At 48.5% G+C, this 269,173-nt stretch overlaps 3 protein-coding genes, 2 long non-coding RNA genes and 1 pseudogene across 8 annotated transcripts; 1 reads left to right on the forward strand and 5 right to left on the reverse strand.

Moving 5' to 3' along the window:
• Positions 1 to 17,797: 17,797 nt before the first annotated feature.
• LOC144158332 (TBC1 domain family member 25) lies at positions 17,798 to 146,224 on the reverse strand. Of its 2 annotated transcripts, none has more exons than XM_077689154.1 (8): positions 146,091 to 146,224; positions 66,379 to 66,497; positions 47,157 to 47,305; positions 27,789 to 27,883; positions 23,788 to 24,051; positions 22,413 to 22,718; positions 21,445 to 21,626; positions 17,798 to 20,323 (listed from the first exon to the last, which is right to left on the reverse strand). In XM_077689154.1, exons 1-8 carry the CDS (start codon positions 146,151 to 146,153, stop codon positions 19,312 to 19,314), a joined length of 2,190 nt encoding a protein of 729 aa, XP_077545280.1. In that variant the 5' UTR covers positions 146,154 to 146,224; the 3' UTR covers positions 17,798 to 19,311. The 2 variants fall into 2 exon arrangements, with proteins under 2 accessions (XP_077545280.1, XP_077545281.1); XM_077689155.1 differs by lacking the exon at positions 146,091 to 146,224 and adding an exon at positions 95,206 to 96,572.
• On the forward strand, positions 120,000 to 146,423 carry LOC144158333 (uncharacterized). 2 transcript variants are annotated; one of them, XR_013320019.1, is made up of 4 exons: positions 120,000 to 120,490; positions 123,097 to 123,261; positions 143,537 to 143,619; positions 146,184 to 146,423. It is a non-coding gene; the product is annotated as an uncharacterized LOC144158333 (long non-coding RNA). The 2 variants fall into 2 exon arrangements; XR_013320020.1 differs by lacking the exon at positions 123,097 to 123,261 and having other exon boundaries at positions 120,017 to 120,490.
• A 21,374-nt stretch (positions 146,424 to 167,797) lies between these two features.
• Positions 167,798 to 229,305, reverse strand: Nup154 (nuclear pore complex protein Nup154). The gene is made up of 10 exons (XM_077689156.1): positions 228,746 to 229,305; positions 220,874 to 221,165; positions 214,876 to 215,144; positions 202,707 to 202,962; positions 199,902 to 201,151; positions 198,913 to 199,152; positions 193,261 to 193,434; positions 176,288 to 176,491; positions 174,131 to 174,565; positions 167,798 to 168,725 (listed from the first exon to the last, which is right to left on the reverse strand). Exons 1-10 carry the CDS (start codon positions 229,076 to 229,078, stop codon positions 167,940 to 167,942), a joined length of 4,239 nt encoding a protein of 1,412 aa, XP_077545282.1. The 5' UTR covers positions 229,079 to 229,305; the 3' UTR covers positions 167,798 to 167,939.
• On the reverse strand, positions 177,068 to 179,827 carry LOC144158031 (uncharacterized; annotated as a pseudogene).
• A 1,790-nt stretch (positions 229,306 to 231,095) lies between the features above and the next one.
• LOC144157672 (uncharacterized) lies at positions 231,096 to 240,416 on the reverse strand. 2 transcript variants are annotated; one of them, XR_013319816.1, is made up of 4 exons: positions 240,007 to 240,416; positions 238,599 to 238,690; positions 237,286 to 237,392; positions 231,096 to 231,893 (listed from the first exon to the last, which is right to left on the reverse strand). It is a non-coding gene; the product is annotated as an uncharacterized LOC144157672 (long non-coding RNA). The 2 variants fall into 2 exon arrangements; XR_013319815.1 differs by having other exon boundaries at positions 238,599 to 238,736.
• An 11,538-nt stretch (positions 240,417 to 251,954) lies between these two features.
• On the reverse strand, positions 251,955 to 260,275 carry LOC144158337 (uncharacterized). The gene is made up of 3 exons (XM_077689157.1): positions 260,148 to 260,275; positions 257,262 to 257,426; positions 251,955 to 252,781 (listed from the first exon to the last, which is right to left on the reverse strand). The coding sequence occupies exons 1-3, from the start codon at positions 260,188 to 260,190 to the stop codon at positions 252,129 to 252,131; spliced, it is 861 nt and encodes a 286-aa protein (XP_077545283.1). The 5' UTR covers positions 260,191 to 260,275; the 3' UTR covers positions 251,955 to 252,128.
• Between the last annotated feature and the right edge of the window lie 8,898 nt (positions 260,276 to 269,173).

The raw sequence follows: 269,173 nt of genomic DNA on the forward strand, positions 1-269,173 counted from the left end.
CTACAGAAGACGTACTGATTCACAAAGAGTGCTACACTCCAAGTCCGAACGTGACCGTACTCTATGACCCCAACACAGGCCAGCCTCCAAGCCTGATTAAACCCGCGGACGGCCTGACGACTGAGCGCCACCCCGTTTTCTGCTTATACAACGTCTCGCGGCTTACCAGGCAGGCAAGGTACAGCTTCTTCCCGTGGTTGCTGCCGCTCAAGTTATGTCCCGGCATTGTGTACTGGTCATGGCGCTTTCCCGACGGCATGCCCGCTAGCAGGGCTGAGGAGTTCGACCGAACAGTTGGCCTTAGTTCCATGTCCAAGTACGCTGACAGTCAGATGACCACAGTCGACGTACTTCTTACACTCGGTGGCTTCAGCGAAGACAGCGCCGACTTCTACAAGATAGACAGCGACGACCTGATGCGTTACCGACTAGTCCAGGGGTGTTATGACGCTTATCGTAAATACAACCTTTCCGGTATCAATCTACACTGGGTGCGTGGGACTGACGCTTGCGAAGCGACCTACGGTGACGGCTTCCCACGCCTGAGGAAATTTGTCCGCGCCCTCCGCGGGCTTCTATCTCTCAACTATCATGACAAGTCATTTCGTGTTGCTGCCATGGTGGATCCCCGGCTAACGCACGATATGCTTCTATTCCGCTCAATTCACGACCACCTGGATCTCGTCCTCTTCAAAACGCACGAAGTGGGGCCAGAAACTGGCGCATTCCTGGAACACGTCTGCAAGAACTCGTTGCCGGATTTACGCTCCCTTCTCTCCCGGATCGCGGTCAACCTCACGGGTAAAGCCAGCAATGCTACGAGGGGGCCGCAGTCCCGCCTCTGCATGAGCGTCACACTTTTGCTCTACGCCTGGCAGGGAGGCTTTCACAAAGTTCCAGCGAGCCCGCAGCCCATATCTGCTACGGCTGGACGCATGGCGCTGTTCGAGGTGTGCGACTCGAAGGACACCTTCCGCAATGACAGCTCTTTATGGGACGTCGGCTGCGAGGTCAGAACGAGCTTGGGCCCCGCGCTAGACGTCACTCTTGCCTTCGACAATTCTGACACCCTGGGGCGTAAGATGAAACTGCTAGGCGGTGATATAAAGAGTACCTGCGTTTTGATCTACGATCTCGAGTTTGACAACTTCGAGCGTGGATGCGTCAGCACCAGCACTGAGACGTTTCTGCTTTTAAAATATTTTTACAAGGCCAGGGACCCTGCAATTAAGTTTGACCTTTCCGGTCGTCTGCCTTAAACGGCATCAAGAATACTTCGCCTTTAGTTTCGACTGGTGTCATCGCAGTTGTGCCAGTTTCGGGATTGATAACAAGGGCTACTGGCGAGACTGGACTTATAAAACGTGTTTTTAAAACTTATTTAAGAAATTTTTGAACAGACTCTTATTGCTATCCCGAACTTGGAATTGTGTATAGCAAAGCTTTCGGTTCCCTTTCGGTAACGGAGGACAATATAAGCATTTTTGTTTTTTTGTAATCAAAACTAAACGAACTAATCATTACTCATTACCCGAGCACCCGATATCTGTTTTGCGTTTTTTACGACTTCCCCTCTCCAGAACAACTTCCCCTTCTCAATCTTCCCCTTCCCTGGTTCTGCAAAAGTAGGCAACGGCAGCTTACTACTGGCGCCGGTCGGAATCTATAGCAAGGAAAAAAATTGGCCTTGAAAGAGGCTTGTATGGGGTGCATGGTATTTGCGGCATTCGTTCTTGGCGAGGGCCAGTTCGGTTTATGTTGCGGGGGTGTTAAAGGGTAGCTTGAGCTTGGGTTTCTATAAAAAAAAAATGGCAGCATCTCCACCCCGTGGATGATGGCGGGGGTGCGGAATACGGGGACTCGAAATTACATCCAAGTTGCTCCCCGCGTGACATCCGATTTGCGCACCTACCATCTTTCGATTTGAGCCGTGAGTTGCACCTTGATTATTCCCTAAATGAAACTGCAACTCACGGCTCAAATCAAATATCTCTTTATATTCGCTCGATGGTGGTGTGTGCACGGATGGACGCGCACGGACATTGGGAGGTACTAAGGCACTCTGCACCGTTACAGGCAAGGGACTAAGCCGTTTGACAACCGGGTATTAACTCACGGTCATAGCCCAAGGCTTGTTTGTCGCTGGTTCTACGACGTGCACTTTGTGCAACAAACCAGAAAATGTTGAGCACGTTTTCGCGGAGTGCTGGCACGCTATCTTTTCTGGGATGTGTTGCAAAGGACCTTAAAAATATACCTCCCTGTTTCACCCCAAGGCATACGATTTCATTGCGTACCTAGTGACAACAGTGTGCCGTATGACCTCACCATTGCTCTAGGATTGCATTCCGTTTGGAGGTCGAGGATGGCGGTGCGCCACACTGACCCGCACGCCCTCACTGTGAGCAAATACTTTGCACAGAGTGTTAGTTGGCTCTATGAAGTGCTATGAAGTGCACAAGTTGCAGACGCCCGATATGGAATGGCTGCCTGTACTAGAATAACTGTGTACGTATGAAGTTTTTCCGTCAGCCGAAGTTCGGCCGACGGTTTTTAATCTATCCGTAACTTGTACTGTGTGCGAAAAAAGGTCATAAAGAAAAAAAAACGGTCGTAGCCCAATGGGTAAGACAACTGACACTAACTCTGTCTGGTCTGTAGCAGACACAGGCTCGAATCCTGCCGGTGCCTGTTTGATTTTTTGCGATTGTAAATGCTGTTCACACTGACGCAGATGAACATTGACTGGTCCTAAGGTACCCCGCACCTAAAAGAACTTTATTCGGCCAGCGTAGACAGCTTAGGGCGCCCTCTCCCGCGTTAGTCAGGCTGGACATTTTGGTTCCCGGCAGCGGCTCCGACTACGTGGACCAGGTGGGCTGCACAGCAGGGCCTACCAGTGCTCTGTGTGACGTTATGGGGGTAAAATAGCCTTTTTCGTCCATTTACACATAATCTGCAGGTCTGCTCGGTGGCCGCCACAGTGCTTGCATTTATCTGAGAATACTTTTGAATTCAGGTAACTCATGGTTGGAACTGCCCACATAGAGGGACCAAGAGAGGGAGCATCCACGGGACCTAGGTCCACGTCCTAATTGCTGTCTTCAATTCACCCGGCCACGTAGTGTTGAAGAATGTCTGTGCAGAACCGGTGCACGTGTTCACCGAGAGCTTCCTGGGCAGCGTGTATGTCCCGCCGACAGTGAAGGGGCCAAGGGTGTATGGATTAAACAGCGCTCGGACGGGACAAAGTGGAAAGTGAGAAACACGGGCGCTGACTAACAGCTGTTTATTTTGGAGAGAAAGAACGTTTATAGGGAAACAAAACGGGCATAGTTATCTGTGGGCGCATTTGCGGCACGCGGAAAACACATCAAACAGGCTGTGAAAGTGAGTGACATGGACGCGGTATAGCCGGTATTCAATGGCGTGGAATGCATGCAGGCAACCAAGTGTGCGCCGCCATATCTGTGGCCAAGCGTTGTTGCTAGGCGACGTTGTGCGCACGGCCCGCAGATCAGGCACCCCTCTTCCCCTCCATGCAACCGTGCGAGTGCGCCCACGGCCGGACTGGAGGAGCGGCGAACGTTCGCCGCTCCTCCAGTCCGGCCGTGGTGCGCCGTCACTCGTTTCGTCGGGCTCCGCGGGATGGCGGTACTTGTACATGCTAAGCACGACTGTGAAACACAAGACTGTTTCACGTTACAAACTCTAGCTCACCTTCGCAAAGTATTGCCTCCAATTCAATGTGAGAGCGATTAATAACATCTCTGTTGACGCCACCGTTTAGAATCGGATCGGAACGGAGCAGAGGACACACGCCGGTGTTTGTTTGTTTTTTTTTTCTTCGGCGTGCCGCCGCAGTGGCCCAAGCCGCGCCGTGTCTGTGGCGCATCGGCCATGTCTGTGGCCGTTTCCAGCGTTGCCAAGCGAAGAAATTGACCGCTAAACTTTTCAACGAATACCGCCTATATGAGGTAAGACGTGAAGTTTTCCTATCTCGCCAAATGTGCGATTTCTTGTTAGTCCACGTTAGATACGCACTTTCGCAGCCTTCTTAATGCGTTTTCCGCGTGCCGCAATGCGCACACAGATAACCACGTCCTTTTTGTTCCCCTATAAATATTTCTTCCCCATAAATAAAAAAGTTGTTAGTCGGCGCCTGTGTTTGTTACTCCTTACTTTGTCCCGCTTTAGCGCTGTTCAGTCCATGCAGTGAACCAACTAGCCCAGCTACAAACCCTCCTGCCAAGAGTGTGTTGCTGCGTTGTGTGTGTTGCTTTTCTTCGCTGGTTTTTGTGCGCAGTTCTAATCATGAACCGTTTTCAACTAGCACAGCTTTCCGTGGAAGTCACTATATACAGGCCACCCGGTTCGGGTCGGTGTCGATTTAGAGTTGCCTGCGATGGCCAGCTGGTAAGTCGTACAGTCTTTGTCAAAATTTTGTGGGCCACGGCGACCGTGGCCGGAGCAGGCGCACGGCCACGCAGCGGCGCTCCGGCTGCCGCTATCGGCTGGTAGCGCGGCTAAAGAGAGCGAGGGGAACTTTGCTCTTGCCTTCATTGTGTCCGGCGCGAAGTGCTTGTGCTGAAGCGAAGTGCCTTGCACTGCTTTTGTCCCGCTAGACCGCTAGCCCCACAACGAAGGCAAGAGCAAAATTCCCCTCGCTCTCTTTAGCCGCGCTACCAGCCGATAGCGGCAGCCGGAGCGCCGCTGCGTGGCCGCGCGCCTGCTCCGGCCACGGTCGCCGTGGCCCGCAAAATTTTGACAAAGACTGTACCTACTAAGTTGGTAATAGCTTCTTATCTTTTTGTATCAATTAATGGAATGTCGCCAAACTTATGTCAGCGCTCTGTTGCCGCTGCAAGTGGATTTAATGCTGGTTGGGTGACCATGTCGCAAGCAGCTCTACGGGTTTTAACTAGCGCCTGCACTAATTAGATTCAAAATGACTGCCCTCCGCCCGTTTTAAAGTATTGCCTCTTCAGGGTCATGTTATTTAGCACAGCTCTTTCGCACGCACAATGAAGGTTATTGTTGAACACACTAAAGAAGATGTATTTTGTGTTGCTTTACACTAAATCCCGCGGCAAACAAGAACTGCGCCAGAAAATGAATCGCGTACGTTGTAAATTGAAACACGCGAAAGGGGCGTGTGGTCAGAAAAAAAAAACGGCCGCGCCAATCTGCTCTTTTCGTTGCAAATGTGGACGAACGACAATAGTCGTCTGGCGCATGCCTCCCTTCTCTTTCCCGCTCAGTAGCGCTTTGCTCAAGCCAAATTAAATTTACCCCGTTCCACTTCTCCAGGCCGGGTGCCTCGATGCCAGCGCTGCCGTACGGCGGAAACACGCGTGAATCGAGACTAACGTTTACGGAACCACGTTGCCCTACTCCACGTGCGTTCCAAGCGGAACGTGGAGCCGATCTAGTAGAACCTTTCGTTACAGTTGCCGTTTCATTTCTTGAAATGCCGCCTGAAGCTACAGTGCTGCGGGCGACAGCAGGCGACGGAGTGAATTTGTTTTCTGCAGTGCACGTAGTATTTCATTTGCTGTCGTAAAAATCAAGCATCCATATTTAATAAAGGAATACTGCAAATATCCCTCATGTATTGATTTTTGCCTCATATTTGCGTAATGTCTTGTTCTTGTTCAACAGTGTTGACAATTAAGTACGGAGATTAGCACCGGACTTAGGCGTTTAGATTTGGCTGTGGGTATATAAACCTATTGTGTAGCCTCTGTTTCACTTGGGTCGGGTGGCTGAGCCGAGGGACAGACAGAACTACTACCGCGGGTCCCAGCTGCAACTAGTTTAAATAAATTCTCTTTTCCTCAGACCGACCGACATATAGAGACCAAACTTTCTGCGTTGAAGTGGCCCACGAAAGACTATCGCCTTCAAAATGAGAGATTAGTTGGTGGCTCTGTACGAATTGGTCAGCATGTCCACCCGCTCCCTCGCCAACGGGCGGCTCGGCCCAATGCGACGCTTTTATCCCAGAGCTTGAAATGGGGCTAGTTGGTTTCTTACTCGGAACATTGCTGGCGCTAGGCGGGACAAGGACGACGAATTACACACAACTGAAATGCGCTTCAGTTGTATGTAATTCATCGTCCTTGTCCCGCCTAGCGCCAGCAATGGTCCGAGCTTACCCGCAGCGGTGGCTCAGTGGCTAAGGCGTTGCGCTGCTGAGCACAAGGTCGCGGGTTCGATTCCCGGCCGCGGAGGCCGCTTTTCTGATGGAGGCGAAAAGCAAAAACGGCCGTGTGTACGAGATTTCGGCGCACGTTAAAGAACCCCAGGTGGTCAAAATTAATCCGGAGCCCTCCACTACGGCGCGCCTCATCGCCTGCGTTGCGTCGGCGCGTTAAACCCCACAATCAATCAAATCAATGTTCCGAGCTTTTATCCCGTTTCAGAAGCGGCAACACGGTGTTTCTCGCACACCACTCGTACACAATGCCAGTCGTGCTCTGCGACCTGCTTGTCTCATACTTGAAAAGCCATGAGGATTCCGCATAAGGACGACACAGATAGGGGACACAACAGGACGAGCGTAACTACCAACTGATTTATTCAAAGGTTTACGCCCCCAAATATAAGACAATAAATGACGCATGCGCAGAACAGACATATGCAAAACGCCTAGGAAGAACCTGTTCCATCGTCACACCCTACGAGCACGCCTTTAACAAATCAGACCCTCTTTTATACAGCGCCAAGGATGTGTGACTCACGCAAAATGTGTGAAAGGCGTCGTGTACGAAATTCCACTGACATGCGGAAAGTCCTATATTGGCCAAACTGGTCGCTGCGGGAATGATCGTGCAGGAGAGGATCGCGCACATTGGGAGATATAGATAGTAGAGCTAACTTGATGTTAGCATTGCAAAATTGTGAAAAAAGTGGGTGCAGGCAGCGATTATTGGCCGGCGCAGCAACGATGTCGTGCGTGAGATAACGGAAGCCTTCTTGATGCGCACAATTGCGTGAGTGACACATCCTTGGCTTTGTATAAACGAGAGTCTGATATGCGAAAGTCGTGCTTGTAGGGTGTGACGATGGAACATGTTGTTTCTAGGTGTCTTGCATGTGTATGTTCAGCGCATGCGCCAATTTTTGTCTGATATTTGGGGGCGTAAGCCCTTGAATAAATTAGTCATTAGTTGCGCTAACCTCAATTTATTGCGCTAACCTCGAAAGCGACCTCGCCAATACCCTACACCTATACATACGAGGATGTTTTTTAATGAATCAAATCCACATGCACAGAATTTGAGAAAAAAACGAAAATTTGTTACCGGAGTTAAATGCACCGCTGTCAACGCTATTGTATGATGTTTTGCATATCGGCTAGAGGAAGGTTACGGCCAGAGGCAATTAAAACGGCGGGTTTGACCAGTATAAGGACAATCACTTTGGACTTGGCCAGTATTAAATTGAAACACTCAATTTGATGCGGCATTCTTATAAAAACTTTTACTTTAACTGACTTTCGAGAACGGTACGGTGGATGTTTGGCGGAAAGACCCCTAAACATATCCAACAGGGCTTCAAGAACCCTAGAACTTTGCATAAAGAGCAGGTGAGTCTCGTTGTCAGCATAAGCAGCTCTCATGGAATTCTTTCGCAGGGTCGTGGGCGCGCCTGATGACACAAGCATTTACTGCCATGCCATGAATTTCCAAAACGTTTCACAAGAAGACTGCTCATATCTTCTTCGTCTTCACCTGGTGGATTGGTTCGTACCCACAGAGGGGGGTTTGCTAGAATCGACTATGTAGTTAAGTAATAAAATAGTAAATATATGAGATTAAAACAGAACATTTTACTCCGTAGGAGCGGGGGAGATGGGATGAAATTATTGTTTCACGTTTCTCAGTTCTATTTCCTTCACTTCTTCTGTTCACTTTGTCGTAAACGTCTTGGGACGTATCTTTTGCCAATCTCTTTATTGCCGCCCCAATGGACCTCTCCCCGTATGTAAACACCATGACGTCACGAAGCCACGTGCGTGACGGGTGGCGCCTGCTGGCGGCCGCGAAGTACGGTGGCGGTTGGCAGAACGCGCCTGCGCCGACGTCCCGGCCTGGCCGCGCCGCGCCCGAAAGGATTGATTGATTGATTGATTGATTGATTGATTGATTGATTGATTGATTGATTGATTGATTGATTGATTGATTTTGATTGATTGATTGATTGATTGATTGATTGATTGATTGATTGATTGATTGATTGATTGATTGATTGATTGATTGATTGATTGATTGATTGTAGGGTTTAACGCGCCAACGCAACACAGGCGATGAGGCGCGCCGTAGTGGAGGGCTCCGGATTAATTTTGACCACCTGGGGATCTTTACCGTGCGCCGAAATCTCGCAAACACGGGCGTTTTGCTTTTCGCCTCCATCAGAAAAGCGGCCGCCGTGGTCGGGAAGCCCGAAAGGAACGACGTGCCGTTGGTTCGGGCCGTCACTGGCCGCCTACATTGCAGGTGAGGGTCTAGCTATCCTAGCTGTGGCCGTCACACCTCCATGTAGCTTTCCGCATCTAGAACCTCCGCAACACTTTCGTTTACCGTAAGGTCAACTGAAGGGCGACGCTTTCGGATAATCAGTGCGCGACAGAACAGCCTAAACGAGTCATTCTGAAGGTTGGTGCTGTTGCGACGCATTCCAAGAATGTTTTTTTTAAGATTCTTTGTGTTCGGACACATACCAATCAATGCTCATTTATTGTTGCTTTCGAGGTCCGCTTAAGCTAAGCGCGGTTCCTGAGGCAGCCTATACGCTTCCTGTTCTTGGTCCCTTTGCATCGCCCGGGGACAGTGGCGCACACACGATTTCATGTCGAGGGGAAAAAGGACAGGTAGAGCATGAAAGAATTAAAAAGTAAAATAAGCAGCAACGAAACCAAAATATGAAGAGCAAAAGCCAAAATTCTCCGCATTTCCCCGAGGGGAAGAATGTGAAAGTGCGAATGCACGAGTTGAATTTGCGCGGTTCGGTAATGTTCGCGAAAGAGAGATCACACACACACACACAACTACAAAGAAAGAAAGATGCATTTATTCACAGACACCTATTTGTGTTGTCGTTGTACTTGCTTGCTAGAGCGGATCTCAGCTTTGAAATTTCGTGTCAGTACTCCTTTAAGCGGGTGCATTAGCCCTTCTCACGCCCGATTCCTGGCCAATCCCCCACGTGGGTATGTGCCATGTCAGCGGCCAGGCAGCGCGCGCCCATCTCCCCCCGTTGCTAAGGAAGACGAGGAGCGCGCGCACCCGCAGCTGTTGCTATGCGGACTACGGCGGCGGACGATTCAGGCTCGCTTAAGAAGTGCATTCGCACTTAAAAAATTATTCCACTAAAAATATCGCGATTATGTCGTTCTCTACGTGATTGACCGATTGTTTTGATACCTTTTTCCACAGTGAAATCGCGAAACGGTCCATCGTCATTGTGAGAGTAACATAGCAGCCACATATGGTTGGTGCGTATAGCTTGCTACAGTGCACTGAAATAATTTTCGGCAGTCATTATTTCATTATAGTTAAAGTTACAGTCCTTGTACGCCCGCTGCATACTCCAGCGTCGGGAGGCCGCAACAAAAGAATACATTCACTGAGTCTGTGCGCTTACGGCAAACACATTTTTCGAATTTTTTCGAGTCGCGTGAGCGGCCCATCTCGCGCCGAAGGCACGATATATGCTACATGTGAGCACGGCACGCATCTCTGTTTTGCCGCATCCTCAAGGCAGAATATAATTGATCAAGGTAAAAATTTGGCTCATTTTTCGTTACGAAATGCAATCTGCATACACGTTCGCCACGTGTTATCTGACCAACTTGCAACCTCTGTTAATTGGGAAAGTTGAAGAGTTTTTTTTTTTTTTTTGCAACTTCCGTTTTTATCTGACTTATTTCCGGTTTTTGGATTTCGCTCATTTAAAAAAAAACACCACCGCAAATACGCTCGCGCTGTGGGAGACAATTTTGGCCAGCTCCGACTTTGGGATTCAGAAGGACTTGATTCTTCGATCCCGGAGAGGAGCGAAAGAGTCGTGGACTCTGAAAAAAGGGCACCACCCCTAGGACAATCGCGCCGTCTCATTTAGGGGCGAAACACCTTAGCTGCTCTGGCTGTCGGCGCCTCCTGTCATCGTCTCATGTCGTCACGGTAAATGAAGCTGTCAAACGATCGTCAAGAAACAAGTGTATTACGAATAAAACCTGTTCAAAAGAAAATAACACGATTTAAATAAATTTCAAATGCACGAATAGTCAGGATTTAATTGCATTATTAACAGAAGTTTGTCAAATTGTGTCTCAAAAACGATTTCAAACGCCAGGTTCTTTCCTGTAAAGCGTACTTGGCATGCTGCGGTGTGTGACAGGAACACAACTTACGGCCAGTCTGTCTCTCATTTAATTGCTTAAATCCAGTTCAACGCAAGAGAGGGCGCCACCGCCTCAGCAAGCGCGCGGTCGCTCCTCCCACCGGCGCTTCTCCGGCCCCCATCACCGCGCGACGTGTACAAAGAAACTTACAATCTTTCAATACATTCATACACTGCGTGCTTCGCCCCTCCACAGGTTTTACGTTAGTGGAGATGGCGTGGGATTCTTTTAATAAACGTTTTTTTTTCTCTCTCCCCGTACACCGTGCAGAAGACGGATTTCAAGTTACACTTACGCCTGCTAGAGTGCTAAATGCGAAACCATTATGTTTTACTCCTGCTACATGGCGTGTGTGTCATGCTGGTTCTATGTGGATGCCATTTTCCATAACACAGATTCGTAGCTACTCCTTAGAAAGCTCCAAGTGATCTTCGAACTAGTCACATATCCACTCGAGCGGATCGCCCAATGTCGAAGACAGGTTCCCTCAAAGCTCAGGACCGATTGCATGTTTGATAAACCTGGCCGCCGTGACGCACACGCACTTGCGCCATCAACTCGTTCGCTCAGAACACCTATTTATTTGCTTAAGAAGCTGCTAATACTGATCTGCTGTTATGCCTCGGTTGCCTAGTGGTAGAATCCTCGGTTTTCAGGAAAATAAACCTGAAAACTTTTTCCATGAACTGTGGTCCAAAAAGATTGTTGAACTATTTCCCAAATTTTGTTGTGGCGTCCAGTGCACTGAAACCAAGCGCCCCGCGTGGCTACTTTAAGGAGGTCGTTTGGGCCTTCCAGTTCCTGAAGGCCAGGTTTTCGTACTAATACCTTGCTTGGTACCTCGAAAGAAACTATACAAAGATGTGACTGACGTGGCATTTATCGCTCCTTGTACCGTGCAGGTTCAGAAAAAGACATGTTCTAGGTAGTTCAACAAGTACCTGTGAAGTCGTCGGTCAAAATAATTTTTTTTTCAATTACATACGGGAACGCTCCCTGTCAGTCAGTGGCTGCGGGAGAAAGTATCACTCATAGCGCGGTCCGTGTGTTGCCGACATTGCGGCAAAATACAGGCCATGGAAATCCATTTTCTTGGAGTGTTCCTACCCAGTGTTTCTGCTGGAACACTCTCCGGCGGACACTGAAGAAAGAACTGCCGGTATCTCCGCACGGAATACGTTTCCTTCCAACACGAAATGATGGCCCAAGCAACCACGGACGTCCGTAGTACGTCGAAAAACAGCCGGCAATTTTGGATGGCAATTTTGGATGGCAAAACAGATGGCAATTTTGGATTGCCGCTTGTACGCCCGCGTCCCGTCCATGTTTGGATGTACATTTGCGAACGTGCAGCAACTGACATGCAGCAACTGATGTACAAAGTATATCCATTTCTGTGTGTCCCAAGGACATCTACCCAAAATGTACAAAATTACCACTTGGCATCAAATAATGGCGTAAATTATATTTAAAAGCAGAAACTGACAAGTTAATCTTTTTAATTAAAAAGATTTTGTACATGAACACCCTGACTTGTATATTGTAAGTTAGATCTGTATATTAGCAAAATTAGGTTTAATTTATTTGCTTTCTTTAAGGCAGCTCACCGACTCTAACAATGATATCTTGGTGAAGGTTATAAAAGCACAACGAACTGAAAAAATGAGTGAAGGAAGTTTACCTTTCATGAATAAAACAGCGAAAGACACGGCGCTGACTTGCAACTGAAGATTTTATTCAAGGAAAACAGCCATACGTGGACATATTTATAGTGTAAATCACAAAACACATATAAGAATGAGAAAAGATAAAACCATAGAAATTGACCACTGCGGTAACCGAGACACACTGCAGTCATGCGCGGTCCAGATCTGCAAGTTCTTTTAGGGGCGAAGCTCCTTAGGGCGTGGGTCTGTCCATCCTCGACGTATGTATGTAGCCACCTCTAGTTTAGTTCTTGGATTGTTTACTAGATGGCGTGGCTACCTCTAGTTTAGTTCTTGGATTGTTTACTAGATGGCGGTACTTGTATATGATGAAAAGATGCGCTTGGATTGTTTACTAGATGGCGTGGCTACCTCTAGTTTAGTTCTTGGATTGTTTACTAGATGGCGGAGAGCGTTGTAATAAAATCCGTTCGCTGTTGGCGCGCGCTCGGAGTCGCCCGATGGATAAGGCTGCAGATGTGCGAGCCCGCGAGGCAGAAGCGCTCCGTGAAGCTGCGCGACGCCGCCGCCAAGATCCTGCCGTACGAGAGCGGGAGGCCGAAGCGTGTCGTCTGGCTGCGCGACGACGCCGCCAAGATCCCAGCGTTCGAGAACGAGAGGCCCAAGCGTCACGGCAACGGCGCGAGGACCCTGCCGTACGCGAAGCGGCACGGCTGCGGCGCGAAGAGGATCTCCAAAACGTCAGAGAACGGGAAGCGGCGAGAAAGCGCGCGTATCGGCAGGCAGACCCCGATGCAGTGAGAGCTCGTGAGGCGTCTGCAAAACGCATCAGGCGAGCTCAGCCCCAAGGTGCCGACGCGCGGTTTAAGCGAGACTTTCTAGACGTTACGTTCGGACACAGATGTAGTGGGCGAACTTTCACTGAAGAGTCACGGTTTTACCGATGATTTCCCCTCAGGAGCTTCGCCCACTCATCATCATTCACCCCGTGAATATGCTGTGAATTTTTTTTTTTGATAGTGCGATAGGGGGACAACTAATGCATTCCTCGAGCCGCTTGGCCATTGCATGCGCCTCAGTCAAGGAGAAAGAAGTATTTGAGGAAGGGGATCCGCTGGGTTGAGACAGCGCGGGCGGGCGGCGCGTAAATGCCACTCTCTGGCGAGGAAGCAATGCAGCTTGCGGATCAGCACAACAGATGACGCATCAAGCGCGTTGCCATATTTTATATGTTCTTCTACGGACGCGACGCACAAAAGTCGTAATATCATCGGTTATATATATATTGCCACGTAACAAGAATAAGGACGAAATAGTCCGGGTGAGTGATGGTAATTTAATAAGGCGAACTTGTGCCTCCTAGCAACTCAGCGAACCAGTTCCTTTCTCCAGCACACCACGCGCTAGACTGGCGTTCTAGCTCGCCCAGCTCGCTCCACGTGCTCTCGCGCACAACTGCCTGCGACACTCTGCTCCTCCTCGTTGCCGTCGACAGTTCGTCGGCACGCGCTGAAGAGAGGTGGCTGGAGGTGGCTTCGTCGTCATCCTCTTTAAACTTCTTGTACACGTGACAATATCAGAAATTGCCAGATTCTTCCTGTAAAGTAAAGAAAAGAGGTGCTGGACATTTCAGCAGCAGTTATTACTAAATACTGCCCTAGTTACAAGCCGTACCACACTTGAAACAAAGCACTAGAAGAAATCCCGGAGCAGACGACGTCTTCCGACGCCGCCTTCTCGCCACGAGTGGTTCAATAACGCCGCTCTCCCCTCTCGCCAGCTTTTCAGATTTACGCGCTTTTCATATTGCACAGGTAGGGCGGGGCAGTTAGGGCAGTCTAAATATGAACTAGTGGCATAGAGGATAAGAACCATCATTCAGTGGAACTAATCATATCTGGCTTCTTAACCGCATGTTTTTATTATTATTATTATTGTAGGTTTCGCGTTCTAAAAAAAAGCCGCCCGCATCTTCCCACGGGGGGAACTCGAGTAAATGCGTCGCATCTACTCGAGTCAAGCAAAGCGTCACGTCAAGCGAAAGCCAAGCAAAGACGCCCTTGACTGAATTCCGAACGCGCGCTCCGCCGCTTATATACGTTGAGGGGACTGCGTAAGCCGGTACCAGTCGACGACGTTGGCGTACTTGTAAAGCGGCGTGGACTCTAGGTGTTTGAGCCAAGCGCGGATGTTGCTTCGCCGGAGAACGGCACACCGGTTATATGCGCCGCGCTAGAAGGAGAGGAAACCGCGGAAGAGAGAGTTACAGCACATGCGCCGGCCCCAGCGCGTCTGCCGCGGCTATGACGCAACGTGCCGCGGCTATGACACAACACAATCCAACACAATCCACTTTAATCCAATCCAAATCCAATCCAAGCCAAGCCAATCCAATCCAATCCAAGCCAATTCAATCGAGTCCAATCCAATGCCCCTCGCGAGAGAGTGTTCGAATCCAATCCAATGCCCCTCTCGAGAGAGTTCGCTATCGCCTCGATTCGACGCGCATGCGCAGTGAGCGTGCGGACTACGGACGCCAACGCGGGTGACGTCGTGAGTTACTGAAATGCTCTGCATTTAAAAATCGAAGCCCCTTCGCCTAACGACAACGTTGTTTGAAACGTGAAGATTTGTTCCGCCGCAAACCGACCCCAATGAAAGTCCAGTCGCGTGAGGGATTCGTCGGCTATGCACTGACTGACCTTGAACCGGCGAGCCTTTTCGCAAAGCGCGCCGTGCGCATTTTCACTTTGGGCCCTCGCGACAGAGGGCGCGTCGGTGCCGTGACTTTATCGCGCCACCGGAGCAATCCTTGCTGCGCCTCCTCAATGATTCTTGCTCCGTGGCCTCAGTAATCTCCCGCGTGACTTAATCGTGCTCGATACAGCGTGTGTTCCTGTATCCTTGCCTACACGGCAGTGCGTTGGTGTTGTGAGGTGTATTATCCATTTCAGGAATATGTGTTTAATTTAAAACCACATCCCCTTGTTTTCAAACTTTGCTGTTATTTAACAAAGCAGACCTTTAAATTTCTGCGTATTTCAGTGCGCCAAGACTGGGGTGTAAAAAATTTTTGATTCTGTAAAATGATGCTGAACGTTCAAAATACATGCAGTTTCGGACGTCCAAATGGACATACAGAAGTGTTAAAACCGGGTACCCTATGGACGTACATGGTATGTCCATCGGCTCTGAAAGGGACGTCCAGAGGACGTTCGCCAGAGCCGGAATGGAAGTACGTACGTTGGACGGGACGTCCGGTGGTTGGCATGCCACATGACATGTTTATGGCCTTGAAGCCTGCGCAGCCTCTGGAAACCGTGCGACAGGCAGATCCACATATGCACTAACGGTGAGGGAGTACTTTAGTGAAAGCTTCGCTTATATCAGGGATATGGTCAAAACGCAGGAACGGCAACCTCTTTGGGCTAGCATGCAGGATGAATTAGTTAACGTGAAACGTTTTTAATATGCACCACCCGTAGTAGCGGGTAGGTTTTGCTAGGTATATTGTGGATTAGGCCTGTGATATTGTATTCGTTTTGTTTTCACTGTACCACGCCGGTAACAAAGAAAAATAGAGTGCTCGGTTTCCACGAGAACGGCCTGGGTTCGAACCTAAGCGATCCAATATTTTTTACGCAAGATTAACACTTTTTCTTACTGCAGCATGTTTTATTAAGTCAATTTTGTGCATTCTTTTACAAAAAAACCACGCATTCCCTCGCCTAATGACGATGAAGGTTGAATGCGTGGTGGATTTTTTGGTTGGCCAAGCCCACACTACGAGTATGTGCTACTTGGAGGTACGCACCACTTCACTTCACAGCAACTCTCAGGTATGCACTCCGTAGGCCTAACGTTTGGGTTTGGAGTGTACGGCACGAATCGGTACCTGCTGCCTGGTGTTCAGCGAGCAATTTTTTAGTGGGTGCCGGTTTGAGGGGTTAAACCCCAAGATGTGACGTTAGGCCCAAGGTGCTAAACCTCAAGGTCCTCAAAATGGGAAGTTAGGCCTAATGTCTTGTGGTCAACAAGCAACGCCATTATCATCCTACACGTCGGCCTGTGGGCCTCAGAGAAGCGTTTTTTTTTTGGTACACTTCACCCACAATCATCATCATGGCGGCCTTCCTGCAGGAAGTATTGGGTTACAGACACCATCAGTGATAACAAAGCATATTAAAGCGATAAATACTTTAGTAAGAGTAGTTTCCCATCTTTTCGGCCGGTTTAGCATAGCAACGCAATTATTAATCCTGAAATTCTTCTAGTACGTCGCGAAAAAGAGGCTAATGTAGGGTGTGTATAGGCGGCCAGGTTTGTAAAATATGCGGTAGGATTCACCAGTTCTTCTTTGGCTACAAGGACAACACAACCACCGACCATTCTTACATACCCCAATCAGAAGGATTCGTCAATGTAGATAACAGCTGCCATCGAAGGCTCACGACCATTAACCAATTCCTATTTCCTTAACTCTGTCCTGTTCAAGCGACATAAGTGCCCCCCTGTTTTTTTTTGCGTTCGGGGCGGAGCTCATTTTGTTAGCACACTGCGATATGCACGGCTGTGAATGGTTGTGCAGTGGACAGGTGTGGCACGAGGCTGTACAATCCAACTAAGGCAACTCAAATATCTCCCACTGGTCGGCAGATTATTATCGTAATGAGTTTGTTAGGTGAGGTAGCGCAATGTGCCTCCACTGTGTTCGTCTACCTACCGAATGTGCCATAATCATGCTCTTCGGCCGGCGTCTTAACATCTGCTCTTTCGTTAACGATACACGTTCTTATGCTACTTCTCAGATTTTCCCTTGCCTGCTGTAGACCAGCAATACTGAAACGTCCTTGGTCATACCCACTACGAATGCCGATAGATGCTGTGCGCACGCTCTGTGCGGTAGGTGGCAGCCGTTACCAGTGGTATGGGGAGGAGGAAAGTCTGAATCACGTTGCAAGCCGTGTCCGGTAATATAGACATAGCCATGACAAGCGCTGGGTCAGCATTAGCATGCCGGCTTGCCGAAACAACTTCTGAATGCATTGTTTCGCGAACATCACAGGCACCGGATATTCAGTTGTTTGTAAAATGCTACAGAAAAACAACGCGAGACTCTTCCCCATGGCGAGGCCACAGCTAGGAGGTAGGAGCACAGCATTCCCACAAAATAACCCACGGTATGTTTACGAAAACTTTCAGGTTGGTTTTACGGGGATATAGAAGAGCAGAATCGCCAGGCACTCTGAAACGTTTAAAGGTAGAAAATTCGATCAACTGAACTTATAACTACCAAAACACCCTCCTGTGAGTCGTCTATTTTGGAGCGAAAAAATGTGGAGTAGATGTTTCGCAAAAACCATGGCAAATTGAGAACGTTCCACATTTGCAGTGCAATTGTACAGCAATTCTGGTTTCTTTGCTAGTTCTGTTCTTAAGAGCTGCGTAAAGTTTCACTCCCGTTCCACAACATGATAAAAAGGAAAGTAAGAACACTGGCTTTGTTATCTTCTAACCCATGCGTTTCTCTTTCTTCACCTGCGTTTCCAGCCAGCCCGACTTTCTTGCCTGCACAAACTTACCCAATAGCTCACCAACCCCATACGATAGGCAAGTTACACCATTTGTGCTCTCAGGACACAGTGTGGACAAGCTAGAAATTTCGACTTTTGTAACTGATTTTGTATGCACGGTCAGGTTTCCTTGTTCAATGAAAACCTCATGAACAACACAAGAGCTCCGTCAGCCGGATCCAAATGAATCCACGAGTTGAGTTTGCATTTATTTCTCAGTGGCGCTACCAGCCATAAGTACGATAACAAAAGATGGAATCCTTCACAAGCACAATCACGTGGCTCTAGCATGAGACAATAGGTTCAATAACTTAATTACATGGTTGCAAAGAAAAATAATGCCAAACGAGGAACGGCGCTAACCGATGTCAGTAATGAATATCAGCAAGTTCGCTGGCATGGTACAGTGAAACAGATAAAAAGTATAAGACATTGCTGTTGCACACGCGCTTGCTAGCAAGAGCATTAGACATTAAAAAAAAAAGGCCAAAAACACGAGGCAGGAGGAAGGCCAAGAGAATGTAGGGTTTCTTTCATTCTAACAACACACGCCTATCACAGAAGTCACAACCCTCAATTTCACACCACTGCCTAACCTCGTAGTGAGAGCGAGAGTAAAAGCGCCGAAGGGCGACAGAAAAAATGTTGCTTGCGACAATGGTCGTTGTCCTATAGCGCCTATCAATGGCCACGAGTCTACTGCATCGCTACCGAGCCCGAACAAGGACCTCACCGGGTTGGAGGGAACCGCGCAAACACAGCAGCGGTTCAAAATGAACACAGAGGCACCCACAAATGGGTTACAGGGCACTAAAACGTAAAGTCACGAAGTCTTAATTCGATGATGGACTAGTATTGTGCCTTCGTGGCATAGGCAATAAAACAGTAAAACACGTCACAGTGTGTCTGCGAGGTTCGAACGTGCCTTTACGGGAAAGAAAAGGTTAAATCTACGGACCACATCGGTGTTGCGAACATTTGAACTTCGCACGATGCACAAATAAGCCACTGCGGAAAGACTGCCTTTCAGAAAAATACATAAAACCTGCAGCACGAAAAAAGATAAGACCAATACAGATGAGACCAGTAACACAAGACACAGGCTCAGGCGCGGATTGTCACGCGAGAGAGACTTCGTGTTGCCGGAACACCACCGCTCACTGCACCGAACTCTTCCACAAAATCACAGGAATGCCGCATTCTAATTCTGCAACCAACTTCCCATTACAAATAAAAAGTACGCCATACAGAATGATCTGCCACCAGTCAATCCTCGCACAAACGAGTCGTCATGTCATCTCGCATTGAGCCGATGAGCAGCGATGCCGAATACCAGACACGCAGCGTCCTGATGAGACCATTGAGGTGCCCTATGATCGGAAGCATGGTCACATTCATAAACACCGCATGCTGGGGAGTCCACCAAAAGCAATGGAATGCACTGTCAGCATCACCACTGGCTGTCCTCAACGCCCCAGGAAGCGCTTGAGTGGCCACGTCAAAATAAAAGTTTGTGCTGCCATCTGTTCCGCGGGGAGATCACCGAGGTGAACACAGCACACAGCCCCATTTCACGCAATCACAGCACAGTGCATTAAAAAAGGCAGGCAAGTCCTCGAGATGCAGCCACGAGGGAGTGTAGTCTCGAAGAAGCGGCGAGAGGTCAGACGTTCTCCACATAGGGCTCATCCCAGCCGAGCCGGAGGTACTCGGCAAACAGGGCTCTGGTCTGCTGCAGCACTTTTTGCAGGTGGTGCCGGCGCACCATCTTGTCGAAGTGCATGGCCAGCTCGTTGTAGTCCATGTTGCTGCGCATGATCACGTCGCGGTGCTGAATCAGCAGCGTGAGGCACAGAAACATCATGAATGGATTGCCGCCGCCGAGGTCCTGCGGTGGTGGGAGGCGAGGCTTGCTGGCACTCCTGGAGGCTGCGTGAGATGGCACCGCCGTAGCCTCGCAAATCTGAGAGAGAGGGTTGCTGCTCGCCACGCCCGAGTCGAGGGTCTCGGTGGAAGCCTCCCTGGAGGACGTTCCCGTCCCACCTTCTTCGGACACATAGCCCTCACTGGTCTGGTTCGACGAGGAGGGCGCACGCGCAACTCGAGTTGGCGACGCACTCTCTTCCGAGTCTGAAGATCTTCGGCGAGCAGGAGTGACGGAGACGAGCGCCGACGAGGCGTCCCCACGGGGCCCCACCCCGTTGCAAACTTGCATGGTTGTCTCAGGGGCGGCTTTATCTTTCAGCTGGTCTGGGTCTTCGAACAGCCTGCGGTTGAGGCAATCCAGCTCCATGCTGAGCTCGCGTGTCATGGACGTGGTCATGGGCTCGTAGCCCTGCGAGTCGTCATCTTCGTCGCTTGCTGCGGCCTGTTCGACTGGAACTCGTGTGGCGGGCGAGGCGTGCACCGAGCCGGCCGAGCTCTGCCGGCGAATCGCACGCACCGTGCAGTAAGGGTTGCCACCCATGCGTGGTGGCATAGCACCCTCCGCGTACTCATCTATGTGCGGGGGTTCCTGGAGCTCGAGCTCGTCCTCAGGAGCAGCAGGCGGCAGGGAGCTCCAGAGAACCTCGAGCATGCGCAGGGCATCGTCAAAGGCGAATTCCCGCTTCAGCTCCAACAGAAGCCACCGATAGCAGAACAAAAGGTCATGGGCCCCACGCTCCTGCAGGTACCTGCACAACAAGGGGCACCGTCTTAGCTACAATACTGCCACGAACCGTGCTTTGGGTTTTTTTTTGTTTATGTTTTGTTTTTGCCGACCGGCTGCGCCGGGCTATGTTGACTGTGTTATCCGTGGGCCAAGTGATGTGCATGTTCAATTCTTTATGCCGCACGTGTTATCTCCTTTGATAGAGACAGGGTCGCGAATTAACGTCACCAGCCTCGAATAATCTTCTATGATCTACAGTGTCCTGGATTCAATTCGACTGTTTGAGAAGCCCTCGCGCCGAGAGATAATTGACCACAGAGTAGACGCCGCGGTATTCGGTTCACAGACACCAGTCTGCGCACGTCACTTTGCTTGACTGCTGTTTCGCCGCCTGTGTATTCTTTGAGCTATTAGGGGAGCACAAGTTCGCTCTAGTAAACTTGTTTTTCCTTCAAGACATCTGCGTCGTCTTTGGCTACGTGACAATACCACCAAAGGAATATCAACAGTTTATCCCGGGGATCTCTTGTTAATTAAGTGCTGAGCACTTTAGGGGCTCAGCTTGTCGCCGCAGCTCGTTCTGGATCACGGTATCTACCTACCACAGTCATGCGGCGTCACGCATCCACACAGATTTCAAAAAGATCACCGCTTCCCCTAGTCAGGGTGGAACCTAGGCCCCTTGCGTCACGAAGCTGCTGTCAATCCCATTGCGCTACAGAGGCACACATTATTTATATGCAAGGTGTGGGAAGCGATCTTCGTGCTGTGCCATTGCCACAAAGGCTGTCGTTGCCAGGCCTCAAATAAGCACACAATAATATATAACAAGAAAAAAAATGAATTAACACAATAATCACCTCAAATTATTAGCTATCTAGTGTCATTTTAGAAACATTTTCAGGGGCTGCCGCACCCTCTCTCGACTCCTTTCGGTATCAACGCCAGGCTGATACTGGAATTACTCGAGAGGGCGTCACAGCCCCTTAGGCGAATCCCTGCTTTGCGCTTGAAAGCCTTCAAATTGAATGGAGCTCATTCCTTTTTTGTTCACTTTTGAAACTGCTGCAGCAGTTGCTATAGCAAGCGTGTGGGCAATGATCGTGCAAACTCTTCGTTGTGCACAGCATCTGTGGTTCATACCTGAAGAACACAGGGTCAAAGTGCTCGACAAGGTCCGACAAGTGCTGGAACTTGAGCGTCATCGCCACGCCATCCAGATTGAAATTTGGGGCCAGGCGCCGCATCAGGGCGCAGAAGCAGACATAGGCCTGCGCTTCGTCTCGCATCACCACCAGCAGCGGCGAGGCAAGGTCACTCATGCCCTGCGGACACAGGAGCAAAGGAGCCTTTAAAAGTGCACTTAATGGCCTTCAATGCACTCACACTTCCGCTTCCTTTACCAGTATTCGACATTGAACTTAACGTAAAAATCTGCTCTGCAAAAGTAACGAAAAAGCATAACAGCCTTCTCAAAATTAGACTTCTGAAGTAGCCCCTGGACCAATACAAACAGACTGACCACAAACTAATCGGGCTGTGCTTTTTTCGACCTAAAAATGGTGCAGTCGTGGTCCAGTCCACCCAACTGGAAGGGGTGAAGGCAGAAACAATGTGAAAGTGTACAGCGACTGCACAGTGTAACCGCGTCCATTTTACTAGTTAGATTTATGTTTTTGTTCGTGAAGAGAAAAGTATAATTGCGTAGCGCAATAAATATGCTCAGTTTGTCAGCGTTCGCTTCAGTATCCTCTTAAATGTTAGACGTTTTTTCCCTGTTTTCCTGTACAGAATTAACTAGTTCTGGATGAAATGTTAATTATCAAGACATTAGTTCACTAAAGGACTTGACACATGTGCAAAGAGCGAAGTGTATCTGCACATTTTTCCTGTTTGGATAACATTCCAGCATCGGTCAGGAGCACGCAAGAAGGCTACAGGACCGGTTTTCGAGAGAGGAAGAACACGTGCTGAAACGCATCACTGTCTGCACACCAGTCTGGTCCTTAAGAATAGACTGTTACTCTTAAAGATATATCAACTGCACCGCGAGTCCCCCTGGGCACTATAGATGCTCAGGATGGGTTCTGGGAGGAGCAGGTGTGGCGTACCTGGCAGTAGGAGAGGCTCGGGTGGTTGAGCGCGAACGTGGTGAGCAGATTGAAGAGGGCGACCACGTTGGCGTTGTCGTCCCCTCCGGCGAAGAATGGGTGCGTGCGGTCGGTGCGCAGCACGTCCTTGCGCACCATGTTGGTGACCGCCAGGAGTTCGCTGCCGGGGCCCCCCTTCTGGTCCATCTGGGCCTTCCAGACGGCGCGCAGCTCCACGTACTCCTCGCTCTTGCGCCGCATGTAGGCCAGCCGCTGGCGGCCCGACAGGCCCTCCGGGTACACGTTCAGGATGTGCTTCCACACCACCTGGCGTCAACCACCGAAGGAGCACGACTTAGCAGAGGCGAAGATTAGAAGAAAGCGTGCCTGGGCGTTTTCACGGCACACGGTGACCATTAGTCACCGAAAAACTCTTCCTAGACATTCCGCTCACACTGAAAGAAGACTACATGCCCCCTGTTCTTTGGCAAATGCTAACAGCGGCGTTAATCTTGATAGGTAACAGTTGGTTCCGTATGGCTCCGCCAATATTTTTTTTATGCAAGAGCCACAAGGTTCGTGACATAAGGACGCTCCCCGGAGCTGTTCGGAACAGATCTGTTGGGACAGGCAGTGGAGAAAGCCTGCGTCTAATCTCATGGCAACAGTGAGAATTACCTCCTGCAAATTCTCACGGCAGTTTCAAAAAAAAAAACTGGCTGGCCCAAAATTCCCTGAATACTATTACCTCCCAACGTAACCGAACAAAGCCTAAGCTAACGTAACCAAACCTAACGTATTATAACCTACCCAAATCCAGCCGAACTGCAACAATCCTAGCCTAACCCTGCTCAAAGACACAGAATACAATCTATATTTATCCTAATCCAACGTATTCTGGAAGTTCTGTGCGTCAATCTTCTGATATTTTATTAACCAGGCCAGATAAAAAAATCAAAATCACCATGAGCGAAAACTTCAAAAATTTCGAAAGCTAAAAAAAAACTTCGGCCATGCGGGACTCCCAGCCGAAAAAAACAATGGGAGGCCCAAGTGGCCCTGCCGAAAACACTTGTCCAATTGGAAAAATTTGCATTTGTAATTGGTTCCAATTGAACAAATTGTGTTTTTGGCAGGTCCAAATGGACCTCCATTTGTTTTTTTTTTGTTTGTTTTTTTTTTGCTAGACTCTAACCTGAGCCTTCTGGTTTATAATCAAGTGCTATGACACAGTGCCAGAGGAGCATCTGTAGGAAAGAGCTTTTAGGAAATATTTTTCCCATAAAATCTCAGGATGCTTAGTCAATCAAAGGCGACTGCAGTGAGAAATTCCTGACGGTAATTCTCACGGTTGGCGGGATAATAGACACTACCGCGGAGAAAGCTTCGGGCGCACCTTCCTGAGCGAGGGTTCGACGCCTCCCTGGTAGACGGCGAGGCGGAGCTCTCGCGGCTTGAGCAGGCGGCCCTCGCCGTCGAGGCAGGCGCGGAACTCTCGGTCGCCCAGCGGGTTCCGGGCCTCGCTGGCCGAGGGCGCCGGCGAGATCCAGGGCAGGCTGATGATGGCCGGGGAGTCGGCGACCACCGGCGTCCCGGAGTCGACCTGCAGGCTGCCGGGCAGGTTGAGCGCCCTCTGGAAGCGGCTCAGCGTCTTCTCCATCTGCAGGAAGAGCAGCCAGGCGGCCACCTTGTAGCGCGGAGGCTTGGCCACGGGCCGCACGCGACGCTCGGGGGCCAGCGGGAGGCGCAGCAGCGACGCGGCGCCTCGGCTCCACGAACCGCCCACGCTGGCCCCCCGCGGCGGCGCCGCGCCGCCGGGGGCCGCAGCGACGGGGGCAGCGGGGGGGCCGCTGTGGCGGTTCCTCAGCCGAAGCAGGCTCAGCATGGCCGGACGAGCTCAGTGCGCGGGGAGGAGGGCGGGAGGCCTTACAGAGCAGTGCCGATGATGATGATGCTTAACCCATCTGCGCGCGTGCCTACTCGCTTGGGGGACTGGTCACCGCTCACTGATTTAGCTAGCTAGCACCCACCGTTGCTGTTTCATCATCATCATCAGCCTATCTACGCCCACTGCAGGGCAAAGGCCTCTCCCGTTGATCGCCACTTATGCCGGTCCTGGGCTAACTGCGACCAATTTATCCCCGCAAACTTCTTGATCTCATCTGCCCACCTAACTTTCAGCCGCCCCCTGCCCTGCCTTCTCCAGGGATGCACTGTTACTCTTAATGACCAACGGTTATCTTGCCTTCGCATTACGTGCCCTGCCCACGTCCATTTATTCTTAATTTGTACTAAAATGTCCTTAACACGCGTTTGTTCCCTGACCCACTCCGCTCTCTTCTTGTCCCTTAATGTTACACCTACCATCTTCTCCGTTCCATTGCTCGCTGGGTCGTTCTCAATTTAAGTAGAACCCTCTTAATGAGCCTCCAGGTTTCTGCCTCGTACGTGAGTACCAGTCATATGCAGTTGTCATACACTTCCTTCTTCAGGGAGGATGCTATTGAAACCGTCGCTATTTAAAACAAATTAAACCAAAATTATACCAGAGGCCGCCCTGCTGTTGTGGAGAGAGTTTTGCTGAACGATCGCGCTGAGGTTAGGTGTATACGGGTATTTATAAGTTGATTTATTGTTCAATTCTTTATTTTCTTTTTTTTTCAGGTTGTGGGACTTTTTTTCTTTTCTTTCACGGTTATCGTGACGGCGACCTCATTCGACTTCGATTCGATTAGGCGGGAAACAGAGTAAGAGCACAAAAACTCGCCTAGCAACTGTATACCAATGGACGACACCTCATCCTGGACGGTGAACAAGAGTATAGCATCCAGTAATAGCAGCAGTAGTAACAGCAGTAGTAGTAGAACTTTGAATTATGAACAGGACTATCCATGCTCCAAGTAGGGGGGAATATAGGAAACGGGGTAAGGACCAGTACGGGCAAAAGAAAAAAAGCTGCTACCGAGAGAATTCGCCATGGGCACCATGAATTCGTCTTCTTTTCACTCATAGTTCGCGCATGGAGGCCGTATCGTAAAGAATCGTTAGAGAGCAGAGAAAAGGCAAGCAGGTTTGAATTGAGAAGAAATCAGAGCGGTGACACCTGCGTTTCTGCTATGCCTGGAATATGACGTCATTGCTCCGCTAGTTAATTGCTCCGCTAGTTAACAGGAAATTGCACTGCATTGCACAGGAAAAGCAGGAAGGAAAGCGCCTCCCGTCCAGCGCTTGTCCCGTTCTGATCCTTGCGTTTCGTCGTGTCTATCGCGCTACAATTTGCTGTAACCATCAGGTTGAGGATTAGAACGTGCCAGGCAACGTCGTACTCATCGTAGGCCGAACTAGCGGTACCAGTTGAGGACGTTAGACCTCAAACCGTGACGTTAGGTCTAACGCGGGGTCGTAGCATGCAAGCGTCGCCCCCTTATACTATAATGACATCAACGTGAGCACGCGAGCGGGTTATACGCAGGGAAGTACAGGAGTTATTCAAACACGATCGCGTCGACTTTGCACGGGCCACTTATGCTGGCGCGTAAACATGTTATACCTCGTAATGACGCATCGGCGTGGCGGCGGTCGGGTGCCGGAGACAGGGCATACCAGCGGTGTATACGGAGCGTGAAACCCGGGCGATGCCTGACAGCGGTGCCTGGTCTTGGCACCGGGCGGGGCTGTGAACGGACAATCATCTAGATTTTGCGATGTGTGCAGTTTTTGCGAAATGGGTAGCCCGAACAGTTTTGCAAGGGGCTCTCCTGAAACCAACTAATTTATTCGCGCGAGAGGGGAACACGTGCAGAATAACAACTCGTCAAGTATAGTCATTTACAATTTCCGCAGTCACGCATATTGCAAGCAGGAAGTTTACGTTCGCTTTCTGGTAGCGTTGGCTCGACCGCCAGCTGAATGTTCGAAGGCTTCAGTGCCTACTACAGTAGACGAAAAATGCCGTGTTCCCATCTCCCACCGGTCTTCCTCTCGGTTGGTTAGCGACAGCGGAGGCGCTCTCGCTCGCAAAACCCTGCCAGCTGTCTTGGAATGTTGAAATGTCGGAAATTGCAGAATGTAGCAAAACTACAGACAGATATGAACGCCGAAACTAGTCCAGTACAGAGAGGCGCGCGACCGATACAGGCATATCAGCCCTACCGGTCGCGAACCGTCACAAATTGAGAGTTGTTCGCAAAACTCCTCGGGGCGCTTAAAAGCCCGTACGGGATTTGAAGGCGAAAGCATTATGGCTTCCTCGCCGCACTACTCATAAAAGGCGTCATTAATGCTGCCTCGCGTGCATGTTAAGATAGAATCGAATAGAACACGAGTTTATTTTTTGTTCTCCACAAGACATGACTGGCCGAGAGAAAAAAAGCTGCTGTGGATGGCTTGACGAGCTCTCACCTCGGTTCCATGAAGATTTGTAGCTGCTTAGCACGGAGTTACCAATTGTGTTTGCAATGAAGCAAACATCGCGCATCAGTTCTGCCAACCACGCACTATTAAGTCACGAGGGGCGAGTGTTCGTTTCATGTCCTTGTCACAGTTTCTGATGGCGGTGCGCGGTAAGTGGATTTTTCCGGCCATCAATTCGACGTGGACAATGCCGGATTTTTGAACTCACGAGGCACACAAGGGTTTCTTTCCCTTATAAAAACACTCTTGCACGTTGCTGACTAATCTCTCTAGCCGGCGCTCCCAGTGGAACAGTCCGCGTCACGTTTGTTATGCATTCGGCCGCAATCCCGTAGGCGTGCTAGCCAGTAGGGCGCCGACCACAAGCAGACATGCCAGCTGGGCATTGTGTTGCCAGCCAACGTATAAAAAATTTGAGAGTTTCCAAGACCAACCGAATGCACTACCAGGCATGTTCCGAGAAAAAAACTGCCGCAACGACGGCGTATAAACGTATCCCAACGTATAAACACTGCATCGGGCGCATTGGGAGGGGGAAAAAAAGAACGCCAGAAGGCTGCCACACGCCCGTGCGATAACGCGAGTGAAAGCAAGCAAGCTCAACAGCGGTGACGTCTTATCAAATAGGAGCTTGCACTTATCCTCGTGTCATCATTATCAGCAACAACCAGCTTATGCCACTGCAGGACGAAGGCCTCCTTTAAAATTTTCCAGCAACTCCAATCGCGTGTCACTTTTTCGCGTCCATTCTTTGCCCCAAACCTGACGTTCGGGCCAAAAGCTTGGAGTCTCATTAAGCACCTTCAAAGAAAGCCTAGATCCTCTCATGTACGGGCTGTTAAATGAAGCGGTGAAGAAGGCTCGAGAGTGGGCCAACGGAACTTGCGTTATTTCTGAAGCGTGGCTCCTCACAGACTGTATCCTCTAAACGATGGTGACCGTGACCACCCTACTGGCCTTACTGATGCCGAGGAAGACTCCTACCTGGCTGAGCAGGGTACCAGTAAGCGAGGGCTTGGGCAGGGCCTCCGCCGTCCTGACCATGTCGCTCGGCGTGACGATATCCCATTCTGCCAGGCCTGCAATCAGAGCGAGAACAACGGTTACCGAATGCCCTGAGAACCCCGCCGAAGGATGCACAACCAACACCCAAGCAGCCGAAAGGAATAATCAAAGCCATAAGCCCCGCGTGGTTGAATTCCGCAACATTTATACACGTGGGAGCTGATATCATTCATAACGTACAAGACAGCATTGCTGCTTATGGACTGTCGCGACTGGGTGTTAGGGAACTGCTCAATTCCAAACGAACTTTCATCGCAGTCATTCGGCATTCCAAACTAATTTTCATCGCAGTCATTCATCAAAGTACAGACGGCTTTTTTTAATAACACGAAAGTGTTTTATTCCCGGGTATACAAAGATTTCAATGACGTCATATCCGTCACATTAGTGACGCCAGTTCGACGAAGCACGCGGCCTGTAAAGGGTGCACCCCTGCACACAGGGTCTTCTTGCGGGGAAGCAACCTTTAGTACTAAAAGGTACGTTATAGTTAGGGCTGTTTGTTTTCGGGTTTTATATTTTCCCACGAAAGTGTTTTATGCCGGGATACACCAAGATTTCACTGATGTTATATCCGTCACAGAAATGACGCCAGTACAACTTTGCAGGGGCGACCCGCAAGCAGGATGTCGCTCACCCAGCACACCCACAAGACAGCCGCCGACCAGCAAATAATGCTCAGCCGCAGATTTCGTTGCACATTCCCCTTTCGTGTTTTACCGATTCCTATGACAGACGAATCAACCAAAGTTTTTTTCTCGCAAGACATGTTCGTTGGAAGGTTCCACGATTCCACATCATACCTCACTGGAAAGTCCCGCTCGGGGCAAAATAAAGTATCAAGTACCATTGAAGAACCAAACCCACACAGACTTTTCAAGCCTCTCGTCGTACATCTGATTGCACATTAAAATCGTGTTTGTTGTTGCGGGCGGGAAGGCACTCTACCATCCTTGACACTGCGATCAATTTAGTCTCTCCACCGACTCGTGTTAACTGGCGAATAGGAGAAGAAATGTTCATCCCCTCGTTGATCTGGCCAAGAGGGAGCTCTAATGTCGCTGGCAGACCGCACACTGAGCAGAACAGCTGTGATTTGTGAAAAGGTATTTTGCAGAAAGCAAATACTCTGGTGCGGTCACGACGAGGCATTCAACGATAGACAAACTTACGGAAGCTAATTGCAAATGCCGCATTTATTGAAATTTCGTTTCTAACGTGTGCAACTAGCAAGTCCATACTTGGTTCTGTGAAATTCAAATTTCGGGCGTTTAGTTAGCCGACGCTACACATGGGCGATGATCGAGGCGCGCAGTAGCGGAGGACTCCGCACTAATTTTGACCAGCTGGGGATCTTTAACGTGCACCGAAATAGCAAATATACTGGCGTTTTCGCTTTTCGCCTCAATCTGAAGAGCAGTCAGCACGGCCGGGATCGAACCCGCGTCCTTGTTTGTACTCAGCAGCACAACGCCTTAGACACTGAGCCACCGCGGCGCGTGACACGTGCTTTTGTCAGGCAAGTCCATTTCGCCAAGCAGTCGATCCCATTTGAGTGCGCCATAACAAAGTGTCATCAAGCTATTTTCTAATAATGGTACCCGAAGTAATGCCTCTGCTATGCTTTTTTTTTTCTTCAGTTTCCGAAGTGGTAAATGTACAATTGGTTTATTTCTCCTACGCTGCCTTTTCTGGCATCGTGCCTAAGTAGCCATGACCTTGTCCATCTCCGCTTTCTGCAATAACCTCCATGGAAGATTACGTAAACGTAAAAGGAAGTCATATTCAGAGACATACTACCAACTTGCCCAATTTTACACTCTCGGTGAGTGATGGCGTTGTTCGCCAATGCATGTACGGCACGGGTGGCTTCGCCACTCTGGCGCCGGTCACACTGGTCGAGGGTACAGTCGTAGAAAGCGGCTAGTACAGAACTGGCAAAAACAATGAATAATTCGCTGTACGTTCATTTTTCTCAGTACCATAAATTAACCCTTAAACATCAACTGTGTCTATTGTCACTTCCTGGTATTAACGGCGCGAAAGACAGACACTGAAAGACGGCACACAACAGGTGCTGTGAGAAGTCACGTCAATTGTTTCTTTTACTGGAGTTTGTATCCGCTGCATACATTTAGTGGCGATTTCGCCAATAAACATCAGTCGAAATCAGCGCCTTCCCTTCGCTCTCTCGTGTTTTGTGCGCTGTGCATTCTAGTCCAGCCTCAAGCCCTACAACAAGCCCCTACAAGCCCTACGTTGTGTAGCGAACCATTCAAAGCCTCACACATTAGCACGAGGTACAAGTTCTTGGATTAACTGCTACGGCGTAGCGTCGTTTCAAGAACTACGCTAGGCGCGTTCGCGACCCAGTCAGTACGCGGGTTGTTCAGCCGCCTCCCATTCACATGACGCGCCCCCAGATCTGGCACACCGACGCTGCCTGGCCGTACTTGACCGTACAGTATGTGGAGCATCCGATACTGGGCAACAATAGCGCGCCGAGTTTGGCGACTCCTATCGGCCTACTTGCGGGCTCTACCATCACGTACACCCCTTTGTCGCCTTCGCCGCTCTCAGTCATGCTCTGCCGTATACCTTTGCCCAACCCTGCGGAAATTTTCATCGGGTCCCGCCGCCACAACAAACAGCCGACGTGGAGCCCGTGCGAACTGTGACCGTGAACGTAAACGTAAAATGGAGTTTGGCCTCCACCCTAGCTAGTATTCTGAGTTTTAGCCTACTGCCCACACTAGGAAGGAGCAACGCTTTCCTTCTCTTCACTGTGCAGTAGTAGTACAGTCGAGCCTCGTTATAACGAACACTGATATAGCGAATTATCGGCTGTAGCGAACTAAATACGAACTTTGGTTGGTCACGTTTTATTTCAGTGACGCTTATTCCTTTTACAACGAAACGAAAACCGCCAGAGCCACGCGCGATAGCGGGTATAACAAAGAAATATTTTGTTCGCGTGAGGCTTTAAACTCGGTAGCTAGTTTAAAAAAGCATACCATGAAATATAGAAGATAACAGTTTGTAAAACTGTAAAAGTAGAAAAGGTAGTTTCGTGCATGGACACCGTGGAAAAGTTCATCCGGCAGTGCTGTGAATAGCCGGCAAGCGAAGATCACATCCTTGTTAAAATAGATTAGAACGCAGGCCTGTTTTTTTTTTTCAGACGTACTTTGTTCTGTTGTAATTTCACGTTGCTATGTTCCGGTCCAATTCGTTGTATACCCCTGTCACACGGGCACTTTCAATCGCGATTGAAGTGAATCCCGATCGAGTTTTTGAGCGCGCTCGACGCACTGCCGCTGCTACACGGCCCGTTTCATTCGCGATCGAGAAATTGCACCGGTTGCGCTCGTGAACGCGATGGCGTTAACAATGCATACTTGCGGCCGGCGTCTGGTAACCTCTAGCGTTCGTAGGCATACGTAACTATATAAATGTTACCGAACGCTTATTTCGGTCAAGTTATTTGGCACAATTTGCGGCGTTAGTTGAAGTTGCCACCTTCTGTGCCATTACTGAGCGGGGACGAGAGTATCGCCGCTTTCGTTCGATCGCGCTTGGAAGCCTCGATCGCGCTTGAGAAACCAGGATTGAGTTCGAGCGGGATCGAGCTCGATCGCGATTGAAACTGCCGCGTAGCAGCGGCCCGATCCGGATTCAGCTCGATCCGGATCGACTCAATCGCGATTGAAAGTGCCCGTGTGACAGGGGTATAAAATGCCAAAAGGAGACAGCTAAGGATTCCTTGTGTATAGCGGATTCGAAGCCTAGAATAATGCCTTCATTATCAGGAATTTTGCGTGAGCAAGATCGTCGACTTGTTAGAGCCGATTTATTTAAACTAATTTACTGCCCCGACACAACTTCGTTTTAACGAGGTTCGACTGTAGTAGTACCGATTAGTGCAGTACTAGTTCCGCTTGGCAGTGCAGTAGTAAGTAGTATAGTAGTGGTGTAGTAGTAGTAGTAGTGGTATAGTAGTAGCAGTAATGCGCACACATGCGTAGCATGCAAACCTTGAGTGCGTTGAACTAGCACGCATGCCCGGCGAAATATTCCCGAGCCGGCAGCATAGGACAAGGCAGAAGGTTCCGCCGCTGCTGCAGAACGGCAGCGGGGCCAGGAGGGCAACTGAATAAACTGCATGCGTTGCCGACGGCGTAATTTGGGTGACAAGAGCCAAACCTGGCCCCGTGCGCCACATATCGGATAAAGTAATCGCGTAAGAATACGACTGACGACTAGGCTGGAAACCCAGAAAGCCACGCGTGCGCCTAGAACAAGCCGCCATAGGGCGCATTTGGTCGGTGGTGGCCAATACAGTGGACTTTAGCGCCGGACGTTCAGCTCCAACTGAACGTTTCATACGCTAATGTGGGGCAGTGGCACGTGGTAATTAAGTGGCACGCATACTGAACTGCTTGAGGCGCAAGGGTACAAAAACATTCGCCAGGATACAGCTGAAGTCTAAGCAGTAATTATACATGTGCGATCACGCGCAATTTTTCCCAACTTAAGCGCTTGAAGACAAATTTTACCTGATTAGATTTTTCCAGGAGATTCATGAGTATAGTTGCAACGGCTGCACCCCCCGTATGGAATGAATTTGTGGGGTCCTTGGATGTCAGCACATCCGTGGGCGCTGCATGGCATCACATTTTATGAACTGTATACAGGCACCCGTGTTTCTGCAAACAAATTAGTCTAACGTAGGCGCTGCTTTGCCCAATTTCCTGTCCTCGTCATTTCGTTCTTGCGTATTTTACCACGTTAAATCCAGTTACTGAATATTGAGGAACTCGGGTAAAATCTACGTGAGCTTGGAAGAGAGCTGGCTGGTTCAAACACAAAACATTGCTGCCTCCAACGCCGCACGGACGAAGAGGTTAGACACGGAGCGAGAGAAGCGCACACTACCGACTAAATGGAAGCGTTTGTATGCATGTGACAGGAAACGTTAAACATTCTAGGCGTATTTCGTTTACGACTACGTTACCAATGCGCAGACTGCAGCAAGTGAGAGAGAGAGAGGAATTTTCATGAAATGAAATAAACACAGAAAGGTCGGCCTGATGGTAGTATATCTGGCCACCTATTCTGTGTGTGGGAAGGGAAAGGGGAGGAAAGAGTGTGGATAGAGGACGAGAGAGATGAAGAGGGCGGAGAAATAAATAAATGGTTATATATAGAAGATGCCTATACCGATACTGTGCATGTGTTAAAGTTAAGCCGGACGGGCGTTCATGAAACCACAATGCGGTGCACTAAGCTGCCGAGTTATACGCGTGCAAACCAGAAAACGTGTATACACTTATGAAAAAGACGGTAACCGAAGTCACAAACGCGGATGGCATATCTGTGACGATCGGAGCGCGAGCAGGCTCGAAGTTGGCTTCGCTTCGAAGATACGGCAAACTTCATACAGAGATGCCGCGCTACCGGTAGAAGAACGGGATCAGCTGTATTCTCGCAGCTTGCCCGTGACTCTTGACAGCCCGATTTGATTACCTTTTCACTCCCGCCGAAACTACTGCTTCCCGCGCTCGCAGCGGACTCTTCGTGCCGCAATAAGAACGGCCCGCTGTTGCTACTGGATAGGAACAAGCTCATTCGTGGCCAAGCCGTGGTGCAGCGTATTACTGCAGCCGTTCATTTACGACAATCTGCGGTGCCTGGGCGACATTCGACGGCCGCTACCAATAGTGAACCGAGTTAATTTTGGGGGTTTAACGCGCCGAAGTTACACCCGGGCTATGGGGCGCGCCGTAGGCTCCGGATTAACTTCCACCACCTTAATAACGTGCGCCGAAATATCGACACGTGGGCACTTTCGCTGTTCGCCTCCATCAGAAAAGTGGCCACCGCGGCCGAGATTGAATCCGTTTCGCTGGGCTCAGCAGCAAAACGCCTTAGCCGCTAAGCCACCGCGGCGGGTCGGTGAACAGCGTTCGGATAAGGTACGCAAAAAGTACGCGCTTCACTACGCGGAAAATTACTGTCGGCAGCATTTTTGCTTCCCTGCCCTGCTCGACTAAAATGAAAGGTCACACTGATGCCCCCCATGGCGCTTCATTGCATTGCAGGCACTGCTGGAGTCAGACCACCTCCCGGCCATCAACACCCTATATGTAACTCTAATGTACGCTCTACGGTACGGTACGGTACGACAACTTTATTGATAGTGCCTGCAGACGGCTTGTCGCCCTGGTCTTGTTAGGGTAATGCTTAAAAAGTTGTGGCATTGACTGCTAGGTACCCTCCAGCATATAATTGTGGAATGCGCTCACAACCCAGCCCTACCACCCCTCTCCACCTGTTCCTTTCCTGACCTGTAGGAGACACTGTTGACCAGCTGTCAACCGGAGGACCAGACTCTCCTGGTGACACGGGCCAAGACGGCGAGGGCAACGCATGGATTCCCGGACTAGGGTTGCACTCTTACATTTGAGATCATTAAAATGTTTTCTCTCTCTCTCTCTCTCTCTGGCATTCACTAACGCAACACTGAGAAATTACTTGTCCCAGTATAGACTAGGTGCTTAGTAACTGGAGGTAGTAAACGCAGCACTAGTCAGAGTTACTAAATTACAACCAGGAGAGTAAGCACCAACGCCCTTCTGAGCTACATGCGTTTACTAATTGGCCATGCATAACTTAGTCATAAGCACGAACTTAATCTAGTACATGCTACTTCCTGCACCCAGTAAATTTCCTAACCATGCAGTTGCTAGTGGCAGAACTATACGTACCCTACCGCGGGGTAGTAAGGTTCGTAAGGAGTAAGCAAATACGGCCGTTACTACCCTTTTACGAGATTTTTTTTATTAAGAGTAACTTGTCAGCGGCAGCGCAGATACCGTTTGTTCTTCCGTGCTGATTGCACGCTGCTTCATGCAGATAACCGCTGTTACCTGATACCTGTGGCCTGCTTTCACGCTATTCGTGAGTTATAACCTTGAACAAAAACTCATGCAAGAATTCCGGGAACTGCGGGAAATCTCCGAAATGGGAGGGAAAGAGATCATAAAAATTAAGAGTAGCACGTCGTCCGTAAATGAAAGTTGTGGTGAAGACGACAGTGAACTGCTTGAGGAAGGACAATGAAGAGTCGCAACAATATTTCTAGGTTACAGGAGGAGAGTAAAGACAGAGTCTGGAAGATTCTGAAGCTAAGCTCATGCAAAACGAACAATATTCGCGGAGCTACAGCATCGAATTGAAAAGTGCACCACAGATGGGTTGGGAACAGGTCAAAGAAGTGACAAAAAGAACTTGCCATGGCGGCAACAACGGGGGTTGATGATGCAGACTTCGACACTCGCCATCGTTGGCGAACCACCCGTTTGCGCCAAACACTTCGCACGTAGCCTCCACAATGCGTTCCTTGAGAAAACCAAAAGACGCAAGCTAACTACAGCTGCTCTTCGCCAGGAGCCAGCAGTTACCATCTACGTGAACGAACATCTGTTCCTTAGAGTGAAGCAATCGTTTGACGCGACGGCTGCCAAATGACGTACATGCATGCGGCTGGAAGAATGCGTAGACATGAAACGGAAAGATGTGTCTCTGCAAGACCGATGACGCAGACGCCATTCCCGTCAACTGCTATTGTTTGGTGACCGGGGGAAATGTTTACCTAATGGAAATTCAGGCAGCTCAAATGAACCGACTCATGCAAATAAAGAAAATCCATATACATCGTTCTTTAATCTCAACGTTCAGTCATTAACAAATTAAAAAAAAATGAACTGGCAATATTACTGGATATGTTCGGGGCGGATTTTACTGTGACAATATTGACAGAAACTTGGTTACGCAGGTATCGCAAGCGGCTTTAAAGAATTTCTTTTATTTATCGAAGGGCAGCTTGGTCAGGCGGCGAAGGAAAATCTGTCTACTTTTAGGCGGCGACCTCAGCATAATTTACGGCTACAAATTCAAAGTGCTTTTTAGCACTTTAGGGCTACATTCAGATATTACGGCAAGCAGTTTCCACACCGTAAACACGGCAACAGGGTCACTCCGGAACGTGTGTCTCATGAACAGCTGTTCCCTAAAGTGAAAGAACTGTCTGACGCTGCAAATTCCAAAAGACGTAAATGCGGCGGGAAATGCGTGGACAAGAAACGGAAACATATTTCTCCGCAAGACTCATGACGCAGATGCCATTTCTACGTACAAAACACAACAATTACTCAGACCCTATTTTCAGACAAAAGCGAACATATTGAAATATTTACGCCGGTTTCAAAATCCAGTCAGCATTCCCGAGCGTTTCATGGGGTATATACATCCAACCAATCACAAATCCGCAACCTCAACCTTCGGATTCTGTTCATGAATGGGATTCTAGTGGTGTCGCTTATACCAGGTTTATTAACACTTAAGTAATTTAGGGCGGTAACTTTTCATTAAAAAATAAAACCTATAGGGTCATGGCTTTTCAGCCACAATGCGGCGTAAAAGAATGTTGTACAAAAAATTTATTACAACAAAGATCCTGCTATTTTAAAAGCGAAGCTGTTCTCGGTCGAGGCCTTTCATGGGACGAGACGTGGTAACGCGGGCGTAGCGATGTGGAGAGGGCACAGCCTAGCGAGCGGAGAGCGAGCGCCAAGCGCCGCAACGTTGTGGAGGCTATGTAAGTAGTCCGCAATGGAAAATAAGCGGTATCACTTCGCCTCGCGTCATGACTCAGATGCGGGCGTCGGGGAATCCTGTTTACATGGCTGAAAGGAAAGTGGCGAAACCGTTCGACCAAAGTTCGGACGCGGTCTCCTCGCAGCATTCTACTTGGACACATGGCGCCATCTCTGAGTTCCTCTTGAAACGAACACTCAAAGCATCAGTAACTGTACCTAAACTATGCCTATCCAGGAAACACTAGATGATTGATAATAGTGTCAACGGTACTTGAAGTTACTGCTTTGAGCAGCGTTGCGCACCACTTTCCTCGTCGGAGGAAGTGGCCTATTTATTTATTTATTTATTTATTTATTTATTTATTTATTTATTCATATTACCTGCAGCGCCAATAAGGAATTACAGCAGGGGGGTATATGCAAATACATGAATACGATTCATCACATGGGGAAAAAAAAGAAAACTGACATGAGAATAAGTGGTACAAATCTGCACAATAGCGCGTCAAATGTACAAACAGTGTCACAATGAAAAATTTACATGTGCGACAAAAACGTGTGGAACAGAGCATCAGATGTACAATTAACAATATTACTTGGTAGTTTATTCCATTCCCCTATGGAATGGGGAAAGAAAGAACCCTTGTACACATCAGTACGGCAATCAATTTCACGAATTTTCCACTCATGGTCGCGTCGCTTAGATACCAAGTGCGCGCTCTTAGCGTTGGCCTTAGCCTTGGCCTTGGCCTTATCACGCTCTTAGCCTTGGCAGCGTCACACGCTATGTATGAAACGGAGTAAAGACGAGTAAAATGGGTAAAGTCGCGCGATATCCGGAAGAAGCCGCCGCCCGTCTGAAGTGCGCGCGATCCAGTTGGCGCGCGAACGAGAACGGCGTCGACGGGCGAATCCAGAAGGCCTGGCGAGGGATAAGGAAGCCATGAGCAAGAGGGGGAAGGAAAATCCGGACCGAGGTTCGAACGAGAGAAGCCAGAGCCAAGCGCGAAAGGATTGCCACGACCACCGAGTCTAAAGTAAAGCAAGCCGAAGCACAACGGGCAGTGTACAGAGCGTCACATGGATAGATAATCGCTCAGCCAGTCTTGTACAAATCGGTCTGCTGGCCACAGAAGTTGTATGCTTAGCCTTAAGATTAGGGAACGCCACGAAGCTTCGATGTTAACTTCAGCGTTCGTGACGTTAATTCAGCGAAGCTGGGCTAATTTTCTTGAAAATATAAAGCATACCGAAATAAGCAACTATAAACTATTACTTCATGAGCGTAGCTTTGGTGATAGTGTGTAACGAGCCTCAGACGTCGTCTTGAAAAGTTAGATTTCCTGTTACATACACCACAATCTCTCCGTAAGCATCCCTGATAAACTTCACGAACGAGCGTTACTGCCTTCCATCGATACTTAATCTAGCAGAGCCAGCAAGACGACGATTATCGCAGCAGTCCCATTGCCGGTTACGATGTCCCGTTACGCGGGATTAGTAATGAGCAATAACTGTTTCTAACCCTTGCTGATTGCAGAGAAGTTTCTTTTTTTTTCGTACAATGCACACCATCTGGACCCCCCGACGAGGCGGCACACGCCGCTGCCCGCGTTCATACCCACCGCGCCGTTTCTCAAGAAGGCCAAGACGCACACTCCCTTCACTCTCCCAAGCCTACTCTTCTTTTATTAAGCGCAGAAATCCTAGCGCAGTGCCGTCACGAACGACGACAGTTCCCGCCACCACATCCCCATCTATCCAGAGCCTAGGCGACTGGCTCTCGCCTACTATATACCCACGGCAATCTCCATCCCACGTACCACAACTCCCTGCTACGCTACCTGTAATTTCTGTCCCGAACCTGTCGCCCTGTACCACATGGTATGGGAGTGTCAGAAAACCCTGTCCGCTGCCCCCAATCCTTACCCAACGTACGAGCAGTGGGTGGTACAGCTGCCCAGCAAAGACATCTCAATCCAGCAGCCTGGTAGAGTTCGAGGACAGCCAGGGCTCCCCGGACTAGGAGGGTCCCACCACCGGGCGGGCGCCCCACCATCAGCGTCTAAAGCTCGTCTAAATATTTTTAGGGGCTCAGGCTGTCGCGTCTCCTGTCACCGTCGTCGTTTCATGCAGTCACGGTACTAAAACACCGGGGCACTCGTTTTGCAACGCCTCGCGCTAGAACGTTTCATATCTGTAGGAAAAAAGACGTACTAAGAGAACACCGGTGCACTTGTCTTCCAACGCCTCGTGCTTCGTTCTAACGCCTCGTCCAAACGCTTCGTGCTTCAAGCAAAGCTGTATACCTGTATCCCACCACAGTTATATCTCCGTTGGCAAAAACGCCAAAGCGCCGAGGCACTGCATGCTTCGCCCCTCCCCAGGTTTGACATTAGTGGAGATGGCTGAGGTTTTTTCACTCACTCACTCACTCCCACTCGTGCTTCAATGGCACAAAAAAAATGCCATAAATGGCTTCCAAAAATACGTCCTGTAAGACATGTTAACATTTTGTGTCATGCGATTGCCTACATTTATAAATTATTCTTTCGCTCTGTTGTGGTTCCTAAAGACATGCAAATTGCCCGTGTAACACCAGTTTCTACACATGGCGGCAGAAATGTCCCATTTAATTATAAGCCAATTTTAATATCAGAAATGTTTTCGAAAGGAATTGAAGAAGTACTGCCTACATAGGCTGCTATCATACCTCAATAAGCATTATTCCACGACTTTCAACACAGCTTCAAAAACCTGAGACGGTACTACTAACCCACACAAACATTTGCTTGCAAAACAATACAATTTCCACGTGAGTTTATTCAATTCCCTCATATCTTTGGCCTTATTAATCACAACATGTTCATTTTCAAACGGGATCCAATATTCAAGGCCTGTACGGAAATTAACGACCAGCGGAGCTATACCGATCCGAGGGAAGAGGGGGGAGTACAAAGACATGCGAACAACGAATAGGACGGCCTTCAGTAGATGCTGTGGACATCTGGCTGCCGGATTTAGACGCCCCGCCCGGGATCAGGTTTCCTATGCTGTTAGAGAGAATACGGCGTAGAGCTAAATTGAAAGCCGGCTCAACGGAGTGACGCTTCACATTTATAATGGCCAGAGCCTTAAATTGAGCGAAAAAAATTGCTGCGGCTTAGCTAAGCTAATCCTGGACACGCAAAGCGAAAGCTTGGCGTAGCGTGGTTAAGTCCTGTTATCACTTGGTTAACCTTTTATTTAGCTGCAATCATACTACTCGTCCAAAGCTTGCGTTTGCCTACGGCTTCCGGCATTTTCCGAGACTTACGACCCGCCGGCCGATATCCGCGGGGTGGTCAGACGCCGCTTGCCGCCGACGGCTCGCTGCCGCCAGCTCCCGAGGAACGCTCAGACAAAGCGACCCGGCCTCGCTCTCATCCACGGCCAAGCTCGCATGCACACGGCGAGTCACGGAGTCAGACGCGAACAAGCTGCGGATAGCGCATATTACAAGCCAGCGGCGGCCGGCGCAGCTCGGCCCGGCAAGTCACGTGACGAGTTGATTGATTGTGGGGTTTAACGCGCCGACGCAACGCAGGCGATGAGGCGCGCCGTAGTGGAGGGCTCCGGATTAATTTTGACCACCTGGGGATCTTTAACGTGCGCCGAAATCTCGTACACACGGGCGTTTTTGCTTTTCGCCTCCATCTGAAAAGCGGCCGCCGCGGCCGGGAATCGAACCCGCGACCTCGTGCTCAGCAGCGCAACGCCTTAGCCACTGAGCCACCGCGGCGGGTTCACGTGACGAGTTGCCAAGGATACGGCGCAGCTGCGGTAAAATGAAGGTCAAATTTACCGTGACGGGAAAACCGCTCGACAAGAACAGTAAAGAGTTGCTTTAAAAAAAAACCAGCGTCTGGCGTCCGTTAACGAAAACAGGTTCATTCGTAGGCATTCCATGGCACGATGCGTTCTGTATCATTCGCCGTTCCGTAGCCCGAGCAGTATAGGTTCAAATTAACACAATAATCACCTAAACAATAATCACCTAAACAAGCAGCTGAGTTCGTCGCCTATGAGCTTTTATCACAGGGAGGCAGGAACGAGGAGCGGCGCAACAAGTAGGTGACAGATCGAAGCCATTCGAAAGCCTTGAGGTGGATCGCAAAGCCACGCGTCTCCAGCGGCTAAAACGGCAGAGCCCTTCGACAACGCGAGGTGAAACAAGGCATCGCAGGCGCTCAACTCGACATTCACGCTTTCGTATTCACAACCCGCAAGGTGTGCTTAGGTGTTTTCGGATTTTTTTAGTTGCGCTTTTCCCACCGCTGCGTCGCCAAGCGACTTTCAACCTACAGCATGTACAGGCACGATCACAAATTTACGGGCCAGGAAAATGGAAATTTTAGGTTATTTCTCTCCCGGTAGAAGCCGGAAAAACTGCTGTGTGCTTGTGAGATGTCGTATAGTTACTCAAGTAATGAAAAATACGGCACATAGTACCCCTGTCTGCCGCGCGGCAAAGAATTAACCCGAAACTGCTGCTTTCATGGTTTGTAAACTTTTGATCGTGGGCGTACTAGGTGAAACGCGTACTTTTTAATTACTCAAGTTTCATTTGTATACTTCAGGGAGGAAAAAGGAACGAACCGCAGCCTTGCACTGAACTTCACATTCAGCTTCTGAATAACCCTCCACAAGCACGGCAGCATGCATGCGCAGTTCTTATCCACAACTTCGAGGCAGCCGTCGAGACCTAGGGACAGACTCATTGTCGGAACTGCCTATCTGTCGCCGCTATGTATAGCGCGGCGACGATTGTTTCTCTACTCCTTGGCGCACTGACAGAAGAAGAAACGGATATCGCTTTATCTGAGTCGGCTTCACCGTCGTCGCCGTCAACAAGGAGCATTTCGCCCGTGTTGCGAAAGCTGGCCGTTCCGAAAATAGGTCTTGGTATCGTGACCAGACAGGTCACAGACATCTTGCGCTCGCGCGCTGTCCCCTGAAGCCAACATGAGTCAACATTTGCTCTGGAACTGTCCCCACGACCCCCATCCCCAGACGGCGAGTGCTGGGCTGACGCGCTGGGAAGATCCGACCTGATTATCCGCCGGGTAGCCACGGCGAGGGCTGCTCCGCCCACGGCCGCTGTATACACGTGCCGTGGGTGAACGAAAGCCGTGAACGAAAACCGTTTTTTGATCGGCTTGGCCGGTACCTCAACAGTGAGAGACATATGTTAGGTGACTAACTGCGTATGTTGTCCTTGCGATAGGGTTGGGAAAATATCTGAACGTGGCGCAAGTGCGCTACTACTAACCATAATTGTTCATGAACGCAGTTTGGAAGACGTGGCGCTCCTAGTAGCGAAAGATAAACCTACCCATATCACTCACTTCCAGGGCGGAAGTCATGTTCGTCTCGACCGCACATATGTAGATACAAAGCTGCTTATCTTGTGTAGAAATTACCAGTGGAACATGTTGCGTTTAGTGACCACAGTCTGGTAATCTTTGAGATTGGATCTCAACGAAGAGCTGGAAGGTTTCAATGGGATCAGTGGAAGTTAAATACGAAACTTCTGCTGGACGAGGCATTTGTCGAAAAAGTAAACGACAAGATTAAGAACATTCTCCACAGGAAGGCCGAAGACGCCATCTTATTATGGGAACGCTTTAAAGAGGAGGTCAAAATCGCAGCAATTCAAACGTCCTGCGCAATAAGAGTTAAAGAAAGAAAAAGAGAAAACTGAAATGCCAGTTGGACTATTTGTTATTTGCAGACAGCCTACAGCCAGGAACCCACACACGCAGTATTAAAGAGGTAAATACACAACTCAAGACGCTTGAAACAGAAAGATATAACGGAGCGGTAATACGGGCCCGGGCTGACGGATTGTGGTTAGGCGAAACGCCCACGAAACGCGCTCTCGGAGATTTAAAGCGATACGCAGCGAAGAACAATATAGTGGCGATTTCATACGCTGGTGCTGTCACTCGAGATAAACAAAAGATTGAACGTGCATTTGTGGAGCACTATAGACATGTCCTGGGCCAACGTCAGCCATACACAGGTGGATTTAAGGAGCACTTTTTACCACTCGTGCCGAAGCAGGACGAAGACGTTAAAGCAAGCTTGGAGGCTCCTATCAGTGTTCGGGAAATAGAGCAGGCCATAGATGAGCTAGGTAGAGGAAAAGCGCCTGGGCCTGATGGAGTCAGCGCTGCTTTCTATAAAGAGTTTAAATGTGAACTTGCAGAGGCTCTTTGCAACGTTATATGGTTCGCGTATAAGGAAAAGACGTTGCCCCCGCCCTTCCGTAGATCACATGTAATCCTTATACCCAAAACAGATGATAAAACAAAATTGTTATCCGTCGAAGCATATAGACCAATTACACTTGCCAATGTAGATTATAAGGTATTTATGAAAGTTCTGGCAAAACATTTACAATGTGTTATTCAGTCTCTTGTTAGCCAACACCAAACCTGCGGCATAAAAGGTCGCTCAATCACGACAAACCTCCATGTGTTTCTTAGGCTTTTAGAAACCGTTGATTCATTGGGAGGACGAGTTGCTATCTTGCAGTTAGATCTGGCTGAGGCCTTTGATCGTGTAACACACGATATCCTGTTTGCAGTACTCGAACAGGTGAATGTCGGCTCGATTATTTTAGAGGCGGTTAAGATGAGTTACACAAACTGTTTCACGAGCCTGATAGTAAATAAAAAAGTTAGCGAGAGCTTTGATGTTGTGTCGGGCGCGAAGCAGGGATGTTCTTTAAGTGTCCTGCTGTTTGCTATTTACCTGGAACCATTTTGTCTGAAATTGTTGAATAGTAACCAGATAAGAGGTTTTACGTTGCACGAGAGCGTGGTAAGGATTTTTTGCTATGCTGATGATGTTGCGCTCGTCTGCTGCGACAAAGAGAGCGTCGGTAGAGCGGTTCGAGTAGCGGCGGAATTTTGTGAGCAGACAGGAAGCGATATTAATTGGAGCAAGTGCATAGGCACTTGGCATGGGGACTGGGAGGGCACGCCAGAGGAATTTGCAAACGTCAACTGGAACACTTCCTCCACTAGATACCTTGGTGTGCCATTACAATGGTACCAGAAACCCGCTGAGTTCTAGTCTGAGGAAACTGAAAAAGCCCGGAGTGAAACGCTAAAATGGGGGGTGGGGGGAGGGGGGGTCGTGATATGTCAATATTTGCGCGCGCTTCTGCTTGTAATGTATTTTTGGTTGTTAAAATATGGTATGTACTTCAGGTGTTGTGCATGTCAAGGGTCAACGTGCAAAAAATTCACAGGGTTTTTGCTGTGTTTATTTGGTGCTCAGGATGGGAGCGCATGAGCCGTACGAATCTCTTCATTTCCGTTAAAAAAGGCGGTCTCGGACTGGTGCACCTATTTCTTAGGCAGGTTGTCTCTACGTTTATTTTCCTGAGAGACCAGACAGACCCTTTTCTACGAACAGTTGTGCAGACGAGATTGGTGAATTATTTGCTGGATTTTGTTGTGTCTTCCAGTACACTGAAACCAAGAGCCCCACGAGGCTACTTGAAAGAAGTCGTTATGGCCTTTTAATTCCTGAAGGCCAGGTTTTCCTACGAATACCTTGCTCTGGTACCTAGGAAGAAACTGTACAAGAATGTGAACGATGTGGCATTACCGGTACCCGTTTATCACTCTTTATACTGTGCAGGGTCGGGGAAATACGTGTTAAGGAGAGTTAAACAAATGCCTGTGAAGTCAACCGTCAAAAGCTTCTTTTAATTACATACCGGAACGCTACCCGTCAGTCCTTGGCTGCGGGAGAAAGGAATATTTGTGGCTGGGTCACTGAATTACCGACATTGCGGTAAACTGGAAACCATAGAACACATTCCTTGGACTCTTCTGACGCAGTGTTCTACTGGGACATTCTCCAGCGGACACTAAAGAAAGAACTGCCGGTATCTCCGTACGGAATACGTTTCCTTCCGACGCGCAATGATGGAGACATGCCACTTGACATGTTTGTGGCCTTGAGCCTGCACAGTCTCTGGAAACCTCGTATGGCCGTGAGACATGCAGACCCGGATGCACGACCGGCGAGGGAATACTTTATTCAAAGTATTGCTTATATTAGAGACGTAATGAAAATGCAAGACGAGCAACCTGACTGGGCTAACATCTTGGATGAACTAGTTAACCTGCAACGCTTTCAACACGCAGCACCAATAGCAGCGGGAGGTGTTTTTATCATTATGTTGTGTTGAGGCATGTGTCATTGTTTTGATTTTTGTTTACTGTACCAAGCCGGTAATAAAGAAAAAAGAGCGCCCGTAGCTCAATGGGTAAGACCACGGGCTCTCGCTCCGTTTCTCTATCCGGTCCAGGTTCGATTCCTGGCAGTGCGAGTAGTTTCTTTTATTCTTCGCGAGAGTTTTCTGTTGACGCCGACGGTCGCGACAGAACCCTTGGCTGCTAGAGGTAAAAAGCTTCGCTTCAAAAATGCGCGGATCAAACAATATTTCTGCTGGCGAAACAGTTCCTCACGCAATTCGTTCCGCGCTGTGAGGTAGGTGACACAGTTCTGTATCACTGGTGTACTTAAGGGTATAAACATCGAAACTAAATTCGAATTCTTTGACGCTGCTGAATATTAAATGCGAAGCCGAATTCAGTACTACACGTCACCCGGCGGCTGCAGAAGCGCTAGTTTACTTCGGCGTCGCTTGCAGCAAAGCAGGCCGACGGGCGGCCAAGTTTTCATGGTCCCGTAGGGCGCGTGACTGACTCCCCTCTTTGCCTGTCCCTTTCAGTTTTGGGAAAAATGCCAGGCGCCATTATGAAAACCACCTGGGAGTGGCCGAATGTCACGCAGCACGGTACGTTCGCGTTCAAAATGTACGACACGGAGACATTTAGGGTTACAAACAAGCGGCAGAAACGAGCACGGCATTACGCGTCAACTGTTGGCGCAAAGAAAACGGGTGCTTAGGCCAAGTTGTGACCCCGGATCCCAACCACAAGGCAGAGATAATTAGAACGATACGAATGGGGTGGGTGCATTCGGCCGGCATTATCAGATAATGAATGGCAGGCTACCATTGTCCCTGAAGAAGAAAGTGCATGACAGCTGCTCCTTACCGGTACTCACCTACGAGGCAGAAATATGAAGGCTCACTAAGAGGGTTCAACTTAAATTGAAGACGACTCAGCGAGCAATGTAACGGAAGATGATGGGTGTACCATTAAGGGACAAGAACAGAGCGGAGTGGGTCAGGGAACAAACGCGTGTTAAGGATATCTTAGTAGAAATTAAGAAGAAATAGACGTGGGCACGGCATGTAATGCGAAGGCAAGGTAACCGTTGGTCATTAGGGGTAACAGAGTGGATTCCTAGAGAAGGCAAGCGTGGCAGGGGGCGGCAGAAAGTTAGGTGGGCGTACTAAAGCTTGACTTTGGGCTAGTTGGGTACACATGACACCTTAGGAAACAGCCCGAAAGACAGCGTTCGTGTCTGTTTGCCCTACCTCTGCCCAAGTTTTTCGCGCTGTTTCTTAAAGTGTTAGACGGGCAGATGAGATCAAGAAGTTTGCGGGGATAAATTGGTCGCAGTTAGCCAAGAACCGGGATAACCGGAGATTAATCATGGAAAGCTCGAAAACTTCCTCTTTCCCGGTTTTGGCGTTGTTCCAGTGCTCTAGTGACGTCGTTAGAGCAATGCAGCGGCTCTTGGCCGGCTTCCTTTCAATTACAGCAATAAACGCAATCGGCAGCCACAAAAAATCGCCACAAAAGCAAATAAGAAGCGGAAGGCGTATCCGCTGGGACGAGCAAATCACGGAGTGCCGCTCCGTGCCACCGATATAGCTTTCACAGTGCTTCCAGACGCGAAAGAAAGGGTGAAAGTGTTTATGGGAACTGTTGAGGAGCTCCTTTAAAAGAACCGCACAGACAACAACCACACTCCCTTTTTCTTGGTGTTTGTGGTTTCCGGTCCTTTGTCTGTGGCCCACAAACACACATCGAAATCAAAAACAAGGAAACAAATCGGGCAACGCGATATTGGGGCACAACAAGGCGCCATCAGGAATTTCCTCCTCCTTCTCCTTAGTTCTCAGGACAGCATCCCATTGTGCGCAAGCGTGTACCCAGGGAAAAGAGAAAAAATGGTTGATTCCTCTGTCGTAGGAATTAGAAAAACACGAAAGTAAAATGTGCAGCGAAATCTGCAGCTGAGCATGATTTGTGGGTCGGAGGCTGTCTCGTGGGTGTGCTTGGCGAGCGACGCCCTGCTGGCGGGTCGCTTCGGCAAAGGTGTATTGGTATCATTTCCGTGACGGATATGACGTCAGTGAAATCTTTCTGTATTCCTGCATAAAACACTTTCGTGTTAAAATATAAAACCCGAGAACGAACAACCCTAAGTATGACCTACTTTTATACTAAAGGTTGCTTCCCCGCAAGAAGACCCTGTGTGCAGGGGTGCACCCTTTACAGGCCGCTTGCTTCGTTGTTCTGGCGTCACTTCCGTGACGGATATGACGTGTGCGAAATCTTTCGTATCCGGGAATAAAACGCTTTCCCGTTAAAAAAGAGAATCAATAGGGGCCAAGTCCTCTAATCGAGCCCGTGGAGTAACTCACTCTTGTCGTACGGCTTGGGCTCCACCCGCAGCTTGAGGCAGGGCTCGGACGAGCTGAGGAAAGCAGCGTCCAGGTCCCAGTCAGACAGGAGGCCCAGGTACGCGTCTCCGCCTTCGTCATCGCGTGCCAGGTAGCTCACCGTGAACTCCCTGCAAGCGGCGGAGAAAGAAAGGGAAGCCCTATTAACGACGCGTCTACACTGCAACAACTGACAGCGCACAGGAGGGCAGCGACGGAGACAAGGGCGTTGCTAAGTGTCTTTTTATAAAATTGGCCCTGTATCTGCTCACTACGCTGCAAATGTCGACGAAAGACGCTAGTCTTCTGCCCCCCCTGCCATGTACCGTATCTACTCACATAATGATCGCACTCGTGCAATGATCGCACCCCTCAAGTTTGTCGTCAAAATTCGATTTTTTTTTTTAATTTTCCGCGCAATGAACGCACCCTGAACTTGCCGCAGCAGTATGTCGTATGTGTGCCAAGTCTAGCCGATGACGATCGTGCTCACCTCTGCTTCCTTCCCTTTCAAAGCGGACATGACTTCGTTATTGCCCCAGGCTTGCCGATATTAGCGATATCGGCAACCATGCGTTCAATATTTATGAGGAAGAAACTCACTAAATGCACATAATGTACCCACCACAAGACAAAGAAAAAAATGCCCACAGCTTGCTGTGTGGCCCCCATGTCTGTTTTGATGTCCCGCACTGTGACAGCGGCAGCCGTTTATTGGTCGCCCTGTTGTCACCTCTCAGCTAACTCCTTCCGCCGCGTTGCGTAATTCATGAAAACACTGCATTTTGCGTCACTTCACAGAGCGGCTGGCGGCATTGTGCGGAAGTTTAGTATGTTTTTATTTATTTTTATTATTTTCATAAGACCTACCGTAAAAAATTTTACCCGCAACTTGCTTGTTTTTTCTGCGCTCAAACGTTTTTCGCTAAGAATTTACCCCGCGTAATGAACGCAACCCTAAACTTGCATCAAATTTTTTTGGAAAAAAAAAGTGCGCTCATTACGCGAGTAAATACGGTAAATGCCTCGATTCTGTCCCCCGCCCACCTCTCACGCTCTCCCCTCCCTTCCGATCCTCGCACGAGAAGCACGGAGGAGGTTTGTTCAGGTAAATTCAATTTCCGTCCTTCCACTGCTCGCGCCACGTACCGGAAGGTTTCCTTACTGTTGAACTTGGAACACTGCCACGAAGTCTAAGCTCGCGCGAGCTGTTTTTGTATTTTTCGGTCAAAATATTGTTTTCAAGGCGTATTTTTTTTTATTTGCTTTTGCAAATATCAAGCACACATTTATGCTAAATCAGACGAACACTGCGACTACCAGTTGTGCACTGATGTTTCACCTCGAATATGCGTCATATTTTGTTTTTGCTCATGTCAAATCATGTCAAATGCCACGATCTGCGCAATCTTCCCCCGCAAGCCCTGAACGATCATTGGTCCTCAGGGACTGTCCCTGACCCTCTTAAAATTACCATTCATGCAATACCTAATGGTAAGGATCCAAATGGCCCCCAGAACTTGCGCCCCGTAGCATTAACTCCGGTCCTGTGGAAACTCTAAGAGAATAAATAGGGCAATGCACCACCTTGAGTGCTCAGGATGGTTCCACCCCACTCTCACAGGCTTCCGACCCCATCTTAGCCCTCATGACTACCCATGGCGCCCACGTGGGATCATTAACAGAACTGCTCACACGGATTTGCCAGACTATGTGCTTGCACTCGACATTCACAAAGCTTTCGATAATGTTGGTCAATCGGGCGTATTGCAGGAATCGGCTAGTGCGTTCCCCAGTTGAAACACTCAAAACTGGGTAAGCAATTTCCTTCAGCACCGACCCATCCGACTAAATCCTTCCATACACCATCCCACCACTTTCTATTTAGATCGCGGGGTTCCACAAGGCTCCACCTTAGCTCCAATTATGTCGAACCTAGCCGCGAATCGGGTGGCACGAACACTCGAATAAGACACCGCTGCTCGGTTTGCCTTTTACGCGGACGACGTGGTGATCTGGAGAGAAGCTAAAGACTATCCCTCTAAAGGTCCTTTGCAAACAAAACTCCGCCATATTCAGTCTTGAACGCTCCCTTTCCCCGTTCCATTTACGACTATCACCCAATAAAACGGAGCTACTCGGCATTGACGGTAAATATGGCACAAATTCAGATGAGGTCATTTATAGCCCGATCGAGGATACGGAGCTGAATTCGCATAACGGCACCATCCGCCTCCACGGCCTGCCTATTAGCAGTTGCAATAGCCCCCGTAAAGGGATCTTTAATTTGAAAGCCACTTGGCGCAGTAACATGCATGCCCTCCTCCGCCTATCCAATAAGTTTGGCGGTGCCCGTCAACAGGCTTGTAGAATGCTTGACCGTGCAATAGCACACAGGCGTCTCACTTACGGCTTTACGGTATATGATGTCCACCCAGCTCAGGTAAAGGATCCGCATATATTAAATCGGCACCTTCCCTGTACAATCAGTGGCCTTCCTCAATTATCCCGTAGACATTGATCGATCTATCGATCGATCGATTGTAGGGTTTAACGCGCCGACGCTACACACGCGATGAGGCGCGCCGTAGAGGAGGGCTCCGGATTAATTTCGACCACCTGGGGATGCTTAACGTGCGCCGAAATCTCGTACACACCACCCCCGTAGACATTCTTCACCAAATTAAGAGGAAGACCCCCCAAGGCAAGGCTACAGTCTCATGGGACTAAATGGACAGCAAATTCGATCCATTGTCCGTTCCACCCTGGGAGCGGCCTTCGATTGGCATCTATCGGCGTCACCCGATACATCGGCGGCAGCCGACAGCACGCGAGTTATACGTTCGTACCACCCAGAAAGATAAGATTTAGAACAAAGTCGACATCTTCAAGGATGCCGCCGTGCACGGCCCTGAGGTTGCGATCGCATAGGCACGCCCCATGCTAAACGGTTCCCGGAAGATGTCCAATGTATATGGCCTAGCTGAAGAAGCCGAACTCATGAGTGTCCTGAGCGCTGTCCACTCCATTCGCAACCATTGTGACCCTCTCTCAGCCCGGAAATTTTGCATCATTACGGATTTTTACGTCGCCCTTGAAGAATTGAACAGAAAAACTTCACCCAATTATATGCTATATGCCATCCGAGACCATCAACTGGAAGGCATCGCCACCCGCATCGTCTGGTCCCCGCGACACATGCCTAGGGCACATGGTAGCCACAAGGCTCACACCGCCGCCCGGGAGAAACTTGACACACCTCCAGTGGTTTTCAGTGCCCCGTTGCAGCACTTACCAAGACCATACTGGCAACTTTACCTGAGGAAATGCAAGGCAGAAAGTCGCAACAGGCTTCAAGATACCACCCCGGTGGGTGTACTGGACCCGCTCACGACGCTCACACGTTCGGGGGAGGTGGTAGCTTATAACAAGATTTACGCTAACACAGCCCTAACCCCTCATGCAGTACATAAATGGACCCACGGAGCCAGCTCGCACATCCAACGCTGCTCGTAATGTGACGAGACGTGCATCCCTAACCTATATCATTTGATATGGCACTGTGCCCACTTCACGCCTGGTCGCGAGCCCCTATTGGACCTCAGTTCCCCACCCGCAGATGAGGAAACGCATTTTCAACGCGTTCGAGCAGACCCCTCAGCGCTAGAGAAAATAATTGAATACTCACTAACCAGTGCCAGTGGTATCTACAAAGTGGTAAAAACCTGGACCGACTCCTTTCATAAATGCAGCACCTATATCTTCACGAAATCTACAAAGTAGATCTTCACAGAACCATAGATTAACATGCTGCTCTCCACCGATTCCAGTTCCCGAACCTTGAACAGTGATATCTTTTCGATTATTCCCTCTCTTCCTCCGTGTCCCTCTCCTTCACCACCAGGGCATTCATACCCCCTCTGACAATAAAGCTATTCCTCCCTTTGCGTAACAATGTTGACAAGTACGAAGTGCTTCCGGATTTCGTGGTTCGGTAAGGTTTTGGCTATACCAACGGCTCGTTCAAGAATTTTTTTTAACTTTTGGGCGGTTGGCTGAATCCAGCGACGGACACACAGACCCGAGTTATCGTATTTAAGCAGAACGACTATCGTCTTAAAAAGGCGACGCATACTTTGACCACACATGCCAGGTTTCCATGGCTCGCTTCAAACCTCCCGTCCAGTGTTGCGGAGTTACCAGTCCGGAATCGGAATGAATCCGGAATCATTCCACATTATCGCGACCCCGGAATGGAATGGGAATGGAATGGCGACAATACTTGAAGGAATGGAATGGGAATGGAATTAAGGGACTTTTGCCCGGAATGGAATGGGAATGGAATTACATGTATTTTCCCAAAATAAAGCACATGTACTCTTTCCTTCTATGCGCGGTTTTGGTCAAAATATGCATAAACACGCAAAAGAACCCACCAGCCCAAGTTCAAACATTAGCAAGCCGGAGCCTTGAATTTAACAACAACACAGTACTGTTAAAGTCGATTGGCTGGTTTCAAGCACGGTATATGTATATGCGACCCTACTACAATTCTTCCCTATATATAGCGCTGCTACGACATTCGTAGCGATTGTTCGCGTAATAACCGCGGCTCTAAGCCGTTGGTATGCGTGGTGGGTAATTACCGCGGATGCATCCCTCCTCCCCCCTTCTCTCCCACTAACTGGGCCTTGTGATTTTTTACCTTGGCGCGCATCCGCCCCGGCTGTGAGCTGTCTCCCCCCCACAAGGTGGAGTAAGTTTCCAAGAAGGAAAGTTTGACATCCACCTGAATGCAGCCATACGGCTACAGAGGAAAGCTACAAAAAAGAAGCTCTCCGTCACCTGAACAGTCGCTACTGCAACCGACAAAAATATAATAAGTAATTCTCGAGATAGCAAGTAGAGCTTTGATGACGACTTCTGCTTTCCCATGCTGGATGTAAGACTTAAGCAACCGCACTCCTGGCGCCTGAAGGGAGGGGGGGGGAGGGGGGGGGGCTCTTGATGGCACTGCCGCCGCGCTGGCGCCTGTGGACGACAAAACAGGCCCAATGATTGATTTAGGAGCACGCTCATACTATAAAAGCTGGACGATGCTTCCACCTTCACTTTCTGTGCTACTCCCCCCCCTTCTTCCCCCTAGCTATTTATGGAAAATAAACACCGATTTCATAGCGCACTGCCGCACACTTGCTCCTGCGCCCAGCGGCTCACGTGCGCACAATACGTCCGCCAACATGGCACATTGGATACAGTTTTTTTTTTATATTACCCGTGAAGGAAAAAAACAAACTGCACGCTGCAAGCTTTGTTCCGAAACGGTTCCGACCTATTGGAAAGCGAACGCTAGCCGCTTTCCCTTGCTTTCCCGACTCTCAAGGGCAGTTTTCAGTGTAAATGCGACGTCAGCTGACGTGGAACGCGTGTTTTCCACGGCATCCCTGATAATGACAGCAAAGTGAAACCGGCTCTCAAACACGTCTTTCGAGCAGCTCATGTTTGTCAAGCGCCACGTATAAGCAGAAGGCAACTGTGTTATTTTGCTTTTTTTTTTTTGTTTTTAGAACTGATCGTTGAAGCAGCCGTCATTTACACTTCGTGTTTTGAGAACTGTACGGCGCAGCACCCATTTAGCTCACACGGAATTTGATGAATGAAACCAAAATAAAGCTTTTAAGTGCGAATGCACTTCTTAAGCGAGCCTGAAGCGTCCGCCGCCGTCCGCATAGCAACAGCTGCGGGTGCGCGCGCTCCTCGTCTTCCTTGGCAACGGGGGGAGATGGGCGCGCGCTGCCTGGCCGCTGACATGGCACATACCCACGTGGGGATTGGCCAGGAATCTCCTCGTCTTCCTTGGCAACGGGGGGAGATGGGCGCGCGCTGCCTGGCCGCTGACATGGCACATACCCACGTGGGGGATTGGCCAAGAATCGGGCGTGAGAAGGGCTAATGCACCCGCTTAAAGGAGTACTGACACGAAATTTCAAAGCTGAGATCCGCTCTAGCAATCAAGTACAACGACAACACAAATAGGTGTCTGTGAATAAATGCATCTTTCTTTCTTTGTAGTTGTGTGTGTGTGTGTGTGATCTCTCTTTCGCGAACATTACCGAACCGCGCAAATTCAACTCGTGCATTCGCACTTTCACATTCTTCCCCTCGGGGAAATGCTGGAGAAATTTTTTTTTGACCTTTCACTGCAGCTTGTGACCTTTATTGCAGCATATAAAATTCACGAGGACATCTAATTGCGATGCTGAGCACGAGGTCACGGGTTCGATTCCCGGCCGAGGTGGCCGCTTTTATGATGGAGCAGAAAAGCAAAAACGCCTGTGTGTACGAGATTTCGGCGCACGTTGAAGATCCCCAGGTAGTCAAAATTAATCCGGAGCGCTCCACTACAGCTCGCCTCATCGCCTGCGTCGCATCGGCGCGTTAAACCCTACAATCAATCAACGAGGGCACCTAAGCACTTTTTCTGGTGTAGGTATTTTCGCAACACTAGACTGGCCGACTGCCGAACGTGTCCTTCTATTATTATCGTTATCATTTTTCTTTACTTTTTTTTTCGGCTGATCGCCCAGACTAGAGGACAGTTGGAGGAACCTACATTGCTACTGCACTGTATGCAACTCCTCAAATGAGGTATACAGGCCTCAGTTATACAATGAGTTACACAGGCCTTGGACTCAGTTTTTGCTGAGCCCAAGGTCGCAACGCATTCTCTATGTCCTTTATTTAGCTAGATTCAAAGGTTGCGTGGTGTAAAAGTGTGAACGATCTCCCAATTTGTAAAAGAAAAAAAAACAAGACGCAAGTTAGTATACGAACAAGTGCACTATCCCAGTATACACTAACGAGAGAAAAAAATTATTCCGGCGCATTGGTTCCCACCGAGACACCCATACAAAGGTCGCGCATACTCTAAGCGCAGCCTGAACTTTCAATCATGTGCAGTAGATGATACCTGACACACGTTACTAAGCTTTTCGGCGAGGGCGACATTGCAAGCCTGCACACACGCAAACACAGAAAGTTCTCAACCTATCCATGCTTTCAACGCGCGCTTGACATCCGTGAGAGCTGACGACCTCTGCGGCCCGTGATCCGTATTTGGTGCGAAGGCAGGACAAGGTGCTGGAGCGGTAACTCTTCCAACTGATACCACCAGATCCAGAGGTTCTGTCCCCCGTTAACAAAATTATAGTTCTAACCATACTCACGACCGCTCCATACTCGTGTAAACTACTACGCGTGTAATACGCGTTTGAGGAATATGTCTTCTTCAACCATACTTTTGTCAGTACAAAAAGGACATGTCGTCACTTTAGCATTAACACATTCAGGCTTAAACAATATGAAAACATCACAACTCGTAAAGACATGCTGACCATAGAAATACTATAATAACTAACGAGAGAACTGCCCCTGCGGGATCTAGTAGGGTGATCGCACTGCACGAGATCAGCCACAAAGCCCCTATTCCTTTACCTTGGGGACGTGCTTTGCGTGTTTTAGCAGTTCTTAACGAGCGTAATAACATCAGCTAAATGGTGTGTTCGTTGGTAACTTGATAATGACCCGATAAAACGGGAAGGAATTAGAGGAATGGAATTGAACTGGTCGGCCATTCCCGGAATGGGAATGGGCAATCTTTTGGCATTCCGAGGAATTGAAAGGAATGGAATTTAGGCGAATTGTCATTCCCCGGAATGGAATTGGAATGGAATGGGGACGCCCATTCCGCAACACTGCTCCCGTCACCGGCTCGCCTGTAAAGGGTGCTCCACAGCATAGACGCTGTTATGGCGAGGAAGCAAACCTTAGCGCTGAGGCGAAGCCAGCTTCCGCTTCCGGCCTCTCACTGCTCGCGTTACTAACACTCGCACTACGGGATTTCTTCCCTGCAACGACCCAGTGACCGTCATCTGTGGGTGTGATTGTGCGGCAATTCCGAATACTTCCTCCGAACCATGATAAGTTTCGCATTCGAAGGCAACCATCAGGGGCATGAAGGAGAAAGATCTCATTCGACTGGTTCAAGCTCTCCTGATTTCGCGAGTAACCTATGTAACACCTTACCTTACCCTCACCAAAAGTGACACAGAAAGCATTGATCGATTAATCCGCAAAGCTTTTAAGCAAGTATTAAATCTACCTATGAACACTTCGACGGCCCGTCTCCAACTTGGCCTCCACAATACGGTATCCGAGCTTATTGAAGGCCACCTATCAAGCCAACGGCTCCGTTTAACACAAACACCTGCAGGGCTAGCCCTCCTAAACAGCCTTCATATCCCATGCCCGCAATCTATTGTCTGTCAGCCCCTCCCTGACCATTGGAGAAGTAACATCCAGGTTCGCCCTTTACCCTAAAATACGCACCCTGACCTCCATCCCGGCCGCCGACAAGGCCGAAGCCAAGCACATGAGAATATTTATGGAAAAAGAACAGATGTCGCCTATACGGATGCTAGTACCTACCCTAATGGTCAACACAAAGTAGCCGCAGTCACCACAAAGGGCGCCCTCATTACCTGTGCATCAATCAAGACATCATCAACCTGGGTTGCCGAGGAGCTAGCTATCGCCTTAGCCCTCATACACACGAAGTACCCATTCATTATCACGGATTCCCAAGCTGCCTGCCGAAGCTTCTTAGCCGGGAGGGTGGCCCCTTCTACTTTAAAGCTACTTTTACCACACCAACCCAGCCGGAAAGTTAATACCATCTGGACTCCTGGCCATTCCTCCCTGACGGGCAACAACTTTGCTCATCAGCAAGCCTGCGCCCTCTCACTCCAGGCTTCCGAGGAGGCCGCATAGTCAATCCCGCTCATAACGTATCAAAACATCACGCAATATTACCGGTCCGACAGACAACACTTCCCTCCTCCTCACCCTGCACTATCCAAGGAAGAAGAATCGCTGCTCCGCAGACTACAAACCAATACCTTTCCTCACCCAGTTCGCCTGCATCGTATATTTCCAACTCAATACTCTGCTGTATGCCAGTTTTGTTCACAACCCGGAACTCTAGCTCATATTATAATACAGTGTGTGTGCAATCCCAAACTTCCACCTCTCCGATCCCCTCTTCCCACCCCTGAGCTGTGGGAGAGCCTGGTGACCAGCGACCGTCTGGACGTCCAGCAGCTCCTGGCATCCAGAGCGAAGGCTCTCTGCTCACTTGATGGATTCCCGGACTAGGGAACCACTCCCACTTTAGAAAGCTCAAATAAACGTTCTCTCTCTCTCTCTCTCTCTCTCTCTCTCTCTCTCTCTCTCTCTCTCTCTCTCTCTCTCTCTCTCTCTCTCTCTCTCAGAGATTAATCTGCCTTTGATTTGGCGCTGCTATCACCCGGTGCAATTGCCTATCTTACAACCGTATTCGCACTAGTTCGCTGTTCCAGTGAGAAGCGTGGCAGGAGAGAGAAACTGACGCCAAGAAAGGACGTCAGCGGGCGACGCGGCAGGACTAGCGCTACACCCGACTAAGTTCATTGGCACAAGCGTTCTACGTTGGGAGACGGGGCAGCGATCCTGTCAGCGACACGTCGCAGTCCCTGTTTTCGTCAAAAGCGACTTTTCTGGCCCTGCATGGCAGCCCCAGTTAGGCTTTCATAGCGGCAGTTGTCGCTAGTCAATTACAGTAGGTTCCCGTTAATACCAAGCCTACTGGGAGCGCAAAAAAAAATTCGAATTAACCCAACTTCAAATTAAACAAGGAGCACAACAAGAACATCGCTACTAGTCCGCAACACGTCTCTTTTCTTGATTCCGTTCTCAATCTCCACTTCCGTCCCCAAGTCGACTGTACTGCCTGGCTTGCCATGATAGTTGAGACTTGCCCCTCATAACGAAGCCTGAAGCGTCAAACACACCGACTGCTTACACAACGCTAAGCGCAACAGCATCGCTTCCGCGTCGATAAAACTGCCGCAACAAGCAATTTCATTGAAACCGGCGTTGACAGATTCTGGGAGGAACTGCTAAAGAAGTTGGCAAATTCGTAGTTCAAGAGTGAGGATAGAAAATAATTGATTGACTGTAGAGATTAACGCGTCGACGCAACGCGGGCGATGAGGCGCGCAGTAGTGGAGGGCTCCGGATTAATTTTGACCACCTGGGGATCTTTAACATGCGCCGAAATCTCGTACACACAGGCGTTTTCGCTTCTCGCCTCCATCAGAAAAGCGGTAGCCGCGGCCGGGAATCGAACCCGCGACCTCGTGCTCAGCAGCGCAACGCCTTAGCCACTGAGCCACCGCGGCGGGGCAGGATAGAAAATAATCTGGGGCTGGGGAAATATTTTCAGGACCCAACCGGAATAATTCCACAGCGCGAAGCACGATGAAATTGATAACGCTAGCTATTAAAAATTCTTTTAAAATCAGTTAAGGCAATCACGTTGCACTCAAGCAGCTAAGGGAGACCTCAACGGCGTATACGAAACAATTGACAGAGCTAGGTATAACTACGGTATAAGTAAAAACGCCATACGTACAGTCTATAGTAACTGTTGCACTTGTCGTGTGATTCATAACTGGGAAAATGCATCGGTTTTTCATATTTGTTGCTTCTTTCTAGATAGCGTCAGCACGCCACGACGTAACGGTTGGTCAATGTTGTCGAGAGCCGCAGTTTCAAACCAGACAGAGCCCTGACCCACTGCCGTACTGAACGCGGAGCCGTGAGACGCACAATCTCTTTTTATCATAGTTGAATGACTCAGCTCAGTTATGAGCTCAACGCTGCAAAAGTGCATGAAGATAAAATGAAGTTTCAGGCCCGATAAACACCCCGCTAGAGTGGCGGATGTCGTCTCGCCGACACAATTCACTACGGCAGAAAACACGCGTTGCACCGGGAATTGCGCAAACTATACGGCACCATTGCGACAACAGAAGACGTCACCAGAGCAGAAAAGAACGCACCGGTGGTCTGGAGACCAAGGCTATAGTTGGTAAAATAGAAGTTGAGGGAACAAAAAATTACAATTTTCTACCTGAAATACCTTATTCGTCACTTAGGCAGCATTCTTCAGGCTAAACACGCCTTGGTTTATTGCGAACGTCCTTCATTTAATTGGCTAAAAAGTACACAGACGCGCTCGTCTATGAATTGGAGAGCGTACTGTGTTACTTAAGCTCGTGAGGGCGCTGGATTAGTTACAACTTTCCGATGATATTTTCTTTTACAATTCGCCTTCATATTATGGCTTCCTTATTTTCAACCTCTTTACCTTTGACGATTATTTTTACATTTTGTAAATACATTTTCTAGTGTGCGTGCGCATTTTCGTGTACGTGCACGCTTGTGCGTACGTGCTTGTGCATATATGTGTAGTGCTCATTATTACAGTTAAGACAAAGGTGGCCTTGGTGTGTAGCATAACGAGATGCCTCTGTCGGTCTTATCACCATCGATCGCTTGACCGTTGTTTTTCTTTTTGTCCGCCCTTTTTTAAAGCAGGCGCCTTTCACCTTTTTTGGCGCTTGGGTATCGCTTGTCCTTCTCTCACCTCGCTCTATCCCGTCCACTCTTGCTCCAATCTAATCTGTTTCTAATCACGAACCAACTGGCCCTCAACAGGTTTTTACTAGGCCAGCTTAGAAGCGCGTTTACGAGCACATAACAGGCCCATTTTGGGTGTTAAAAGACAGCGAAATTGTGACCCGGCTTGAAGATGAAGGAGCGGCACTGCGGGCAGTGTCAGGCCAAGAGGAAGAGCTCAGCGTAGGATGAGGCGTTCGACCCCTTCCGGCATTTTTCCTCGAGAAAATGTGTGCGTCATCAACGGAAGTGACGTCACCATGGGGAGAGGAAGAAGGAGCGGCTCCAACAAAGGCCGACGGATAGGGAGCATTGATTGATTGATTGTAGGGCTTAACGCGCCGACGCAACGCAGGCGATGAGGCACACCGTAGTGGAGGGCTCCAGATTAATTTTGACCACCTGGGGATCTTTAACGTGCGCCAAAATCTCGTACACACGGCCGTTTTTGCTTTTCGCCTCCATCAGAAACCCGTGACCTCGTGCTCAGCAGCGCAACGCGACGGATAGGGAGCCAATGCGACTGAAAAGAACAATTGCTCGTGCACTGAAATAGCGGGATGGAAAAGGATGGCGGGCCATGCAAGACATTAATGAAGATGGGATTGTCATCAGCCGTTTACCAGCCGTCTCTCCTCCGAGGCAAACGTCCACCCACTGGTTTCTTTCGCTGAGCTTTTGGAGAAGATGGCATCCTCCCTACCAGTCACATCGGTGGTGCAAAGTAATTGATTGATTGTAGAGTTTAACGGGCCGACGCAACGCAGGCGATGAGGCGCGCCGTACTGGAGGGCTCCGGATTAATTTGGACCACCTGGGTATCTTTAACGTGCGCCGAAATCTCGTTCACAAGGGCGTTTTTGCTTTTCGCCTCCATCATAAAAGCGGCCACCGCGGCCGGGAATCGATCCCGCGACCTCGTGCTCAGCAGCACAACGCCTTAGCCACTGAGCCACCGCGGCGTGTAGAGGTGCAAATTATTCGACAACCGAAAACGGAGTGAAACTGAAGCGAAACAACCGCTCGACGTCCTCGCAGACAACGGCAAGGCAACCGCGGTTGACGGGGCCACATAGCAGGGACTGGTTTAGAACACGGCGATACCACCATACATGTGCCCGCAGTTCTGAAGAATATCGGTTCCCGGATGCGACGGTGCACCAATCATGGGAGTTCTCAGCATGCTAGCTCTACTGGAACTCCTTAAAGGGACACTGAAGTGAATTTGTCAAGCTCCCGTTTTTGCTTGCACTGCGTAGACTGGCTCAAATTAGCACACTTTTCATCATTTATCCGGTTGACAAATCGGTAATTATTTTACAAAGCGCGAAAGAAGAAAAACTACCATGCGCGGTTTGCGGCGGCCGCACCAACTAAGGCTGTGACGTTGGGAGGAGGGGCGCCGTGATTGGACGATGCCCAAGGTTAGCAATCACACAAGTTTCGGTTTCGGTTTCGGTTCTGTAAAACATAACCAATGGCTTTGTTGGATGGGCATTCTCAATATCTCAGTAATCATCGTACCGCGCTTCTGCCATGTTGTCGGCTGTAAAATGCACAAGATAAGCCTCCCAGGACGGCTTGTAGTCGTAGCATTCACTAGCCGAGACCTACGCAGTGCATGAACGCCCTCCGCGTACCCGCAGACGCCCAAATGTCATGCGCTTTTCCCCCATATTTGGAGCTTGCCTCCCTCATGCCTGTATCGTAAAAAGCGTGTTCGCACCAGGCCAAGGGTCTGTTCATTCTGGCCTGTGCCCACTGCCTGCAAGCAGTCGGTGCTTATGGCAACAGCACGCCAACGAGAACTCGCTAGCGCGCCAGTGCCAGCCTGCGCGCGTTTTGTGAACTAGTTCGTGTAGCCATGAACGTTGCGGCCCAAAAAAGGTGAACTCAATATAGAAAACATCGGCGGAAAACAAAAAAGTTAACTTACAAAAAAAAAAGGACGTACCCGCGGGGATTCGAACTCGTGACTCGCAAAACATTTGCGGTGAATTCCTAGCGCCCCAGACCGCTAGGCCACGGAGCTTTTTTTTTTTTTTTTATTGCCTGCTTGGCGACAACACAACACGCACTGTTCAGTACACAAATTACAAGCTCCAGCCGCCAATCGGCTGAAGGGAGTGGCTTAAAACATCTTAAATTGCGCTAGAACATCCAGAATGGGTAACCACTCAGGCTCTTCCGGCATCACTCGATAAACTTCTCTTATATAAGCAACGCTTTCAATGAAGTACTCTCGCACTGTGCGAGCATCCTCTTCGGCATTTTGAACCGCCATGCGAGTTTTCCACATAGAATGCAGACTAAGTGCCATGAACATATCATAGGGCACGCCTCCATCGTTGTTTACGGGCAAAAAGCGAATGCCATAAGGCGTTAGTGGTAAGTCTTTTTTCAGGGTTCGTTGGAGGATGTCCCAGTGAAACACCGCATGGGACGCGAATGCCTTGCTAATATAGGGTATATATTGTAAAACCGGTTTACACTTTTATTTAGTTTTGGCATTTCAAGCCGCTTAGGTGACTATTTGTTGTACTGCGATTGTGCAGTAAGCGTCGCCCGAGTTTCCACAGTAGCTCACGTCTAGCAATTGCATTTCGTAGACGGAAAAGCGTTCGCAGATGCGTAGTGCTGCTGACCGCTGTGCTTGTTCGCCCAGCGCAAAAAAGTGCTTCCCGCGCCCTAGTTTTACGCTGTACGGTAAAAATATCAGTTGATTTTATTTGCTTAGTACCTATATTGACTTCGCTGACTCTTCTCCCGCCTTCAAGAGGCCTTATATTTTCCTACTGGCGTACCAGTCAGCGAAGCGTTGCATGTGCAGCGCTTGTGTGAAGCGACCTTGACTTGGAGCTAGATACAGTGTACAAACAAACCAAGTAAAGAAAGGCACATTCTTCCATTCACAAACGTGTCCTGGCTTCGTTTCAACTAAGCGAACGAATTGCGACCAAGCAATTTTTTTTTAACCTCCTTGATTGCGACGACCCGCCGGCGGCCGGCGGACGAAACGCTGGGCCGACTGACTCTGTCGGCCGGGGAGCCGTGCAGTAGCGCAGCCGTGGCGCAGCCAATTGCCAGCTCAGCCCCTCCTGACGTCACACGAAAACGCCACAGAAAATGGGCGAGCGTAAAGAGAGGAGGACAGCGTTTTCGAATTAGTTTTTCTACTAAATAAAATCGCGTAAACGCGCCTAGAGTGGTCGAAACATGGCCTGGGGACTCCGGACTACAATTTGCGCTAGTAATCCCGCAATGTTTACATATCACTTCAGTGTCCCTTTAATTCCACGCTGATACACGATTATGCTTCTGCGGCTGCCGAACCCTTTGCGCAGTGTTTGCTCATTACTAAGGAGACAAATCGCCGTGGGAAAACACGCTGTTTGTCGAGCGACAGCTCGGTTCTCGCGCCGAAGGGGCACCATAAACGCGCACATGATTGCACCACAAGACAAAACATGGACGCTGGTCCGCGCTGGTCGGCGCTGTAGGCGCAGGGAACTTGGATGCAACTAGCGCCTCCTGGTATCACTCTCTGACGGCACGCCCCCTTCCTCTCTCCCCCTATTCCCCTCTCGACACCCCTCCCTTTGGAACGAACCAGCGATTGGACGCTTTCACTGCGTAACTGCGCGGAGCGCAGGTTTGACCTCGGATGAGCTTGAAGGTCACATGGACGCTACGAGGAACGACACGTTCTCTTCGTTTGTACCCGAAGTTTTCGCTTTCAAAGTACGGGCAACGTTCCGGGAGACCACCCAGAGATCGCGTATGGCAAGTTCGTACGCGGCTACTTCGGGACAAATGTGTGGAAGTTAAAATCGGACACGTCCCGAGTCTGCCTAAATGTACGATTACGTAGCAGAAGCAGCTGAAGAACTAACCAATTTAACGCGAGGCACCAAGAAATCATCAACTGAGAGCAAAAAAAAAGTAAGAATTAGACATATTCAGAGCGCTCGTCGAACGCGCCACAGTCAACAAAATCGAGACAGAAACACGTCCTTTGGGACGTGATTACCCACGTAAATGCGATTCAAGTGGGCGCACCTAAAGAGATACGATGCGACGATAACAGCACGCACGATAAGAGCACACACGACAATAAGCGTTGTTGGCGCCGCTTTCGCGCTCTTGAAGCACTCTGCTAAAGGCGTAAGAGGCGCGCTTTCCGGCCAAGCGACCAGCTCACTGCGGTCATTCCCACGATGCCGTGGGTTCCGCTCTACAAGCGCGACTGCGGTAGTGCGGCGGATTTCTCTTGAAGCGAATTCACTTTAAAGGAGCCATGAAGAGAAAATACAACTTCGTTTAGTTTGAAAGAACTAGGATTCAGTATCTCACTCAGCTCCATTACAGCCAAAAAAAGTTTTAACGAAAAAAAAAGCAAGAACTATTTAAAAACTCAAATTTTGCGCCACAGTGACGTGTTATGAGCAAGAATGACGTCATACGGACCAACAATACGACATAATTTTCAGTGCGTTAACTGCACGTTAGCATTCAGGTGATGCGGTCAAATGGAACTAGAGGGCCCGTTACAGACGTCCAGTCATGTGTCGTCGCGACAGGTCATTTAGGCGGCCGTCAATCGCACAAACAACGTTCCGTGACGTCATAGAAGAGTTGCGGGAAATTGGCTAGGGGGTCGCGACTGCTTCACGCGTTTTCTCTCATATCTTCGTTATTAGTTCGAAGATTGCGATGATATTGGTATCATTGTTATCGGGACGAAGCATCCTTTCTAATACACCCAACTTGTATTTTGTCTTCATGGCTCCTTTAACTGGCTCCCCAAGAAAATAAATAAATAAATGCACAACGTTATATAAGCCAACGAAGACGCAGGGTTTGTTTCGGGACAAGGGAGGTACAAACAAAACCTCCCCCCCCCAAAAAAAAAAAAAAACAGTCGGATGCCGCTAATTCTGGGGCAACACCTAGATGCCAGTTAAACCAACTGAACTTTTTTTTTCCCGGGGGACGGAGTAAATGATAAACCAGGAACGAATCCCCTACGGTGCTGTTTTGCATTAGTTGGCCTTTCGTTGAACAACGGGATGTTGCTCACGAAAGGCTGATCAGTATCCAAAGGCCTGGAACAAGATAACCCTTAAAGGGCATGTTTCGCGATCTCTTTGTCAAGCGGTGCGATAAACTAAGGATTTCAAGCCCTACAACCTCTTTTTGTAGAAATTTGTTTTTTTCCCTGAACAGCGTCGTCCCCGCCAGAGCGATCTGCGTGCACCTTGCACGGGTGAAGCAGCCATTGTTTGTGAAATGAAGCATGCAAAAATCACATGGGGGCGAGATTTGCAAAAACACTTCAGCGGGCGCGCGTGTTTTCGCGACGGATCGCTATACAACCTTCTAACAGGCCCGTTGGAAAGGTAACAATGGCCACGCTACCCAGGGACCATAGTTCGAGAACACGCACTTCGAAGGTAGCGGAAGGATAATCGTGCAAAATAATAAGGAACAAAGGCCAAGGAATGACGTACACAAGCGCTTGCTACAACTACACGGTTCAGTACACTGCACCCCTGTATTTTGCGCCCTGCCCTTCCCTTCTCGTTACGGTGCGCTGCGCACGCGCAGAGTTTTCAGTCTCACATCATTGGGTTTATCACCAGACACGTGTATCTTTGGTGACAAGAGAAATGCGCGCAGGCTCCCAACAAAGACTACAGCATACATGTGGTGCTCCATCTTATACCCCTCTCACACGGGCACTTTCAATCGCGATTGAGTCGACCCGGATCGAGCTGAATCCGGATCGGGCCGCTGCTACGCGGCAGTTTCAATCGCGATCGAGCTCGATCCCGCTCGAACTCAATCCTGGTTTCTCAAGCGCGATCGAGGCTTCCAAGCGCGATCGAACGAAAGCGGCGATACTCTCGTCCCCGCTCAGTAATGGCACAGAAGGTGACAACTTCAACTAGCGCCACAAATTGTATCAAATAACTTGACCCAAATAAGCGTGCGGTAACATTTACATATAGTTGCGTATACCTACGACCGCGCGAAGTTACCAGACGCCGGCCGCAAGTACATTGTTAGCGCATCTGGCGTACACGAGCGCAACTGGTGCAACTTCTTGACCGCGATTGAAACGTGCCGTGTAGCAGCCGCAGTGCGTCGAGCGCGCTCGAAAACTCGATCGCGATTCACTTCAATCGCGATTGAAAGTGCCCGTGTGACAGGTGTATAATATCAATGCACTAATGTGGGCTGGTCAAGTTACTGGAGTGGTCAGAGGTTTAATACGGACAAGGCTTAAATCTCGTACCGAACGCGCTGTTTTAAGACTTCCAACTACTGCATTTTACGCCAGCACCACAAAATGTGCACGCTTATAGCGTGTACGCGCTAATTCCTGGCTGAACAAAATACCGCAGTGTTAGTTGCAAAGCCGCGATGTTCCGGTCTTTGCCCATGTTAGTTTAAAGGGGCCGTGCACACAAAACACAAGTTTGGTTCATTCGAAAGATTGCCTCGTTAGAATCATACTGACACCAATTTTAACGGAAACTTCGCTCAAATAAGCTGTATAATTAGGAAAAAAGGGAATTCCCCATGCGACCCAATAGCTCGTTTCCCGCAACATAGCCTACGATGTCATACCAGCCAGCCCTGCGATTGGTGGAGGCCAGTAAAAGCAAACGCAAATTAGGCAGAGCTTATAAGCTTGCAGAACGAGCTATTTGCGCTTAAATTTAGGGCACATTCTTTTTAAAGCAGTAAGAACGGGGGGGATAAACAGTGGAAGTTACGGAAGCACACGTAAACAAAGAAGTACCGATTCGTACGGCTGTTAGTGCTGCGCGTACTATGCTTGTGTTGCACTGCAGTCCGCCGCTTTCCAGTTGTCTTACACGCACTGGCCGATTGGCGTAGGCGACGTTGTCTTACGTGGCTCTGTTTGTCGAGCATATTCCATGTTTCACGAAACGATTACTTTCTACAGTCAGAAAAACAAGCCAGGTGCATATACGGTCAAAAAAACAAAGCGGTGGCAGACAACGGCCCCATGAATGAATATGGTAGCGCCATCTGGGAAGACTTACGCCAAGCAGCGCTGCAGCCGAATCGCGCAGTGCAAGTTCATTTGTATACGCGCGCTTATGACTTCATTGCTGGCGTCCCGAAAACGCACGATTTGGCGGGAGAATCAAAATTTTAACCAAAGTTTAACTTTCTCAGTGAATACGGCATCACTTGCTGCCGGACACGCGCTGGGAGCACTATGAAACACGAAATCTGTCGAATAAAACTGACTTGTATTTTGTCCCCATGGCCCATTCAAGCCAGCCGCAAACGCAACGTGGTCGCCGGTAGAAGTAGAACGAGCGGCAAAGGAATGCCTTGGCCTATGGACTTAACGCGGATCTTTCTAAAATACATGCCCACATCATTCAAATAAAAAAAAACATCAAACGTGCCCAACAGGAACGAAACCACCCCATAAATCAAGTATGCGAAGCGCGTAATGAAGGCTCGAAATTCAGCGCGCTTTTTACAAGCCCAATATCACACTTTCACAGACCACAGCCTAAATGGACCGCGTGTACGTCTTCACACAGCGGTAATCCAGAGCTGCACAAAAGATGACGCACAGTCAAGCTGTGGAACTTACCCCCGGATGTCGAAGGCCCTTGCGAGGAGATTCTGGAGCACCTCGAAGGAGGTGATCTGGGGGTCGAGGCTGAACTTGCGCTGCTCCGGCACACCGCCCGGCTGGCTGCCCTCGCACTTCTGCAACAGAAGAGAGACACGGCACAGGAGACGGTTGTTCACGTGGCATAACAACGTCAGCAAAATCGCACTGCCCCGCATCGCGAACAGCGCCCCGCGAGTCCTCTTTGAAGGACCGTCACTTCGGACTTGGCGACGAGGTCTCCTTTGAGCGGCGCCTTCTGGCTGGGGCGAGTTGCTTGGGGCTCGCGCCTTTCTAGCCTGCTAAAATAACGCGAACCGCGACAGCGATATTGCATAACACGACCTTTCCCGAAACGCGCAGGAACAGCCGATGGTAGAAAACAAACAACAAAAGAGGAACCCACGCGAAGCCGGGCCGGCAGTGCCCGGCCTCGCGTGGGTTCCTCTGGGCCGCGTGGGCCGGCAGTGCCCGCCGCAGCAAGAAGTGCAACGGTATGACATCGACACGTCGACCAGCCGAGATCGCTGCGACCTTTCGAAAACGTCCCCATATCGGAACACACTGCGCAAGTTTCGTAACAACCGACGTGTTGAGGGCTGAATATCAGTGATTTTTGGCACCTCGGTGTACGGGCGAGTTGCACGTACTCCTTGAGTGTTATTTTTTTTTGTCCGCTATTCACAGGCGGCGCCCGAAAATACTGCGAGACGACTGGAGGAGTACTGCTGCTCTGCTGCTGCGGAGAACAAATGCCTGGTTAGTAACGCTTAGGAGAGAAACACGACCTGGAAATGCGTGTCTGCAACGTAAGTGTGTCTGCAAGTAAGTTGCGCTGATTCTTGGCCGCTCATGTTGTGCCGTTTTGTAAGGAGATGGTAGCTCTTTTTCGCACCAGGATGCTCGCAGCAACTTTGTTTCCCAGCGATGTTCCAAATGTTTCAAGCAAGCCTTTAGCCTTGGCCAATCCCTTCGGCCGATCCTCCGCATTAATATTGGTGTCATGAACGGGATTCGGGAATTTCAGAACGTTAGACGAACCTGCCAGTTCACCTGTCAAACGCCCTATTTTCGCCGTTCTGGTTCCATTTAGGACTAATTGCACGAACCACGGTGAATTCACCTTGCCCTACCTAAAATTTACAACGGCATCACATTAGAAACACCGAGATTGAATTTCCGTATCACCAATAAATTTCCTTGATCGATTGTAGGGTTGCTTGATTGATTGCGAATTTCCTTGATTGATTGTAGGCGATGATGCGCGCCGTAGTGGAGGGCTCCGGATTAATTTTGACAACCTGGGGATCTTTAACGTGGCGCCGAAATCTCGAACACACGAGTGTTTTCGCTTCTCGCCTCCACCACAAAAGCGGCCGCCGAGGCCGGGATCCGAAACCGAAATGACCTTAAGCTCAACAGCACAACACCTTAGCTACTGTGCCACAGCGGCGGGTCAGCCATGAATTTCTTGCTTGACAGCAAAGAAACAATTTCGGTGCTCCCAAGACAGCCCAAGATTCACTGACGAGTATTACGTGATACCGCATGTGGCGCGTAAACGTCCGGAAATTAATAAAAAAGGGACTCGCGGCAGAGTGGCTGTTCTTTGCACTTTGTTCTGAAAAGTGCGCCTTTTTTTTATTCAGTGCCAGTGTTCACGCGGGTACACCTAAAAACCTTGAAGTGAGGTTTTTGGTGCAATTTGATACAATAGATACAATTCTATCAAGCTGATACAATCAGCTTGATACAATTTTATTGTATTGTTTACCACACAATTCCGGGTATACACTCAATACTAAAACGTCATGCTCGAACTAAACTTTCACATTTTGCCTGCCATTACGGTCCTCAGCAGGTAACAGCAGGTGTTTGTTTTTTTTCTACCGAGAAAGGCGGGTGGACAACTATAACCAACCTTGCGACTTGCAGACTGGACAGTACGCCGCAGGCGAGATAATTATGCATTATGCGGAAGCCATCACTGCACATTACATTCTGTGCGGTCAGGGCACTGGACGATAGCGGAGACAAAAGCACACCGCACGGCTGAGAGATCGAAATTGAGAGAGACGGATAGCGCAACGATTCGCAAGCCCCGCTTCTTCCCTGCTCCCCACAGGGCATCTGCAGGTCATTTGAATGCGGACAGTATTCATTAATTTGAATGCGGACAGGTCATTTGAATGCGGGCAGTAGTAGGTTTGCCAGAATCTCTACACTGACATGCTACTCGGCGGGGGAATGGGTAGGGGATGGTAGAAAATGCCCTATAGATAACAGGGCGGAAGAACGAGGAGAAAAAAAAAAGAACCACACTTCCTGGAGTTTGTGGGAACAGTTCGATGAATGTCACAATCTCCGTAGTATGAAAGAAGTAAGAAAAAAAAGCACACATCGTGGAGTTTGTGGGACCAGTTCGATGAACGTCACAATCTGCCTAGTATGTCAAATCAGTCCAGTGCTTTGCGTTCAGTCGAAGGGGAGGGCTATGGACCGAGGAGTACTTTTAAGCTGAGCGGTTCTGGGCGTAGGTGCTCGATCTCCAGCTCCAAACGGCACCTTGCGACTATGTAAGCGGGGCACTCTAACTGTAGGTGTTCTACAGTTTCCGGCGATCCGCAGTTATCGCAGTGCGGATTCGAGGTTGCACCGAGTCGAAACAGGTATGTTTTCGTGAGCGCTGCATTGAGGCGTAATCGGTGGTATAAAGCTTCTTGTCGGCGCAGAAGTCGCTCTGGCAGCTTTATTCTGCTCAATTAATATGGGCTGTAAATGGTTCTTGAGTTTTACTTTTCAGGAACACTGACGCACCTAGATTGTGTAGATGACAGACGTGGGAGACGGATCGGGCCGTCTTACTCTGAACGGATATTAAGTCGAAAAACTCCAAGAAACTGCGGCAACACTACAGTTGAATCTCGCTATAACGAACAGTGATATAGCGAATTATCGGCTGAAGCGAAATAAATACAAACTTTGGTCACGCTTTATTTAAACGACACTTATTATTTTATAACGAAACTGAATTTCGCGATATCGGATGTAACGGAGAAATATTTGAAAGCTACTTGAAAAAAACAACCCGTCGTCCAGAACTGCAGAAGTTAAAGGCACTTTTGTTCGCGGACACTGCGCAAAATTCGTCCTGCTGACTGGGGTGAACAGCCACCAGACGAAGATCATATCCTTCATCAAATAAACGAGGACGCAGGCCTGTTTTGTCCAGTGAACCTTCACGTACTCATGTTCCGGTTCATTGAGACAGCAGCGATGGCCGACGTACAGAGGCAGAAAACAAATTAAACACAGTTCCACCCAGTGTGACGTCTGCCGACCCAGCGGAGTGGTTCTCCTGTGTCGGCCCGAACGTCAACGGGCGCTCTCCCGACAACGGCAGAGCCGTCGCCGTGCAAATTCCACGGTTCGCTCAAAGAAATTGGCAGCCAAACACGCGGCGGCAGGCTCCCTCCCCTACGAGACCACTGCGGCCTCTGTCGGTGAGTGGCCGCGAGGCCACCGGGCCCTGTAACGGTGGGTCTGCGAACGTGACCCGACCCTTGCGTGACGCAGGACCTACAGCAAAGCTACAACAGCTCCGCTGTTAACGACCGATTTCGTGGTGAGAGGCAGACTCGGAACTTTACGGAATGATTAGCGTGCCTTGCAACGGCCGTCAGCACACTGAGCGCGAGCACACACAAAATATTTTCCGATTTTTTTTAGTTTCAAAGGCGCTAAAAGCGAAAAAGGAACGACCTGCTCCCGAGCAGCATAAGCACTGATATATAATTAGGGTTGTTCGTTTTCGGTTATATATATATATATATATATATATATACAAAGTCATCACACACTCGGCAGAAAGTATCAGGAGCTTCTCAACTTCAACGCGTTGAAATTGGGGCTTGTTTCAGGCTGGTAATCGCGGGTTCATCGGGGTTTTCGAGTGACGAGTGTGGCTGACCACTCGCGAGTGGTGAGCGGGGACCGCCACGCTCGCACTCACTCGCACTGGGAAGTCCAGTCCAAAACGATGGCAAGGCGCACTCACCACTCACTAGTAAGCGGTGAGTGGACGTGCGAGTGCGCACTCGTGAGTGAGCCTGTCAAGTGCAATATAAGCCACGCCGACACTTAAATGAGCGGGGCAAGGCAGATAACCTAGTGAACGGTGCGTATACATTTAGGTGCATTCGTGTGAAAACACAGCGGCGAAGCGTGTATTTACTATCCCTCAGAACGACGTACTTCACAAAAATATATACTTTCCCTAAATATAATTCCCAAATATAAAATCGCATAGAATAAATCGGAACTTGTAATTCTACCTTCACGTTGAATTTCAACAGTAGACGAGTTCTGAGATGACTTTAAAGGCGAGCCAGGGAATAAACCGCGCGCTGTTCTCATTCTGTGATGATGACTGCAGAAACTATGCCACAGGTCAGATAATCGTCATCGGTGCCCGTCTTCAAGTCGGCGGCTCTAGCTCGAGCTGCCTCGCCGTTGTCGCATCGCTGTCTTGTAAAAAGAACCACCACACAGTATCACCAAGACATCGCGGCCCTTGATTGATTGTGGGGTTTAACGCGCCGACGCAACGCAGGCGATGAGGCGCGCCGTAGTGGAGGGCTCCTGATTAATTTTGGCCACCTGGAGATCTTTATCGTGCGCCGAAATCTCGTACACACGGGCGTTTTTGCTTTTCGCCTCCATCAGAAAAGCGGCCGCCGCGGCCGGGAATCGAACCCGCGACCTCGTGCTCAGCAGCGCAACGCCTTAGCCACTGAGCCACCGCGGCGGGTACACATCGCGGCCCTTAGTGCCCTTTAAAGGGACACTGAAGTGAATTTGTCAAGCTCCCGTTTTTGCTTGGACTGCGTAGACTGGCTCAAATTAGCACACTTTTCATCGTTTATCCGGTTGACAAATCGGTAATTATTTTACAAAGCGCGAAAGAAGAAAAACTACCATGCGCGGTTTGCGGCGGCCGCACCAACTAAAGCTGTGACGTTAGGAGGAGCGGGCACCGTGATTGGACGATGCCCAAGGTGAGCAACCAAACAAGTTTCGGTTTCGGTTCTGTAAAACACAACTGGTGGCGTTGTTGGATGGGCATTCTCAATAACTCAGTAATCATCGTACCGCGCTTCTGCCATGTTGTCAGCTGTGAAAATGCATAAAGATAAGCCTGTCAGGACTGCTTGGAATCGTAGCATTCACTAGCCGAGGCCGACGCAGTGCATGGACGCCCTCCGCGTACCCGCAGACGCCCAAATGTCATGCGCTTTTCCCCCATATTTGGAGCTTGCCTCACTCATGCCTGTACCGTAAAAAGCGTGTTCGCCCCAGGCCAAGGGTCTGTTCATTCTGGTCTGTGCCCACTGCCCGCAAGCAGTCGGTGCTTATGGCAACAGCACGCCAACGAGAACTCGCTAGCGTGCCAGTGCCAGCCTGCGCGCGTTCTGTGAACTAGTTCGTGGAGCCATGAACGTTGCGGCCCAAAAAAAAAGGTGAACTCAATGTAGAAAACATCGGCAGAAAACAAAAAAGTTAACTCACAAAAAAAAAATCGTACCCGCGGGGACTCGAACTTGTGACTTGCAAAACACTTGCGACAACACACCCAGCGCCCTAGACCACTAGACCACGAGATTTTTTTTTTTCTTTACTGCATGGAAAACTTCCTTAATACCGCCTACGAAAGTTAGGAGTCATCCAAGAAGATGCACATCACTGCAGCTAAAATAAGCCGTCTGTTAAAACTCTGGCAAGCAGACGCACGCGTCCAACAGATGCAGCCATTCTGGTGGGTCACTTTGCGCCGCATAAATGCTCCGCACCAACGCAGTTTGCTCCCGAAAAATGGACTTCGTTGGGCGAGGGGGTTCCGCGTGCCTGTCCGTCATGCGGCACTTCCACAAGCTATACAATCCGATCACAACAAACATATCATAGGGCACTCCAGTAACATCTCTAAAAGGCAAGAACCGAAGTGTATAAGGGGTAATGTCCATGTCCTTTTTAAGAGTTCGTTGCAACACATCCCAGAAAAACACCGCATCCCGGCACAAAACAAAACAATGATCAATGGTTTCAGGTTGATTGCATAAACGGCAATTGTCAGACCAAGGAATAGACATTCCTTTCTCGCGCAACCATGTTTTCACTGGGAGTGTTGATGTATGCAGCTTAAAGAAAAACGTTTTTGCATTTGGAGGAAGACACATACGTGTGACCCGCTTCAAAACACTGTCCTTATGGCGGCCAATGTAAGGCTGGCGATAAACCGGCACTGGGAACAGACTCTCTAATAAAGTGTTCGTCAAAGCCTTCCTGGAAAGGGTAAACAGATATTGCAGGGAAAACCTCGCAGTAAGGAAATTGAAGGTGTCAACCACCTCCTTTAAAAACCCCCATGGCGGCTTCGTACTGACTTCACCAGTGGAGACAAGCAAAAACGGTAAATGAAAACTTATGCGCTGTTGAATAACGTTGAGCAGAAGTGGATGATGCGTCACCTTATAGAAGAAAAACCGAGATACAAGCTGGTGTACAAACAAATGTATCAGCCCAGCACCCCCACACACTAATGGAAGAAACAAATTGTCCCTACGCATAGGTTCCCATTGGGACCCCCACACAAATGTTGCAAGAACTCTATGTAGAGCTTGCACTTTAGAACGCGCACAGTGGAGTACTTGCAGCACATAAACAAGCTTTGCGACAAGGAAGACATTACAAACGTGTGCACGCGCAAACACAGAAAGTTCTCGCCCCATCCATGCCTGAGAGGCTCGCTTGACTTTTTGGAGTGCCAATGACCAATGAGGCCCGGTGTTTCGTATTTGGTGCAAAGGTACACCTAGGTATTGAAGTGCGTCCTTATCCCAAGTAATGCCACCAAATAAGGACGGTTTCGCACCCCATTCACCAAACCAAAATCCCTTTGTTTTTTCCATATTCACAGCTGCTCCAGACGCGCCACAAAACTGCCTGGTGAGATTAAGGGCTTCCTGAACGCTTTTTTTATCAGCACAAAAATAGGCAATGTCTCAGCCGACCTTGGTAATATAAGGTATATATTGTACAATACGTTTACACTTTTATTTAGTTTTGGCATTTCAAGCAGCTTAGGTGACTATTTGTTGTATTGCGCTCGTGCAGTAAGCGTACCCCGAGTTTCCACAATAGCTCACGTCTAGCAATTGCATTTCGTAGACGGAAAAGCGTTCGCAGATGCGTAGTCGTGCTGCTGACCGCTGTGCTTGTTCGCCCAGCGCAAAAAAGTGCTTCCCGCACCCTAGTTTTACGCTGTACGGTAAAAATATCAGTTGATTTTATTTCCTTAGTACCTATATTGACTTCGCTGACTCTTCTCCCGCCTTCAAGAGGCCTTATATTTTCCTACTGGCGTACCAGTCAGCGAAGCGTCGCATGTGCGCTTGTGCAGCGCTTGTGTGAAGCGACCTTGACTTGGAGCTAGATACAGTGTACAAACTAACCAAGTAAAGAAAGGCATTCTTCCATTCACAAACGTGTCCTGGCTTCGTTTCAACTGAGCGAACGAATTGCGACGACCGTCGGCGGCCGGCGGACGAAACGCTGGGCCGACTGACTGTCTGAAGGCCGGGGAGCCGTGCAGTAGCGCAGCCAATTGCGAGCTCGGCACCTCCTAACGTCACACGAAACCGCCGCAGAAAATGGGCGAGCGTAAAGAGAGGAGGACGGCATTTTCGGATTAATTTTTCTACTAAATAAAATCGCCTAAACGCGCCCAGAGTGGTCGAAACATGGCCTGGGGACTCCGGGCTACAATTTGCGCTAGTAATCCCGCAATGTTTACATATCCCTTCAGTGTCCCTTTAAGTGCAGCGCACTTTATGGGCTCGCCTTGTCGTAGCTCGCTAACGGTCGATGCGACTGCCGGAATCAGGCTGCGCAGCGAGATAACGGACCCAAGTAGAGCCTCCTGTATACCGTCGTTAGCGCATCACGCTGAGGCTTCGAAAACCACGCGGTTTATATAGTCCTAACCGTTCGAAGCTCGTGAACCGCTGGCGCTTGTCATACATCTCCCCGTTGTTTAGCGCTAAGAAAACTGCAGGTACATTTCAGGCGACATCTGTGTATATAATCGGCGGCCCCCGCGTTCATGTAGTTAGGAACGCTCATTCGGTTGGTTTTTACGATAGTAAGCGAAAAAAGCGGACGCGCAAGGAAAAAATGGCGCGTTCGAAATGCCGCTGAAAGGCTCCAGCCGCGCGGGTCCTGGGCGCCGTAACAGGGCCCGATTTGAATAAAGTGTTTATGTCTCTCTCTCTCTCTCTCTCCAGCCGCGCAAGAAAAAAAATTCACGCGTCTCCACGAAGTGAATCATGACGAGTGAGCGAAGCACTGGGGGTCGTTCTGACCGTATATCACCCGTGGAGTTGCCCACTCGCGTATGTAAATGAGTGACAACGCGTGTGTGGCAACACAACTCCAATCCAATCCGATACAATTCAATTTAATCCAATGATCCTCGCGCATGGGCAACACTGTACACAGACGCCAAGCCCCGGACAAAGCGAGGTCCTAAGGTGCTTCGCCGGCAAAAATTACGCGTTCGAAATGACGCAAAACGGCTCAAGCATACGAAATTAAAGCAAGCACAAAGAACAGAACTGCCGACTGGCGCAGTTTCAGGCAGGGGGTGCGCGAGCACTGCGAAGGCGGAAAATTTGAAATGCATTGAGTGGCAGCAGTGAGCGGATAACGGCGCTGCCGCCCATTATGGCGAATCACTGCTCTGCACTTCCGACTGCTTTCGCATTGGCTGCGTTCCAATTCACGGACAGCTTGGTCGAGTGCTTACGAAGCAGTCTAATTAGACGTCTGAAGGAAGAAGAATTGGAACGGCGCAGCTATGGTGGCTATAAGCGCAGCGGTCACCAACGCAGACGAAAACCTCGTAGCAGACTCGTCGAGAAACTCCATCTGCTGCTTTCGTAAATACTATTACCATTGTTATTACAAACATTTTGTTATTTAAAACTCAAAAGCATATTCACCACGACTACATTATACGAAGTATTTCAATAAAAAAACAAGTTAGTTTGTTACAACATTAATACGTAAAAAGGTGGCGCTGGCTAGTTTAGACAGTAAGGTAGCCTGCATCGTTGCTAACTTCGCTGCCGTCTTCTCCAAGCAGTCTTTGTTGACTGCTTTGTGGGAATCGGAACGGGGCTTAACATGGCGCACTGTCCGCGAAGACGGTAACGAAGCCGTCTAATCGGGAAATTGGAACGCGCCCACTGAGTGGAACGGATTTAATTTTTTTTTTTAGAATGATTGGTTTTTCGCTGTTTAGCTTTCGATGATTGGTTTTTCACTACCACCACACAGCGCCGTTCTCATCCTGCTGGACGTACGAAAAGACAGGGTTACTCGTACGAGACTTCTGAGTTCGGAAAGCAAGACGAGGCCGGGGTTGAACAGTAGTACGGTTTACGTGTCTCAACACCGCGGAGGGAAGAGACGCCGCGCCCTCGGCCGTATACGTGCAGCGCCACTGCACAGGCACACACACTTCAGCTCCGGGGGCGGGCGCCGTGCACGATCGAGGCTGCGCTGATTGCGAGCGGCGAACAAAGGGCGGAAAAAGCTGCGGCACCAAAGAGCAGCAGCAGCAGCTGCACAATGGGGCGGCTGCAACAAGCCACTCGAGGCAGGAGCAAAGGACGGCTTCCCCGCCGACGACGACGAGTGTTTGCCCGGCCTGAAACAATCCCCCCGTTCGCACTGCGAGACGATTACGCGGGCGCCGCCGCCGTTTACAGCCGCGGGCAGTCACGCAGGCACTGGCGCCCGCATCGGGACTGGCGCTATTACCCCCACTACTATTACTGTTACGGCCACTCCAGCTCGCTATTAATTCACGCTCCGCAGGAGGGAGAATGAGCAACAGACGTTTATTTGAGGAAAAAATGCCGGGCCATCTCCACTAACGTCAAACATGCGGAGGGGCAAAGTATGCAGTATGTAAGTGTATTCTTGGCGCCTTGGCGTTTTTGCCAACGGAGATGAAACCGTTTCCGGTAAGGGTATACAACTCTGCTATAAAAGTTTCTCGTCTTTGAAGCACAAAGACCTCTGGCGCGAGGCGTAAACGAGTGTCCCAGTGTTTTGTAGCATGAGCTACACTGGCCGAGGTTGAGCAGTTTCGCGTGGCTCCTGGAGAGCCGTGCTGCGCATGCGCTAGGAGCAGTGACGTCACACGACGCACAGAACGTTGCCCGCTGCCCCGCGTCTCTCACACACAACCCTCTCTCTCACAAAGTCTCTCAGCGTCTTCGCCGACCTCCGTTCCAATTCTAGTAACGTTGCTCCGTTCCGCACGTGGCGGCCCGGTCCCCTTGATGATCATGCGAGGGGTGGCCGGGTGTGGAACCTACGGCTCGTGCGTCGCAGCAACACCGGCGTGCGCCTTTGTAACCAGCTTAGCTCTGGGGCAATTGGTGACGCTGCGCCGCAGCCGCTTGATAAATATACACGTGTCACATAATGCGTACAACGCGTGTGTGTCATTGAAGCAGCAGCAAGCATGATAATCAAGCTAATCCTAGTCAACCAGGAAAGCTAAGAATAACCAGCTGAACCTTAGCTCACGCTACGTATATCCTGGCATAGCCGAGCTAAGCCACTGCTAATTTTTTTTAGTACGCGTTACGAAGCGCTCCAGCGCGAGGCGTAAACGAGTTTTTTTAGTGCGCGTTACACTGTAGCGGGAGACGTAAACGAGTTTTTCGGTGTTTTAGTACCGTGACTACATGAGACGACGATAACGACGATGACGACAGGAGACGCCAACATCTCCAGCTCCTAAGGGGCTTCACCCCTGAAAGGCAAAGGTCAACCCTATATTAAAGGGACACTGAAGTGATTTGTAAACATTGCGGGATTACTAGCGCAAATTGTAGTTCGGAGTCCGTAGGCATTGTTTCGACCACTCTGGCCGCGTTTACGCGAATTTATTTAGTAGAAAAATCAATTCGAAAATGCTGTCCTCCTCTCTTTACGCTCGCCCATTTTCTGTGGCGTTTTCGTGTGACGTCAGCAGGAGATGAGCTGGAAAATGGCTGCGCTACTGCACGGTTCACCGACCAGCCGACCTACCGATCGAGTCAGTCGGCCCAGCGTTTCGTCCGCCGGCCGCCGACGGGTCGTCGCTATTCGCTCGCTCAATTGAAACTAAGCCACAGCACCTTTGTGAATGAAAGAATGTGCCTTTCCTTACTTTGTTAGTTTGTACACTGTGTCAAACTCAGAGTCCGGGTCGCTCCACACAAGCGCTGCACAAGTGCACATGCGACGCTTCGCTGACTTTACGCTAGTAGGAAAATCTAAGGCCAATTGAAGGCGGGAGAAGAGTCAGCGAAGTCAATATAGGTACTAAGAAAATAAACTCACCCGAAACTTTTACCGTACAGCGCAAAACAAGGGAGCAGGAAGCACTTTTTGCGCTGGGTAAACAAGCACAGCGGTCAGCAGCACGACCGCACATCTGCGAACGCTTTTCCGTCAAAGAAATGCAATTGCTAGACGTGAGATAATGTGGAAGTTTGGGGGACACTTACTGCAGCAGTGATATACAACAAATAGTCACATAAAGTACTTAAAATGCTTAAAATAAATAAAAGTGTAAACTCGTCATACATTATAAACCTTATATACCCAAACCGGCCAGCGCTGGCTCGTGGTCTAGCGCTTCTTGCCATCTGAGGACGTTAATCGGGTGCCGTATGACGTTTTTGTGCTCCTAGGTTTGTTTAGCTTGTGGAAGTGCCGCATGACTGATCGGCATGCTGAACCCCCTAGGCCGACCAAGGTCATTTTTCGGGAACAGGCGGCGTTGGTACGGAGCGTTTACGTCGCGCAGAGTGATCCACCAGAGTGGCTGCATCTTTTGGATGCGTGCGTTTGCTTGCCTGAGTTTTGAATTGGTGCCGACCTTTGTTAGACTGACGGGCTTACCCTTTTCTGTCTGTTAGTGTTTATATTGTGTGTCAATTGTCTTGGCTGACTTCTCTCTAAAATTTCCATGTATTAAAGAAAAAAAAAAAAAAGGCTCGTGGTCTAGCGGTCTGAGGCGCTGGAATTTGTTTCGAAAGTCGCAAGTTCGAATCCCCGAGGGTACATGTATTTTTTTTTTGTAAGTTTTTTTCGTATGCGGCCGATGTTTTCTGAACTGAGTTCACCATTTTTGGGCCGTAACGTTCACTGCTCCACGAGCGAGATCGCAGAACGCGCGCATACTGACAATGACGCGCTAGCTTGTTCTCCTTGGCGTGCTGTTGCCACAAGCACGGACTGCTTGCGGGCAATCGGGTGAAAACAACAAACGGGTGACGTTTAATTAAGAACGCCGGTCGATTTGATTAGCATGCTCGCAAAGTGAAACTTGCGAGGAAACAACCTGGTCGCGAAAGGCGGCACGCACGCAGGACCAACGTTTATCTATAAACGCTGCGCAGGACCGCGGCCAACTAAGAACTCCGGCTTTCTGAGATGTGACCACAGTTACGGCCAAAACCCAAACGAACACGCTAGAAGAAGCACGCTTCCGCACAGCAGGCACCGCCACCACGATTAAACCGAACTCACTCCACTCCCTTCCACCCACGAAAGACTTTTTTTTAACTGAACAAAATGCAAGAAATAAAGACAACCTTTCAAATTTAGGAGTGTTGTAATATATGAGACAGCACTAAAAAGCAGTTAGCGTGTTAACTGCAAGTTGACCCTCGAAGAATACGGTCAAATGCAACTGGAGGCCCACCACAGTCGCCCTCTCATGTTGCTTGATGGTAGCCTAGGTCGACCGCGGCCAATCGCACTGACAAGATTCCGTGACGTCATAAAGACGTCGACGGAAAGTGGCCGGAGAGTCGCCTCCACTTCACACGTTTCGTTTATTATCTCAGTTATTTCTTTGAACTTTGCGATAAAATTACACCACTGTGATCGGGACAAACCAGCCGTCTCGATTAACCAAATGTATATTTTGTGTTAATTTCACGCCTTCGCTGCGTTTCCCACAGCACGGGGGCACATTTGGTGTTTAAATTGTGCAGGTGCTACCTGTAAGGCACAACTTTTCTCTCTGTACTTTGCAAGCGAGAAAGTGGGTTAACAATGCACGCGCTCTTCTTTACTCCAAAGGCGGCCGAACTCGCAAGCGAAAATCTGCGCAGCGTAACTGCAACCAGTTGTGGTAATTCATAACCGCCTTCAGACAGCCGTTAGTACCTTCTGCATAACCAGAGAAGACCCGTTGCATTGCCTTGCGCGAGTGGGACGCTGTGGTGACCTTTACGCGTTGACCTATCGGGAGTGCCCTCTCCAACCGAGAAATCTATCGGAAACCTTCCATTGCCCTGTATACGGTGTTCCCGGCGCCGCGGGTTCTTTCTCGAGCCTTTCGTAACTTAATACACTTCTAATCTCGTTACACATAGGTACCCCCTAAAAACGCGTTCCACGGATTTTATCTAAAGCGATGTGGGATTTTATGCTCAACGAACATTTTTCCTTTTCAATTTGTGCATCTATGTGGAACACATGAACGTTAGGAAGATTATATCGTCCGTTCAACTTGCATGTTGCCGCTACTTTAGTAAGAGGCTTCGTTTTCCGATTCTTCTAAAAAGCATCGACTCTTTTCTATCGTTCGTCCTCGTTTATGCACCCATTCGTTTAGGCGAACGCTGTTCTCCGCATTTAGAATTTTATACACCGTGCTCGTTCGTAGTACGCGCGAAGAACGGGGACTTTTTTTGCAAACAAAGTCATCCTGCTGAAAGAGACCAATATACTACCAGATGACCACTTTAATACTAGAGAACCATTACAGGCCACCCCCGCATACCAGCAAAGCATACGCGCTTTTGGGAAGGTCCGCGCTGTTAATTAAGCAGCTGTGCTAGCGAAAGAAACAACTCGCCCTCGTACTAACGGCTTTAAAGGGGCCATAAAGACGAAATACAACCTCGCTCGATTCGAAGGTACTAGCCTTAAGTCACTCACTCAGCTGCATTCCCGCCACAAAAGACGTTTTAAAGCGAATTCTCACTCATGCCGTCTGTAACGCGAACTTTCAGTGACGATGACGATCATTGTGGGTGAAGTGTAGCAAAATTAAAAATATTACCAGTAGCTTAGCTCGCCTATGCCAGGATATACGTATCGTGAGCTACGGTAGAGCTGGTTATGCTTACCTTTCCTATGACAGCTTGATAGCTTGAGAGCACGATAGCTTGATTATTATGCTTACTGCTGCATCAATGACACACACACGGTATATGCATCATGTGACACATGTATACTTATCAAGCGCCTCCGGCGCAGCGTCACCAATCGCCCCAGAGCTAAGCTGGTTCCACAAGCGCACGCCGGTGTTGCTGCGACGCACGAGCCGTCGGTTCCACACCCGGCCACCCCTCGCATGATCATCAAGTGGACCGGGCCGCCACGTGCGGAACGGAGGTCGGAGAAGACGCTGGACGCGTGGGGTGTGTGAGAGACGCCGGGCAGCGAGCAACGTTTTCTGCGCCGTGTGACGTCACTGCTCCTCTCGCATGCGCAGCGTCACGGCTCTCCAGGAGCCACGCGAAGCTGCTCAACCTCGGCCAGTGTAGCGTACGCTACAAAACGCTTCCCTGCGAAGCTCGGCGACAGCTCCGTTACGCCCACTCCGCTAAAGGTTGATGTGCAGCAGGGGGAGGAAGTGACGGAGGCGTGCGTCAGCGCGACGTAAATAGGCCCAATGCCATGTTGCGAGGTGAACATCGGCAGCCGTTACCCACAGGCCGACCTATATAGGATGAGAATGGCGTTGCTCTGCGTGCCGTACCGCTGTTAGCTACAAGACCTTACGCCTAACTTACAATTTTGAGCTTCAGGGCCTCAGACCTAACGTCGCATCTTGGGGTTTAGCACCTCAAACGGGCACCCACTCAAAAAACTGCCCACTGCACGCCAAGCAGCAGGTACCGATTCACGCAGTGCACCAAACCAAAACGATAGGCATAGACCTCCTGCTCCGTGGCATAGACACGCGAGAGTTGCTCTGGGTATTTTCGAAAAGTGGTGCCTAATAGCTCCTACTCGCAGTGTGGAACCCGGCAACCTAAGAGTCCACAACGAGAAAGCTTCGCGTTCAGCCATCGTCGTCGTTGGACGGAGGTGTACGTGAGTGCGGGATGGCGTTTATGAACCGAGAAATGCTAAAAGAAAGCACTGACAAACACGCATTTCGCGCAACCGTAATCTACTATGTGCGCGAGTGACGTAATACATGCCAGCGCTGAAAACAGTGTTCAGCGTGTTGTCTGCGCGTTCGCATGCAACTGACGCGAACAAGAGGTTCCGCCACAATCGACCAGTCACGTTCAACTGGCGGTGGTTTTATTCCGTGACGTCACACAGAAAATGCCGGAAAGGGGTTGGGGAGTCCCCACTGCTTAATCTGCTTCCTTCAATATCTTGACAATTTGGCTGATGGTTGAGAGAACATTACTATCACTGCTATGTGGACAAAGCAGCGTTTCTAACGAACCAAACACGTATTTTGTCTTCCTGGCCGCTTCAGGAAGCGGTGCGGAGTAACGCTTAGTGCATCCACCGTGGAGGCTGCCTGAACAAGGTGTTGTGCGCACGAGTGCGCGGCTTCCATTCCAGACCCAGATGGCCGCCATCTTGCTATGGCGGAGCCCAGGCGAAGCCGTCGATCCCTATTCTTGACTTTAGTCTCGGCGCCCGTGGGCACTACGTGACACCGCACCTCTGAGAGCACTCGAATCGCTCGTGAATTGGCGCCTCCAACGACGCGCTGATAGCTCCAAAGCGCGACTATACAAACAGCCTATCAGTGCCAAAAGAGTAAACCTGAGAGCTAACGATGCGGTGTAGTTTACACAGGGTGCACCCAAACACAGCCTCGTATGTTACCCGGTGACGTGGGGCTTTGCAAAGGCTGAGGAGCTTGCAGCCGCTCAAAACGTCCCTTTGAGCAAGATAACGGTATCGCACTCGTGCCTTCCACTCCGAGCCGTAATCAGCGCTAAGGTAGCTTGCTTGCCGAGCAACCACGCGTTGCGAGGTTTCCAGCTCACTCAGCGCAGCACGTGTCTCGTGCCGCGGATGGTACAGCTACATGCCGACGAGGCAGTGCTGGATCAGATCAGATTAAACTTTATTGTTGCCACGGGTGGGACCGTTTTCAGGTCGACGTCAGTGCCCTTCCGGCGACGGCAGGATTCATGTAGATCTCTTCGGCGTCTTCGGCCACCTGGGCTAGTGGGACCTGGGTCATAGGGTCTGTGCTGAGCAGCGCGGCCTCGCACTGCTCCCTGTCCGTAATTTGTAATAAAATGGGGTGCTTTTTAAGAGTTTCAAGGGGTTTTCCTTCACAGGACCAAATTACATGAGGTAGGTCCGCGTAGTTATGACAAATAGGGCATCGGTTAGAGTGCAACTCGGGGTAGTAGAGTGATAGGAAGGCAGGGGTGGGAAATGTGGATGTTTGAAGGTGGCGCCATACAACAGCGTGGCGGCGTGAGAGCGAGGGGTAGGGTGGTGGGTAGCGAGCTCTGGACAGTCGGTAGTGATCGAGTACCAATTCAAGAGGCGGTCCCTATGGGAGAACGATTGAAGAGGTTCAGCAGCGTCACTGGGCTCTCGGATTACCAGTTCTCGAGCAACCTCGTGTGCCAATTCATTTCCTGGGAGTTCGGAGTGGCCCGGTACCCAAACGAAGCGTATGCTGCCTCTCGTGGTCTGTCCTGCTCCCAAACAAAATCAGAGCTTCTTCTGTACAGACCCAAAAGACCAGGAAAACAACCACCTTCCCCACTCCCCCTCATCCAAATCACTACGTCTAAAGGCCAACCCATCCCAATAGTTGACTGCATCAAAATTCTAGGTCTCCGAATACAAGCAAACGTACATAATGTATATACTCTCCGTGCCCTAGAAAAAGGGGTTCACCAGACTACACGACTCATCTCCCGCATAGCTACAAAACATCGAGGAGTGAAAGAAAACAGTCTAATACGTCTCGTACAAGCTTTCGTCATCAGCCGCATAGCATACGTCACCCCCTTCCTAAACCTAAAAGTCAGTGACATACACAAAACTGAAGCTATGATACGTAAATCATACAAACATACCCTAGGTCTCCCCGTTACACTCTCAACAAACTACTCTTGCTCGGTCTTAATAATGCACTAGACGAAATTCTCGAAGCCCAACGGGTCTCGCAACTTGGGCGACTCACGAGGAGTGACACTGGACGCCACATTCTTCAGAGTCCTGGCCTCAGTCACCCCACTATTTCTGACACCCACGTCAACATTCCCCCAGTCATTCGAGATCAACTGGTAATCCACCCCCTCCTTAAACGCATGCACCCGGTTCATAACGAAGAAAGGCGCCGAGCGAGAGCGCTTTACACAAGCAACACTGCTCCAACCCAGAAGTAGCCTACGTGGACGCTACAGAATAACCAGGACGCGAAGCCATGGCAGCGGTCGTAGTTGATTCATATCACCGAACACTAGCCGCCCTCTCCTTCCCTACTCAATTTCCAGCTGTAGGCGAAGAAATTGCTATCGCTATTGCCATTATTTCCAGCCTTAAGATTACCATTATAATAAGCGGCCTCAAATCGGCCATTAACAATTACTCCAACGGGCGAGTTGACCCCCGAAACTTTGCGCCTTCTCCTGCAGGCACGCAAATTCCCGAAACGAAAAAAATATATATCGTTTGGGCAGTGCCGGAGATTAACAGTGTAGTACTCGCCGCGGATAGCCCGCACGTAGTCCTCCTCACCAAAAGTTATGTATGCGGAAAACGATGGCCGCATACCTTCTCGCAGCGCCCATGCTGAGAGCAGGACTGATAACAGGAAGACGCATTTCCGATTCCGGCATCCCAAGTTCGAGGAGAGAAATCCGAGGCCCTATTTCGCGGCTTTACCTCATCGTCGGTATCTTCTTGAAAGCCTCTTCCGATTGGCTTTCAGTGTCATCACGAAGGGTAGAAGCAAAGAGCCGAGTCCAAGTCACGAATATGGCATCCACTGCGCTATTTTATGAATTGTGCGTACAGTTAAGCCAGAGCTTTCATCTTAACTGAACAATCTGTTGTGTTGTGTAATGCAGTTCTGTACATGCTACCAGGTAACGCGCAGTGCTAAGGTGGCCAATTTCCATTATCATCATCAGTAACCGCAGCCCGGTTATAAATATCGTGTAACAACAATAAAGGCTCTTTTCCGTGGGTACGAGGTAGCGTCTGCATCTCTCGGCCACGTATGGTGACTCGGTGGGCGTCGGATACAACACAATCGTGGTGTCACGTAGCGAAAGCTACAGCGTCGAGGGCACCCTTGTCGGACATGTTTTGTTATCTGCTACTAGAGTTCACAACGCACTAACCCTCTCCCTCCAACCTCAGCAGACTGCCTCTGGCCCTCTGGCATTAAAGGTGCCACAACGGCGTTTAAAGGTGTAATAGGTGCATTTAGCACTTAGAGTGGGCATATAATTGTAGGATAAAAATATTACAAGTCGAATATTATTAGTACAACCGGCGAGATGCATTTTCAAGTTCGTGAAAGGGTCAGCTCGGCATATCTACAAAAAGGACGGAGTGAACAGTGTCTGCTCCGTCTGCTTTGTATGTGTAATTACCGTGATGAGGAAATTTTTTGGACGTCGTAACCACAGCGCGTACTACGCATGCAGTGTAGACATACTTTATCTGGTTGATTCGATTGGTTATGAGGTTTAGCGCACACACAGGCGATGAGGGGCGCAGTAGTGGAGGGCTCTGCATTAATTTTCCCTACGAGGGGATCGTTCACATGCGCCCCAGAACGCAGACATATTTGATCTCTGTTAGGTCGTCCTACGCCCGAATTTCTCAAGACTGCCAATGCGCATATAAAAGAGGCCAACGGCCAACCTAGGTCTACGAACCACAGCGGTGCGTCTACAAACGCTTCCGTAGAAATTATAACCTTCTCTGCACTTGAGCTGAATGACGCGGGGGGCTGTACACACCGAAAGCCGATATGCCGTATTTTCGCGATTCTAAGCACCTTGCGCCCTGATTGTAAGCACCCTCCACTACTTTCGGGGGAAAAAATTGAAAAAAAAAAAAAACGGTTGCATGCGAATCTAAGCACCCACTTTTCTTCGAGGAAGTGCCCGTTTCCAGGCGGCCTAGCGCGCTTGCTCGGTCTATTTTCTTTTTAATATTTACCAAATAACACGTTATACCTTGCACCCGTCTCGTCTAGATAGTACAGCGAAAAAAAGTGGAAGGAATGGGTGCAATTTCAGATTACTCAAATCTAAGCACATCCTTAATTTGAGCACCACAATCGTGGAAACCGGGGGTGGCTAAAATTGAGTAAATACGGTATATCAATTCTAGAGTATCGCCAAACCTTAAGAGAATTCTTCTGGTTAAACTACACGGGAGCCTGAAAAATATATTAAGGAGGGTTTTTACCACGGAGCAAGGATACGCAGATGATTGCCCAATTTCCCCACAGCCCTGTAATATTGCGACGCTCTAAAAAATTTCCGGCAATACGTATCCTGGGTAATGGGCTTAATTTGAGCCGCCAAAACAGAGCTCGGTTCAGTTTTTAAACAAGGCATTACCAAGTTCAACTTACAACAGGGAAATTTCGGGAGCTAGCACAGCCTCCGATAACAAAAAAGCGCATAATTTCAATTCGAAGTACCACCCTGAGTTAACGAATACTGATGTAATCGCCTCTTTACGGAGTTCCATATTCACCAAATATTTTTCATTTGAGACTCTCAAAGGTCAGTTGCCGTGCTCCTTTGACTCAAACGCCATTTTAACCAAATGCCTTTGTAAAACGTCGTGTAGCAGCTCAAAGGTGTCATTTGAGTCAAATGACATTCGACCCGAAGGCCTTCGAAACGCTCGTGTAGCACGGGTATTAGTCTTTTGTGCCGCGCAATCATATCGACCACAAATCACCAACCGCCAAAGCTTCCACTCTAACGTCACGCCCACAGAATGCCCCAAGGGCTGAAAATAATGTTTGGACGCTGAGGCCTAAATTCGCCATTTTCTGCACCGAATAACTGAGACGAGGTACGTAACGCCGCGGTCAAGTAGCAAGCCTTGTTTCCGGTAGAATATGCAGGATTAACCATGGAACAAGATAACGCGACATGCTGTGTAGGCGCCGTGTAACTGCCTCCTTTTTGTATGCGATAAGATTAACGTCGGGCGGACGGGACGGGCCGCCGTACAAATAGTGTATAGGCTGCTGCAGCGGTCGTTGAAAGCTATTCCCGTGCTGCGCAGCGCTCGGAAGCGGGCAGCCATAGCTATCCCGTGTTCCTGGATGATAGCCCATCCAAAGAAAGAGAAACCCTCTCACGCGAAAAGAAACAAGAACAGTGCCGTCTTATCATTGGCAGCTGAGAATTACAAGTACTCCTTGTGTGAAGGTACAAAACCCTAATCGGTCAGCTACGCCGCAGTGCTCAAAAGGATACCTGCTCCGAGTTGAGAACTGAGTCGGCGCTTTCTTCCCTTGCCCTCGTGCACTTGCGCTGGTGCAGAAACAACTACTTTCACCATACTAGTTCAATTTTCTACAGGGCTATACAACTACGCATTTCCCCCTCTGCCGTGCTGTCCACAGCATCTCGGTTACAAATTCGCCTGATGGCGCTGTCGTTCGAAAGAGAAAGAGAGAAAGGAAGCAATATAAAAAGAACAGAAAATATAGAAAGAGAACGACAGGAAGAAAAAAAAAGAAAGAAAGAGAGAGAAAGAAAGAAAGAAAGAGAAGGAACGAAAGGAAAAAAGAAAAGAAATAAAGAAAGGAAAAACAGACAGGAAGAAATAAAGGAATAAAGAAAGGATGAAAGGAAGAAGAAAAGAAAGGAAAGGAAGAAGGAAAGTAAAAAAGACAGGAAGAAGGAAATAAAAGAAATAAAAGAAAAGAGAAAGGTGGAACAGTTCGTGCGGCGTGTGAAACACGAGGCGAGATGAGCAGTGTTGCGTCGGTGTCATGTACAAGATACACATGCGGCCTTGTAATGCAGGCCAAACCGGAACATGTAAGCACGCACGCTGGCAAGAGCGCGGGAGGAGCTTCAAACTGCTTCCCTTAATTGCGCATCGTATGCTTCAAGGATGGTGTATATACAGAGGTCATCAATGTTCAGCCTGCGCGCGCCTGCAGATCCGGTGACGCGATCGAGTATTGGTTCCCCATCGGTACTCAACAAAGAAGTGGCCGACCTGGACAGTGACCATGCTTGCAGGCCATGCTTACACGCGATTTTAGCCTGTGCGCTTTCTTTTCCATTTCGCAGCTATAATCACGCGGTCGTACGACAATAAACCCCAATGCTTGGCGTAGCGCCATCCCGTGCTCTTGTCGCTTGTGGACCGTGTTGATTTTAGCCATTTTACTTGTATAACAGCTGCATCTTACCGGTACTCACCTACGGGGCAGAAACTTGGAGGCTCACTAAGAAGGTTCAACTTAAATTGAGCGACTCAGAGGGCAATGGACCGGAAAATGATAGGTGTAACATAAAGGGACAAGAAGAGAGCGGAGTGGGTCAGGGAACAAACGCCTGTTAAGAACATACTAGTAGAAATTAAGAAATGGACGTGGGCAGGGCATGTAATGCGAAGTCAAGATAACCGTTGATCATTAGGGGTAACAGAGTGGATCCCTAGAGAAGGCAAGCGTTGCAGGGGGCGGCAGAAAGTTAGATGGGCAGATGAGATCAAGAAGTTTGCGGGGACAAATTGGTCACCGTTGGCACAGGACCGGGGTAATTGGAGATCTATGGGAGGGGCCTTTTCCCTGCAGTGGGCGTAGATAGGCTGGTGATGATGATGAGTTATTACTAAGCGTTACACTAGGCTGCCCGAGAACCTCGGACTGCCGCATCGTTCTCGTCTTCCAAGACGCAGTTTCGCTAACTACATAACCGACGTCCCTTTGTGTCAGGGCGCTACCGCGCTAATTTCCGCTGCTTCGTAATTAGGAAACGTGTCGTATGGAGCGCGGGCTTGACAAATTACCCGCGCCCACCGAGGCGATCTCTCTCCGGCCATTCCGACAGCTGGGTAGACAGAGTATCGTTACGGAGACATGTCATCCGTGCTATCATGTACGGGGGGCATGTTGTGTGGTTGACTGCGACGCCCAAGAGCTCGGAGAAAACTACCGTTTAATCATGCCGACGCACACGCACGAAAGCTTCACACCGCAAGCACTCCATCCACAGTACACAGTGGCACCCTGCCAACGCGACCATCCTCAAATTTATACAAAACAGAGCAAAGGACAGGACGAAGGTACAACGCTTTCGCCCTGCCCTTGGCGCTGTTGGACTACAAATGTATGAATTAGCTCACCAAATTACCGCCTTAACTCCATCCTTATGAAAGGCACCAATCTTCCGACCAGTGCGTCATGTTTGCCAGAGTGTCAGCGAAGTACGACGACGGAAAGCCAGAGGCTGGTCCCCAAACACGTGCTCTGCCCAAGTCAAGCTGTATATACATGAAAAGTATCGTCGCTATTAGTCAGACGATGGCACAGAAACAAGGCGCCACAGAAACCTCACCTCCCAGAGCTACCCGAAAGGGCAAACACGGCGATAAATACTGTGCCACTGTGCTGAGGAAACCCCGCCGGAGCTAGTAAGTGATAGCGGGTATACTGAAGGCACGCGTGTACACTGCAACAACCAGGAGAGCAACCAAGTCGGCTCGCACACAGCTTCCTGTCTGCTGACGAAAACTATGCCGTCATGCAGGCTCACGCGTAAACCGCACGCTTGCCCGCTTATCTCGATGAAATCGATACATATTTTCCAGTTTCAAGCCAATTAACATTTTGTAAAAGTTCAGAGAGTCTGTGCAATGTTCAAAAGAAGGAAGTCCAAACGTTCCCTCCTCGGGTGGAAGAATTGGCAACGGACGCCATGTTGGCTCCCGCCTGATTGCGCAAACTGTGTTTTCAAACACCGCCGGAAATTGATTAATTGTGAAGTTTACCGCGGCGACGCTCCACAGGCGATGAGGCGCGCCGTAGTGGCTAGGGCTCCGGATTAATTTTGACCGTCTGGGGATCTTTAATATGCGCCGAAATATCGTACACACGGGCGTTTTTGCTTATCGCCTCCATCAGAAAAGCGGCCGCCGCGGCCGGGTATCGAGCCCGCGACCCTCGGCTCAGCAGCACAACGCCTGAGCCACTGAGCCACCACGAGTCAGAAATGCTGCCGCCCAAGTAGCACACCGTGTGACGTTCTACAAACCCTGCTTCACCTTCCAATCCGTCGAACCGCCAAAAAAAAAAACGCGAAAAGGAAGCCTAGAGTCGGAAACGGTAACACGGGAGAAGAGTTCGACGCAACGCAGGAGCCACTGAGTCAGCTCCTCATAACTTAAGGTGTGCAAAGAACTCCAAAGAAAGGGGAAAAGAACGTGCAACAAATACTCCCGACAAAGGCTAAAACGGTACAGAAGAGTGCGGGCGCGGCCATATTTTAGGACGTCGAAAGAGGGCACGGGTACTGGAACAAGACGAGTGAACGAACGAAGCGCCGCAAACAGTTCATTGCTCCAAGATGCAATATGCTGCCCCCGTAAGCAGTATTAATAAACAGTATTAAAGCGATAGCACCGCAACATGCACATAGCGTGTGCGATGTTATAATATGCAATATTTCCTGTTACACTCAGTGCCGGATTAAAGACGGGGCTATGGGGGCTGCAGCCCCGGGTCCCCCCAGCTTTCTGGGGCCCCGCAGGAACCGGGCCCCGCTCGACTATTTAAAAAAGGAAATGTCGCTGAGCTTGCTTCCTGCCCACGACGCATCGAATAAAGGCTGAGACCCCGGTTGACGGTCTCGATTCTATACGGCGGACGCCCCGGGGCGTCCACCTCGACTTCACACGGAAGCTAATTAATCCGTGACAGATAGAGACGAGCCTGCACAGCCCCTAACCTTATGGCTGACAGCCTTAGCGTTCATTTCAATTCAATGTCTTTATTTATGTCACATTATGTGACACGTGTATATGTATATTTATCAAGCGGCTCCGGCGCAGCGTCACAAATAACCCCAGAGCTAAGCTGGTTCCACAGGCGCACGCCGGTGTTGCTGCGACGCACGAGCCGTCGGTTCCACACCCGGCCACCCCTCGCATGATCATCAAGAGGACCGGGCCGCTACGTGCGGAAAGAAGGTCGGCGAAGACGCTGGACGCGTGGGGTGTGTGAGAGACGCCGGGCAGCGAGCAACGTTCTGTGCGCCGTGCGGCGTCACTGCTCCTCGCGCATGCGCACCACGGCTCACCAGGAGCCACGCGAAACTGCTCAACCTCGGCCAGTGTAGCTCAGGCTACAAAACAGTACGGCGCTCTCCTATCTACCCAAAGAATTAGAGCCTTTAGACATCATGTCGATTGAAAGGTAACTGCTGAAAGATATTTCTTTTTGTAATAACACCGTTAGGCGGGCTAGTTGGTACTCAGAATTCATGCTGAATTTTTGCGCAGCGTAAGACAAGGACAGATACAACAAGGGACACGAAGACCCTTTGATGGAGAGTGTACTAACCTGCTCATGCGCGGTGATCAAGGATTGTTAGATAGTGTATATATATATATGTGTTGTTTAAGAAATAAATTTCAGTTGTTAGTCTGCGCTGGTCTTCGTGTCCCTTGTTGTATCTGTCCTTGTCTTACGCTGCGCAAAAATTCAGCATAAAATATTTCTTTTGATGGAACAATATGGGAATTTGCGAGCTTGAAAAGCTATAAAGTAGTTCTAAATTTTATACTTTGTCGTGTTTTATCTTGGTGCTACTTTCTTTCGTTTAGTTTTGCCCCATGTCAAGGACGCGGTTCTTTGCTCCCATTTTGTAACGGGTGACTGAGTTAGATGTGACTGATTTTAGTAATGGTTTTGAGTGTAAACATTTGTTTAGAAGTGAAGTCGTTGTATATGATTTGTATGGCTATTCTGGTGTTCGAAGCCTGTGGCTACACACTCGTTTTGTCGAATTCCATGCGTTTATAAGAAGGCTTAAAATGTTGCTTGCAGAGAAAATGCTCTCATGTTCTTTGGCCTGTCACGCGTGCCAATGCGGCACTTCGATCATTGTGAATTTGCCACGGGCCGGGGAATAAAACATAAGGACGCGTCCGCCCGGTAATAACCGTTACTAGAAGGGAAACCAATAGGTCAGTTTCCCGTAACCATTGCATTACGCATATTTTATCCCTGATAAGCGGCCGTAACATGGGGGCTTCAAATAGTTCAGCGTCCTAAACGAGTCATCAGTATCGTTATCACCGGCCCCGAACATTAACTCTATGGGCCCCAAGGAGACAGGCAGTCCTGGCCCAAAAATGCCTTTATCTGGCACTGGTTACACTTCAAGAGGTCGCGCAGTTGTGCAGCAGACTTGTGCTTGAAAACGGAACAACCCGGTTGTCAAACAGCGCTCCTTCATTAACTTGCACGCCTTATGTCTCGTTCCTCCGCTGTTTTTACGCAAAAGACAACTTCCAAAGATAGCGAGAGCAAAAAAAGACATGGGTGGTTATTTAATGAGCACGCGCGTTGTTATGAGCAACGGCACGCTTACAGCTACAAGAAATCGCGCTCCAGCGGCTCTGTTCTGGGGCGGTATTCTCGCGTTTTGTCCTTTTTGTGTCCGTTTCAAGTGTCCGTTTTTGAGCAAGCCCTCATTGGCAAAAAGCGAGCTCCCGGATGTGACGCCTTGCAAGCACGGTGGAGCCATGAGCCGCGGCTTCTCGGAGCAGACGATTTGGAGCAGACGATTTTTCGTCGCATTGTTGTTGGTTCGCTGGCGGAACAATAAACACATAAAAGATAGTTTAAGATAGGTTTAGTCTCTTAAAATGTGTTTACTAGAACAGTTGCGCAAAAGGCAATCCAAAGCCCACCTACAACTGGAAATGCGTCACAATAAAACGGAAGCAAAACGGACGTTTTCAAAACGGACAATTACGAGAACACCGCCCCTGTTGTTCACCGTCCGGGCCAGTGCTGTCGTAAAACCCGGACGGTGAACAAATAATTTATTGTTTTCAGATTGCCGTGAATTATACTTCGCGTTACTTTCGTAATGAAAATTGATGTAGTGCAATATAAAATTAAAAATCGAGCTGGCAACCCTAGTGCAAACTATTTCGTGAAATTCGTTCACCTTCAGTATTCAGTATCACGAAAACAGGGCTGTCATTTCATTAGGTTTACCATGCTTACTGATTACTGTCTCGGATGATTAACGGAGTAAATCCTTGAGCCCGTACAGTTTCCTGAATTGGAAAATGTGGTGAGGGTATTATAAAGCTTCCACAAAGGAATTAGCGAAAGAAAGACGGCTCAGTGGAAGACGATCGGGCTGTTCGCTGGTTGGGCCAGCAAAGAAAAACCATGCAATGCGTTGGAAGGGAACGAAGTAAACTGCGTGTATCAAAAGAGCAGGAAAACCCTGTGCTACACCCAGGCCAGAAAAAATCGTCTGCGATGAAAAGGGGCGCTGCCTGAGAAGATGCAACTTTTACGAATGCATCGAGCGGTGGACGAGAAAGCGAGCGCTGAAGACCACTGTGAAGAGGACGAATGTATACTTCCGTAGCGGCTACAGGCAGCGCACGTTCGCCATCCACTATAGTGTCGCCGAGGACGAGCGGACCCCTGCACTAACTTCGATAAAAAGCGAGACGCCGACGAGCCGCCAATACAACAGAACCGACGATTGCGAACGTGAAAGGCCTCTACATCACATACCGCATCCTCGTCTCTCCGCAGCAACAAATGCTGCCGCGACTCATTCGACGTATGCAAGCTTCTTTACGTGTCAGTGGTGTTAAGCAAACAACTGCTGTGACGCACTAGCAAGGGGGCCGGACAAGCTTTGTGCTGCACCTGCGTGTGTTTTTGTTGTTGTTTTCCTTGGCGTGGAATACATCTGCCGACACAGTCCAGACTGCTATCTCCACGCATAATAAAAAGAAAAAGAGCTAGCTCATTGGTCTGCTCGCGACCATCTTGATATCGCTGGGAAACTTCCATTGCGTACATTACAAGTTCACGCATTGTACACTAGTGCCCCCTTTTTACAGTGTCCTGGTGATTTCCCAGCCTCAAGCGTCGCCGGAAGGGTCTGTGATGACCGAGAAGACGCTGCTGGAACAAGCACGCAGCGTCGCTGGTGACAGCCATCCTCCATAGCATGAACACGGGCTGGCGGCACCACGCTTAAGTCACGGCCTTTCCGTACTCTCAGGGCGCAAGTCTTCCATGTCCTCAGGGATATTGCGAACATCTGTGCACTCACTACCTTCCAATTTTGTCAGGTAAAACCTAAAACGAAGCCTGCAGAAGACGGTCTATCGCAGAGGTCTGCTATACGTTGGCGAACATCTTGTCAACACAAATAGCGTGCGTGGCAGTAGCTCGCCCCAAAATCATCCCGTATTCACCAAAATTAACTACCTCATTGTCGAGATATCGGTCCAAATCGCCAGCAACATAATAAAATCGTATTAGCCTCCAATTTATTAAACAATGCTTGTTCTGCGCGCAAGCAGCAAGCTTCACTGCAATGCTTAGGCCGTAAAAAACAAAAACCTTGGGGGCGTAGGAAATTACCTCCGACATATGAGCTTTTACCAACAAATAGACAAAGGTTTCCAGTTTTCAGTGGATGTTCATTACAGCTTCACGTGACCGAACCTGCCACAGGAGTTCAAGGCTGGCACGCCGACTGAGTCGGGGCTCGCGCGGGAGACCAGATGCTGCAGCAATACCAGGGAAAAGTTGTGGCGTCACAAATCATTGCGCGAAAAAGTATAGTGGGCGGCGATATTCGTTTTCTATTTGGGGGGCGTGCTCTGCTCCCGCGAATGACACATTTGTGTTCACGGCACTGTAGTTAATTACTTTTCTTCGCCCGCCAATTGCTCCAATTTCTGAAGACGAAAGCAAAAAATGTGGACGTACCAAAAACCGTACCAAACCCTTCGAAAACTTCTGCACAGAAGTTGTCTATAGGTGCAGACGAACGCTAGTCACATCCGTCATCGGGTCTCACATTTCATCTTCCAGAAGCAGCCGTGCATTCGGCCATGTTCTGAGACATTCTTCCCGACTTCACAGAGATATGAAACATCACCGCATTGAAGCGTGGCATAACTGGTTTCAACGCACGTCAGTCGCGGGTAACGTGATGGCATTCGCCGTATTACACCCAAAAAGCATTTTATTTGGGGACAACACGCTCGGCACTGATGCGGGAGTGCATGCGACGTGCAGAAGCGCGACAGTTTGTCAAATCGCAATACGGTGCAGTGAAACAAGCAAAACGCGGGCGGAAACTTCTGCGTTACGTTTGCACGCTGCACACGCGCCTTCATTCCTGTCGCTGTCGTGAAGCAACGCGCCCGCATCGCGTCTTATTTGCGTCCTTATCGGCTGGCATTGCAAAAAAAAAAAAAAAAACAGTAAAACGAGCACCAAAAACCCATGGTGCTTGTATTGTCAAGTTTTCCAGTCACTGCATCGAACTGCACTCTGTTCCCCCGCGCGGTTCTTCCGCATTAAACGCGCCAAGAACGCCTGCAGCTCGAACGCGTACGCAGGAAGCAAGTAACACCGCGAAGACGAAAACGAAGACCGCTTACTTCGTAGTCAGTGAATGCCTCTACGTCCACGCCAGTCCTGTAGTACACGTGCATGGCCACCCCCCGGGTAATCCGGACGACCACGGGCTCCTTCACCCTCTTTCTTTCACACACACGCACACGCACGCACCGGGAAGTTCAAGAGCAAACTCCGGCCGACCGCGCCACCGCCTCCACCGAGCAGCGCCACTCGCGCCAGCAGGGGCCACCGACTTGAATTCACACGTCACTGTGGCAGCACTCGCACCTTCCCTTATCACCGCGCATGCACCGGTTCCCAAGTAATAGGCTAGTTGTTCATGAACAGTGCTGCTGCTGCTGATAGGCTGCCGGCCGCACGGCTCGCTTCGTGGCCCATCGTGAAGGATGCGCGCCTCATCCGAGACCGAAGAGGCCAACTGGCAGCACGGTGTAAGACGGAGAAGGGCCTCCCGGATGACTGCGCCGATTTTAGGCAACGGACCCCGGAGCCAGATGTCATCGGGCGCTTCCTGAAGCCGGGTCAAGAACACGGAGCATCGCAGGGATTCGGAAGAGCGGGTTAAGGTCACCGAAGACGAAGAAGGGCACCGACGTGTCCAGTCTGTGTCACGCAGACACCGGACAGAGCGTGGGCGACCGGAGCTGTGCGTTCTGTCGGTGCAGAGCCTCGCACTCGACGTACCGGGACAGTGCAGAGCGGGCAGAGAAGACCTGCCGCGCGCAACAGACAAGGAGGGTGGCGGCCACCTCAGTCCGGAGGTGGGCGACGTGCCGCAAGGAGCGTCGTCGTGTTCCGGCCGCCGGGTTATCCTGATGCCCGACTGTCCGGCCATGGCTGCGGGGCGAGAGCAGACGGCCGGCCCGGTGGCAACAGCCATTGCCGGCTATCGGCCAAGCACCGCTATCGGCCGGCCATTGTCTCTGCAGCGTGGGGGACACGTGGTGTCAGTGTCTCGCCGCGATATATCTCGCTCCGAAGGGGGAAAGGCCGCTGGCGACCCTTTTTTTGACGCTGTTGTTGCGCCTCGTTCTCGCCACTGCCTTTGTCTTGCTCGCCGTACACAAGAGGCGCGCAGCCCAGATAGGCTGTTTCTTTCCGCTTTTGTTCCCGGTTTTCTTTTGTTTTTGCGCTGCTGTTTTGCTTTCTGGCTGAACGGCGGCGGACTCTGCTATCTGCTCCGTCGCCCTGGGGCCACAGTGCAGAGTAGTTGGGAGCACACCATGTCCACGTCGCGCCATGCAACTTCTTTTGCATGCGACGCATATCTAGGCGGCAACGGAGTGTTTTTTTTATCGTCGATTTTAAAAAGGGGGCGAGGCAGCAGTTTTTTTGGGCGCCGCTGTTTGAATTCAATTGTGACTGATGACTAAAAACTGCGACGAATCGACAAAAACAAAACACTTCTGCCGCACCGGTTTCTTCCTTTATTTCGACAAACCCTGGCAGGTATTTTTGGCGTCGAATTCTGAGAAACTTTCGCGAAAACACGGGCTTTGTGCCAGGATAAGCGCTTGTCCTGTCTCAACCCTTGTTCGTGGTTTTCTTTTCCGCAAGTCCTTTGTCTTCGCCAAAGATGCACCGACTCGCCCAAAAACAATCTCTAGTTTTTACCATTCTGTTTTGGCACCATTTTAGCGCAGCTTCCTCGAAGCCAGTTTGTACTGTTTGGCCAGTTAGAATGTCTTCGCTTGAAGACAATAGTGCTAAAAACCGGACGCAGCAAGGAAGAACCACGACACAGACGCGCTACTCAAAACTTCATTACAAGGTAAAAAATTATTTTGGAGACTTCTAAGAAGTCATTTGGTTTGCAAATGCGCAAACATTAATGTCCAATTGAACTCCCGAGATGCCATGGCTTCACAATCCGTTTCCGCTTCGATGCTTTCGAGTGGCTTCGATCTGTCTCTCACCCGTTGCGCCGCTGCTCTTTCGTGCCGCAACGCAATGGAAGGGTTGACGACGATTGTGGATTTCGCTGCTTGTTCGTCTGCTTGCTCACCTCATCTGCGGTGTACTGGCCCGCAGACGGCCGCCTTTCGCTACTGCAGAGTTTAAGGGCATGCTATGGAACGTCTTAGGCCAGGTTCAGACAGCTGTCGCAACTCTCGTAATATGCCTTAAATAATGACGTCATTTCACGTCTCAGCCAACCTAACTGCGTGAAACGCCGTTTTTTAGGTGCAGAGTACCTTAGGACCGCACAATGTCCGTCCGCGTCCGTGCGCATAGCATTTACAATCGCAAAAAAATCACACAGGCACCGGCAGGATTGGAGCCTGTGTCTGGTAGACACAACAGAGTTAGTGTCATAGGGCTACGACCGCGCGTTTGCACCCGAGAGTCAAACGGCTTACTCCCTCACATGTAACGGTGCCGAGTACCTTAGGACCTCCCAATGTCCGTCCGCGTCCATCCGTGCGCACACCACCATCAAGCGAAATTCGATTACAGCCTTGAATTGCAGATTCGTTTAGGAAATAATCAAGGTGCAACTCACGGTTCAAATCGAATGACGGTCGGGGCGCAAATCGGATGTCACGCGGGGCGCAACTTGTATATCATTTAGAGTCCCCGTACTCCACACCCTCGCCATCATCCACGGAGTGGATATGATCCCATTTTTTTTTTTTTTTACATCCACAGCGCACGATATGGCTTTAGGCGTCGGTAGCCTGAACATAGACTTACGCCATGGAACGCTCCCCAGGCACGTGGGTAATTAGCAGCCGTTCCACGGGTTCCGGCGCTGGCCTTCTCGCTCAACGGGGTATGTAATGCTTCCGCATTAAAATGGTTTTTCGAGTACACATACAAGCCTACAAAGGCACTGCCTTTTGCATTCGAATAAATCGTGAGTAGCGTGTCTGTGTTGTCGTTTTTCCTTGTTGGGATCATTTTTTGCAGCTTCAACCAATTTCCTGTGACAGCAGCGCCCATGAACAAGGTGTCTATATTAGGCGGGAAAGTTTTCCCAATTAGTAATACTGTGGTCGTAAGTGGCGACCTCAAACTCAAATGGACCATGTGACCATGGTCTGACCTGACCAGGTGAAGCCAGCGTTGAGGTAGGATCAGGGATGCACCATGCTGAATGAGTGGCGGCAGGTTGTTTACGGTTACAAGCTCTGCCGACGAGGCTGAGGTTGAGTGGGGGTGAGTCGTACAAAATAGGCCAGCGTAGTTTTTAGCGTATGTGCACATACTTTTGAGCCTCTTATTGCGAGTCACGAAGCATAACATTAAGAGATTACATGATCGACGATTACGCGCTAATACTAGCGCCTTCATTTCATCATAATTTGTGGTTAGTGTCCTAGATTTTTTTCGGCAGCTCCAAGAAATGGTTCCTGTGCGTTGTATCTGCTCCACAACCATAAACTGCTTCTGAAAGAGTTCGTGAGTTCCCAAACTTGGCTGCGAGATGTCTTCTGCAGTTTGCCTTCAAATGCACAGTACGAAAGGAGTCCAGCCTTTGTTATCAGTTTTGTTCAGAGTGTTTGCTGCAGCGTTATCAGCTTTGCACGCGTGGACGCAACTACTTACAATGCGCACGTTGGAGAGGCTGATAACTTCTGGCACAGCTGGAAACACCGATTAGCCTCAACGCGTACTCTTGCGCTCGCTCGAAAACACAAAAGCAGCAACTCTTGACTCTGTGAAAAGCTGTCCCAATGGAACCAGAATCAGAGTTTTTATTTCCAACATCTGTGTTGGGGGCCCCTCAGGTAAAACGCAGTTTCGTGACCGCTTGAGGGGAGCTGGGGGCCCGTACAAGGCAGCAGGGCTTCACAAGTGTACAGGGCATGACAAAGTATCAATACAGAGTCAGAATAATAAATTATGATGGAAGATCTTACGCAGGTCATATTTCCGTATCTTATATCACAGAAATGGGCAAATAAATAACACATGCTAATAGAACCGATAAACTATACACAAACATTTCTATATGGCCCCACAATAACGGTATTCTAAGAGTGTATAACAATTTATTTTCAAAAACAAAAAAAATAATTACATTTTAGCGAGCTCACGCATGAAAAACATAAACAAAAGAATACATCACCTCAATTCAGACTTTTCAAAGGGACCCACCTCCCTTTCTGCCTTTGCAAACGTACACCACCACTAGGGCGGTATTGGCTCGGTGGTGCCGCCGCAGCTAAGGAGGCGGCGTTGATCAGGTTTACTTTTGCCTTTAGTTTTCGTTGGCGCCGTCCCGCAACAAGGCCACCGGAAGGTTTCGGATCCTGCGGCCAACCATCTACGACCTTCTTCCCCATCCCCCGTGTCTTCCTTCGCACCCGAGTGGCTCATAAAAGTTTTTTCTCTCTCTCTCTCTCTCTCTCTCTCTCTCTCTCTCTCTCTCTCTCTCTCTCTCTCTCTCTCTCTCTCTCTCTCTCTCTCTCTCTCTCAAGATAATATGCGGGAAAGAACCAACTATCACTAACTGCAGGAAGGCAAGTTGGTGAAAGGCATCTAGTTAAGTAAGACGATGGTGTGAGAAAGGACCGTCTTGAGGGGAAAAAGGAAGGGTCAACAGAGATAAGTAACTCGGGTAATGACAACAAATTCAAATAAAAAATTCCAGGCATCTCAGACAGAGTTAAAGTTTGTACAGATTAACCTGGCAAGGTGTTTCCAGGCGAATGAATCTCTTAATACGTACCAAGGAGAGAACATGGTAGATATATCGGTTGTGCAGGAACCCTATCAATGACAAGGAAAAATAATAGGCTTTCCAATTACAACACGCATAGTGGCAAGTGCATATAGCCCAAAAGTGGCAATTCTTGTTCATTCAGAAGATAGCCTAGCTTTTCCTATTTTTGTTCAGAGCGAAATAGTATGTACAAGAATACGATTGAGAGATAAAGAAATAATTGTTATAAATGCATATTGCGCACCAAAGAATGATCTTAATCCAATAATTGTTGAAATCGAGAATCTACTAAATACTGTCGAAGGTAAACACTTTTTTTAATTACAGGGGACTAATGCAAAAAATCCTTTATGGGGAGGGTCAATAGCCGGTAGAAGGGGCGATGGAGTAATTAGTTTTTACCAACGCCAATAGCTTAAATATTCTAAATAATTCGGAGTCAATCCCTACATTTGAAACGGTAAACGGGAAGAGTTGGATTGACCTTTCGTTGGCATTCATAGAGTTAACGACAGAAATAAACAAATGGGAGGTGTTAGAACAGCACAACAATAGCGATCACAAGTACATCATGATAAATATTTTTAAAAACATAAAAACAGAAAGAACGTAAATTATCACAAAAAAAGGGAAACTGAAGATACCACGCGATCTAAAGGATGACCCTTGATATAAGGAAACAGAGGAGCCCAAGTCAGCAGACGATGTCAAATGTTTCGTTGATAACTTTGATATAAAATTCGAAGGACTAGTCGAAAAATACTCGAAAAATGTCACCAAGGATAAAGAGCCAAAGCGTTGGTGGAATAAGGGATAAGGGCACTCAGGAGGCGATATCAGAGATCAGATAACATACACAAAGCAGAGTATAAAAGGAGTGATTATGAAGCTCACATGCAGTACGACGAACATCTGAAAGAGGAAAAAAGGAAAAGCTGGGATGAAATTTGGTCCCAGATGACATCAAATCCATTCACATTACCCTATAAATTAGCTAGGAACCAGATTAGGAAAAAGATGGTATTGTCGAGCATACCTAAGAAGAATGGGGAACGGACACAATCAGTCGAAGAAACGGTTGAAGAATTCGTAAGCCATTTCTATAATTTAAAGGAGCAATCAAAATAGATGGATAATATCACTAGCACAGTAGAACATATTGAGAATACGAACGACAGCATAACGGAAGAGGAAATTAGATATACTATATGGGCCTTGAGGAAAGATATAGCAGTTGGACCAGATAGTATAAGTACGGACTTTTTACAAGGTATCTATATGGTATTTCAGGATTTTCTTCATCGGGTATACTCAGGGTGTTATAGGTTTGGACACTTTCCACAACAATGGAAGAGATCCAGAGTGATCTTTATCCCAAAACAAAGCAACTCAACAAATGAATATGAACGGTATAGACCAATTGCAATAAATTCACTGCTAGGTAAGGTGTGTGAAAAAATTGTGAAATCCAGGATGTATTATTTTCTTTACAAAAAAAATCACTTTTCCAAAAACCAGTTTGGCTTTATACATAACAAGTCGACGACAGAAGCACTGAGAGAAATTAAAAAGCGAATTGATCAAGCAAAATTGATGGAAACAACGGTATTAATATCTTTAGACATTAGGAATGCATTTAATTCCATAAGAGCTGATCATGCGGTAGCATTTTGTAAGAAAATAGGTTTTAACGAGAACTTCGTTAAGATTGCCGCAAGTTTTTTAACAAAGATAACTATAATATACGACACCGGCTTTAAGAAACTCGAATTCAAATTGGTACCCATCGGGTCCCCTCAGGTATCACCATTGAGTCCGATGTTCGGGAAGTTCATGATTCAAGACCTGCTGAATAAGAAATTTGGGGTAGGTTGCCATATACAAGCATTTGCCGATGATATCACGGTAGTAGTTAAAGGGAAATCAAGGATTAAAATTGAAACGGCAGCAAATGCAGCCTTAGAGAAAGTTGCAAAATGGGCGAGCACGAAAAATCTGCACTTTAGTATGGAAAGCAATAGTAAAGCAATAGTCCTTGGGAACAAACACGTCAAGAGACCAGCAATTTTTCAGATGCAGGGTAACAATTATAGAAAGAGATAAAGATATTAGGAGTCATCATAGATAGCCGCCTAAGCTTTATAAGCTGTTTGAATTATGTCAAAGACAAAGTTACTCTGCTAGCGGTAAATTTATCGAAATTCATATCTAGAAAAAAAAAGGAATGACGAGTCAACATTTAAGAATGATATACTTAAGAGCTATTGAAAGGATAATTGTATATGCAGCACCCTTCTGGTATACAGCTAAAAGTCGCATTAAGCGGAAATTGAGGTCGATACAGAGGATAGCTCTACTAAAAGTAGCCAAAGCCTATCGAACAGCGCCTAATATCGCTTTGAATATAGTATGTAATATCTTGCAAATCCATCTTACGATTGAGAAGGAGGTAGAAACGTACAAGATTATGAAAGAAGATAAACCCTTTACATGGGAAGGTGTGGCATTCCATAGAAATAATATAATAAATAAGATAAGGCACTCAGCAAAGCTATTAGATTTCCCCTACAATAGGGAACTTTCAGGGAAAGATGACTATCGATTTCACATTTTCACGGATGGGTCGAAATCAAATGACAAAGTAGGTGCGGCTTTTGTGGTTATGAATGAAAATTTGAGTATGGTAGATTTTTGTCAGTATAGTTTACCGAAATTTTGCGACAACTTTCAGGCTAAAGTGGTAGCACTAACCAAGGCAACAGAGTATATCAATTCCAAGGAATGTAGGAAGGTACAAATAATAACAGACAGTGTTTCAGCATTACAGGCCATTAGCAATCCTTATAATGAAAATCTCATGATTTTGGAAGTTAAAAACTAATAGAAAGCAATCAGGTAAGGCAGTAATCCAACTGGCACACATAAGGAGTCATTAAGGCAATCCGGGAAACGAATTAGCTGACGATTTCGCAAAAACAGCAGCAGATCGAGCAAGGAGAAAAACTTACGATACCGATGACAAACCATTTGATTAAAAGACAATTATTTGCAGACGCTTTAGACAAGTGGCGAAAAGAATGGGTTAAGGAGGGTTCAAGCACTCAGGCGTACCAATGGGTCCCCAACGTTAAAAATATCCCAAGTCACTTCCCAACAAATCCTTTTATATCAGAAGCAGTGACGGGCCATGGAAGGTTCCCCCACTATTTGTATAGGTTCGGGCTTAAAGATGATAAAATATGCAGTTGTAAAAAAGAAGCTAACAGTTTTGACCATTACTTAGACAACTGTCCAAGGACGAAATCCCTTAGAGGTGAATTCAAGAATAAACTAAGGCATCCGTTATCCAAACAAAAGCAAGAAATAATAAAAGACGAAAAGCTAACGGAGTTCCTAGCACAAAAGGTAGAAAAGATTAATAAAGTAATATAACTTAAGAGGAATAGGTTAATGCGTATTCCACCGTGCTCACTATTGATTCCACCCCCTGAGGGGGAGCAACGGTTCACTGCCGCACAAGACCACCAGACCACCCAGGGGCTCGACATGGCAAACCTATATCCATCAAACAAGCTGGGTATAAAAATGGAAGGATCTCCGAAAGAAGGCCAATCCACAGTTGGAAAAAAAATGGCATCAAAATAATGAAACCACAGACTCCCGAGGCGGCTGGCAAACATTTTGCCAGTGGCGGTCTCACAAGGGGTCAGGAAGTGGGAGAAAAAAGACAAGGAGCAAATAGGAATCACCCTCAGGACTTCGACCAAGTACGTGGCCACCAGCACGATAGAGGTGGGGCGGTGTATTTTTGGTCGTTCCTTCTCGAGGTGGAGGGGGACTTTCGCAGTAGCACAGCTTTAGGCTGTCAATACTGCACAAGGTACAACAAATTCTCCAATTCGAGTGTGCGCAACAATGCCCGGAGACCCTGGGGATAACTCGGAAAAAGAGAAAAAAAAAAATGAAAGAAGGTAACTGCAAAAGCACAGAGTTGGTCTGAGTTGGTGACCCCCTGGCATACCCAGGCGGGAAGGTGCATTTCGTGGCAAGAGGTGGACAAATACCCTCCCCCGTGGGAGGTATGTTCAAGAAGAGCACGGAATTGCAGTAGAGTGGTGGGAAGTATTATAAACAGGGTGGGCAGGGACTAAAACGGGAATATATCAACCAGGGCTGGTCACTCAGGAGGGCGCAATAACAATTGTGGACCCATTCGTGTGTTTTAGTGCTCTTTTAACAAAAATTGAAGACCAAATAAAAAGGTGCACACAGGAAATTAGGAAGGGCTAAAAAGGGGATGGGAAAAAAACTATTGCAAAAGGGTACAACTATATTTCTACAGTAAGGTTTAAGGAACAGAGGAAGAGGTTAGAGTGGCCGCACCCGCTTGAAAATATCTGAGGTTAGTTGGCAGATATAATAGCGCAACGGGATGCACGAGATCATATATTACTGATAATGAGCGATAAATACGACATAAGAGCAATAGTGCAAAAGTACGTTAAAGTAGGAAGTACAAATTATAAAGGGAGTATAAGTGGAGGAGTGGGAAGTAGCGGAAGTCCAACAAATTTCCGTAAAAAGCGACTTGCAACTGCAATCAAGATAGCTCAGGTAGGGAGAGAGAGAGAGAGAACTCTTTAATGTTGGCTGGAGAGGTCAGCTCTGCTGGCGGCAGTGCTTGCTACGCCAGATGGGGATGATTACAATGCAGTGAAGTGAATGTGAGAGAGATGGAGAAACCAGCAATAGAGAGAAAACAAAAGTTAAATAAAAATGGCACGCAATGTAGTGCAAGGAAAAAACTCGAAATAAAGTTAAGTAAAAGAAAAAAAATTGAGCGAATGGAGCCCAGAAAGCGCAGAGCGCCTAACAAGAAAAAGGAGTCAAAGCGTACATGACGACGCAAACGCGTACAGACGTAGCCATGCGCACAATGGAAGAATTACAAACTTTTGTCTAGTCCTGAATCTCACAAAAAACGCAGAATAATTTATCAGTAACAGAAACGAGGTGAAACCACAATCAAGATAGTTCAGGTTGGAACAACAGTAACAGCAAGGAATAAAATGAAGTAAAGGGGAGGAAAAACACGGGGAAGGGGGTTGGGGGAAGTAATCAGTTTCTGAGTTTTACAGAAGGTCTACCAGGGCACAAGGGACACCAGGGCAGGGGAAGATGCAGATTGGATCACGGCAGAGAACGAAGACGGAAGATCAACACGGAAGATCAAGATGAGTCAACATTGAGCATGAGATTTCACCATCCAGGAAGCACTTAAGCTGCATATACGTTTGCATATCAAGATCACATGTATGAAGAACGACATGCTGAGTCATCTTTCACATATTCGTTTAAAAGATACCGCTGATTGCCTCCCCTCCTTTGGCTTAGTTTCCCGTGATAGATCTCTCTTCTTTCTTTCTTCTTTTCCTGTCTCCTAAAAACTCTTTTTTACTCCTGTCCAGTTCGTTTATTTTTAATTGGCGTCACCCGTGATACGTATGTGGTGCGGGTTGGGCTTTTCTTTTACTTTATAGCCCTTTAGTTTTCCTGTCTGTCTCTCTCGCATGGCGTGGGCGGCAGTAGTGCCGACAGTTTACGGAACAGAACGGTGTGGAGTGATGCCGTCATACGGCCGCGTGACATGACCGCTGGAGCCAACGATGTGCCGTTAGAACGTTGGGCGCCTGTAATTACCGTTCGCCCTTTTCGTCCATGGCCTCCTATCCGGTCAGTGTACAGTGAGTGATATCCATGAATTACACCTTGGGTCGTCCAGCGCAAATTGTTTCTTTCTTAGTACCGCGCCCTCAAAGTGGTGCTCTTGACGCTGCGGCTAAACAACTTTGCCGTGGTGATGAGGAAGCGGTGGAGGAATTAGCTCCCTTTTTCGTCCGTAATCGTCTAGCCTTGGAACACTGCTGCAAAGCGTGCTGTGTCATAGTTCGGCAAGCGACACGGAGCAAGCGTGCGACACTCACGAGCCCATGCACGACTTGGGGATATCCTGACACACCACACCTTACTTGCTACGCATCTAACGTCGCACCAAACCAAGATCACTGCCCGTGGAACGGCACAACCCATGCATAATATTACAAACACACCCCACAAAAGGATGGCTGGCCGCAACAAGCACCAGCCAATGGCAAAGGAAGCTGGCGGCGTACATCACATCCAGCAACGGCTTGAAGGCGTCATCCGAGTGTGAGGACCGGAACGTGAGGACTGAGCAGGCCCACGCGCATAATGAGAACGTCTCTCTCTCTCTCTCTCTCTCTCTCTCTCTCTCTCTCTCTCTCTCTCTCTCTCTCTCTCTCTCTCTCTCTCTCTCTCTCTCTCTCTCTCTCTCTCTCTCTCTCTCTCTCTCTCTCTCTCTCTCTCTCTCTCTCTCTCTCTCTCTCTCTCTCTCTCTCGCCCAACTGCTACCACCGAATAAATGGCGGGAATCGGTGGCAAAGCTGCTCTGCTGAAGCAGTTGGAGCGAAATGTCTCATTTGCAGCCTTTTCTCAACCCCTGCAAATCCCACCTTGAAGACGACAAAGAATCAGACTAAACACCGTCAAAGAAAACGACCGGGAAAACTAGCGTCTTTTCCCCCATATTTAGGCAATGCTTCGAAATAGAGACATAAACAGTGTTAAAACAAGATTAAAAAGAAAGCATTCGAGCGATCCATACGGAGTACGATTCGCACAATGAATGCCCCTTTTTTTAATATACCGCGGTGATGCCTACAACTCGATGCTACGTATAAACATAATTTTGCGGTTAATTTTATTATTTATACACCTTCAGATACCGAATGGCATTACATACGGCTGCGGATGCGTCAATACAGAACATGTTTCAAGAGAACAGCGCGTCAGGAAACAATTTCAACGAAAAAAATGGAAACCATCCCGCTTTGCGAAAGTGAATGTCCAGCGCAGCTGTTGCAAAGAATTACACATGCTAATGGGGGAGTGGTTGTAAGCAAGTGTAGTGGTTGTCCTCGTTGTCTCGGTGGGCTTGTCGCTTGCCCTTGGCTTCCCTACCGGCAAATGCTGGGTCCCGAGGCATGCGCTCGACGTCTTGGGCAAGAGCTTCTGGGTCCTGCCTAGCCCGACGGGTGCGCTCGGCGTCTTGGACAAGTGCTCCATTTAGTGACACTAGTCCTGCCTAGCCTTCAACCTTAATCTGCAAACATAATCTTTACCAGAAACACATGGGGGGTCCCATTTTTCATTTTCACAGGTGTATTAATATAACGCGGTTCCGATGCTTGTTGTGTGTTTTTTTTAGCGAATACTGAGCTCTATGCTGCATGCCTGATTACCCTGACGCATGCGCTAGCCCTCGAATGACGACAACCTCCACTTTCGAAAGCAGCTGCAAACCTAATCTTTGCCATAACACAAGGGGGGGCTCTTATTGTTAACCGGCACCTTATCATGGATCCATCATGCGGTTTCGCTGCCTGTTTTGGGTTTTCTTCTTTGCACGAATGCTGAGCTCTATGCTGCACGCCTGGGTCCTGCCAGGGTTTTTTATTTACGACACAAAGTTTTCCCACCAACGAGAGGCTAACAGTTTCGCTGTAATAATCAGTCGGCGCTAAAGGGTAGCCTACATCACGAAAGGCCAACACGTTGTCAGCGCACTCCTCACACACGGAATGTCAAGAGCGGCTACAAAACCCTTATCGGCTTCTGAGTAGGTTAGTGAGGCATATTGGAAACGCGGTGCATTTGTGAGGGCGACGATGTTAGCGGGTGGAGCCTTCCACTCACTTATCGATGGAGAAAGAGGTGACCGCTCTTCTAATCGGGAACCCTCTCAACTTGGCCATTCTTTCAAGCACCTGGCAGGGGCTCACAAATCTCCTATCGACGGCCTCTACAGCGTAATCTTCGATCTGCGGCAACTTGTCGGAAGCTGAGCAACCGCCGAAATCCACGTAGACTCGTGCGTGAATTAGGTTTGCTGAGTTCGCGCACCTAACTTAATTAGTTAATACCGCCCGGCAACTAGCTATCGTTCGGTGGGCAGAGCAGGTTTACCTGTATGGTGTTTGTTTTCCCGCCGGCCGAGCTGACTTGAGCGCGAGGTGCGTCAGGAGAAACCGCGGAGGCTTCTTTGTTATTCGTCGCGCTTTCGTGTTCACCCCACGACCAGAGGTCACCCAATAATGGCTGAAAGCGATGTCAGCTTTCGAAGGAGGATTTCCTTGCGTTCGTTTGGGAAACCGGCGGAGGGGGATTGCGAGGAGAGGGAGCGCCCCGTTCGACGCGGGCCTTGCCCGACCTTTTGTATGCGATCATGGCCCTTGAAAGTTGTAAATACGTAGTGTAAATAAAGTGTACATATTGTGCATTTCGAGTTTGCTTGGAGTAGATCGGCTATGTGCCGTCGGCCAACGAGCCAGCGAGTCATCGTTTCAGCGATCATCTAATCCGACCATCGCTTCCATCATCGACATCGGCGGACCGATCCTCCTTAAATTTAACTAGATTTATTACCCGAAGGTGAAAATAGCATCTCACAGTTTTAGCGCAATCTTTATTGACATATATGTGCTATATTGTGTTTGTTTCGAAACCGCGATGTGTTTCAAAGAACCCGCACCGTAGTGACCGTACACCTGTATAACGCCTGTGCTACACGGTAACTTTCAATTGACAATTGGACTCTCGCCCACATCTGCGTCTATGTATTTACGATGGGGCACTTGATAGATAATTGGTTCAACGGCCTTCGGAAGGCCTTTTAAACAGCCGTGTAGCACAGGCATAAGCCGATGTTTTCGCTTACAGTATGAACAGATTTAATAAAACGTTTCAACTATTACCCCTCGCGTGAAATGAAAAATTGACGCTTACTACGTGCGCCCATCGCAAATGATTAATAAGTCGCTATTGTAGTTCGCTGACTGCAGTCAACGAAGTATTTTTTCAAGGGACAGACAGTCGATTTTCGTCGGGTATATTTTCTCTATCCCAAATGAAAGGGCATCACTTAAAACGCCTTAACCCGAAACGGTTTTGCCGATAGCGCCCTAGAACTTATGAAATCGGAATTTTTAGATCTACCAGCCATACGAGTCCCGCAAAAGGAATGCTGGCAACTGCGACAGTTAGGCAGCTAATAAAACAACAATAATGTGCAACCTTTCCCCATTCCTTCATGCGGTTCTTGAATCACGCGTTGAAATCTACGGAATTGTTTGGACACATGCTACGTTTAGACTCTACGTGTCGCAACTTTCAGACTTCAGAAAGTTTAGCGGCAAATCAGAATTATTTCTGCCTCTTTATTTGGAAATTCCTCGCGATTACCCCACTATAAAAACGCTGGCTTTCATATGAGCTAGAGGACATGCACTCGACAAAAAGCGGTTGTCTGTCCCTTGAAAGATAAATGTGACCCAGGCGTACTTTTAAGAAACTTTTTTTTTGTTCGTTCGTTTTTGAAGTCCGAAGCAGACATTCAACGCGCTGTTTGCCTGGCTAAGCACGCATATGTCTTCCTTTCAAAACCAGCGTTAATTGCGTAACAATTATATATGACCTTCCTCAAGCGTGTATGCACACGAGCACACTTGTCAGAAATAGCTTGAAATGCTTGACTCAGTAGCCTGTCTTTGAGAAAATCTGATGCGATAGAATGGCAGCGAACGAGCGAAGGAGGAGAAACGAATGTTTAAAGTACAGCAGTCGACGCTTGTGTTTCAATGCGGCGTGTTTGTTTGAAACCGAAGCTTTATATGGCTCGGCGCAAGGACAATCCGGCGGTCTCATGTACGAAGAAAACTCCTTCAGCGCAACCCCATGGACGTGCTCGGAAAAAACAGGTTGCACAGCAGTAAGAAGTAAAGGGCGAGAGGTTTAGATGACGTACCTATACTTTCGCACGTACCGACACTGCACAGTGGGAGCGGCGTATTAAAGGAGCCATGAAGACAAAACACAAGTTGGGTTTATTAGAAATACTGCTTAGTCCCGATAACAATGATACCAATATCATCGCAATCTTCGAACAAATAACGGAGATATTAAAGAAAACGTGTGAAGCAGTCGCGACCCCCTAGCCAATTTCCCGCAACTTTTCTATGACGTCACGGAACCTTGTTTGTGCTATTGGCGGCCGCCTAACTGAGCTGTCGCGACGACACATGACTGGACGTCTGCAATGGGGCCTCTAGTTCCATTTGACCGCATCACTTGAATGCTAACGTGCAGTTAACGCACTGAAAATTTTTTTTTGTTTGCTGGCCCGTACGACGTCATTCTTGCTCATAACACGTCACTGTGGCGCCAAATTTGAAAGTTTTTAAATACTTTTTTTCGTTAAAAAAACATCTTCTGTGGCTGTGATGGAGCTGAGTGAGATACTGAATCCTAGTTCTTTCAAATTACACGAAGTTGTATTTTCTCTGCATGGCTCCTTTAAAGGGGGCGAAAAAACGGTACTTTCCCTTCCTAAAGAAAGCCGAGAAAAGCGCCAAAGCTTTCCCACATGAAAACTGCGTCCGTAGTGCCTCAAAGCCTTCCAGGCTGACGTCCTTCCGACCTTCGCTGAAAGTGCGTACAACCGATCGGCAAACCTTCAAAGAGCCAAGCTGCAAACGCAGAGCGAACCCATGCGACGATTTCGCGCGCGCTAAGTAAACGGATCTAAAAACGGTCTAAGTGTATACCGATGCGTAGTTTATGAGATAAATGTACACTAGGGCACCCCTTTTTCTTCACGACCGACGCGTGTACTGTCTTATCTAGAAGCGTTCCTTTTCCGCGATTTTCAAGTAACCGTTTTGACAGAATGGAAGCCTGGTTTCACGCACGCGCAGTGTGTCCAGAGATCTCACCAGGGCTTTCCGGTCTACCAACCGGTCTATGGAGAAACGCATTAGCTTTTCGAGAGGACGCCATCGGTCCCACGAAGAAAGCTTTCGCCTTAAAACAGTCCTAGTCGCAGCAGAGCGCGCGCACAGCGAGCAACTGCGGGAAGGAAGGAAGGAAGGAAGGAAGGAAGGAAGGAAGGAAGGAAGGAAGGAATACGTTTTTTTCGTCCATCAGGATCAGGTATTGGGGGTGGAGGAGGCCCACAGGGCCGCCGCGACCCCCAGGGCCAGGGAAGGCGATCGGGACTTGGCCTGACTCCCCCGGGTCACGCAACATCTGCTCCCAGAGGTGAGTGGCGGGAACGGGGGGGTACGGGTCTGCGGGGCATTCGCAGAGAGAATGGTAGTGAGTGTCGAGTGCCCCGCAGGCTGGACAGGTAGGGTCAGTAAAGAGATGTGGATGACTGCATAGCTCAAGCAACAGCAGCGGGCAAGGGGCGGGGCAAGGGAGGTGGGGCGGGCGGGTCAGCGTCGATGGCAAACATTGGCCGCACATTACTGGTTCGCTGCTGGTTAAGCATCTGTAGGCAGCGTGTGGGCACATTTGTTGTTTTAAATTAGAAGCCTCGCTTTTCTTACGCCAGCGGGAATGTTGCAAGAAACCGAGTGCAGTACGAAAGCTAGAAAACCGCTCGTCTTCCGGATATTTCCTTCTACGGTGTTTATCAATCGCGTACACGAATACACCCGGCACGAGTTATATACATCCGACTGCTCGACAAGCACATCCTTGACCAGCAGCAAACACGTGCTGTCCGAATATATTTGGTCATTGGCACACACAAGTCTGCGGGGATAAATCGGTCGCAGTTAGTACAGGACCGGGATATTTGGATTGGATTGGAAAAACATTTATTGTGCCTGCGGTTGAAGTCCAAGTTAAGACTGTCCTCAGCGATTCGCGGCAGGCAATCAGGAACTTTGCCCGAGGCAGGGTCTCTGCTGCTGCGACGAAGATTTTAAACGAGATACCGAGACACCGGGAAAGGGCAAGAATAAAGTGGTTTCCGGCACACGCAGGGGAAGTGTCGGACACCAACGCCAACCATAACGAAACCGCACACGCCCGCGCGGGCGAACTAACGGACCGCGCCGGGTCAAGCGGTGATCACTTGTGGGGAGATCTATGCGAAAGGCCTTTGTCCTGTCGTGAGCGTTGATAGGCTGGTGGTGCTGGTGGTGGTGGTGGTGGTGATGATGATGATGACTATGATGATGATACGCGTAACCACTTTAAAGGAACCACGAAGACGAAAAACAACTTTTTTTTTCTATTTGAAAGTACTAGACTTTGGAAGCTCACTCACCTCCATTCCAACTTCGAAGGTCGTTTTTTTTTTTTAATCGAGACAACGCAAGCATTATTCCGCAACTTTAAATTTTCCCGCCACAGTGACTTAACATGGCAAGGAATGACGTTTTTTCGACAGGCACTGAAACATTTTTGTCGTTGCGCTAAGTGCGCGTTAGCACTCAAGTGATACGATCGAAGGGAACCGTATAGGCCCCGCTACAATCTCCCAGCACGTTTTTTGGCGGTGGCTAAGGCCGCCAATCGCACAAACAAGATTCTGTGACGTCATAGAAAAAGATAGCCGGAAAGTGGCTGGGTAGTCGGCACTGTTGACTACGTTTTCTATAATATCTCGATTTGTTGTATCAATTTACCGATAAAGCTGCTGTCATCGTTATCGGACAAACAGAGTAGAACCGTGGGCCTGAAAATTAATATGATGAACACTAAAGTAATGATCAATAACCTCGGGAGAGCACAGCGGTTTGAGATAGGTGGCGAGGCAGTGGACGTGGTAAGCGAATATGTCTACTTAGGCCAAGAAGTGACCCCGGATCCCAACCATGAGGCAGACATAATTACAAGGATCAGAATGGGGTGGGGTTCATATGGAAGACATTCTCAGATAATGAATAGCAGCCTACCATTGTCCCTGAAGAAGAAAGTGCACGACAGCTGCATCTTGCCGGTACTCACCTACGGGGCAGAAACTTGGAGGCTCACTAAGAGGGTTCAACTCAAATTGAGAACGACTCAGCAGGCAATGGAGCGGAAAATGATAGGTGTAACATTAAGGGACAAGAAGAGAGGGGAGTGGGTGGGAACAAACGAGTGTTAAGGACATCTTAGTAGAAATTAAGAAGAAGAAATGGACGTGGGCAGGGCATGTAATGCGAAGGCACGATAACCGTTGGTCATTAAGGGCAACAGAGTGGATCCCTAGAGAAGGCAAGCGTGGCAGGGGGCGGCAGAAAGTTAGATGGGCAGATGAGATCGAGAAGTTTGCGGGGATAAATTGGTCGCAGTTAGCCTAGGACCTGGATAATTCTAGATCCATGGGAGAGGCCTTTGCCCTGCAGTGGGCGTAGATAGGTTGGTGATGACGATGATGCCTGTTATCGGCACAGAACATCTTTTTGAATGAACCGACCTTGTATTTTGTCCTCATGGCCCCTTGAACGCAACTAAAACCTTGGTAAACAAAGAGTAACCTTTTGCTAATCATCAAAGAAAAGTACCCCGCTCTAGCGATAATCTCAAATTCGCCGCACAAAGAGAGGCGGTAACTCGTTGTTATTGCAGCCTAGTGCTATCAGTAGCATCCCTTTCCCCATCTCGTGAAGGGAAATAGAGCATTTATATCATTGCTATTTATCAGGGGGCAGTCAAGTATTGCAAGATTAATCGCGGGTATTGTGACCTATGGTACGAGGGTTCGTAAGGACCAAAAGGAAAGCCGACCAAGGCCCCTATACCGCTGTGATGACGTAATTCCAGCGGTCGAAGAACGCCAAGAACGGGAAAAAGAAAATAATCTTTTGAGCGAGTTTCCAAGTTATGTGATTGCATAGAGCAGTAAGTTTTGGCTGAGGTACTATGCGACCTTCTAATCTAAGTAGTGGATGTGTTTGGTCGACTACGTTCTGCAAGCATTTAAGACGAAAAAAATTTACAAATTGTTGCACGGCCCCTTTAAGAAATAACCTCATTTTTGGCATGCTTTCAGTAAGGGACGACGGGCACTTTCGGTACGCGTTGTTCCTTATCATTGCCGGCACACGTGATCGACGTTCTGGCCCGCATCATTCCAGATTAAGAATGTCCACTGAGATAGCCTAGAAGCGCTAAACTGGCTATTTCGAGCAACTGATCACACGAAGTATGTGGCCTCGCCAGCCTGGTTGGCGCGTCCAACAATCGGGATGCCTCCCCAAAATTCCAGGCGGACGGGCCTTCAGCTCGGAAAAGGCGCCGACCCCTGATTGACGTTCGTGTCTTCACATTTCTATGCAATGTTTCATGCACGTAATTTTGAGTTCGCTCCACTATGCAGCAACTGCAGGGCGGAATCAATGACGCAGTCCCCATGAAATCACTCACAAGCACATACGTTCGATTGCTGTATTTATAAAGGTAATTTTGACGAACAGTCGCCGAAGTTTTCAATAATATCGCGGGAGCGCCGTCCGGCGGGTGCGTCAGACGCCTCACTACCGCAGAAAGCGGCGAAACGAGCGAGTATACTGCCTAGAATATTCTATTCTAGGCACTAGTATATTCTACTATATTCTAGGAACTATAGAGCGAGAAAACATCGCAGAGTTAGCCCTCATTCACACAGCCGTCACCTTCTCCGTCACGGCACCGTCACATCAAAAAATCGCGACGGTGACGTAAACGGAGTAGCGTTCGTACTGGAGCTCTCCGTCAAAGTACAGGGTCGTCTGCCTAGTGATTAGCTTAGCCTGGAATTGAGCGTGCTTAATCTGTAAACTAAAGAAAATGGCTTAGATTTTTACGTGTGCTCACTTTTCGCTAAATTTAGCCGTAAAAATTTGTTTGCTGATTGGCATGGTTTACCACGGGCGTGGTCCCGTCGCATCGACGGAACGGAAACGTAAGAGTTCCGCTTCCCGTCACCGTCGCACCGTTTTCGGCGAGAAATCGCCCGAGAAACCGGCGCCCATGACGGAAGACGGTGACGTGACGGGGTGAAAAACGGCTGTGTGAATGAGGGCTCAGCACGCGCAGAACAGTCCCGTCAGTGCAACTGTCGTCTGCTAAGGTGTTCGCGCAAGTGCGACGCAAATCCCTTCCCGGTGGTAATCAACCGCCTATCTCCATAGCCGCGAACAAGGTGCACGAGAAATCGCTGTCAACACCCGGCAATGTAGATAGCCGATTGATTACCGCCGGGAAGGGATTTGCGTCGCACTTGCGCGAACACCTTAGCAGACGACAGTTCACTGACGGGACTGTTATGCAAGTGCTAAGCCCTCATTCACACAGCCGTTTTTCAACCCGTCGCGTCACTGTCTTCCGTCGTGGGCGGCGGTTTTTCGGGCGATTTCTTGCCGAAAACGGTGCGACGGTGACGGGAAGCCGAGCTCTTACGTTTCCGTTCCGTCAACACGACGGGACCACGCCCGTGGTAAACCATGCCAATCAGCAAACAAATTTTTACGGCTAGATTTAGCGAGAAGTGAGCACACGTAAAAATCTAAGCCATTTTGTTTACTGTTCAGATTAGGCACGCTCAATTCTGGGCTAACCTGATCAGACGACCCTGTACTGTGACGGAGAGCTCCAGTACGAACGCTACTCCGTTTACGTCACTGTCGCGATTTTTTGACGTGACGGTGCCGTGACGGTGAAAGTGACGGCTGTGTGAATCTGCGATCTTCTCTCGCTCGCCTATACCGTGGTACGGCGCTGACCCACCCGCCGGTCGACGCTGGCGCAATATCAGTCAAAACTTGGGCCGCTGTGCATTTAAACTTTGCCATTCCTTCCTCAAGAAAGTGGAGAGAAGCGCGAAAGCTTTCTAACATCAAAAGTGCGTCAAAACCTTCGCTGAAAGCGCATCCATTCGTTCGTCAAACCCCCAAAGAACCACGCCAAGGGAAGAACGAACCCATGTGACGATTTTTTGAACACATGCATGAACGGTCTAAATGTACAGCGATACATGGTTTCAATATAACGGTATACTATCGTACTCCTTTTTCGTGATCGATGCGTGTTTGTCTTGCCTAGAACCGTGTCCTTTTTAGCGATTTCCAAGTAATCCTTTCGGCACAATGGACGCCTGGTCTACCGCCTGCGTCGTGTGTCCATGAGAGACCATATCAAAGCGCTTCGGTCGACCTACCAGTCTATTTTTGACGGGACACCAACGGTCCCACTAAGAAAGCTTTCGCTTTTAAAAAAAAAACCTAAATCAAACTGGGCCTATGCACCCGCATGAGCCTCAATATCGACTGCCCAAAATGTCAGGCTACAACCCTCGTAAAGCCGTCGGCAACGTTGCGCTAGCAATACTGTACAGCAGTGTGAATCCCTTCGCGCTGAAACGCACGCCCGCTGGCCAAGCTAGAGTGTACTATAGAAGTTTTAGTACACTCTAGCTAGGCTATGAACATGTGGCTCGGCCGCCATCTTGTCTCGTGCATCGGGACCACGGTACAAGTCTAATTATCCCGTGCCACACGTAAAAGTCCCGTGCCACACGTACACGAAAAATGACATTAAGTGTTTAAGTCCTTACGATAACGGATGACATTAATTGGGCCGGCCGTGCTACACGCGAAAACGCAAATGTGTTAGGCATGATGGTGACCATGGCCAAAAAGAGAAATTCAGTAAAATTTAGAAGTTTTTAACGAGGAGAAAAACGTTTCACAAGGCTTAAAAATGTTTTTTTTTTTGTGAAAGAAAACGTCATGAGAAATAGTTTTTTTTTTTTTTAATGTGAGCCGTTTCTAAAAGTGGCTTCAGCAGCTGCCGTCGCCTGCCAGCGGTAGCCAAATCCGAAAAATTTAACACGCTGTTTTGCCTTTTACGGCTATTTTAGTGAACGTCATCTTCAAAACTTCGCCACCAAGAGTGCGCAAAAAATCGTCTTATTTCGAAGTTCTGCTCCGTTTCCGCGTCGACAGTCTGGTGCTGAGAGTTTCGTCGGTTTCATTTGGTGCTCATCGCGTTCCAGAGTAGGCCGATTTAAGGCGTTCGTGAACTCCTTAAACCAAAACTGACATTAGAGCGAATGGCATTAGATTTTTCCGTGTAGCAGCGAATTAATGGCATTAAAACTTACGGCATTAAAGCACTTCACGCTATTTTTCGTGTACGTGTGGCTTTCTCGGTGATCAGGACACGTCATGTATCGGACGGCCGGCGCAGCGACCGAGGTGCGCCGTATTTTGTCGCATTTGCTGCCGTCATTGTGATTCGCAGGCAGCAGCGGCAGCAGCGCGAAAGCAGCGATATCCCTCGATAGGCCGCGTCTAAGCTAAACGAGGCCACAAAATCATGCTACAAAAAGAAAAAAAACATCGTGCAGGCTCAATCTATCAGAGCCACGCGTAGTTTTACCACTTAACGCAGCTGAATAAATTGAAGCCATTGGAGGGCCCCAGTTTTCGCACGGGACGGTGGGCAAGCCGCAAGAAGTCCCGGTGGACCCCACCAGAACCGCCACAAATATAAACTATTCTACTCGCTTGGGCTGTTTTTAATTGCCAGTTCTGGATTTACAGCGCGCACATCAGACAAGGCTGCTAACACGAGCGCTAACCAAGTTACCCCAAGTTAGGGCCAAGCAGTTGTTCCAAGCGTCTTATTCAGAAATAGTAACTCAGAAGTATTTTTTTCCGGCTTATGTACCTCGTAGTGAAGAACGCGCGCAAAGAAAATCTTGTTGAAAGTTTCCGAGCCCCAGCCACTGCGGCGCCTCTTCGCCTAAGCTTTTTTTTTTCCTTTTGAAATTACAACATTTCACTGACAAGCACAGACGGACGAAATGGCTCCGTTTGACTAAACACAAACATGGCAGATTCCCCCTTCGCAAAGTTTGCAATGGGACGTCTTCAGGGCTGCCGCAGTATCCAACTCCGGGACTCCCCTGAGTAAAATTACTCTCGAACTGTATATTTTCTGAATAATGATAATGCACTATATCCTGAAACTGAAAAAAAAAAGAACCTATAGCTCTTGTCAACTACGTTTCATCAGCTTTCTGCCAGCCGTAGCCGCCGTAACCGGCCCTAATCACAGAGGCCCACTCAGCCCGCACCGATGAAGTTGTCTGCCCGGAAACTGTCCAGACGCCAATAAGCGTCCCAGTGCCCGAGTCAAGTGGACGCGTCACTGCCGACAATGAAAAGTTCATTTCGTGGATATTGGCGGTGAGATGTTTGAGTGGCGCCCCCTGGCTCTGACGTCGGCTTAGGGATTCGCGCCGCTGTCGTCTGCTACACTCCGCTTGTGAGGGGCAACAGTGCCTGGGCTAGAAATCGCCCGCTTCGTTGCTGTAGTGCGTTAAAAAGCGTATTTCTAGCGACTCAGTTATTTTGCCAGCTTCTGACGCATCTGAATAATTTGAAGCTGTATCCTCCACAAGTTTGCAACACACGAAGAGATAGAGAACAACTTTCTTCAGAGTATCGGTCAGAAGATCGTGTGTAACTCGTCCTTTCTTGCTTATTCGCGAGGATCATCGATCAGAGCTTCTCGATAAGTATTCAACATGCGTAGGCTTCCCTGCAGTATTTTTGAGATGCTCCTATGAAGACCAACAGACTGATACTACGTACCAAGCAGCGGCCTCTACACGCTCATCGCACAGGAGGAAATAAAGCGGCTTTCTTCTGTTTCATTCGTTGTTGCCTTGTATCGGATTAATGTTTCTTGCTTTTTTTTTCTGCCCAACGCATTAATTTTTCTGCGCCGTCACCAACTCCTTATTAGGAGGTTTCGGGATGTTTGGGAGCCTCACAAAGGTCGTATGGATATTTCCTTCATTTTGTATGGCATACATTCCCTTCTTCACAAATTGGCTTTCATTACGGCTGCGTGCAAGAAGGTGCATATCCGTAGCGTGCTTTGTTTATTCAGATGCAAATACAATGAGAAGGTTTGTGCTACGCCACCGCGATCGCGCCCTAAACAACGTGGTCCACAGTACTCGAAGGCGGCTTTTGTGCTCCGAATTCCTATCGTAATTATATCGTTATCATAACGAACTGACTCTCAACTCGAACAATGATGACATGATTACGGTGTTGAAGGCGTGATATAATAGCTAACTAACGTAATAAATAGTATACCTGCATATATTACAAGACTCGAAACCGAAGAAGAATTCCATGTAGCTCTTTATTGCTTTTCAACCCTTCCAGGCGCGAAGAACAAATCCTATTCTACTCGGGATGGCGTTCTATGATTTGAAGAAAATTACTTTTACTCTCTTGGCCTGGACTGAGGACCCGGCCCACACTAACCAGATCAATTTAATTGTTGAACAAAGTTTTCCCCTCCTCCCCTTACTACTCCTCCTCCTCCTCTTGAGTGCAGTTTTCCTATAACGCATATCCGAATATCGGGAAGATATGGCTGTGCAAAATGTTCCGAAATATCCCTCCAGGTCTTAACAAACATATATGTGTTACTATAAATTTAACGAAGACGTGACTCGTTTTGCTCAATAGACCTCCATGCTGGTTAGATGCCTGGTATAGAATCAGCACGCGCGTATATACACACTGGGTTATTTGGAACTCAACCTACAGTTTTTGCAGTCTATAGTGCATGTCGGCAAACTTTCATGCCTTGCCAACGTAAAGTGATGTGACAAAACGCGTTCGAGCGTTCGGCAAGGTTGCAAAAACTGTTTTACCTTACATATGATTACCGGGAATCGTGATGCCTTCTGCCAAATCCGACAGCCCTGAAGGCCTAGAATTTGTTTTGGTCTTCCATTTTCGCTGTTGTCGGTTATTAGCAGCTGACTGTTCCTTTTGTTCGAATGCTTACATGAGAAGCTGACGCCTAGCTCCGACTCTTCGCGCTCCGCACAGGACCGGCTTCGCAAGGAATGGGGTGGCGCCGGCAATGTTTCTCCCGTAGCGGTATCCAAAACTATCTTTAATTGACACCATGAGCTAGTGTATGCGATTTTAAGCCTATTATTATGATAAAACGTTACCCACACGCCAATTCTGGTGCGGACAAGCATCAGACGTTGACCGAGCGCAAAGAAACAGCAGGGAGAGCGATCCTGAGTGAAGCAGACGACAAATGCGAGAATCCCTAAGCTGACGTCACGGAGGCGCGTTTCGCAGCGCCGCCTGTGTTCGCGCTCACCGCCAATACAGGCCGGAGTGGCAATTCTCACCAGCCGTACACGCGCGACACGCACGCCGGGTCACGCAGTGCGCATCGTTTATCTCTCCCCTCTCTTCGCTTATCGCGCGTATTGCCGCTCACGCAGGAGACAGGCCAATCAGATACTGGGGGCGATTGGCCTACGCACGAAGCGCGCGTTTTGCATGTAAAACCCACACGAGAAGTGCTTTGTTTACGCTTGTGACGGAATCGGTCGGGGCTGGCTTCAGCCGCCACCCTCATGCAGGAGACAAAATTGATTCCCGTGGCTTATGCGACTGTTCGGCGGCTCTGGGGTGATAAGACTCGTCGAACTGGAGGAAGTCACCGTCGTCGGCATGCGGCAACAGCGGCACGCTCGCAACGCAATGTGTCGCGCAGCACATCCGACACCGTTCGACGTTATCGTGCGGATCGGCGGTCATCGCTGCGTGCGTTCTGCGGCCAGCGAAAACAGAAAACGGCACTGCGGGTGGATCGGGACAACGGCGGCGACTGCACGCGGGCTGAGTGATCGGGTGGACGACGTGATGGTGCCCGTGCGTACAGCGGCAGACACATTCCTCCAAAAGGTAAGACATATGTCCCATCGATAAGTCGATCGGCACGACTGTTCGGAAATACGGCTTCCGCCCTGACCACCCAAAAGACTCAATTTCAGAACCGAGTTACGCCTACTTTAATCGCTCCACTGTAGCCTCCCACTTCCACCGCACATCGGCGGAGAAAGAAGAAACGAAAATACGTGCCTTTGACTTGAAGTGAAGATAAATATCGGTAAGCTTAAAAAGGAGGCCCGCCGGTGGAATAAATTTGCGCAAGAACGGTTCACCCCCGCCTGCAATGGCAGACATGCGGCGGCTGCGAGACAAATCTTTGCAGTTCAAGAGAAATCCCGCGGTGAATTTCCAGCGGTTCTCGAATTTTCCTATGCAAAAGCAGTGTTGGGTTTTGCAAAGACAACGTATGACCAGTCACGTGATCATGAGGGTGTTTAGCAACGACAGCTCCAATGGCAATGCCTGCTGCCAACAACTAACTGCTTGCCAGGTTGCTGCATTGTCTGGTATAGGCCTCCTGCGCTGCCCAGGGGGCGCTGCGCAAGCGGCTTCCGGGCAGTACTTCCGGGTAGTACAAAGCTGCGCGGGTCCCATAGGATCCCGTGTTGACAGAAACAAAATGAGCTCGACGCTCCCGATTATTTTGCGACGTGGTCACCAGCTCATCCCCGACGCGTCCGATCTATTTCAGCGATCAACTTGGCATTAGGGGAAAAAGCTTTGCAGCGCTAAACACGTTTACAGCGCCGACGAAAGTGCCGGGACCGTGACGGCGTCTGCTACTCGCAGGTTCACCGATCGATGGTCGTACGAAGGGAAATTTTAAGTAAAATTTCTAGTTTAAACTAATACTCTAGGTGACAAAGACTTGTCAAAAACAGCCGATCAAAAAAGAAGAGTGACGCAATCGGCTATGATCGCGCTTTAAAAAGCCAGCGAGTCCGGCGGACCGCAGGCTCGCCTGCTGCGGTGCGCCGCTCTTTTGCGTACCTGCACACTATGCGTGCACTTTCATTTTAACAGTGCTCGTTTGCGTCGCCGTTACGAATACATGGTGCAGCGTTAGCTTGCTGTTTTGTTGCGTGTCTCAGTGTCAAAATGCTGCGACCGTCAGAAGCGTGAAATCTGTTTTGCGATTCCGAAACGAACTAAGAGGCCGCTCGCTTTCCTTGTTTGCTCTCACTTTACTTAATTACGCTCTTGCAGCATACATTCCCAGTTCGCACTTAATAGCCTAGAATGAGGGTCAGCAACGGCCGAGTTCCATGCAGCCGACACGGCGGAGGGCTGGACGGCAAATCGGGGGGGGGGGGGGGGGGGGGGGAGGTGAGGAGGAGGAGGGGTGCTTTGAATGTTTGAATGCAAAGAGAAAAAAATTCAGCGAATTTGTAATAATATTTGACAATAATCTGGCAAAGAGTGAAGATGCAACGTTTATAGATATGTCTATAAACGTCGTGAAGATGAGAGGGGGGGGGGGGCAATTCAACAGGAGTACGCCAATTCTCTGTTCTTGTCTCGCTGTATAAAGGCCCGTTCACACTAGCGACGAAAGCGAGCGAAAGCGACGGGCATTCCGTCGCTTTGTAGCGTGACGTCCGTTTTTGGCGAATGGCAATTCTTGCCGTCGCGCGACAAAGCGACAGAATTCACGTCGCTTTCGTCGCAGTGTGACTCCATTTGAAGTCAAAACTGGCGTGTCGGCGTTCAGATTCGACGACCTCTGCACTAGAAAACCAACACAGTCAGTGATGATCGTATATAAATAAATATAGAAGTACTCATCTCTGCAGGCAGCGGGCGTGTGATTTGGTGCGTGCTTTGCGTCCTTTAATAGCGCTTAATTAGTTTATTTAATTGGTACCCCACGTACTCGCTAGTATACATGTACCCTGCCGTTCGTAAATCGTGCGTCGTAAAACGTTACGCAAGAATCATTTAGTTTGCGAAAATACGAAGCAAAGTTTCCACTCGTTTCAAAGGCGGTGCCAGGCCAGCAGTGTCAGCAGAGTCGGCTGCGCAATTCTTGCGTTCGCTTGCATGCTCCCGATGAAGCAACCTTTTGCAGTTACCTCAGGATGTAAGATGAGCAGCATTCCGTGTTTATGCTACTCGTGAACTTTCCTTTGTCGACCGCACGCAAGAAGAAAAAAACTGTAATTGTCGTCAAACAGTTAAACCACCCGACCTGGCGATACTGTCCCACGCCGCGACCACCGCGACAGCTCGCTCAAAAGAAAGCCGACAAATCGGCTTCTTTTAGCGGATATTATTTTGTCTAGCCTCTGCAGCTACTGTAAGGGCTATTTCATACAGTATGCAGTCGTTTAAACACGCTACAAAGCGCCACAACCAACTTTCACTCTGGCTTGCAATTGAAAACACATGGAGGGCGGCGAGGGTCGTCTGCTTTTGTACTACCCAGAGGCATCGGCCGCTAGGGGCGCTGCATGTCGCCAAAACTCCAGCGCAGGAGGCCTATACGTGCGTGCCACTTTGCGTTATCTCAGTGTTCTGCTATGGTCCCTAGAAACATATTTCTAGGGACCATAGTTCTGCGCTGCTGCTCTGAGGAATCGGCACCGCTGCTGCTGTGTGTCGCTCCCACCTCCTCGCAGCCACGGAGAGAGCGTGCGTGACGTCAAGCGGCAGGGCCGCATTCTCCTCTCTCCCTGTGTCGTCCGCCGCGCTTATCGAGTTGCTGTTGGCTTATCATGGAAACTGCCATCGCGCTCGGGTTGACTTGGCGGTTCTCGACGCGCAGGGGAGACATCGCCGATTGAGTAAGCGAAGCAACTTCATTTTCTCGCACCTTGAAACCCTCAATGTGCTACGTTAACGAGGTCACACGTTTCAAATGCACGCAGAAAGTGAGCGGGGCGGGAGCCGCAGCTCACTTGGGGCGGAGGTCACGAGGTAACGATGCTAGGCAGCCCGTTCTCATGTCCGCCGTAGTGTACACAGTTTGGAGGAGGAGCGGGGTGTGCGCGCTGGCGTCACGGGTGTGTTTGTCTGTGCTTGCCGCAACCGCACGGCCTGCTCTCGCGATAAAGCTGGATGAGGTCTGGTCGTCCAAGCTATGGTTAGTATTGGGTGGTTAAAGTGCGCGCCATAGTTGCTCGAGTAGGTGTTTGGCATGGAAAGGATGCTCAGCACTGCGCGGAGTTACTCTACTTGCTGTCGTTACCCTCGCGCTCGCCGCGCTGAAGGCAACGCGCCAAGTACCCCGCACTGATGGCCAAACTGAGCGAGAGTTTAAGATGTCGGGCGTGACAGCAAACGTATCCCTGGGAACTGAGAACAGCTCGTCTAGTTGTGCTGTAAGCCCATGACAAACTACCAAAGCACAATGCCAAAGGCAGAAAAAAAAATCACGCAGAATCTTCTCTGGGAGTCATGATGCTTGCTAGTAATCGCCAGCTGTTTGACGTTTTATGTTGCGGTGTTTGGTATAATGGTGAGAAACAATTGTAAACACTGAGAAACACGCCGGAATGTTATTCAGAGCTCCACGAGAAGGCACAAATTGCAATTGGTGGCAATGTTCATGCACATCTTGGAGCGACCCGAGGAACCAGGTGCATCTGAAGTGAAGAGAGACATTTGTAAATTAAGAAAACGTAAGGCCACCTTTCCTCTTCTTTGACACTCCACGACCCTTGGTACCTTTCTCAGTGGTTTCTTTCGCAGCCGACACGCTCGCCATCACCCAGCCTTTCTGCGCCTTCATTCTTAATCAGTGAGCAGTTGCGACCATGTCGGTGCCATTGCAGCAATAACAGTCAACTGGCTGCACTGATTTGATTGCCTGATAGTGACAGAAGCAATGCGCACAAAAGTTTATTCCTAGAATTGGTAGTTTGCCTCCCTTTCTTTCGTTTTCGCTATCTGCTCATGTGGAGACACGCACACAAGAATAAGCAACCTTTCTCTTTACTTTTTATTGCTTAATGCGAGAGTGTACAAAAAAAAAGTGTACAAGGCACATGCGAAATAGGTGCTATGACCGAAGCTGGTTGATTAACAGCGGAAGGGTATGTGTTGGGCTTGAAGGTACAGCCTAGTATACGATGCTTGCACCGCTGTGATAAATATGCACATGCGCCTACTCCCCCCCTATTTCGCCACTTTGCACCACAAAGGCACTGACCCACCCGCCAGTCAACGCTTCAGCGATGTTCTTTAAATAGTGGCCGGCTGTACAGCCGCACTTTATGGGAAAATGTTAAAGCGCAAGGTCTAAGAGGAATTCTGTCGTAGTTTTTGAAGGAATCTTGCTGTCCCAAAAGAGGGGCATGTTTCGACTGATCAGATGCTTGCACTGTATCCTGAAATGTGTTATACTGAATAGTGCCAACCGGGCACAAAAAGAGTGTGCACAAGAACTACTGGTTTTCACCTGAATGTTGGTTAGACTGCACAATTGGCTGTTCTAACATTGACGTCAGTTTTTATACCTATATGCCTGAAACTGTTGTTTGGCTACACGATGTACCCTGAAAGTACTGTTCCAATATTTGAAATCAATCCCACTTAACACATGCAGCTATTTGCACTTTTTTGAGGCTACCCACCTGAACACAGTAACAAAGTTTTTCATCAACGTATCAGTCTAGGTTTCTACTGTGGCCTTCTTTTCTGCACCTAGTGTACTGTCCCCCACTTTAACATATAAAAGTGAAGCCTCACAACAATGTAATGTATGCAGACTGTGTTACAACATGAACAAGGCAGCCAATTTCTTTATGCAATGCAACCATAACTATCTCCAGCACATCAGGAACTCTTTATGGAGGTTGGCGAGACACGTTTAGCACATAAGTTCCGAAATCTTCCGACAAGAGGGGAACACCGTCGACAAGTGGGGAAAATGGTTGGAGTGCTTTTTAACTAACCATACACGGTATGTAGCTGCTACTGACTTAATTTCTACAGTGTTCTGTACCCCTGGTGTACCACAAGGTTTTGTCTTAAGACCCGTATTATTCTTAATTTATGTTAACGACTTGCTGAACACAATATCATGAACTATCAGGTTTTTTGCAGCCAGCTGTGTTATATATGATAAATTTGATCCTGCTGACCAAACTGTGATAGTCTGATCTAGATAAGATTTATTATATGTGGTGCAATACATGGTTAATGAACCTGAATACAAATACTAAATGAAAAGTAATGGGAGTAACTCGTCAGAAACATAATGCTACAGTGTGGACTTAGATACATACTCAACCACATCCCCCTCGCCAAAGTGTCATGTTACAAATATCTTGCTGTCAATTTTTCGGAAAACCTTTCTCGGCAAACGCACATTGAACACGTAACAAATAATATAAATCGCATGCTTTTTTTTTACGGCAAAATTTTGCTTTCGCTTCAACAGATGTAAAGCTCATTTTATATAAAACACTAGCTTGGCCTAAGCTCCAGCACACACCTCGCTACTTCTTGATACTGAAGCTATCCAGAATCACTGCGCACACTTCATATTATCTTTTTTTGTTTCCGTACGGCCAAGTCAGTTCCATGAAATCTACCCTGACCATAGTTGATTTCCCTGTTCGCAGGAAAATATCACGGCTTTGCCTTTTCCATACTATATCACACCAATTCCACGCTTAGGGATTCGCTGCTTTTTCCTTCCACATCTCATTCGACAAGGAATGACCATCAGTTCAAGGTTGGCGTAACCAGCAGCTGGACAAAGTGCCATTTCAACTCGTTCATTCCTAAAACTACCTCTGACTGGAACAACTTCCCCACCTGCATTGCCTCCATAGTCGATCCAGTCAATTTCAAGGTGGCTATTACTGGCCATAATACCTGAATTTTCTTTTCCTGGTTTGGGTATGTTTTGTGGTTTTATATCAATCCTGCTGTGTTGCTTCTTTGTGAAAAAAAAATTATATGAACATTCCAATTCTTTCCTTTCCAATTGCTATGTGTATTTCAAATATTTGTACATATGTTTCAGATATGTAAAACTCCCTCTGCATTGCCTGCATTTATTTATTTATTAGAGGTACCTACAGCGCTCGTAGGGCATTATTGTAGGGGGGTTATTTTCGAACAGTATACAGTACACAAATGTGTCAGTGTGAAACAAATAACAATTAAACAATACATGAGGCAAATATCTGGACAGCATGCTTGATAGCCTCAGCAAAATTCATGCCTGTACAGTATGCATGTGCAGTGTTTGACCCCCTGCTCCTCTCTGTAATGCGTGTGTGCCCTGAGAGTAAATAAATAAATAAAGCTGTGCACGTTGGTCCATAAGCCCTCTCTAGCAAGCTGAAACCCCTCACCTGGCTTCTAAAATCCCTCCAATCCTTCACCAGAGTTTGTAAATTGGTTTGTTTCCATAAAAAAAAGTGAGGAAGAAACTAGCAAGCAAAATGGGCTACTTCCCTTAGAATTAGAAAAATAAACAAAAAATGAGTAAGCAAGAGTTATTGTGCCCTGACAGCATCAAAATAGCGGAACAACCTGCGAGATGCTGAGATGGCAGAGTAGACGACTGACATGATGCCCCCCGAGGCAAAACCCCAAGTCTTTCATTTTTCCTCCTGCCTACACCCGGCCCTAGCAGATCTCCAGTATCCTACCTTGCACTGGCCACGCTATCTCGATATTGAACTTCCTTCATGCCAGCAAGGATCCCAACACACTTTTCAGTCTTCATTACAGTGATACACTCAGCCTCATAGCTAAATTGTCCCGACAAAACGGTCTTGCAACCTGCTCGACGGTCACCATCAAGGACAACCTATGCTGGCACAACTAACTGAAGCTAAATTGTCTAGGAGAATTCCTTCAAAAGATCCTCTCTCCCAAACAATCAATCTCCCCACATTACCCAATCTGCCTAGAGCCTCCAATCTTATTCAACAGCTGGATGTTTTTGTCTTCCTCAGCTTCCTTTCCTGCGATCTCTCCTTGGGAAGATATTGCAGTTAGGATGATGTTCTTGAACACGTAGCTAACACGAGAAATTCGCACCTCTCTAACTTGAGCAAAATGTGCACACAATCATGAATGATAAAATTTACTTCAATATGCAGCTAGCAAACAGGGCACACTTCATCGACATCCTTGCCAGATCAACGCGTCTTTTTTTTTCTGCTGTTCCCAAAAGCCAACGCCTTTGGGAATGCTGAACAAGGCCACCTTGGTTGGATGTTCCCTGTACACGTACCCGGTTGTACACACACATGTATTATAGCTGTTCAGCTGACATCTACGCATTTACAGTTGGGCTGAATCTAGAATTTTTGCCTTGTAAGTCATCGAAACTGCCTGGAAAAAAACATTTCCTGCCATTCCACCTTGTGAAGGTGCATGACCAGCAGAGCTGCTTGCGGGTTGTTGGTTGGCCACAAACTTTCGCTCAAACCACACTGTCACAACAGCGGAGCATTCAGCGAGTTTGTGAGTAGGCTTCACTACGCAACACGCATAGTGGGAAAGCATGCAGCTTACAGACCAAGCTTTAGAACTATTTCAAGTTGGCTTCGCTTCTAAACACGAATGCCTTGCTGAGAAGACATTTAGGGGCACCACACATAGGGTTGTACATTTTCGGGGTTTATATATTTTTAAAATCAGGAAGGGGGGGGTAAATATAGGGGGCCGTTTTTCAAACTAAAAATCGGGGGCAAATCTGTTTTTTTTTTTTTTGTGAGGCCATTCTAAAATTTAAGTTTTTTCAGGTTAAATCTCAAGATGTTCTAAGTAATGCACTGACTTTATCAGAAGGTATCACGAACTTCCTAACTTCAATGAGTTAAAAGTGGTGTTTGTTTCAAGTGACAATCAGGGTTTCGCAGCAAATACTCTCCTAGATTTAGCGTTAGTTTTGAAATGAATCAGTAATGATAACAGTAAAAAGCGTTGGTAACTTCTAATAAATCAAACATTTTATTTACTACGAAGAGCTGCTCAGCGATTGTTTACACCTCCTACTTTCCATGCGCCACATGACTGCCTCCATTCGAGCCCAGTCCGTTGAACGTATCGTTGAACGTATCTCAGCCAGGAGAAAGTTCCCTCGACGTCGCAGCTTCCAATAGCTACGCACAACAGTGTCAGTGCAGCATTTTGACAGCCTGGGGTGGCCAGCGGTAGAGTCACGTAAATGCTCAATGAGTTCGAAAGCTGTGTTTGTGGGGCTTGCTTCCAGCAAGTGCTGGCTGAGAATGGCATGCCGTCAATGCACGATTGTGCAGATCGCTGCTTTTGAAAAGTTCATTCAGGGGGAAATCGGGCAAAAATTGGGGAAAATCGGATTCTACCCGAAAACGAACAACCCTAAATAATACATGGTCTCTTATCAGAATACGAAGCGCCAGAGGTGAACAGGTGGCCAAAGAAAGAGGGTGTTCTGAAGTGAGGAGGAGGGAAGCGGCTTTTGTCAACCTACGGACGAAAAGAAAAAAAAAAGGGGGGGGGGCAGCTCAACTATGAAAAATGAGTAGTCATCCCACCCTATAGAAGTGAATTACTACCCCCTAAGCTACTGGGTGTGCCATACCAAACAATAAAATCAAGTGACCTAACGAACTCTGCCCGGGAGAGTTTTATTTTGTCTGAATCGCAACAGGACTAGCCCTGTGGTTGATGTCTGCACTGCGATTTAGCCATTCACTGCAACGCGCCCTAACATTTTAACGTTGCCAACTGTGCGTGATGGGGAATGTTTATCAGAAGTCTCAGCATGATGAGCTGCTCTTCGACAGCATTGAGCTTCAACAGGGGAGCCAATTTCTTGGCGTGCATGTAACCAAGCGTCTCGGAATGAGTAGGATTTTCTCTCCAAGAAGGCTGTCTCTGCACACACCGCACATGGGAATGTTTTCGTCATCATTGTCTGAAAACACGGCCTGCAGGACTTACAATGCCACCACTTTCTTTTGTGTGCCTTTCACACTTGCCGTATTGGACAAATCGCTTGCATACCACAAGTTATCACATATTTTGTACGTTTGTTCAAATTTATTGTCTGTGAATTGGAGCTTGAACTTTGTGTTGTTTCTATCAGGGCTTTGTATCTCCGCACTTTGATACCTGCATATCTTTGCAGCATTGTCCACTTTGCAGTGCAGGTCAACCTGTTGCTTCGCACGCTGCTTACAATAACACTGAAACGCTGGCTAGTTGGTGACAATTCATGACTGTAACTTGAGTGTTTTTTTGGTGTCCTCGTTTTTTGTGCGCTCAAATTACAATGCTTTTGCTCGGCTCCTAAAACGTGAGACGATTCGTCGTCAGCCCATGCTTGCTGATTACGTTCCGCTTCTTCCACACAACTTTGGTCCGTGTTTGCGACGCGACGCTGTTGATTACACTGCCTGCACTGTTCTCTATGACATCGTAAGCACACTGACCCTCGGGAGACCTGACAACGGTCCACCTATTCATATTCCTGGTGGCCACTGGTAGCCGGATGTCAATGTGATCAGTGGCTGGCCATCCACGGCTTTGTGGCATAGCCTTCGAAGATTTCGTCAGATGTGCTCACGTGGTTTTCTGCCACATGACCAATGGAGAGGCATTGCGTGAGTGGCTGTGTCATTGTGTTTAGTACGGTCGAAGCCCCTTAGGGGCTGTGGCTGTTGGCGTCTCCTGTCATCGTAATCGTCATCTCATGTAGTCACGGTACTAAAACACCGAGAAACACATTTACGCCTCGCACTAGAACGTAACGCACATAAAAAAAAAACACCGCGACACTAGTTTATGCCTCGCGCTAGACAGCTTCGTGCTTCAGAGACAAGAGACTTTTACAGCAAAGCTGTATACCTCTACCCTCCCAATGGTTTCATATCCTTTGGCGAAAACGCCAAGGCACCAATAATACACTTGTACACTAAAGGCTTTGCCCCTCCCCAGGTTTCACATTAGTAGAGATAACCTGGAATATTCTTTTTTTTTTTTTTTTTGCTGTCTTGATCATTCTCTGCCCTTTCACCTCCTTTCTGCTTGCGAAAACTCGAGAGAAATACTGAGCGATGAGAGGTTGACAGCTTTGCAGTGTAAGGCTGCAGAGCAAACGCAAACAAGAAAACACGCTTACAATGAGCAGCTCCTAGTTCACCGTAACTGGCGAACCGCCTGTGAATTGTCGAGCGATACAATGAACGCCACAGTGTTGATATATGGTGGCCATACACACACACCGACAGCCATGGCAACAGCACACCGAGATTAAAAGCATAACTGCCCAATATTCTAGTTCACTTTAGCCTTATTGACACCTTTGCCTGAGTTTGTGAGCGGTGAGCCTACGTTAGAGTGACATCACAAATATGCAGTCAATTTGGCATTGGTAGCAACGTAAAACGTCCACAAAAAGGAAACGCAAGAAGCAGCACAAAACGTTGCGAGACAAAGGCAGAATAACAATAGAAATGGCAGTGTGCTTCTCGCAATGACAACCAACAATGGTAGGCATTTGAGAGGCAAATTTTCCTACACTTGCACCCTTTGATTGGAAGAATGAAGTGGGCACACTCTGTTCAACCCTTTTCCTCCTCCCTCACTTTCATCGCTCTTTGATTAAAAATACATGTATACTGTCACGTAAGTGAAATACAGCTCGGCTAACTTGACAACTCCAGCCCTCTTGACTAAGCTGAAGAAGAAGAAGAACGGAGCCGTTCGAGAAAGAAGCTTCGACCTCTCCGTGTTTTGGCAATCGGCGCTCCAGCTTTCCCTTAAAGGAGCCATGAAGAGAAAATGCAAGTTGGTTTTATTCGAAAGATTCCGTGTTTTATAGTGCCCCCAGCGCTTGTCCGGATACAAACGATGCTTTATTCACTGAGAAATTAAACAATTTAGGTTAAAATTTTGATTTTCCCGCTCAATCGTGCGTTTTCGTGGTCCCAAGTGACATCACTGAAACCGACCGCTCTGCAGCCTAGAGTACCTTCATTCACGCATTTGCCGTACAGGGTAGAGAAACGTAACGCTGGCGCCGCCATGTTCGGTTGCTCGCTCGCCGCCGAAGCAAGTCATTGTGTCAAAACCGCGCTAAAATTATCGCCGCAACGCGGTTTACTGAAGAAGTTTGAATCATATTGTCTGTTTCGCGTTGCTAGGTCTCGTGGGAAACGAAAAGAATAACGCGCTGAGCCCGTTGGCCCAATTGCGGCGGCACGGGACTGTTCAAAGGTTGTCTCCACCCTGTACAGCGGTGTTGGTTTGTTCCCGCGTTTCTTTACGTTCCGTAACCTGGATGGTGCCACCATACCATGGCAAGCGTTTGGTTTGTTTTTGCCCTCATTTAAACCTGGCTTGTTTTTGTTCTGGGAGAAAATATTCGTTCCCTGAAACAGTGCTCGCTCGACAAATGGGGTCACGTAAGACACCGTTGCTTGCGTCAATCGGCCAGTGTAGTCTGAGACAACCCCAAGCTTCGTAGTGCTGTGCAGCGAAACCAAGCATGCTGTGCGCAGTACGAACAGCAGAACGCATCAGTACTTCTATGTTTACATGTGCTTTCGTAACTTCCACTGTTTGTCCCATCATTCTTATTGCTTTGTAAAGAATGTGCCCTAAATTTAAGCGCACATCGCTCGTTCGTCTAGTTTGTAAGTTCTACCTAATTTGCGTCTGCTTCTGCCAGCCTCCGCCAATCGCAGAGCTTAGCTCATGTGACATCGTAGGTTCTGTTGTGGAAAATGAACTGGTGGGTCGCTTGACCATTCCCTTTTTTCCTAATTATGTAGCTTATTTGAGCGAAGTTTATGTTAAAAGTGGTGTCAGTATGATTCTAACGAGACAATCTTTTGAATGAACCAAACTTGTGTTTTCTCTTCATGGCTCCTTTAAGTCTTCAGAACCAACACTATTCTATAAATAAACCAATCCCGGACGTAACAATATATAGGAAATTCTGTGTATACTAAATAAAATTGGAAACCACTCCACCCTGTGAAGGCGGAAGGGTGGTTAGACGTACACGTATTTTTCTTTCATCACTTGGTACTGGTATTCTGGCTATGGCTTTCTGATTACTGAATAAAACTTTGAAGGGCTAGTGTTCTGTTCCAGCCAACGAACATGGATCTGTCTGTTTCCCTCCCGTAGAAGGCCATGTTTTTGACAGCCAACGGGAATTCCACAACCTTCGCAACTTGACTGTGAAAAGCCTACCTATGACAAACATGAAACTCGCTGTAACGACAGAGTCGTCTGAGAGCCAATTTTCGTACACTTGTTTGTGGAGAAGTTGCAGCAGTGTTCTGCAATCATGCTCCTCCTATAAATGGCCGTGTAGCAACGGCAGATGGGAATTTTGTAATGCTTACAACTTGCCTGCGAACTAATTGTGACAAGTAAATAAAACTGGGAGTAATGACAGTACAGGCCCTAGTGGCCAAATGTCATATAAAGGTTTTTTGGAAAAGCTGTGATAAAACTCAAGTCGCAGACGTTTTCTGCACATTTGCGCTGAGCTTGCTTAGCTGCAATGACAGATCTGCACATGACAGATAGGAACCTTAGCCGTATCAGACACTGCTTTAAAAAAAAAGAAAAGAAAACAGAAATATGACATTATGCAATGTTAATAAATGCTGCGCAAATTTCGCTTTCATTCTAGAACAAATCTTTCTGACTCAATTATTCACCATGTTTGCCTTTTGCGAAGGCACACAAAAAACAATTGTGAAGTCCCAAACTTAAAATGCAACCTTCGAGTGATTTCTCATACAGCTAACATCTCGTTAATGCCACTTCTCTCAACAGTAAATAGAAATTTCTGCTCCACGAAATACGTGACTGAGGCTCTTGCTTCCTTTGTGAAGATTTTTCACGAGTTTGAGTTTGGCTCGAATGCCTCCACATTTAATTGGTACAAACAATGCATGTACCTTGTTAAATTACTGGTAAGCTAGTGGCATTGTAGCACACATGCTCTTTGCTGTCTGGCTGATGAGCCAGTGACAGCAAAGCCTCTCCATGCTGAGAGGCTTTTTTTCTATTGCGCACACAACTGAGTATCATGGCATGAGGATGATCAGACCACTAACGGGCCCATTTCTGCTTTTCACATACGTACCGCTGCTGTCGAGGTGGAATCTGCGTCATGCCACCAGACTGATTATTTTTCCCACTCTGTCAGTGCAGTGAAGTTACGTGCGGCATTTCTGACTGCGTTGCAAAATTGCAACAGCTGCGCTACTGCGCAGCCTGCACTCGGGTTCACGTCATCAGCCAATGGGGGCGGCTTTCTCACAGCTGAGTTGTCACAAAAGCGGCTAAGGGCTAGGTTTCACCGAAAGGATCAAACTGCTGAAACTCTTCTTTTCTTTCCCGTCTAGGTTGGTGAAAAAAATTGTTACGCATCATTTAGAGAATGCTGTCCCAGTCTTCTAGTGCTCCCAGGCTCCTGTCTGACTAGTCATTGTTGAGGAAGGTTACGATATTGAAATTAATCTGGTTCCTACCCCTGATGAGAAATTAGAGCTGATCCTTGTCGAGAATTGCAGGAAAGAAGACGAATGTAACAGAGCTCAGGCAGCAGGCAGCTTAAGCACTAAGCTTGTCGATGAGTCTGAAGAGGAGTACTCCATCACTGCATGTCTGTAGTGATGTCACGTTAAAAATGTCAAAAGTCAACAACTCCTTGCACCCACCACCGACATTGGAGATTTATGCGGACGTTTTAGAGATTGTTATAGAAACTGTTTACCAGGCAGCTTTCTTAGAATCGTGTTGAGGACAATACACAATGAAGCTTTCTTTGACACACAAAAATGCAATTGTTGCTGGGGATCTTGACATACCAAGTGTAGATTGGAGTAATTTATAAGGGGGGGAATGCAGACATGACTCAACAGCTTCTTATTAGGCGATGTGTGTTTCAAGTTCCGAGCACTTTAGGGGCCATCTTGTCGTCGCAGCTCGTTTGCTGTCGCAATGTCAAGCGACTGCCAAAATCAAGTGGCGCAGCGAGATAACAGAACCAAGTAGGGCCCCACAGCGTTGCAGCGTAACAGACACAGAGGCTTCGAAAACCAAGTGGTTTATATGTTCATAACCATTCGAAACTCGTGAACCACTAGCGCTTGTCATAATACATCTCCCCATTGTTTAGTGCAAAGAAAACTGCAGGTACATTTGAGGCAAGATGTGTGCATATGACCAGGAGCTTCCGCGTCCATTTAGTTAGGAACGCCCGTTGCGTTGGTTCTTACAATAGTAAGTGAAAAAAGTGGCCACCAAAAACGACGCGTTCCAAACTGCATAGTAAGGCGCCGGCACATGCGACATGAAAGCAAGCACAAGATGAACAGAACTCCCACTGTCCCACGCATGGGGCGCGCAAGCACTGTGAAGGCGGGAAATTTGAATTGCACTGGACTAACCTTCGCTCCATTCATCAAGAGAGGGGAGAAGCTGTGTGAGGGGTGGTAGCAGTGAGCAGATAACGACGCCACAGCCCAAAATGGCGAATCACTGCGCTGCACTTCTGACAGCTTTCACGTAGAGTGAAACGGCTTTAATTTTTACCATGGTCTTGAGATCTTATGTATATTTGTAAGTAAACATGTTTTAGTTCAGTGACAGCTTAATCATTTAACCTTACGAAGTGGAAATTTTGCCAGGTGTATCTGACCATCCCACTGTTTGTCTTCTTCTGACTATGAACCCACTCTTTGATAACACCTTTACTCCATCGCGCAGACATACTACTAGGTATAGCCACAATCAAAAGTTTACGGACCGGGGAAATGGAAATTTTAGGTTATTTCTTTTCCTACAGCAGCCCGACAAACTGCCGAATGCATGCGAGATGACGTATAAGTACTGAACTAATGAAAACTATCGCACATAGTACTCCGAGCTGCCATGCGGCCGAGAAATAACTCAAAATTGCTGCTTTCGTGGTCCGTAAACTTCTGCTCTTGGGTGTACATATAGCTGACCACACAGCGACACAAGATGAGCCAGACATGTGCTACTGTTCGGGGCAATGCTCCTCTGTTGCACCCTGGGTACGTGTCATTGAAGAAAAAGAAACTAAAATGGTGCAGTCAAATGAAAGAGAAAGCAAAAGCTACAGAAAAAAAAATCCCAGGTGGGTACAATAGCCCCTAGTGCAAAATTTCAGCACAGCTGTTCACATGTTTTGATTTTGAAATAAATTGAGGCGAAGGCTTCGAGGAGAGACGTGCACGTATCCAGTGCTACGAAGCGCTCTGGCACAATCTCTCAGCTGCTGCAGATGGACAGGCCTCCACTTATGCAGTGCTGTTTCCAATCATGGTATCCCTGGATGCATTCACTGCATACCTTAATGCTGACACCACTGAAGGCAAGAAACATGTTTAAGAGCTGCGCAAAAAAGTTTTACAGTATTCTCCCCTAGCCCCTTTCCTCCTCCTCCCTTGGTTGCACGTCACTCCGGATCCCTCCCTCTTTGCTCTCACCACCATTATTTCTCCCCTGTGCTCTGTGCCCACAGACCATTCTCTGTTACGGTAATGGTGCCAACGTACGGAACAGGGACACTGACAAGCATACGAGGGATCAAGCTACTAGAGGTCAATAGAATTGGCCAGAGTCAGGATGGGAGAAAATGTCGCAGAGAACCTGATGTGCCCAGAAGCTTATGGGCTTGAATTACACTAAGAATAATGACTCAGTGTAGGAGAGTGTATAATGTTTAAAGATGGTTGGCCACAAGAAAGCCAGTGAGGCAGACTTTGCGCTGCAGGCACATGAGAGGCGTAACTATAATCTGTTGTAAGAACCAAGCTAACCAGAAAGTAAAAGAATGAATTGAGCTTGTGGGAGAAGGGTGACAGAGAGCAAAACTTTTGTTCTTGGAAAAATATTGTGAATGTGTTTCGTGTTTTTCTTTTCTCTTTCTGTGTTGTGTTCTTAAATATGCATCCAGTCAACTATCGCGTCCTTGCTAACGGAAACTTGCATTCCCACTCGTGTCTAAGGCCTGGCACTCAGGCTGGCACTATTCGGTAAATAAGTAAATAAATAAACAGCACTGAAAACATGGAACTGACTCGGCAAGAATTACAGTCAACAACAAAGAAAGACCGGTCAGTGGGACGGGTTATATAACACGGCAGTCTACATTATTAGTTCTGAAATTTCAAAGTAAAAGGGAAGCAGCTTCGAGGCATCTATGTGAAGGTGGTTCGATAATTTGGACGGAGAGCAGAAAGAATTAGTCCATAAGCTGTTCACGTAAAAGGAAAGGTAACGAAAGAAGACTGATAAAAACAAGACACACTTGGTGCCACGAAAGAAAGGAGCTTGCAGGAGACAATGGAGTGGTAATTTGAATGACCGGACAGGCTGAGTGAGAAAATGGGACCAATTATGAATTGATGCAAAACCAAAAAACCAAACAAAGGCAATTTAGAAAACATCAAGCAAGCACTCGGAGGTGAGAAGCACGGGGAATCAAGCGACAGATAGTCCCGGGGAGGTTTAGAGTTGGAAACCAAGAGAAATGCAGTAAGGCCACTGACATACCCCGGCTACACTAGGTCCGATGGTCATTTGAACCAGACGTCGTTTGACTCTAATGGGGTGCTTCGAATGCCATTGAGAATCCGCCGTGCTACACTACAATTTTGATGGCATTTGGAAACTTTCACAGTTGCTCGCCGTGCTGTAGTGGCGCTGTTGTCGCCCCGTTCCGTTTTTGTACAATAATACAACAATCAAATTTAGGAGCAGCCTAAGGCAGTAAAATGATATCAAATATTAGAAGAGTAACCAGTTTTGACTCTAATGTGGCTGTTTGCGTAGTTTTTTTTTTGCAACTGACCCACTGGTTTTGAGAGTATGTAAATTAAATATGTTGATTTCATATTTTAAGTAAATGAACAGTGAGCAAAGTTGCACAAACAAAAATATTTTGTTTGTTTTACGTACGGAAGTATTGTATTTTTTATTGCCGATCGAAGACGCTGCGTCTGAGAGCGCTGGAAATGGCATTTGAAATCCCAAATGTCTCTCTCGGTGCTCAATTGGCTCGAATGTCATCTGAGCCGAATGGCATTTCAAAAGCTAGTGTAGCAGCACAACTTGGCATTTGAGTCAAATGAGGTTTGGTTCAAGTGACATTCGGGCGCTAGTGCAGCAGGAGTATTAATCACGCAAGCCTGGTGGGGAGTGGGCAGACATTGCAATAGTTGCTGGCCTCTGCATTTCTGTGCCAACTTGCGCATGTGACTCATGCATGCAGCGCATTTCCAAGTGCCACTGCGGAAACTTTATTGCGCTAAATATGGCCTCTGCCTAAGGCCTAGCGGCTACATATAACAGAGCAGTGAACACAGCCAGGAAGTCGCACGTCAGCGCAAGTTACGAATTCCACTTAATTTGTGCGCTGGCATCTATGCTTCTTGACATTATTTTAGAATACAATGCAGCTGTGCTTCTGAGAAGAATTTCTCCCCACATACAGGAGCCACAATGCGTCATCACAGCCATCAGGACAACTTTTTTCCCTAAAATGGGCACAGTAAAGGCCACACCCAAACAATGCAGTGGAGGCAGTCATCCCACTCCCCAGACATGCCGAGACGGAAAGAAAGACGGAAACGTGGTTTAGCTTCTTTTGAGAGGCACTGATCGACAAGTACTGCAGTTAACAATGAAGCACCGCACCACTCCATCTGCAGTTTAACAACGTATGGGTACGAGCTAGTTGGTACTCCATCTAAACACCGTAGAGCGCAGTAGGCAAGACAAAGAACGAAGGGGACCCGTCTGTGTCCGCTTCGTCCTTTGTCTTGCCTACTGCCATCTATAGTGGCAGGATAATGATTTCTGATCCAGCAAAGCAAAATCACCCCTCGTCACCACAATGCTGTATCGTCCACTTCTCAGTAGCCTGAGGGCCATATTCAAAAGCATTGTGTGAGTTCGGTTGGTTACCTGCTTATTAATAAACAAACAAACCGAGTGTACAATGTGATGATAGGCGTGCCAATTAGTACACCTGTCATCACATTGTATGCTCGCATACATTCGGTTTTCAAGGAACCCTGATTTTCTTTCCACAAATGATTCCTCCCATTTCATGCTGGCAGAAAGCATCATTCTCAAATGTCCTACATACGTAGTTGTTCAAACAATGATCGCTGCACCCCGCACGCCGCCCCCCCCCCCCCTTCCCTATTTTGTCAAGAAAAGAAAAGAAGCCTTTTCCAACTTGATTTCATCAGTTAGTCAGCTGCCCACAATGTCCAATAAAACAAGCACCCCAAAGCCTAATTCTCAGCTTTAAAATTACTAATGCTGCATGGCGCGCATGTAAATATATACCGTATTTTCTCGATTCTACAACACCTTTTTTATATAATCTACGAAGGGTTCCTGAATGTTCAGAACTGTCGAACATTGAAGCGAATAACGCAATATTACGAATAAGTTTTTGAAGTCTTTCGAAATTCCAAAACATGCACCGACGTCCTCCGCCCTCAGCGAACGGCTTTCCCGCACAGCTCCGGTGACGCGCGGCGAAGATGCTTTCGGGGCGCCACTCTTCCATGGCTTCGGGCCAACCCTGCTCGCGTGCTTCTTTTCGCATCCTGATAACGCCATCCTGTCCAAGCTGCCCAGGTCAGCACCGTCTGGATAAGGAGGCCTAGCTGTGTGCCGACACAGCCTCCTAGTCTCCCGTTTGCTGAAGTTGAGGAGTAAACGTTACCTCGTTTTTTTTTTTCTTTTTTTTTTTTAACCTGTAATGCAATTTTTTTTTTCCTCTATGGGACATTACCGAAACGACAAACTTATCTAGGTTCGGCGCCTTTATACACCGAGTTAAGCTTTCTTGACACGAAGGTGTTGACGTTGCAGCACTTCTGAATTTGGGCACTCTGCTCGTTTGTTACCAGGCACTCAGTCGGACCAATTTTGGTCCCAACTCTTTCCACGCGTTTATATTAGGCATGACATGCCCTTCCCGAACCGATTATTGAGATTCTTGCGCGTGTGTGGGGACATCCACAGCTCGAGTGTTTTTTTTAAATAAAATTTCCACATTGTTGGTACCAGGCTGTGAACCGTAAACAATTACAAAGTGGGGATGGCACCATCACGCAACGAAGACAGGCAGATGAGGGTTTAAAAATCGGGTTAATTTTTCAATCCTTCAGCTGCCCCGCACTCAAGAGTTTCCTTCCTAGAACTGACGACATTAACGCACAAGATACAGCGGTTTACTTTTTTTTTTTCACAAAAGAATTGCGTTAATCCCAGCTTGTGAGAACGTGTACACCCATTATACTAATACTGAAACACTTGGTTCAGGTCACATCATGAATGTTGCCCCCAAATAAAAATATATCATCAATAATAATAAAATTAGCAGGTTAACTCTTGTATGCTTGTTTTATGCCATAAAAAATTTTGCAAACCATTTTAACTGAGACTTTCATTCTCAACAGACTACAGTTACTGACGCATGCATGAAAAATTGAAGGCTTCTGTTTTGTTACTGTAAATTGCTAATTATTTGCTACTTCATTTCATATATACATTTGCTTCAATTTCTAACTAGTTGAACAAAATCATTATTCACTTTGTAATCGCTTCGAAACCAAAAGTCACTAGTATTCGCACAGCCCTAAAATCTATAATGCTTGGAATGCTTGGGTCATTATATACGAATCACATTGACATCATAATGCCCACTATTCGAAAACTTTCCCTTTGCTAAGAACAGAGTGCAGAGTGGGCCTGCTTAGAACCTAAAAAGCAAGGTATACTAACAAGGTATACTAACCGATGTGTGCCAATCGTGTAGTTCCATAGACTAAATTCAAACAATGAAATTTAGGTATCTAATACATCATTGATGCCTTTCCCTGGTCTGAGCTGTTACTGGATGACAAGCCAAACAGCACTGAAGTTGGGCCAATTCAACACTCACACTGCGAAAACGCGACTCAAAAACCCTTCTACTAGAACTTCATTATTTCTTTTAATGGGACCACAAATACAAATTAATCGGTTTGGTTCATTCGACAGATTGGCCCAGCACCATTACAAACAAAAACGTATTAACACAAGCTTCAATCTATTAGGCTCGATTATAACACAAAACAGATGAAGGTGCGTTAGCTAGGCAGCAGCTTTCTCGCACCGAACTTACGACATTGGAGGGACTCATTTGTGCGATCAGTGAATGCCAACAAAAGCTACCGCCTGTAAAAATGAATTTGAAATTATATTGATGGCTCTGGTTCTATTCAGTGCTGCCACTTGATTGGTGGCACGGCATGAACTCGTTGATTACTTTGTGTCCAGTACCTCCTCTGTTACGTCACCTCTGCTGTAAAGTTTCAGCAAAATCCAACTTTTGTGATGATAATGGAGTGATGACAATTGGACCAGCTGTGTCTCAGATTTCCACATCTACTCTGCATGAACCCGTGACTGGAACGCCACAGAAAAATGAAATGGACGTCAGTGAGTTGCCAAAATCAACTCCTTTCAAATAAAACAAGAAACAGTGTAGTCTTCAGAATGTCTGGAAGTTAAGACATTTTTTGGAAATATGAGGTGAGCAAGGCTTTCTTCTTTTTTTTTTTAGGAAATCGTCTCGCAGAAAACCTAAACAAGATGAGAGGGGAAATGAACATCGTGTACGACATGTTGCCCCTTTCTTCTTGCCTTCATGTTCTTTACACTGATTTCCCTCTAAACTGCGCACTCTATGCAGCAACCTGCCATCTCGACACTACCCATTTGCTGAGTAAGTCGTGCAGCGACAATTCAGATGCACCAACTGCACATTTTGTGCTTGCTATTGGAGACTGTTCACACTTTCAAAGATTCACACTTTCCATTGATGTTGCTTACCATATCTTCCAGTGTATAAGTGGTGCTTTTTTTCTAATACTGCCAGTGCAAGGTACACAGGATGCAACTCAATACACACATTTCCCTCAAGTGTCAGTGCAGACAGAGTGAAAGAAAGCTCAGAGGTCTAACATTGTTGCGGCGCATATCTGCAGTAGCTCTCAAATGTCGCTTGGTAATACTGCGGCCTCTCGTTCCATTTGATTGTATCGCTTGAACACTAATGCAGCTAACACGCTGATAAATATGTTTTAGTGCTGGCCTCTCTTCTCTTAGCGCTGCCCATAGTGCGTCCCTGTAGCACAAAATTTCAAAGATTTCGAATATTTCTTGCCTTTTTTGGTTGAAAAAGAAAACATCTTTCGTGGCTATAATAGAGCTGAATTACCAAATTCTAGTCTCTAAATGTGGTATGAAAAAAGGCCCACTGCACGGACAAAATAAAAGCAAAGAAAAGAAAATTACGTGGGTCAGGGATTTGAACCTGGGTCCCCCATAACGCAAGTCCAAAACGCATTCAATGCACTATTCGCAAGCCTAGCTTCAGTGAACAAATTTGATGGACCTGGTGAATGCATTGTGCCTGTACATGCGCGTTCATTTTTCAAGTTCTACTCATCACAATCTACAAATCAGCTTATCTGGAATGCACCCAACACAATGCACAGCCCTTAGTGAAGCAGCACTGGGTACAACCCGCCGTGGTGGCTCAGTGGCTAAGGCATCGCGCTTCTGAGCAGGAGGTTGCGGGTTCGATTACCGGCCGCGGCGGCCGCTTTTCTGGTGGAGGCGAAAAGCAAAAACTCCCGTGTGTTCGAGATTTTGACGCACGTTAAAGATCCCCAGGTGGTCGAAATTAATCCGGAGCCCTCCACTACGGCGCACCTCATCGCCTCCGTTGCAATCGGCACGTTAAACCGCACAATCAGTCAATCAAGCACTGGGTATAAAATTTTTAAGCGATTTTTTTTTATGCAGTAGTCCAAACATGATCTTGCTAAACTATTCACAAACCTCAAAAGGCATGTTTTATTTGTTCTATGCGAGTATGCTCATTTTTTTTATGCATTGCATTTTAAGTTCTTTTGTCATGGCATAAATTTTGGTTTTTGATTTAGACGAACCAATAAGAACTTGTTCTCTTTTCACACGTATGGGTACCCCATTTTAAGTTGGATGCCGTGCTGCCTCAAAAATAAAATGCATAAACTGCTTTCAAAATTTATTTTACGTCCATTTTATTCTGCACACTTCAACAGTTCGTTCTCACCTCGTATCTTCCATTCACGCGTAACAAGACTAAAAATAATTTGGACATAATCTACAATACAGAGTAAGAAATTTTGCGTAACAATGCCCAAAGTATGTTCGTCTTAATAATAAAAAGAACGCGGCTGAACGCTGCACCCTGGGGCACGCCGTTTCAGTACAGCCCTGACCATCACCTTTTCGACAAGCAGCTTTCAAGCACGTTTAGAATGTTTCCAGACGCAGTGCAGGATTTGGGGTCACACAAGATACCACGCCACCAAGTAGTGTCCTATGCCCTTTCTACGTCACAAATATCGATACACGGTACTACTCAAGAATAAAGGCACCTTTCAGGCGATTCCGGGGCTGGTCAGTTGTCGATCGACCTCACTGGAAGCCTGCTTGGCAACTGAACAGGATGCCACTTCATTCTCTGAGGTACACCAGTCTCCTACCCATCATTTCTTTCCAGTAGCTTGTACAGGCAACTGGCTGGGGTAATCGGTCGATAAGTTGTAAGGGAGGAGGCGGTTTTTTTCTTGTTTGACTATTAACACGATAATCGTCCCCTTTTCATTGCCTCCTTCTAAGCCATGGAGAACCATGCTGCTTATCATATTGTATTGGAGAAGCAGGGAATAGCTTCGAGGGTGTTTGCATGTAGGTGCTGTGCTACCATTGTTTGGGTATATCCTTGTGCTGAAGCCTTATGCGAGCTCAAGGAAACTGTCAGCTCTTGGAGAGGGCGATAACAGTTATCAGAGCCATGAACGCTTGTGGCCACTCACCGACTTTCGCTCAGTGAACTCTTTGCACTGCGCGAATGTGTTTGTGTAGCACAAGGGGCCCGATACGCGTTCGAAGTGCTTTGCGTCGTCTTTCAGAGTTGCAACTGTTGCACTTCCAAGCGACGAGTGGTGTGTGTCTTGCCCTCCCTGCTTTTTTGTCTTATTTCAGGCCTAAGGAGCTTAGTACGTGTTGGAAGTGTTGGAAGCGGTTGGAGGTCAACGGGAGAGGCCTTCGTCCTGCAGTTCACCTGAGTATGATGATGGTGATGATGATAATTATGACAGGACTACTGGAAAGTGGTCACTTGCATAAAGGCAGCTGCTGACCTCCCAGCCAAAAAAAAAAGGCGGGGGGGGGGGATAGGAAAAGCCAGTCGCTAAATGTGTGAATACATGTGGGTTGCCCTGTAACTTCGGGCAACACTATACTCGGTGACAACTTAAGAACGGCACCGGAAGTTGCCGCTGTGCCTTATCACCGTAGCCGGATGTTTCTCCGTGCGTTACTGTAGGGCGTTACTGGGAATATTTTGAACATGGCGTGAGCCGTTCCCGTGATTTTTTGGACTTAATATGCTTATAAACGACTCCAGTGATGACAAACAAACTGCGTGAGACAAGGCAGACGATATCACGCATTCATAGCAAACCCCTTTCAAAACGCACACACACTGACGTCACGGGTCCGGCGCTTTGGCGGTGTGATACCCTACATGAGGTGGTGCCGTTCTTGAGTTGTAATTGAGTATAGGAATCTTTCGATCCAGGAGTCCCGTGTTTGTGTGATCTTCCTATCGTCTCGTTCCTGCGCTGTTTGTGACCCAGGAATCTTGTTGTGTTCAGATGCCTGTAGTGCATTAAGGTTGCCTACGGCTCCCAGGAGCTCGTCTATTAAGCGCCCTAATTTTGAGCAGGACTTGGAAGGAATGTCCAATGAGAAGAATGTTATTAGCCTACTGAAATCCATTGCCTGGACAGCAACTACTTCAGGGGTGGCAGCCGGAAAGGCTGACACACCAGCTTTCTGCGTAACGGTAACTACAATCCCAGAGGAGTGCTGTCTCTCTCCTCAATACCAAACATCAATTTCGGAAGGTCCTTTGTTTAGAGTTTCAGTTTCTTGTAGGTAGATGACACTAGACTAGATGACTTAGACACTAGACTAGAGGACACTACACTAGATTTTTGCCAAGTATTTTGTAAGCACAATCTAAGTTTTTCACTATACTCCTGCAGTTTCATGGCATAATGCTTTGTGCTGCTATAAATGTAAAAAAAAGAATTCAGGCACTGTTAAGGTGCGATTCATTCTATGCCACTGAGCCCAAATCAGGGCCCATGATATGGGAAAGTAGTGCTGTTTGGCACACGATGATGGCGAGTTGTTCCTGCAAAACCTTCAACGCACACGTGATTGGCGGCTTGGTGGTAAAATTTGAGTGCTCTGCAATAAAATGCTGTAGTGACAGCCAATTGTGCTACGGTGTATAGGTCGTTTTTTTTTTTTTTTTATCCTCTGATTTTTTTTTTACTTTGGTTGATGATTATTTGTATTTTATGCCAACCTAAAAAGAACGGACTATTTTGTAGTGACAGGTTTCTAAAAACAGTGCGGGTAGACAGATAGTGATAGCCATCCCTTGTGCCATTATAGCAGAATTTATAAAATTAGTACGCCAGCGAATTCAAGGGTGGAATTGTAGGCATCCGTCAGACGCTCTCAAGTATACAGAATACTACATACTGAAGAACTTCCGCACAAGGGCAATGCGGAAGTACTTCCGGGCGAACTACGACAGACACGTCGCCAAAGCATCGCGCAGAACACTTCATCCGCGGTTTCGCAACGATGCTCTGATAGCGTCCGGTGCCTTACGTCCAGAGACACAAAATTGCACGTGTACGCGGAAATAAACCATTGACGCTGAAAAAGAATGCAATTGCGCATCATTGAGAATGAATGAACGGCTGGATTCCATGTCGACGCGTGGCAGCGTAAATGTTGCTTCAAACATAAAAGCAGACTCGATTCCGGGAAAAGGAATTTCACCCGGCTCCGTCAGTCCTTGCTGTCTTGTTCAAATCAATGCGTGGTCAAACCGTGCATTGATTCGTCTGAGCGCAATGTAGGTCATCCGCTCACGACGGGCGACGAATAATTCCACTCTCTTACCAACCAATTAAATGATTAAGTAGTTTTCAGATCATCAACAAACGAGAAATGTGTCCGATTTTGTGATGGCGCTGCGCAGAGCTAGAATTTCAGGCGCCGTACCTTCAATCGTGAAAAATCGCTGCTTTTTAATTGCGCGCGCTTCGCTCGCGCGGAAGGCAGGAAAAGGGCATCTACTACGACAGCAATCGATAACACAACGCTGGGTCGTGATCCCTTAGCTAGGGCTACGCACGGCCCGAAAGCGCCCCCGCGTCCTGTTTGGAAACGAGGTCGCTCTCCCGACGAGTGTTTGAACGCGGCGTTAGAACACCGATCGTGATTACGAAACAGGCAAGATAAGGGCTCCCTACAAACCCGGACGTATTACCCGTCGCCGAACGCGAGTACGGGTCATTCAAACGACGTCTACCCGTTCAACGCTGTTTACAAAGGCCGTTGTAGAACCGACTTTCGCCGCGAATCGCGCATCGAAACAGCTGTTCGGCGCAGACGGCAGCTTTTTTCTCGGAACAGAAACCACATTGTACACGGGGTGAATCAGACTGACCTTTGCCTTCACGCGAATCGCTTCGCGCGTATGGTATCCCTGGTATCCGATCAGGCCGGACATGGTGAAGTGGCGATTCCCCTCCGCCGGCAGGTATCCTGTGGGAGCCCGATCGAGTATCCAAGCCCGGCCCGTCGGCCGAAAACTACCTCGCCGCGACGCCGCACAGCATGCTGCAGTACGGTCCGCGCACGACGTGACAGCAGCTGACGGCCTCCATGCCGGATGTAGCGCTCCGGAAGTGCCCGAGACTGTTCCGGCCGAGCCGCGTTTTGCGAAATATACTTGCACTGCAGTTCGCAACCGAAGAAAATAAAAGTGTTCGCTTCAAATTATTCCTTTTCTGAATTACAGGTGTATAAGTTTGAATAAAGGCTGGTTATTGTGACCCGTACGCGTGCCTGCGTACGTGCGTCTGTTTGTTGAACGTCGTCTGCTACGCGCGTTGCACGGCCTATGAACGCGAGATAAGCGGTCGGAATTTTTCTTTTCGCACCTGGGCCAGGAATCGCTGTGTGCTGCGGTGTGAAAATACAGGTGGCACACGATTACGGGGCCTTTCATTCGAGGAATGAAAACGCAGCACAACAGCGAATCAATAGCGTTCGTTGACCCCACAGCCACACGTACCACAGGGCACGCGAGAGCATCGATGTAGCGACGGTTGCGCACGCAGGCAGAAACGCGTTTCGTGTCTAGAGCTCAAGACTCCTCCTGGCTGGTAATTAAGGCATTAGTCGTTGCAATGAGCGTGGCGCAGTCCCGTAAAATTGTGAAGGTAATCATCGCAGCGAGCTCGGTAAATGTCACGCCCGCTCGGTGCTGTTCGCGACGGTGCGTTCGAGCGTCGACGTCACAGGTCAGCTCGGATGCATTCAGTCGATGCAGACGATGCGCAGGGATGCTTCCCGCATCGAGGTGCTGTGGCATTTTTTAGGAACGATGAGACGTAACTGTTCTTAAACGCAGCGAGCGATGCTGACAAACGGGCTGTTGCCGCTCGGATCTCTTCAGCGGCTGCAACAACTAACGCTCAACCACGAGCCACCAAAAAAAGTAAAAAAGAAACGTCTGGAAGGCTCGTTGGGTCGACACTCAGATCATATAGTTCGATCAGCTGGCACCAGCTACGTGTCAGCGGACACGCCCCTCCACCGAGTGGATGCAGCTTTTGTAAGCGCGTTGAGCATGCTTTCGCGCGGGTCTGCCTGACGTGCTTGCATGACGTGCGTGCACGCTGTGCACGTCAGCGCCTGCGTGCTACGAACTCCTATGAAATTTCGCGCGCAGTTCTACGTCAACTACAATTGCATAAATCAGTTATTTACCTCACCCAAACGCTGCCTCACACCGCTTTTTTAAGGCGAACCGCCATTTGGCGGCCTGCATCAGAGAAATTTCTGCTTTTTTGTCCCAGTCGCTCCCAAGCTGCCCTAGCCAACACCCTCTAGACAAAAAAGCCCAAATATATATATAGTATCCGAGTCCCCAGTTGGCTGAAATTGACCTCGGTTTTTTTTTTTTTTTTGTAGTTTGTTTGTTTGTTTTGCTTGTTGTTTCCTTTTTTTAATGTAAGGCGTAAGTTGTTTTTTTGTTGTTGTTGTTGTTAGTAGCACGCAGGCGGAGTTCACCCATCGCGTGGAGATACTATCGGCGCTCCCATGGCGCTTTCCTCTTGACGCTTGGCCGCACGTCGTCGGAGCATTGCGGAAAAGCCCGTCGCCACGAGCGGAGAACGTCTGTGCATATGTTCGTGAACTTCAAAAATGTATTCGAAATTTTGGAATAGTGATAATTGGTTCGAAGCCGAACCGAATTTCGCGTTATTCGCACCGATATTTGAAGGCTTAGTATATTTTCCCATCACTAGTAAGTGCATCTGCAGCCTATATATAGTGCGATATTTTCGTGCGCCTAGTACTTTTCCGCCCTATATTGAAAAGCGTAACGTGAGATATATAAATAACGTCACACCTTATTCCAAGTCACATAAACGGTCTGGCTGTGCCGTAGGATAAAAACAGCTACGAGGTCTAAAAGTGTGATCAAAGAAGCGCGCTATATACTTATAACTTGTGAACAGAAGCTCCAAGCTCTCCAACCAGCGAAGACTATCCAATCAATCAATCAATCAATCAATCAATCTTTCTATTTGTTCTTCGAGAGGAAGATGTAGCAACTACTAATGTAGCAAGCCCGAACGGCGAGTTAATACCAAGGCATTTTGGACGAAGAATGCTGTAGTCGTTTTCAGCTGTAGTCGTGTACATCGGGCAGAAAAGCCGATGCTTCAGTGGTCGAGCACTGAATTGAGAGTGCAAGTATACCTCATCACTGTCATCAGGTGGACACATGTGGCTGGACACCGCAACAATTGTGGGTGCCCACATCTAAACAAAAACGGCGTTTTTAAAACGAGCAGTACAGAAAGATATGCTTGATAGGAAAAGCCCGAGACAAACGTGTCAGCGCATTGCGCAATTGGTTGACAGGCAGAGCTTATTGTAGAACAATTGGAGATTACTTTGGTCTCTGTGCAGATAGACGAAGCATAAAATGAATTTTGGTGCATGTAATAAAGCCATATTGCAAATCGAAGAGAGGAAAAGCTCTTTTGAAAGGAACTGGAAAGGTAAGCCCTGCTAGCGACTGGGCTTGCTACGCCACGCGCGAATGTGGCTGTAGTGATGCGGAAGTTGATGGTAGCATATTGCAAAGACGGCAGTGAGCTGACAAAACAAGATACTAAACGCAAAGTGAAAAGAAAATACCTTAAAATAAATGCAAAAAGAAATGATAGAAGAAAAACAACAGAATATATAAAGAAAACCACATCAAGAAGGGAAATACATGACCGCCAAAAACGCGATGAGTATTCATTTGAAGTGTTTAATAAGAACTGGAGTTTTACAAGCCAATAAAAAATGGCTCCAATCCACGCTGCGAAGTTGGTTGGACTTTGAAGCTGTAAACGACACTTACCCATGCGGCGTCACTTAAATGCACATACGTGATTCTACGAAGGTAGAAACCGGAGACTCTGTCAGCCGTTACCTGGGATTTGCGGGGGCGGCGTCCCGAGCGCTACTGCGTCGGAAGAAAGAAAACGGAGAGGAGCGCCTTTCGAAGGGTGAGGAGGATGGCGGCACGCGCAGCTATGGCGTCATATCTCTCACTGCCTCCCCCTCACTCTTGTTTCACGTTTCGCCTCAAAAAAGCGCCATCCCCCTCCCGAGACGCTGACTGAATCCGAACCACCGTCTGTCTCCCCGTCTCTACGTGTGGGCGTAGCTTAGTCGTCAAGACGACGGGGTCTCGCACAAGGAAGCGGGTTCGATTCCCGGCCGCTGCGGCCGCTTTTCTGATGGAGGAGAAAAGCAAAAACGCCCGTGTGTACGAGATTTCGGCGCACGCTAAAGATCCCCAGGTGGTCAAAATAATCCGGATCCCTCCACTACGGCGCGCCTCATCGCCTGCGTTGCGTGGGCGCGTTAAACCCTACAATCAATCAATCAATCAATCAATCAACGACGGGGTCTCTCTGCGCTTCTAGCTCTTCGTGCCCGGGTTCGATCCGTGGCAGTGCCAGTAGTTTGTGTAGCCACTAGAAGCCTGAGAGTTTTCTCCTGACGCGGACACGAAATTTTCTTGGCTGGTTATAGAGGTATATCGCAGTAAAACGTTTCAAGCCTGCCTTATGCGTCGTGCACGAGGCAGGGAGCTGGCTGTTGTTGCCGTGCACCGAATAGAGGAAGAATGCGCAGAAAATGTTCTATGTATCCTGACCACAGTGCACGTCGGGCACAGCGGTGAATCTAGACACCCGATCTGGAATTCGAAGTTGCTGTAGTGCGCAACCTTCTCTGCTCCTGCCGCCAGCACGACGCCCCGCTAGCAGAGCGCACTCCATCGTCTCGGGCTGCCCTGCCACACCCTACAGGACCTGCTTTTCCCGACGGCCCCAACTCCACCCGGCGGGAAGCGTTCCGACTTCTCCTGGCCTTCCTTGAGGAGACGAACAGAGAAGCTCCAAGCAGCCCAAAGCTGCTTGGAGCTTCTCTGGGCAGGAAAAAAAAAAGACTTCCAAATCGTGTTCGGTAGCTGGGTGAGAGCAGAAATCGTAGTCCCGTAAGCTTTCTGCAGAAAAATATTTATCGGTAGTAGTAACTAACGCGTACGCGTCGTTTCTGAGCCCGACATTTTGTAGCGTGAGCTTCACTGGCCGAGGTTGAGCAGTTTCGCGTAGCTCCTGGAGAACCGTGTTGCGCGTGCGCGAGGAGCAGTGACGTCACGCGGCGCACAGAACGTTGCTCGCTTCCCGGCGTCTCTCTCACACCCCACGCGTCCAGCCTCTTCGCCGACCTCCGTTCCGCACGTGGCGGCCCGGTCCACTTGATGATCATGCGAGGGGTGGCCGGGTGTGGAACCGATGGCTCGTGCGTCGCAGCAACTCCGGCGTGCGCCTGTGAAACGAACTTATCTTTGGGCCGATTGGTGACGCTGCGCCGAAGCCGCTTAATATACATGTGTCACATGATGCGTATACCGTGTGTGCGCCATTGAAGCAGCAGTAAGCATGATAATCAAGCTAATCCTAGACAACCAGGAAAGCTAAGAATAACCATTTGAACCTTAAGCCCCTGCTAATTTTTTTTTTTTTTTCGTATACCGTCGTCAACGTGCCAGTTACAGGTTTAGGAATGATTCGGGGCCTAACAGAAGGTTCGTGTGAATATTTGCCTCCGGCTGCGTAGCTTTGGTAGGCAAACAGCGCGAAAAAAGACAGCTGACACAGGAAGGACGGGACAAGCGCAATCGCGTCCTTCCTGGAGTACGGAACTTGCGTTTGTCCCGTCCTTCGTGTACGCGTTGTCTTTTTTTCGCGCAAAGCCAGTGTTTGTCCACCAAAGTTGCACCAACTCGCCAAACAAGTTCTAGGCTGCATAGCGTTCACTTCCTTACTCTTCGCGGTGACTCAGAGGCTAAGGAGGCGATAAGCGGGAACTCCCGCGTGTCGACACTTGGTCACAGTTGGTCCGGAGTACGGCGCACCTCATAGCCCATGGGTGTAGGTGTAGCTTCGGACCGCCAAAATCAAATCAGTTCACTGTCTTACAAACCGCCTTTCGTTATATGGCTGCGCGGAAGGGCGCTAAATATTCAAAACGTACGCTGTTTATGCATGGGTAAATATAGAGAGGGTACATGTGAGCTCCCGGAGGTAGCTTTCGTGCGTGGAATTGCTATCGTAGCCGTCGTTAAAAAAGAACAGGCTCTTTACACTTGCGCGGTTATTATAAGATTAATTGTTGAAGTACTTATGGTTATTACTATTACTTATATTTATCATTAATAATAGTAATAATTTATGTTACTATTACTTGAAATATACGAGAGAAAAATCTCAAGAAATAGCATCTTTGCAGGCTGCCTGTATAATAAAAAAAACGAGACGGATGAATGAATATGTCAAGCATTTTATTTGGGGCTATTCTTGGCTTTCAGTGCTGATCACCCCCTCGTCCTTTCAAACGTTTTCAAGCGTAAAGAGCGAATCGTTAAATTTGGGATCAAGTACAATGAACTAATGATGATGATGCATAAACTTTATTTGAGTCGAGGTGCTGATGTTAGCGTACCCGCCCAAGTAACCGCACTCTTTTTGGTGCAGTGTTATTCGGGCATACATGGAAAAAAAAGTCACTAACCCTCTGTCGAAACGACAACGATGTGGAACGCGCAGGTCTGGCAGACCTGAGGTCGAGCTGGGGGCAATGTACGGTGAAGGTTCTTTCCAGGTCTGCAGAGAGGCAGTTTTTGTATGCATATTGTTCTTTTGCATATTACTTGTAATGAAGTGCGTTAATTTTTATTTCTCTTAGGATTATCTATGAGCAGTGGATGGAGCAGGTGACCAGCTCCGATCTCGGACCAGCGACGACTACTGGGTGGGCCCGACAGCTAGCCGTCACCAAGGCATCTTGGACTAAGGACGACGCATCCCATCGTGGAGATTCTGGCAAGCACCTTTTGCTCACAATTCAATAAAGGACGTACAGGTGCCGTCCAAAGTAATTGGAACAGTGCCTCATAAATTTACGGATTTTTTTTCTTCCGAAACGGCCTGACTATTGGTGTACGTTTATAAAGTAGTCCTCCCTAATAGAAAAGGCTTCCCGTGAACCGGTAATGGCTGTCATAAAGCCAGTAGGGCAAATATTTTGTGATATTCACAAATCCTTGCTCCATTCACTTATGACGGAAACTGTACAATAAAATGTTTGTCTCTTTCTCTATCTCGGCTCAATAAACATTTTTCCTACCCTGCCCTTGTCGAAGAAGATCACGTTTCCATTACAAGGAAACAAGAGCACATTTTCTATATAAGCTATGACAGCTCACTGGGACTAGCTATAGTGCGCGAATTGACTATTCTACAAGAATCATTTATGTTCGAAAGGCCTTTTCCGGGGCATCCCAAAAGGTGGGAGGGGTAGCGGACAAGTGTCGTAACTACCGTATTTTCCGGTGTATAAGTCGCGGTTTTTTTCTGAAATTTTTGTTGGTGCGTCTTATCCACCGGTGCGACTTATGTAAGGAATAAATCCGGTTCGCGGCGGCCGCGCGTGGCCAGCGCACGTTGAGACACAGCTCTATGGTGTAAATCAATCCCAAGCTCACCGGTACGGTGTTTCTCATAGCCCATATGTCGCTTCGGGACGTTACACCAAAGAATTTGCAGCTTTTTCTAGTCAAAAGAATGATAATGGCCTGCGACAACCACGCGCCACTTTAGGCCATGCGCAGTAACTACAGTTCAGAATAAATGCAAAGTAACATCAAACTTGGTTGCAAAAACAAAATGCAGCTTATGAATTATTACAGAGAGTTACTCTGAATGAGGTAAACGTGCTGCTAATTTTTAAAATGACAGCTTGCGGATAAGTTTCGATTTTCGGGCCGCTTCCGGTCGCGTCACTTCCGTCCGCCATGACACCTTTATGGCGCTGATTTACGACAGCACGAAAGATACGCGCGACGTTTGGAGAGGTGGCCAAGTGGGTCTCCGACTCTTGGGACTCTATTTCTACAAGAACAGTTGTAGCTGGGTTGATAAAGGCCGGAGTAATCCGGTCCGCCAGTGGTAACGATGTTGGCGAAGAAGACATCAGAGAGTCGGAGGACGACAGTGATGCGCCTGTGGAACTCCCACTGAAGATACTGAATTATTTGTTGGCGAGTCTGAGGAAAAAGACTCCGATGATTTCGCCTAAACGCCGTCCATAAGTACATGCCATCTGTGTGCATCAATAAACCATTTTTGAGAAGTTAGTTATATCCAGACTTTGGATGTTATATGCCCGTGTCTAGCCCTCATTACAGGCGGATGCGTTAATAGGCGGCGGCCGCCGCAACCATGTACTTTCGCCGCAATTTCTAACGATCTGATTCACTATGAGTTTACCTAATTAACAAGTGCGTCTTATATACCGGTGCGTCTTATACACCGGTGCGACTTGTATACGTTTTTTTTTTCTCGGAAAAACTGTCATTTTGAGGGGGGTGCGACTTATAGACCGGAAAATACGGTAAGGGAGAAAAACAAATGAAACAGCACTGAAAACAAGATTACACGAATGAGGGAAGGGGGAGGACGTGGAAACTTGCATATGAAATGAATGAAACGGGTGGAACACCAATAACAAAAATATGAAACAACAGCAAGGCATGGTTAAGCCTTTTTGGCACAAGATCAAACTGACCAGTGGAGCAGTACGGTAAGGGGACGTGCAATGCGTAAATACATTTCCTTTGCTGTGTACACGGAAATATATTGGACGAGGTTGGAGCCAGCCAGGCTTCCCGAAAAAGGGTCAGCCGTGCCATGTACGCTCACAGCTTACGAGTTTTAACCGACCATGTTGCTGGTGTCGCGCTCGAGCGCGAAGGTAGGCCTCAGTAAATATCCTTAATTACTGTCTGGAATCTTGGTATATCCCTTCAAGAGCTTAATACAGAAGGTTATTTTTAACCCGGGTTAAAAATGTGGCACGGAAGTTGGCCAACTTCCGTTCCATATGGCGGCACATACACGTGCTGGGACAACGTAAAAATGTGTAATACAATATTTCCGACCATCGCGCAATGTTTAAAAAAAAAGCTATCTCTAGAGCCTAGCTGTCCCGTCCGCATCCTTCTGGGTTCTCGTATTTTTTGTGTTAGGAACTGTGCTTACGTTATCACAGTATAAACTTCCTTTTAACTTTACACGCTCGTTAAAAATAGTTTATACTTCGCATGCAAGAGGTCTCCGAGAATCCGCCTCTTTCATTGCGGTGTGCTGCCACCTAGCGTGCCTAGCGGAAGTTGAAGCTGTAGGGTTTGCCGGCGTTTCCTCCGGCTGCGTTTTCGTTGTATGCACGGCAATCCCACATTACGGCGAGGAGCAGCCGAAGTTTTTCTTCTGTGTTGGTGTTATAACGCCTTAAGACGACAGCCCCTGGTCATCACATAATACCAGGCGGCTTCTTATCACTGAATGAGGGCTGGCAGAGAAATCTCGGACAGATCCGTGTGCCGTCCGAGTGGCAGCTCGAGCAGTACTTGGAGTCGTCTGGCATGAAGTGCGATCGCCAGTTCAACAAAGGCCGGCAGTTCGCAAAATGCCTTTAAGCGCTGGACACATGTACGATTGGTACACGCGATTCGCATGCGACTGATCGTTACGACTGTCGCCACTAGTCGTACGCGTGATTTGAGACGGCCCGATGCGCGCACGAGATGCGTCGTCGGCGTCGCTCCGCCCACAGTTTTTGCACCATGGTCAACTACGACGATCGCTGAGCTGAATTTGTAGATTCTGCGCGTTTGTTCGCAAGAAATGGATAAAGCAAGCAATCGTGAAGCGTTTTCTGCCTTCGGAAACAGTCCGCGCACACGCCGGCCGCGCCTGCCAGCTCGGCACACTCAGCGGCTCGAACCGGCGCAGACCACGGTAGCAACCGCGCTTGTCGCTGCTCTTCTGAATCAATCTGATCGCTAAAAAGTTCCACATGCGAGAAAGTAGGTGTTAGTGTGGTGAAAAATTGTGCTAGGGATTGTTGTCAGGGCCTATTTTAAAAGCGGCGATCAGATAGATCTGCCGCGATGCAAGCCTACGCTGACCGGTCGCCGCGGCGCGCGGTGCGCGGTGCGCCGAGCAGCCGAGAGATGGCGATACCTGCGCGGAAGCATCGAAACAGGCATATTATCTCTATGGAAACAGGCTACGCAGATGTCTTGGTCACCGATCGCTCAAACGGCAGTTATAACTTAAATAGAGTTCCACATGCGAGAAAGGGTATGATAGTGTAGTGAAAAGTTGTGTTGCGGATTGTCATTCGCAGTTGCACAGATAGCAGCGATCAAATATCCGCCAGGATGCTAAGCCTACAGTTCCCATCACCCGAGCCGACGCGAGCGACGCAAGCCGCCGTAGCCGATCGCGTGCGGCCGACGGGAAGCGATAGAAGCCGACACCGTTCCCTTTTCGGCACTCCGAGTTACAGCGGAACGCAGCACAAGTTGTGGGCATTGTTCCGCGCACAACGAGCGCACACAAAAAATCAAACGATGTAAATACAACCACGACCCCTTCCCGCTTGTGCGGGAGCTGTGGGGAATGTCGTCTGCTGCCCCTACTGGACTGCTTAGGGACTTGGCCGCTAGGGGATTGCGCATGCGCAGTGGGGTTGTGAAAGAGGCGGATTGAAATGCTGTCAGGTAATTCCGCGGTTTGAATTTCTTCTTGGTCTTGTAGCAAGATTTTCTGGATACCTACAGATTCGCGCCCTGTGTGTTCGCAGCAATAAGCAACGCTGAATAATTGCGCTCTAAGGGATCAAGAAGACAAAATTCACCTGAAGACAAAATACAACATCGTTCAGTTTGAAAGAACCAGCCTTTGGTAACTCGCTGAACTCCCATCTAGCCACAAAAGACGTCGTTTTGACAAAAAAAAAGAAAGCGCAAGAAATATTTCAAAGAACTTCCGACTTTGATGCTACAGTGACTTCGTTATGAGCAAGAGTGGCGTAATGTGTGCAACACTAAAAACTGTTATAAATGTGCCAACTGCACGCTAGCATTCGAGTCATACGTTCAAAGAGAACTGGAAGCCCCACTACAATTGCACAGTCATTATCCTTGCAGCGGCTTAGGCGCATGGGCGGCCGCCGGTCGCACAAAGAATTTGTGACATCACAGAAACGTTGCCGGAAAGTAGCGGGGGTGTCGCCACTGTTCCATATGTTTTCTTCATTATATACGATTATTATTGTTTGAAGTTTGCGACATAATTGGTGTCACTGTTATCGGAACAAAGCAGTCCTTTTAATAAACCAAACTGGCATTTTGTTTTCATGGCGCCTTCCACACGAGACATTGCGGTATGTTTCCCCCGGAGGGTAAAACCAAAACAAGAGTGTTGTGAAGCCAGCGGCCGAGGGAAGTTACGCATAAGAAGTTCCGCACACGTAAAATGCGGTTCGAGTAAGTATTAAAGAGTTTTACCTTACCGTGTGAGCCGGGGCCCGACATGCGCTTGCGGGCACGGCGAGGAAGGCCACACCTCAATGGAGCGACTGCGCGGGCAGAGCGGGGTGGGGGCCACCCATTAGCGGCACTAATTAAGCCACCCTACCGGAACGAATGCGCAGTGCCCAGTTGGGTCCCGGTACGCACGGTGCAAGCGTATGCTAAAACGCTAAAAACAGTGGAAAAAGCGAGCAGTAGTGAAGCAGACGACCTTAATCGTGTCTACGGCCGCTTTATGGAGGGGCTTTAGACATCCAGCAAGGCCTGGAAGTGGGCTAGTTGGTAATGTTTTCACATCTGTTCCTCATCTGCGCCTCACGTCGTCTGTTCCTGTGTATTTTCCCCCTGTTCGTTTCACGTTTTCGTGTCACGCAGCGCACCTTTGCACTTTAAGAGGCTTTACATCTCACAGACGCGAGAGTACCTTAGTCGATATATTCCACGTGAGCGCAATCCGCAGCGCCGCCCGTGGTCGGGCTTCCAGACAAAAAAAAATGCACTGGCGATTACTACACTCACTAATGCGCAATTTGTGCAGCCTTCTCGGTCACGGCACATATCTGCTGCATCTCAGGTAGTGATGGCGTGATCACCGGACGCACAGCGGAACGCGCTACTCTGCTGTTATCTCGCAGCGCGACGCCGGCCAGCGTGTTGTTGCAAATCGTGTTTGAACCTCCCGCGCAAATGTCACGTTTGGATTAGCGGCGAACGGAACAGCGCCTGTGGAAAGTGTCAGGGCCTTGGCAGCGACGCATAGGGAAAATGGTGAGGGGGTGGCAGTGAGAGAGATAGCTAGAGTCGCGCGTGCCACCCTCCTCCTTTCTTTTCTTTCTGCCGTCGATGCTGCATCCGCTCACTCGGTTATGCGGACATGAACGCCGACCCCGCAAAACCCAGGTAACGGCTGCCAATAGACCATATGCAAAATTGCTCGGTGATCTAGCAACACTGATGTAAACGAGACCGTCGGCCATATTGGTACGGGCGCCGATCGGGAAGTCTCGTATTGTTTACTGTGGAAGAGTGGGTGACGGTAACGCGGTACAGCTCAAACTGGACGGCGTTTTCCGGCTCCCGACCGCGGATTGTGGACGAAGGACTTGTCTGCGCTGCCGACTGTGTCTGAAGACTCATACCACTCGCGGTGCCGCGCCAAAGACCAATCCGAGCGGCAGCGGAGCAGGGCCTAGCCACCGAGGCGCATTGCTCGCCTTCATCGGTGCGGACAAACACGTGCGACTCGCCGTAAGTAAATACTTCCTTGTTTTTTACTTGACGCGAGTTCACCGGTATGAGCATTTGTGGAGCACTTTGTTCACCGTTGTTTACCATCCAAATGCGTAGCGGCGACCCTGTTGCAGTAATGCTGAAAGAGGAGAGCGACAATCGCCAGACCGTACCGCTAGTGGGTGGATTAGGTATTTTCAAATGCTGTACATCGAATTTACGGGATGATTTTTGGCGAAGATGTTTACGGAAAGGTTGCGGCCGTTTTCCGTGACGGTCGCGCGCCCACGCGTTTGCCGCAAAGCAATCGCGCTTTGCGGCGAAGTCAACTACAAAAGCGCATATACGCCTTGAATTTTCTTTTTTGTGTGTTTTCATTATTTATTGCGCATGTTCTGCCGCAAAAATCTGTTTGTGTGTCTTTCTTCTCCTTTTTTGGCGGTGGGGTGGTTGTGTTTGTTTCTAAAGCGCATGTTTTTGGTGTGCACGAATAGATAATACAGTAAAACCTAGTTAGCTCCAACTCACTGAACTAGAAGATTTTTTTTAATTCGATAAGTCATCGGTATAGCCCGAATGTTTACCTGTTTATCTCGAAAGGTTCTGGAAGTGAGTTCCAGATAATCATAATATTGCTTGCTTAAGTTATGACGAACACGATTATGCGGGTACTGGTAGCATTGCCCACGCTGAGGTTTTTAAATGTTAAACTTCCTTCTCTTGAAAAATGCATTAACAAAGCATGCAGAGATACTTGCACGGTCGAACTTGACAAACAATTTTGACATCATTGCTGTTTGAGGTGTAGATTATTGCCCTTGCAACAGTGTTAAGCAAAACACAAAATCTGGTCATTTTGAGTCTATTCCTTGCGGCCGCTTCTTTTTGCTCTGTCCCTTTACCATAAACTGTAGCGGACTAATCCTGTTCTTCCCTGAGTGTTATTTACTGATACTCTCTCTGTTCTTGCAGGTTGGGCCTCATCCATGTGCTCAGCAGCTGCTTTCGCTCCCAGAAGAAAAGTGGCCGGCCCTATGTTGTGTGCCCCACCTTTGAGACAGACAGTGGGGCGATTGGGGAGGCAGCGTGCGAGTGCCCGGCGGGTTGCAGTGGAGCATGGAGTCACATCCTGGCTGCTGTGCACCTACTCGCCCTCTTGCAAGCCGAAGGTTTTAAGAGGCGCCACCGGAGCTTGCGTGCACTGAGCTGCCTCAACAGTGGGGACGTCCGAGACAGCAGGGCATCAAGCCAGCGAGTGTCGAAGACATTGACTGGAGAAGCCCGGGATAAAATGGCCCCTCCCTTCCCTTCCAATGCGTCTGTTCCATGCACTTCGAGTACAGGAGCAATGCGAGCAGCAACAAAGTGCCGTGCAGGCGCTTGGCAGAAAACTTGGTAGCCTTGGGAATGGGTTTTTTGCTCCAGTTGTGCTGGCCTCCCTCTCCCCCCCCTCCCAATGACAGAAACAAGGACTGGCATGGCACCTGAAGGGTCACCTATGAGCTACCAGCAAGCATTCATGCCACATTTCGCCGTGGTCATCTCGCGAGCACGCAGAGGCTGGGTAACGTCGTGTTTACTAGAGCGCGGCATGCAGGGGTGCGCGAATGCTTCTTTTTGTTCCATTTATATCCACAGTTTGCTATACTGCACGCGCTATAAATCAGCGAAGTAGTTTAATTTACTGGTATTTTCACTGTGGATACAAAAAGTGCAAAAGCACTCAAGCTGATGCGCGGCGGCCTGATGCAACTCTGACCGTTTTCTTTTTTTTTTGGAATAAAACTTCAAAATTGTATCAGCTACCTACATCAATCGCCACTATCATTACGTCGGAGGCATGCATGCAGCATGTGACAAGCTAGAGGTGTGAGTGTGTATTTTAGTTGCAAAATATTCGACAGTAAATACATCGTGGCTGAAATGACAATGGGCACCAAGTTAACTTGACGTAACAACAAACCTTTCAGCCCGGCAAATCGGGAACTAAGTGCAAAAGCTCAAATTTTCCACCGTTAGATCATCATAAAAGAGTGTACGCCATTTCTGCAACGACACGCGGCTAAATGCAACGTAAAAGAAACCAGCAACACACTCCCATACCGTGCGCGCCCGCCACAGGAAATTTTCAACCGCGCCGTGACAGCGTAGTGCGGCAAGAAAAGTTTGTTTACAGCCCTAGGTAAGATAAAGGCTCGTGTAGGGGCTAAGCGGTACCATTTAACAATGAAATGAAGCGGGCGCAGAGCCACAGGGACGAGTAAAGAAACAGCGTAATTTTGGCAACGTGTGGTACTGTTTTCCCGGTCGAGCGCCGCTGTCAGTCGCGTGAATAGGTGGCGCACGCTCAGGCGTCATTTAAAATACAAAGGCTGGACAACAGAACTCCAACGCAGCTGTATTTTTCATCCGGACAGCGACTACGGAATCCCGCGCTTAGCGAACCAACGACAAATATTCGCTCCCAGCGCACCGCGCCCCGCGTGTCACAAAGGTTGCTCGCGCCGGCACAGTTCGCGTCACAAAACTCGTTCAAAGGCGTGGAACTTCACGTACCTTTTCTCCATTTGAACCGGTATTTCCGCATTGCGTGCTCTGTGGCACGAAGAAATGCTCCGGCATTGTAGTCCATCACCAAGAGCGGTCAATGCCCGCCTTCTATGTTTTGCTAATTGGTTTCGGTTTCAAACGACCGTACCAAAATGGCGGACCTAGTTACCGGAGTCGACGTGAGATGGCAGGGCGCATTTTGCATAGGGTCTATTAGGGCTGCGCCCTAATACAGGGAAACGCAAAGGTGTCTGAGCGACGAAGACTGGCAGCCGAAATTGACGGTGAACGAATGAATGAATTATAAAGGAAACGGATGAATGCATAAATGTATTATACAAATACAAGGACAGCACTAGGGTAATGCGGTGGGGAAAAAAAGACTTGGCGCAGTAGCAGCTGAGCTGGCGGCCCCTCTCCCTTCGTCGGAGGCCTCACATGGATTTCCGAACTTGCTGCTGAAAGGAGGGGCGGATTATCCTGACAAGTTCAATTGAACCGGGCCCCCTGGGCTTAGCCCCCCTCCCCCCCCCTCTCCCAGAGGGATGGAAAAAAAATTGGACTTCGTGGTTTGGTTCGAAAAAGCTAATCCCACTGCTGATTTCTCCTGATTGAAACAAAGATTATCAATTCCAATGATGAATGCTTGACAAAGGCTGTTCGTTGCATATTGTGCATAACCCTGAAGTCAGCTCACAGATCTGAGCTAAAATCGGAGGTAGCACTTCGGATGGCGTACGCGCAAATTTTCCCATTTTTTTTTTTTGCGAGGATACCATAGTTGCCAGACCAGCATGCCCTTCCTGCTAAAAGAGCGGCAGCAGGTTGTTGCCAGTTTATGTGCACTTCGCCTAATGTACATTTGTTTTTTTTTTTCTCTCTTTTCTCTCTTCGTTTGCTTCCTCCTTTCCTCCCCATCCCCCGCCTCCCTTTCTTTCTGCCGCCCGACGCCGCCGAATCCTCTTCGCCCGACTCGCCGCGCGGAATACGCGGGCGTTTTGAGGCCTGCGTGCGCGCGGCATTCGCTGTTTATTGTTTTTTTTTGTTGTTGTTGTTCATCACATTCGAGGCTGCGAAAGAGGCATGCGCGCCGGTTCCAGCAGCGGCTGTGTTGACTGGCTCGTATCATACATTCGCGGGCACTACAAATGTACTGGGGCCCGTAAAGGCCGAGGATCTGTCAGTTCGCTCTGGTTACAAAACCCTCCGCGCTTGAGCCGCGGCTCGGGCTCAGGCCCGCCCGGGTTCATTCTTGTTTTTTTTTTTCGCTCCTTCCCCAGGGGAGGTTGCGCGCTCCAAGCGGCCATAGATGCCTATTTTTAATGCCCATTTCAATATCGGCGCCTATGTGAACACTGTTTTTGTCTGAAGTTCCTCTTTCGAAGGAAGGCATCGGCTATGAGGCGAGCCGTAGCTAAGGGCTGCGGATTAATTCTGACCACTTAGGAATCTTTGACGTGCGCCAAAATCTCAACACACGGGAGTTTTCGCTTTTCGTCCTCATCTCGAAAGCAGCCACCGCAACCGGAATCGAACCCTTGAGCTTGGACTGAGCAGTACAGCGTAGAGCCACTAACAGCGCCTGGGCCCTTGCGCCTTACTTACATAAACACACGCGGCAAAATATTTATGTGCCAATACAAAAGCGGAGTCTGAAAAACTAAGAAGCATATCAGGGCATTATAGCATATTTTAATAAATTATAAGGACCTGCTGTGGAGACAAAGAGGAAATAAAAAAAATATACTCCAAATTTTCGTAAATGAAAAGGCCGAGAAAAGAATTTTCGATAAAACGGCGTAGATAAAACGTCCGTCGAAAAAATGGTGTTCGCTAAAACGACATTCGTTAAAACGGCGTTCGATTATTTCCCCAGACCCCCTAAAGATAAATGAGTAGAGGGGGCGCCCTGGCAATCGATTCACCGACAATCACCTGTGGACTCTGTTGACTTCTTCGACGCTTGTGTATTTTTGAGTATTTGCGGAGCACGGGTTCGCTCCACTAAACTTTGCTCTTTGAAGAACCCTGCGTCGTCCCTGGCTATGGGGCAATACACTTGTTAACATCGAGACAGATCTTCTTGATTTGGATAACAGGAATACGAGAACGCAAGTACCTTACGAGCACGCGTGCTCACGAGGTACTTGCGTCAAGCTTGTTGAATGTCATTTGCATTACGTTTCATATTTATTAAAATGCACGACGCGTTATAATAAAAAAGGCCGGGGACAAATTAAGGTTCAAAATTTATGCTCCAGCCACGTTCTTGAACTTCACCCGGCGTGAAATTTCTCACAGTTCGTCTGTCACCATCCGTCGCGGAACTAAACGACGTTTTCGTTCGCATCAGTCACAATGGCCGCTCTTTAATTTGCGGTGGGTATCCTCCAACAGCGGACAAAAGAAAGACAGAAGTGTCTGGTAATGAGATTAATGAGCGGCCCTGATATGTCGCGATTGCAAAGCACATGGCCACAGTGTGGGGAAATTATTATTCAACTAGATTTAACGACCTAAATCTGTACAGGGGCTGCAGTGGTTTAAGTGCGGGGGGGATGCTGAGTGCATACATTTCAGAAAAAAGCTTAACCTCTCTCTCTCTCTCTCTCTCTCCCCCCCCCACCCCGCTTTTCATTCTGATCCAACAGTGTTATAAAACACTTTAACGTTACGCCATGCCACTCAGTGCAGCTCTATAGTGAAATGAAATGTTGAAAGTTCTTATTATTTGCCCTCACCACCATTACCGTTATTACCATCTATTATTATGTGCTGCGCTTAGAATGCTGAAAAAGCGAGTAAAACCACGTGTTTCAGTAAATATTTTCATCAAAATCCGCACGCAAAAGCCGTAAAACCATGTACTAGGCCTTTCAGAAAAAGTGAACCCTTTATTTTGAGCCTGCGAATCACCCGGTCCCAAGTAAAGAGTAATGTTTTGTGTCATCATGGAGTACACCTTCGAGTCCATAATATTTATAACAGAATGTTGTTACGAGCGCACACTAAGTAGCCCGTTTCTCAATGCTGAAACTGAACGTCTGGCGACCGTTTTCTGACAGCCCCAAAAAATGGAATCTCTTCATCGCGGAATACTATCCCCAAAATTTTTGTCATGCGCACGTATCTTAGTTTCTCAGTAGAGTGCGTGTAGTAAGGTGTTAATGTTAATGCATAACGCGTGCATTAATGTGCGTTATGTGCGTGCATTATGCTCCAGCTTGTGTTAGATTTGTCAAAGCCACGGGAAGCAAGTCCACTCGTCACAAGCCCACTCGTCACCGGAGAACTCGTGGTAGGCCAACTCGTCACACCGGCCTTTTTGTACAATGCCATCTTGAAATAGGAACTCTCGGGCAAGGTGCCTTGGCGTTGCACGGATTTCGTCGCACCCCGACCGTGTGAACAAAAGCCTCGAAGCGCTGACCGGAAATTGGCGTTGAAAGCGGTTCCGAGGCTGGTTTCAACTTTGTGAAACTCGTTACAGCTGTTTTGGAGGCTGTAGGAAGGCCTGCACCACCTGCACGTGTGGATAATGCCTTGAAGCGCTGCTTCTTTTTTTCTTTGGGGAAGGGGGGTAGGGGGTGGAGTGGTTAGCATGACCTGGACTGCTTTGAAGTGCTGATCATAGAGGGGCGTTGAGGTTGGGAACTTAGCTGGTATGGACAATGGTACTTTAAGTTACAGCTGTAGTTGGGCAGGGTGGTGGAGAGGTCTGTGTGACCACGTCATGGCTGGTGTGACCTGCACATATGTTTGAGTCCTTTCAATGCAGCTGAAGCGGTGTTCAGTAAGGGGGGAAGGGGATGACGGCAAGGAACGGTGCGTCCCGCACTTGTTTCGAACACAGGCCTGATAGCAGAGCAATTTCGCAATGTAAATTTGTGCACAGAAAATATGTTGGCTTTTGTCGTTTGTTTTCCATTTTTGTCGCTTGGATTTCATTTCTTTGCAACATTGTAAACAAAGCACTGGCTTTGAACGGCCAGGAAGAGTGGTCTACAGTCAAATCACGTGACCCCTAAAAAAGAAGCATCTTGGTATAAAAGCGCATCATGGGATATGTGATTCCAATTATAATTTTAGCATAATTAATGAGTTGTGAAGCTGTATTAACCTAACTTCTTCAGCAAAAAATTCGAGCACACTTGTCCAGGGCCAAAGGCATTTTTTGGGGGGGGGGGGGGGGGGGGTTTGGAAAGAAGATTTGCCGAAATAAGCCCGAAGTCTGGCTCCTGTGGTCCCTGCACTCGCCTATACCTTTCTTTAAAAGACGACGCATAGTAGGCGGTAACATAACTTTGACGTTCCAGAACAAGCTCTTAATGCGAGTTTTCCGTGTGACGAATATTCCGGAACACGAGAATTCCTCGAACGAAATGCCCTATGAGGAGTTGGCATTCGTGACAAGTTTACCTGTACAAGTTGGCCTATGACAAGTGGACTTGTGACGGCCTGGACCCAAAAAGCCAGGTCCAGGCCCACTCATCACAAGTCCACTCGCTCAAATAAGCTGTATAATTAGGAAAAAAGGCAATGGCCATGCGACCCACTAGCTCATTTCCTGAAACAGAACCTATGACGTCATACCAGACAGCTCTGCGATTGGTGGAGGCCGTTAAAAGCAAACGCAAATTAGGCAGAGCTGATAAGCTTGCAGAACGAGCTGTTTGTGCTTAAAATTAGGGCACATTCTTTTTATAGCAGTAAGAATGGGGGGAATAAACAGTGGAAGTTACGAAAGCACGCATAAACATAGAAGCGCCAATGCGTACTGCTGTTGGTACTGCGCGCACTATGCTTGGTTTAGCAGCACAGCACTGCGGGGCTTTGGGGTTGTCTCAGACGACACTGGCCGACTGACTGAAGTGACAAGTGTCTTACATGACCATATTTGTCGAGTGAGCACCATGTTTCACGAAACGATTATTTTCCCCGTGAACAAAAACAACGCAGCTTTACATATGGTCACAAACAAACCAAAGGCAGAAAACGGCTTGCCATGGTGTGGTGGTGCCATCTAGGTTGACTAACAGTAAACAAGTCTCCGCTCCACACCAAGTTTAGCTGAAAGACCTGTTCTTGTGATGTCATTGCAAACGTTCAAACAAACGTTTTGGCGTGAGAATCAAAATTTTAGCTTAAATTGATTAGTTTCGCAGTGAATAAAGCATTGTTTGCTTCCGGACAAGCACTAGGGGCACTATAGAACGCGAAATCTTTTGAATAAAACAAACATGTATTTTATCTTAATGGCCCCTTTAAGGACAGCAAAGCAAAATCCATGGTTTTGCTAAATGCACCAACGAGGCATGCATGTTCACTTTGAATGAATCTAACATCATCCCACGATTTTTACTTGCATTAACGTCAAAAATAACCCGCCGCGGTGACTCAGTGGCTAAGGCGCTGCGCTGCTGAGCACGAGGCCGCGGGTTCGATTCCCGGCCGCAGTGGCCGCTTGTTTGATGGAGGCGAAAAGCAAAAACGCCCGTGTGCACGAGATTTCGGCACACGTTAAAGATCCCCAGGTGGTCGAAAGTAATGCGGAGCCCTCCACTACGGTGCACCTCATCGCCTGCGTTGCGTCGGTGCGTTAAACCCCACAATCAATCAATTAATGTCCAACAGAGTGCCGCAGAGTGCACTGACCCACTGGCGACTGCTGAGCTGCCGGGCGAGAGGAGGAGGCACGGAGTGCAAAGTTCAGTGCAACGAGTTGTCGAATTTGTTAAGAAGAGGCACTGACGTGGGCATCAGTAGCCAAACAGTGCCGCTTTGCTTTTCGACGTGGCTCTGCGCATGACCAGGTGTTCCCCCTACAGAGGAGGGCGGTCCTTATGTTTGTGTTTTATACTGGAGGCACGCGCTACGGAGCGACATGATCCATCACAGCCAATGGGCATTCAGGTGCTGTTTGCCTGCCACGGACAACACCAACTTTCTCACTCAATGGGTTGCTTAATGCGTTCAAATTTCATGACTCTGAGGTGATTAAACAAGCGGCTTTGGCAATAGAGAGATATGCCTGGCACATTCACAGCCAAAGAAGATTGGCTTCTCATGAGCAGTCCACCACTCCACACGGTTTTCAGACCGATACCGCGAAGAACCATATAAGCTTCTGGTACTGTGGTCAAGACAACTGTGACAGCCGCTCGGGATTAAGTGACTGACTGCATGCACAAGCTGCACGCCCAGATTCACAAGCTGTTCTCAAATGACGTTTTGGATGATGAAAGCAGTTCGGACAGGTATATTCACATTACAGTGTGATGCAGTAGTCAAAGCAATGTATTGGCTGGAGCAATGGCCCCCACTTTGTGGCAAATTATGTTGGCGAGATGTTCGCCGCAGATCTTTATGATGGGCCAGAATGGTCCAGTCGTTAGAAAAAAAGTCTCCACGCGAGGATGTTGCAGCCATCTTGAGAAGCCTTGCGAGCTGCTGGGTTAGGAGTTTTAGCTTTTTCACAGCGTCTGCATTCCGTAATGATGGTGTCAACATTGGAGCAGTACTTAAGACCACGGGACTAAAGACATCAGTTATACCCTTCAAAATAAGGCTATTATCGTCCTGTGGGGAAATGCAGTAGAACCCCATCGATGCGTTCCGAGTTCATACAATTTCCTGGTTACTTCGCTCTCAATTGTGAACACTAAAAATGCCCCATAGTATGTTTCTTACAGGATAGTATGTTTCTCCCTAGCGTTTTTTTTTTTTTTTTTTAAGATATCAACGAGGTTCTACTGTATTTGAAGATCACACAAACCAAGTTCCCCAACTAATTATTCCTGTTGGTATGATTCATGCGCAAGTACTCCAGCATGCAGAAGAGCCATAGCTATTGTGGCTTAGACAGGCAATCTCAGAAAAAAAAAACCTATTAGGAACACAAGCAACAATAAGCGTGCACCACTCGCTGATCACTTGGGAAGTGCTAGTACAGTAAAGCCATGTTACAAGAGACACTTGGTTACAAGAGACACCTGGTTACAAGGGACACTTGAATGCAAGCGGTTTGGTTGGTTTTCCTATGTGCGCCACGTTAGCAACATTGCACGCAAGAGACCTTGGTTACAAGAGGCACGTTTTTTGGTTCCCTTGAGTGTCTCTTGCAACGAAGTTTTACTGTAGCACAAGACCCTCTCCTGCTGAGAAAGTTTGTTTCTTGGTGCCCAGAACGCTGATGTGGTTGCTCCTCCCTCCAATTTTGTCGGCCTGTACAGCATTGAGGCCAACGACGATTTCCACGATCTGTAACGTTAGAGGTGTCATAGTCCGATGTGGACCAAGGGTGCAGTGCGTGCGGAGGGCCAACACACGCAAACACAGAGAAACCCGTGAAATAAAATACAAAACAATGCATCATTTTATTCTCTCGTGTGTCAATTCAAGGGTGCATGAATTGAGGCGTAATAAAAGTCACGACTGGCACCACAGCGTCCACCCAAAGAAGAATAAGACAGTCACCCTGCTCTTAGAACACACCTAGTGCTGCGGCCCCTGGAGGTACTGCTCCAGCCTGAGCTGCAGGGCCTTGAACTCGTGGATGAGGGGCCCCACGCCGGCCTCCTCCTGCGGCATGGACTGCAGGTCGACCAGGTAGCCCGGGATGTCGTCCAGGCAGCGGTTGGCCAGCCGCCGCCGCTCCGCGCTGCCCCCGGCCACCTGCCGCAGGCCCCCCTCGAGCAGCAGCCGCGTCAGCCGCGCCAGCGCCTGCAGCAGGTGCAGCGAGCGGCCCGCCCAGACGGGGTCGCGGCCCCGGTACAGGTCCGAGTAGGCCTCGCGCAGCCTCGCCGCGTCCACGCCGCCCCCGTCGAGGAGCGGCTCGATGACCCAGCCGGGCGGGAAGCCGTGCTGGCCGCCGCGCAGCTCGAGGAACTTGACCAGGAAGGGGAGCGGGAAGAAGCGCTCGGCGGGGGCGTAGTCGCGGGCCAGCAGGGCCAGCTTCTGGGCCAGCACGGGGGAGTGGGGGGCCTCGCGGAACTCGCGCTCCAGCAGCGCCCGCCACAGGCCCTCGACGAGCAGGGGCTTGTCGTAGCCCGAGGCGCGCACGATGGCCAGCTTGCAGTCGGCCAGATCGCAGGGGTCGGCGTAGTCGCTGTACAGCCGCGTCACGTCCACCAGCTCGGCGTCCAGGCGGGAGGCCAGCTCGGCGGCCCGCTGCGAGTCCGGCGCCCGGCGGAGCAGGGCCTCGCGCACCTGCGCCTGCAGCCGGGCCACCTCCAGCTTCTCCTCCAGCTGGTGCAGGAAGTCCCCCTCGCACGCCGACACCTGGCCAGGGAAAAAAAGAAGCGAACGCAGCTCTTGGAACAACAGTCGATCATGGTCACAGAACATTGCAACTTTTAATGTACCACAGGAGGAAGAACGTACGACAATCACCACTTTCTCTTGTGTCTACACTGCAAATTGCACTGTTTTGCCGTCAAAATAAACATTCACCAACTCACCTTCTCTACCCATACTTCTGCAAACAGCAGTTCTCTAAAGCGAGAGGGTCCATGCAAGCTGTGTATAAGCTGTCAAAAACAACAAAAACAAAAAAAAACCTGTACTTGGCATGCAAACTAATCTGCTTAAAGCCGATGCGTTCATTGACATTTGTCGAGCCCTTTATTGCCTCGGAGGCCAATGCGGTTCAAAATATACCGTACTTATTCGAATCTAAGCCGATAGTTTTTTTGAAATACTGATATATCAAACTCCAGGGTCGGCTTGGATTCGAGGATTTTGAAATACGCGCCAATTTCCAAGTGAAGTGGTGCACAGCTAGCGCCACCCAGAAAAGAAAGTATTGTAGCCATTACTAGACGAGCCAGTAGCCATCAAGGGCCATAGGCCGCCATTTTGAATTGTGCAGATAGTGGCCTGCGTGCGGTGTGGCGTTTGGTTTTGACAGCGCAAAAAGAAGCGGTGCCATTACAGTGCCGCTTTTAAAAGAAAGGTTGTTTTAGCTGCGGAGTTGTCGTCGAACGTTCAAGCCGGGCGGGACTTCGGCGTGGATGAAAAAAAAATGTCCGTCGTTGGAGGACGCAACAGGAGAGGATATTTGCGTGCGCCGCAACGAGGTTGGCAATCACCGGACCACGAGAATGCCGTCACCATGAAATGGAGAAGGCATTGGCTGACTTCGTTCAGACGCAGCGAGTAGCTGCCCTTCCAGTAACGACGGAAGTGCTCCAGGCAAAAGCAAGGGAGCTTTTAAGGGAACGAGGCTTATCGCGGGCACACCTAAAAGCCAGTCGGGGCTGGCTACAGAAATTCATGAAGCACTTCGGCTTTAGCCTCCGTCGTCGAACCTCAATCGCCCAGAAGTTGCCCGGTGATTTAGAAGAGAAACTGATTGAGTTCCAGCACCGCACCTTCATGTTCAATAAACGTGTTTTCTTTTTGTGAACGCTGACCTCGCCTTTTTGTTCGGCCTACATTCGAGGTAAGTTTTTTTTTTTTTTTCGCGCCTTCGGACTTTCGGGGGTCGGCTTAGAATCGGGGCCGGCCTAGATTCGAATAAATACGGTAGAAGCACTGTTGCATGTGGACTGCTTCCTTCTCACCCGAAGATCCAATGAGATGAAGATCCACCAAGACACAAGATTTAGGCGGGCCTCAATATCTAGATGGAAACTGATGGATTGTAGGGTTTAACGCGCCGACGGAACGCAGGCAATGAGGCGCGCTGTGCTGGAGGGCTCCGGATTAATTTTGACCACCTGGGGTTCTTTAACGTGCGCCAAAATCTGGCACACATGGGCGTTTTTGCTTTTTGCCTGCATCAGAAAAGCAGCCGGGAATCGAACCCGCGACCTTGTGCTCAGCAGTGCAACGCCTTAGCCACTGAGCCACCGCGGTGGGTATCTAGATGGAAAACCTACTGAAAGAGAAGATCCAATCGGAATATCCACAAAGACAGAAGATCGACTGTTAGATCTTTTGTCGTGTTGGACCTTCAGGCATGTGATTGGAACTTGTGGAGGTTGTCCTGCACACCAAAAGGTATTTCCCCCGTCTGTTTTTGCGCCCCTGCATTTCGACTGCAAGCGTGAACAATTTGGAAGTTGGCACCTGCCACTCATGCATTCTTTTCTGTGTTGTCTAAAAGTTTGCACCACTGGTGTTTTTCGCACCCACGTACCTATAGCGAGTACAGTGGAATCTCGGTCATACGAATCTCAAGGGGCGGCAAAAATATTCCTATCACCCGAAAATTCATATCATCAGAAAACGAGAAAAAATGGAATAGTGCCGCGCATGTGACGGGCGGCGGCAACATGGGGTCGGCTGTTGCCGTGAAGAGGTGCAAGTAGCTTCAGCGACCGCTTGTAACCTTTTGCTAAAACGCAGCTCAAGGTGTAAACTAAATTGCTCATGCGAGAAAGAGCTCACAAAGTGGGAGAAAACGGTGCTATAAAACATCATCCGCACCAAATATGTGGTGCGGAGGTGGCCCAGCCAGCTGCTGCGAGCGCTTCGAAATTTCCGCCATGAGGCACACATCTCCCAATTGGCGCAAGTCATGAGGCTCCTCCCACTGCCGTTTGCGGCAACGTTGGCGGCAACCGAGGCTGAGCACGGCAGGGCTAGGGCGGCGGCGCGCGCTGTGTTGATACCAACGCGCGCACGCCACCGCTCTAGCCCGGCCGGCACCCCAGCAGAGGCTGGCGCCGGGGTGCCGGCCCGAATCGCCCGATTCGTCAACGCGGGAGTCAAAAGAACGCGTGCTCACCTTCGACGCGACGTGCGCATGCGAACCGCATGCCCCCGCGACAGATGCTACCACAGAACAGGGAGGATTGCTACCTCGTTCGGAAAGTGACGCCAGACGCGCGCGGCAGTGGGAGGAGCCTGCCGACTTGCGCCAATGGCGAGGTGCGCTCTTCATGGCGGCAGTTTCTCCGGTGGCCCCGCCGGAGATGTTTAGGCCTAACACCCCAGCGGATATTGAATGGGCGCTTTCACTAGCGGCGCGGACAACGTTTTATAGTACCGTTTAGGGATGGGCGAATATAGATTTTGAGGTTCGAAGCGAATTCGAAGCGAATAGTGATTTGGTCGAATAATTTCGAATCGAATAGTTCGAATAGTGCCCATTGCAAATCACAAAGACAAATGAGCAACTTGTGACCTGACTAATGTACACATTTTTTTCTAATAATTAGAACTCACGTAGGCACAGCATTGTGTAAAACTATTACCAGTTGAACATTTATTGCAAAATCTTACACACAGCTTTCCTTTGCTGTATTCACAAGTTTTAATGAAGAAATGCCTGTTGCGCCACATGCTCTAGGTGCAGCAGTTTCCGCCCGCTGCTCATTCGCAAGTCTAAGCGCCGCCTAGAAACTCGCAGAGTTGAGCGCCGCCTAGAAGCTCCGCTAAAAAAAGAAGTATTGTAGCCACTAGTATCCTCGGCCGTAGCCAAGCAAAGCGCAAGTGGCTGGCCGCCATTTTGAATAGGCTCGCTTAGTGCGGCGTACTGCCGCGCTGTGCGAGCCTATTCAAAATGGCGGCATGCCTATTCAAAATGGCGGCCTGTACAAGTCTGCTGGCTGGTGCCGCTATGTTTGGAGCGGTGTCGTTTCAGTGCCGCCTTTTTTTTTTAACTTAAGTGTGCTGGCGGCCGAGAGCTTCGTCGAACCTCTAGGCATGGCAGCAACTCGGCAGTGCCAGCACTGATAATAGAAATGTCCGCGTTGGTGGGTCTTGAGCCAAGCCTGGGGTAACTCTCGGAAAGCTTGACCGAAAAGCTTGGCTTTTAGCTGCCTATTCGGGAGCATCGAATAATTCGAAAATATCGAATACCTGCATTCCGATCGAAGCGAATAACGAATAGAGAGCTATTCGATCGAATATTCGACAATACCGAATATTCGCCCATCCCTAGTACCGTTTTGACCTACATTATAAACTCCTTTACCGCTCAAGCAACTTCAAGCGTGCCTTGAGCGATATTTTAGAGAGCGCTTAGAAGCGGTCGCTCGAGCTCCCGACACCACTTCGCGGCTCAAGCCGCCGCCGGCCGCGGCGCGTGTAGGCAGGGTTATGCGGCAGGGTCAGCGCGCCTGTGGCGTGCGCGGCACGTTTTCGCGATCAGAAAAAGCTCCATGCGGTTCACGCTCAATGCTTTTGTGCCCGCGCGCAAGCAAGGCCGCACGGCCGCACCAACACTCCCACCTCCCATCCACGCCGCAGTCGTCTGCTCGCGGCGTGTTCGTATCATCCGCACCGGAGTGGTAAATGCGTACGGATCATCCGAATTTTTTTACATTGCATACAACGCATTTTGGCCGGGGAATTTTAAAAATTCGTATCGCAACGAAATTTGTATCAACCGAATTCGTATCACCGAGATTCAACTGTACTATGTTCGACCTAACTCACAGATGCACAGCCAGGGGATCCCTAGCCCTGACCTTCACCTGACCACCTGACCATGCAGCATTCCTTACAATGTTTACACAAGCAAGACATAGATACAATCTCCCACTGAAGGTTTCCGTCAAACCATCACACCGCCGTGGCCTTGATGGCTGATAAGTGCATGTGGCCTGGTGTTAATAAAAACTGGCATCACCCTTGCTCACTAAAGTGCAATTCCGTTTTACTAACTATGCGGTTATGGTCCAAGTGGATGATTGAAGGAGGGCATTACTCGCTTTTAAGTCGGACTAAATGACCCAACGGGGGCATTGAGCATCTTCAAGCTGAAATTAAGTTGCGGCGCACTGACCAGGCTGGCTGTGGCACTGTCAGCACTGCGACAGGAGTGCCAGTTGCCCAATCTGGCCAACGTCGCATGCCCTTGTCCCATGTTCTCTTCTTTTGTTTTGTGCTGTGAACATGAACGTTTATCAACTCGCCCGTTTTTATCAGCGAAGCTGTTAGGAAATCATAACATTTCGTGTCCGCAGATAAAAATACCAAGAAATCGCCAAGCCTGCGCACGTGAGCACGGGTCTCGTGGTGACCGTACGACAGTTAAAAAACCAAGAAAATGCTGAGCGCTCGTGTGTGCATGCCCTGCAGCAACCGCTCACCGTCCCCAGTGCACGTTCGTTGAGTCAAGCATACCCACTTCAGGAGACTGGCCAAGAATGGCCAAAAAACTCTTGCGTTCACTGTAATTGTGGCAACACTTGTTCGGAAGGAGAAAGGCACATAACAGCGTATTCTCCTCCCTTGCAAAAAAAATGATAGAAGCTCGCACTAAAGCAACAGTGATGGATTAAAAGTCGTGGCAGTGAAGAAGAAGCAGATTGAATGCTATCGTGGATTTAAACCTTCGTGATGACTGCGAAGGTTGCGTACAGCTTTGCTACCTGCAAGTCTAATGCATGACTTGCCTAACTAACACGGGCTTTCCTTCATTCATTCCTCAAACATCGAACAAATGGAACAACCTTCCCGGACCAACTGCTGGCATCCAAGACAGCGAACGCTTCTGCACTACATTGTCAACAGTGTGATGCAAGGTGTCAGTGAACCTGTACTGTTGTTGTTGCTGCTGCACTTCTTTCATTCTTTGATGTACTGCTCCTCCTACGTCGTTCCCCACTCCCCTCTGTAATGCCCTTGGCCTTGTGGGTAAAATAAATAAATAAATTAGTGTGAGCTTCACTTTTTTCAGTGTCCCTACGGTCGAGTGCCGTGCGACTCGATGTCGAGACGCCCCGACTGACCTGTCCCGAGGGGGCGGCGCTCTTGAGGCAGACGATGGCCCGGGCCAGGTACTCCATGCGGCGGGCCAGGGGCACCTCGGGGCCCGGCCGGTCGGCAAGGCGGGCCAGGATGCGCGCCGCCTGGGGGAAGCCGCCCGTGCGCTCGTGGTACTGCCACAGCAGGTCGGCCTGGTCGGGGGCCGCGGCCGCGCAGCGCCGCTGCAGGTGGGCCTCCAGGAAGGGGCTGCGCACCTCGAGCAGCCGGGACCCCTGGCCGCTCTCGTGCAGCCAGCCGTACAGCGCCCCGTGCCACAGCTCGTCCTCCGACTGCAGGCAGAGGGAGAGCACCGCCTCGTAGCCGCTGGGCTCCGCCTCCCCGGGCAGCGGCGGCGGCACAGCGGGGGGCCCGGAGGCCGCCGGGGCCGCACGCAGCTCCGCCAGCATCTGCAGGATCACCTGCGCCGAGCCGTTCGAGCACACTTCAAACCTCGGGGGTGAAAAACGCAGACGCAATGGCAGCCAAAAGTGGCTGCCAACAGGGGTTGGCCAAGGACTTGGCGGAGGGATGAACTGCGCGAATCGGGGGCAAGGGGTGGATTGCTACAGTAAAACCTCGTTACAATGCGATACTGCTACAGGGGACACTTGGTTATAAAAAACGTTTGAATGAAGATGGTTTGGTTGGCTTTCCTATGTTCGCCACGTTAGCAACAATACATACAAGAGACCTTGGTTACAAGAGACACTTTTCTTGGGTCCCCTGAGTGTCTCTGAGTCTTGTAAGCAGGTTTTACTGTAGCACCTGATAGGCATGGCTGGACATCTTCGGAGAGGCCTTCGTCCTGCAGTAAACACACCCAGGATGAGGATGATAATGACAAATGCGCCGCAGTGGAGGGCTCTGCATTAATTTTCACCACCCGGGGATGCTAAATGGCACACAGACCTCGACACCCAGGCGCTTTTGATTTTCACCTGTACCAGAAAGCAGCCACCACGGCTGGGATAAAACCTGCATTCCACAGACACGTGAGCGCAACACCATACCTACGCTTCACAACAGCGGGTGGGGGAGTCATTGTGGCCCTTGTGACAACAAAGGTAGACTGAACCGATGCTTTCTTGGAAGACAACACTGCATGGCCAGAAGCCACAAGCTCACAATTATGCTGCAAAGTTTCAAGCTAGCGCGCTGCAAACAGCTAAAACTTGATCTTACGAATTTCCCGATGTAATCAAGATTTGGATTCCCCCATAGACACCAACTCGATGCTTTTATGAACTCGAACTGACGAAACACATTCAGTGCCATTCCTGATTTAACAAAGTATTTCCTGAAGCAGCCGCATTTAAAAAAAAAGGAGAGATTTCCAATGTGTTTCGTCAGACGCCACAAAGATTATTGCGCCACTTCACTGTCAACTGCTCACCAGCACAACGTCATAGCCTGAGCCACTGGAGCGGAGCTTTCGCTCTTTTCGTGCACCTCACAGCACTGTGGATGCTATAAGGAACACCACTTGGAGACACTGCTTCAAGATACGCTCAAGACTGGGTCACTGGCTCCCCACAGTAGTATGCGAGTGTTGTTTTTTTTTTTTTAAAGTGGGCGACATGCTCTACCTACCACTGGTTGCACACAGTCACATGCCTTTTAGCGTCCATCGTGCTGACATCTGCATGTCAGATTTAGAACAGGGGAACCCAGCGTTTTGGTGGGCACAAGACAGGGGTGCCCAAGCACCGAATGCTCAACGAATAGCAGCCCACTTGCGTTTCTTGGATTAGGCTTAGCATCCCAGCAATTATTCAATTGCCACTTTCACTACCAGCACTGATGACGATTCCCCACATATGCCACTTTACCATCCCCTTTCACGCATGAGCATGTTTCTTTTCACCACAACCTCCATTCTGGCAGGTGGTGGCCACTCTCAGCTGCTGCAGTGTGATCCAACTCGTGTGCGCGCGCTGTCTGCCGCGCAGGGATACGCGCATAGAGCATTGCTGCCTGCACGAGATGCTTTGTGCTTTTCAGTGTTATATCTTTCCTTTTCCGTGCTCTCAAGAGCTCAGAAGAGGCCCCTGAGTGTTTGTGGTGCCTTTCCTTGGATGACCTTCTGATGAATGCCTTCCCCCCCCCCCCTTACCAGGCAGTACCAGAAAACGATGGCTCACCCGGTAGCACTCGGAGCGTGCGGCGTAGGCCCTCCTCCCCCGGTCGTCCTCGGGCGGCTCCCCGTGCCGGTAGAAGTGCAGGGCCAGGCCCTGGGGGTCGGCCTGGTGGGCCAGCGAGAGGCACAGGTCCACCACCCCCGCGTGGTGGCCACAGCTCACCAGCAGGCCGCATGCCGTGCCCAGGGGCAGCAGCTCGGGGCCCACCTGGGTGGTGGGAACAGGAAGGGCACCAGGGCAGGTCCTTGAGGGGTAACACCACAACCGCAGTCGGGGTCCCTCCAAGAAGACCCTTATGGTTACACGGTTCTACCGAGCACCTTTTCTTATGATTACAAGTGCCAGCCGAAACAGCACGAGTGGTTGCCAATCGTTATCGACATAGCCGGGAACCATGACTGGCCATTTGCGCAAGCAAAGCCTCGAAGATTGCACAGGCTGCAGCAACACGAAAATAAGATGCAACTGGTGTTTAACTTTTTATGCAAAAAAATATGGTGCCTGCATGCAAGCTACTACAAGCTACAGCAACACACACACAAAGTGAAAAAAAAGAAAAAAGAAACCTCTTTAGAAGTAGCTCACTTTCCGCTCAACACGAGCATACCAAGTTTGCTGAAATCAGTTGGAACTGCAACAAGGGTTGCCTCAGCGCGATAATAAATGTAGTCCTTACACCCTTAATAAGGAGGTGCACAATGCAATCGGGGGTGTACAGTGTGCCAAATTGTGCACCACTCCACCTCCCTTTACTCTGGGAGGTGAGCTCTCACCCCAGCTGCCAGGTACTCTCCCAACTCTTTGTGCCCATAAAGTTGCCTGTAGTATAGCTCCGAACCCCCCTCGTGCCCACGTTAAAAGAGTAGTGACACGAAATTTAAAAGCTCAGATAACTATGTAAAAAGCTTCCTTTGTATGTGGAGATACACATTCGCACGTTTAAACCGTAACAGTTCAGTAGAACATATTTAAAATCAATTTTAGTCTTTGCGTCCACGAGAAAGCTCATCCGCGCCACCGAGCAAGCTCATGATGTCATCTGTGCTTCGACTCAAACAGCCGACGTCAGGGCTCCTGTGACGTATCGAGGCGGCCACAGTGCTGTTGGCGCTTGCTTTTCCGCCTTGTGCATGTTGCAGGGTTCGTACAGAATATCTGACTGAAAATTCAAGGACTTTTCAAGGATTTCAAGGATGAAAATGGGCAAAATTCAAGCAGTGTTAGCAAAATTTTATTTGTTTACAAGACTTACGAAAGCAGCGCAGTTTTCGCATGGATTTCTTTTTCCACAGAAGCTATCTCCAGCTCCTTTTCTTTAGCAGTTCGACGGAAGCTGTTTGCCTTGACTAAGTAGGTGAGGTCGTTTTTCGCTTCAGCTTCTTCCCCAAAACGGTCCGCGGATTCCAGCAGGCACTTGAGAGTTTTTTGAAGCTTTGACTTCCTTTCTTGCATCTTATCGAGCTCTTGCTCGAGCTCTTTTCTCTTTGAAGTTGCCTGCCGTGACAGTGCTTGTTTCTTTTGCTCGTCTAGGTAATTCAGCATACCTATGCCGGGCTTGGCGCACTGATGCCTTCAACTCTTTTGAAATTGGAACGTTCAGCAGGCCGCCATGGATTTTCACAGCCTCGCAGATAACTCGTTGAGAAATATACGGCAGCTCTGCCAAATTCTCGACCGCAACCTGCTTGTTGACGCTGAAGCCTCTTTCCACTGAGGCCTGCCCATGGCTCAGGAGGAGGTTTCAGCACAGCCCATAACTGCGAGAAAGAAGCATCGTGCTTCAGCAGCCGGACAAAAAAACCGTCAAGACGTTCATGATCTTTTTCATAGTTTTGTAGTTCATGCCGTTTTTCTAGGTAAAACTGAATGTACTGTGTGCACACAATGTCTCGTTTATGCTCAGAGAGAAGCTTGTTGTCGATTAGGCAGTTAAGCACAATTTTTAGCTTCCCAAGGCACGTGTCTGTCTTGGACATCTCTGTGGGGTCGAAACATGACAACCCGCGAACGACAGGGTACCTCAGAGGACTTCTCTCTATGACTTTCAGGATCATGTTCACGAGGAAATTCCGGCACTCGTACCTAAATTTAAGAATACACTTGGCGCTCACTTTACTGCTTTTCAAAATCTTCTCAGCTGCACGTCCAACATCCACCTTTTCAAGTTCTGTGTAAACGGCAGCATCTTCAACATCGATTCGCAGCAGCTTCGTGATGCTGGTGGCTTCTGTCATTACGGAGCACTTTACGAACCTTGACATAAGGCTCCTCAGAACACTTTCAAGTTCTTTGGCCAGCAACAACGTTTTGGGAGAATCACTCTGAAAAACAGTCAGGAAAGGCTGCACAACCATGGCAACATTTAGGGAAACGTTCAGTTTTGCAAGTGCAAGCTGGTCATTTAGAAAAGCACTGACATTTTCATATGCTCTGCATTTTGGCACGGGCAGCCTGCGGCCACTCACTGCTTCAGTGTATTGCTTCAGGTGCTCCCATGTGGCCAGGGCTCTTTCCAGTACGGGTACGTTCTCGATCCAACGGTGAGATACAAAAGGAAGTGGAAACACGCTGCTCCCTGTCTCTCGAATAAAATCTTCACGCCTGGCCAGTGCATCATGAAAGAATGAGAATAAGCTGGACAAATATGTGTCAACTGGCCAGCCCGTTGCATGCATTCCAGCTTTGTAGGCATTATGCACTGTGTGAAGTCCACACGATCCAATATCCAAACACTGAACTTGAAAGTCATTTTTCATGTGCTGCTGGAACTTGTGGAAGAGACTCCAGTTGACATTGGGGCCATCCATGGAAAGCTGAACAATTTTGCTCATCGGAAAGGACGCCAGCGCTTCCGTCAAATTCTTCATGAGGTCGTCCGCTGTGCTGTGGCCTATGAATGCCGATGTCACATACCTTGTTGTCACCTCAGAATTGTTCCACAGTCTCACGTGAACATCAAGTTGTTTCTTTTGCAGGTATTCGTTCAACGTTTCATCAAAAAGGACAACAAAATGGTCAGATTTCTCAATCATGTCCAAGACTTGAGAAGCGAAAATCGGGCGCAGACCATGGCACGCGACGTATGCGCATTTTTTTCCGAACAAGTGAAGCCCCTCGCGATATCGCTATCCGGAAACATCTTTCGGAACAGCTCGGAAACTGATCCACTGGAGCTGTATGAGTAGTGTGAAGACAACTTTCAATCGTCCACAAAATTTCGGCTTCAATCATGGAGTCATGCCTTCTGCAGTCTTCGTCAAGGGTCGCAGCTCGAGAGGATGTTTCCGTGTTTTCCTGCTGAGAAGTCGTTTCTGTGACGTTTGCCGCTTGCAAAAAACTCGTGACGGAAGAGCAGCCCTAACCAGCCGCAACTTTGGATCGGTGCTTGGCACTTTTCTGATGGCTCTTCAACGCCGACTCCCCCATTGTTGCAATGTCGACCGACCTCTGACATACTGCGCACTTCGCTCGATAAGGGTCGCTTGATGATGATGGTTGGGTTTTTATGGCGCAAGGCCGACTAAGGGCAAAGAGCGCCAGAGAAAAGGTTGTTTAATGAAGTGAAGTGGGTACCACAAAAAGGTAGGTAAAAAAAAAAAGAGTGTCAACCGAACATAGTAAAATCAGTTAAAGATAATGGTGATGGCTGGTGTATAGGGCCAGATTTGATTATGCGTGGTAGGAAATGAGGTTTAAAAACTTGACTTCTGACAAATACTCGAACACACGTTTCACAGAAACAATGGCTTCGTCACCTAGAAACAGCGATGGATGTAGTGGGATATGTTGTCTGTAGAGTTCTCTGAAGTGTTTGTGTCGTGTTGTGTGAAGTGCCTTGCATGTGATCAGTATGTGCACTACATATAGGGCCTCTCCGCACCTGCTGCACTGGGGTCTAAAAGATCCCGTCAGCAGATGCGAGTGCGTCGCATGGGTGTGCCCTATCCGCAGCCTACCCAAGGCGACTTCCGTGTGTCTGTTGTGTGAGTCAGCTGTGTAACGTCCCAGGTGTGGCTTTATTACATGTAGTTTGTTGTCTGTCTGTTCGTCCCAGTGTGTTTGCCATGTTCTGCGCAGATTTTGTCTTATGTGTGGCTTGAGGTCTGTGTAGGGTATCGTTGTAATGTCTACAGTGTTCCTGAGTGCAGCAGCAGCGGCCCTCTTGTCTGCCAACTCATTCCCAGCGATCCCTGCATGTCCTGGGACCCAGCAGAGGACCAGCTTATGCTTTTGGGCATACACGGACATGATAGTGTTAAATATAAGATTAACTACAGTTGAACCCCTTTATAAGAGACACATACCGGGGAGCAGTTTCTGTCTCTTATACAAGATGTCTCTTATAAGCAGGGTACCATGTTTTCACTTACTAATCAGACCCTACTATATTGTGGGCACCGTATGACTAAAATAAGCTCAAAAGAACGCTACAGCATGCTGCAAAGGCTCATTCTAATTTATGTTTAGCCCCCAGAATTTATGAAACAGTTCTGAATCTTTGTTTGCTTCATGACTGTATTTACACTGTTTTTTACAACCGATTCTACAATCGTTTTCCTTTCACTGTTTGTGGAAGATGAATCGCAGATGTTGAGTTCACAAGCCTGATGAATAGCCAAAGTGCACAGCTTCTTCCACTGTGTGCTCATGCTATTCATTACGCTAGCAGGACTCAATATCTGCGATGCTTCTTGATTGGGAGCTACGCGAGTGGGAGAGCCCGCATGTGCGGTCGCACTCCAATGGATGGCAGTAAGCTTCAACCACTTCTGCAAGTTGCATTTCCATTGGCAGGGCTTCTCATCGTCATTTCATAGCTGACTGAACCACTGTGTGTTTGCTGAAGTTATAATAAATAGCTACTGCAGGCGTCTGTCGCCCACCTGTGTTTCCACAATGGAAGCAACTGCAATTAGTGACTGGTGGCACTGGATCTGAAGTTAAAATGTCTGTTACAAGCGAGATTATTGATTAAAGTTCAAGGATGACTTGTCCCTTATAACCACTCTTCTACATCCGATGTCTGTTATAAAAGAGGTCAATTTAATGGGAAAGATAGGGCAGCCAGCCATGTGGGTGAATAGTGTCTCTTATACCCATTTGTCTCTTACATCCATGTCTCTTATAACGAGGTTCAACTGTATGTGGTTTTTGGGTGGTGTATGCGATGACACTGCGCGAACAACACTCAAGGAATCTGTGTAGATGATAGACTTTGGAATTTGATTTTCAAGTATGGGTCGTACAATCAGTAAAATTCCATATGCTTCTGCTGAAAAAATTGTTGTGTGGACGCTCATGGTTCTGGCTGCACTGAAATTCGGACCATGAGCAGCGCAGGAGACCATAGTGGAGGTTTTAGACGCGTCACTGTAAAATTCAGTAAGTGGGTATTTCAACTGCAAAGAAAGAAAGTGCTGCAGTATTGCAGCTCGTGGTACACGGTTTTTGTCAAGTCTCATAAAAGAAAGGTCGCACGACACAGGGCGAACTTGCCAAGGCGGTAAACTGTTAGAAAAGGATGACCTGTACACGTCTAAAAACGAAGCACTGAGATCCGAGGCTCGCTCTCTCACTCTAAGTGAAAAGGGCAGAGGAACGGATGGGCGATTTACAAAGAGCAGAGATGTTGATGTATCGTTAAAGACAGGATAAAAAGGATGATTATTCAGCGATGAAATTTTGAAAGCATAAAGCAAGTCCATGTATGTTCGTTGGTTCTCAAGGCTCCACTTATTACACTCGACATAAAGACTCTCAGCAGGGCTAGTGCGAAAAGCACCCGACGAAAGACGAAGGCCCAAGTGTAGCACTGGGTCAAGAATTCGCAAGGCTGTCTTAGTCGCCGACCCATACACCACACTGCCATAGTCCAAATGAGACCCAACCAAAGCAGTATACAAGCGAAGCAAGAGTTCTTTGTCAGAAGCATAGGATTGGTGGGAGAGAACCTTAAGTATATTCATTGTTTTGAGACATTTATTTTTAAGTTCCTTGATGTGGGGAATGAATGTGAGTTTGTGATCAAACACCACACCTAAGAACCTGTACTCCTTGTTCACAGGAAGCGACACACCATTAAGATGAATGTCTGGGTCCGGATGGACACCACGCTTCCTGGAGAACACAGCGCAGGAACTTTTTGCTGGATTCAATTTAAAACCATTCTTGTCTGCCCAGCCGGCAAGTTTCTTGACACCAAGCTGGACTTGACGTTCGCAGATTGACATATTATATGATTTATAGGATATCTGAACGTCATCTGCATACATGGAATAAGAGATTGTGGGTGGCAGTGCCTTACCAAGAGAGTTCATTTTTACTATGAAGAGAGTGCAGCTTAACACACCACCTTGCGGCACGCCATTTTCCTGCACGTGTACCTTTGACAGTGCAGAACCAACTCTGACGCGAAAGGTTCTCTCCGACAAATAACTAATAACGGTATTTAACATGTTACCAGAGACACCGAACGACTTAAGGTCAGTAAGTATGCCATAACGCCATGCGGTGTCATAGGCCTTCTCTATGTCAACAAACACCGTAAGACAGAATTGTTTGTGAATGAAGGCATCCTTAATGTATGACTCTAGTGCCACAAATTGATCGTTTGTAGATCTCCCTGCCCTGAAGCCTGCCTGGCAGCTCTCAAGAAGACCGTTGTACTCCAAAAAGTACACAAGCCTCCGGTTTATCATCTTCTCGAGAAGCTTGCACAGGCAGCTGGTCAGGGCAATGGGTCGATAGCTAGCGGGAGAAGAAGGGTCCTTCCCTTCTTTCAAAAATGCTACAACTATGGCATCCCTCCAAGACTTTGGAATGTGCCCCGAAAGCCATATCTTGTTGATAAGGTGAAGAAGTGTTACAAGAGTGTCTGTGTGTAAGTTCTGTATCATTGTATATGTAATGTTTAGGGATGGGCGAATATAGATTTTGAGGTTCGAAGCGAATTCGAAGCGAATAGTGATTTGGTCGAATAATTTCGAATCGAATAGTTCGAATAGTACACATTGCAAATCACAAAGACAAATGAGCAACTTGTGACCTGACTAATGTACACATTTTTTTCTAATAATTAGAACTCACGTAGGCACAGCATTGTGTAAAACTATTACCAGTTGAACATTTATTGCAAAATCTTACACACAGCTTTCCTTTGCTGTATTCACAAGTTTTCATGAAGAAATGCCTGTTGCGCCACATGCTCTAGGTGCAGCAGTTTCCGCCGGCTGCTCATTCACAAGTTTAAGCGACGCCTAGAAGCTCCGCTAAAAAAAGAAGTATTGTAGCCACTAGTATCCTCGGCCGTAGCCAAGCAAAGCGCAAGTGGCTGGCCGCCATTTTGAATAGGCTCGCTTAGTGCGGCGTACTGCCGCGCTGTGCGAGCCTATTCAAAATGGCGGCATGCCTATTCAAAATGGTGGCCTGTACAAGTCTGCTGGCTTGGTGCCGCTATGTTCGGAGCGGTGTCGTTTCAGTGCCGCCTTTTTTTTTTTAACTTAAGTGTGCTGGCGGCCGAGAGCTTAATTCGTCGAACCTCTAGGCAAGGCAGCAACTCGGCAGTGCCGGCACTGATAATAGAAATGTCCGCGTCGGTGGGTCTTGAGCCAAGCCTGGGGTAACTCTCGGAAAGCTTGACCGAAAAGCTTGGCTTTTAGCTGCCTATTCGGGAGCATCGAATAATTCGAAAATATCGAATACCTGCATTCGGATCGAAGCGAATAACGAATAGAGAGCTATTCGATCGAATATTCGACAATACCGAATATTCGCCCATCCCTAGTAATGTTGTCCGGGCCTGGAGCTGAGCGTTTACACGTGCTCAGAGCACCCCTCAGCTCATGAAGTGTGAACTCAGAGTTATAAGTGGCTGACCTGTCATTGTCATGTAAAGGCTTCTTTTCGGCCATTTGTTTGTGTTTCATGAAAGTGTTTGTGTAGTGTGCTGAACTGGAAATGTGTTGGAAGTGTTGTGCGAGTGTGTCAGCCTGGTCTTCGAGTGTGTCCCCTGTTGTGCTGACCAGAGGCAGGCTGTGTGTTTGTTGTCCTTGGAGTTTGCGTATTCTTGTCCATACTTTCCATGTGTCTGTGTAGGAGTTTATTGATGTTATGAAGGAACGCCAACTCTCTCGTTTTGCCTCACGACGCACACGTTTTCCTAACGCCTTGGCCTGTTTGAACAAAATGAGGTTTCCCGACGTGGGGTACCAACGGAGGATACCCCACGTCTTGTTCTGGGCCTCTCACGCCCGCCTACAGTCCTCATTCCACCACGGCCTCCGCTGGTTGCGCGGGGCACCAGAGGCGTGGGGAATGGACTTTTCGGTGGCGTCGAGGATGTGCGCCGTGAGGAGTTGTACGGCTTCATCTACTTGTAGGTGTCTTATAGTGGTGTGGTGTAGTTTCCATGTAAATGTGTTCCAGTTAGCTCGTGCTTCATTGAACCTATTATGGGAAGATGAACTGCTTGGGCCTTTACCTATATATTTAAGTGAGGTGGGGAAGTGGTCACTGCCATATGGGTCAGTTCCCACACCCCACTCGAGAAGAGGAAAGAGAACTGTGGAGCCAATAGCCAAGTCAAGACATGAGTATGTGTTGTGTCCTATGTTATGATATGTAGGCTGTTTATTGTTGAAAAGGCATGCTCCAGAGGATGTAAGAAACCTCTCTATCAGGCGACCCCGGGCATCCGTACGAGAAGAGCCCCAAAGAGAATTGTGAGCATTAAGGTCGCCTGTAAGGATGTATGGTTCGGGCAGCTGGTCAACCAGCGCCTTGAAGTCAGAGCTCAAAAGTGTAGCATCAGGAGGAATGTATATGCAGCATACCGTTATCAACCTATTAAATATTATTAAGCGTATTGCTACAGCCTCAAGGATAGTGTTTAAAGTGACAGGGTGGCATGCTAAGGATTTCCGGACGATTATGGCCACACCGCCAGAAGAGTGTGTGCAGCCATCCCTGTCTTTCCTGTATACCAGGTAACTATTCAAGAAATTTGTGTGTTTAGAATTCAAATGTGTTTCCTGAATACACATTACACTTGGCTGACTGGTAAGCAGAACCTCATACACGTCGTCAAGATTATTCAGAAGGCCTCTGCAGTTCCATTGTACTATGTTCTCTCTTCCCATTATGAAGTGTTCGGAGCTACTGGACTGTGTTGTTTATGTGTCGTCTTTCAGGGCTGTGACTCTCGCCTTTTTTGGCTTGTCGGGAGGCTTTGGCGTCGGGACGCGTTCCTTGCGGTGCACCGCAGACAAGAACGGACCGACCTCCATTTCATCCCCGGATGTCCTCGGAGCGCCTGAGGTATCAAGCTCCTTGGACCGCGAACCCTTTGGGGCGCGCTTTTCCTTGCCCGCAGCCACCGAGGGATTCAGGAACGCCTCGGATGGCGCAGGCGGTGCGGTGGGGGTGGGAGCTGCCGCTGGTTCCTCCATGTCCATCTCCTCTGCGCCCTCGCCTGTGGTTTGGGACGTTGGAGTGGAAGTGGAGGATGCAGCATCGCTCCCACCAGACGTGGTTGCCCCCACAGCCGCTGCTGGCTCAGCGAACAGTGCGGAGGCGGGTTGGGCTGCCTAAGGCAACCCAGGGGGGGGCGGGGGCGGGACCAAGTCCGACTCGCAGTACTGGGTCCCCGCAGAAACCAGACGCCGCTCCGCCCCCTGGCGAGCTGCATCGGCGTACCTCCCCAGAGGGAAAGAGGCGAACCTCTTCCACGCCTCTGGGAAGGTGATGTTTTCAGTGACCTTGATGTTAATGATTTTCTTTTCTAATTGAAACTTTTCACAGCTGCGGGACCATGCTGTGTGCGGCCCCTGACAGTTTGCACAGGTGAAGGTAGTAGAGTCACAGTTTTCAGTAGGGTGGTCATGTGCGGCGCATTTCGCGCAGGTCGTTTTGCCGCAACAAGAAGTTGTAGCATGCCCGAATCGCTGGCACTTGTAGCAGCAGCGCGGGTTAGGTATGTACGGACGTACACCACACCTAATGAAGCCAGCATTGATGTGCTCAGGAAGTTTTGATTTATTGAATGTCAAGATTATATGCTTTGTGGGGATTTCCTTATTGTCTCGTCTGATGGTGATACGCCTCACTGCAGTTACACCCTGATCTTTCAGGCCTTCCAACAGATCAGCTTCGGTCTCATTCAACAAATCGGTCTCCGAGATCACACCCTGAGAGCTGTTGAGGCTACGATGGGGAGTGACTCTGATGGCCAGATCTGCCATGCAGGTTTGCGACAGGAGGTTAGTGGCTTGTTGCTGCGTCTCGACATTGACTAGGACTTCACCAGTACGGAGTTTCTTAGCATCGAACGATTTTCCGAGGATGCCTTCCAGGAACTTAGTGATCAAGAATACGGACATGGAAGAAACAGGGTTTGTTTTGTCAACTGCCTCGATAACCAAGAATCGAGGATAGTTGTCAGGTTTCGGAATGTGGATTGTTGGAAGGGATGGAAAGGAAACTTCGGTGCGGCCCCTTTTCGGGGGCCGATCACATCTGGGGGGGGGGGTTTGAATTATCCATATGGCATAGGAAAAAGCAGGCAGACGGGGGTACTTTCTTTCTTGACCTTACCCTGGCAGTCAAAGAGGTCCCGGAGCTCCCTGCCTGGTGAACAGACAGGGAGCCCATCCGCCAGAGCTTGACCTGGGCTCTGTGGGGATCCGCTTGATCCCCTTTCCTCCTCCCGCGAGCGCGATGTTCGAACGAGCGTGCTTTCCCGCGCACGTGACGTCAACCTCGCGGGCCGACGCGCCGGCGGGCACCGACTGTCCCGCCGCCGCTGTCGCTCCTCCTCGCCCGGGAACCTGCCTCCTCTCCTCAGCGCCTTAAAACCGCGACGCGGACGTTTCGCAGCTCTCTCTCTCTCTCTTGCTCTTGGCTCTTCCTCCGGCTCTAGCCCCATGGATAGGGGAGATGGGGGGAATGGAGGAGATGGGAGTCGGATACCGGGGCGCTCCTTGTCCCCGGCTGGCTCGTCTCCTCCCCGCCGCGCCAGCCGGTCGGGCGCTGTTTGGCCCTGATCGGACGCGCAGGGTAGGCCTCTGGTCACCTTGCGAGCGGCCCGCGTGCAACCTCGGCCATGGTCGCCTGTTTGGGCGACGCCGTAGGACGCGTGTCGGTACAGTGTAGTTCTTAACCCGGTCTTGGCGTTATTATGCACTGTACGACTCGGCCAATAAACCCCATGGTTCGTCCTGGCCCTTTGGAGCCTGTCGTCGCCTGTGTCGGTGAGTCGAACCCGTCGCGGCGTCTCCCTTGTGGACGCCGCGTACCTCTCTGGGGCATTTTGGATGGGTCATTTCCGGGCGTCGAGCTGACATCGGCGCTCGACGTCTCTAACGAAGCTAGCCGGGGTCGTTTGTTATCCCGTAGCGAGACCCAGTAAGCCCACATTGGCGCCCAACACGGTATCGACACTGCGCGACGGAACAGGCCCCTGGCCTTAGTCCCTGTGCGATTTACTGTGAGCTGAGCGGTTAGGCTTTTGAGCACCACGCTGTTTTTAGCAACGTGCTCGGGCCATCCGCCGCTGCCCGCGAACAGAGGCACTTATCGCCCAACCCGCGCCAGCAATTGGCTTTTGGGAGCACGACGCTCCGTCGTAACGTGCTCCCGCCGCTCACCGCTGCCCGCGAACCGAGGCACTTATCGCCCGACCCGCGCCAGCATTTCCTGTGTTCTGTACTACTCAACGTAGCGGCGATCCCGAGCCTGCGAAATTGACGTACGATTTGAACCTGGAGCAGAGCCATACGCTCGCTACGTCGGAAACGAGAACATCTTTTGCTCGGACGGCGTTAGCCTGCGGCCAATGTATCTCCACGTGCAGACGCCAAACGGCCCTTGTGGCCAAGTTTGCGTCTCGCTAAGGAGCCCCCTGCGCCTCGTCGAGAAGGAGCCTCCCGCTCTGATGACGATAATGCGCATTCGTCCTACCACGTGCGAGCGCCTATCGCGCATAGCACGCGTGGACGTCAGGGCCCTGTCGCAAAAGAGCACCTTTCGCTCCCACGACACGGCCGGGACAGCGTAGCACATCCCGGCGCGGGCATTGTACGACCCTTTGTTGTCGATCTTGCCCGGCGCGCGTGAGATGCAGTGCGCGGAATCCGCAGCTAGGCCCACTGGGGAGCACTCTGTTTCCCAGGCATAGCTCGCATTACGATCTCGTGTTTCCAAAGCACGGCGGCCCGCTCGCCGCGTAGTGCTACGGACGACTTAGAGGTCGGGCACACGTGCTGAACGAGTTCGACCGTTCCGTCGACCAACGTTCGTTCGTAGTGGAGACGGACCACGTGTCATTCAGCTGGCTTAAGCGGATACGCGAACCACGCGTGCTGGCCATATAAGCTGCGCCCGTGAAAACGTCACCGTGCGCAATGGGAGTGGTAGCACCACGTGGTGGCGGACGCCTGTCGCGAGCCCCCGTGACCGCTTGAATGCTCCTAACGCGCCTAGAACCCGACTGGCCTCGTAGCCGAGCGCTGAACGTCGGCCAGTTGGTGCGAGCCCCGAAGGGAATGCGTTAAGCGTGCAAACGTTGCCATTCCCGGGCGATATCGCATACCGAGCAGACCCATTGTCGGCCGGTATTGCATCCAGCAGAGACGAGCATGTGACCGGTGATCAGAACGATCCGTGTTGTAAATATGATTTTAACTGGCTCTGTGTGAGTCGTGCTCTGTGTGAGCGGGCGACGCGGTCGCCGGAGGCTTCTAACCGCTTGTATTGTGGTCAGCCTCGAGCGCTTTGCAGCTCGTACTGCTGCAGGCGCGTTTTTTTATCTCTCGGATTCGTATCTGCTACACGCTCAATGTCTCTCGCTGAAGTTATCCCACCGAAGGAAATTCCCCCTGAGAGTTTCACGGTGGTGAGCACCCGCAGTTTGAGGAAGGTATACGATACTTCCGTGACTCGCGGGCGGCTGGGCGAGTGGCCGCAAGACTTCCCGAAGTTGTGCCGCTCCGCTACCTGGCCAGGCATGTAGCGAGCTGATCTCCACTATCCTCGCTCTTGCCGTTGCGCTGAAGGAAGGGAAACGCGAACGTGGCGGCAAATATCAGCCCCAGTCGCTAACCCGGAGTTCCTGACGCGCGCCGCACCTGACGGAACCTATCCCCACGTGCTCGCACGTGTTCGTCGGTGCGATCGTCGAAAGGAGCACTGCCACGAATTTGGCAATCCCTAGACGAAAAGCGTACCCGCGGTACACCACATGTTGTCCGCCGGCATCGCCTTTGGCAGAACAAACCTCCTCCGAACGCAGCAGTAAGGTCCGTTTGTAAATATGTAAATAGTACGTCGTTTGGCTCTGTGTGAGTCGCGCTCCGAGATGGAGCGGGCGACGCTGTCGCCGGAGGCTGATGACCGCTGGTGTTGCGGTAGGTCCCGTGCGCTATGCAGCCAGGCTGCTGCAAGCGCGTTTTTTATTTTTTGCCTCGGACCCGTGCTTGTAAGGAGCGGATGGGAGTTCTGCCGATAAAATCTCACCCGATAATGCCCCGCGAGGCGCATCTAGGGTGACGATTTGCCGCAGTCTAGGGAGGCCGCGTTGGGCTTCCCCGACTCGCGACAGGCCGGATAAGCGAGCGACCGTAAGACTTTTACGAAGTTGAGTCACTCTGCGAAATAGTCCGGCCGCGCACACAGCGAGGAGGCTTTTCTCTTCTCGCTCGTGCCGCGCATGCCACAGCACGAAGTCCGGATCACGCAAGTTATCCCACTTCATGCACCCAATCGAGAGGCGCAACCACGGAAAAATGCGGCGTACACTTGGGGACTCCACCCCGGTAGCCGTAGTCGTCGGTTCCTTTCGGGCTGCCGCTGTTTGCTTCGCGGATCGGCGACATTTTCGCCCTGCGGAAGCACTAGGCATGCGCGAGGAGGACAAAGGACCGCGATATTCACCCGTTTGGCTTTTTCCGCGGGTCTGATCATGCGTCCTCACGTCCGAGCGGAGCGTTGGCGCGGGGCGATGTTTCCGCCCCATGACCAACCCTACCGAGCGCCAGCGAGCGCCAACGCCGCAGCCACGGAGAGGTTGCTTGCTTCGCGACGCCCGGTTGGGCAGGGAGTTTGCCCCCTCTCCTCAGTGGCGGGCGGAAGCGCGTCACGTCAGGCGATGGCAACCAACTGGCCCAATAAGCCCACGGGACACGCCAGGTAGACCCTCTCTCATGGCGGATGTCGGAGAGACACCGCGGGAGAAGGGCACGCCACTCAATCGGCGGCCTAGGGAACGACGTGGGCCTCACGCCCTTCGTTCCAGTATTCTTCCCTCCATGCCTTCGTCGCAGATAGCGACGCTTTGGAAGGGGGGGAGGATGGCCGCCGACGAAGCGAAACGGGGAATGCCGGCTACCTTCCGTGCGACCGCTGTTACGCACTACGCAGCCGTTAGCTCTCCCCAGTTTCTCGCGGCACCGGCGTTACGGCCGCTTTTTCGGCCCGAGCCTTTGCACGCCCCTATCGCTGTTCCCGGCAGGTAGTTTTGGGTTTCGCCTTTCGTCTCCCTTTTGCAGCACTGTACCTTGGCTCGGTCCCCAGCCCGGTTTTCTTCAGCATCTGTTGCCGCACCACACACGGCCCTTGCCACACGCCATCCTGCATCGGCCGGCGGCTTCAACGTCGCCACTCGCTGTGGCCATGGCACACCTCTGCAGCTCGGGCGCTCCGGCGCTTTCTCGGGGCACTCCCTCACGATGCCTCGCGCGGCGTCGCTCCCTGCGGCCGCTCCCTGGCGCCTCCACGGAGCGCACCCCGGGCGCTTCTTCGGGACCTTCAGCCGGTACGGCACCCTGCGGCTGCTGCCACTCCAACCTTTGGTGGCCCTCTCCTGCTGCAGCTGGTCGAGCTACGCCTGGCAGCTTCAACCCTCGAGCCTGTTGCTCGAGCCTCCGGCGTGAACCTGCCCCGCGGTCTGGCGGTCTTGGGCCTGGCTCCCTGGTGTCCTGGCGAGTCACCTAGACGGCCCCTGCTCGTGCCGACCACTCTGGCGTCGTGTCGAACTTTGGAACGGCGTGTCTTCGAAGTGTGGGCGTGTGTGTGTCGGCGTGGACTCGAACGTGCGGACATTCGCGGACTTCTTGGGCTGGGGACCCGTGGTAAGCCCGTAGGGTATGTGCTGTGCCTGCAGTTGTCGAGCCGGTCCTTCAGACCGGGCTCGGTCTTGAGGAGGGGGGGATGTGGGGATCCGCTTGATCCCCTTTCCTCCTCCCGCGAGCGCGATGTTCGAACGAGCGCGCTTTCCCGCGCACGTGACGTCAACCTCGCGGGCCGACGCGCCGGCGGGCACCGACTGTCCCGCCGTCGCTGTCACTCCTCCTCGCCCGGGAACCTGCCTCCTCTCCTCAGCGCCTTAAAACCGCGACGCGGACGTTTCGCAGCTCTCTCTCTCTCTCTCTTGCTCTTGGCTCTTCCTCCGGCTCTAGCCCCATGGATAGGGGAGATGGGGGGAATGGAGGAGATGGGAGTCGGATACCGGGGCGCTCCTTGTCCCCGGCTGGCTCGTCTCCTCCCCGCCGCGCCGGCCGGTCGGGCGCTGTTTGGCCCTGATCGGACGCGCAGGGTAGGCCTCTGGTCACCTTGCGAGCGGCCCGCGTGCAACCTCGGCCATGGTCGCCTGTTTGGGCGACGCCGTAGGACGCGTGTCGGTACAGTGTAGTTCTTAACCCGGTCTTGGAGTTATTATGCACTGTACGACTCGGCCAATAAACCCCATGGTTCGTCCTGGCCCTTTGGAGCCTGTCGTCGCCTGTGTCGGTGAGTCGAACCCGTCGCGGCGTCTCCCTTGTGGACGCCGCGTACCTCTCTGGGGCATTTTGGATGGGTCATTTCCGGGCGTCGAGCTGACATCGGCGCTCGACGTCTCTAACGAAGCTAGCCGGGGTCGTTTGTTATCCCGTAGCGAGACCCAGTAAGCCCACAGCTCCGACGGCCACCGTTCGTGGTTTCTAACCCTCCACCTATAAACACATTGCCACGGTTATATCCAGCTTATGTTTGGGGGCTCGGGGTCCGTGGTATCGCCAGTACCGTCACCAAGATTGCTCAAGGTGCCCCGTGCGGGGGATAAGGGTCGCTTGTGTGCGGCCTCACCCAGTGACGATATTCGCTGTGCTCCAGCCACGCAGAGTGAAACTTGCACTTTCCGCCTGGCATCTTGTCAAAGTAAAGTTGCAGGCATTGCACACAGCACAAACGCGAACTTTCGCTGAAAAATGACGCGTGAGACCGACGCACGGACCGAGTACCGACCGACCGTTGATATAACTTGCGTTGGATTGGATTGGATTTCTGGCTCGCATTTGTTGCCAGACGACGCAGGCACTGCCGGTTTCGAAACCGAAACTTGCTGCTATTGCTCTTCTGTCAAAGCTACTTGTTTTCGCGGTCATTACTCAGTAAACGCGTTTTTGAAATCAGTGCGACTTACGGAAATACGTCGTTCATTTGCTTTATTGAAACAAAGTCCACTAAATTTTCAAGGATTACAAGGAGCTCATTTATATTTAAGGAGTTTCAAGGGCCCTTGAATTATTGTTATCAAATTCAAGGATATTCAAGGATTTCAAGGGTCTGTTGGAACCCTGAGATTCACGTCACAGTTTTTGGAACCGACGTCATGTGCGACTACGGCTGGTTGGGCTGGTCTGGCGACGGCTCACGCGCCCAGACCGGAATCGGCTGGGGTGCGACGAGAACAGTGACGTCAAATGCGCCTTCCTGTCATGGTGGCTGCCTCAGTGTTTGCTTCACCAAAACCGAAACGAATAAACGGAGCTGCAAGTAATTATTTATGCTGCCTTCGACAGTCTAATGTGCCGTTCTATGATTACTGGGCTTGTAGGCACCTACAGCCGTGAAAGAAAAACGTAACACGAAAATTTCGTGTCAGCACTCCTTCAAGATTGCGAGCAGACATTCCCCCCCTCCCCCCTCCCCCAGCCCAAGCGCACCTTCTTGCAGAGGGCGATGGCCTCGTCCAGCAGGGCCCTGCGCCGCGAGCCTCTTTCCCCCCGGGCGGCCAGCAGCTTCTCGTGGGCCTGGGTGAACAGGGCGTCCTCCTGCCGGTACAGCGACGGGCACACGCTGCGCAGCCGCTGGGACACCGCCTCCGTCGTCGCATTGTCCTGCGCGTCCACCAGGGGGGGAAACAGGGGGTGTGTCACGCAGAGAAGCTGCCACTGGGCTGCTGTGAGGCTCACCAGATCACCGTATTTTCACGCATAGAACCCACCCCTGCATATAACCCACACCCCCTATTTCCGTCAACGAATAACAAAAATATATCCCCGCATAGTGCCCACATATTTTATACATAAGAGGATGGACCAAAGCTACTACTCAAGCAACATTACACATTTGTTTATGCTAAAGAACTTACCTAGCTGACTGCGTAACTGGATGACTTGCCGCATACATTTTTTCAGGTTGGTAGGTTGCTGAGCTGTGTGCGCGAAATAAGCACTGTCGATGGGATAACAGTGGCTGAGTCTATATTACTGCTTTAGGGGCATCACAGCCAAACGCACATTGCGGTGAAGCTGCACCTCGCATATAATCTGCACCTCTACTTCACCCGTGAAATTTTCACATTTCCGATGCGGGTTATACACACAATAATACGGCAATTCAAACCACCTGGGCATCTTTACCACGCGCCACAATCCTAGCACACGGCCATTTTTGTCTTTTATTTTGCCACCTCCATCAGAAGGCAGCCGTCACAGTTTTGGGCACACCAGCCTCCCTGGGCTAGTGCCATTGTATACTTTACTTTAGTCTCTGATCAAAAAACACTACCCTGTAACTTAATCTTCACATGCTGGCAGGGGTGGCAATACCATACCATGGCGTTTCAGCCGTTAGTGTAGCACCAGGGTGGGATCAAGCTGTGAGCTGCATGTTTCTTTGCCACCAAAAAACATGCTAAGCACTTCTTTTGTCACTATACAGAGGGCAACATACTTGTCAACAACACACCTGTCATACTTTCAGCCTGAACCTCCCTCGCCCAAGCGGCATTTGAAGAAAACTAGTGCGCCATTCTGAGGTCAGTCTGAGCAAACCTCTTTTCTCTCCAAAATTTTTGAAAAGCATTTGTTTCAGCAGTTTTCAGATGTAACTAGATGAAGTTGACCTTCCTGTTATAGACAAGCGTGTTGCGCACTGTGCTGTGCTCTGTGAGTACGAATACAGACAAACCCCGCTACAACGAACTCCACTTCAACAAAATAAAGTGGGACCTTGATAATACAACTTTCAAGGGACCACATGACATCGTCGAATGACCGAGTGTCGTGTGATTGGTGAACAGACAAATGCCGGCCTAGTATACAGCCTTACGCGACACGTGGGCTAAGAGCTCATTTATTTCATGCGTTCTCACGTAATTTGCAAACCTTTAGCAAAAATCCCAAGTTTTTTTATAAAAAAAAAAAAAACCTATATTGTGCCCTCTACAGCATCTACACTATCCTGCCAGCCATACGCTGTGCCACACGACCCCTTGCCGTGGAGACCAGATAAGCTGGGAAGGCCCGCGCAGCTGAGCAAACTGACAGGGGAAAAGGCGAGAGTGAACTGTCAAGGACAAGCCAAACAAACGATTGTATGAGGCGGTGATGCAAAAAAGGCAGTAAAGAAAGGACCGGGGCCACAATATGGATTTGAAAGACCCTGATAAGCAGAGAGCAGTGAGAGGGGGAGAGAGAGCGTCGTGAAAGGAGGAAACTTGAATCGAGCGGGCGAAAAAAGTGGGTGCCGGGTTGCGTTGTATGTGTTTTCACATCCACTGGCTCAATGGGAGCTTCAAATTCGCATTCTGCCAGCCACGTGCACTCCGACTTCATGCAACTGGCAGGTTGGCATTCTGCTACCACGTGGGGCCGCCAAAATTTTACTTCCATCTGCCAGTTCACACATGCTTGCGAGCGTCTGTTCAGCAAGTGGTCTGCCCCGCCTGCGGACCTTCGCACATCAAGCAGCGTCAAACGAGGGTTAGGAATAAAGGAAAGCTGGGATGAGGTGGTGAAGCGGTGTAAAAGATGGGGAAAACGGCGGTTTATCCCCACCAGGGTCTGTCGTATGAAGTGGACCGTGTGCAGCCGAGCATCAAATCGTTGGGGTTCTTAATGCATTGTTCCTACTGGGAGTTTGCCGGGACCGCCGTGATCCAACATAGGAAGCGGGTCTTCGTAAGACGGGGGCCATATCATTGGGGTTCCACGATATTCACAATTCCCTGTCAGCTAGCCACGCAAATCAATGCAACAAAGTCCTCACCCCAACGAGCCATTGCAAGGCTTGTGTCTCTTCAATGAAATTTTTGCTCAGTGGAGCTGGGCTTGGAAAATTATGTTATGACAAAATAAGCGCAACGCCAGCCATCTGTAATATTTTATACATCCACTCAGCTTAGTTGCACTGAAAACGTGCACCCACACCACTTACAATAAACAAACTCATAGATCTGGGGAAACAAAGCTAGAACAGCTTTTGGAGCAATTTTTGGAGCAGAACAAAACTGCATTTCGGAGCACAAAAACCCAGTTTTGGAGCAGCATAGGAGCAGAGTACCATAAAGAAAGTTTGTTTCAGAGGGTAAGACGTGTCTTGGGTGGAAACACAAGTGACGCTTTCAGTCCAAACAGACGGCCCGACACGACGCCTGCACCTCAACCTTCCAGCCATCTTCGACCAAAGCAAGCCATTTTGAAGAAAGAGTGCGTCACAGCCTTTCAACAGAGCCTCATACCCCACAATTGTATATGCTGTCCCAGCAGACAGCCGGCTCCAGCCCACTTTGGCCCCTAAGGCTGCCAACCAACTGTCCACACGGCAGCGACCACGTGCTTACCCCTACTACAAGGCGATCTTCTAAGAGGGGGTGGGATACGTTGCTTATGCTGCGCGGGGATGCATCTTGCGAGCCAGGGATTGGGCCCCCGTACCGAGTGCCAATTAGAGTGCTTTTGAGGGCATCCACATGCTTTCCTTCGCCAACGCCACCCCAACAAATGCAGTGCTCGTTTCTCTTTGCGGAATAAACCGCCTTTTTAAGCGTTCCCTTGCGTCAGCCCGTCATTGATTGCGAGGGCGCAAGAGACCCTTTGCCCTTGGGTCGGGGAGTTTCCAGTTGTGTGCCTCCCGCCCTCCCTCTAACCGCCCCATTTCCAGGTAATTGGGGGCGCCTGTTAGGCTGCAAACCAGCAAAGCTGTTCTCGCTGCCAGCGACGCAGCATGTCTTCGTTCGTTATCTCGCAAACGCAGAAAAAAAGCAGTGTCAGTGCATAGATGGACAGGTACCCAAAAGTGCAGTAAAAAATCAGCTAGCCGCGTGGTTCCCCAGTCACGTGCGAGTTGCATCCCGCTTTGCGCTACCGATGTCTACTGCTGCACCCCTGCCTAGAGATGCGCATGCCTTGGGCAAAATGAAACAAACAACCCTTCAACCCCGTGTTACGCATACAGCTTTGCCCTGCCGTTGAGACAATCGGAGAAAGGGAAGCCAATGAGGGAAGCAAACGAGGATCACAACAGCAACTGGAACTGATAACTTAATCGAGAGACCCTAGCCGAAAATCACCAGAAATTCACCATGTCACCATTCATAATTTCAGGTCACCACGGGCCTCTCAAATTCACCAATTTGGCAAATAGTAGCCACCAGTGGCAACCCTGGCAAGTAATTCTGCTGGGAAAGGGTGGACCTGCCCTTAATTTTGTGCTTCGGTGCAGCGCAAGCACAATTTGGGTCAACTTTGTGGTTTTGGTGCATCTTGTGGCAGCAAGTCGCAAACATAGCACTCTGGCGCAATTGGTGCACCTGTACCACCCTGATAGATGGGCACTATTGTTGGCTGGCCGTATTTCCGTGAGGGGGTGGAACAGGCCCGGTTTGCAGAGCCACAGCCACAGCCAATCCATATCCAGTTTAAATCCCATAAATGCGCGCTGCTGGCGCTGGGCCACAGTGTATGCATTGTCATTGCAGTTTTCCTTCTACCGTTCTTCAAAGTCAATAGCAAAAGTAATGTGTTCTTGTGTAGTCTCGAACCCAGCTCATCCTACCTTCATTGCAAGCACGCACTCATGACAAAAGATTGGATGCTTGCCCTCCAAGGTCAGATACAGCCGTGCCCAGTCGGAGGATAAGATGAACGAGCTTCGCTCCTGGCGGCTTCCAGCTACCAGCAAGTAATAAGTTCGGCAGATTTGTCTTGTTGCACAGGAAAATGTTTGGCACTGCGTCCCCCCGAGTAACACACGTTTTATGTGTACTTAATTAAAGGAGCCATGAAGAGAAAATACAACTTCATTTAATTTGAAAGAACTAGGATTCAGTATCTCACTCAGCTCCATTACAGCCACAAAAGATGTTTTTTTAATGAAAAAAGTATTTAAAAACTTTCAAATTTGCACCACAGTGACGTGTTATGAACAAGAATGACGTCATACGGGCCAACAATAAAACATAATTTTCAGTGCGTTAATTGCACGTTAGCATTCAAGTGATGCGGTCAAATGAAACTAGAGGCCCCATTACAGACGTCCAGTCATGTGTCGTCGCAGCAGGTCAGTCAGGCGGCCGCCAATCGCACAAACAAGGTTCCGTGACGTCATAGAAAAGTTGCGGGAAATTGGTTAGGGGGTCGCGACTGCTTCACACATTTTCTTTCGTATCTCCGTTATTTGTTCGAAGATTGCGATGATATTGGTATCATTGTTATCGGGACTGACCAGTCTTTCTAACAAACCCAACTTGTATTTTGTCTTCATGACTCCTTTAAAAAAAAAAAATAGTTTGGCTGCTGCTCGTATATCTGTTACCTGAATAAAGACGACATACTTGCGCATCACCCCTTCTAAAGACTGCATTATGCGGTACATGATGTGGATAATATGACTGAATACAGGGGAATTTTTCTTGCCCTTTTGTAGTGTGTTGAGGCAGATTTCAACATGATACAATTCCACTTCGAAGAAATTTTTTCACACGGCCCATCAGTTCTGTTCCAGTCGGATTTGACTGTACCAATACCCAAGTATAATGAGAATTCCGTCCAGAACAATGGTGCAGTAGAGCAAGCCTGGTTAGATGTGCATGCAAACTTTCCAAATTAAGGTTATAGAAATAAAACCGATGCATATCAAAGGAGCCAAGTAACACTTCCCCCAGGTTCCCAAGAAAACACCAGAACTGAACACAGGAGAGGTGCTCCTGCCAGCAGCTCCGTTTGACGTACCCATAGACAGCTTTCCTCTGCACAATGCATTCCAATCCTACACCCACACAACCATGGGGTGCTCTTCTTAGCACATTGTACTGCTGCTATTGCAGGTCTGCGAAATTATTACATTCGTCAACACTTTGTTCAGTTCGAAAGCCCACTGCCCTTTCCCTTCACGGACTAGTACAGTACCACTATGAATGAAAAGCACAGGTGAAAGCACGAGACCCTGGGGGCACCCCCCCCCCCCCCCCTTTCGCTCAGTTCCCAAACCCTTTTTCCCTTTCCCTTCGAATACTTTTAGAGTACCCCCCCAAGTAAAGAGCGTGGGAGAAAGCACGAAACCCTGCGGGAACCCCGCCCTTATTAACAAACCTGGAGGTAGGTCTGCACGAGGGCGGCAGCCAGGGCAGCGGGCAGCTGCCGGTCGGCAAGGAGCAGCTCGCGCAGGGTGGCCGAGCGGAGCTGGTCACGCAGGGCCGGCGGGAAGGCTGCTGACACCAGGCGGAACTGGTGGTCGCACAGCACCTTCCACAGGCCCAGCAGCTCGGCCGTCAGCGACACCAGCCGCGCCAGGTGGCCCAGGGAGGCACGCTCGCGCGCATGCGCCTCCGCCTGCACGCACAAGCAACCACCAACTCAAGGGGGTTGCTTCCTTTCCCACTGCGTGTTCTGCCTTCTAGCATGCCCATAATAAAACAAATTATCACTCCTCCCTCCACGTCGACAAGTCTACATAGTTTAATCATGCTTTAGCAACTTTATAGATAATCATCATTGTTGCTCCAATGAGGCTCTCACTGGTGCCCATCATCATGTGACCAGCTCTAGTTCGCGCTGCTTCGTCTTTCTCACCCTGCCATCTTGAAAATAGAACCACCACTGTATCACCGGGATGTTGGGGCCCCTGGTCTCTCCTCTTATTTTACGCATGCCCCTTTATTGTGCTAGCTAATTTACAAGGAGATGGCCTTGCCAGTGGATCCTCCGACACGGTTCCATTCCTTAGGGGACAAAACAGACGTCAAACCAAACAACAATGGCTTATCCCTTTGCCAGCGGCAAGGAGTGCTCATCACCTTCCTCGGGGGCCAGACCATGAAGTGCTCTCTGTTAACAGGCCCTTAACCTTACCAGACAGTCCACAAATGGCACGCACTCCCATCAAGAACTGGACAAGCACTGGCCCTGCTGAACCTTTGCTGCACTAGGCTTGTTTATCCCTCCACCCTCCAGCTCTACAACCAGGCTGCCTAGTCCAGGAAACAAAACCATGCCGCTCTTCAAAGCAAGCTTTTAATGATCCCCAGCCAGCTCGCCTTTACACTTTAGCCCATGCCTTGGGGGTGCTTTCCCACACTAACCTGTGCCTTCTTCAGCCTCTCGTCCCGGAGGTGCAAGCTATCTGGTTCGTGACGCGTGCTCATGTTCGGGCCCTGTGCGGTGGCCGTTGTCCCTCCGGCCACTCCCGCTCCTCCTCCGGCCAGCAGGGTGGAAGTGCGCTCCAGGAAGAGGCGGAAGGCCACGATGGACTGAAGGTAGTTGGCCAGATCCTGGCCCGGCACGGCGCTCACAAACTGGTCCGTGGGGGCCCCCGTCTTGGGGTCCACCACGGGCTTCACCAGGTTCAGCGTCCACAGGGGCCGCACCAGGCGCGAGAAGTACAGGTAGCAGCCCGTGTGCCGCCCCGAGAACAGCACCTCCGGCATCACCGCCGACGCCGAGGGCATCCCAGGGGGCGAGCCTGAGGAGAAGGGGCTCCTGCCCTGCATGGCCAGCACATTCTGCTGCTGCTGCTGCTGCTGCTGCTGGGCAGCCTGGAAAGGCGAGCCGAAGCTCGGCCGTCCTCCGGGCCCCAGGCCTACGCCAGGGTGCAGCGGGGTGCTGGCCCACATGGGGGCGGGGGCGCCCAGGAAAGAGGCCTGCGACGACGGGGGCGGCTGCGGGGGTGGCTCCTGGGCCACCCGGGGCTCGCCACCGTGCAGAAAGAGGGCCTGGGTGGCGCACTCGGCCAGCCGCACGTCGGCCGGGTTGCAGGCCAGGATGAGGCAGATGGCGCTGGCCTGCACCTCCCCGTGCAGGGCGAAGAAGGCCCGCACGGCGTCGGCCCCCGCGGGGTTCTGCAGCAGGCCGCGCAGCGTGTCCACCGGCCGGGGGCTCTCTACCACGCAGCAGGAGGTGCGCGAGAGCAGCACCACCCGCTGGGGTCCCTCCAGGTGCTGGGTGACCACTGCGGGCGGGTCCGAGGGCAGCACGGCCCCCCCTGCACCCACCGCGTACTGGCACTGGGGGTGCGGGGCGCGGCTGCGGCTGGGCACGGCCGCCACGCAGCAGACGCCCGCGTCCAGGGGCGCCAGCGTGGAGGCTTCCATGAGGCAGCGCTGGAATGGGTACGCGTCTGCCGACAGCATCCAGAGCACATCCCGCTCGTCCGAGTGCGCCGCCACCAGCAGCGTGGTGCCCCGCCGGCAGAAGGCCGTGCGCACCCCCCGCACCCGCTGCGGGGGTGCGTGCGTCGAGAAGCCCGGCGGCAGCCGCACGTGCAGCAGCGCCAGAGTCGACGGGCGGGCCTCGGGGCTCGCAAACGACGAGGTTGTCAAGTACAGACGCACACCTGCCAGGATGACGACGCGGCCCACCGGCCATATCACGAAACACTTAGTACAGCACCAAAGGACAGTATAGGAACATCTTTTTAACCAAATACAGTGTGCTGTTACAGGGGGCAAAAAAAAAAAAAAAATCAGAATTTAAAGACAAAAACACCGGGAGCTTCCACAAGGGTCAGTTTTGGGCTCATTATTTTTTTAGTTTATATTAATGAATTTGCAACCACAATTTTATCCAACATCAGACCTCTACGAATAACTGTGTCATCTACCATGCAGTGAAGGACTGTAATAACACCACAACTTTACAAGAGGATTAGAACAGCATTAATTAGAAGCATGGATTGCACCCACTATAAGTCGCCCTGTTCCTCTTAAAAAAGGTATTTGAAGTAAAATTGTCCGAGTGTCACACCCACTACAGACCAATTTTGATCAGCACATTCCCCTTACTGCAAAAGAAAAGCAGTACAAGTATCAGCCCAATCAATAAAAACTTAGTTAAAGCTCCTTCATCGCTGAAAAAGATGGAAAAAAGGAGATTCGCTCAGGCCTTTCAAACACCTAAGGAACTTGGAGAAGCGGATACAGTATCTAATACCCCTGCTACACTAGGGTCCAAATGTCATTTGAACCAAATGTCATTTGACTCAAATGCCAAGTTGTGCTGCTACACTAGGTTTTCAAATGCCATTTGGCTCAAATGACATTCGAGCCAAATGAGCACCGAGAGAGACATCTGGGATTTCAAATGCCATTCCCAGCACTCTCGGACGCAGCGTCTTCGATCGGCAATAAAAAATATAATACTTCCGTACGTAAAACAAACAAAATATTGTTTGTGAAACTTTGTTCACTGTTTATTTACTTAAAATACGAAATCAACATATTTAATTTTCATACTCTCAAAACCAGTGGGTCAGTTGCAAAAAACACAAACAAAAACAATGCAAGGCAGCCATATTTAGAGTCAAAACTGGTGTCTCTTCTAATTTGATACCATTTTACTGCCTCGGACTGCTCCTAAGTTTGATTGTTGTATTAGTGTACGAAAATGGAACGGGGCAACAACAGTGCCACTACACAACAGCGAACAGTTGTGAAAGCTTTCAAATGCCATCGAAATTGTAGTGTAGCACGGCGGATTCTGAATGGCATTCGAAGCAACCCATTTGAGTCAAATGACATTTGGTTCAAATGACATTTGGACCCTAGTGTAGCAGGGGTATAAGTCCTCTCGCAAAAGGAGGCCGTGCAATAAAGGAGAACGTGTGACCCTTCCAAAACAAAAATATTTTGCAATTACAACCAGAAAGAGACCACTGCATAACCCTGACATGCCAGGGTCTCTTGACAAAATGACTTTTTATCCCTGAAAAAATTCCTACTCGACTAAAGTTAGCGTAAAAATAAAGCTGCTAGTGTAAAAATCCTGGCCCACACACGATGCGGGTGTGAACGAAAAATTTCAGAATTCCACTGTAGTTGCGACTTTCAGATGCCACCCCTCGATCCACCCTGCAAGAACGAAAAGGAAAGGAAAAAGAGAGCACAACCCACCGGCCTGGGTGACGGCCACCAGGTGTGCCTGCGGGGACTCGGCCAGGGGCAGGACCTCGATGTGCACCAAGGTGGAGAAGTTGTCCGGCTCCACCGTGGGGGCGGCCCGGGCGGCCAGCTGGGCCAGGGTGGCCAGGGGCAGGCTGATCACCCGGCTGCAGCCCCCCTGGCCGCGAGGCCAGCCCAGGTCGTACACCGACAGGGTGCCCTTCTCCGAGCGGGTGTACAGCACGTGCCGGCTGTCGTCCACCACCAGCTGCACACGGAGTGTAAACAAACAGCAGGGGACACAGGGCGCTCCCTTGGGGCACACCCTGTACACACTCTCTCAGGTGATTGGGCAAGGCGTCAACTAAAAGGACGCTGATACGTGTGACGCGGAGCTTGCACTCCTATGCCTTCTTGAAACACAACACAGTCGAACCCCACAATAACGAATTTGTAGGGAAAGCCAAAAAATTCTCTTTTGCGGGAATTTCATTGCTGCAAGAATGAAACATAGACTACAGGAAAATCGCACGCAAACCAAATCAGAAAGTCAACTGTAATACTTTGTGAGCCTTAGCTCTCAGCTCTCACACTACAAGAAGTGTTTCATTGCTGGTCATCGTACGCGCCTAAGAACAATTGAATAGTGTGAAACACATCCAAAACATCTCGCAGGTTCACCTTCTCTGCTCTTTTTTCTCCCTGGTCCTCGGCACTGAGTATGACCGAGCATGCGAGCGAAGTCCAGCTTCTTCTGCTGACGTTCCAGCCAGACATTGTCACCCAGACATTGTCGGCCAGCCAAACTTAGCCAGACATTGGCACTGCATTGTTGATGCCCAGAAAGGCCACAGCCATAACTGTTTTGTTTTGTACACGTCTGCCATTAAAGAGTGGCGTCTTTGCTTTTCAAAATGGTAGAGCGAGCTGCAGACGGTTCCAAACTCGCCGGCGCTATCCTCCCTCCTTCCACTTGGGCCACTGACTCTGGCAATGATGGCTGCCTTGTCTGGTGGTGATAAAAACTCCCACTTTTGGTCTGGCGGAGGCATCTTATTGAGAGCAAATGTGCCGATCGCCACACACACAATGAACACACGCGCGCTGTTTAGAGATTGCCGGCTAGCGTAGCCCAAGCCAAAGCTAAAGCCATAAGTCACCACGTGTCGCCCTCTGGAGGTGTCACTTCGAGGCTACCTCCATGTCCGCCTGCTGCACGGTCTTTTATGTAAGCAAACATGGTGGCGGCTATGCAAGCGTGTTGTGACTAAGGTCTATGCACTTTGAGTAAAAAAAAAAAGAAGAAAACGCATTTGAGCACTTTTTGGAACCTGTTAGCCTCAAGCAGGTAGGTGAAATTCCAACGGGACTTGCAGTGAATTTCATTAATGCGGGATCGCTTTTTAAAAACATTTCACTGCCGCGAGATATGACATACATTGGCTTATATGGATGTTCGCCAAGGATCTGAAAGTATTCTGTTGCCGTGAGATTTCGTTGTCAGGTGGTTTGACTGTGTTCGCAATAAGAATTGGCACAGAAAAAAGACAACACAAGAGAGACAGATGGAACTGGCACTTCCAAACCAAGTGCCAGTCCCACCTGTCTCTCTTGAGTTAGCTGTCCTGCACTAGCTTTTATGGCAAACCCTACGAACCAACTAGCCCAGTGGCAAGTTTTATCAAGCCATTTTTCACACGCAACTTACATTACACAGCCACAACCAAGTAGCAAAAGACAGCGAACACTGTTCGACACCTTCGTCATCCTCATTTCAGCCACAGTCGGAATTTGGACTTGCTTCCTGCTCATACATACAGGGAGATCGTTTTGCACTGATGCGAGCTGGCTGAACTTTTAGCAGTCCAGGACACATATTTTGCAACTTGGGATGCTGCATATCTACTCAGGCCAAGTTGCGACGCCGGATCCCAACCATGAGGCAGAGATAATGAGGAGGATAAGAATGGGGTGGAGTGCATACGGCAGACATTCTCAGATAATGAATGGCAGCCTACCATTGTCGCTTAAAGGGACCCAAAAAAGCTTTGTGAAGGTGGCAATATAAATGCATTCAGGTGGTAGAACACATAACTGGGGATTTTTGAGCGAAGTGTGAGCCCCATACGTTGTATGGATAATTTGTAAACAATTTTTGAAGATCGCCTTTCTCAGCCGATGAGCGCGCCACCGCAGCGAGCCGACCGCGGCTGACGCAACAGCGAGGCGCCTCCTTTATTCAACCGATCGTCGGCTGCCGGCAACGTCACTGCCACTGGCTTCCGGCTGCTCTTCCTCCTTCCTGGGCGATCCCGGGCAAAGGCGGGTCCGTAGTGATTGACGCGTGCCTAGGCGCAGGAATGTAGCTAGCAAAGAACGGAAGTCAAGCGTCGCGATGTCACATGGCTATTCCCAGTGTTTCCAGCAGCTTTGAAAGAAGCAGAGAGGGAGGAGGAATCGATCGGCAAGGGGGGAGAGGTGCACTTAATTGCTTCTCGCGCAGCTAATACTGAATGTAGATCAATAATTTCAACGGCGTTGCATCGCTATATTGGTACTACGCAACAATACAGGCCTTTTGTAACTTTTACAAAAGGCTTTTCTGGGTCCCTTTAAGAAGAAAGCGTATGACAGCTGCATCCTACCGCTACTCACCTACGAGGCAGAAACTTGGGGGCTCACTAAGAGGGTTCAACTTAACTCTTTCGTTACCGCACTTATTCAAAATCGTCCAATTTGAACGATACTTTGAGAGTGCCTTTTCATAGCGTTCCAGGCATTGCTCGAACAAGTAAAGCTGTTTGGAGTTAGATCAGAAAATGGCTTTTTAAAATCAGTTTTGTTTTCATTTTTGCGACAAAAACGTGATTTTTGACACGCGTTTGAATCACCTGGCTGGTGTGGAAAAGACCATTGTCATCACGCGTCACTGCTATCAACGAAGCATGTGGGCCACTCGTAATTATTCTGCATCAGCGTTTGTTTTTTGTTATCAGGGTATGAATGATGAACCAGCAAACGATTTTTAATCGTCAGGTTTGCACTCTGACAGCAATAATCCCAGAAATTGGCTGAAAATGTCAAACAGTGCCTGTTTGCAAAGCTACTTTATGATTTTAGGCAGTTTTATTGCCTTTGCGCTTGTTATCCTAACTTGTCTGGTAGTTCTACTTACCCCAGGACCATTCGCGAACAGTTTACAACAGTTTCGGTTTCGTTTCTCCATCACGAAATTTATATTTACCGCTACTACACAGTTACCCAACTTCAAGGCTACAGAGTTTCATACTAATATACACATTAGTATGAAACTCTAGGGCGATTCCACGAGAGAACGAACATGCGTGTACAAAGACCATTTTTTGTTCATTCTTGTTTTTTTATTATATATGCGCGCAATATGGAAACCCCCGAAAATCAAGTTTGTTTTCTCCTGAGGTGCGTAGTTCGAGAGAAAAAAATGTTTGAATGTGCCCGGAGCGCAGCGCTGATTTCGGCAACTGCAGATTTTTCCAAGTTTGCGTCTCTGTGTACGTCAAGGAGTACAAGGGGTGTGTATAAAATGTTTTGGGCCATAAACTAGACCAGAATGCTAATCCGTGTAACGCAAAATCAGCGCCCTGCAGCGAACAAAAAATTAAAAAAAAAATCGTGAAATCGGCCCAGACGATAATTTGTTAGTGTTTTTGACGCCCCCTATCTACATTTCTTCTTTTCTGAAAAACTTGTAAGTCGGCCATTTTATTGGCAATACGTATCTGAACGCATCAACAAAAGATGGTGTTTGTAGAAAATTTAGAAGTACTAAAAAAAATTGAATAACTTCGGTTCTTTTTCAGAAATTGCGCAAATTCAAAACTCAATATAAAAAAAACCCCATACTCGATTTTCTTCAAAATTGCGAAAATAGGACTCCTTTACTTGGACAACAAAACTGTGGAAAAACATGTTGCATCATTTCGTTGAGAACAAAGTTATAAGGGGCCAAACTTGGGGCTCACGCGACGCGTCTTGGCGCGCCGCGGTAAGTTCTGGCCGCTGTTGCCGGACGTTGCACGGGTGTACACGGGCGGTAATTCATATTCCACTGCCAGATGCCGGCACGGTCAATCTCTTTCCAGTATTCCTAAACGACAAAAACTATTCTGGAGATTCTTCTGTTTTTTTTTGTTTTTTTTTTTTTCCCGCCTGTTTCCCTGGCCGATATCAGCTCGAAAGCGCTCCTTTGCGGCGCCAGTGTTTTGCGGGATGCAAAACAAAAAAAAAACAAAGGTTCCTCCGATGCGCAGGCAACCGAAACAGATGGCGCTCGGGCAGTTACAAGGGAGGGAATGGATTGACCTTCAGACCCTAATCAGTTCCCCACCACGACGGGCGCATTTCCGCTGGTGGTGCATGGTGCGCTGGCGTCAGTACAGGGTATCCCACCGCTTTCTTTGAGGCAAACATGAGAGAACGACCTTAAAAATAACTAAGCAGGAAACAAACACCTGCACCACGGCTTACGAGGCCGTAGGAGGCTTTTCGGAGACGCCACGTGCACGCGAACCTATTTTACTGGAATGAGAATCAGGTGTGGTCGGGTACCTGGCTTCTTGACGTATTATTAAATTCCGGTCTGTTGTCATATTATTGCCGTATATCTATTGTTTAGTCACATATCACAAAGGCGAAGCGTACATTACAGTATTACTAGCGATTTTGATACGCTTGCGTACGAAAATTGCAGTAAGGGGAGGCTACTGCCCCGTCCTTTTCTGTCCTTCAACTCACTGGTTGATGGGCTCTCAACGGATGCTTCCCTTTGCTTTACTCTTGCCATATTTTTGTTTGCTTTTGACTCCTCCCCTTAAAAGTTTTTTTTTTTTTCATGGGTGGATGCTTTCGTTTGTGCCTAAGTGTTTGCACGTGGATTTGTGCGCGTGTTTGCTTGCTCGACTACCCGCACACTCTTATCCTGATAGATGTGGCAGGGGAAGCCTAGCGGATGTTGTTCTGAAAAAAAAAAGTGTGACCCATTCACCCACCCACAGTTCATTCCCGCCCAAGTCTTGCACTCACCCCAGCATGAAGTGTGCGTCTGCGTTTATTGTGCGAATGCCGACCTGTCTGCTTTGGCCCTGCAAAATGTTACAGGGGTTGACCGAAGAATGAGCAACTTAAAGGAGCTTTGTCTTTGCACCTCACCATCGACGCAGTGTTTCTTGGGCGCGTGCCGGCAATTCCCAATGGCCGACAACCTTACCATGTCCGCTTTGGGCGTTTCGGACGAAGAAGACGTCACATACGCTGTATGGGAAATTGGTTCTCTGATAAAAAAGAGTCTACCGCCAGCTGCATTCGTGAAGGAGCTAGGCAAATGGGTCACCAAGTGGATTTCCCATGACTCTATTAGGCGGACCCAGGCCACTGCCATAAACGAAGCGAAAGATGCGAACGGCGATCAAGCATTGTACTGCACTTCGACTTCTCTGAAAATTGGACAGTTATTCTGCCAAATGAAGTCCAGTCGTACCACTGGCACAAAACACAGGTTTCACTGTTTACGTGCGTTGTAACTACAAGAAAATCAGTCCAGAGCTTCGCAGTAGTTAGCGATCACATGCAACACGATACCGCACGTGCATGCTATGCGCTCGCTCCACAAGGTGCACGAATGCCTGGAAGAAAGTGCCCCTGTGTACAGCTACGTTGTTTACGTTAGTGACAGTGCAGCCAGCCATTTCAAGAAGAATTATCTGCTGTACGAACGTTCCAGAGCAAACTACACGTCTGCGAAGTGGCTGTGCTTGACTGTATGAGCGCCCGAGGAAGCTGTGGTGCAGATATTATAAATATTTTACTTGAGTTGTATTCCCACACGTATGCCTTTTGCTGTGTTCCTGACTGTAAATAATTAATCACGATAGTCTGACAGCCAATTTCCAAACTTGTGTCTTTTTGCTTGAATAAATATTCTTGTGAAAAAACTGAAATCCCTTCAGTAATTTACTCGTGCTGTGACCGAAGCGCCATAATAATAGAAAATTTCGACCACTCCTACCACTTCTACCCGATGTAACCACCGGAAAAACTTTTCCTGTTGTTTCGAATCCTTCTTTCCTTTCCCTATAAGAAGAGTGGCGTTCGCAAAGGAGCGCTTTCGAGCTGGTATCGGCCAGAAAGTTAGCTCGTTAAAGAACAAATTAGGGAAACAGAGGCGGGCAAAAAAAAAAACAGAAGAATCTCCAGAATAGTTTTTGTCGTTTAGGAATACTGGAAAGAGATTGACCGTGCCGGCATCTGGCAGTGGAATATGAATTACCGCCCGTGTACACCCGTGCAACGTCCGGCAACAGCGGCCTGAACTTACCGCGGCGCGCCAAGACGCGTCGCGCGAGCCCCAAGTTTGGCCCCTTATAACTTTGTTCTCAACAAGATGATGCAACATGTTTTTCCACAGTTTTGTTGTCCAAGTAAAGGAGTCCTATTTTCGCAATTTTGAAGAAAATCGAGTATGGGGTTTTTTTTATATTGAGTTTTGAATTTGCGCAATTTCTGAAAAAGAGCCGAAGTTATTCAATTTTTTTTAGTACTTCTAAATTTTCTACAAACACCATCTTTTGTTAATGCGTTCAGATACGTATTGCCAATAAAATGGCCGACTTACAAGTTTTTCAGAAAAGAAGAAATGTAGATAGGGGGCGTCAAAAACACTAACAAATTATCGTCTGGGCCGATTTCACGATTTTTTTTTAAATTTTTTGTTCGCTGCAGGGCGCTGATTTTGCGTTACACGGATTAGCATTCTGGTCTAGTTTATGGCCCAAAACATTTTATACACACCCCTTGTACTCCTTGACGTACACAGAGACGCAAACTTGGAAAAATCTGCAGTTGCCGAAATCAGCGCTGCGCTCCGGGCACATTCAAACATTTTTTTCTCTCGAACTACGCACCTCAGGAGAAAACAAACTTGATTTTCGGGGGTTTCCATATTGCGCGCATATATAATAAAAAAACAAGAATGAACAAAAAATGGTCTTTGTACACGCATGTTCGTTCTCTCGTGGAATCGCCCTCTATGACCTGCCATGGCGCCTTGAGCATCCGTGACTGATCCTTGAACAAAGCATGCTGCTCCTGATTTCACAGAACCCTAACCCAATTTCTGCAATAAGAACTTCACATGCAAGTCAAAAAGATCCCACCCAGTCGCCAGATATCTGTTCCGACGAGGACAGCGCTTCAAACCAGCCTTACATTGCCAGCTGTTCGCCTTCCAGTTTCGTTTCCATACGAGGGTATTTTCGGGGGTCTAGTGTTGCTGCTTAGTTAAACTGTCTATTCGGACGGAGTCTCCGATAAGTTTTTGTACTGTTTCATTTCAAGAGTGTTAGGTGGCGCTGCAATGGAGGAGGCTGGTTGTGCTGATCTTTTTTTATCGCGCAACAGCTACTCGGCAAAAGTTTGCAGGGCACGATTCTACCGCATTGCACCTCATTCCTGCAAGCAAGGCTACAATTGCAAGTCAGAAGATGATAATAAAGCTCAACTCTATGTTTTCAGAGATAACTGACCGTGAAGGTCAACAAGCATCAACCATGGCGTTCCGTTTTCAACTTTATGCATGTTTTTTTCCGCATCGCGTGCTTGTCCGAAATATTGTGCTGGCTGTAAATGCAAAGTCAGCCATTGACAAGATGTTTTTACGTTATGTGGGGCCAAATTGGTGCCTCTGATAATGACAAACCACCAGATTTATTCCACGAAACCACCCGAAATTCCACATTTTGAATTAGAGGTTGGGCTTCACCGCATGACACGAGCACCGCACGTGCTAACCTTTCTTTTTATATCTGAAAAACTGTTCCGTGCACATCAACAGTTTTTCTAGGGCGTGTTTTTAAAATGTATTTCTACAAAATGTATATTCTAATTTTTTTCTACTACTGGTGGTTTGTTATACATAACTTCTTTTTTATCATTTTTTTCGACATTTTGAGAAAACTTTTGATTTTGATATTTTTTTTCGCAACTATGATATATGAAAACATTTTAAAAAGTGGTCTTATTGAAAAGGTCGTTAAATAATCTACATTTTATGTTCCTGTAATTAGTGCCAGACCGATTTTTTTATCAGAAAAACAAATGTTTTCTTGGACCCCTAAAAATCAGTCAATTTTTCCACGGTAATGAAAGAGTTAAATTAAGGACCACTCAGCGAGCACTGGAACGGAAGATGATAGGTGCAAGATTAAGGGACAAGAAGAGAGAGGAGTGGGTCAATGAACAAATCCGTGTTAAAGAACAAATTAGTAGAAATTAAGAAGAAGTGAATGTGGGCAGGGCATGTAATGCGAAGGCAAGATAACCGTTGGTCATTAAGGATAACAGAGTGGATCCCTAGAGAAGGCACGCGCGGCAGGGGCGGCAGAAAGTCAGATGGGCAGATGAGATCGAGAAGTTTGCGGGGATAAATTGGTCGCAGTTAGCACAGGACCGGGGTAATTGGAGAATAATGGGAGAGGCCTTTGCCCTGCACTGGACGTAGATAGGTTGGTGATGATGATGATGATGCTGAGGTGAGCACAATAGCTTGCAATGAAGATTTGGCTTAAAATCCATGCAAAATGATTCTTCACGTGGTTAATTTTTGGAGACGGAAATAACTGCGACAGCAAAGCTGGAGGTGCCAGGGGAAATTAGTACTGCTTTTCCCACCTGCCCACAGCAAATGCCTGCAGATGTTTGCACATCAAGCAGTGCCAAACGTGGGTTATGATGTAAAGGTCGGGACAAGGCGGCATAAAAAGGTGGGAAAGATGCCTGTTTATTCACGCCAGTGTCCGTTGTACCAAGCAGGTTGCATGCATTCCAGTGTCGTATAATTGGGGTTTTTAATGCATCGTTTCTAATGGGCGTTTGCTGGGACCACGGTGATCCCTCATACGAAGCGGGTCGCCATAAGGCCGCAGTACGTAGCATCGGGGCTCCACTGTATCTAAATGATGGATACTACAGTCACCAACCACATCGTCGGTACAACCATACTGCCTTTCCCCTACCACGGGGCTGTATACACAGGGTGCCAGTTGCTTGGTACACAATTGAAAGATCTTCAAGGACTGCATTGTCTGTTAGAAATCTAAACAAAACCAATGTTTAGGCCAAGATGGAGACTTGAAATCAGGAGAAATAATTTAAAGGTAGAAACACTGCTACAGCCAATGTTTCGACAACGGAACTCGTATTCAGACAAGTCCCCTTGTCAGAAGGACCGCTCAAGCGAACTTTGCTTATTCGGTGTATTCCTACACTTCTTAGTTGCTAGAGTTACACAGATAAGGCCTTCCAGTTTTACAACAAGCAAAACTTTATTTGCTAGAGAAGACCAATCATCCAGCAAAACACTGACTTAGTCCTTACCTAGCCTCATGTTGATCTGATGCTTATTAAAGGGGAAAATGCAACGAACTCAACGATTTATCAAATGGTCTGCAAAAATTCCGGGACTTTCAAGTCCTTGGAAATTAGCTTTTCAAACCCAACGGTTTCCAATCACCTGCACGAACCATGTTATCAGACTCCAGTTCCCCATGCACAGAATGGGCTATTCCGCTTGCACCCTTGGAGTCACTGTGGACCTCCCGAGAAGCAGTCCGGCATATGCTTTTCTGATGTACCTCTGGGTGCTTTCACGAGAAACCAGATAGGCGTGTCCAGTTGACATATTTGATTTTGACGAGAATTTTATGCAGAGGGGGAAACAGCGCAATGTTTTTTGAATGATTTCCTCTTTGTAACAGCCATTTCTCTATCTACATTACGGTCTTAAGCTTCTTACAAATTACTTGAGCATGCCACTGCAATACTGCTTTGGTGCTTTGTAGCTACAAAACAACAAAAATAGTGTGACATCTTTTTGATGTAGATAATAAGAGAAGAGCAACGTTGGCTTTAATTTGGGAAAACTTGACATAAATCAAAGATGCTCTTTTATTTTAATTGGCTTTCAAAATGTACCAAAGTGCGTTACCTAGCTGCAGTAGAGTGTTCTTTAGAGATATAACCGTCTTCACCACATAAACTAAAATTTGGAAGAAGATTTAAAAAAAATAGACGAATGACACTACAAAAATTGGCCGCGTATCTGCTCCTTTCGTTGCAAATGACGTCAAAAGACGATAGTCTTTATCCGCTTTTGCGAAGTAAATGCCTCTCTTCGCTTTACCGTTCACCTCTCATGTTGTTCCTCTTGCGTTGCGCTCCTCCCATGGTAAAGACGCCAAATGTTTGCTTAAATCATTTTAAATTTTGCGTGTTCCCCTCCTCCAAACCGGGTGTCTCGATGCGAACGCTGCCGTACGGCGAAGACGCGCGTTAATCGAGGCATCCTATTTCAACGTTTATAGAACCACGTTTCCCTACTCCACGTGCGATGCAAGCAGAACGTGGAAACTATCTAGTGGAACCTTGCGTAACTGTTGCCGGTTGATTTCTTAAAATGGCGCCAGAAGCTATAGTGGCGCGGGCGACAGCAGGCGACGGCGGAGTGAATTCTTTTTCTGCAGTTGATGAAGTATTTAATTACGCAAAAGTCAAGCATGTTTGAATTTTTATAAAGGAACACTGCAAATACCACTTCTGTATTGATTTGTTGTCTCATATTTGCGTAATGTCTTGTTCTTCTTCAACAATGTCGACAAGTCTGAACATTACACCGGACCAAGACGGGTAGATTTAGCTGTGACTATATAAGACTATTGCGCAGGCATTGTTTTGCTTTGGCCGGGTGGCTGAATCGAGTCACAGACAGACAGACGGACAGACATACAGACACACAGACATACAGACAGACCAAAATTTCTGGGTTTAAGTAGCCCAAGAAAGACTATCGTCTTTAAAATATGATCTACCTAGCTTGTTTAGGTAGTTGCAGAGAAGAACGGTCCCACACTTGGGCAATTTTCAAAATTTCTTCGAACTTGGCAAATTGTAGTAAGAAAAATTTGCCCTGCATGCAAAATATGCATACGGTGAATCATTTGAGAGTGTGCAAACTCTTTACATAAAAATAATTACAGTGAAGCTGCAGTATTCTTTGTTTGACAGTGGTAGGTAGAAGTTCCAAACTGTCCGTGGGGTGCTCAACACGCCGGCGACCTGAGCCCATTTTGGGATTTTTTTTTAAGGGGAAATTTTTTTCCCACAAAATAACTTCAGGTATGTTTTCCCTTGTGTATAAGGAGCTATAGATAAAATTGTCGTCAAAATCAAAGATGTCAACCAGACACGCCTGTCGGATCTCTCGTGAATACAAATACAGTAGAATCTCGAAACGAAAATCGCCTAAACAGAATTGCCGCTTAAACGGAACAGTTGCCTGGAATTTGGTTGGTTTTGTATTCAGATAACGTAAAAAAACTCTCGGTAATCGGAACTGAAATTTCCGCATCACCGCGTAAACAGAATTACAAATGGAACTTCTTGTGAAATCCACTGGCATGAGAATCAGCTTTTTACGGTTCCGGCTGTTTCGTTCTTGTTTTTTTTTTTTTTTTCCCTCCATGCTTTTTTTAGCCTTGTTGGCCTCGTAAGCCTCGTCTCGTAAGTGGTTAGCCGTGTTAGCGAAACGAATGCAACATCGCAGTTCTTGTTCCAGTCGTTCGGTCTCGATTCTAGACGCCGAGGCTACAGGGCTCACCTCCTGCCGCCTCGTTCGTGCCATCGCTGTGCTATTCGTCCTTCATTACCACGTTGCCGTCTTCTAAATTCGGCGGCTCGTAAGCACTCGCGAAGTTGAGGCCTCTAGCCTCCGTGAAGATGCAGTTGCCAGGACTCAAACAAAAATAATTGACGCTTTTTGTAGTGCACAGCGACTCATTGTTGCCAAATGAACTTTGTGAATGCTGTGCCTACGCTTCTTGTAGTTTTCTTGCTTTCTGAAAACTATCAGCTACAGTCACTGTCTAGTGGTTAGAGCTCCATGAAATGCCCTTAAAAGTGTGTACGCACATAAATTTGCACCTTAGAACATCTGTTTCTGTAAACGGAACTAATTTTTCCGGTCCCTTGAAGTTCCGTTTATCGAGAGTTTACTGTACACTCCTCTATGGCTTGGGTTGGGGGAAACCTCTGGTGGTGAGTCCGGGACTGCAAGTTGAAGTGCCCCGTGTGGTCTCCCCCTTGGTCGACTGACCTGCGCGATGGGGTCCTCCTCGGCGAAGGGGTAGGTGAGGAAGGCCGGCAGCAGCAGGGAGAGCATGCTGCTCGAGTGGTTCACTTTGCGGCAGCGGCGGCCGAACCAGCCGCCGCCGGCCCCCGAGTAGAGCACCTCGTAGAGGCAGCCGTCGCGGCCGCCCAGGAAGATGCGCCCGGAGGCCGAGCCCCCCACGCACGTCATGGCCACCCCGTCCGTGGAAACCGTGAACAGCGGCTCCGGCAGCAGCGACAGCTCCCCGCACCCCTCTGCGGCACAGTTCAGAGGAGGGAACTTTATTACCCGAAAGGAATTGAGTGGTCGGCTTGCCGAGTGCAGGAACCCAGTGGACGAGCCGGAGCTAATCTCCGACACTCCAGCTGGCCAGTGCTCCCTCCCACTGCTCCACCGAGGGTTTGGAAATCGGGGAAAGTGTGGGGTAAGCAGGCACTCGCACACCAGGCGACGCAGAGTGCTTTGCAGAGCCAGCACTGTGAGTGGCATTGCATTGGCTAGACTGGGTGGGGGAATGCGTTGGTTTGGAGAAGACGTCACAAGCACCCCTCTTTCTTGCTGACGGACAGGTGGCCCCGAGGGAGCTCAAGCCAGGCCCCCTCAGGCTGTTTCGGTCTAGGCAGCTCGTAGTGATGACTGCAGGCGAGGTCAATAATACAGGCCAGCATTGCTCAATTCAGCGTGCTGTTTGGCACAGCTCCTGTGCCCAATTCTGACTGGGTTAGTACCTGTTGATCCCCACCAATGCCCCTTCTAGACTCTATATTATCCCCTGCTGACTTGCTGCTTACTGCAACAAGCTCGCCGCCCCACGCAGTGAATACTAGCATCGACACACCATCCCAATGTGCAGTCATCATTGAATGTTTCGTCTGTTTCGGGTGGCTACTTTACATCACGGGATGGAAAAGGGGAGGAGGGGTGAATGCAATCAGACGGATGAAATGTAACTGCACAAGCACTGTGCACAACTGTAGTGGCATATTAAGTGCTCACGTTCGAGAACCCTGCCCTCACCACAGTGAAGTAACAAGCCCAACACGTGACTGTGCACCCAGGCCAGAGCACTCACGCTACTGGCACAGCGGCTCTTACTCACCCAACTCTACGAGTTCACCCGGCTAAGAGGCAAGCAAGGTTCACCTGACTGCTCATTGGAACATAGAAGCAACTCTGTGCCAGAAGGACGCACTCTTCTATCCGTGTTTTAGATGGGTTTCACTCTGGTCACGTGACGCACTCTCCTAGTTCCCCATGTGGGGAGGTGGCACGTGGAAAGAGAAAAAAGCACGTCCGTGCATGCGAGTGAATGAGAAATGAAAACAGGGGAAGCTAACCAGCATACCCTAGGGTGTGCTGGGCAGAAATTAGGATTACGGTACTTCGGCTCGACGGTCTGCATAAAAAGTAGCAAGGAATGTGTTTTAATCTTAGCGGCAATCACAGAGAACCTCAGTGAGTGCAACTGCCTGCATACGCACAGCAAGGAACAGTAGTGCAGCCACTGATTGCTTACTTTGCTGCTGACGTAGAGGAATCACGTGCGTTTAACATGGCTTTATTAGACGCTAAAACTGACGTAACTTGAGAATTCTCGGCACACAATTTCTGGCTTTTTCGGGCTCTGGCTGAGAGACAGCTGCCCTGAAAGGTCCTTGTCAGGCGGCTGTGTTGAAACTTTTTACGAAGACACACAACACACAAACAATGAAACGACATACTCTTTCACGCAAAGATGACCCACAACCAGTTTCATTCTGAATAAGGCAAAACACACGCACGGAGGCACGGAAACAAGTTTTCGGTGAAACTAAGCGCCCTGAATGTATGAAATGTTACAGATGGGTGGTGTTATGCTTATTTTATCGTAAAATAAATGTTCAAACCCAGCCCCACAAAGTATTGTTCAAGTGGAGACCAGGAGTGGAACATGGTACATGGGTTTGGGAGCAGTCCTGGGAGCAGCCAGAAAGGCTTTTTGGAGTGGGTTTGGAGCAGCCAGAAAGGTCGTTTGGCAGGGGGCTAGCACAGGGAACTGTGCCTGCCCACAGCCAATGAAGTTTGATCCATTTATCTACTATATGAGGTGTTCTACCATGCAGTGTTCGTACGGGCTTCAAAAGCAAAAATTCAAGGGTTTTCAAGGACTTTCAAGGACCAGAAATCACATTTTCGAGGTTCCCATCTTATGTTTTATTGGGGAATATTTATAACTTTTTCAACACAATGCAAAATTTTGATATTGCCTAATACCCAAGAACATTAATACACATTTAAATAGGCGCTATGGGTTCATGAATGCTCCCCCAGCTTTATTTTTTATTTCATAGTTTATATTTAGAGGTTTTTCTTTTTTCTTGGTGTTTTGCTGAGGCTGTTTGATTTCAAAACTTAGTTAATGTTGCCTGCATCTCCTGCTTTGTCAGCAAGAGTATCAGCTGAAATTAACTCAGCAAGTGTTGCTGCAAGGCAGGATGAACTAAGTGCACGTCCACCATTTGCACGTAAAAGCAAACGCAGATGGAGCGTATGAGGCACAGCAAACATGCAATGAAAGGCCGTCCACAGACTAGATGGAAGATGCAAGATAGAGAACAGAAGCCGGCTTTCACAGGATTGTATCGTGACATGAATTCTATTGAGGAGTGCTGCTCCCAATGTTGCCTCGTAATAATGAGAATCCACCAAACTCGTAATTTCACGCAATACACTGAAACTTGATCGTTACAATGCTTCTTTACATTTGTTAACACCTAAAATCCACGACAAACACTTTAAATTCTTGTGAAAAGACAGGGCCATTAGTTCTCTCCAGAAAAATCAAGGGTTTTCAAGGACCCTTTAAAAATTCCAGGACTTTCCAGGCCTTGAAATTGACACTTCTAAATTCAAGGGTTTTCAAGGTTTTGAAGGACCTGTGCGAACCTTGCATGCACTAGAACCTACTCCGAATGAAGAACGCAGTTCTCATACTAAATCAGGAAATTTACAATATGGAGAGTTATCCACCTTCCGCCCTAGCCAGTGCACCGCGTTGTCACCGTTCAAAGGGCGGCGCGGAGTCTAACAGGATCAGATAGAAGGACCTCACTTTGTTTCCAGCAAACAGCAGTGTTAAGCGAACTTACAGCGGCTGTGATGACAAGAAGCAGCAGTGGCGACAGATAAAAAAAAAAAGATGTTTTGTAACAGAGAAAAGAAAACGATGATGAAAAAACTGGGACAGTGCATAGGAAAAAGTGCTGAAGGTGAGAAAGAAGACAGCCAATGCAGAATGTGGAAAGAGGATGATGATGATAAGAGGTCGGTGGTCTCGAGCAGAGAGGAAGAAGAGTGCGGTGGTTGTGGGAACTCCGCTCCTTGTCGGACGCCTGGCCTGAGGGACGAGAACTCTGAGGCAGTCGACCGGACTGCGAGTGTTCAAGAACGACGCCATTGCCACCCAGCAAGTATAATCTGCGGGAATGGAGCAACAATTTATTCCTCTGTCTCTGCCCGTCAGGTGCGGCTGCAGCACCGTTGCTGGTGCTGGCCGCTGATGTTTTGCCACAGGTGTGCAGCCTGCTATCGGTCGCCGCTGCCGTCACCGCCAAGTCTGTGGCCTTCGACAAAAGACTGTGAGACTGTCGTTTCTTTTTTAACACTTTCTTAAATTTCGTGTGGCATAAACCGTTTTGACGCATTTCTACCGTGGGCCGTATCTCTCGAAGGTCTCGCGACACCGTGAAGGTCCATAGATCCTGCCCATAACATCACAGCGGCATTCCGTAAAATAAGGGCTTTGCTTGCATTTTTTCTATCGAAAAGCAGTTTCAGGGCGTGTGGAGCATAACATAGACTTGTCTTCACCCATTCCAAGAGTCCCCGAACGCACGCCGCAGACTACGTTACGACAGTGTACCATCCTTTACATAAGCAAAGCTAACCCCAAAATTCACATGCGAAAATTAGTAATTACCTCACAACAAAGGCAAACCGAACAAACCTGCAAGGGCAAAGCATCCATGACTCTGTTGGTTCAATACATACAGCTACACTCGTCAAAACTGGTCGACTAAATTGAAGAAGCTCACCTCCAACAAACTACAACCTTTCACGAGAATATTATTCTGTTTTCTATCTGTTCGGGATGTGACACAAATACATTTCACTCGTTTTTGGTCATTTTTCGGGGCTTGTGGCGCAGCGGCAAGCACCGGCAAGAAAACCCTGCCAATGTGACGCAAATAAATACAAAGGGAAGGCGGAGAAGCCGCCTAGTGCCTCCGGCCGTTCGTAGCTTTGGTAAACCGAAACCACAACTGCCTTGAAACCCAAAACGATGTTTCGGCCCAGTTTTTCGAGCACAAGGTATCATGGGAGTCCTATCTCGTGGCTCAATTCAGGTTCTGCGGTGCAGGACAGCGCTGATAAACGAGTTTGGCACAACAGAGGCAGTTCGGTGCAGGTAAGCTAGTTTGGCGCTCAATGGCGCAAATGGCACAACTGTTCCACCCCTGGAAAACTAGCCGTACAAATGGTTTGTTGCGGCGAGGACTTTGTTGAATTGACTCCTATGGCTAGTTGACGGGGAATCAGAAACATTTTCTTCAAGCGGAGATCGTTTTAGTGGGGTTCGATTGTATCAGTACAACTAGCCTGACACCAAGCTTTACCCAAGTTAACCCCCGAAAGGCCAACATGAATGACCTATACCCGCGCTACATGAGCATTTGAAAGGACATTTGAGTCAAATGGCCTTCAAAATTTCAAATTCCATTTGAACTGGAAGTGGTTCTGCCGATCTACAAAAAAATTCTCAAAGGCAGTTGAAAGATTTTGCGTTCGCCACTGCTGCCCTGTCTCGTTATCGACAAAACAATAATTGTAGAGTTAAAATGGGCGAAAATACAATTGGTAGTGATCAAATTGCTAAGATTACAAGCAAGCACAAAACACGCACTAAGAGCCAGTTTTTCCTTTTCCTCACACCGCCGGTGTTGGAGTACCAAGTTACCTTGTAACCATTGAGTGAGTGATAGAAAACAAAAACAAGTGAGTAATTATGAAGATTGTACACGTAAAACACCAAGTTTTACTCGTAAATAATTGTTTCGTTATTACGGCGCGCAGAAACTGCATGCAAGCGTACGACCGTTCGCGTTTCGTAGGCCTCTGAAATTCCCGAAAGTAGGTTCTCGTGTTCCTTTGACCCAAACGGCATTTCAGCCAAATGCCAAGGCATCGTGTAGCAGCTCAAAGGTGTCATTTGATACCCGTGCTACAGAAGCATTTCGAAGGCCTTTGAACGGCATGTCATTTGACTCAAACGCCGCCTTTGAGCTGCTCCATGACACCTTTCAAAGACATTTGGTTGAAATGCCGTTTAAGTCAAAGGAGCACGAGAACCGACTTTTGGGAATTTCAGAGGCCTACGAAACGCGAATGCTTGTACTCTAACATGCAGTTTCTGCATGCCGTATTTACAAAAATAATTATCCACGACTAGAACTTTATTTTTGAAAAGCTCGCTCGTAATCCCTTTTCTTTTGTTTTTTTGACTACCACTTTTTACTACCGCAATTACAAATTATCTTGGTACTCTTCCAACATTGGTGTTGCACAAAAAAAGAGAAAGACAACTGCCTATGTTGTGCATGTTTTGCTCATGTATGCAGTTTACAATCAATTTTACCACTAATCGTCGTTTTTTTGGCCTACTTTAACGTTACAATTAAATTTTTTGCAATTTTACTGGAATGAAACTCGCCAGCAGTGGCGACACCAAAACATAGCAGGTGAACTCCTTCCAGTTAGAACAGCATTTGGAATTTCAAAAACCGTGTGACTCAAATGTCGTTTCAAACACTCGTGTAGCGCTTGTAGCCCAGGTACAAGTCAAATGACATTCCACTCAAAGGCCTTCGACGACGCGCTCGTGTAGCGCGGGTATCATTACGCCCACAAAGGGAGAGCGCGAGTGGCAGGCGAGCGATGGACTGACCCCCGGAGCCGGCGGTGGCCTGCCCCTGGCCCTGGTTCAGGAGGGCGACGCCCAGGATGACGATCTCGGAGCAGGTGGCCAGGCAGAGCAGGGCGCTGACGTGTCGCTGGAAGACGCCCGGCCGGGGGGCCACCATGCCCACGGCCAGGATGGCCTCGCTCAGCCCGTCGAAGTAGGCCAGGTCGCCCCCCGTCTCGTACAGCCACACAAACAGGTCGCTGTCCACCGTCAGCCACGCCCGGCCCAGCTCGGGCAGCAGGCCCAGCCGGCACAGCGTCTGCGCCTGCGACACCTGCGCAACACCACCCGTTTGGTGACGGTGATGATGGCTGGGTGTTACTAATGGCGCAAGGCCCACTGGGGGGGGGGGCAAAGAGCGCCAGAACAGTTGTGATACGCGAGAGGAGAAGAAGAGGTGAACATTGAAATCGGTGAGCAAGAACAGAAGTAAAATCAGTGAAAGACATCAAGGATGGCTGGTGTAGAGGGCCAGTTTGTGATTACGCGTGGTATGAAATCAGGTCTAAAAATTTCACTTCCGCTAAATAGTCAAAAACGTGCTTGACGGAAAACATGGCATCGTCAGACGGGAGGAACGCTGGGTGTAGTGGGATGTGATGTCTGTAGAGTTCGGCAAAGTGTTTGTGTCGTGTTGTGTGTTGTGCTTTGCATTGAAGAAGTACGTGGTTCACGGACAGGCTATCCAGGGTGTGACATCTAGCTAAGATAACTTCAGTGTGTCTGTTGTGTGAGTCAGTGGCGTATGCTCCCAAGAGTGGCTTTATTACATGTAGTTTTTGTCTCTCTGTTCATTCCAGTGCGCTTGCCATGTTTTGCGAACGTGTTGTCTGATGTGTGACTTAAGGTCAGTGTAAGGTATTGTTGTTATGTTCACTGCATTTGTAAACGCAGCAGCAGTGGCCATTTGATCTGCTGCCTCGTTTCCGGCGATCCCCGAGTGACCTGGGACCCAGAACACGGTCACTTCAAGATGTAACGCGTATACTGACATAGTGGTCTTATAAACTAAATTAATAATGTGATTTTTACAAGACTGCTTAGATGCCAATGCACGAACCATGCTCAAAGAATCTGTGAAGATGATGGACTTGGGGGGTTTCATGTTGGACCCGTTTGCCTGCACACTCAGACGCCCCCCGAGGCTACAGGCGCTTGACAGCGGTACGCCACTTTGGAGCTCCACGGACCAGGAAAACACCAGCACACGTAAAATTACTGAGCCATCTCTCCCTTATCCGCTCTAAACTTCAAGACGCCTGCGTTGTATACGATTCGTCCACTGGTTCTAACATTTAAAAACTTCAAAGGATTCGAAAGGAAGGCTGTCAGATTCATTTGCTCTGCATTTTGCCCGTTAGATTCCCCCTCCGACTTTATGCAAGCCAACAACATTGTTACGCTGTCTAGTCGCGCTCTGCAAGATCAAGTGGCCTATGGACTGAACAATGAACTGAGCTGAGGGTGCTTGAGGTGGAGGAAAAAGTAGTCGCTAGTGTTTGCGGCTGCAGTCAGTTGTACTGAGCTACCGCTTGTTTACCTGACAATAAACCGCCGTTCCCCGGACGTGACAATATCCCACCTCTTCAACTATGAAGGACAAAATTCTGCCTGAGTTTTCTTGCACTACTTTTTAATAACCATTAGGCCATTCACATCACACTGTATCTACCTAAAGAACAAATTTTTATGTTCCCTTTTATTGATTTCATCGATGCTTAATGGCCTGGCAAACCGAAAACCGCACTTTAAATACCAGAGTGTGCGATAATTCATTACTTTGAATGGGCTAAAAACCATATGTTTTCGTTTCCCGCGCTTCCGGCCTACAGAGTGTGTACGGTAGAATCACGGTATAACTGCACCGTTTTGTGTGGATGTCAAACCACTGCAAAGGCCCCTAGAGGTGTTTTTTCGACCGCCCTGCCGCTGGAGCTGGGAGGCTGAGCTGTGTTAAGGCGTTAGGCTTAGCCCTGCGGCGGAAATTTGATGACCGCTTCCAACGAAAGTCCTGATGGCAACTTCTGTTGCAATTCTGAGCTTTATTGTCAGCTCCTTTCAGGCGTGTGGAACTAAAGTGCCTTTCTGGGCAGCGGTTATGTCTGTAGCTCTGGCTACGTGGATCACTTTATGCACGTGCCTGCACCCAGCCACCGCTCGGTGGGCCACGCGTGAAGTGATGAGCGTTGGAGATGCACAGCCACATCACTTCTTTTCCCTACCAGGAGTGATGCCACGCTGGTGTGCAGTAGCTGCACGCCTGTTCGAGTGCTGTTCCATCAGTGCGATAGACGAGTTCAAATTGAAGCATGTTCCACGCATCGCAAGTTGCTCATATTTCAGCTATGGTATTTCGCTAGAACTGACACATTTAAATTCTCTTTCTTCTCTCACTATGAATGGAATTCCCTTACAAAGTCCATATACTGTTTGCAGTGATTTGTTTTATTTCACTGTATTCGCGTTCCCATTGCATTGCTTGCTTTGGTTACTATGTACGGACCTTCAATGACCTGCCGTATGTAATAAATAAATAAAATAAAATCACCCCACCCCATTCCTCCTTGCTGGTTGCTGTTTCGTTGTGGGTTCTTATACAGAACACTGGACTTCGGTTATATTGGGTTAACTGGGTTTATTATAAAGTTGGAAGAGAAGGCGTATACAAGCGACTACATGGCTGCACAACAGAAGAGAAAGTGAAGTGGCGGACGAGGCGCGGGCGTAACTCGATGCCGTCGTCTGCTCAAGGTTCACCGCGCTCCACCCCTGGGAGGTAGAGAGGAATCAAACTCGTAAGGCCTCGTGTAGGGGGCTGTTCCCGCAGGCGCCGTTCATACACTGTGGGTTGGGTCCCGTGGTGCCATCTGTTAGTTCCTCACGTAACAGTTGCTATCCCTGGGAGAGCTGTCTAAACTTGCGGTGCTATGCCAAGACAGCCAGCACGGGGACCACTGTAGCAGAAATGCCCGTACAGAAAGGGAGAGGATGTGAGAAAAAGCCCTCAGAGCTCACGTCAAAGGACTGCCAGTACACTACCACTGCGCCTTAAATTTGTGTGCTCACACCTAAGTTGAAAAAATTATCAAACACATCGGCTGGGTGCACTGCCCTTTCAGCAAGAAACAAGTATGATCAACTATGTCGCTGCGTAAATGGCGGGGAACCCTTTCGCAAGAAGCACACAAAACCCTCGTCGCTTCTGCAACAAAGCTTGTAGGTTTGAGGTACTGCCAACGCGCATCGATGATTGGAGCAGGAAACACGCCCCAAGATTGGAAAATATTCATTTGGCTCCTCCCACGGTCGCATCTGCATTTGCGCTCCACACAGTAAGTACAGACCAGGCGCTTTTGGAAGCCTTTCACACTGCCAAGGAAGCTGGACACTCAGCAAGTGACACCTTGCATGAAGCAGACAGGCTACTGTTTCAATTGTAGGCTGTAAGTGGCTTTCGCATGAAGCATGCGCCTGGGGCACGTCCAAGGCTAACAGTTTTATCTCCTCCTTCATCATCTGCACAGGCATGAGATTTCAGCCTCTTATCATGCACGCTTCTGAGTGGAATAAACAATGAACTTCTGGCTCCCTGTACTGCAGGTTCAACTTTTTCGGATAAAATTTGTTACGACGAGTTTCCTTTATGCACTTTGGTTGGCCCATAATTAGTCAAAAAAATTTTCTCAGGGGACGCCCTTATACGCATTTTGCCCTCATGAGCATCAGTGACGACAACAGTAGATCACCCCGCCCAGCCCAACGCAAGTTACATTTAGACCTGTAGGAAGCAGACGTGAAGCGGATGCGGCTTCCCACATTTATTGAGGTTGCGTAGGCCCGGCCAGAACGAGCGGCCGCCCTGAGTCCTGTCCCATCTGGTGGCGCTGCTCACCTGGCCAGGCACCGCTGATGATGATTGTGGGAGGAGGATGATGATGATGATAGTGGCGGTGATGGTGATGTCGCTACAGACCTGATAGTTTAACGTGACTAAGGGGGTCTCTTTAGCCTTGCAACACACAACGATTGCAGCATCACTTGAAAAGGTGGTTCTCAAATGGAGGTTTACAGAAGGCCCTCCCCGAAACTGTGCCCCCAATCCCATTCGTTTGTCTACACCGAACCTCTCCGGCCGCACAAAAAAGTGGCTTCACTGCACGGAACGTTTACCTTTTCCACAAAGATGATGATGATTGCTATTGGTTTCCCCTTTGAAGCGGGGTGATGACATGTAAACTTACCAAAAAGGACTAATACAACCATGTTTTACACTCTTGGCTTAATACTAGCGCTGCTTAGGGCAGGCACTAAAGCTTATTAGGCCCGAAATACTTTTTTTTTTTCCTGTTACAGCTAGTAACTGTCCTAGGCAATATTCCCCTCTCTGCTTTTCGTCCACCAGCATTCTAATCTTCTTTTCGTCCCCTCGACAGCTTTGAAGTTAACTTCCTCTCTGATACCCTTAAATCCTAGGGCTTCTGGAAGCCCAATATTCCCTTCATGTAGATTTGGATGGATACCCTCACATTCTAACACTATGTGCCGCATAGTTTCTGCTTCTTTTCCGCGGACCACACATACCCCATCATTTTGTGAATACTTCCCCACAAAACACGTGCTCTAAAGCAGGCTTTTTTGCACAACATGCAAGCTGTGCAAAAGAAACGGACACGCAAAAGGCAGGCATGCAACAGGTGTATAAGGGAGTCTGCCTGCGAGAGCAAAGTGGCAAAACAACACCTACCATTACATTTAAGCGTGGGGTTTTCCACTTTTGCAAGCATAAAAGAGTTCCCGAACTACATCACGGTTGAGAATCACTGGCTTTGAGAATAAGCAGCGTAAAAATATTGCACCCTTTTTTCTAGTGTCTGCAGGATGCTTGGAAGGTCTAAGCGGCGTACCTGAAAAATTCTCACTGCCCCCTACCTCAACCTGGCCTGTTCAACCAAACGTTCTGTTATCACGTCTTCGATCGCTCTTATCCCCACTCCTCCAAAAAATTGATCTCATTGGCTGAAAGCGACAAACACTGCGCACTGACGCAGTATTCATCCTCTCTGCTCATCACAAAGGCCTAGAAGACCTCCCTATAGGTCTCAGAAAAAGACCTAGACAAGATGCACGTAATTTCCGTGTGCACCACACGAGTACAAAGTATTGTCAGGAAGCCCCAGAAAGGGAAATCGCAATCAGCTCCACATCTCACACCAGCTTCGCAACCCTGGTCTGTGACACACCTGGCACATATACAGACTTTCGCCAACAAACGGGATGAGGACTGCAAAACGCGAAAGCAACAGACAAGGACTGAGTGTCTGTCAGTGTCTAATGTTTCCTAGAGCTTCGAACCTTTCGTTCGTGCTGTTAAATTTATTTCAAGATCATGAACCAACTAACTCGCACCGGAGTCCCGCTAAGTTTACAACTGCCTGTGAAACAGTGCAGTCGCATCAGAAGTATTTGCACTTTGGCAAACCACGCGCTCTTTGGATGCTAAAGCTGTAGGCATGCCTGAGGTGTGCGTGCAATATTCAGCTGATTTAAGCTCCGATACTCGGTGCAAAATATAGTCACGTAATCGACAGAGCCAGTGTTTCTAGGAATGCAGTTTAGATGGGGTTTCCCAATAGCAAACAAAAACAACCTATTATAAGCCAGTGTATGACACAGGCAAGATGAAAGCAAAAAATAAAATAATACACCAGCTCAAGCTGCTCCAACAACCACAGAAGCAAAAGCTACCAACTCACAGCTAGCACCTCTACCCCGAAGGAAACAAGAAGCCACGGCTGTGATCATGGCGCGGCGACAGTGTGAAGCCAGCCAGAGCAACCCCGAGGTGCTTCTGAGATGAACACCTGGAAAGCTTTCAGCCGGTGCCTGGACAGGCACCGGTCACAACCTGCGGTTGGTCTCCATTTCTACGCAACCTTCCTCCACAGTATCACACTGTCCATTGAAATCAAAATTCATATGGGGAGAGGTTTAACGCGCCGTATCTGGGCAACGAGGCGAACCGCAGTGAAGGCTCCTTGACGTGCGCCGAAATGTCAACACAAGGGCGTTTTTCCTTATCACAATGTCTGTGCGATGGTGATGGGCTGCTTAAAGGAGCCATGAAGACAAAATACAAGTTCGGTTTATTAGAAAGACTGCTTAGTCCCGATAACAATGATACGAATATCATTGCAATCTTCGAATAAATAACGGAGATATTATAGAAAACGTGTGAAGCAGTCGCGACCCCCTAGCCAATTTCCCGCAACTTTTCTATGACGTCACGGAACCTTGTTTGTGCGATTGGCGGCCGCCTAACTCACCTGTCGCGACGACACATGACTGGACGTCTGTAATGGGGTCTCTAGTTCCATTTGACCGCATCACTTGAATGCTAACGTGCAGTTAACGCACCGAAAATTATGTTTTATTGTTGGCCCGTGTGACGTCATTCTTGCTCATAACACGTCACTGTGGCGCAAAATTTGAAAGTTTTTAAATACTTCTTGCTTTTTTTTGTTAAAAAAACATCTTTTGTGGCTGTAATGGAGCTGAGTGAGATACTGAATCCTAGTTCTTTCAAATTAAACAAAGTTGTATTTTCTCTTCATGGCTCCTTTAACGGAGCCATGAAGACAAAATACAAGTTTGTTTTATTCGAAAGATTTCGTGTTTTATAGTGCCCCCCACACTTGACCGGAAGCAAACGACGCTTTATCCAATGCGAAATTATTCAATTTAACCTAACATTTTTATTATCGCGCCAAAGCGTGTTTGAAGGACGTTTGCAATATCATAACAGGTATCTCTGCTAAACTTGGCATGAAGCGGAGTCTTGCTTACGGTTGTTAGTCAACCTATATGGCGCCACCACACCATGGCAAGCCATTTTCTGCCTTTGGTTTGTTTTCCACCGTATTTCAACCTGGCTTGTTTTTGTTCAGGGAGAAAATAATCATTTCATGAAACATGGGGCTCGCTCGACAAATATGGTCACGTAAGAAACCCCAAAGCCCTGCAGTGCTGTGCATCTAAACCAAGCATAGTGCGCGCAATACCAACAGCAGTACACATAGGTACTTCTATGTTTACGTGTGCTTTCAAATGTTCCCCTGTTTATCCCACTACTCTTGCTGCTATAAAAAGAATGTGCCCTAAACTTCACCGCAGACAGCTCGTTCGGCAAAGCTTATAAACTCTGCCTAATTTGCATTTGGTTTTACTGGCCTCTGCCAATTGCAGAGCTGGTGCATACGACATCATAGGTTCTGTTGCGGGAAATGAGCTTGTGGGTCACATGGGCATTCCGTTTTTTCCTAATTATATAGCTTATTTGAGCGCAGTTACGTTAAAAGTGGCGTCAGCATGATTCTAACAAGGCAATCTTGCGAATGAACCAAACGCATTTTTCTTCATAGCGCCTTTAAGTGAGGTCATATATAACAGTTCTTACTTTATGCGATTCTGTTGATCCATACGCGTTTTTCGCTTTGTCGGTCGCGTCAAATGACGAGATCCCACTGTGTGGCCAGTTACGTCCGGACGTCACGATAACCGCGGTCTTTCGTATCCAACCATAAAAACCCCCGCGACGGCAGGGAATACCGCGACTAATCTGACACAAGGCGAGAGAGCGAGCGTGAATTATTAGCGCCCGTATGCAATGTCACCGCACAGCGGGAATCTAAGAAGCAGTTGGGCTTGTTGGTTATGCATGGCGAAAGTTTACAGCGCAGAACAACACGCACAAAAAGGAAGAACGGAACAACGCAAGCGCTGTTGCTTTTCGTCCATGCTATTCAGAGCTGCAAACTTTTAGCGGGAATCCGGCCCTGCGACGGAGAGGGACCTCACCTGCTCGGTCAGCTCCGGAGGCAGCGGGATCTTGCGCATCGAGACGCTGGGCACCGTGGCCGGCGCGGCAGCCCGGAGGGGGTCCGCCGGGTAGTCGTGGTCGTGGAGTCCGCTCGTGCTCGGGATCGGCCCGTAGGCCCCGAACAGGTCCACCAGCTGCGAGTACGAGCTGTCCGACTGCAGAGCGCCTTCCACCAGCTTCACCGCGCCCTCCAGGGCGTCCCGGGGCGAAAGCTCGCGGTGGTAGAGCCCGGTCGCCGACATGTTGGCCGGCGGCCGCGGCGTCTGGCACGACATGCTCACCGGCCCGGCCGGCGAAGACAGCAGGGCCATTTTGAAAAGACAGACGCCGGGGTGCGGCTTTCGTTACACAGAACACAAGCGCCGAGGGCTCCGGACGCTCTTCATGGTATTTTCACGGCACAGGACGCCACTCACACAAACCAAACGCGCGAATCTGACAAGTCGGCGTTGCCAGAAACCTCGTGTCGAACGGCTCGAGGCGCGAACTCGATGGGTGCACAAATGAGCGCCCTTTTTTGGTAGATTGGATTGGATTGAATTGAAGCTTCTGAAATGCTTGAACGTAAAAAGCTAATGGGCGTATTTTCACGGGTGACCGTTTTTGATGCACAACAGAGTCGCCGGCGTAAAACAGGTGTTTTCTTTGATTTATCAGTTTGTACTTCTCAGAACTGTTGCGAAACAGCTTCATATTATTTTTTCCCCGCATGAATCAAAATAAGTCCTAAACTGCCCACAAGCCGTTGAAAAACGCTCTTGACCGCAAAATAGCAGTAGAAACACGTTATGGCGGCGTAGACTGCTCAAGCTGCTCAAGTTACTAGTTCACTCTACTCAAGTGAACTTCGGCTGCGCTTCAACCACATAGGGAGGCGAAGCTAAAGTTTGCCGGGCGAGGGAAGCGCTGCCCTCTCCCCGGAGGGGGAGTACGCCGGGCCGGCGGCCTATTCGGCACGTGCTTTTTTCGCTGCGCGCGTGCTGCATTTCTCGCGATAGGAAGAGGGCTGGGTGAAATTTTCTTTCGACTTATGAAAGCATACACATTAGCACGTGTCCAGTATGTTCGGTTTACACGTAGAGTAGTTACTGAGTTCATTTTTGTCGACGTTTGTCTTGTCGTCTGCTACAGACGCGCCGCCTGCTTCCCGCCGCTCGACCGGCAGACTGCCCCACGATTTTAAGGGGGGAAACGCGTTGTTCGGTGGTCGTCGGTTGCTCTTTTCTTCTGCAAGGCGACAGCTGTTCAGCTGGTCACAGCGTACTTTTCTCTTGATTGTTACTCCCTTCGCGTGCTCGCGCTTCTGACATCCGGACTTTCTGGACTGCAGAAACACTGACGCTTGCAAGAAATGTAAGATAAACGTGATTGATTATGATTAATAGGTTATTTCTTACTCTTGAAACAATCAGCTGCATCTTATAAAAACGCATTAGAAAGGCACACGCTAATAATGGGTGCGCTGACAGCGCCGCATTTCCATTTTACTTGTCCTTGAAGAAATTTTTGTTTGCAATTTTGTCACCCGCTTGGAGTACAAGTATGGGTTAGCGTGTCAGTTCGCGGAAACAACAGAACAGCTTGTGGCGTATAACTTTTAATTACTATAATATACAGAATTTGATGTATACCTCTTCTAATTACCAGTATTGCTAAATGTGGGAAAAAGGCGAACAACGCAGCAATCGAGTCCAGAACACAAGTCACAATGACAAGACGGACCAGAGCTACTACACCCAGGTAAATCGCTAGAAACTATTTTTTTTTACCCATGCAAAATGTCAACCTATTGTGTTATATTTGGACGATATCGAACGGCACCAGCTAAACAACTCCGAAGTTCATTTATTATAGCGGAAAACAATCATTGGCAGCATGCATTAAAAAAAGTGTAGAGGGGAGGACTCGTTAGAACACTAGTTTGCATTTTCAAAGCCGGGTAATGTACCCAGTGAACGCAAGCACATCTTGTAGAAGTCTCAAACTTATCTTGTGCAGCTGTCCAAGACATCTTGATCTGCACATTAGGGCAGCTACCTAACTTCTATACGACATCTTGGCAAGACCTCCAAGATGTCTACGCAACACCTGATCAAGATTTTTATAGACATTGCCAAGACGTGAGATAGCCATCCAGTAGCTCGGCTAACGCGACGCTATGCCTGAGCTACAAGACGTCTTGCAAGATATTCTTGACGACATCTCGGAGACTGCTAAAAATTCCAACAATACATTTACAGGACGAGTACTAAACACCTCATAGCTATCTGGATTGAAAGCAACAAAACGTTTATTCTCCGTTTTGACGACGTTCTCGAAAATCTTGCATAGCAATCCACGAGGTGACTTCTAAGCATGCCAGATAGAGAAATAATGTCTTGTGAAGATGTTTTCTAGTAGTTGTGGAGACATAAACGAGAACCTCTCACAGCAGTTTACGCAACCATTATTGTAGTCATCTTGCTATCATCTTATTAAGATGTCATCAAGACGGCTGTTATAGCTCTTGTCCTGTTTTACGCCCAGAGAATATATAGAAATGCGGTTATCAGAATAAGAGTGCATACATATAACTGGTTTCATCTAAAACAACTTTGATATTGCATGGATGGGACAGCATTCCCTCATTTAACTGCATTTCATGTGGCCTGACAAACGTGAGTGAGCTAAAGCTTCTAGACACACCTTAAAAGCAACAATAAGCACACTAAGCAACTTTTGCAAGACTAACCATTTTATTATTCAAATAAATCATGACAAGTCAAAATAGAATAAAAGTTGACTGAAAGATGTGGAAGTAAATAAAAACTTGAAGCACTCAAATTGAAGTTATACAGATGTTATGCATAAAAGGCAAAAATTAGAAACTTAAAAATGAGAGAATTGCCATAATGATTAAAACATGCTTATAAAAAATGACTAGATACTGAATGCCTTTCAATGTTATATGGGAAAAAAGTCAACTGCAAGAACTAAAAAGAATGATCATCAAAAATAAGTTAGAGATCACAGAAAATGTATCAAAACATGTGCATTACAGCAAAAACCTAAAGTGGCAGAGTCTTGATGATGCTTGAAGTGCTGGAAATCCAGGCATGCTGATCCAATGACGGAGGGTTAACCTTCCTGCGATGAGATAAACACACTAATCTGAGTATACACAGACACGCACCCAAATGAAACACCAGACTTACACATTTTTGAGTAAGGAGGCTTTTTTTAGACCACTAAGGCAGGGCAAAGGTAAATGCTTAAGGTAGCTACTATTTTGCGGATAGCCAGTGAACTCTTGCTGGAAATTCTTTCCTTTATACACCTGGAATTCCTGGGTAAGGGAAGTCAACAGTGACTGATGATAGGGGAGGGGGGAAGTGCGTATACATTCCAGTGGTTTCAGAGTGCCACTTGTGCAAGATGCCAATAATATGGCCAATACGACAGCAGGTTAATAAAGCAAATTAGTTGCAGGAAAATAGCAAAATGTTGCTTGACAACTATTTTAGGCAATATAAAGCAGCGTAAAATCATTTGAGCAATTTCCACAATATTAAAGCAAATTTAGAAGAGGGGGAACAGAAACACAGGCGGCGTGGAATATTGGCTGCAATCCCTTCCAGGCTACTACCCACAATGAAACATTTTTTTGTGGTGGACACCTGATTATTTGGCAAAATTTTGCATCTTGTAATGACAAAATATAATGCCATTTCAACCCAACTTTCAATTATACTTGGGGTTTTTTTTTCAGGTAAAACCTAAATTTACTGTATTTTTACCCTCAACATTGTCAGAACTGGGTTAAACCCGCTTTCTCCCCTGAATAGACCTTTTCAAAGTAGCGATCTCCACAATCGTGGGCTGACGGTCTGCCATTTTCAACCAGCACTTACTGGAATTCCAGCAAGCCCCACAAGAAAAGCTTCCAAAATCACTGAGTATTGACAGAACTCTACTGGTCACTACCGCAGGTCGGCAAATGCTTCACTGACAATCTTGTGCCTTGCTGATGGAAACTGTGGTATTGAGACGACCTTTTCCAAGCTGAGATACATTCAACTATCAGAGAGATCTTGAATGGAGACCGAAATGTTGCGCATGCAGGTGATATGTGCATAAACAAAGACGTGTAAAACACTATGACCAGGTTTTTGTGGACAAAATATTTCATTTTTTTAAATTTATCAATGCTCTCCACTGTAATCATTACCGATTCATTTCCCAACAAACGCCAAATTTTGGATGGTGTTCACTAGGAAGCCCTGATATATCCCCGGTTACCAATGTGAAACAAACATAATTTTTAATGGGTCAGAGTTAAGAAGCTCATAATGCTTACTGATAAAATAAAGTGAAATCAAGAGTTCGACGAAAGTTTGTCAGGTCAGGTATCATGATGAGGATGAAGATGCGGTCATTGACCAAGTCAAGGTGAAAACACAGACGTTTCGGGACCCGTACTGGTCCCTTGATCACACTAAGCTGGCGAGAGCGGTAACTCGCTTCTTATTCTAAAATGTGACGTAATGTGTAGCTTGCCGGCATATTGCCATCTGTCGTATTGATAGTGTCCTCGGTCGTCTGAATAAACACGGATTCCACAAGCGGTGTGGTGCTTGAACTCTTTTCCTTGGCTATTAGAGTGGCGTTATCCCCATCGATGGAATGGCCATGATTATCAGCGTGCTCATCCAGGGTGCTCGGCACTTTCCTGTTCTTGCCCGCGTCCCTTTGAGGTTCCTTTAATCTCCTGATGAAGTTGCCAGTTTCGTCGATGTCTCTGCAGCTGCAGTCTGCACATGGTACCTTGTAGACAACACTGGGGTATCCCTTCGTGTCTAAGCAATCTGTCACGTTCACAAGCTGATTCCTCAGCTTGTCGGACTGCATGTGCGCAACGGGAAGGTCATACCTTGCAAAGATACGGCTTAGAGCTTCGCTGACCCCAGGAACGTATGGGATGCCGGCGCGTCTTCAAAATCGCTTGCCCTGGGATGGCCTGGGATTGAGGACGCGATCTTCAACATTCTTAATAAGCTTCTCCGGGTACCCGCTCGTCAATAATCCTTGATGTATTGTCTGAAGTTCTTTCCTCATTTCGTCGTCACTTGAGCAAATACGTGTTGCCCGCGTCACAAGAGAGGAAGCGACAGATTGCTTGTGACAGGCTGGGTGGCACAAATTAAAATTCAGGTAATGTCCGGTATGCGTCGCTTTCCTGTGCACAGCAAACGAAAGGCTAGTTCCGGTACGGTTCACCTGGACATCGAGGAAAGGAAGGCTGCAGTTACACGCACATTCTGCTGTGAACTGGATGGCGGCTTCTATCGAGTTGAGAAGCAGGAGCCGTGAGGCATCATTCCTATTGATAACGCAGAAGCAGTCGTCCACGTAGCGGACAAATAACTTGGGCTTGGGAGCGAAATCAATGAGGGCCTTCGGGTCAATGACCTCCATGACCGAATTTGCAGTAGTAACAGATATGGAAGCTCCCATGGCAGTTCTGTGGATTTCCTTGTGAAACTGCTTGCGGTACGTGAAGTACGTGTTGCCTAAGCAAAATTCGATTGATTCTGGGGTTTAACGCGTCGACGCAACGCAGGCGATGAGGCGCGCCGTAGTGGAGGGCTCCGGATTAATTTTGACCACCTGGGGATCTTTATCGTGCGCCGAAATCTCGTACACACGGGCGTTTTGCCTAAGCAAAATTCAAGCAACTCACACGTGTTCTACCTCTAAAGGTGTGCGTTCCGTGAGCGTTTCGTCCGCCAGCAAGACCTGCTTGCATGTTGCTACGGCCAAGTCGACAGGAACTGAAGTGAAGAGCGGCTTGACGTCGCAGGGCACCATTACGTCGAAAGTACATAAGCCAGGCGTACCGCTACGGCCCACCGTCGACTTCAGAAGGTCACCGCTGCACCGACTTTCCGGATACTTAAAAGTAATGGGGCTGCTCACCGGGAAAACAGCAGCACACATTGCCAATTGTGTGCGACATTTCCCTGGATGAAGGTGACGTAATGGTGTCCTTCGACGTCAAGTCACTCTTCATTTCGGTTCCGGTCGACTTGGCCGTAGCGACATGCAAGGAGGTCCTGCTAGCGGACGAAACTCGCGGAACGCACATCTTTGGAGGTAGAACACGTGTGTTGATTGATTGATTGATGGATTGTAGGGTTTAATGTCCCAACGCAACGCAGGTGATGAGGCGCACCGTAGTGAAGGCCTCGGGATTATTTTGACCTCCTGGGGATCTTTTACATGCGCTGAAATCTTGTACACACGGGCATTTATGCTTCTCGCCTCCACCAGAAAAGCAACCGCCACAGCCGGAAATCGAACCCGCGACCTCCTTGCTCAGCAGCCCAACGCCTTAGCCACTGAGCCACCGCGGAGGGTTAGAACACATGTGTGAGTTGCTTGAATTTTGCTTAGGCAACACGTACTTCACGTACCGCAAGCAGTTTTACAAGGAAATCCACGGAACTGCCATGGGAGCTTCCATACCTGTTACTACTGCAAATTCGGTCATGGAGGTCATTGACCCGAAGGCCCTCATCGATTTCGCTCCCAAGCTCAAGTTATTTGTCCGCTACGTGGACGACTGCTTCTGCGTTATCAATAGGAATGATGCCCCACGGCTCCTGCTTCTCAACTCAATAGAAGCCGCCATCCAGTTCACAGCAGAATGTGCGTGTAACAGCAGCCTTCCTTTCCTCGATGTCCAGGTGAACCGTACCGGAACTACCCTTTCGTTTGCTGTGCACAGGAAAGCGACGCATACCGGACATTACCTGAATTTTAATTTGTGCCACCCAGCCTGTCACAAGCAATCTGTCGCTTCCTCTCTTGTGACGCGGGCAACACGTATTTGCTCAAGTGACGACGAAATGAGGAAAGAACTTCAGACAATACATCAAGGATTATTGACGAGCGGGTACCCGGAGAAGCTTATTAAGAATGTTGAAGATCGCGTCCTCAATCCCAGGCCATCCCAGGGCAAGCGATTTCGAAGACGCGCCGGCATCCCATACGTTCCTGGGGTCAGCGAAGCTCTAAGCCGTATCTTTGCAAGGTATGACCTCCCCGTTGCGCACATGCAGTCCGACAAGCTGAGGAATCAGCTTGTGAACGTGACAGATTGCTTGGACACAAAGGGATACCCCAGTGTTGTCTACAAGGTACCATGTGCAGACTGCAGCTGCAGTTACATCGACGAAACTGGCAACTTCATCAGGAGATTAAAGGAACCTCAAAGGGACGCGGGCAAGAACCGGAAAGTGCCGAACACCCTGGACGAGCACGGCCATTCATGGCCATTCCATCGATGGGGATAACGCCACTCTAATAGCCAAGGAAAAGAGTTCAAGCACCACACTGCTTGTGGAATCTGTGTTTATTCAGACGACCGAGGACACTATCAATACGACAGATGGCAATCTGCCGGCAAGCTACACATTACGTCACATTTTAGAATAAGAAGCGAGTTACCGCTCTCGCCAGCTTAGTGTGATCAAGGGACCAGTACGGGTCCCGAAACGTCTGTGTTTTCACCTTGACTTGGTGAGTGACCGCATCTTCGTCCTCATAAAATAAACTGAGTACATTACTTAGTACATCTGTTGATTTAACATGAAAAAATACAAATTGCCTACTGATAAAATAAACTGAGTGCATTACTTAGTACATCTGAATATTTTGCATGAAGAAGCACATATTGAAGAATGGTTTTACAAAAAAGTCAGATTTTTCCCCAATTATGAGTCTGAAAAATAACAGCTGATTTTTACCAGCCGATTTTAACAAAATATAAAACCAGAATCCTGGACGAGGATGTTATTTTTCTTCAACTGCGAAGTTTCTGAGAAAGCTGTATAGCTTTTCTTTGTAGCCGTTTGGCTTCATTCAGGTGGATGTCAAACTTTCCTTCATATAAAACATGAAAACAGACAACTCTAACTATACTGAGCATACTAATAATGTGGCACGAATTGGGTGGCTCAAGGGGAGAAGCGGATAAAAAAATAAAGCACATTTTCTTTATTTTTTATATTTTCTGGTTATTTACTTTAATAATTTTGAATATGCTTTCAGTCAACAAAACAAAGCAAACTATGTATCATCAAAAATCCAGGGAAAAACATGTTTGAATATTGATCAGAACTTGGTGAATATGTGTGTAAAAGGCTCCTTGTGATTCAAGTTAGTTCAGTCAAATTTTGGCCATCTTTGCGTAGCTTTCTTGCATGGCACCATTCTGGCTGGCATTGTGGCCACTGGATTTTTATGGCCCAAGCATTTTTTTTTCGGGGGAGGTGTCCGTGAACTTTGTGTGTCAAAGTAGAAAAGAAAAAGTTTCCCCGCCTGTTTTGAGCGGAACTAGTGAGCCTTTTACTTCTGATGCAAATGCGGGATAACCACTGGTTTCTGCGACTTTTTTTTTTCTCCAAGGTTGATTCAGTTATGCTACACCTCTAAAAAACATGCAGAGTGAGTAAAATAAACTTTCAAAGTCCTGTACCTCTTTGAAGCATTTTGAAGCCTGGCTGGGCAATTCTTGAGCCAGCCTTGGATGGCTGGCAGGTCATCTTGAAGGGAAGTCCATAGTTTCCATCAGTCGGACCGCATCTGCAGAAATTCAAAATTGGTCTCAGTGCTAAGCATGTGCATATAAAAACCAAAAAGCATTATCCCTTTATTTAAAAGCTATACTTTGACAACAAAACAAACAATGCAAATTTAGGGTGTTTATTGTGTCAAAGCTACGTAATGAGGCTATGAGCCACGCAATAAGGTGGGCTCTGGATTCATTTAGATCACCTGCAGACACTCAACACACAGGCATTCTTGTTTATAGCTTCAACTACAAAAGTGACTGCTGTGGCTAGGATTAGACCTGCATCTCTGGCCTTAGCAGTGCAACATTTTGGCTACTATAGGCCACTGCTACTTTGACGAGATGGGCATGAGGTGAGCCCGATTGGGTACCTAGAATCAACCTGGGCTGTTTGAGAATTTTGAGGTGAGCTTGCTGTAGAGGGTCACTTGTCATAAACTGTGGGCTTCGAACTATTTCTTCACAGCACAAATTTGCGCAAGTTGGTTCGAACTGTGATACATGTGATGGGACAACAAAGAAGACCACACAGGATTAGCGCTGGTCCTCTGTGGTCTTCTTTGTTGGTCCTGTGTGGTCTTCTTTGCTGTCCCGTCTTTAGTGTGCCACTTAACCATGTTTTATATTTCTTCCCCTTTGACTATTGTTTGTTCACAATTTTCTCTTTGTCTGCCCAAATCAGTGGGTCGTCACTGCAGCGCCTAATTTTGAACACATGCACACCTTGCGATGATTTCCGTCACACGTTTTGGTTTCGCACAATCCCTCAGCTTCACTAGCTCAGACTGAGGAAGGCGAGTCTTCAAGCCATCACAAGTGTCATTCAAGCACTTCAACTTGCCTCACACTCCACAAGCGTGCAGCAGGCATGGATGTCATGTTAACAGCAGTGCCTCATCTCACACATCATTACCACTTAAAGGAGCACTGACACCAATTTTTGGCGTTAATATTATTGCACAGTTCGCTTCCTTCACTCAACAGAATACCCTGGCTGAAATATGAGCAGCCTGCGACGCGAAGAGCATAGTTCAATTGGATCTCATTTATCGCGCCGACAGAGCAGCGGGCGGAGCGGCACTCAGCAATCGTACAGTGTGTACTTTTTATATAGGTTAATCCCTTTGGGCTTAATACTGATACAGCTTATATTGATTTAGGAAGTGCATTTTCAGAAAGCATGCAGAGCGTGCCGAAAAAATACAAGATTGCTGTACCTTTTGGTGGCATTCCAAAGCTTGAAGGGGCAATTCCTCAGCCAGCCTTGAATGCCTGCCAGGTTCTCTTGCTATACACACTCCAGCACTGCCTGCAGTACAAATAATAAGCTCCAGTGAAGTGGGCATGGCCTTTTCCTGCACAATAAAAAAAAAGAATACTAATGCAGAGAAATATTGCCTCCCAAGCATCATGCATGCAAAAACAAGCTATGACTCTTTGTACAGACAGTATCTCTGTTAACAAGAGAGTGCACTACATGTGTTGCACTGTCACTTCATTTCTGATAACCGAGAAGTTGATGCAACCACAGCAATATCAACCCCCTGCACTCAGCTAAAGCACCGCACACATTAACCTGACACAGACACGAATAGATTGATCTGTTCACTCAATCCTCCTGTGCATACATAAAATGAACAAAATCTAGGGCGTTTAGGTAGACTCCATGAAAACAACCTTTTACATCAAACCAAGTTGTGCACCTCTGCAGGAGGTGTAGGTTAGCGCAATTGTGCCTGCAGGCGCAAGTGGGCTGCTGAGTGAGGCTGAAAGTATGGCAGAAGGGAGCGACACGAGTTGCCTAACTGCTTGTGACCTGTTGACTCAGCCTGTCTACTTATACATGTTCTTCACCAAGCAGACAGTGTCCAAATCAACTATACTCACCTCGTAGGCTTTCACACTCAACCCATGCACTTATTGGAATAAGAAGCAACTATCTACTCAACCCTCCTCCCCCCCTCCTCCCATTTCTGTATGCAGGATTATTTAACAGTCTAGACTACTATAAAGCACTGCCGACAAACAAACATGAGAAATTTGGCCACGTTTTTTTTTTTTTTTTTTTTTTGGGGGGGGGGGGGGGGGGCATTATAAATGAAGATGCTTGGGCCTCCAGGTGAGCCAGCAATTACTGTTTGTAAGCACACATGGGCTTATTTGGGTAACGGCCACACAATGACCACAGACAGCTGAAGCCCCAATGTTGAAACTTCAACAGTGTACACCGAACAATGGGCCAATTTTTCTGGTGCTCTCAACAAGTATTGACTGTTACGACCATTTCACCCTTGTTTAAGGTGAGGGGGAAGCCGAGGGACAAAAACACCGATGCGCTTATTTCCGCTTCACTTACTAATAACTGAAGCGTCTGTGAGGAGTTTTGACGATATTTATTCAGCCAGAAGGCCCACACATAAGAATACTAATGGAAAGGAGGCAGTTACGTCGCCACCAACTAAGAAATGCGAACACGGCACAATGCTGATTAACCTTACTTTTTCTGGTGCACGTAATCGGAACCACAACTAAGTAGTGCGTCACAAAAAAAAAAAAAGCACCTCTGCGGCACACCTCACGGGAAGTTCATAGTCTGGCAGGGAAAGTTTTTAAGCGTACACTCACCTGAAGTGTGTCCCAGAAGAATTCGAAGGAACCATTTTCTCGAAGCCGCGTGTGTCCGAGCTGGGCGCCAAGATAAGTTGCACACCTCTTTCTTGAGACAAACGCCACTTCTACCGCCTCGACGAACTTCTGAAGGCGCCATTTCACCAATACACTGTTCACACTAAAAGCGCTACAGTGAACGAGAACCCACCGCTGAGAGCGCAACGAACTTTTCAGTTTTCTTTCACACACACTACCAGCGTTATCGCTGCTGACAGAAAACCTACTGTAGTCGCTGGCACAGCTAACAACAGACGTCGACACGGAAGGACGGTTTCAGCTAAACGTAACACCACAAAAAAGGAAACAGTTAAGTAACACCAGAGTCTGGTAACACCTAGGCACAGAACAGGGACCTAGGCAAACCAGCAAACAAAGCGCGCGGCATGGCGCGCGGCAACACGGCCTCCCAGATTTCAAAATTTGAAAAAAATAATCAGTGAGTTGCATCTCAATTACTTGCACATTTAAATTTCTAAAAATCTGCAAACTAATTGCAGAATTCATAATAATTTTCAGCGGCTTTATTAGCAAAAGCTTCTCTTCTTTTTATGTGCGGTCCTATAAAGTACCGCCTTCACGATATTCCTTCCTCGCGCCTAAGCTTCACAAATCCGCCGCAGCTTCGCACTCGTTTTGTTGTGTAAAGCAGCCACCTGTGGCGCTAGTATCTTACCCCCTTTTTGGCGCGGTTGTTTGAATGTGGAGTAACGAGCTGCAATGCGTGATAGCGGTTCTAACCAGGAAACACTGTTGAGACGGGATTGCGCCCTACCTGATAAGCATCTGTGTAAGTGTGACGCCGGCATTCACGGAAGATTTATGCCGGTGTGCGTTCAGTTCGTTAGCAGCATCGTGCGAGTACCCACTTGCCGGGCGTGTTGTCAGTGGTCTCTGGAATGTGAAAGTAAGATTTTTCCTCTATGGTAGCTTATCAGTATGTGTAGGACCATCGTGCGGAGAGAGAATATTGTTCCTGTAAGCTCACGTCACGACGTAGGTGAGCGGGTCAATCACGTCTACCGCGCTTAGCGTTTTAACCAGTGGGCAATTCGCTTCTTTTGAGAAACCGTGATGGTTTTTTTTTTTTTTTTTTTTTTTTGGGGGGGGGGGTGTTCGGTGGTTCTGATGTACCCTGGGGGCAATCAATTCCTATATTCGTACCCTTTTGCACTGCGTCAGGCTGAATACCTAATGCGACACGATGAAACCCACGGCTGCAATTCTGTGCACGTCCGTTGGAGAGAAAATTGTGCTTGGCTAAGTCATGTTAACAGCGCAGCTGTCGTTTCTGGCCGTAATGTGTGCGGTGTGCGGCGTCCTCAGAAAACTGGATCATAGTTACTGCCGCCGTTTACCGCGTGTGTGAGCCCGCGTCTTACAAGGAGTGCCCGGTGTCCAGGCTTGCACGTGGCGCTCGCAAAAAAAAAACAAAAAAAACATGAAAACAGTTCACGTGTGTTCACGCCTCAAGAAGGAGCACAAAACAGCTCGCGCTACAGACGTCCAGTTCGCGAAACCCGCCGGCGCCGGTTCTAACACCTGTTGACGCGTTCAACTTTGGGAGAAATGTGAAAGCCTGCGATCCGGGAACGGACGCCAGTCAAGCATGAGGAAGACGGCGTACAATATAAATGAATATGACGATGACCTCTACTGCCACAATGTGAACATGTAAATAAACAAGTTCAAGGGCTTACATAGAAAGAAATCCTCCAGCTTCGTTATGGCTCAAACCTTGCGCGACTTAGTGCAAGCTTCGCCAATTTTTTTGGTGTAGCCATAACATTATTCCACGTTCAAAGGAATTTAACCTCAAGTTCATTTCTCGTGTCATAATTTAGACAAAGCGCGTTCAAAGTTTCATAAATATTTCACGGCAATTGTGTTGTAAAAAAAAAAAAAAAAAAAAACACTGGTACCATCATATGCTTTACCACCAAGTAATTATGAATCGGGGTTAGCTGGAAATGACGTGAATCCCAGTAAAGGGTAAAAAAACAGCTTCAACTCTAAAGAACGCGCTTGCGAGTAGATTTCAATTCAATGTTACACAGACAGACAATGAACTTTATTGAATGTCCTGAGGAGCACTGCTGCCGTTCAGGGCGGCAGCGCTGCCGGCCGCTCCCACGAGGCCGAGCCTCACCGCCGCGTCGTGGGCCCTCTGGACGGCCCTTAGCTGGTGCATTAGATCAGGGCTCTCCAAGTCGGAGCGCCATTCTTTGTTATATACATTTAGAAAAACGAAGAAAACTTCAACCAGTCCTTTACAAGCGCTGCTTTTTCAATGAGTGTTGTGCCTGTGTCTTTTAAGACACCTTGGTTCTCCAACAAATTTGCTATGGGAATGTAGACTGGCTTCACGTCCAGGCCGATTTTGTTGAACTATTGAAATTTCACTGTAGCGCGCATATCAATGCCTATGGTTATTAAGTATCGTTGCAATATATGATGAAGAAACGACATCCTGATTATTTTTCAGCCGGAGCTCTGAATACATAGTGAAGCGTGCACGTGCACAGCCTGCATGCGCGTAGGAGACAATTAGGTTTAAAAGGGCCGTACGCATACGATGTTTGCATAATTAAAAAGTTTCAACGAATTTGAATTTTTTTTCTGGTTTGTATTTTGGTGCGATAACCCAGTTCCCATTCATTTATCCACATATACAACCACGTGTGTGTGTCTGTCAGTTAGAAGTAGCCACAGGGGCTTATCCAGAATTTAGGTTTCTAGGGGGTGACGAAATCCTTCTGGGGTTTTCTTTTGGGGGAATATATAAAACCCTGAGTAGCCAGAGGAAAGAATAGTGTTCCAGTCAATCACACAACTGACGAGCTGTTTGCCACAAACACAAAGCGCGTTTCATGCATGAAATGGTCTCTTTAGCCATCTGGCGCAATCCACCTGGCATTTTCCTTTCTTCTTCACCTTCCACCTCGTCTCCCACCTGTCAGCGAATCCACGATGAGTCCTCTTCCCTAGGTTTGACTCTTTCACGCTTGATTGGACTGGATTCGGAAAACGTTGTTGGGGCCTGCGAATAAAGCCCTATTGCTAGGTCTTCTGGATTTAATAATGTTCCCTAAACCTCCGTGAGACGCGTCCAGTAGACACCGTAAGAAATTAGTTCTCACGATAATTTGCACTATCTCATAGCAAACGCAATGTAGGCGATCACGTTCTGTAAGCAGAGCCTTCTAGCCCTATTACAGCCAACGTCGTTTAGACGCAGTTATGTGCGTAAACAGAGGGGTGCAAAAGGGGCAATTCCACTTCCAATTGCCCCACAAGAAGAGTTGCCTACTTCCACTTGTTCTTTGCCCTCCCCTCGCAACGCAAATCCTGCCGATGACCATAGCTCAGCGACCTCAGCGCAACGTGCTAAACGCAAAGAAATTAAAGGTTTTTCCTTTCCACAAGACGTCTGTCACGAAGTGACTATGGCACGTCTTGCGTAGATAGCCAGAAGACATTATTAGTAGGTGTCTTCGATTCTAAGCTAGAAAAGACGTGTGCATGACAATGATTGCAGTACAGCTAGACGATATCGCGTCATTGAAAACGTCTTCAAAACCTTTTTAAAATGCCATCTCTTAGCTGTCTTGCAATCAACGTCATGTAGACGTGTTCAATAGCTGAACATCTGACACATCTATTAGTGATATCTTTCAGCTGTCTACACAAAACGTACTGTAGACATCTCATAGTAGACGCTTTGTAGGTGTCTTAAGAAGCTTACAACATCAGCCAGCTAGGACAAACGTCTTGTACACGTTGAGGTTCATATGTCTTCTAGCCATCTTAGCACAGATGACTCATCAACATCTCACGGAGCTCAAGACGTCGGAGATCTTGCACAGGTCTCCTGTAGCTATCTCTCTTAAGACATCTTTGAGACATACAAAAATAGACGTCTTATAGGTAACTTTTATAGCGCAAGATGTCTAAGACCTCGCAAGACCATGGTAGACATCTCTAAGACGTTTTGTGTTCAGTGGGGTAAACTGAAAGCACACAGATACAAACAAAAATGTGTCAACTTATTTCACCTTTCGAACCGCAGTGATCCATGCTTACCGTCTATCCTTTTGGTGCGCTTTCGCGGGGAATATGCAGAATTTAACGAATGGATCCTCTTCTTTCGCCTTGTTACTGTCGTGGCAGCTGACCATGCAACAATGTGGGGTTATTTTTTCGCTTTCAGTTTCATCTTTTCGTTTCGGGCTAGTGAGGAGTGTTCCCGCCGCTCTTTGTACGTGCTGGCTTAAGTGGCTCGCGCAGCCGGCGGTCTCTTTGTCGCATTCGTGAGAGGAGGCTGGATGCCTCAGGCGGTGCGGGAGACAGCGCGAGCTGCGCGTGCACTTGCCAGACGCGGAGGAGCGGGCCGGGAGGCGTTCGAGCGGCGCGTGGCAGGCGGCGCGTCTGTAGCAGACGACAAGACAAACGTCGGCAAAAATGGACCCAGTAGCTACTCTTCGTGTAAACCGAACTTGCTGGACACGTGCTAATGTGTATGCTTTCATAAGTCGAAAGAAAATTTTACCCAGCCCTCTTCCTAGCGCGAGAAATGAAGCACGCGCGCAGCGAAAAAAGCACGTGCCGAATAGGCCGCCGGCCCGGCATACTCCCCCTCCGGGGAGAGTGCAGCGCCACCCGGCGATCGTTCCGGAGCCTATTGTCCGCTTCATGAATACGAATTGCTGAATATATCTGCTGGTCTTTGGAATCAACATCTGTCCGTGTCTGTACACGTGCTGCATTGTCCGAACGGGATCGAGCTTGCACAGCGAGTCCATGTGACTGCGCTCGTGGTGCTCGCGCCATGTGTCGGTCTTTCCCGGGACGGTGTTACGATTCACCGCGTCGCTACCCTGTTCGCGCGTGCTGCAAGTTTTGTGCAAGGCTCCATGCTGTGTAAGAAAGCCTGCCTCGGACAGGTTACAACTTGCCGGAAAACGGCACGCGCGTGGGCGCCTCGCCGTCGGTGACTCAACCTAGTGTCACTAGATAAGTTCACTAGATCTAGTGACACTAACTCAACCTTGGCGGCTGAAAAGCACGAAACAAAAGGTTCTTTGTGTTGATGGCGAAGCGGACGCTGCTCGCCGAGATTTCCTCACCCCTCTCTCAGACTCAACGTGCGCCGCTACTTCCGGCCCTCACGAATTCTGGAAAGAGTGTTTGTGCACATGTGCGTTTGTACTCTTGTCGTGCCGCGTGCCACTAGGGAAGCAACGGTGCCGTTACTGCTTGTGTGTATAAATCTAGTGCTTTCTGTGGTCGGTAGCAGATTGCGCCAGGCTTCTGTTAGGAGCGCTGCTATGCTCGAGCCTTCCTGTGTTTTGGCCCGTAATTTCGTCGCAGTTCACCGCTCGCCATGCAGTAAGAGCACTCCTGTGAAACGTTGGGAGGTAAACCAGTTAAGTTCGCCTTCGACTTTTTGTCGCCAACACCAAGGCAGCAACACTCTACCACACGGCAGAGGTGACGGAGCCCAGTTCGGGGGCACATTCCCGAATGTAACAACTTGGTGCGTTATCCAACACCACGGACGTCAAGGACCCATCTTTCTTCGCAGGACCCACGGCGTCAATGGTGAGTGCGGGACCTTTCTTCCCTGAGTTTTACCAGGCTTCTGAGTACAGCTGGTAGGGCATGTGTTTTTCTCGCGTGGGTTATTCGCGCAAAACAATTTTGGTGCAGCGGGAAAGCAGTACTCTAGACCGGCCATGAATTTGAAGGTGTTGAAAAAAAAAGAGCAGTTGTTGGAGCTTGCAAAAAGAGTTGCGCTTGGATGTTTCGGACGCGCTGAGAAAGCCAGAGCTGATACAGGCTATACTCGCTGTTAGGGCTGACAGTGACGAACTGTCAGAATGCAGTGAGCTAATGAATGGAAGGGAGACCGCTGCATGTCAGGCTGCAGAGGCAGAAACAGGAACGTCAACTCAAGCGAGAGAAACTCCAACAGGAGGAAAAAACGAGAACAGAAGTTCAAAAGAGAGACTCCTACTCAAGCAGGAGGAAAAAAAGCGACAGCATGAAATAGAGCTGAAACGACTGGAGCTCGAAATGTCTCGGCCTAGACGTCAGAGTGACAGCAGCGTGAAGTACGCGACGACCGAGCAACCTAATGTGACCCTATAAAGTAGAAGACATTGGTCTTTTTTTGTCCGATTTCGAGCGTACGTGCGAGAAGGCCCAGTTGAGCCAAGACACATGGCCGCAAAGGTTGCTTATGATTTTTGCCAGGTGAGGCATCGGATGTGATGGCCCGCTTGCCAAAGGAGGAGGCAGAGGACTACGAGAAAGTCAAGTCGAGCCTCCTGCGTAAGTACAGGCTGTCGGTAGAGGCATTTCGCCAGAAATTCTGAGGCCGAAAGAGCTAAGGCCGAGTCATACTCGTAGTTCGCTTGTAAGCTGAGGGCTAACATGGAAGAGCGGCTCGAAGGGGCAAAGGCTTTCAGAGAGCATGGCAAGATGGTTGAGTGCTTCATTCTGGAACAGTTTTGCGGCCTTCTAGCGGAAAACAGGAGCCACTGGGTGCAGGACCAGCCTGGGGTAAATACTGTGGATCGGGCAGCTCAGCTCATGGACAAGTTCATCGCACGTTGCAGTGTGATGAACTCGTTTCGCTGGGAAAACGAGAATGGCTAAGCACTGAGGAGCAGCGCCGAAAGAAAGCTTTCGAAATGCACAAACAGTCTGTGCATTATAACTGGTGAGATGGGGCGAGTTGCAAGGATGGCAAGCTCGTCTTTCACGTGGTAAAGCAGAGTCAGGACAGCAGGCAGTTTCTGGAACCCTACGTACATGAGCTCGTGGTCAACGGTGAACCGTGACGAGTTCTTCGTGACTTCATGGCGATGGTAGACATGATCCACTCTTCGTACATCAAACGGGATCAGCTGATGGGACAGAGTGTTTGGGTGGAACAGGCCATAGCAGAGTAGAACGTGTGCCTGCGGATTGCTAATGCCAGCATCAAAGGTCTGTTTGATAAACTGGTCGCCCAGGCGATGGTATCCCCACTACTCCTATTCTCGAACAGGACCAATCAGCCGTTGCGTGAGGAAAGTTTCGTTTTCCAAGAAATCACAGCACTGACCTTGCTGCGAAAGGCGCTAATAAGTATAGTAATGCCCCCTCTGAGAGAAACGGGGTGACTGGGAGAGATAGCGAAGATAGCGCATTAAGGGAGGCCCACGACAGAGGGCACCACAAGTCCACTCGGTGCGGAAATGTGTCGGCGTCAGGTTGAGAGTGTTCAAATTCGCGGGAGGCCTTGTGAACGGCTATTGACGTGAACGTGAAAATTTTGCGAAATAGCAACGTTTCACAGGAGTGCGCAAATGATAAGGCTACCGAGAGGTCCCACGCGTCTGCTGAAACAGAAAGTGTTTCTTTAGGTGCAAGTTCAGACTTGAGCGATGTTGTAGCGAAGCCTGATGTCGAGATCCCACTTGGTATTCGCAGTGCAGCTGGGAGTAACGGCGATGCCGCGACTGAGCGGGTCGATTGCGTCCTGCCAGCAGCTGAGGTACTCGATATCGAGCAATGGCCAACGGAGGTCTAAAGGTTCCGGTGTCACGTGAGGCTGAGCCTTCTTCCGAGACCAGGTATCATGGACCTAGTTTAGTCTTGACAGCTGGAAAGGAGAACGAAAACACCGTTCGGTGTTCACTTACTGAGGGTGTTGCCAAAGGGCAAGGGACGACCAGGGAGGTAAAACTTGGGCATATGTGCGCCGAGAGTTCCAGTGCACGCATGCCAAGTGGCAGCGCCATACGCTAGCTTTGCACCGGGTCTCAGCAGACCTCGGAGCACCCAAGAATGGATGCGCACGCCTCGCTCGAGTAGTGAAAATTGGGGCCGTTTCCTCCGTGCGCTCGACCTTTGTCAAAAAGAATGACCGATCTCCTCTTAACTGGTCGCAGCAGCCTTCAGAGAACTGGCACACCTAAGGTGCGATTCAAAAAGGCGAAAGCTCAGGGCAATGCTGAGAGCTCAAGTCGCAGCTCTCAACGTAAGAAGTGGCCCGTAGATGCCCGACTTTCTCTTTTTTTTTTTTTTTTTCTGAAGTAGGTTTTGCCCGTCACGATTTCATTTGTTTTTGTGAGAGACATTTTCATTGACACAAAATGTCGTCCTTTCAGATTCATGTGCTTGGCTAAGTACTGCTGGGCTGAAATGTTACCAGTGTAGTTAATTGCGTGTTTTTGTCGCAACTCAAAGCCTGGTAGAGCTTCAGTGTGGAATTGTCTTCGAGCTTGCCGGCGATGCGGTTGTGTTTTTTATGTTGTTCTGTCGCTTGCCTGACGAAGCCAGAGATGTTCCCGAAGAATGGCCCTTCGTCCAGTGACTGGCCCGCTGAAACACTAGCGCAGTGTCATTTGGCCCAGGCCTGGAGTCAAGCGTCGGGCAAGCCAAGCACTTCTCTCTTCAAGAGCATCCCTCCGAACAATGGTTGCTGACCTTTGTCCTTCGGGATCTTGGACCCCCCAGGGGAGAAGCTGCTACGATTCAGCTCACCCTGTTCACGCATGCTGCAAGTTTTGTGCAAGGCTGCGGTGCTGTGTAAGAAAGCCTGCCTCGGACAGGTTACAACTTGCCGGAGAACGGCTGGCACGTGGGCGCCTCGCTGTGGGTGACTCAACCTCGGTGGCTGCAAAACACGAAACAAACGGTTCTTCGTGTTGAGACGTGCACCGGCGAAGCGGACGCTGCTTGCCATGATCTCCTCTCGCCCTCTCTCAGACTCAACGAGCGCTGCTACTGCGGGCCCCCCCGAACTCTGGAAAGAGTGGTTGTGTGTGTTTGTTTTTTCGTGCTGCGTGCAAAAGCACCAGAAAAGCGGCGGAGCCATTACTGTTTGTGTGTATAAATCCGGTGCTTTCTGTGGCCGATGGCAGACCGCGCCAGGAGCCCTGTTAAGAGCACTGCTGTAATTTTTCCCGTAAAGGTATTGTTTCTGTATCATCGCAGTTCGTTTCTCGTCATGCAGTGAACCAGCTAAGTTTTCCTTCGGCTTTTTGTTGTCTTCACCAAGGCAGCAACTTTTGCAGGCCACTCAGCCACCACACCACAGAGGCGATGGAGCCCGGTTCAAAGATACCTTCGTAACAACTCTTTGGAACAAAGTTAGTAACAACGATTGCATATCGCCAGCAGTTCAAGTTGTGAAGGGAATAGCATTCAAAAGTTGGGCCTCTGGTTGGGGCAGCTGCAGTTGGCATATGTCGAACTATCTAACGTGAACTTGTACATAGCTTAGCGTTTTCGGAGTATTTACTGTTTTTTCTTTGTTTGTTTATTGGTGGTACTGTCGCTCCTTGAATTACTGATGGCAGTTATGCAGCTGGGCACCTTAGGTATGCAGAGTCATTAGTCAGCGATGCAAAAATGCAATATTCTACCAAAACCTGAATGCTTTTTTCAGGGCAGGTTTTCAAAGGCAGAATTGTTTGCATGATGATAAGTACAAAGGGGTGCCCCAAACATGTTTACTCTTAAATGCAGTCACTGCTTTAATCTCATATTCTTGAGTGAAGAACTATGATGGCTACAACGGCACTATTCAGTTGTGAAAGCAACAAGAAAGTAACCTGTTACCAAGCTTTAGTGATGGGTTCGTTCAAATCTCCAGTGATGAGTAACGAACTGATTTACATTTTTAAAGAGTGAGTAAAGAGTAACAGCATTTAGTTACTTTTTTACTGTGTTCACCTCTGGTGACAAGCAAGCTACACTGCCCGTTAGAGAGGGCCCACACGCTTACAAGCTCATTCATCGCACTTTATTGTTTGTTTAAAAAATGTCACACATTTGGAATGTGCAAATATTGGTGAAGAGTTTTTTTTCATAAGAAAGAAATGGAAAGGCTCTGCAGGTGGTGTTAAAATAATAATAGAGGTGAGTGAATAAACAATGTTTGCTATTCAATTCATATCAAAGCTTTACAGTTTTTGATTACAGTATTTCATTATTCTGGCTTTTCGAATCATACAGCAGTAAAAGATGTGCACAACATGAGAACTTTCAAGCTTCACTGCATGACACACTCCTTCAGGCTGGATTTTCTTTCTTTTTTTTTTTTTTTGCATGACGCTGATTTTATGGAGGGAACAGCCAGATATAATTCTGGCACTGACAGCATGTTGAGGAGCCCGCATTGATTCCGATGTTCATGTTCTTCATGGCAGTGTGCATCAAATTTTTGTTCCACTGCATTGCCATCTTGTTTTCGTCATTTATTTGTAATTTTTGTACCATTCTCTTATATCAAGCACTTGTTTTAGATATGTTTTAGGGGCTCTGTGTATGCTAAAGCAAAGATATTCACATTCGAAACTATTCAGTTCAATTCGCAGTCAATTTTTACTGTCGTTATTCAATTTGCGATCTCAAACTTGAAATTGCACCACAGGCCACCTACCTCACCACATGCACTCACCATTTGAAGAGCATGTGTCAACAAAAAAAAAAAACGAAGGAAGCTCACACCAACGCGCAAGACTTAAAGGTAGCGAAGCTGCGCGCAACCTTCACCACCATCCCGAAGGTTTAAATCCGCGATTGCAGCCGATTTGCTTCTTTTTCGCTGCCGCAACGACCTTTACTCCATCACTGTTGCTATAAGTGTGAGCTTCTTTAATTTTTTGGAAGTGATAATCATGGGAGATGTTCTTGGAGGGGCGTATGCTATGACGTGTCTTTCTTGTTCCAAGCAAATGTTGCCACGATTACGGCGAACACTGAAGGTTTTTTTTCTTTTTGGCCAACCTTGGTTTTTAACCAACCTTGGCCAATCCCCCTAAGGGGGTATATGCTTGGCTTCACAAACGGGCGTGGGGACGCTGTGCGGTCGTTGCGAGGCACGCACACACGAGCACTAGAACACTCGGCAATTTCTTGGTGTTTTGAACTGTGGACACGAAAAGTTGCAATTTTCTAAACGGCTTTGCTGTTAATAGCAATGCAAGGAACAATCTTGAGTGTTGTGAAGCAACATGATGGGGTGTCACTGCCAAGAGTCTCCAGAGCTACCAATGTATGCCTCCACACAATGGTGGAGAGATGCCACATTTTCACTCATGTCCCCTAACACATTTTCGCGCACATAAGCTGCACCAGAAATTTAAAAAAAATATTTGAGAACTGGGGTTATCAGAAAATATTAAGGACAGAGTGAAGGGTCACGGTCCTCATCGCAATGGGTGTGTGTGAAGCCATCAGAGGCAAACACAGGTCACAAACAGATCTACATTCGTAGACTAGGCAGTGTGGTGTACAAAAGCTTCCAGAAATGTACTATATGTAGCAGCTTAGATAGTATTTAAGACGACTGTATCTTCGAGAGCGGCGAAGATGCCTCGGATGGCAGTAGTGAAAGCAGTGACAATTGGCAGAATCTGACTGCAGTGCTGGCAACTTTGTAGCGGTTGTTCTGCAATAAAATTCGTTTGTAAACAAAATGGTGACTTTCTGCAAAGTTGTAGCTACCTGTTCCTCATTTTTCCAGGTAAGCATGCGATTTATATGCAAGGATGTTTTTTTCCTAGGCATTAAAGTTACAGGTGCGGGTCATATGCAAGGAAATACAGTATTTCAGGTATCATAGCTAATGCCGAGAATGATAGCGAAAATGTACAGCAGCAGAGGCTGTGCGCATGTACCGGTTGCTTTTTCGGCATGGCCGACAATTGTCTGCATGCTTCCAGCTCTAGTCGATTGCCTACGCTTCTGGTGGCAGCCGTCTGGCTCTGTTAAGTGCGTGTAGGTGTGGAAATGCATCCCCACAGTCGCTTCTTTGTGTGCAGTGCTTTATGCATTCTGTAAAGCCAACTCAACACAATGGGCATGTGAAGTGTTACAAGAAACTCCAAGTGGTGCACCGTGCCTAATACAAGGAACACATTCTTTTAATGCAGGTACGACACATGCAGGCACACAACACCACAAGTTCCTATAGACGCGGTGCCTGCGAAAAAAACAAAGCAAATCCTCGAGTTCTATTGGCAGTGTCAGCAGGAGTGGATGGTGCTTGTGGAGAGGCTCATCAGAGGACAACGCCTTCATCACCGAGGAAGCCTCCACACAAGCCAGTTGCAGGGCCCGTTTTCCACAAGAACACAAGCTGGGGAGTGACCAAGTGGGCGTTCTTGAGCTGCACCCTTCGACAGCATCAGGAAGCGCTGCCGTGCTTGATCAGGTGTGCGCCCAGCTGCCGCCTGCTGGTGAAGAGGGTGGGGCAGTAGGGGCACTGGAGGGTTGGCCGGGCGGTGTGCTGGCAGAACGTGCTGCAGCAGCAGCCGCGTGGTGCTGAATGTGTTGGGGCAGTAGCGGCACTTGTACACGATCACCATTGGGTGGCCCCGCAGGTGGCGCTCCAGCAGGGCCCGGGACTCAAACACCTGCCGGCACAGGTGGCAGGGAAAGGGGAAGCGCTGGTCTGCGACTTCAGCGGCCGAGTCCCGGCCGCCGCTGGACGGCCGGACATCGGCCACCATGGTAGGTGGCGGGCACGGTGGTGACTCTGCGGTTGTGGTGGGTGGCTCCGAGGTGACACTGTGGTGCTGTAGGTGAGCCTGCAGCTCCTCTTCTGAAGTGCAGGTCTCCGGGCAGTGGGGGCACTCGTGCCAGAAGGGGGCGCCAGCGGTGCCTTCCACCCGCGGCCCCTGCACGGGCGCCTTCCGCTTCGAGGCCCTCACGCTGGGTGGCAGCAAGGGGGCTGGGGAGAGCAAGCGACTTGTATTTCACGACCGCCTCCTCACCTGTTTGAGACGCCTGCGCAGCAAATAAGCTCCGGAAACAATTGTAGCGAAATGTCGAATGAGCAGGCCCTGTGCCATCAGTTTCAAATCGCACACATTTACACGTCTTCTTGAAATGCTGAGAATAGGTTCCCTGTAGACCTTTGACCTGCTTGGCACTGCGTCTTTTGCGGCAGCAACCCATGATGTACATGGAGGCCTCGCACTAGCCTGCGAGCCAAGCCTAACTGAATGCATCTCTGCAAAGAACGCTAGCAATGTGACCCTGTGGGATATTGGTGCACCTCTATCAACGGTGCTCAAATTCATGCACAGTTCATGGGGACCAGCTGCACCAGCTCCACCACAATATCCACGGCGGCAGGACACTCCCAAAGTCTGGGCCTGTTTACGTGTGCCAAAGTGTCGCTTGCTCGCCAACACTGGCTCATTTACACCCCAGTGACTCGTACATGCACTGCACCTACTGTACACACAGGTGCAGCACAACAAGCGGCACAATGCTTCCACCTCTAAACCATGCCATGCGACGTTAAGCGGCAACCACATGGAGCATTGTGCTCGCGTCTGGCGGCCGCCCGCGTCTCCTGGTGGTGACGCGAAAAACGTTGGAGAGCGCAATTTACCTCACCAGCATCTGCCAGATTGCTTTGTTAGCTAGAAACTGCCCAACTGGTCACACTGGCTCTTTCTTTTTTGAACTTGGTCCTCTCCAACATCCGTTTCACGTCGCCACTAGGAGACGCCGACGGACGCCAGACGCGGGCGAAACACCCCATCTAGTTGCCGCTTCACTCATCACGATGAACCGTGGCACAAGTACACTGGAACTCCGATAATACGACGTTTAAGGGCTGCGTGAAAGCATTGTATAACGGGCTGTTGTATGATTGGGGTACGGGTGAATGCCAACCTAGTAGATGGTGGTCTCACGCAACAGGTAGGCTAAGAACTTATTTAAACTATAATTTGCACGTTCTCGCGTAATTTGCAAACCTGTAGCTAAAATCCCAAGTTTCTAAAGAAAGAAAAAAGAAATGGCTATTTTGCGCCTCCCTCCTCTCCACGGCGTCTACCCGGCCGCCAGCCCTCTGCCTCGCACATGCCAGATTACCTGGGTAGGCCCAGGCGGCCGAACGAATCGATAGGAAGAAAGGCGACTGAAATTGCCACAGCTGAGCGAAACGAACGATTGTAAAAAAAAAGGCTGATGATTACTATATACTCCCTAATGCTAAATTTGTGTGCAGTACGAAATGCAGTCTTTTTGGTCACAGCAAATAGCTCCGGCTTCTCGGGAAGTGATTGCGTGACGAGTGAACGCACGGCGGCACGTGCTACTACTCTGCCGTTATCTCGCAGCGTGTCGCCGCCGCCGAGCACATTGTTATAAATTGCGCGCAAACATATCGCGCCATCACACATTTCAGCCCATGTTGATCGCCCTAACAAAGTTAATCCCATCTTTCCGAGAACAAAAAAATACCAAAACTCACCCTTAGCCCTGTCCATAACTGAACGGAATTTTTTGCCAGGTAATATCTTAACTATAACAGAGTCTTCATCCTTTCTTAAAGCATTAAAAGTGTTCTTAGAAATTCCAATTGATTAATGTAGTGATGCGGTGGTGTTGCTGATGTTACTTGATTGTTTTTGTGTGTGTTATTTGCACCTACACTTTGTTACCTGGAGCTTATTGTATTGTTATTAACGTACCTGTTTTTGTGCACAGTTTATATGCATGCTTTTCTCCTTATCACTTCTGTCGTGTGTAGTTTTCCTGTGCGTTTACATTTTAAGCTTTATACAATGATGTCTGGCAACATTTAATATATTGTGCACTGGTTGAATATTTTCTTGATACCCCCTATGAAATGCCCTCCCGGGTCTTTAGGGTATGTAAATAAATAAAATAAAATGAATAAATAAATCGTCTTTGAACCTCCCACGCAAACGTCAGCAATGGTAAGCCTCTGCGTTGGTGGCGGGAACTGCATCTCGGGAAGGGATAGCAAACTGCGTTTCAGAAAGTCAACACGTCATGGTCGAGCACACAACGGCACACGCTGCCGCCGCAACCGCCCAGCATGTCCCACTGCCTCCCCCTCACACTTTCACCGCACTTTCCTCTGCCATTTTCTTTCTGCTTTCACTCACTCGGTCACGACGCCGACACCGATCTCAAACCATAGTAGTGGCCACCCAAGAGCTGCACACTAAAAAAGGCAGTAAAGAAAGGACCAGAGCGACAATGCAGTTTTGAAAGTTTTGACAATGCAGTTTCCAACAAATCACAGCTGAATTTGGTTTCTCAAATGCAAGAACCTTATGCCGATATAAGATCACGCTTTCACCACTACCGCTAATCCCAATTCCTCGCACAATTTTCAAAACACCATCATTCCCTATCTCGTATGTGTAACTTCGTTTTCACATTCGGGCAGGTGGCCACAAGCTGTGTGCAGTGGCTTGCATCGATTCATGGCGCGGGCAGCAGCAATGCTGCTGCCGCGTTGTACGGAGGTGCTAGTGCTGGACCGCTCCATGGTCGGTCAGCATAGAAAACGCTAGGTTTGGCATTGAGGAACCGGGGGAATAGGGAAACCAAGCTTTGGGGGCCGCCCAAAAGTTCGGGGAACGCGAACTCAACACAAGTGTGCGCGACGAGTTTTAGAAGGGCGCAGTCCCCAACAACTCGTAGCCAGCTTGGGGTGCTCTTATGTTAGGAACTTTAGGCATGGCATCGGGGCAGATATTTGTTTGCTGCTATCCCCGCAGTTACAAATGACAATCTCTAACAGAGCTTTTCACCATACTATCATATCCTTTCTCTCACGTGGAACTTTATTTTCATAGTTATTGCCATTTTAGCGATTGGTGCTGCGTTGATTCCTGGTGCAGGTAGCGACATCCTTTGGCCCCTCGCTACATCGCGTGCTTGGGTAGATGCTGGCGCAGGGTCGCTCACCTGCTTTAAAAGTGTAGACCTAGAACCACGGCACAAATGTGACCAATCCCTGGCACAATTTTTCCCCACACTGTCATCCACCGTCTTGCATGCGTACCTTTGTTTTCGAGACTGCTTTGATTCTGGACCGCAGTGACGAGCGGCTGCTGCAATGGCCTGCGCTGGTTGGAGCCGCTTCGAAACCGTACGGGCATGCACGGCTGGCGTGTGTGCGGAGCGCTTCCGCGCACAGAAAACGTCTTGTGCTTTCCAGCTGAATTCATTTCTTACTAACGACATGCAAAATCTACATACTTAGCTAAGCTATTGTCGCAACCCACAATGTTGATTAAACAAAAGAGCCAGCCGTTTGGAGTAGCTGGAGCGTTGCGGGTTCCTAAATTTTCTAAACCTTCGTAATAACGAATCAGTAACTTGGTACACTACCGTACCTGTTTCAGCCCGTCACTTCGCGTAAGAATCGCAGAGCAGCCGACGACAGTCGGCTCGGACTATACGTGAAGGCAATGCAGAAGCCACGAGAACTCGGGTGTAGATAGGCGTGTAGACCTCGTGGAGTATTCACTCTGTAAGGTGCCTTGTGGTACTCAAGTTTGCCTCGAAAGCTTCTCTAAAAAGCAAGGAATCCCCAGTTGCGTCAAAAGAAGCAAGTTTTTCAAGAGATTTCTTAAAAAACAGCTTCCATGGCTGGAATGGCGCTGAGGGAGCGACCAAGTCCTTTCAAATTACACAAGCTTGTATTTGATCTTCATGGCCCTTTTAAAACCAGGTACAATTCGTCTCGGCAACATTTAATTTTTAACAGGCAACAAGACAAGATGCAAACCTGAGAAGGGTTTTTTTTTTTTTTTCCTGACAAAAATTTCCGTTTGCAACCTCAGAAATTGAGAACCTGCTGCACTACTGTTTGTCATCATCATCATCATCCTCACAGCCTATCTACGCCTACTGCAGGGCAAAGGCCTCTCCCATTATTGTCCAATTACCCCGGTCCTGTGCTAACTGCAACCAATTGATCCCCACAAACTTCTTGATCTCATCTGCCCATCCAACTTTCTGCCACCCCCTGCCACGCTTGCCTTCTCTACGGATCCACTCAGTTACCTATAACGACCAACGGTTATCTTGCCTTTGCATTACATGCCCCGCCCACGATCATTTCTTCTTCTTAATCCCTACTAATACGTCCTTAACACGCGTTTGTTCCCTGACCCACTCCGCTCTCTTCTTGTCCCTTAATGTTACACCCATCATTTTCCGCTCCATTGCCCGATGAGTTGTCCTCAGTGTAAGTTGAACCCTCTTAGTGAGCCTCCAAGTTTCTGCCCCGTAGGTGAGTACCGGTAAGATGCAGCTGTCATACACTATCAAATCATCACGATACACTTTGTATCATGATGATTTGGGGGGAGGGAGAAAAATGTGATGTGAGAAGAGTGTTTGGTGCTTGCATGAGCACATGCACTCACCAGGAGGCTTCTGGGAAGCAATACTGCCACTTGTGGCCTGAGTAGAAGCAACGGGTGGTGACCGGGGCTGAGATGACTGGGGCTGAGGTGACCGGGGATGAGGTGACCGGGGCTCGGGTGACTGGGGCTCGGGTGACTGAGGCTCTCGCTTCACCACAGCCAGTGCTGACACAGGAGGAGAAGTAGAAAGCCACAACTCTTCAGCTGTTCATCACGCTCCCTGCCCCCACTGTTAGGCAAATGAGAACAGCGCAGCACGTGCTGAACAAGCGTTCGATTCACTGTGCGCCATGCAGTTTGTGTCACTTAAAAAACACGCGTTCGGAAGAAAGGTTGCCACCTGTGGTGCTTGCGTTTACAGGTGTGCAAATATCAATTCTGGGACTGTAAATCAGACATGAATAGCAAAAACTGGTGCATATCGAACCAAACATTTTCAGACGAGAAAAAGTAAACCCAAGTAGTTGGGACTCGACACATTGGAGAGTTCGTGTACAAGTGCGTACAGAAAATTGAAAATCACACGTCAAGACAAGATCGCAGGGCGGTGGAACCAACATTTGGCATGAGATGCACGATCTTAAAGGAGTAGTGAGACCAAAATTTTATGTTCCTTTCTTATTGTTTTCATCGATGCTTAATGGCCTGGCGAACCTGAAACAACACTTTAAATACTTGAGTGTGTGATAATTAATTAAATTGAACGAACTGAAAATCTTCCATTTTTGGTTTCCCGTGCTACCAGCCCGGAGGGCGCGTGTGACAGAATCACGGAATGACCTCACTGCTTTGTGCGGACGTCAAAACACCACAAAGACAAGAGGAGGCGTTGTTTTGACCGCCCCGCTGCCGAAGCTTAGTGGATGAGCTGCCTGAAGGCGTTAGGCCTAGGATTGCGGCGGAAAATTGATTACTGCTTTCAATAAAAGACCTGATGCCGGCTTCTGCTGCGATTCTGGGCTTTATTGCCGGCTCCTTTCCCGCGTGTGTAACTTTATTTTTGGCAAGAGTGTCTTTCTGGGCAGCGGTTATGCCTGTAGCCCTGGCTACGTGCATCACTTTGTGAACGCGCCAGCGCCCAATTGCCACTCGCTGGGCCGTGCGCGCGAAGCGACGTCACGAGTTTCTGACGAGCCTTGAAGGCAGACGGCTACGTCACTTCTTTTTCCTCTCACGGAGTGATGTCACGGTGATGTCCACTTGCTGCGCACCGCTCGGCGTGCTGTTACGTCGGCATGATAGACCAGATCAAATTGGAGTATGTTAAACCCATTGCAGGCCGCTCATATTTCGGCCAGGGTATTCTGTCGATTAAAGGAAGCTAACTGCGTAATAAATATGACCACCAAACATTAGTGTCAGCACCCCTTTAATTAAAGGAGCGAGGAAGACAAAATACAAGTTGGGTTTATTAGAAAGACTGCGTAGTCCCGATAACAATGATACCAATATCATCGTAATCTTCGAACAAATAACGGAGATATGAAACAAAACGTGTGAAGCAGTCGCGACCCCTAGCCAATTTCCCGCAACTTTTCTATGACGTCACGGAACTTTGTTTGTGCGATTGGCGGCCGCCTAACTGACCTGTCGCGACGACACATGACTGGACGTCTGTACATGACTGGACGACACATGACTGGAGTTGCATTTGACCGCATCACTTGAATGCTGACTTGCAGTTAACGCACTGAAAATTATGTTTTATTGTTGGCCCGTATGACGTCATTCTTGCTCATAACACGTCATTGTGGCGCAAAATTTGAAAGTTTTTAAATACTTCTTGCTTTTTTTTTTCGTTAAAAAAAACATCTTTTGTGGCTGTAATGGAGGTGAGTGAGATACTGAATCCTAGTTCCTTCAAATTAAACGAAGTTGTATTTTCTCTTCATAGCTCTTTTAAGATGCTGCGACCACAGGAACAATACTCGACTGGTCCCTCCAATCATCGAACAGACGCTGGGCGTGACAGTGGCTGGTACGAGCTCACTGCGAGCGTTGCCAACAAGTGGTAGTAACTGTTGATTCCTTACGGTGGTAGTAACTGTTGATTCCTTACGCATGCCACTACACTAAAAGTGACCTTCTCTTCGGCCTCTAGATTTTACACAAGGAACGTTGCAACTCGGCTAACATGCACCAGAGCTAGCATGGACTTGTTTCGTGGCATTAGGCTTTCCTGCAATGCTTTGGCGTCGTTGCAAGGAGAAAAACCAACCCAAGGGGGCATGCAAGCGTGAGATGAGGCTGGAACACTTACACGTCCTCCACACACACTTTACCAAAAAAAAAGGAAAAAAAAGGAGAAGGCGCAGTAGGGTACGCGCATTTGTGCACCACCACCTTGCAGCTGAAAAAAAAATGATTTGTTTACACACGTGTGTGGCATGCCCGTCCTAGATGGGTGAGGGAAATATGTTGGGTTGTTGGAAGCGACATTTAAACCTTTCGCAGAAAAGTGCCGATTTCCGAGTGTGCTACGACGGTGGACCACAGGAGGGCATTTGGCATGCGGCCAGAGCAGCACTACACTTGTATTTGAGGCTGGTTCTAACAGGGCATTCCCTGATGCGGTCTTTACACAGGCCCTGCCTGCTACCCGCTCCACACGTAGACACGTTTCGGAAGAAATTTCACGCTGCCACGACTCGGGACCAAACGAACAGGGTCCCCATGCCGAGCAGCGAATTTCCCAACATCTGCCCCAAGGCTGCTCTCTTTTTCTGTTTTGTTTAACCACCTGTCAACCGGCTGACTTCGGGGGGAGAACAAGGCCGTCCGATGACTTCCTCCCGAGGTGAGCTGATTGCTGAATACACACCACAGGCCGAGACAGCTGACAGCACTTAGATACACACCAGCACACAAGGAACACAAACCACTCACGGGGGGTTGCTTGGGAAGGCGCCATCTCCTCCACCTCGCCCATTATGCTGCCTTGACTGCTGGCATCCGGAAAAGACGGGGGCTCCTCTTTCACCGCGGCCAGAGCTGCCAGAATGCAAGAGGGACTCAGATCACACTCTACCCTGTATACACTGAAAGGGGGGGCAGTGTGGCCCATTTTCTTGTGTTCAAAGACTTTGAAGCAGAGGTCAGCGCTCGAGGAGTTTTCTGGCTCTGCATGTACAGGGGGGGATTAAAACGATACGAGCCGCGGAGTGCACAGCCTAAGACGTATGCTGCACCATCTGGCTTCAAAGTCAGTAAACTGCGCACATGCGCAATCCTTCGAGAGAGTTTGAGAGTGCGGCCTGCTTGTACGGGGAATGCTTGGTCAAGAACCAATGCCTGTGATTTATTTTGAAGCGCCTTTTACTGCTGCGTCGCCACTGAGCCAAGGAGTCCCCCAATGACAGGTCTTGGGGCGGTATCATGCCATCTTTGGTGTTTGTTATATCTATACACACGGCCCATTTGCCTAGACTAGTGGCATTTGCAATAACCTTCTGGGGGATCCCTCCGATCTCGTCTCCCAAGCTCGCTTGGAAAAAATTCATGTTTCTCTGAGCAGGGTGATCGTTGAAGGGCGTCTGTCCAATTCATCTTTCCCTCAGCAAACAGCCATCGTCCATGTTGCAGTCCACCCTAATCCATGCCGCCTACAGCTCTCCCCCGACTAGCACCGCAGCGGAACTCGCACTGTGAAGGGGGGGTGGCATTGCTGGACACTCAAGATTCCCACTTGCGACGAAAGCGAGGAAACGCAACGGGAATTCTGACGCTTTGTTGCGCGGCAATCGTTTTTGTCGTTTGGTATGGACCAAATTTTGGCGCCGCGACAGAAATCACATCGCTTCGTTGCAAGTGTGCATTGGCCTTCATGAACAGCGATAATGCTCTATTCGCTGTATTTCCTAATTAGTATTCTCAATTAGATAAGAGGACACCCGGTTGACCAGCTGCGAATGACTTGCTCCTCAAACAACATGATGCCCTCTTGTTTTGCCTTGTACATCTCATAAAGTACGTACATACTGAAAACATACCGGGCATACACTGATTTGCATTGTGTGATAATATACAAATAAAACCAGGCAAGAAACACGGTGTGAGAGCAGGGTGGTAGGAGAAATATGATGTGCAATGAACAACGGTTATGTGACTCAAACAGCAATAAACTGGGTCTCGCAAGGCTACAAAAAGAAAAAAACAATATTTTTTCAGATAAAACAGCACATTAGACACAAGATCATGCATGCCCTCAAATAGCCGGCTGCAATAATATGTGCCAGCTCAGAGTAAAAAGACAAAAAAACGATCACAAAAGAGAAAAAACATAGCAGTGCTATCCAAAAAAAAAAACCATACAGTTTGCACACTCAACTCAATAATGTCAAAGAATTCACGAATGCTCCAAATTAAAGCGAACACTGCAAGCAGGAAACCCCGCAGGCACGTCAATCAGCTCTTCGAGGCAAACCAAAGAAAATAAAACGCTATCCCAATCCCGGAGGGGTCAGCAACACTGCGGCAAGAATAGCGTCCCATAGCGATGCTGCTGCTGTTGTCTTCATGGCAGCACCAAGGAATATGAGACAAAGCTTGTGGGATTTCTGCAGTGATGCTGCAGCCACCCTGCAATAAGAACATAATAAGAACATCAACCTGATTGATTCATTGTGGGGTCTTACATGCCGACGCTACACAGGCAATAAGGTGCACCGTTGTGGAGAACTCCGGATTAATTTTGACCACCTGGGGATCTTTAACGTGAGCCCAAGTCTCGCACACACGGGCGTTCTCGCTTTTCGCAGAAAGCTGCAAGCCCTTGACAGCCATGGGGAGCTTTTAGAAGCAAGCGTGCGATTTGAAAGACGTAGAGAGAGGAGGAGAAAAGTCCAGTCCCAGAATCTACAGCCTCTGTCAGACTTCAGCGCTCTAGGTTCGAGGCTACTACGGTGACTCCAGTATCGAACAACCTCCTCCCCCTTTTTCACCCCCTTCTAAAAAAAGCATTTCTGGAATTAATATTAAACCATTTTGCATTTCAATGTGCCTACAATAAAGGAAATGGAATACACGTAAAATGTCAATTGTGCAAAGAAATGCCGGCTTGAAAATTATCCATACGACAGCCAGTTTTGACAGCAACGCAGTGAAGTTGACCTGAAAGTGTTGCGCAGTAATCCAGAGCAAACAACTACGTGCGCCCCACTGGAGTGAGTTTAAAGCCTACTTGCTATTACAACGACACATGGCCAGGTGACCACAACAGCAGTGACCATAAAAGTTGCCAGCTGGGAAAACAGTTCAGGAGCACTTGGAACAGGACAGGGAGCAGAGCAAAAACGGTGCTATAAGACAAAGTTGAAAGTCTACAGGCCCGCATGGCAGCAGACGGCCTGGGATGAATGTACACCATGTGCCGAGCTTAAAGCGGCACTTTGAACACATGTAGGGATACAATGCCTTTTTAGTTAGGAATGTGCATGGCTTTACAAAGAATACTGAATAAGCATGCGCAGCTTATGAACATGACACGTGAGGTGCCCAACGTTAATTAAGAAGACACTGCAGACTGCACGTACGTCTGTTTGACATGCTGACAGACTCTCCCATACACATCAGCCAGTCTAGCATTCAAAAGACACTGTCACGGCACCCAAATTGCTTTAGGTTCACTGAGCACAGCATTTGGCATGTGGCTTTAAACTTCTTCATTTTCACCTGAGAATTCTGCTCATTTTCACGACAATATCTGGTATCTACGTATGACGGAGCTTGCTGCATTATAAATAAACACGTGTGCTTATAATAATAATCATAAAACACTTTTTCTAATGCTTCTGAATACCCAGTGTCTTACGTTCACTACCAATTTACGAATTTAAACATCACACACTCATAACATGAATAAGACGTCGAAGAACAGTACAAAGCACACACTGCATGTTTGCTTCACTGAATAACACGCTCACTTGCAGCACCTGTCCAGTGACAAGCTACACAAGTTCCAGCGCAGAAATGCCACTATGTCGACCAAATTGGCGGGATGACTATATATTACATCGGAGATTCAGTGCATAATGTATTACTAAACCATGTGACCATCCCCTTGAACAGGTTATTGCGGGACGCTGCCTGGGCAAACGAAGACTGGTCAGCAACCTTGCCTTCCTTTCAATTCACCAAACTTGAATCACTGTGTTGTGCCACACAAGTGGTTTACGTGCGTGGCATCGTCCCACCACTTGTGCGTGTTAGTTGCCACATAATTTCAAGGCGACATAAGCTGGGTTCCATCGATGTTCGCACTGCCATCGCCACTTTCCCACACGTGCTTGCTTGAAGAAAAGCTGATGCGTCCTTCCGAACAAACCAAAGGGAATGGGTAATGGGCTGTGAGAAAGAAACCTGTGAGAGAGCCATCCAACAGCTCACACCACAGAGTTGCGTAAGGGTAACAGATTATACCCTGCTTGGTCGTGACAAGAGTCACATGAGTAGCTTTTTTAGTAGCTCTAGTCTTGACTGCTGGCCGTAAGCTGCACCACTTATTTCACCATCACGGCTATCCCGAATGAAAGCTGCATCATCAGTGTACGCCGGTTCACTGTTAACACAAACGCATAAGCTCCGATAAGCTGGATAAAGTGCGAGAAGGTATTACGGTGAACAAATAGAACGAAAAGCCACGAACACCGCAAACGGCTGTGAATGATCTGTGATGCTATAATCTACCAGTCACACTGCCCTGACACTTTTCTCACCTTTACTTCTCTTAAATTAGCCATTTTGTATGAACTGAACAAGTACATTCTGGCACAACTTTCTGCATAGAATTTTATTGCGAATACTGCACGCTAGATTTTCTGGCCCAAGCAGGAGGGGCAACTGGCAATACACAAAACATTCATACAAGGATCAAACATTTTTTAAGTAAGAAAACAAAACAAAAAAAAAAGTAGAAGGCACATCGGTAAAGGCACAGCACACCGTATAATGCAGATACTCAATGACAAATGCTCTCATGGAGCGCTTTGTAAAAATTTTTGGCCTGGACAACTGTTTCCAAAAGCGCATTCCATTCACAAATGGTACGCGGAAAAAAACTAAGCTTGAACTGGTTTGTTTTTGCGAAAATAAGCTGAAGGGATTGAGCATGCGTGTGTCGCGTCCTTCTTGTGCTTAAGGGTTGAACTAAAGTCGATGGAGTTATTTGCACTTTAGACATAACAATATTGTGCGAGAAGGATAAACGGGCCAAGCGTCTTCGAGATTCTAGAGATTGAATGCCATTGTCAGACATAAGCTTCGAAGGAGAATCTAACGCCCATACTTGCAAAAAATAAACCGTACTGCTTTTCTTTTGACGAGCTCTAGCATGTAAATATCTTTTTTAAAGTGCGGGCCTCAAATCAGGGAGGCATATTCCAGTTTGGCTCTAACAAAAGTACTGTGAGCTAAAAGCTTGACGTGACTTGGAGCATGTCTGCCTCAAAAAACGCAACTTCATAAATGCAGCTGAACAAATACGTGATACATAGGACGACCAAGTTAAAGCAGAATTTAAAGTGGGGCCGAGGTATTTATACGTTGCAACTTCTGCGATTGCAGTGTTCTGCAAGAAATACTGGGAACGAAAAAAAAAATTTACGTGTTATTCTTAGAAAAAAGGCACATTTTCTGGCATTCAGCCTCATTCCCCACTTCTCACACCCCCTCTCTATTTGTACTAGGGATTCTTGCAGCACAACCCAGTCGTCAGGTGATTGAATTTCTCTAAAAACAATACAGTCGTCGGCAAACAGCCTAACAGAGACCGCTTCAGGAATTACACACACCAAATCATTTATATAAAGAAGGAACAACAGTGGCCCCAGTACACTGCCCTGGGGTACACCAGATGTGACAGCAAGAGAATGAAAAAAACAACCATTGATATCAACATACTGTTTCCTGATTGATAAATAAGCTCTAATCCAGTTCCAAAGACAATCAGGAAGGCCAATGAGTTCGAGTTTACACAAAAGCTTATCATGCGGCACTTTGTCAAAGGCCTCACTAAAATCTAGGAACACCACATCAACTTGTCCAGACTCATCCAAAGCTGCAGGGAAGTGATGAACTGCAGTGACCAATTGCGTGACAGTAGACATTTTTTTCCTAAAGCCATTCTCATAGGCGACAAAATGCTCCTTTCAGCAAGAAATTCATGAATAAATCCCGCAATAACATTTTACAACAGCTACTTGTAATAGAAATTGGTCTGTAGTTTGAGATTGCAAGTTTATCTCAACTTTTAAAGAGTGGTTTGACCCTGGCAACCAGAAAATTATACGGGACTTCACCCGATGCCAGGGAGGTCTGAAAAATCCTAGTTAAGAATACTGATAACTGGTCAGCATACCGTTTCAAGAATCCATTTGGAAGACAATCGGGGCCGGGGCTTTTTCTCGAATCGAGCTTACGTAACATTGCCAGAACACCAAGATCCGATATAACAGGTATACCTGAATCACATGTTAGGCGTTTTTGAATCACGCTACCTGGTGAAAAAACTGATTGAAAGTAGTAATTGAATGATTGGGCTATTTCCTTACAATCACTCACAATTTTAACATTTACAGATATTTCTTTCAGGACATTTTTTTCTTTCACCCACAAAGCACCAGAACTTGGAGGGGTCATTTTTAATAAGCTCAGGAAGTGATACGTTAAAATAATGAGCCTTGGCTGATTTCACCTTACATTCCAAGGACCGCTTTAGGCTTTGCAGATGTTGCTCAGAGGGACTCCTCTTTCTCCTAAGACGTTTTATTTTACGCTTGGTCTGAATTATATCTCGGGTTATCCATTCATTGTACCTGTTACTTCTAACCTTTCTGAATGGTACAATATGCTAAATGCAGTATTTTACTATTTCCTTGAAATGCATCCATAACCTGTGCACATCATTGTCCATGTGGTAATCAAATTGCAACTCTAAATGATCCATGATAGAAGCGTCATCAGCACGGTCAAAATTTTTGACATGTTTGACTGGATGGTCCTCAACACTGCTATGCTCGATAGAAGACCAACAAAACGAGATGAGGCGGTGGTAGGAAATACCAGGATATACCTTTACTATGCCACTAGAAAACACTTCACTAACGAAAAACAAATCTAAAATGGCATTAAGACGGGTAGGCTCAACCACTAGCTGATTCAAATTCATAGCCAACATCATGTCAGAATAAACCCACTGAGCTTATAATATTTACATCAGTAGTTCTTTCAACTCTTTAACAAATATATCAAAAGCAAACAGTGAAATTTGAGCCCCAATTATGTTAATTTCTTTGGACCATGCGAAAACGTAATTTGATAGCCTGAACAAGAAAAATATTATCTTAACTATTGTTTTACGCGACAGAATAGGAAGAAAAACAAACACATCACTCGCCAACCGCATGTTCATGCTGTGCCTTAGTTCACCCTACCACCTTGATAAATCTCGAAGAGTGAGCAGCGTTCATTGCCACGACATTGTCCAGTGCACTTGTTAGCAAGTTGACGACAGAACTCGGTCTTGGCGTGCTGCCTGCTTTTACAGCAGCTGACGTCACTGAGAAGCAACAGGCAGTGCCGACAGGACAGCCTGCACAAGAGGAGGCAAGGTACAACAATGGGTCACGTTATCTTCTTTTTTTGCTACAAAATGGTGCAAAAACGATGACAGCCTTTTTTTTTTGTTGTTGATTTCGTCCTGTGCTGACAATTCATGAATTGCTGTTTAATTCCAACTTGCTGCCCTTCTACCCACCAGTGCAAAGGCCCTGCAATGTCCACTTTGCTGTGTGGCACAAAATCATGGGGAAGTATTCAAACAGGGGTGAACGTGTGTGACACGTGCATCTCTTTGTGGCGTGACCAGGTCACAGCTGCCTCTGCACCCTTCACATCCAGCGCCGTTGTGGGCGGTGCCAGTGTACATGGGCACGACAACGTTTGAACGCATCTGCTGTTTAGGGCTGAATTGGTAGCGCTCCCGTTTTATGCACAGAAGATGTGGGTTTGATTTCTTCAGGGTACTGAGACAAAAAAATCAATAAATGCCCTCTCTTTTCCAGGTGAGAAGAGCCCTTCCATTTTCAGCTCTTGTTCCTGTTGTGTACTGCACACATGAAGGTGGTGCAAATGAAAGCGATGCGCAAGAACTGCAGTCGTTACGCGACAGGCTAAACATAGAGGACCGTTGCAGTTTCGAAGAGTTCGTGCAATGTGTTAGTGAGGCATCAATCTCTGACGTCTCTGCACGCAATGAAATATGCAATGCCACCCCAAGCGACACTGCCACACCAAGTACCACTCTTGAAAAAGCGTTTGATGATTAAGAAGTGACGATGCCAGCTCAAATCGCCTATGGCATGACGAGAACAGCCTTGAGCACTCAACACACAACGGGCCAACTACCAAGCTTTCATACGCATGCACTGAGATGCTTTCAACACCTCCTGATCAGGCATGTGTGAAAACAACGATCCTGCAGCACTTCCAACCCCTGCACTCCTTATGCCACCCTTAATAAAATAAAGTGAAGTGAGAACCAAGTATTACCGAATAATATAGTGAAACCAATAATAAAGTGAAAACCAAATAATAAAGTGAAAACCAAGTATTCTTAACAAAAAGGCATTTCAAACAGAGTAGCCGGTAAACGACCCCATATTGATATTGCGAAGACATTGATACCGTGAAGTCTTTATGGTTCGAGCTGCTTCACTATATTGAGGTTCTACTGCATCTATATAGGCAAAAATATGTATCAAACACAAAAGTCTGCAAAGGCAAAAATATACAACATCTGATTGTCTAATTGCATAACATTCAGATACAGCAACATGAGGCAAGTGAATGAACCAATTATATGCTGTTCAAGTTACACTAGTGTCCACAACTTTTGCACGTAAAGGAAGGGGGGAGCAGCATTTTTCTTTTTTCTCTTTTTCAGGTGCAGATGTATCATTTCCGTAGACAAAAAAAAATACACGAGCTGAAGAGGAGCCAAGCGCACACAGCAGATTCGCAAAACAGTAGAAATAAAGTAACCGACTTAAAGCAAGTTAGACTATTATAACAAGCGAATACTGTACTCACAGTTTGCGAATATTACACCATCAGGCGCGTGCGGATATAACAAATATTCCCAAAGTTAGCAAAAATAGGCCGGCAGCATCGCATCACCGCAAGACACACGAATCGGCCAGCGCGCAGAGAGCCGCCAATGCTCGCTGCACCCTGAGCATAAACATGATACTACCAAAGATTTGAGACGTTTTCGGAGGTTCCACATTGCTTATTCAAGCACTTCCGCTTTCAGATAGGGGTCAAACAAACCGCGTGACGACTTGGGGCCTCGCTTGGACGGCGCCGCACTTCTGATGTGTTCGAAAGTGGTGCAGCCACGCACGCTTGATGTTGGCTTGACGTGAACCATACGCGTGACACTCCACGACGAGGTGCAAATGCACTGTGCGCACGAGCACGCAAATTCGAGGGAGAAGCTCCTTTTCGGATCGCGCGGGCGACAGCTTTGCTTTGCAGCGTGATTCCGTTTCCACAGAAACACCTGCGTTTGCTGGAAGACGGTAGGCGTCTTTCCAGCGACGACGGTATGCGTGCGCTCACCGAAGATAAAAACAAAAACAACGGGGGAAAACTGACCGTCGCCGTAGCGAGTGCGGAAAGTGAAGCAAATAATTTCCCAGAAGCGGAAGTCCCAAGCAAGTCCCTAAAAACTAGCTATCGCAACGCCGCCAGACGGTGGCGAAAGCATGCTGGTCAGTCTCGCCTGCTACACTAGAGTTTCGAGCAGTCAGTTTTGTAGAGTAAGTAACGCCGTTCAGGTAGTTTGCGGGTCGTTCGAGTAGTATCTGCGCCCAGTACAAACGAATACCGGATTGCTTTTGGGACAGCCCGCGACG

This window comes from Haemaphysalis longicornis, unplaced genomic scaffold (genome assembly GCF_048455015.1).
Source record: "Haemaphysalis longicornis isolate Haplotype H1 unplaced genomic scaffold, Haemaphysalis longicornis Haplotype H1 scaffold_10, whole genome shotgun sequence".
Classification (NCBI taxonomy): Eukaryota; Metazoa; Arthropoda; class Arachnida; order Ixodida; family Ixodidae; genus Haemaphysalis; species Haemaphysalis longicornis.

What these genes read in the sequence shown, in the direction of transcription:
- LOC144158332 (XM_077689154.1), bottom strand. Translation starts at nt 146,153, where the DNA reads ATGTCCGGCCTGATCGGATACCAGGGATACCATACGCGCGAAGCGATT. An exon ending in CGATTCGCGTGAAGGCAAAG is followed by an intron (nt 66,498 to 146,090) that starts GTCAGTCTGATT and finishes CTTCTGTTGCAG; the next exon opens with AAGTGCGAGGGCAGCCAGCC. An exon ending in TCGAACCCTCGCTCAGGAAG is followed by an intron (nt 22,719 to 23,787) that starts GTGCGCCCGAAG and finishes GGTTGACGCCAG; the next exon opens with GTGGTGTGGAAGCACATCCT.
- Nup154 (XM_077689156.1), bottom strand. Translation starts at nt 229,078, where the DNA reads ATGGCCCTGCTGTCTTCGCCGGCCGGGCCGGTGAGCATGTCGTGCCAG. An exon ending in CCATCGCCCTCTGCAAGAAG is followed by an intron (nt 176,492 to 193,260) that starts GTGCGCTTGGGC and finishes CCCACCACCCAG; the next exon opens with GTGGGCCCCGAGCTGCTGCC. An exon ending in CACGCTCCGAGTGCTACCGG is followed by an intron (nt 174,566 to 176,287) that starts GTGAGCCATCGT and finishes GGCTCGGCGCAG; the next exon opens with GTGATCCTGCAGATGCTGGC.
- LOC144158337 (XM_077689157.1), bottom strand. Translation starts at nt 260,190, where the DNA reads ATGGGCGAGGTGGAGGAGATGGCGCCTTCCCAAGCAACCCCCC. An exon ending in GCCTTCCCAAGCAACCCCCC is followed by an intron (nt 257,427 to 260,147) that starts GTGAGTGGTTTG and finishes CTCCTGTGTCAG; the next exon opens with CACTGGCTGTGGTGAAGCGA. An exon ending in TGCTTCCCAGAAGCCTCCTG is followed by an intron (nt 252,782 to 257,261) that starts GTGAGTGCATGT and finishes TGCTCTCCCCAG; the next exon opens with CCCCCTTGCTGCCACCCAGC.